Genomic DNA, 288,358 nt, shown 5'->3' on the forward strand with positions numbered 1-288,358 from the left:
AGCAGGAAATGGAATTTCAAAAATTCCTGGGGCTTCTAAGGGGGAGGGGTGAATGATTGTTTTCCTGGCTGCAGGGCAGTGGAGTTCAAACTGCTGAGCAGAGTGATCACGATGGGCATTGTGGGACACCTCCTGGAGGCCAATTAAAGCAATGAAATCAAGTGTGGTGTCTACACTGGCACTTTGTTGAGAAAAATTTAGAGGAAAAAGACGTGTCTCTCATCGGAATGGTTGTATTTTGTTACCAAAACCAGGCATTTTTCCCTACAAGAGTCGCATCGCACTTCGTACACATTCACTGTTTTGTGTACAAAAGGCAGTTTTTTTCAACAAAACTTGGTAGTGTAGACAAGACCTTAGGAACTGATAATAATTAGTTGCTTAATGGATAAGGCCTTCTAACAAAGGTGAAGCAGAAATATACTCAGATCCTCAGCTGGTATTGATACAGCTGAGCTGCTGCAGTGCATCTGGTGAAGACGCACTATGCTGACAGGAGAGAACTCTCCAGTTGGCATTAAAAAACACCTCCATGAGTGGTATAAGCTATGTCAGTGGGAGAAGCTGTGCACACGAGCACTTATGTTGGTGTAACTTATGTCACTCGAGATGGAGTATTCACACCCCTGAATGACATACATTTTGCAGACATAGGTCGTAATGTAGACAACCTTACTTCCGTGTAATTCTAAACATTTTAGTCCTACTATACTAGAGAGACAAGGGGTTGGGGGCGTGAGGTAATATTTTTTTATTGGAGGAACTGCTGTTGATGAAAAAGACAAGCTTTCAAACTCGACAGAGCTCTTCTTCATGTCTGAGAGCAAGTCTATACTACAAAATTAGATTGACATGAGGTCTTGTCTACACTACAGAATTTTGTTGACACTGGAGCTGTTGGATCTTATAGGGAGAAGAGGCTTTCCAGTCACAGCTTCACACCAGCTGTAGAATTGCAGTACCTACATGCTGATTGCTAGTTGCATGCAGGAGAAAGGGCACAAAAGGGACATGCTGCAGTGTCATGCTAAAATCAAGGAGCAGACGCAGGCATACCAGAAGGCAAGGGAGGCCAATTGTTGCTCTGGTGCAGTGCCAAAGATATGCTACTTCTATAAGGAACTGCATATCATTCTCAGCGGCAACCCTACCTCCATCACCAAGAGCCTTGTGGATATTTTGGGGGGACTGGAGGCAACAGCCAGTGGACTCAATCACAGTGAGGTGATGGCAGAGAAGGTGGAGCTGGAGTACAATATGGAGCACACGGCAAGGTCATCCAGTGGTGCGGTGAGTCAGAACATTTTTTCCACTCTGCTAGGGTCTAGCCAGTCCCAGCACTCCAGTTTTGGTGCACAGGACGCAGGAAGGGGGGGCTCCAGTAAGTGCTCGTTTTGCTTTGATACTGCACGTTGAGAGGAAATTGAACTGTCGTGTACTTGGTTATATGGTAGAGGAGGGATAAGGGACAGAAATTAACAACAGAGCCTGTCCATCTATTCAGTGGGACCATGGTGGAAAAGTTTGTTAATGTACATGGTTATGTCTCTAGAATCCTCCACAGTGATCTCCAGGAAACTTTCCTGTAGGTATTCTGCAATCCTCTGCCAAAGGTTCCTTGGGAGATCTGCCTTGATTGTCCCCCCCACTGTAGGCAATTATTTCTGCAGGGAACCATAGTAACACACAGGCGAGCGGCAATACGGAACGGATCTCAAACTACACACATTCAGGAGATGCTCCCTTGCATCCTGGGTTACCCTGAGAGTGAGATATCGAGTTTGATTACCCTAGCCTGCAGAAAAGGGTACCAATATTCAGAATAGGCTCCCTAGCCACTTATAGTAACTTCATTTGCAAACCACCCTTTGTCTCTTTCTCCCTTTGCCTGCCCCCTCCTTCCCCACAAACTCATTATAATTGGGACTTGCGGCAACCTGTGTGCTAGCCAAGAGACAGTGAGAAAAAGGTGTGTTTAACTTTTGTGATTCACAGCTGTGAGCACAATCACAACACTGTCTGTTCATTGTTTGTTTGCCTTCTGCAGATGTGCCCTTGAGAACACATTCCTCCACACTGGCAGAGCGCCTCCATCCGATAAGGCAGTGACCCAGGAGGAGTAAGGAGGATATGTTTCACAAGGTGCTGCAGTCAACAGATGCAGCACAGAGTGAAACAAGAGCACGGAGGGAGACAATTAATGAAAGACTGAGGTTGGATAGCCAGGAAAGGACACAGGAGCAGGAACTGTTGATAAAGCTCCTTGAGGACCAGACAGAGATGTTGAAGTCCATCATTAACCTGCAATTGCAGCAAATCTGTGCCCGACTCCCCCTCCAGCCACTACAGAACTCTAGTCCCTGCCCTCCCCAAACTCCCCCACATCATTCCTTGCACGTTCCCAGTCCCTTACAGTACCCGTGCACTCCACACCTAGGGAAAGGTTTCCTAATGAAAGCTGGAGTTACACCCAGTTGTGAGATCCCTAACCGCAAGACTCTTCTTCCTCATGTCACGTGTTTGACCAAAAGTTTGTGTTTGATCCTGTTATTAAACTTGAGTCTTTGAAATTAAATGAGTCTTTATCTGTGAAATACATACATCGCTCAGTGCTAACATTGAAACACATCGGCTAGACGTAGGACTATTTTGCTTCTTGCAATTAATGCCCAAGAAGCAAGTACCACAGGAGTAATTCATGGTGGCAAGTAAACATTGTCTGGCAGAATGCATCACATACAGACATGTTACTGGGAATCATTGTCAAAATGCTCCTTCAAAGCCTCTCTGTTTCGAATAGCTTTCTGCTGTGCTTCTCTAATTGCCCTTGTATCTGGCAGCTCAAAATCAGCAGCCAGCTGATCAGCGTCAGTGGCCCACCCCTGAGAAAAGCTTTTCCCTTTCAATTCACAAATATGTAGACTACAGCAGGCCACAATGACCATCAGAATATTTTCCTCATTGAGGTCTAACTGGCCAAAAAGACAGTGCCAGCGACCTTTCAGTGAGCCAAAGACACATTCAGTGGTCATTTGGCACCTGCTGAGCATATTGTTGAAGCACCCCTTACTGCTGTCTGGGTTCCCAGTGTAAGCATTTATGAGCCCTGGGAGTAAGGGGTATAAGGGGTCTCCCAGGATTACTATGGGCATTTGCACATTCCCCAATGGAATCTTCTGATCTGGAAAGAAAGTCCCAGCATTCAGCTTTCTGTGCAATTCAGTGCTCTGAAAGATGCATGCATCAGGCACCTTCCCTGACCACCCTGCCCAAGTGATCCACCAGAGCCTGCAAGACCATAGAGAAGTTGCCCTTTTGGTTGATGTACTCCACGGCAAAATGGTCTGGGCCAAAATTGTGATATGCATCCCATCTATCGCCCCATCGCAGTTAGGGAATCCCATTTCCTAAAAGCAATCAATTATTTCCTAGACATTACCGAGTCACAATGCTTTGTAGCAGGAGACGATTAATCATAGAATCATAGACTCATAGAAGATTAGGGTTGGAAGAGACCTCAAGAGGTCATCTAGTACAACCCCCGCTCAAAGCAGGACCAACACTATCTAAATCATCCCAGCCAGGGCTTTGTCAAGCCAGGCCTTAAAAAACCTCTAAGGATAGAGATTCCACCACCTCCCTAGGTAACCCATTCCAGTGCCTCACCAATCTCCTAGTGAAATAGTGTTTCCTAATATCTAACCTAGACCTCCCCCACTGCAACTTCAAACCATTTCTCCTGGTTCTGTCATCTGACACCACTGCGAACAGCCGAGCTCCATCCTCTTTGGAAGCCCCTTTCAGGTAGTTGAAGGCTGCTATCAAATCCCCCCTCACTCTTCTCTTCTGCAAACTAAATAACCCCAGTTCCCCCATCCTCTCTTTGTAAATCATGTGCCCCAGCCCCCTGATCATTTTCGTTGCCCTCCGCTGAACTCTCTCCAATTTGTCCTCACAGGGCCGGCTTTAGGAAGTGTGGGACCCGATTCGAATACCTGGCGGCAGTCTGGGTCTTCAGCGGCACTTTGGCGGCGTATCCTTCACTTACTCCGGGTCTTCTACGCCGAAGACCCGGAGCAAGTGAAGGACCCGCTGCCGAAAATCTGGACCGCCGCCAGGTGAGTAAAAATTAAAAAGTTAGGTGCCCTTCTTTACGGCGCAGGGCCATCTTAGGTGCGGGCGCAGGGCCCTCTTAGGCGCAGGGCCCAATCTGGGGGAATCAGGGGAATCGGCCTAAAGCCGGCCCTGTGTCCCTTCTGTAGTGGGGGGACCAAAACTGGACACAATACTCCAGGTGTGGCTTCACCAGTGCTGAATGGAGAGGAATAATTACTTCCCTCGATCTGCTGGCAATGCTCCTACTAAAACAGCCCAATATGCCATTGGCTTTCTTGGCAACAAGGGCACACTGCTGACTCATAACCAGCTTCTCATCCACTGTAATCCCCAGGTCCTTTTCTGCAGAACTGCTGCTTAGCCAGTCATTCCCCAGCCTATAGCAGTACATGGGATTCTTCCATCCTAAGTGCAGGACTCTGAACTTGCCCTTGTTGCAGACTTGCACCACCACAATCCCCACGGTGTACTTTCCAACTCCAAACTGATTCATGTTTGACTGGTAGCAGTCTGGAGTTGCCAGCTTCCACAGAGCGATCGCTACCCAGGTTACCACAGTGAGGGCAGCTCTCATTCTGGTGTCCTTGAGCCGCAGTTCTGGGGAGAGCTCCACACATAGTTTCAGAAAGGAATTATTTGTTTCCATGGCAGGCTGCAGGACAGGCATCACTGATTCACTCTGTTTTGCTGCTCATAAAATACTGCAGGACCAGCCGCATTGTGTTCATAATTCTCATCACCACAGTGGTCAGCAGCTCAGAATGCATGCAGTCAGGCAGAGATGGTGGATGCACACTTTACAAGGGCTGTTGAAAAACAGCATGAAACAAAGTAGGAACTACGAAGCCCATGGAATGAGATAGAAATAACTGCATCATAGGATGGTGAGTACATCTCCATGATGCACTGCGATCTGTTCCCAGAGTTCCCAGCAGCAGAAAGTGACAGAGGATGGGGAGTTGCACTATGGGATAGCTACCCATGATGCAACACTGTCTCTGTTGATGCAAGAGCAAAACTGTGGATACACACATCTGATACAAGGCGCGTTGTGTGGACATGCTCCATGATGTTATTAAAGCAACTTATGATTGTCAACAAAACTTAAGTCAACCTAACTCTGTAGTGTAAACCAAAGCTGAGAAAGGTACTCAGTGTCATAGCTAACTACAAGGTGGAACAGATTGTTAGGCATAATAAGTTAACACATATTGCAAGAGACCATTCAAAGTGAAGTGGGCAGTTAACTCCTCGGTAGTCATAGGATAAAGGAGGGTTAGTGGGTTAAAGATTGTTGTAATGAACCATAAATCTAGTGTATTTATTGAGTCCATGGTTTCTAGTGTCTAGCAAAGTTATATGTCAGCTATGGAGTGATCATTTTGTCATACTGTTCACCCATGGATGATATGGTGTTTTTGGTTTTTATCATTTTTCTGCATTCGAGAGCATAGTGACTGGTTTCACCCAGATAGTTGTTATTGGAGCACTTAGTGCCCTGGATAAAGAACAACACATTGTGAAAGGCATGTGTAGGACCCTTGGATTTTGAAAGGTGTTGTGGGTACTGAGCAGTAGAGATAAGTTGCAGGTTTTGCATCTGTTGTTATGGGAGGGTCTGGTGCTACTTTGAGTTGGTTTGTCCTGGTCCGTGGCAGCCTGCTTCTGATGTTGATCTTGGGGGATTGTCTGAAGGCCAGAAGAGGGGGGTTAGGAAATATTTCTTTCAGGATGTGGTCCCCATTGTGGATTGTTACTGTTGAATTATACCCTATGTCAAGGTTCCCTCCCCACTCTGAACTTTAGGGTACAGATGTGGGGACCCGCATGAAGGCCCCCTAAGCTTATTTCTACCATCTTAGGTTAAAAACTCCCCAAGGCACAATTTATCTCTTATATCTTGGATTAAGTAACACTGCCACCACCAAGTTATTTAAACAAACATTTAGGGAGGGCCACTTGGAGCCCTACCTTCCCCAAATATCCCCCCAAACCCCTACACCCCCTTTTCTTGGGGAGGCTTGAGAATATATCCTCACCAATTGGTGCAGGTGAACACAGATTCAAACCCTTGGATCTTAAAACAATGAAAAATCAATCAAGATCTTAAAAGAATTTTAATTAAAGAAAAGGTAAAGGAATCACCTCTATAAAATTGAGATGGTAAGTACTTTACAGAATAACAAAAGACTCAAGAACATAGAGGATTTCCCCCCTAGACAAGGAAAATCACAAGCCAAAATAAAAGTAAGCTAACTCATTCCTTTATTATTACTTACTAATTCTAATTGAGTTGGATTGCCCGCCTTCTCAATCTGTCGCCCACACAGAACAGACAGACAAAGAACAGACAAAACAAAGCCTTTTCCCCCTCCCCAGATTTGAAAGTATCTTGTCCCTTTATTGGTCCTTTGGGTCAGGTGCCAGCTAGGTTACCTGAGCTTCTTAACCCTTTACAGGAAAAATAATGTTGTGCCTCTGGCCAGAAGGGATTTTATAGTACTGTATACAGAAAGGTGGTTACCCTTCCCTTGATATTTATGACACCCTATATAGGTTCCAGCGTGGAGTGATAGGTGACAACTAGGGCCATGAGGTCATTGGATTTTCCGCCCCCCCATATTAAAGCAGGTACTCTTGGGGTATTTGGGTGGCCCATTCCGTGGTGTGATCTACTCTGGTGGCATGTCCTTGTTTTGTAAAGGTGGTTTTAAGTGTGTTAAGATATGTATCCCAAACTTTCTCTTCAAAGCATATTATGTGGTATTTGAGTTGTAGAAAACAGATTTTTTTTTGTGTGTGTTTCAAATGCTTTCTTGGATCTGTGAAGGTACGTGTGGTGATGCATGGGTTTCTTATATATAGTTGTCTGTAGGGTTCCATTGCTGAATCTAACTGTGGTGTCCAGGAAGTTGATGCTGCTGTAGAAGTGTTCTAGAGAGAATTTGAGAACTGGGTCATGGTTGTAGAAGTTGTGGTGGAAATCTGTGAGGGAATTAAGGTCTTCTATCCAGAGGATAAAAATATAATTGATGTAACTCAGGTATATCAGATATATCATTGTGATTTTTTGGTACATTTGTCCAGAAATTCTTCCTCAGTTGTGGCCCATGAAGATGTTGGCTTAGTGGGGAGCCATCCTAGGACCCATGGCTTTTCCCATGATTTGGACAAAGCATTTGTTACTGAATGTAAAATTGTTATGTGTGAAGATGAAATGGATGAGTTTGGCAATGTGTTTGGGGTGGATTACCAGAATATTGGCAATTGTCTTGTAGATATTTGAGGCAGGCAGTGATGCCCTCATGGTGAGGGATGTTGGTGTATAGGGAGGTGACATCCATGGTGGCAAAGATAGTGTTCCGAGGGAGGTTATTAGTGTTGTGAAGTTTCTGGAGGATGTTTGTTGTGTCATGGAGGAAACTGGCCTTTTGCGTGGTGAGTGGTTTGAGGATGGTTTTTGAGTCCTGATAGTCCTTCAGAAAGAGTGTTGTGGCCAGATATGATGGAACTGCCTGAGTTCCCTTGTTTGTGTATCTTGGGAAGCATGTGAGGTGGGTTTGTGGGGGATGAGCTTGTGGAATTTCTCTTGGAGTTGTTGGGGAAGGACTTCATGATATCCTTAAATTCCTAGGTGAATTGTGGTGTGGAGTCTTCTTGGAGTTTTTTATAGTATGTGGTGTTGGCGAGTTAATGGTTGGCCTCGTTGATATAGTCGTCACGGTTGAGGACTATGATGGCACCCCCTATGTCTTTTGGTTTGATCACTATCTGGTGGTTGGATTTCAGGGACTGAATAACTGTCCTCTCATTGGTGGAGAGATAGTGGTCGATGTGACATTTCTTAAGGATTTCACAGTCGATTTTTTCCCCTGAAGCAATCAATGTAATGATTAAGGATACAATTCTGTCATGCAGATCATGGATTCTGTGACTTTTTGAGACCTCCATGATTTCTTTTGGAGCACACCATGCCAAAACAGCTGGACAGTGACCAGCCTTGGGGCTGCCACATTAGCTAGCCACCAAAACAGCTGGCTGCATTCAGCCCTAGGGCTGGTCACTGTCCAATGGGGGCTGCGGGAAGCAGCATGGGCCATGGGATGTGCTGGCCGTGGCTTCCCGCCACCCCCATTGGCTTGGAGCTGTGAATCACGGCCAGTGGGAGCCGCTATCGGCCAACCTGTGGAAGGTTAAAAGATAGGGAACAAAGGGTAGGAATTAATGGTAAATTCTCAGAATGGAGAGGGGTAATTAGTGGTGTTCCCCAAGGGTCAGTCCTAGGACCAATTCTATTCAATTTATTCATAAATGATCTGGAGAAAGGGGTAAACAGTGAGGTGGCAAAGTTTGCAGATGATACTAAACTACTCAAGATAGATAAGACCAAAGCAGATTGTGAAGAACTTCAAAAAGATCTCACAAAACTAACAGAGGGGTAGCCGTTTTAGTCTGGATCTGTAAAAGCAGCAAAGAATCCTGTGGCACCTTATAGACTAACAGACGTTTTGGAGCATGAGCTTTCGTGGGTGAATCTGAGGAAGTGGGTATTCACCCACGAAAGCTCATGCTCCAAAACGTCTGGTAGTCTATAAGGTGCCACAGGATTCTTTGCTGCTTTCACAAAACTAAGTGATTGGCAACAAAATGGCAAATGAAATTTAATGTGGATAAATGTAAAGTAATGCACATTGGAAAAAATAACCCCAACTATACATACAATATGATGGGGACTAATTTAGCTACAAGAAGTCAGGAAAAAGATCTTGGTGTCATCGTGGATAGTTCTCTGAAGATGTCCATGCAGTGCGCAGAGGCAGTCAAAAAAGCAAACAGGATGTTAGGAATCATTAAAAAGGGGATAGAGAATAAGACTGAGAATATATTATTGCCCTTATCTAAATCCATGGTAAGCCCACATCTCAAATACTGTGTACAGATGTGGTCTCCTCACCTCAAAAAAGATATTCTAGCACTAGAAAAGGTTCAGAAAAGGGCAACTAAAATGATTAGGGGTTTGGAGAGGGTCCCATAGGAGGAAAGATTAAAGAGACTAGGCCTCTTCAGCTTGGAAAAGAGGAGACTAAGGGGGGATATGATACAGGTATATAAAATCATGAGTGATGTGGAGAAAGTGGATAAGGAAAAGTTATTTACTTATTCCCATAATACAAGAACTAGGGGTCATCAAATGAAATTAATAGGCAGCAGATTTGAAACAAATAAAAGGAAGTTCTTCTTCACACAGTGCACAGTCAACTTGTGGAACTCCTTACCTGAGGAGGTTGTGAAGGCTGGGACTATAACAATGTTTAAAAGGTAACTGGATAAATTCATGGTGGCTAAGTCCATAAATGGCTGTTAGCCAGGAAGGGTAAAGAATGGTGTCCCTAACCTCTGTTCAGCAGAGGATGGAGATGGATGGCAGGAGAGAGATCACTTGATCACTGCCTGTTAGCTTCACTCCCTCTGGGGCACCTGGCATTGGCCACTGTCGGTAGACAGATCCTGGGCTAGATGGACCTTTGGTCTGACCCGGTACGTCCATTCTTATGTTCTTAAGGGGCCGGTAAACAAATTGGCCCGGCCAGCCAGGGTACTTACCCTGGCGAGCTGCATGCCAGAGGTTTCCAACCCCTGCTTTAAATGGTCTCTCGCAATATGTTAACTCCTTATGCTTAACAATCTGTTCTATCTTGTATTTAGCTGTGACACTCTGAGTACCTTTTTCAGACCTGAAAAAGCAGGGCTGCCCAGAGGATTCAGGGGGCCTGGGCAAAGCAATTTCGGGGGGACCTTCCATCAGGGCCAGCTTTAGACCTATTCCACCAATTCCCCTGAATCAAGCCCCACGTCTAAGAGGGCCCTGTGCCCAGTGAGAATCCCTTCCCTGGCCAGGGGAAGAGGCACCTTTTTAATTTTTATTCACCTGGCGGCACTCCAGGTCTTCGGCAGCAGGTCCTTCAGTGCCACTGAAGACTTGAAGCGAGTGAAGGACCTGCCACCGAAGTTCCACCAAAGACTCAGAGCACCACCCGGTGAGTACAAGCCCCACGTGTTTTTTTACATGTGGCTTTTTTTTTTTAAGTCATTCCTGCCGGGCCCTGTCGAAACTGTTCAAATTGGGCCCCACACTTCCTAAAGCCGGCCCTGCCTTCCATTAAAAAAAGTTGCAATACTATAGAATATTATATTCTCATTGCTCCACTTGCCCCCCACCAGGGCCGGCTTTAGGATTTATGGTGTCCTAGGCAAGATTATTAAACTGGTGCCCCTGTGCCTGATCCACTCTTAGCAACACAAACATAAGCTTACAGTACTGGAAAACTTGCCACATTCACGTTATTAAAACCAGTTTAACTTAATTAAGCACACAGTAATGCTGATGGACTAGCACTAAAGAAGCAGCACTATAGAAAAAATTCTGATATGACAGAATGATGCAAATAATATATATTTTTTAATTTATCAAAATTTTATTGGAAATTTATATGAAGAGGTATTGAAACAAAGATTTGTTTTTAATTAAAAGCAATCGTTCTGGCTTTTTTGGCTGCAAAATCAGTAATAACGTCATCGTATGACAAAGACAAAGTCGTGTCTTGTTCGATTGCAAGAATAGCAAGACCAGTTAAGCGTTCCTGACTCATGGTAGAACGGAGATAGTTTTTAATGAGCTTTAGTTTTGAGAAACTCCGTTCTCCTGATGCTACTGTTACAGGAATTGTCAGTAGAATACGAGTGGCAATGTACACATTAGGATATATGTCAACAAGTTTGCGGGTATGAATAAACTGTACAATGTCCATCAACGATTTTGCATGTGGCAACATTGATGACAGTGTACTCAATTCTTCGTACAGTTCAAGTCCATTTAAATCAAAACTATCACCGTGCTTCAGGAGGCTCTCTAGGTTCTTGCACTTTGTCATTAGTTGCTCTTGTTTTCCTATTTCGTTGAATTTAGTTATGTCATACAAAAATCCAAACTGTTCATGGTGTACTTGCAAGGTATTAAACCTTTCATCAACAGCAGATACTGCTTTATCCATCACAACATTAAAAAATTCAACCTCAAATTTATTTTCTGGATCGTCTATGGGCATGATCTGCTGTACAGATTCTTCACAAAGAAGTGTCCCTGGCCTTTTAAACTCATATTAACTACGTATTTACTTTATGAAAGTTGGAGAAAACATTGTGAAAACGTAAAACATTGGCTGCCCAACTTCTGGGCTGGAAAAAGTTATACTGACTCACAGGGGAAAAAAAAAAGCAGGAGAATCTTAGTACAACATATGGTCACTCTATACCAGGGGTCGGCAACCTTTCAGAAGTGGTGTGCCACGTTCACTGTAATTTAAGGTTTCTCGTGCCAGTAATACATTTTAATGTTTGTAGAAGGTTTCTCTCTATGTCTATATTATATAAATAAACTATTGTTATGATCTGAGGTCTTGGCCACCGGTTCTGCTCAGGCCACTGCCAGCTGAGTAAATGAAACCCCAAACCGGCAGCGGGCTGGTGGCTGGAACCCTAGACAAGGATCCCAGGCCCTGCTCAGCCCGCTGCTGGTCTGGGGTTCTGACCACCAACTCCTGCCAGCCAGGATCCCGGCCGCCAACCCCCCCCCAGCCCGCTACCAGCCTGGGATTCTGCTCACCCAGGCTGGCAGGAGGCAGAGTGAGGCTGGCGGCTGAGCTCCTGACTGGCAAGGGGCCGGCAGCCAGAACCCCGGAGTAGCAGTAGGCTGAGTGCTGCTGGCACCCCAGACTGGCAGCAGACTGAGCCACTCAACCCTCCACCGGCCCTGCTCAGCTCGCCAACAGCCCACTCAGCCCGCCAACAGCCCACTCAGCCCGCTGCCGGCTGAGTGAATGGAACCCCAGGCTGACAGTAGGTTGAGTGGTTCAGCTGGCCTGCTCAGCCCACTGCCAGCCTGGGGTTCCTTGGGGGTCCCCAGGCCAGCAGCAGGTGCTGAGTGGGGCCGATGGCTGGTATCCCAGCTGGCAATAGGGCAGCAGCCGGAACCCCAGAGCAGTGATGGGCTGAGCCGCTCAGCCTGCTGCTGCATACCATCAAAAATCAGCTCACCTGCCACCTTTGACACATGTGCCGTAGGTTGCCGACCCCTGCTTTATACACTAGTAAGGAGATGAGCATATTACAGTTGTTGGAGGGCTCTTATCAGGAGTAACAGGCTATAGGAAAGTCAGTCAACATTTTTTGTTTCTCTGATGAAAACTTGCCCACTCCCTGCCTCAAACCAAACCTGTCACTAATAATTGTCAACAACTTAATTTTCTGTTTTTGGCTAAGATATTGATTTAAAAAAATATATATTGAAATTGGATTCAGGATTGTTAGCAAGAATTTTTGGCAAACAAAGTTGTTAAATGACAGTCTAAATGGTAACACAGTACTGCTTTCATGCTTGGCTCACCCCCGAGCCTGCTGGTCCAACAGCTGCAATAGACCCCAAAATCCACCTCTTGGGGTGCAGAGTGGCAACAGCAGTAGCAAACCCTCAGGTGCAATCACACGCCAATGGGCACCACTACCAGTCTTACGGACCATGGTGAAGTTAGCACAGCATCTGATCTCAGACAGGTCACCCATGGAGCCACAGCAGCTCATCTTGCCTTGTGCAGCTCCCCCCGGATGAGATGGATCGCGGACAGCTGCCAGCCCGGGGAGAGGCGCTCCCCAGCTAGGGTGGCCAGATCCAGATGTCCTGACTTTATAGGGCCAGTCCTGATATTTGGGGCTTTGTCTTATATAGGCACCAATTACCCCCACTCAGAGTGACCAGACAGCAAGTGTGAAAAATCAGGACAGGCAGTGGGGGCTGGGGGGGGTGGCAGTAAAAGGAGCCTATATAAAAAAAAGGCCCCAATATTGGGACTGTCCCTATAAAATAGGGATATCTGCTCACCCTACCCCAACCCCTTGTCCTGATTTTTCACACATCTGGCTAACCCCAGCCAAGCCCTGTGTGACATTCCAATTCTGGCTCGCTGCCCAGGAAGTGAGTTACTTTCACTTTCATTCCTCGGCAGGCAGCCAGCCTCCCCTCCCCCCCAGCACCTCACTCAACCCAGCCCTGATCCTGACGGAGGGGGAGGAGAGAGAGAGGGCTGCTCCTGGGGAGGAGGGAGAAAGGAGGGGGTGCTCCATGGGGCGGGGGGGAGAAGAATGGATGTTATGGGGGACAACAACGGATACTGGTTCCAGAGCCACAGAGCCTGCCTCACCTCACCTCAGCCGGGGGGAAAGAGTCACACTCACAGGTGAGCTCCTTCCCCAACCCCTACCCCCTCCCCTTTCCAGAGACCCCAGCAGCCAATCCCATTCCTCAGACTGTGCTGCATTCGGCTCTCTCTAGAACCCAGCAGCCCTGCTTCTACACTGTCTGGGCTGCCTGCAGAGTGGTGCCCCCAGGCAGTGTGAGGCCCTACGCGGCTGCCTATTCTGCCTATGCCTAAGGACGGCCCTGCCCCCCACCTCTGGGCAGCCCTGTGAAAAAGAGCTCTGTGGAGCTTGAAAGCTTGTCTCTTTCACTAACAGAAGTTGGTCCAATAAAAGAGATTACCTCATCCACCTGGTCACTCTTATTTCAGTTTGAGTGATGTATTCTGTATTTGGTTTAAATCTATTCCTAATTGACTCAAGCTAACTCAGTATAAGCCACCATTCACTGTTTTGCAGCTTAACTACATTGATTTTAAATTACACTTTTAGTTAAAGTGGTGTGACCGCATATAGACAAGCCCACAGTCTTTTATTCCTTCTACTTCCCATTTCCTCTCTTTCTGTGTCCTCCCAGGTTAGTAGGAGACAAGCCTCAGGCAAAATTCTCGTTGATCAAGTATAACAGGCTGCTATAAAACATAATTATCAGTGGTAACTTAACTGAAACTGCTGTTGTCACTTCCCCAGGTCTCACACTTCTAACAATAGTGAATCACAAAATGTCAAGCACTTCTGATTAAGTGTTTTTTATAAATAAATGCTGGACTTTACAATCGCAGTCACCACAGTTGATTTACTGCTATGGGAAGATGTTAATTTGTCTTTTTAAAAAATGTTTAGCTCTTACCATAAGCACAAGGGAAGAGCTATACAGCTATGAACTGGGCTAGCAATTTTAGTTGGAGTCTTTATCATCTTCTGTGTTACAAGCCTTTTAATCATCTTTGTAGTCATTTGGGCCTGATCCAAAGCCTATTTGTTCAGCAGCCTTTCAGTGACTTCCTGGTCTCCAGCTAATTTTTCTGGTCACTGTTATTGTACTGGAGGCTTCCTTAGTGGGGTCCCCTGGAGAGGGCACCATCAGCCATCCCTGGGCACTCTTCTTGGGGAGAAGAACCCTGGACGCACCCATCTCTGCTTTACCCAACAAATTCCTTTCCCTACATTTTGGAGAGGTGAGAAACCACCCAAGAATGACCAGCTGTCAGAAGCAGATGCAGCGAACAGATTGTATGGGACCCCGGTGGAAAACAATAGATTTTCATATGCTTTAAAAAATATATTTTTAGATAGTGACCATTAGGAGACGTATGAAGAAGCCAAGGACACAACATTATTATGAAATCACAAGCACTAGGTGGAGTTGCATCAAGAAGCCATAAAGTAAAAGAGCTCTTATGATAGCAAGGACAAGCTCAGAGACAAGCAGGCACTTATACCATAAGCTCCCCACTTGAGTTCCTGCTCCCTTTGACTCTAGTACTGGGAACTTTAATGCTTATCTTCTGACACTGCAAGCTGAAGCTGTTGTAATGGAAAATTCTGGCTAGCTGGTGCCTGGTCTAATCTCCATTTACTAACTAGTTCAACAAGTTAGTCTCCAACAATTCTGGCCTTGCTCGCAGCCCAAGGTCTCATTTGACACTAATTGGATGTGCTGCTTAGGCATCAATCATTTCACTAGGTGTAGTTAATTTTCACTATATGTGCACTCCAAGGGCCACTTACACAGGACCAGTTCTAGGCCTAGGGAAGCAGGACAGTCACCCTGGGCTGTGGGCACCAACTTCCAGGAGGCACTCAAACAGTTGTGTCACATTTTTTTAAAAAAAGTTTTAGTTGTTCTGCTGATTTGGCTGCCTTTTTTTTTTTTTTTTTTTTTGGCCATTCCTGCCCTCACAGTAGGCAGCTACCTGCTTTGACTCCACCTTTCCAGCCCCAGGCACCACCATCACCATCCATCTGGGTCTTGTCTAATTACTCCTTTTCTATGTTGGCCTGTTTTTTCTCTCTCATGGTGGTAGGTATTCCCCTTTCCTTTACTTCCTGAATTCAGCTTACTTAAACAAGCTAACAATGGTAATTTGTCCTTCCTCTGTCTCCACTATCATAAGCTAACCATGCAGATCTACGTTTTTGCCTGCCTAAATCCCTCACAGAAAAAAGATACAGTTCACTTTCCCTGTCTCACAACTTGCTGCTTATTATCCCCAGAGAGTCAGCTGTTCCATAAGGAGAAGGGTATTAGCCTCCATCTTGGAAAGTGGGGTTCAGAACCACAGGGGATAAAATGGATTGTAGCAGGCTCCATCTTATGACAGACTCTCATGGCTGTTTTTTTTGTAATATTCAAATAAAAATAATACAATTGTTTAATACTAACTCTACCTAACTAAATAAGAACAATACACTGACTGAGAGAAAGGTGTGTCAACTTCCCCAATTAATTGCTGAGAAGCCTCCAGTAACCAAAATTAAGCTACAGGTACCCTATCCCCTTCAGTACTCTTGTGTGCTTAGTTCCCAATGTAGGGGAGCTCTTCTCCCTGTGAATAGATATTGATGGTTTGGCTGGAGCACATTCTTCTTTAAGAAGGAGGGGTTTTTTTAAGGGTCAAAAGCTCTTCTTTTCACATAGGGAGTCAGGCTCAAATTAAGGAAGACTATAACATGCTATGTTACCTAAGGCAGATTATTTTAAATTTAGAGTCTCAGCACTGCATGGCAGGAGTTTTTATCGATGATTTTCACAGACACATTTGGTTTAGTCTTTCATCTCTGAGCATCTTCCCCTATGTCTAGTTTAAACAGCTGAGGAATGCGTGTTTTGAAGCCTGTTATGAGGTAGGGGTTAGATTTGTGCAAAACTTTGAAAATTTCCTGGGTTTTGACATGTAATGATTTGAACTGCCTGAATTTTGCTTTGAAGAAACCCAATATCAGACAGTATTATCATTTTCAGATTGTAACTATCATTCTAATTCTCTCACATTTTGACATTACAGTTGTTTTATTGACCGTTATGAGGTGTCCAAGTAAGATGTGGGCTACACTTAAAATGCTGTAGCAGCACAGCTGCACCACTATAGCGCTTCAGCAGGGACTCTACCTACAATGGGAGAGATTTTCCCATCAACATAGGTAATCTACCTCCCCAAAGGGTGGTAGCTAGATTGACAGAAGAATTATTCTGTGGACCTAGCGCGGTCTGCACGGAGACTTAAAATGGGTTTAACAATGCTGCTCAGGGGTATGGATTTTTCAAATCTCAACCAACATAGTTAAATTGACCTAATTTTCTAGTGTAGACCAGGCCTCAGTTATAAGTATGTTCCATTCTGCTTTCTGCCTCTCCCTGTCCCTTAGCCACGTCAGCTCATTCTCTAAGTTTTTATGCCGCACTTTATTTTCTTTTATTTTTATACTGCGCTTTATTTTTTGCTGCACTATTTTCACTCCATGCATCTGATGAAGTGCGTTTTTTACCCACGAAAGCTTATATCCAAATAAATCTGTTAGTCTTTAAGGTGCCACCAGACTCCTTGTTTTTGTGGATCCACGCTACAAACTAACACAGCTACCCATCTTATACTGCACTTGTTACATTGTATCTTTGTTCCAAGGTTTCTGCTTTAAACCCGATATCATTTGTGTGAGTGTTCACTTGCTCCAGCCTGTTATCAACTACTCTGACTAGTGTCTTAATCTGGGTAAGGTTTTTGGTTGATGTGGGCTATGTAACTGTTATGACTTTGTTTTCTGTGTTCCCCACCTTTTCATTTCTGGGAAATCTACAAGACAGTGGTTATTTTGTTAGGCAGAGATGGTACATACTGTATTATCGACGAGAGAGAGAGAGAGAGAGAGTTCTGGAGATTTTACTTTGATTCTTTCTTAGGGCTTGGCTACACTTGTGAGGTACAGAGCATTAAAGGAACGCCAGGCACACTAGCTCACTACCCGTCCATGCTGGCAAGGCACATAGAGCACTCTGACTCCATGGCTAGAGCACTCCTGGTACTCCACCTCAGCAAGTAGAATAATATTTGATGCGCGCCTGCTGGAGCGCCCCAGTGTCAGTGTGAACAAGGTGTTACATTACTGTGCTCAGATCAGCCTCCGGAAACGTCCCATAGTCCTCTTAAGTCAAGTGGCCACCCTTGTCATTGTTTTGGGTATGCCCTTTGAAAGCTCCGTTTCTGACAGCTGGCTGCTTATCTGCTCTGAGACAAAGCAACCATTACTGTGGAATGCTGTGTGAGAGAGAGAAAGACAGGAGGGGAGGGGGAGGTGTGCTGCTGTCTGAACTTACAAGACAGCATGCTGACATGCTGTCAGCCCCCCAAAAACCCACTCTCACTCCCCCCGCATACACACAACACACTCCCTGTCACACTCCACCCATGCCCTTTGAAAAGCATGTTGCAGCCACTTGCTGGGATAGCTACCACAATGCACTGCTCTCTGCGGCCATTGCAAGAGCTGCTGATGTGGTCACACCAGTGTGCTGTCAGCTGTCAGTGTGGACAGATTGCAGCGCTTTCCCTACTGCGCTCTACAAAGGCTGGTTTAACTCAAAGTGCTGTACATCTGCAAGTGTAGCCATGCCCTTAGTTTGTTTTCTTATTCTAAAATTAAAGTCACACAGATTGAAAGTGTATAGTTGATTTTCTTATATAGAAAAGTATAACTCTTTATTCTTCCCAGGCATCTGAGAGTGTTGTCCTGTAAGACTCCTGGCACGTCAAACCTTTTACTAGGTCTACGGTAGTGACTTAGAGCAATGTGTAAAGCTAAAAACTCTGAGCATTGTTTACTTCCTTTCAGCATTATTACTGAGCAGAAGGATCTATAAGCAGAAATAATGTGCAGCTAAATGCCTATTTATCAAATTGTTCATGTTTATATAAAAGAGGGGCCAGCCACTACATCAGATTACAATGACAAGTGAATACTTAATTTTTTCCCTACATGTGCTAAATATAATTTTTAAAAAAGTTAACAGCCATTCAGGAAACTGCCATCTTGACAGTCACATGATGCAGAGCAAGGCTGAGAAATAGCAGAACTCTTCTATATTTCATATGCATGATAAAGCAGGGGCTTTCAAACTTGTTAAAAGGAAAGTTCAAATTAACAATGACCAAACAACAAAAACCCAAGCCTTAGCTTTACTACAACTTTGAAAGTTCCCTGTTAATAGGAATTACTATTATATTTAATTGTAATACCAATAGTCTATTAGTACTTTAGATAATTAAGAGACAAGGTCCCTGCCTCGGAGTTCATCATTTAAGGACTCAGTCCTCTTACCACTGTGACTTCAAAGGGACTATCAACAGTAGTAAGTCTTTGCATGTCCAAGCAGTAGTGGGTTATATAGACCCTATGCAAAATGAGAGCAGAGAAAGGGTTAATACTGGTCCAAGGAGAGGGAGGAGGTAGGACAGCTGGGCTCAGTTACAGCTTCACTTTAAACAGGCTTTAATTTCAGAGTATATAAAGATTAGAACCTGGGCCCACAAGGTGCTGAATACATGGACTTGAGGAAAGGGATGTTATGCAAGGTAAATCAGGTCTGGTCCACACTACAGCGTTAAATCGATTTAAACAGCGTTAAAACAATTTAACGCTGTACCCGTCCACACTACAAGGTACTTAAAATCGATTTTAAGGGGTCTTAAAATTGATTTCTGTACTCCTGCTCAACGAGAGGAGTAACCCTAAATCAATATTACTATATCGATTTAGGGTTAGTGTGGATGGAAATCGAAGTTATTGGTCCCATTCTTTTACTGAGCTACCCAGAGTGCACCGCTCCGGAAATCGATGGTAGCCTGGCACCATGGACGCACACCACCGAAGTAATGTGCCCTGGTGTGGACGCATAAAATCGATTTTATAAAATCTGTTTTATAAAATCGATTTTATTAATTTCAATTTTACTCTGTAGTGTGGACGTGGCCTCACTTCTGAATAAAGGCGCAAAGCCTAGAATAAAGACTTGGGGCTAGATTTTGGTCCTTTTATGCAGCTCTGGTAATGTGAAGGGCTCACAATTACTTATCTATATGTGTAGGGGTGAGAGTTGGGTGAGGGGGTGAGGATGGAAATAGCTCCAGAGCAGGAATAGTGTAGTGCCAATATGAGACCCTATGCTGAATGCTTCATCTCCTAATGTAGGAGTAGACTGGGAACAGGAGCAGGCAGGCACCTCCTGAGAAGCTCAGCACAGAAGTAGGTCTTTGGTGATTCTTGAAGACAGAGAATCAGCTAAGAGACGTGCCTGGCAGAGGGGGTCTTCCACACAAATGCTAAAGAGCTGATGTACAGACAAAGGCTGGGGAATGTGCTGCAATGAAAAGTCACACAATTGACCTGACAGGGAGGTTTAGCTAGTCTTGTTACTGCCATGGATTTTCTGTGTTTTTGTTTTTTTTATTTAAACAACAGTTTTATATTTCTCGCTGAAGTACATAAGCCTATAGGGAGAAGTGCATTTTAAGGAGGGACCTGCAGGTGGCAAGGGCTGAAGCAGGGTGAGAGGTGTTATTTTGTCTCAGTCCCTCCTGTATCCTCTAGGCCCTCGGCGGGTTAGAATCGATTGCTCGGGGATCGATATATCACGTCTAGTCTGGACGCGGTGTATCGATCCCCGAGCGCGCTTACATCGATTCCGGAACTCCATCAATCCGAACGGAGTTCCGGAATCGACACGGAGAGCCGCGGACATCGATGCGGCGCCGTCCAGACTGGTGAGTACCTCGATTTTAGAAATTCGACTTCAGCTACGTTATTCTCGTAGCTGAAGTTGCGTATCTAAAATCGATTTTTATTCCTAGTCTGGACGTGGCCTCAGGCACTCACATTGGTAAGTAGCATTAGAAGCACATTTTTGCAGCTGCTTCATATGAGACTTCTCCCTAGGTTTATACACCACATAGCATAATGGTGTGTGAGCCACAATATTTTACTTCTCTTCCCTGACAACAAGTAGGTAGGATTGACCTTTATATTACAGTAATGCCTAGAGGAATCAACTGAGATTGCAGCCCCATTTTACTAGGCACAGTACATAGTTATGTAGTCCGACACAGTTCCTGCCCTGAAATACTTGCATCTTAAATAAATAATACAGACAAGACTAGGAGAAAGGAAATATTATTCCTGTTTCATGGCTGAGAAAGTGCAAACCAGAGAGATTGAGTGACTGCCTAAGTCACACAGGAAGTCTGGCAGAGCCAAGAATTGAATCCCAATCTCTCGAGTCCTATCTAGTGCCTTAACCACAGCATCATTCTTCTACGGCAGTGTTTTCCAAACTTGGGACACTTCTTGGGTAGGGAAAGCCCTGGTGGGCCAGGCTGGTTTGTTTACCTGCTGCGTCCGCAGGTCCGGCCGATTGTGGCTCCCACTGGCCGCAGTTCGCTGCTCCAGGCCAATGGGAGCTGCTGGAAGTGGCACGGGCCGAGGGACGTACTGGCAGTCACTTCCAGCAGCAGCCATTGGCCTGGAGCAGCGAGTGGGAGCCACGATCAGCAGGACCTGCGGACGCAGCAGGTAAACAAACTGGTCAGGCCCGCCGGGTCTTTCCCTGCACAAGCAGCGTCCCAAGTTTGGGAAACACTGTTCTATGGGTTAAGACTTAATTTCTCTCTTCTTGTTCTTCTCTCTCTCTCCCATCCTGAGAAGAGGTAGAGTACCATGTTTTGTCTTGTGTTCAATGTATTTATAGTGTATAAAGAACAGGAGTATTTTTGGCATCTTAGAGACTAACAAATTTATTTGAGCATAAGCTTTCGTGGGCTACAGTCCGCTTCATTGGATGCATAGAATGGAACATATAAGAAGAGTGTGTATGTATATACAGAGAAGATGCCATACAAGCTCTAAGAGGCTAATTAATTAAGATGACCTGTTATCAGCAGGAAAAAATCTTTTGTAGTGATAATCAAGATGGTCAGTTACAGACAGTTGACAAGAGGTGTAAGGATAGTTATCATATGGAAAAAGATTCAAGTAGTGTAATGACTCAGCCATTCCCAGTCTCTATTCAAGCCAGAGTTAATGGTATCTAATTTGCAAATCAATTCACGCTCAGCAGTTTCTCCTTAGAATCTGTTTTTTAAGCCTTTCTGTTGCAAAATTGGCACCTTCAGGTCTGTTACTGAGTGGCCAGAGAGGTTGAAGTGTTCTCCTACTGTTTTTTGAGTGTTATGATTACTGATGTCAGATTTGTGTCCTTTTATTCTTTTGCGAAGAGACTGTCTGGTTTGGCCAATGTACATGGCAGATGCTTTGCATCTGGTCCCTATCTTCTGACCTGTCTGCCTTTGGTGGCTTTACCAGGGTTTAGAATTCCTGCTGGCCGTCGGGGTCACTAGAACATTGGAGCCTTCCCAGTCTGTCCCTCAGAAAAGGTTCTATGCACATAAGTTATTAAAACATTATAGAAAATGCTACAAATAAAACAATATATTAAGCAGAGAAGGAAAAAGGTAACACTTCAGTGTGTAATTATTTTTTCTATCAGGATCAACTGTGGAGAGATCTCAGTTTCACCATAGAAAAATGACTTAAAAGTGTCATTCAGAGGGGAACAAATCTGCAGCTTTAAAGACGAAATAAGAATTTAGCTATCAGTATAAAAGTAAAATTTTCTAATGAGAACACTAGTCGCAAGAGAAAAGGATGATTAAATAATCTCTATAAGCACCTTCCTCAAGACAGTGCATCAGAGCAGAAAAAGTGATTTGTCATATGATCTGTTGCTCTCTACATCTTTAAAGAAAACACGCCACATACCAAGCTGGTTGTTTCAAGGGTGACTGATATGTTTTTAGCCTGGAAGTGGAGAACATAGAGGAGCAGAAACAACTTAATTCTTTAACCTTTCAGCTATGTTTGGATATTTTCTTATTCATCATCAATATGGGAAACAGCTCTACAACCAAAAGCAGAGTGAAATCCAAGGGAAGGGACCCAGATCCAGAGAGAGAGAGAGAAGGCACAAACTCAGCAAAGGAATCTTTTGAGTGAGTAGTTACTGATCAATAATAGTATGATGAAATTCAATCACTGGGTTATGACATTTAAACACCTTATACATTGCTACATTAGCAGTTCATCTTACACATGACTCAGGATCCCCAGACTCCCACTAGCCGTGACAGGCTTGCCAGCAATCCCCATTCTATGAAACTTTGGTTGGAAAAATTCTTTTTGTGTTCCCTTTCCATTGAGGAGCCTCTCTAGTGGTCAGGTTCCCCTTTGAGATCTGTCTGTGCAGGGAAAGGGAGAGAAGTTTCCTTCTCTTTTCATTTGTACTGACACTATATAAGTCTCTCAATTCTGTGACATTATAAACTGGACTGCATGCTCAGCAGCTGGGGAAGTTACAATTTACTTCATGTTTCTTTCCTCAGAGCTTGCTTTATGTAAGAGGACTGTTGCCCCCTTACTAACATTCAGTGGGGGTGTTTTGGTTGCTAGCTCCTAGCACTAAAAGGGGAGAGGTCGATGGGAAATCAGGACCCTGAGATTGACAGTCCCCAGGAACAATGGCGAGAGGCCAATGCCCCAGGTCAGCCTAATTGACAGGGTGGGCAGGCTAATCAGGGAGACAGAAGGCCAGGGTGGGTCTCCTCCTCCATGTGAGCTGGAATTGCCTAGGTCAGACAGAATGGGGCCAAGCTAAGGAGAAAGCAGGGGCCCAAGCTAAGCTGGAGAGCAGAGCTGTGCCAGATCCAGAAGGGCCAGAGCTGCAGCCACAGAGCCAGAGAGACAGCCCAGGGAGAGCAGATCCTGTGCTGGGAGCAGAGCTGCAGCCACAGAGCCAGAGACACAGCCCAGGGAGAACAGATCTTGTGCTGGGAGCAGAGCTGCAGCCAGAGACACAGCCCAGTGAGAGCAGATCTTGTGCTGGGAGCAGAGCTGCAGCCAGAGACACAGCCCAGGGAGAGCAGATCCTGTGCTGGGAGCCAAGCTGTAGCCACAGAGCCAGAGACATGGCCCGGGGGGGAGCAGATCCTGTGCTGGGAACAGAGCTGCAGCCATAGAGCCAGATGTGGTGACCAACTGGGGCCAGCCAAGGGGGGGACCTTAGGCAAAGGGCCCAGTGCAGAAAGACACCCCCAGCCAAGGGTCCTTGCAGGCCAGGCTGGGTGGTGGTTCTTAAGTTGATGGGGGGCTGACGCTGGGAAGAAGGGTCCCACCACCCAAAGCCCAGAGATGTGTGGCCACCACCATTGCAAGTATCCAACCCACAGCATCCCTGCAGCACAGCCTGGGACCTACGAGGAACAGACTGTGAACTGCCTTGATGTCCAGAGACACTGTTTGTGGTGTTCCCTGCCACGGAGCAGGGTTATGTGTTTTCCTTTAACCTTTCCCATTTTTCCTTATTCTTTTTTAAAATTAATTGTTAATTAAACAACTTGTATTTGCTTTAAATTGTATGGAATAATCAATGGGCCAGGGAGGTGCCCAGTGCAGAGTGAGGACACCCTAGCCCCTGTCCTAGGTGACCACAGCAGGGTTGGGGGTCGAGTCCCCCAGTAATCCTGGGCCTAGCCTTGTTGGGGTTACGAGAACTCTGCCAGACAGGAAAGTGAAAGGGGAGTCCTCAAGGGCAGGGAGGCCTCTGGGTAAAGGAAGTGGGAGCGAGGACTCAGATCCTTTCGCTAGCCCACTTCACCGGGGTAGCGCAGAAGCCAGGAAAGTTCCTCACGATAGCGAGACCATTCCCCCGCTTATATTTACTTCCAAAACCAAAATTCCCGCTCTCCATAAAATAACTCCACATGAGGTCTTTCCAGCATCAACAACTCGGAGGAGTGAGGATGCAGCCTTCCCCATTCCTTTTTATAACTCTGTCCAGATCAGCCATACCATAGGCAGGAACCTGGTAACCTTTTGCATGCCAGAACATCTTTTCAGCTTGTCTCACATTCTGAATTAAGCTCATCAGTCCAGAGCAGACATTCCATAGCAGTCTTACCAATTCAAAAGTAAACTAACTTTTGACATTATAATTTAATCACCAAATTTTGATGTTGGACACAGGATCTCAGCAAGGGAAAGACCAGATTTTATCTTAATTCTCTCTTATTTTCTGGGTATTTTTGTTTGTTTTTTGTTTACTTCAAAGTGGCAAAAAAAAAATAGAAGAATTTTTGAATTCTGCAATCCTCTCTTTCCAAGCTGTCAAAGTTCTGGAACCCCTATACAAATCACTTCAAATTTGACAGAAAAATTCTACCTTCATACCACAAAATTCTACTTTCTACCATCACCCTCAAAATTCTGTGTAAAATCAGACTTGTATTAGAAAATCTAAACTATGGAGTGGCTCCAATGCAAATCTGCCTTTCTTAGGGCTCTTTATATAGCACCTGGTAGTATCTGAAGCCCAGATTTCAAAGGCATTTAGATGCCTAACTCAATCAGCATCTTACAAAATCCACACTTATCTCTGTAGAGCTTTCGGATGCAATATACTCGAAAGGTGCTGTACAATCCATCTGAAGTTTTTATTGGGGGGATGGAGAAAAAAGTAAAGCTTGTGTTCCGGTTCCAAGCAAGTCATGGTGATTGGAGTCAGTATGGGATCTGAATATGGATTTCCCCAAAGTTCAAGGGGTGTCCTTAAGATGGGTTCCAATTCAACTCATTATAGTCATAGGACTGAATAGAGAAGTTCAGATCCAGGTCTAGGTCTGGATCCAAAATTCCTTGAAGTTTGGGGAGATTTAAAGTCATGGTTGCAAGTTGCTAATCTTTATTTTGGTTGACTTTAGTTACTGTGGAAACAATGATGTCAAGGGTATGCGGCACTTAATTGATGAGACTGTGAGTGCTCCTGAGAATCATCCCCTAATAATGCAGCTCTGTTAGGAAGAGCTGGGGACCGAGACCTGGATCTCAGGAAGGTGTATGGAAGGAGGTGGGCCTGGGGGTGGGGAGGCACATAAGGCTATTAGGGGGTATGAGGACATTGGGGAAGCAGGTGTCTTACTATGGGCAGGCCCGGCTCTAGGCACCAGCTAAGGAAGCAGGAGCCTGGGGCGGCAAATCTGAAGGAGTGGCACTCCGTCCGTTCTTAGGGCGGCATTCTGACTTTTTTTCTTCTTTGGTGGCAGTTCGGCAGCAGCTTTTTCATTTTTTCTTCTTTGGCAGCACTGCTGCAGCCACTTTTTTTTTTCTTTGCTTTGCTGCTTGGGGTGGCAAAAAAAGTAGAGATGGCCCTGACTGTGGGGATAGAAGGGAAGTTGATTTTTGAAGTTGATAAGCCTCCTGGTCAATCAGATTATTGAGTGATTTATCTTTGCACAGAAAAGGGTGGGAGCCTTATACTTTTTTAATTAAATGAAATATTCCTCAACATCCTGTACTAAATGTTGGAGCTGACATTCCCTATCAATGTTCCAAAATCAAAAGTTGTTAACTTTTGGAAATTAGACTTCTGTCAACTAAAAGTTTGACCTGGGCACTAGATCTCTATGAGAGGAGTCTAGTAAGTGAAATTGTTTTTCTCTACTTTCTTTTTTTATATTGGGACAAAGTGGCATAAAAATGTTAAACTCTCTGAATTACTTGCATAATTCAGGAACCAATTGTCCAATTTACCAAAAATATCATATTTAACCTACCAATTTTGGCTATTATGGTCTGGGAAGGGGCACAACCTTGGGCTCATAATGGACATTCAGTTGCAACCATGATTATGGAGCAACTGCAACTGCTATGGCTGCTTTTATTAAACGGCTGCTGTGTGTTTGAGAGAGTGTGTTGGATTGCAGGGGTGTGTGGCCATTGCCTGAGGCGGGTCCTGTGTCTGTCTTACACATTGGCAACATTTGTGAATTTTGCCATGCCAATACATTACTGTCCCATCTGAGCTTCGCTTTCTTTGCTATTTCTAAAGCACTTGGTATCAAAGTGTGTGTGTGTGTGTGTGTGTGTGTGTGAGTGAGTGAGAGAGAGAGAGAGGAGGAGGAGGAGGAAAATGTGTGCTTGCCCAGCAGAGAGGGCACTCTCGCACCTCATCACAAGCTGACAGTGAAGAAGGAACAGTCGGTATTGCCAATGGTCGCAGAGGACAGTGCCCCAGCCAGCGCTGGGAGGGGAGGCCTGTGTTACGTACACTCTGGCAACCAAGCGAGGGTCAGCCTGGCATGCTAGGGGTGCAGCTGGAGGAAGTGGGTGCGGGGAGCAGCCAGCCCGTTGCTGTGCGGAGGTGTGTGTGTGTGTGTGTGTGCACTGCGATGTAGCTCTGCAGCACGCAGGGGGAGGGGAGAGATTGCTCCTATTGTAGGAGTATCCCCGTCGAGATCACACCCTCCTCCCCGGCTCACAGCGCAGTAGGCGTGTGGGGGAACCGGGCTGCCGGTGCTACTACGTCACCCCAGCGGGAAATTCCCTCTCGCGGGGAGGAGCGTCCGAGGTAGAGCCGGGAACGGCTGAGCAGGAGCAGCAGGAGGGCGCGGGGCTGCTGCCGCCGCCGCCGAGCGTCCCGGGCTGAGAGCGCGTGTGTGTAGCGGGCACCATGGCTGGTAAGTGTCCCCGGGGCGTTGCCGCGCCGCCGGGCCGTCTCCATCGCGCGGGACCCTGCCCTGGGCGCCGTGGGGCCCGCTGCCCTGCAGCCCGAGGTGGGCTGCCCTGCCCCTTGCGGTGTGGAGCGCTGTCGTGATACACAGGTCGGGTTTGCCGTGCTGGCTGCAATCCCTCTCTGCTTTACGCGTTAAAAACCTCTGAAACCCGGGGGGGAGGAGACACTAGGTTGTCTGGGGCTGCCTGCAAATAACGAACACTTTAAGCATGTGACTACATGTCTATACAACGGAGTGAGCTGGGCTGGCGTGTCCTCCTCAGCCAGCCTGGGCAGGGCTCTGGGCTTGGCAGAAGGCATCAGCCTGCCAGTCATGCCGTGGAGAGGGCACCAGCTGCCGCCAGGCTTGACTGACATTATTTGACCTCGCCCCATGGCAGATCTCTGAGTCTGACATGGCTGTTCACTCAGGGACTGCTGTGTGTGCAAGCCCCCTAAAGAGAGCTCCCCCAGAGCCCTTGTGAGAGTAGGCTTCAGTGTGACACACAGGAAGAGGTGAGGTGGGGAAGGAAAGAATTAATTTTTGTTGTTGTTGAAGGGAAGTAGCAGTGTGAGAGCTGGTCGATGAGGCAGTCTATTCACGTGACATGCGGATTTCAAGCGTGTGGCTTTTTGTGAGAGGTGTTGATAGAATTTAGCAGACCAAATTCATCCTGGGTGTAAATGGCAGCAATTCTGTTGACTTTCATTATAGTTGTGTCCCCAACATTTTAAATCCCCCCTTCTAGGATAAATCGTCAGGAAATCAAAGAGAATAATATTGAACAAGTGTAAAATATACACAGAAATGTCCCTGTCTGTCAGTGTGTTTTTGCAGCAGGAAGTGACTACCCTTCCTGAGGCAGTGGTTATTAACAAATGGTCATAATACATTAAGGCAGAGAGACTGTAGGCTGCCTAAAGTAATGGGGAGGAGCTTCTTCATAACTAACTTAAATGAAGCTTTTAGTTGAGAGCTTCTGTGGTAGAGGAACAAAATTAAATAATCCGTTTATTTAAACAATACATTGTATATAAATTGTGTATATATTTTCAGACTTAGGTACCTAAAGTTAGGCACCTAAATCTGGATTCAAGCAATTAAATATCTGAGTTGGCCCCCAAATCCCTGTTAAAATGTCTAAAATAGGTGTTCAGGTGTCTAATTGTGAACACTCACATTTGAAAATGTGGTCCCAATGTTCCATTTTGTTTGCAGGTGACATATATAGGGAATTATAATAACCATATTGTTTATAGGACAGTTGCATTCACTTTCCCCTGGACCCTCACTTGGTAGAAGGTGGGAGAAGCAAGGCTGGTTATTTGACCAGCATGGGCATCCTTTAACAAAAAAACAATTGTGGTGGTATGGGGGTTGGGCCTGGTTTACGGAATATTGGGAGAACCTGCCCCTTACGCAGAAATGAGCTCCATCCGCTGCTCTGACATCTGGGGTAGGGATACTGGGCACTAACCCACTTTTCACAAGCATTTGTCTGTTTTGTTTGTATGAAGCCCCTCTTGGGAGCCACTGTTTCTTCCCTCCTTTGATGCTTAACATCTGGGAGGAAGGCACTGGTTCCTATCCTGCCTTACCTTCCCATTAATAAAGCAGATTTTTTTTGAGGGGGGCAGGGGGGATGGAGGAGAGTAAATGCCTGCCAGCTGCAGGGAGCTTTGGAGGAGAGTCTCCCCTTTCTCATCAGGGCAGCCAAGAGACTGCCTGCTTTGCAAGCTGCTAGGAGCCCAGGCTTCTTCTCAGCAGTCATAGCTGAGAATGGGATTTATTCCTGCTGTGAGGATGGGTACTCCCAAGGGATCCTAATGTGTCATTTTACACCTTGAAAGGAATGTAACAAAGCGTTTACATTTAAAAAATGGCAGCCATATGGGACAGTTGCTGCCTCTGAGCCTCATGGCTTGTGGCAATCTGAGGGTCAAGGGTAGAAAGCTGCACTTTAAAGCAATCACCCAGAACTTGCCTCTCACAATAGAAAATCTCCCAATTGCAAAGGTTAATGTGACATGAAAAGCCCCAGTTGTTTAAGTGGTGTATCCTGGCTAATGCATTTGTGCAGTAATTTATGAGGATCAATATATATTGCACATGAATAGGTTGTCAAATTTTACTAGTGATTTTTGGCTGCTTAAATGTTTAGGTGCCCACCTTAAAGGGACCTGAGTTTCAGTGGAGGTTAGGTGTACAGTTCCTATAAATTGTCTCAAGTTGAGCACCTAAAAACTGACTGCCTCCCTCCCCAAATCACTAGTCACATCTGAAAATCTTGGCCTATTTTTCTTATTCTGCCACTTAAGACTGTATTGCTAAAAAGGTGACAGTTGTGATTTTTAGAAGCAATATTAAATCCTTGTCCAAGTTGCCCTTAGGTGACCATAAGGAACAAGTTAGTGAACAAACATAACATTTGAATTAGTTTAAGAAAATGTTTAAAAGATTCTGATAACTTTCAAAATGGCTCATTGAAATCTAAAAGAAAAATGAATCATTGTTCAAATATAGAGGCTAAATTTACAGTATAAGTCTCAGATCTGGGGAAGACATCAGTTGGCTAACATCAGCTTAGTGCTCAACTGAATCCAATTCACATCAGAACAGGTCATGGCCAAAATAAATCAGTATGAAAATGAGAGACAAAACCACAGTAAGTGATCACAGATTTGGTAGCCAAAGGAATCCAAAGTTGTAATTTAGTTTCTCTTGGTCTCAATGAAGCACTTGCATTCCACATCCTTTCAAAAGTTTGTCCTCCGGAATCTTTCATGGATATTTAAAATTTTTAATTTTAGAACTGGTTGCATTAATTAGAGTGGTTGCTGGGAGGAAAAGTGTTCCCAAACCTATATATGATATGTGAATGTCTGCTCAGTCAACCATTGCCAGTGTACCTCTTTGATCTGCTCATCTAAATACTGGCTCTTAATCAGATAAATCAAATTATTGAATTCACACATAATTAAAAAAATTATATTGTAGTTTAGAGCAGTTAAGCTGAAACAGTAGATATCTATCTCTGTTATCTGCGACTAATATGTTTTCAACTTATTAGTAATTGATGAAGGAATATTTCAGCAGGGGAAGTTCTTAACTTCCTAGTATTTACAAGCTTCTCTTCTAGTTACTATTCTGTAATGTCACGTGACAAGAAAGAAGTAGTACATGAAGCAGTTGTTCCTCTAAACTACCTCATGAATGCTTGGGTGGAGGGTTGATTGTTCTGAATAAAGAGCGTATTTGCACTTGTTTTAGGTTGAATCAGAATATTTTGTAGTAGGTCTGTGACCAGTACTCCTCTCTGGCCTGCTATGGGGGCCGCAAATACTTAATATGTAAGGCCTAATTTTTTAGAAGTGCCTGCTGATTTTTGGGTATGCAGGTTGGGACACCTGATTCACAGATTCCGAACAGGGTATCTGCACATGAGTTGGAGGGGCAGAATTTTCCCACTAATGCCACCATAATGTCCATACCTAATGTACCCCTCTGCATTGGGATTTTGTGTAGTGACTTTGCATTGTTGATGGTCAAATTCCCACCACTCTGTGCCCCGCCTCCCCCTCATTCACACACTCCAGATACTGCATCAGATTGTGTCTCCATAGAACACTCTCCAGTTGAATGCCAGAATTGCAGTCTCGTGGCATTGACTCTTCACGTAGCCTGTGCCCTCTGTGCCGAGGAATCTGTGCCTCCAACTAACAGAGACAACATTTGATTCCATGATCTAGTTGTTTTTCCTGCAGTGCATTGAAAGATGCATGGTATATCACAGCCAGCTTCCCTTTTGTTCTTCACCTTTCCCTGAACTCATCACTGAGGTCCAACCAGATTTCTCCAGATAATTCAGGAATTCCACTTGCAAATACAAATCCTCACTTCAAGACAAATGCTTTGCACATATTTCTCCTTCCCTGTTTCCATTGCACGTTCTTGGGCATTAGGTATTCTAGTCAATGGCAGAGCATCCTTGAAAGCCCTTTGCAGTCACAGCTGCAGTTTTGCATCAGATCTTTGGCAGTCATGGTAAAGAACCTGCTTCCTAATGGGAGACAGGGAAATCAGTATTTGCTTCCATCTTTTAGTTTTAATTCTGATGGCTGGTGATGTATTGAACTGTCTGTGCTTTCTCGGTTTAGATATGCTTTTTTTGTCACTGATACAGAATCAAGTGCAGATCTTGAATCAGTGTAACTTTCATTCCTTGCTGTACTCACATTGTCATTGATAGTTTCACTAGTTTCTACCACTCATGTCATTGAGAATTTACATCTCATTTTCTTTTAAATTATGTATTGCAGTTTTCAGTGCATTCATGCAAATACAAATGCAGTATCATAACAAAAAGAGAAATAGGCATGCTGATATACAGAGCACAATAATCCTACAGCCAACAAACATAAGTACAAATAAAACTATTAGTACTTCCTTTAATATGGATTCTTCCATTTCAGTTTCATGTCTCAGTAGTTAATATGTTGCTTAATTAGCTTTAGTCACTCTTCCAGAATTAGTATTGGTTGCCATTGCAAGAATGTCCGCTTTTGATGTGGTTTATATTTCTTCTACTCTAAAAAGTACATGTTCCTGTGTGGAGGCCCTTTGTCTGTGAGAGTGGGGATTGTGAAATAGTCTCAGCTGTGTTGCTTTGGCAAGAACACATTAATTTACAGAAAATGGGAACAAGAAATGGATGTCTAGTATTGCTACAAAGAGTGATGATTCTAAATCTCCATGAGGCTTGGTTCACACACACCCTTTCGTGTTTCTTGTCTACCTGGTGCTTGGTTTAGTAAAGCTGTAGATGATAATTTGGTTCTTCAAGAAAGAAAATCAAATTAAAATTAAGTTTAATTTCTAATCTCTGGAGGTTACTGCGTCATTGGGCTTTGCTTTCCCACAAGCACACACCTACTGTTAAGCAGTGGGGGAGACTTAAGTAACGTTTATTTCAACCACAAATTAAATCTACATAAAGACAATTGAGGCCTGACTTTTAAAATGCAGTTGATATCATCAGTGGGTGAGACACTAACCCTTTAGACGTGTATATTGAAGGTAAAATTATAGGTTAAAGTAGAGATATTAAAGTCCTTGAAGCAATTGCTATAAAACAGTCATAACTGACAAGACTCTACATGGCTTTGACAGGTGACATGGGTGGGTGGGGTTGTGGGCACATCTACGTATATTTGCACGCACATACGTGTATATCTCTATCTCCTAAGTTACATGATGATTAGGCACTTTATAATTCCCTAGATAGATACTCATTTCTTTATTTTAATAACAATGCTTAGTATGTGTATAGCAACTTCTAGCTATAGATCCTAAAGTGCTCCACAAAAGTGTGTGTCTTAATCCCTGTTTATAGATGAGGAAACCAAAGCACAGGAGAGATTAAGTGATAATGCCCAAGTTGATAGAGCTGATCATTGGTAGAGCCTCCTGACTCCCTTTATGGTGCCCCAACCACTGGACTATGCTTGTGAGACAAGTATAAGTAGTTTTGAGTGTGTGAGAGACATCTGCACACAATTTGTGGGCCCAATTCTGTGAGATGCTAAGAAATCTGATCTCTCATTGAAGTCGCTCCTGTGTTGCTTTTATGGGTTTTTGTTTTGTTTTACCATCTCTGTTTCTATGATTTATTATTCTCTGGCTAGTCATGCTTATTCTGATCAGAAGACAGCATGTGCAAAAGGATATCTCAAGAAGGGGCAGAGCTTAGGAAAGGGACAATCCTTTTAAAAGAACAGGAGCCAGGGTGATGGCCAGCATGTATTGAATATGTCAGGTCATTTTCTGATGTCATTTCTAAAGTTGTTAGATGTTGACCTGGACATTCATTGGCTGGAAAGTGGCATATTTGGTTACTTCCATTTTATGAGAAGTTTGCTAAAAACAACGTTAAGGCTCATTCTGTCATTCCAAAAGGATTCGGCAACAAAATACGAAATAGTGGACTCTTGGAAACTAGAGACATGAGACAAAATTCTCTTTGGTTCAGCTGATGGGATTACACAGGTATAACAATGTTCAGATTACTGTGAAACTCTTTGGTAACTTTCTCCAATTTAGAAACATCCAAATTGTCTCCAGCCTTGTTCATAGATTAATAGATTTTAAGGCCAGAAGGGACCATTATAATCGTCTAGTCTGACATTTTTGCATAATACAGGCCAAAGCACCTCACCAATGGTTCCTGCATCAAGCCCATAGCTGCTGGTTGAGCTATAGCATATCCTTTAGAAAGATATCCACCTTGATTTAAAGACAGTTCCCCCTCAGCCAGCAACAGAACTTCTGTGCACATCACCATTCCATAGCTATCTGTCAATATAAAAGTAAAGGTCAATATGCTGTCACACAGGTAGAGTTCTTCTTTTCTCTTACCACTAGGCTGTTATGTCACTGCTTGACTGGCTAGCATTTTCAGTGTTGTCAGTGAGGGTGGAATTTACTGTATTTAGACTTAAGTGGGGCCCAGGCCTTGTCCTGGCCAGCTGCAGAGGGTGAATGTCACCCTGAAAAATTATGTAGATTCCTGCTAAGTCAGGATCTGTCCAAAGCCTTAACTGATGTCAGCTCCACCGTCTCCTGACTCCCATTCCCTGAAAGTTGCCTTCTCACTCACTGGGCCCTTTGACAGGTTCCCAATAGCCTTTACTAAAATCTTGTGAGAACCCTTGCTATTCATGCTGGCTCAAAGTATAGCAATGCAATTTCTGGGACCACAGTAAAGAAACTGAAAGCATTAGGGGATTTTGTCTAATTTGCATAGAATTTATTGCTTCACTGCAGTAGAAGCTAAATCAATCGATTCAGAGGAAACACCTTCATTCTGAGGCGGCTTGCATTCAGAAAAATGTACTATAATTAAAAATGTCATCCAGTCCCTTGGACTAATGATCTGTTCATTTTGACATTATGAAATAATCTTTCAGCAGACAGGCCCTCACCACTATCTAAGAGAAACTGAGCTCCATGGTGAGGGAACCCTACTGATGATTATATTACAGCAGTGCCTAGAAGCTGCCTCCTCTGGGGCTCCCATTGTGTTCATACACACAGGCGTGGTCTACACTAGAGTGGGGGAGATGGATCTATGTTATGCAACTTCAGCTATGTGAATAACATACCTGAAGTCAACGTACTTAGATCTACTTACCGTAGTGTCTTCGCTGTGGTAAGTTGACAGCTGACGCTCCCCCATCAACTCCACCTGCACCCTCTCCCTGGTGGAGTACTGGAGTCGACGGGAGAGCGCTCAGCAGTCAATTTATTGCGTCTTGACTAGATGTGATAAATCAACCCCTGCTGGATCGATCACTGCCCATCGATACAGCCAGTAACGTAGACAAGCCCACAGTAAGAGACAGACCCTGCCATGAGGAGCTGCCAGACTAAATATATAAGAGAAGATGAGTGAGAGAGAGAGCATTTATCATCACCCCCATTTCACAGAGTGGGAACTGAGGCACAGATAAACTAAACGATTTACCCAAGAAATCTGTAGAAGATCCAGGAGTAGAACCTACATCCCAGTCCAGTGCTTTAACCATAAAGCCATCCTTCCTTTTGTTTTTTAAGCTGTATTGTGTTGTAACCTTAAACATTTTCATTTTCCTAAAGGTGGGTCTGAACCCTGCATTGAAATATTTGAGCAACCCAGGCAGAGAGGCATGCGTTTCAGGTACAAATGTGAAGGACGATCAGCAGGCAGCATTCCAGGAGAACGTAGTACCGACAGCAATAAGACATATCCCTCTATAGAGGTAATACCGTTGTTGTTATCTATAATTATTTTTTACATTGCACCATGCTGCAGGTGTGCATGGGACTTTAGACAGTAAATAAAGGGCCTGATTCTCCATTCTGTAATCCTGCTCTTTTGTTTGTTTTTTCTTTCTCTATCATAACTTCACTGAAGCTGATGAAGTTAAAACAACTAACATAACAGAGTGGAGAATAAGGCTCTTGATTCCTACTCTGCAAAGCTTACAGTCTAAATTGACGGCAGTCAGACAAGCTGCAGAGGAAGTAACAAGCCAGGGTGATGGAAGGAAGGAACACAGAGTATGCTTACTTGGTGGCTTGGGTTGTTCAGGATGGATCGGGTTTATTCTTAGCTTTTTGTTTGTTCTGGGTACTTGCATAACTGTGTTTTTTTTTAACAATTGTGGGGGACTAGACTAGAGGACTGATTGCACATTCTGAGGAGGGTTTTGAAGGAGGTTGGGGTACAGGGTTTGGGAAAGGTATTCCAGCTGCAGGGAGTAGCATGGGAGAAAGCATAGAGGTGCTTGTTGCAGATGGGAACAAAAGGAGCCTGGGGTGAGGTGGATTTGAGAGAATATAGGGATCAAATAGATAGATTCATATAACCAGTGATTCAGAGGTAGAGCTGTACAGAGCCTGGAAAACCCCAATGAGGATTCTGAAGTTGAGGTGGAAAGGGATGCAGAGTCAATAAAGCAGTTGAGAAAGGGGAGAGTGATGTGGTCAGAGCAGCAGAAGATAGGGTGACCAGATGTCCTGATTTTATAGGGACAGTCCAGATTTTTGAGTCTTTTTCTTATATAGGCTCCTACTACCCCCCCCCCCCCCCCCGCCCCGATTTTTCAGACTTGCTGTCTGGTCACCCTGGCAGAAGAAGATGATGATGATAGATTGAATGGGAATAAGGTAGATGTCAGTAAGTTCAGAGAGAAGAGATACACAGTAGACTAGGCAGGACATGATCAAGGCCTGGACAAGGATTTGGGCAGTAGAGATGAAAAGGAATGGGTGATTTTTGGATCTGTTGTAAAGGAAACAGTGGCAAGATTTAACAACAGACTGAATGTGTGGGATGAAGGAACGCGAGTTTGTGAGCCTGGGATATGGGAAGGATGGAGGGGAGGACGGAGAGGTAGATGAATTCCAGTTTTATTGTGTTGTATTTAAGTTGATGATGGGACATCCAGGAAGAACTGTATCAGGGCATGGGGAGGGGAGAGGTAGATGTGGGAGTCATCAATAGTTGAAACCATGAGAGGGGTTAAGATCTCGTAGGGGTTATAGACAGACAGACACAGTCTTGTGGCATACTAGTGAAGAGGAGAAAAGGGGAGACGATGGAGCCTTTAAGGCAGACATTGAAGGAACTGTCTGAGAGAGAGGTGATGTGCCAGCTGCATAATAGCCCCTGGAGATGAGCGAGAGTTGAGAAGAATGGTGTGTGGACAATGGGGCTGAAAGCATCGGTATGCAGCTCCACATCACAGATCAGAAGCAATGCAGTGAAATGGAACCCTGTCCCTGGAGCTCTGATTGGCAGGGATATGAACAAACAGGAGTTGCCAGCCTCCCCCACTCTTTGATTAAAGAGCTGGCTGGAAATCCCACCCTGTCTGTGTGTTGCTGGCTCTCTTGCAATTGGAGAAGGGAAAGGGACTGTATGGGCTGCTTGAGAGAGCATGTGCTGCTGCAGGGAGACAGCAGGCTGAGTCCAGGGAGAGGCCTGAGCATATGGCCCCTTTGATCCTACACAGTGTTGCACTTGAGGATCAGCGAGAGCCTGAAAGGAAAGAGGCCCCTGATTGTGCCTGAGAGAGCATGGGGGGGATGGTAGGCTGCTCAAGGTGACTGCTGCTGACAAAGCTCTGTGTGTGTTACCAATAGCAGTGTCAGAGTGATTTCTGGGTGATTTCCTGCATCCCCAAAGGCCGTAGGTGGGATTTCCACTCCAATGCCCCGGGTTGGAGTTTGGAACTGACTACCAGCAAAGAGAATCAGCCACCACCACAGGTGGAAAGGTCAAGGAGAGTGAGGGTAGAGAGGAACCCGTGGGTTTAGTGAGAGCAGTGGGATGGAAGAGGTGAAAATCTGATTGCAAGAGTAAAGGAGAGAGTTAGCAGGGAAGGAAGTCAAAGCAGCGAGAGTTGGCTGGATGCTGAAGGGCTTAGGTGTGAAGAGGAGGTGGGGGAAAGAGGTAAATATTTAGAGAGTCAGGGATTATTCTTAGGGTAAGAGGAGATAGTGACATATCTGAAGGCTGAGAGAAAAGAGCCAGATGAGAGAGAGAGAGCGAGCATGAATGAGGAGGAAATGAGGGAGGTTTGAGAGTATTATGGAGACCAGGATCAGACAAAAGGTTGGAGAAAAAGAATACAATGAATGCTTCATCCTCAGAGACTGGGTATGGGAGGTGTAGGAAGAAAAGGTTGAGAGGGGAATGGAACTGTTCTGAGGAAGGGGAAGTGGAAGAGTAGAGCTAGTATCACAGTTAATGTACTACTCTTAACATATCTGTGAGATAGTTTTCACGCTGTTACACTTCAATCAGTTTAGGCCAAACTCTGCCCTTGGATTCACCCACATAACCCTCACTGACTTCACTGGGAGCTATCTGCCTGAGGGCAGAATTTGGCACACACATCTGAAGCACACTGGGAGTTAGGCTTACAACTGTGCTAAAAAACCTAGTGGGAAAGGGAGGTTTTCTGTAGCTCCATGCACAGGTTGCTGAACATTTCGCCAAAGGCTCAAGAAGATCTTTTCTCTTAAAATGAACGTATGGCTCAAAGCTATAATGTTAACATCGTTACAGGTCCTGTACAGCATACTCTACTTGGGAAAAATCTCCTGTTGCTTCTATAGATTGGAATCTTGTCTGTGTAATGGATCCTACCTTTTTTGGATCAACTAATGGGCCTAATCCAACTCCCACTGAAGTAATGGAAAAACTCCCATGGATTTCAGTGAGAGCTGAATCTTGCCCTTCAGTGGGAGTCCCTGTGTGGCCCTGAATGCAGAATTGGATGCATTTATAATGAAAATTAGGCATGGTAATAAAATATATCTTGTAACGTCAGGGCAAAATATACCCCATGCAGAGTGTCTGCATGAAGCTTGCTTGGCACTTTAGGCCCTCTGCACAGGGGCAAATTTAGCTTCTAGAGCCTGTTTCAAAGTCCATTGATCCAACATAAATATGCCCATTGACTTAGTGGGGCATTAAGTCAGGCCTGTGGAGAGTTCGCTGTGTCAAGATTAGAGAGACATTGTTTTCACAACAGCATGGAGTAGAAAGAATTAAAATGTAAAAGAAATCAATAGTTTGACAATGACCAGTGAATTTATTGACTACAAACCTCTTGTAACTTAGCCAGGCTGTCTAATGATGCGATTTATTTTTCAAAATAAAAGCCTAATTCTTTCTGGATGTTTCAAATATCTATATTTTGTCTGACAAATGGTTGAAATACACTATATTTTTATTTGTAATTGTTCCATCTCTGGCTTTCATTGTGAAATGAATGGTAATTTGATGAAACACAGCCTCTCAATTTTCTGGACACAAGGGTTGGGTTTTCATTTCTAGTGCAATAATTAAGACAAACTGTATTCCCACTTATCCATAGGACCTTGTCAGTGTCACCTGTTCACTATCCAAGTTTTGCAATCTTTTAGACAGACGTGATTTAGAATGTAAGTGCATTTCTCTCTACATTTGTGCAGGTTCTGAACTTTGATGATAAAGTGAAAGTAAGGATTACATTAGTGACAAAGAATGAGCCCTACAAGCCACACCCTCATGACCTGGTTGGAAAAGACTGTAGGGATGGCTACTATGAAGCAGAATTTGGACGAGATCGCAGAGTCCTATCGTAAGTAGCAGTGTTGTGTTGAGTTTTAGACTAAAAATGCCTGTGATGTGCTGGAGAGGCTCTCGGGGACAACCAGAAAACCTTTGTTAAAATCCCACCGCCAGACTGAAAGGACAGTTGGAATGATTTCCTTGCCAGAGCTGGAGTTCTCTCCCCTATTTGTGTATTCTTCTAACCTATCCCTGACAGACACACATCATCCCTGGCACCCTACAAAATATTTCTGAACAGAACTAGGCTTTTTGCCTTTGGAATATGCTATTTGCTTAGTACCTTATTTAGTCTCTTCCTTTCCCATCCTCCTGCCTCTATTTCTCTCTCTTTCTTGACTTTATTTCCTATTAGGCAGCTCCTAATGCCCACCTCTTGTGGGCTTGACTTCCAGCCCTTTCCCACTCTATACACTAAAATGATCAGCCGTGAAATAGGTAAGGATGACATTTAATTTGTCATCATTAGAATCAACACTCCAAGGAAATTAATGGATTTTAGGAGAGTAATAATAATTTCATAATAATTGTTTCAGGCTTTCTGTAGGCTCAGGAAGACAACTCTGCATTGATTAACACTGCATTCACATTTGGAACGTCATCTTTGAAGCCACCTTATTTTTTTAAATGAACACTTATAACACTAAATGTCATGCGGGCCCACAGATAAATCAAGCAGGCCAGGTGTTTGGGGGCACTGGATTAGAGGATCCCAGCAAGGTTATCTCAGCCCTTCATCATTCTAAAATATATTATTATGTGTGTATGCTTTTGGAGGGAAGATGAAATGCTGAGGCCCTGTCTGTTCAGCATGGACATTAAGGCCCTGAGACTTCTGAAAATCAAGCCTCTTTTGGAAAGTACTGAGCCACATACCCTCTGAAAATCAGACCTCTTCAAAGTATCTCCCATTAGGCACCCCCAAATCACCAGTCGCTTGTGAAAATCTTGGCCTAAATTTGTTGAAAGATATGTACCATCATAAATGGGCTAGTTATGGTCAAAGATAGAAATAAGATGATTGAAAGGGAGACAGTAGTTGGAAAAGAGCGGTAGGCTAAGAACTGTATCTTGTGAGTCTCAGCAGCAAAGGAGTCACCACCTGAGCCATATTCCGCCATGGTGTAAGTAGGCACAGCTCCAATTTAATCATAGAATCATAGATTATTAGGGTTGGAAGGGACCTCAAGAGATCATCTAAGTCCAACCCCCTGATCAAAGCAGGACCAATCCCAAAATGGCCCCCTCAAGGATTGAACTCGCAACCCTGGGTTTAGCAGGCCAATGTTCAAACCACTGAGCTATCCCTCCCCCACCTGCTGGTAGAGCTACTCGTTTAGGGAGTTATGAACATCTCAGTTAACTGCTGCATGCAACAGAGCTGCTAACAAACATACCTATGCCATGAAAAATAAAGGTAAGAGCATAACATACTGTAGGAGGTATGGACTTTGGTCATTTCTCTATAGAGGAATTCACAACTGTGACTGTTCACTCCTTATGGTCTGTAAACTTTGGAAATTGATTATTGTTCTTGAGAAAACAAAATGTTTACAAACTAGACTGTGCAGAGTGGGGAGACAGGTGAGAAAGTAAAACTAATACACCAGGATCCAGACTGATCAGTTACACTGTATATCCACTATGGTTAGGGCCTTCTGCAGCTATCCAGGCAGGGACAGGATTTGTCCAAGAGTGACTATACTGGTGCACATGTAACTGTCACTGTTTAAGATTTTTACTACCCTGCTTTGATAATATACTGGCTTTAATATGTTTCTCCCTTTATTTTCCTCTTGCTCCTTCCCCCCTCCCTCCCCTGCCCCTTCTGTTTCCCCTGCTCCTTGCCACTCAGGTGGCACTAAAGTGGTGCTGCCTAATTTTGTTGTGCATTCTAGTCAGTTTCTGTTTCCTGCTCCAGCCCTCTGCTCAGCAGCAGTGATATGACCACTAGCCAGTCACTTTCACAGTGATACCCAAGCATATTTCAGAAAAGGGTCAGAGTTTGTAAGTTTTGAGAACCCATTGGCTAAGGATCTTTTAGTTTAAAAGTCCAGTTTGGCTCACAAAATGATTGGTATTATAGTTATGAATAATCTACAGCAGTAGAATAATTGCAGTCAGTTTTTAAGTAGCAGATAATGTTTTTGTTAGAGGCTGATTTTTTTCATGTGTGTTTAATTGACAACTATAATTTACAGTGTTCTGACAGTACAACAGGCAGAGCCTAGAGTGCTGTGTGCTTAGATTGCTTTCTGAGTTGGCGTCCTACTTTCTCCAACTCCCTGTTTGCATTACAAACACAACCGGTTACAACACGGTTGTCCCCCAGTATAGTTATCCTCCTATTTTGTAGTATGGGGAGGGCTTAACCCTCTCTCCAAACTGTTCAAAAGCGCTGGGCTGTCAAATCGTAATTTGGGGACATCATACAGATCCCATCTACACCACTGAAACGTGCTTTAACTGTGTTTGGGGGAACGACTGTATTCTATCCGTGTTTCCCTCAAAACAATTGCATTTGTAGTGTGGACAAGGCCTAAAAAAAGTCGTCCCTACACAACAAAATGATACAGCAATAGCAGCACATTCTAATATTCTCTGCAAACAAAATACTGGAAATCAGAAATGGAACCAGTCATCTAATTAAATCATGAGACAGCACTGCAGCATTTTAAAAATCAGAATTAAGTTCATTTAGACAAACACCGGTCCATGATGGTCTAGATAATACTTAGTCCTGCCATGAGTGCAGAGGACTGGACTAGATGACCTATCAAGGTCCCTTCCAGTCCTGTGAGTCTATGAAATGATGCCTATATTAGTCCTTTAGTGAGTTAGCTCTCTAACTGCAGTATGGCCTTAGAGTGTGGTGGGGGTAGGGGAAGAGAAGGGGAAGGAAGATGACTGGATTTCTGTAGAAAGGGATGGATCCACTGATAGCAGGATAGGACTGAGGAACTTGCAGGGCAATATTGGCCCATCATTGAGGGAGACAGATAGCAGTGCTACGTGATCAGGGAGTGTCTCAGGAAGTCTCCAGGCATGTCTCAAGTAAAGAGTCTTTGTGGGGTTTCAAGGAAAGGGAATTGCCAGTTCTTCTGGAGGCGCAGTGGAACCTGGTGGCATAACTGACCTCCTGTGTTCTAGTGATATTATGGTGTGTTCAGATTCTTACTTCCTATTTCCCCACCCTGCTTTGATGATGTCATGGTTTTTCCATGTGGGAAAGAATCAAGTTGTGGGGACTCCCCCCACCTCCTTTGCTGACTTGAGGTAGTCATATGCAAATGAGGAGGAACTGTAGCTCTTTAGAACTTTTCCATAACTAGATGAGATTTCAAACTTTATAAAAATTAACTTCAAAATACTGTTGCAGATTTGCCTTTCCTGGTGTGAGACACTGGGCCAGCTCCTCAGCTGATGTAAATTGAAGTAGCTCCATTGACATCAAAGGAGCTATGCCAGTTTACACCAGTTGAGGCACTGGTCCTCTATATATTTTTAGCATTGCTAGTTTACTATATTAAAACTCCAGTGATAACTCTTTTTTTAATGTGAAAAAATATTCCTCTGTTTTTATTTTATTTTATGTAAGAATTCTTTTCTTTTTATCATTACTCTTATTTTGGAAATATAAAACCATCTTTTCCAAAGCTATTTTGCCATCTTTATTTCCTACACAACTTGTTATTAAGATTTTTTTTGACAAAAGATGTACAATTTGATTCTTTACAGGGAGGATTAGAATTCAGCTTTTGAATATCTGTGCCAGTGATTAAGTGAAATAGGTTGTTATTGTTGTTGTTGTTTTAATTACTTTGTTACATGTGCTCTAGTTTTCAGAATTTGGGCATTCAATGTGTTAAAAAGAGAGACCTGAAAGAATCAATCTGTTCACGAATCGCAAGAAAGATCAATCCATTCAGTGGTGAGTAGCTGTTAATAAACAGTTTGAAATGCATTTTAAAGAACTTGGACACCAAAGCAATTTAATTTGCAAGTACTTTCTATTATAATGCCCTTGCTCTTTTGATGGAGATGTATTTTAAAATAGAGGCTTTTTAGATGCTGCCAAATCTCTTCCCTTTAGCTTCTTTATTTTCCCCCTCCTTCTCACTCTCATCCTGTGATTATTCTATTCAGTAGGTTATGACTTCTAGCAGAAACATCATGGTTTCCTTTGCCAGATAGCAAGGGCGAATGTCCTGGTTTGAGGACATTGGGCTGCAGGAGGAAATTTCCCCAGGAGATCCTCCATGTGTCCCATGAGTGAGGCTCACAAACTGCCAGCCTTGGGAGGCATGGATTGAGTTAGACTATTAGCTGTTTCTTGCTGACACACCGCTTTAATGACAGATTTTATAGTTAAAGTGTGAAAGGTTAATATGGCAAGGAAAATGTTTAAGTCAGTTATTCCAGAACTCATTGAAAAACAACTTTCAGTGTGGCAAACTTGAAAAAAAGAGCGTTAATATAACAGTTAAGTTTCCTAATCATATTTTTGTTTCTCTACTGCTATTTTTGGAAAATATTTGGGTTTAACAAGTTACTTGCTTGCAACTACAGCTGCTGCTTGATCCCATAGTAAAAGCATAATGTTGTGTTTGACATCAGAATCCATTGCCATGGCATTTTGTGATGTCACAAATCTGACTGGCTCAAATGGGTGGTGAAGAAGGATTTCTAAAGGGACTGATCCTGCAAAACCTTATTCACATGAACAATACTCACTTTTGAGTGTGCATTCATCAGACCCAGACATTTTGAAACAGGGTGAATAAAAATCCATTATTAAAAAAAATTACAGAAATGGAATGTTCATATTTACATGTTATTTCTTTATTTTCTTCCCATTTTATAGTTTTAAATTGCTGGCGTGGATATCTTGCACTTGTTGTTTTGATTAGTTTCCTCGAGCTGTTAGAAGAATTCAAATTTGTACATAGAGATTTTTCTGTTAAGAAGTTTCACATTTAAAATGCCAGTCTTATGCTATAAAAGACACAACTGTGGCCTCTTTAATATTCTCGCTGTGAAAACAGCACAAACAGAAACACAAAATTGATAAACAAGTAGCCTGTTCTATATTCACAGCTAACACAACCTTCTGATCCACTGAACTTTCCACAAGTTAAAAAAGGTGAAATGCTCTTGAAAATCCCAACCTTGGTGCCTAAATAAGGATTTAAATGCCTAACTTTTAAGCTTTAAAAAAAATTCCATCTATGCATAAAAAAGTTTGTTTTTAATAAAAATTTAGACTTTCAATACATTAGCATTAAAGCAATTTTGTTTTGAAGTGACAAAGACTTTGTGCCGCTAAGAGAGATGTTTTTAATACAAATAAAATGATGGATGGAATAGCGTAACTCTCTCATTATTATTTATTATTTATTTTATTCATTATTATTTTTTCATTCATTTATTTTTATTTTATCAGCTCGGTCTGATTTCTGACTCATCAATTTTGGTCCATTGATTTCTGGTTTACGCTGCTTTTGTTTAGCAGGCATGATCTTAACACTGTCTTTGAGTTCTATTAGCAGGTCTTTTTGTTTTAGATTAATTCAGTTTTTCTGTGTCCCTTTTGCACCTTTGCCTACCCTTATTGATTGTTATAAGTTATTGTGACATTTTGTGAACTTTCACTTCTTACTGTTAAGCTCACGATCAGGCTAGGCCTAATTATCATAACAGGGCAACACCGAAGTTATAACTCAGGTTAACTTTGCAATGAAGACTATGTATGTATTGTGAAGAATGTTGAAAAAAATCTCTCTCAGCACAATTTCCCAGAGGATTAGCACTGTTAGCCAGAGGGCTCCAGTGTGAGAAACCAAGAGTGCTCCTCTCTCCTGGCTGCTGGGCGATGGCAGGCTTCCCCCCTAGAATTTGGCAAATGGATGCTGCTGAGGGCCCCCATTCACTTGTAATGGTTTTGCCTAGTAAGTGGTTGATTAGGCTTGAGAACCCACTTCCTTCCCCAGTTATTAAATTAAACTTCCGTGTCCTCCCCAGTTTCTCCTTTGTTCTGCCTCTCCTTGCTGCCCCCTTTTACCAGTCCTTCATTTCTTCTCTCACAGACGATCCCTCACTCACTTCACAGTAGTCACGCTCTCCACAACTCCCACTCACACCCACACGTCACATTCTCAAAGACTCACCCACACACAACTGTCATGCTCCCCTCCCACGCACCCCCGTCACTCTCCCCACAACTTCCCTCATCAGCCCCTCTGCCAGCCACACTCTGCAAGACCCCCTTCCCCTCCACCACGCTCTCCAACTCCCCTTATTTTCCTACCCCAGCCAAACTCTCGGAGACCACCTCCCCTGCACTGCCCACTCACTGCTGCACTCCACTGCTGCTAGGACTGTTTTACACTAAGGCTTACTACAGTCACTGAATAAGCACAAGACCTCTTTTTAGCTCACGAGAGAATCTTTAAGCGGGAACTTTCAGAACATTATGTGAAGTGCATAACAGCAGAAGTCTCTGCAATAGATATCTAAGATATTTAAAGGAATGATGTCCTTAAAAAACAAGAAGGAATCAGCCTAAATTCTAAAACTGAAGAATTCACTCAATGAAAACTTACCAGTTTGTTTAACACTGGTAAACCCACTAAGAAAAGAGACACACTGGTCACCCAATTACATTTGCTTGAGGAATCCCTTCATTCCTTCACCATCACCACTCCCATGCATACATTCCTCCCTGTTTAATCTTACTTTTGCTTAAAGTGAAAGCGTTGTAAATTATTTTGAAGTTGGGGGCGGGGGGAAGTTAGTATAAAAAATTGGAAGCATAAAAGTTTTGTTGCTAAAGGAGACACTACGTGGCTAAATTGAAGCTTCGAAAGAGATCTAGCTTAGCTTCATTTGACAGCTGCTGGATAAATTCCTTTGGAGATGGTTCTTCAGTTCCAGTTTTTAGGTTAGATTGAAAACAGGAAGAGAAGCTTGTCTAAAGACAAAATTGTCTACATAGAGTAGGACATTGTGACTCAGGCATTCTCATTTCCATTCCGATTCTGGCACTGACTTGTGTGTGACCTCATAGCTTTTCTGGGCCTCAGTTTCCTCATCTGTAAAATGCTTCCCTACCCTTTGAAGTGCTTTAATATGTGTGGAGGAGAGACGGACTTAGTAATTGCTATTAATTTTAGTTTTTACTGATTAGTTGGCTTCCTAGATGCTTTTATGATGATTGGCACTACATAAAATCATGAGAGTGTAGTTACTGTAGTGAAATCCCATCGATAGTGTATAGGGCCAAATTCTGCCTTCAGAAAGGCGAAGTATCTCTCTTCAAAGGGGTCACTTGTGACTTAACTTCATGTAGCCCTGTAGGGATGTAAAATCCTCACTTCACCCCCTGCACACAATGCAGGACCTACATAGGCATATGGGGAGAACAGGGACTGCATGCCAGATAATTTGCTCTTGCAAGTGAGGCTCAGGGAGTAGCTGGAGCCATCTGTTCCCCCACTTTGCACAAGTCTGGAGGTGAGGGGTGGAGTAAGTGGAATCTGGTAGTGAGCAGATGCAATGTAACGCTCAGCCCCTGCTCTAAAGGGATTTTGGAGAAGTTTCTTTGAGATGCAGTCTTTTGGGAGCTGCTCCCAAGGCAGTGCATCTACATGCAATCCCTTACACAGGGCTGAGTAAACACTGAGTGTAGCCCTAAATCTGTATGGCCACATACCTGAGCAGTCAGAATGAACCCATAGTTATTAGTGGGAATGTTTGTGACCTAGTGAGTGAAGCACATTTTTTTTTTTGATCATTAGGGCAGTAGTTATAGTTGTATTTGTTAAAGTGGTAGAGGCTTAATTCGGCTCTGCAATATGTGCACACAACATGTCCTTTGGTAAATTAAGCTGGTATTCTTAACATAGCCCTTCTGCACACTTTGCATTTCATAAAATCAGCACAAGGCCTTTTGGCAGCTTGGCACTTCTGCCTCAGAAGTTTCCATGCATATTAAGGTTAGATGCTGAGTTGCCTGCCCATCTGTTCTAGAGTGGGTGGCCTCCACAAATCAACTTGATGATGTTGCTTGGGGTAGGAGGGAGGAGTTTGATATTAATCAGGTATGGTGACATCTAACAAGCTGCACCTGCCTCATCTATACTTCTTTTCAATATTCCAATAACCGTTCACTTTCCCTATGCAATCTCTTCATGAGAGAACTTCAGGCTTTAATCCCAAAATAATTTCACCTGGTAGCGTATTGGTCCTTCTGGCAGCTTTAGGCCATGTCTACGCTACTACTTATGTTCACAAAACATATGTCGCTCATTGATGTGAAAAAAGCACACACCTGAGCAACATAAGTTTAGCTGGGAAAAGTGCTGGTGTGGACAGTGCTATGTCAGTGGGAGAGCTTCTCCTGACAACATAGCTACTGCCCCTCCTTGAGGTGATTTTATTACGTCAGTGGGAGAGCTGTCACCCATTAGCAGAGAGGGGCTACATGAGCGATCTTACAGCGCTGCAGCTGCATCAGTAAAGCTGTACCACTGTAAACTCACTAGTGTAGACATGGCCAAAGTGTGTCAGTAAAAAAGAGAGGTCTTGATTTTACCAGTGGGTTGGTTCAATTTTATGCCAGGAACCTGGAATTGCAGTGATGAATCAGGCCCAGAATTTTTGCAGATTAATGTTACAGAAGCAAGAAAAATGAGCTCTCCAGAGATGCATAACCCTTGGGAGTACATTTCTAGTGAGAGAATGGCAGAGAACATTCCTTTCTGTCTGCTTATCTTGACCCCATCACCGTAGTATCTGGGCATCTCACCCAAGTTAGTGGATTTATCCTAGCAAGACCCTTGCAAGGTAGCAAAGCATTATTCTCCATTTAAGGATGGGGACTGAGACAGAGAAGGACGCGGGGTGGAATTTTCAAAAGAACATCCCAGTGTAATAAAACAGATTTACCAAAGGTCATCCATGGAGCCTTGCAGCAGACCCAGGTCCCCTAAGTCCTCCCAGGCCAGGCCTGGTCTTCACTACAAAGTTTTGCCAGCATAGCATGGTCAGTCAGGGGTATAAAAAACATATCCCCAGTCTGCATAGTTCTGTCAGCAAAAGCCTCAGGGTAGATGCACTGTGCTGACAAGATCTTCTGTCAGTGTAGCTAATGTTTGTGGAGGGATGTTGTTACCATGCTGACAGAAAAACTCCTTCTGTCAATTTACGCTCTCCATTGGGTCCTCTGCCAGTTTAGCTGTACCAACAGAGCATTTGTAGTGTAGACAAGGCCTTAGGGTATGTCCACACTTTAAGCTGGAAGTGTAACTTTGGCTTCAGGAGATGTATTCCCACTAGCTCTGAATTAGCTCACTAAAAATAGAGCAGCTCTTGCTGCAGGATGGGCTATTTGCCCTGATTATGTACCTATCCGAGACCATAGACACGTACTCAAGGTGGCTTGTCCTTCCTGCCACTGCGACTATACTCTGAGCTAGCATACTGAAAATAATCAGACCATTTTCCTCGCCGTTGTTGGCAGAGAAGCTCCTTGGGGATAACTGTGCTGTTCTCATCTGTTTAGAGCTTTCCCTTGATCACCCAACTATTTACCTGTAGGAAATTATTCCCTATTCCATAGATCCTTTTGGATGGTCAAGCAGAAGGCAGTAGCCAGGAGTGCTATTTTTCATCTATGCTTGGCAAAGAAATTACAGCTGTTCCCTTCAGAAGCAGACATTGCCACAGGGATCCATGCCTGTGGATCACATCCAGACTGGGGTACTGCAATGTGCTCTACCCTGGGGCTACATCTGAAGACCACCCAGAAACTTGAGTTCATACAGAGTGCAGCTGCCCACTTAGGGCCTCTCAAACACTAGACTTCTTTTATGTCAAGTTTATTGATGGGCAGTTAATTTGAGGTAATTGATTGCCAAATAATTTGAGGTAGTTAACGTATTTGTAAAAGCCCCCAGATATTTCTTTCAATCGCAAACATTTTAAGTTTATCTTAAGGGCTAGTCTACACTTAAAACACTACAGCGGCACAGCAACACAGTGTGTAGTAACAGGAGGGGTTCTCACATCAGCATAGCTAATCCACCTCCCCAAGAGACGGTCACTAGGTCAATGGAAGAATTCTAGTGCTGTCTACACCAGCGGATAGTTCAACTTAACTAAATTGCTCAGGAGTGTGGATTTTTCACACCCCTGAGCAACATAGCTGGGTCAACTTAACTTTTGAATATAGATCTGGATTTAATCTGATCACATTGTTGTATTTGGTTTTCCCCAGCCCCACAAATTACCAGTGTTTCGGATTGGATTTTAAAGAGCGCTCAGCATTGGTTTAACTGCACTGGTCTAATGTTTGACTTCAGCGGGAGCAGAGTTAATCCACTGCCAAATGTTTTTTGGAAATGGTGCCCTCAGAGATGGGGAGCTATTGCAGCATATAGATTTGAAATAGTGATTTGTAAATGTTCTCTTAAGATCTGTTACTTTTTAATAGTCCACCTACTACCTCTTCAAGCTGAGCGATCCATAATCCTATTTACTCTTTCCAGGTAGCATAATTTTCCACCTTTCTTTTAAAAAGGGACAGACATTTGGAGGAACTAGTTGTCACTGAAGCTTCATTACAGAGGTGGAATTTAGGGCTCCTTGCTGAAGTCAATGGCTTTGGAACTTTTCGGAGTTATAATTCCTTGTTAGTCTCCACCCTAGCTGCATGGATGCAGAAGTGGAGAGCTATTACAGGTTTTATTATTTTTGACACATATAAATAAGAATCTCTTTCCAGAAGTTGTATCAGAGTATCTCTTGAAACAGTGGTAAGTAGCACTGAAGTGACAAATGAACAGAAAAATCATTTATTAATGAGTGTAGCCTCTTTCATGTAACAGAATGATTTTAAACAGCTAACCATTTTCAGTGTTGCTGACTGCCACAATTTTATTGCAAGTCTCAGGATAGTTGATGTCCTTTTTTAAAATCCCCAGTGCCAGGAGTAAAGTGATAGATGAGAATCTCTCTTTTATTTAAAAACGTAAGGTACATTTCTAGCTCTCATGATTGTAGACAAAAGTTTGACCCTAAACCCAGAAAGCAGATGATAAAAACCTTCACATTTACTATTTTTGAAATCTGATGATATTTAAGACAATCCCAAGATTTATTGAAAACTTGGGGTTAGTAATGCAGCATTTTTTTCAAATTTATTCATTTAAAATTAAAAGTTGAATAGCCTTTTTTTTTTTTTTTTTTTTTTGGTAGATTGTGAGCTGTTCTTGGTGAGAATTTGAATAGCATTGACTGACTGGTTTTGATTGTGTGTGTGTGTGTGTATATAGGTCACATGACTTTTTTTTGTTCTATGATTACATGAGTAATTCTGACAATCAAGTTTCTGATGCACATAACTGCATTTTATGAATTCAAAATATGTTTTCCATCAATATTCTTAAAGTTACTTAAAATTCACTGTTTTCACAATCATTCCTTCGTGTGCATCTGTGTGTTGGAATAGTCACAGAAAGTAAACTCCGAAGAGGTGTGAACTCAGCTGCAGTGAGACCAGGTTTTAATTAGAATGGACAGTCACAGGAAATTTGTTATGATGTTGGGCCAGGCCTAGCTGTAAAGCTGCTTTGGTTGGTTCCTATGATGAGAATAAGGTGTGGTGCCATTTACAAACAGTGAGTTTAAAAGTAAGAAGTTGTTGAACTGAAGCCAAGAAATTGGGCACGTTCTTTTATAAATATAAAGTTGTGCAGAAGCTTTTCTTACCATATCTGTGCTCATCAAACCCCAGCATGCAATCCGTCCTCTGCTTTTTGAGTACTTCATCTGCGTACTCCTATTGACTACTTCAATGGGACTATTTGTGTGAGGCTCACACAATGGGATTAGATTTTTTTATCCTCTCGGCTACATATTAGAATGTTCAGATATTTGGGATGGATCCTCAGCTGGATTCTTTCAACACTGAATTCACTGTAGCTACAGCAAACGACACCAGCTGAGGATCTGGCTTTTCATGTAGAATGAGTTACTGTCATTTTGTTTTATTTTTAAGTAGTCTTTATTTAGAGCTTGACCCTGCCTCTATTGAAGTCAACAACAAAATTCAGATTGACTTCAGTGGGAGCAGGATGAGATTCTTAATTCCCACTCAGGTCAAAAATAAGGATTTGTTTTCTTTGGGGTTGTAATCTGTCCTCAATGGGTGAATGCTATTCCTGTTGACATTAAAAGAGCTGTGTGTTTTTATGAAAAGGTGGCATTTGGCCCATATATTTGGGGTTTTTTTTAATATCACAAGATGGAGTTAAAGCAAAAAAAGAGAACATGATTGTTGCATTATATTCTGTTCATCTAGTAAGAAGTGAAATTTAAAAATAGACAAGAGGAATCAGTCTTAACTGAACACTTCCTCATTCAAATGGCCAATTTTTTTTAAATGTTAAACTACTTTTAAGAATATGGGAAACACAACACTGATGTCTCCAGTAAAAACTGTTCTTTAAATGGATTTCATATTTTGGCAATATTAGTCCATTGTACCCTTTCTGTATTTCAAGGTAATGAACAGCTTGGTCAAGTGGACTGATTAGGAAGCAGTGAAAATTTGAAAGCTCATTTATATGTTGGGAAGATACATTATTTGAACCTTACTATTAGCATATAAAGTCCCACATAATCTAATACATTTTTGTAACTCTGGAGTTGCTTTAGGCGCTAATCTTGCAACTTCTTGTGCATGGGCAGACTGCTGCACCTGTGCAAACCACAATGCATGATCGGGGCCTTAGTTTGTAGTAAAGGCCGCTGATCCACAGCTGTGGATTCCAGCTTTGAGGTGGTACGGTATCAGAAACCAGATCCAGATTGTCATGCCTGGCTCCACATATCTGTAATGAGCTAAACCACAGCAGATCCCAACGCTGTCAAGTCCACGGAGAGAGGTTTGTAGTCTGGATAAAGTTTGCTGCCACCTTTTAGTTTAATAATTTATGATCCAGGAGCTCTCGAATGAGCCTGGGAAGCCCTCATCATCAGGGTTTGGGTTATCACCAAAGGCTAGTGCTGAAACGCCAACTTCAGTCCCTGAACCTGAATGGTACTGAGATGTTATTGCTTGAATTTTTGGAGAGTGGATGAGATACCAGAGACATTGGGACAGCTAATATGCCATTCCCTAAGACTCAGTGAAGAGGGGAAAAACTGCTTTGGAGGACAGAGTCAAAATTCAAAATGATCTGGACAAATTGGAGAAATGGTCTGAGGTAAACCAGATGAAGTTCAATAAAGACAAATGCAAAGTGCTCCACTTAGGAAGGAACAATCAGTTTCACACATACAGAATTGGAAGAGACTGTCTAGGAAGGAATATGGCAGAAAGAGACCTAGGGGTCATAGTGGACCACAAGCTAAATATGAGTCAACAGTGTGATACTGTTGCAGAAAAAGCAAACGTGATTCTGGGATGCATTAACAGGTGTGTTGTAAACAAGACACGAGAAGTCATTCTTCCACTCTACTCTGCACTGGTTAGGCCTCAACTGGAGTATTGTGTCCAGTTCTGGGCACTGCATTTCAAGAAAGATGTGGAGAAATTGGAGAGGGTCCAGAGAAGAGCAACAAGAATGATTAAAGGTCTTGAGAACATGACCTATGAAGGAAGGCTGAAAGAATTGGGTTTATTTAGTTTGGAAAAGAGAAGACTGAGAGGGGACATGATAGCAGTTTTCAGGTATCTAAAAGGGTGTCATCAGGAAGAGGGAGAAAACTTGTTCACCTTAGCCTCTAATAATAGAACAAGAAGCAATGGGCTTAAACTGCAGCAAGGAAGATTTAGGTTGGACATTAGGAAAAAGTTCCTAACTGTCCGGTTAGTTAAATACTGGAATAAATTGCCTAGGGAGGTTGTGGAATCTCCATCTCTGGAGATATTTAAGAGTAGGTTAGATAAATGTCTATCAGGGATGGTCTAGACAGTATTTGGTGCTGCCATGAGGGCAGGGGACTGGACTCGATGACCTCTCGAGGTCCCTTCCAGTCCTAGAGTCTATGAATCTATGAAATTAAACATTTATATCAGCCAAGCAACGTCAAAAGGATGAGTGGACTTCATCTGTTAGGCCTGAGCTAGGTTGAGCAGCCATGTGTCCAATTAGAGAAAGGAGTTTGGGCTCAGAGATCTCATCTTTGCAACATATTGAACCATCCTAGTAGGAAACTGTCTTCAGGCCCAATTCTAGCAGCAGAAACAAACCAATAGTCATTCCCTCACATCTTTGTTGCTGTTGTATTTCTACCAGAGCTTGCTGCAGAGAGCAAACCAGTGTAAAAAGGTCTGGATAAGCCTACAGGCACCACACACTGCTCTCCAAGAGCCATACCAGTGTAGAGGAGAGACCATGAGCATTGTTGCAAGGAGGCTCTGCCCCACTGCAGATTCTATGGAGTGCACAAGTTTGGCATTGCCTTTCCCTGTAGATCTGAGCTCTGCAGGGCAGGGGGGCTATGCTTTCTGCCCCATCCAGAGCCCACAAATATCTTCCATGAAGATAGCATTTGTCAGAAATTCTACAAGGTGCACCTCCGAGTCATAGAATCATACAATATCAGGGTTGGAAGGGACCTTAGAAGGTCATCTAGTCTAACCCCCTGCTCAAAGCAGGACCAATCCCCAACTAAATCATCCCAGCCAGGGCTTTGTCAAGCCTGACCTTAAAAACCGCTAAGGAAGGAGATTCCACCACCTCCCTAGGTAACCCATTCCAGTACTTCACCACCCTCCTTGTGAAAAAGTATTTCCTAATATCCAACCTAAACCACCTCCACTGCAACTTGAGACCATTACTCCTTGTTCTGTCATCTGCCACCACTGAGAACAGTCTAGATCCATCCTCTTTGGAACCCCTTTTCAGGTAATTGAAAGCAGCTATCAAATCCCCCCTCACTCTTCTCTTCTGCAGACTAAATAATTCCAGAAGAGGATCTGCCCAGGTAAGGATGCCAGGTTTAGATCCACAATTTTTAAAGCTGTAAAGGGGCTGATTTTTAACTTTCAACTCCTGGTGCATTTATAGATAAATATCCCATGTTTAAAATGAAAGAGATCAAATTTATTTTTAAAACTGAGATCTGGAGGGACTGAGATATTCAAATAACAATTGCAAATGAAAAATGCAGAGGAACCCCTTTTGAATTTGCTGCATGTACTATTTCAGTAATACCAAAATGAAGAAAAAAAATGTCACCAGAGTGGGTGGTGTCACCTCCTACTCTTTGTGGGGGCGGACACCAAAACGCAAGTGTTTGACGTTTATCAGTACAGTGTGGTCACTGGGGTTTTTTTTGTTTTTTGTTTTGGTCCAGGCATGTTTCAAGCTTCACTCTTGACATCCTCAGTACTAAGGTGGTAATGAAATTTGTAGGTGGCTTTTGGAGGATGGGTGAGCTGGAAGAATTATTATGGTCTGCTGATACTGCAGGCGTTTGGTTTGTGATTCTTTTGAATGGCTAAATGAGACCATAAAACTGTTCTCAGGCTAACAATAGGTTTGGAAGAGAGAAAAGCTTCTTTAAATAGCTCTTTAACTGGACCTTCCATTCTAATAAGTGAAATCAGATTATCTTTTCTGTGGTGCCTTTAAAAAAACTCAGCAGATAATTTAATTCGAGACTTGAAAAGAGAATATCGTCAAATTCAGATAACTCTTTTTTCTGGCATCAGATTTTTACAGTAAACTAACAATAGATGAGGTATTTAATCATAAATATCTGAAGTAGGATATGTCCCAGTATGAGATTTTGAAAATTAAAATGATGTAGAAGGCTGGACAAAACTAAAATGCTAGGCATGGGTTATATAATGTCTCAGTTTACACTGGGGAAAAGTATATGAGTAAAAATCCCTACAGGGATTTACTTGTTGTGTCACCTAAATGTACCATTATGTGATACCAGTAGTTGCTATTCCCAAAGATACAGAACTGACACAAATCAGCAGAAATACATCTTCTTTTTTCAGTTCAAATATGGTTTCCAATAATTGTACCTATCAGTGGAGGCAGGGAGGTTTGGTTTTATTTTTTTAATAACAAGAGGTATTAACAGGCATCTTTAGAGCCAAATCTTGTTTTTTGTAGTTAGAGGCACACCGGGAATGGGTCAAGAGCAGAGATGGTGCCCTGAAGCATTGTGGGCACAGACTGCTGTTTTGGTGATCTTTTTTTCCTCTGGATTTTTCGTTTCTTTTCTTTTCACATCCTAAGAAGAAAATAACCTAACATTGTGCAGAATCCCCCAGCATTGTCTATTGGCAAGCCGTTGGGACCCAAGGCCTCCTACACATTAGAAGAATTGTGCTAAGGCAAAATTGTCTATGTTCTCATCTTAACTACGCATGGAGTTGGTGGGGGAGAAGAGAGAAAATGGAGGCATTGAGAGAGAGAGAGAGAGAGAGAGAGAGAGAGAGAATAGGGAGGGATCTGGAAAAGAGAGAGGGAGAAACAAGATAGGGAAACTCTAAGGCGGAGAAGGACTTGAGGGAAAACTTGGAGAGAATGAATAAAGACTTTGAAGGGGAGAACTAGGAGAGGTTGTGGGGAGGGAATGAACAACCGCAGGTGAGACAATGGCAATTGTCCCCACTGCAGACCGAGGTGCAGATACCTCACAAACAGGGGAGCCCCCAAAAGGTTGGGAACCATTATTTTGGGATGCGTTGCATTGCCTTGAGCATTTGCTGGCTACACAATTGGGTCTATACATTGGCTGCCTCCTGTTCAGAGTGCATTGTGGTGGGGGAAGACAGGCGCCATCCCTAGTGCTTGCTTGCTGTCCTTACGGGCAGCTGCTGAGGGGCAGCCACAGTTTGGCCCATCACATTTAATCCAAGAGGCAGCTTGGATGAATAACACACTTTCATTGCAGCAGCCTTGGGATTTGTAACTGAAGGAGTAAGGGTTAGAGGCTACTGTTCCACATGCAAGGGATTGATACATACAGCTCCTGCGGGAGTTAGTGAGTGTCACAGGTGAATCCTCCATGCATTGCTGGCATTGTTGCTTCTGCCAGCAGAGATTCACCCCAATTTCTTTGTGTGATTGCTCCCTCTGTGTGATAACTCTTACTCTGCCATCTCTCTCCATCTTGCAGTGCCCGAAGAACAGCTGCTCAATGTTGATGAGTATGACCTCAATGTCGTGAGACTCTGCTTTCAGGTGTTCCTCCCTGATGAACATGGCAATTGTACGATACCAATTCCTCCTGTCATCTCCAACCCTATTTATGATAACCGTGAGTATCCCACCTGGACTTTTAAGTGATAACTTTTCCCTTGTATTTGGAGTGACAGGGGTCAGGCCACCTTCCCAGCCATTTGCCTCTTAGCTCTCCAGCTCTGTTATGCTATCCAATGCAAACACAGGGCCAAGGATCCTAGCACTAGCTTTGAGTCCTACTGCTTAGAGCCAAGGCCAGAATATGGACTGTAGATTGTGTATATACCTGTTGGATATCAAATGGGTGGGAGTGGTGTGTTGACATTGGGTAGTAGGAGGTGCAGTATCTGTCTCAGTCATACTACTCGTTAGATCCTTTCACAGCCCTTGGTTATGTATTGCAGCAGTAACCACAGGAAACCCAGTTTCCAATAGGCAAGGCGTTTAAAATATTTTGTAGTGATAAAGATTGCTGAGGAAGGCCCCAGCTTGGACTTAGCTGTCATAAAACTCGATCTGTGCTCCAAGAACCTGATCCAAAGCCTATTGAAATAATTGGGGAATCTTTCTGTTGACTTCTTTGGGGCTTTGGATCAGGCCCAGTGTGTGAAATTCACCCATGCAGAGAGTTAGCATAAAGCTCTAAACCACTTATGTCCCATCAACCCTTATTTTGAGGGCCTGGGCCAGAACCTGAGCTGGTATAAGTTGGTGTAGTTTCACTGCCTTCAGTGGAGTGATGCCAGTTTAGAGCAGGGTCTGGCCCCGTAAGTGGTGCATAGGTCTTGTGCTGACTCACTGTCCAGGATGGAATTTTACCACAAACAAATATCTGTTTTGCAAAGGATTAACTTTTTCAGAGGATTTGTAGTGACTTCACTACACTTTAATGGGATCATCTGAAAAAAGAGGGTGAAATATGGGATGTATATATTTATATCCTGTCTTTGCAGAATAGCCTTTAAGAATTGTTGAAGAATTTGGAAATTATTTTTGTCATCTTTCTGATAAGACATTTCTGTGCCAAGCTTTGTAGGTCATGAGACCGATTATTTTAGCAGAAGTCACTGATTTTAAAAAAAGTGCATTTATGCAGTTGATGAGGAGAGTTGTGCTATGAATTGACATAACCATTATGGAAGTATTCTGTTCTAAGCAGCGTTTTTGTTATTTTTATCTACTTTTAAAACATGCTATAAATCTCTTACTTCTGCCAAATGAAATGCTACACAATGTTTTATTCAGGGACTTTATAGCAGAGCTGGTGCTTTGCCATAATAGGTGAGGCTGAGATAAAATTAACAGCTAAAAGCAATGTGTCTCAGCTACCATTTAGAAATATGCTAGGTCATAACTACAAGTGCCTTTCAGTTGACGTCAGTCCCTGCTAAGCTTTGGTTTTAGCACGGTGTGTGTGGGTGATTTTGTTTTGCACTATGGGTGTTTGGAGTCCTCCATTGTAGCGTAGAGGTACTGTAAATAAAACATGATGCATAACGTCAGCCACAAGTCAGTAGAATTGCTGTGACATCTCGTTTTAGGAATGGTGGCTTCAGATCTGCGTTCCTCAAAAAAACTGAATTTGTTGACCTTTTCAAACTAGTTCTGCTATATAGAATTAAGAAAGGTCAGGTTTTGACCTTTGTGAAAAATATGTGTGGTGCGTATGCACGCTCTCTCATAGAATATTATGAAGTGACGAAAATTATGCGATTGAATACATGCAATAAACAGCCACTTTGTTCAGGTAACACAAATTTTCCTCCTACTGAACGGTGACTCTCAGTATATTCTCATGTTCTATAGACAGAGAAGATCTGAGTAGAGTTTGTATTGCTAGTGACTTTAGGATACCTACATTACTCACCCAGAGCTTTTGCAATTCTGCTCAAACAAGTAGCAATAAAAATATTTATAGTTCTTTCTGCATATATTTTGTTCTACCCACATGCATTCAGTGTAATAATTTGTCTTCACTTTTTGTCATTTCTAGTCTCCACCAACTTACTCATTTTTGAAATATATGAATTTAATGTGGAAGCAAATGGGTATGGACGGAGCTGGAGACAGTGTCAGTTTATAAAATAGATAGTGCAGGTGGCACTGTCTATAGCTAAGATGGCTCCTGTTTTCAGTTGCTTGTAACTTTGCCAAACTTTAATTGCTTAGGCTGAAATTTCCCATGTTGGGTGTCTACTTCAGGCTGACATTTTTGGGAAGTTTCTGCGAAAATGGTTCAGCCATTTCTGAGAATGAGATCAGGGAGAAATATGCTTTTTTGGTGTATGTTTAAAAAATCCATTCTGACAGCCATTTTATTGAGAGCTTAGGAGGGGCCAGGGGCAGGGGCGGGAGAGCAAAAACTGGGATAGAATGTCTATAACCACTGGAGAATACTCCTCTGCTGAGCCTGGAACTGAACCCAGGATTCCTGAGTCTTAACAGTCCTTTGCTGTCATCAAATAGTTGTGAAACAGACTGGCAGAGTGAGTCTCATCTGCCTCTAGTGACTGGAACAAATAGAAAATAACAAGTTATTCTTAGCTCAAGTGGCAGTGGTCTGTACTGTAGATCTGAACGCTGATGTCCAGTGCTAGTTGTCAGTATGGTTCTACGTGATGGAATTTCTGTTCTTTCTATTTGCATTTTAAAAAACTTAGGAAATTACATCCCAGAAAACTATGTTAAAAGGACATCAAAGTTGCAAAGTCATGCACTCAAAAGTTAGGCAATGCCAGAATTAAGGTTGCCCATGCAACCTTAATTCATCCTCTTGTGTGTATGCATTATGATACAGTCCTTACTTACTTGATCACATACTAGTTTTTCCACAGGATCCCTGGTTCATTGAGTGATAGAGCTAAAAGCAGTGTGTCTTGGCTCAGTGAATGAATCAGGCTTGTGTAGTGAAGGAGGCCCTTTGTAGGATACCTGCCTTGTTGGGGAAAGTGTGAAGTGAATGAGACCGGAAAGGGACAGTTACCTGTTCCGTAACTGGTGTTCTTCGAGATGTGTTGCTCAGGTGTATTCCGCAGTAGGAGTGCGTGCTTGCCACGTGCATCGGTGCCAGAAGTTTTTCCCTTAGCAGTACCCGTAGTCGGGGAGCACCGCTGCGACCTCGAGAGTGGTGCCTCTGTATTGCGCTATAAGGAGAGCTGTGCACTCCCCACACCCTCAGTTCCTTCTTGCCAGGCAACTCTGACAGAGGGGAAGGAAGGCGGGGTGTGGAATACACCTGAGCAACATGTCTCGAAGAACGCCAGTTACGGAATAGGTAACTGTCCTTTTTTCTTCAAGTGATTGCTCATGTGTATTCCACAGTAGGTGACTCCAAGCTATATTTCAGGGGTAGGCAACCTATGGCACGTGTGCCGAAGGCGGCACCCAAGATGATTTTTAGTGGCACTCAGACTGCCCAGGTCCTGGCCACCGGTCCGGGGGCTCTGCATTTTAATTTAATTTTAAATGAAGCTGCTTAAACATTTTGAAACCTTATTTACTTTCCCTACAACAATAGTTTAGTTATATATTATAGACTTATAGAAAGAGACCTTCTAAAAAGGTTAAAATGTATTACCGGCACGCGAAACCTTGCATTAGAGTGACTAAATGAAGACTCGGCACACCACTTTTGAAAGGTTGCCGACCCCTGCTATATCTGATGGAGGTGGGTAGGAGTTTAAGGGTTTCCAGGACGGAGTACTGCCCTACCAAACCTGGCATCATCTTGTGGGTGTTAGACGATTGCATAGTGCGATGAAAAGGTGTGGACAGAGGCCCATGAGGCAGCTCTACAAATGTCCTGAATAGGGATGTGAGCAACATAGGCGGCTGACGAGGCCTGAGCTCTCGTAGAGTGCGCCTTCACGATAGGTGGCAGGGGAATCCCTGCCAGGTCGTAACATGTGCATATGCACAAGGTGATCCAGCGGGAAAGTCACTGGGTAGAAACCAGTTGCCCGCTCACGTGTTTGGCCGATGCAACGAAAAGTTGTGGGGATTTCTGGAATGGCCTGGTTCAGTCTAGGTAAAAGGCCAGCGCCCCATGCACATCTAGCATGCGTAGGCGTCATTCCTCATTGGAGGAATGGGGCTTGGGACAGAGTATTGGAAGGAAAATGTCCTGATCCATATGAAAACTTGAGACCATCTTCAGCAGAAAAGCAGAGTGTGGGCGAAGCTGGACCTTATCCCTGTGGAAGACTGTAGACGGGGGTTCCGAGGTTAGGGCCCTAAGCTCCGAGACACGGCGGGCTGAGTTGATTGCCACCAGGAATGCTACCTTCCATGATAAGTGGGACCAGGAACACGTGGCCAAGGGTTCAAAAGGGGGACCCATGAGGTGGGAGAGCACTAGGTTCAGGTCCCATAGCGGGACCAGGGGCCTGGCGTAAGGGAATGCCTGATCCAGTCCTTTCAAAAACGGGGATGTCATGTGATGGGAAAATACCAAGTGACCATGCACCGCAAGGTGGAAAGTTGAAATGGCCGCTAAGTGTACCCTGACCGACGCAGGAGCTAGCCCCTGGGCCCTAAGGGACAGGAGGTAATCAAGAATGAGTTGGAGCTATGTGGATGATGGGGAAGTACCCTTTTCTCTTGCCCACCTAGAGAACCTAGACCATTTGGCCAGGTAGGTCCGTCGTGTGGATGGCTTTCTGCTTTCCAGCAGAACTTGCCTGACATCCTCCGAACACCTCCCTTCCTCCTCGTCTAACCATGGAGTAGCCACACTGTCAGATGAAGCACGGCCAGGTTGGGATCGAGGAGGCATCCCCCGTCCTGGGAGAGGAGATCCGGCTGAAGCGGCAGCCTGCGCTGGGGGGGGCCCGCTAGGAGCTGCAGGAGGGTTCCGTACCAATGTTGTTGGGCCCAATCCAGGGCTATGAGGATAACCCTCAATTTTTTTCTGCCCTCACTTTCTGTAAGACCTTGCCTATCAGGGGAAATGGCGGAAAGGCATAGAAAAGGTGGCCTGCCCACCCCGGCCCAGGAGCAGAACTGGGGGCAGAGACAATTCTGGGCAGTAGCAAAGAGATCTACCTGGGGAGCTCCCCACTCTTGGTAGAGTTGCCAGGTGACCTCTCAGTGGAGTGACCACTCGTATTAGTGGGAGAAAACCCTGTTGATGTGATCGGCTCGCGTATTACGACTGCCGGGTAGGTGAAAAGCCCTCAGAGAGAGATCGTGGGCTGTGCAGAATTCCCATAGGTCCAGGGCTTCCTGGCACAAGGCCAAGAAGTATGTGCTCCCTTGCCTGTTGATGTAATATGTCGCAACTGTATTATCCATGGGTACTTTGACCATCTTTCCCTGTAGGTGCAGGCTGAAAGCTATGCACACCAAACGTACCGAGCTGAGTTCCCTGACGTTTATATGCAGGGACGCTTCCAAGGTTGACCATCTGCCCTGGGTTTGGAAGCTCCCTGCGTGGGCTCCCCACCCCAGGTCCAAGGTGTCCAACACCAGATCTAGTGAGTGGGGGGTCTCTCGGAAGGGAATCCTTTGTAACATATTGCTCGGGAGGGACCACCATTGCAGGTCGACCATTACATTGGGAGGTAATGTGACCATCTTGTCCAGGTCGTCCCTGGCCTGGGAATATTGGAAGGCCAGCCGGAGTTGGAGGGGCCTCATTCTGAGCCTGGCATGTCACACCACGGATGTGCATGCTGCCATGTGGCCTAAGATTTGAAGGCACACCCTTGCTGTCGTCACGGGTCTAGGGATGGAATAATAGAGGCCAGGGAAACCATATGGAACTTGTAATGGACCATAAATTGGTTGAGGTTCTGCAGGTCGAGGATGGGCCTGAGCCCGCCTTTTTGCTTTCAGAATCAGGAAATACCAGGAGTAAAACCCTCTGCCCTGGAATTCCTGAGGTACCTTCTCCACCGCGCCCAGGGTGAGGAGGCGCGTCACCTCCTGGTCTAAAAGAAGGGTGTGCTCCGGGTCCCGGGGGGCAGGAGGTGGGGGGGGGCGAAGTGAACTACAACATGTAGCCCTTGGAAATGGTGCTGAGGACCCACTGGTCCAACGTTATACAGGGCCATTGCACTCGGAAGGCAGATAAACAGTTGCAGAACACAAACTTTATTAACTGGGGGGCTTCCCTGGCAACAGGCCTGGTGGCCCCCCGCAAAGAGTCAAAAGTGCCTCTTCCCCGGCCTTTTGCCCTTTGAGGGGCCAGGTTGCAGGGCTGAGCGAGACTGGCACTGGGACCTGTGTCTCTGCTCCCTCGGCCTCTTAGGGTAGGGGATTATATCTGCCTCAGCTGGAAGGACTGAGGTCTGTAGCCTGGGTTTGTCCTTTGCTGGCAGGACATATAGGCCCAGAGTTTGCAGGATGACGTGGGAGTCTTTCATCCCATGCAGATGGCTGTCTGAAGGGCAGGTCCTGCATGAGGGACTGGGACTCCACGGACAGCCCCGACAGCGAGAGCCAGGAAGCCTTGCTCATGGAAATGGCCAAGGCTATCGAATGGGCCGCTGTATCTGCCACGTCCGAAGCCACTTGAAGAGCCACTTTTTCCGCCAGTGCTCCTTCATTGACCAAAGCTCTGAACTCCCTCTTGTCCCTTTCCTGGAGAAGAGGTTCAAACTTTCGCAGGGACCCCCATAAATTGAAATCATACTGACTCAGTAGGGCTTGGTGATTCGTCGCCCTGAGCTGGAAGCTGGCCGATGAATAAACCTTCCTGCCGAAGGTATCCAGTCTCCTGGTGTCTTTATCCTTGGGGGTGGGCGCGGGTTGACCATGCCTCTCTTGGTGTTTTACAGACTCCACCAGCAGAGACTTGGGTGCTGGGTGAGAGTACAAGTATTTGTGCCCCTTTGCTGGCACAAAATACTTTCTCTCCACCTTTTTAGAAATAGGTGTCAAGGAGGCTGGGATTCGCCAAAGTGAAGTCGATATGTTGGCCACCCCCTGGTGGAGAGAGAGGGCCACATGGCCCGGTGCTGAGGAGGACAACGCTTTGAACAGGGTGTCTGACAGCTCCCCATCTCCTCAGCCTGAAGCTGGAGGTTCGAGGCCACTCGTTCACCAAGAGCTCCTTAAGCCTTAAAATCTTCCTGTAGGGCGGGTGGTGATGCCGTTATGGATCCCTCTGGTGCCGGTGAGGGGTTTTGCCCCCAGGGTGTCGGGCGGTACCCAACCCCCAATTCCGAGCCCGTATGTGGTGCCACTGGTTCGGTACCGGTTGACTTTTCCTGGTGCTGAGGCCTGGACGTAGAGTGTATCTGTGATGCCACGGCCACTGAACGGGGTCTCGCTGGTGCAGGTAATTGGGGCCACGATGCCCACTGACACCACTGCCCTTGCCAAGGCACCCCTTGCCATTGACCCGCTTGGGGACCGAGCGGAGCCGTTTGATCGTGGGGGGTGGCGTGGCCCAGGGATGGGCAGCTGGGTGCCAAAGCCGAAGTTGCTGAGGAACACACGATGCCATACGAGCGTCGGGAGCGTCCACAGCCGTGTCAATGCCGACTTCAATTTAGACCTCGATGACGAATATGTGTACCCGTCGGAGGTGCTGCTTCTAGATTCCCCTCGGTGACCATGGCTACGACGCCTGGTTGCCGATGACGGTCGAGGGGCGTTCCGAGCATGACGCCTATTGGAGCGAACACTCGAATCTGAGCGTTGGTACCGATGGCATTGAGACCTGCTCCTATAGCTTTAGTGCAAAGAGGAGCGTCGACGCCTCTTGTCTCGGTGCCTGCAACCTCTGTGGGTAGTGGAAGGCCCTTGAGACTCCCTCTCAGGCGAATCAGCCAACAGAGTGGAAGTCTGGTGCGTGCTCCAGGATGGCCCCTCGGAACAGGTAGGTGTCATCCTCGGAGCGGAGACTATGCCGGACCAGGGAGGGTTAATGAGCTCCCACTGGTGGCTTCCCTCGGGATTGGGGATCCGTCTCAGGCAGCGCACCCCGCACCGGAAGGGCAAAGATGTCATGCACTGTCTGTGCTGCCTCCGGCATCAACGGCATTTTCACCGCAGGAGAGGCTCATGCGGATGGGATTGGACTACTCCGCTCAGCGTGAGTCGACGGTCTGGTTCCTGAGGGGGATCGTGGGCTGCCCAACTCAGGACCGGCTTCATCCCTGTCCTTCTCTTGGCACCGCTGAGTCTTCCCTTGCTTCTTGGCAGGGGAGCGATGTCAACTTGTGGATGGAGCCTTGCTCCGCACCGATGATGCGGTGCCCGGCGCCGAGTCAGGTCGGCATGCCGGTGCTGGGGCCAATGCCAACTCCATTAGCAGGGCCCGGAGTCGGATATTTCTCTCTCACTTTGTTCGAGGCTTGAATGATCTGCAGATTTTACTACGCTCACTTACGTGAGTCTCGCCCAGACAGCGAAGACACAGAGTGGGGTCGCTTCTGGGCATAGAACTGTGACAGGAGTTGCACGACTTGAAGCCTGGGGCATGCCCCGAGCCAGGCAACTAACTAGAGAAGCAATCTACGAAGAAGAGTTGTACTACTAAGGCTAGAAGCGCTACAACAGAGCTGGAGCACAAAGTTCCGACGACCTTCACTGGTGGCAAGAAGGAACTGAGGGTGGGGGCAGTGCGCAGCTCCCCTTATAGCATGATATAGAGGTGCCATTCTAGGGGTCGCAGCAGTGCTCCCCCAGTACGGCACCGGTGCATGTGGCGAGCACGCACACCTACTGTGGAATACACATGAGCAATCACTCAAAGAAGAACTGCAGGGACAGCATTAGAGTTCCTGTGTGATGCAGTGCAAGTTATGTAAACCAGAATTTTCACGTGGTGGTCACTGCGTGTTCCTCATTTTCTGAATACCCAACTTGAGACACCTGGGGTCTGATTTGCAGAAGTGCTGATCACTCTGAGCTGCAACTGAGGTCAATGGGAGCTGTGCTACATACATATAAAATGCTACATAATATCAAATTCTCTGAAAAATCAGGTACTAGGCCTCTCAAATTGGACACCCAGAATTACTGGGCATCTATAATATGGGGCTAGTAATTATGCATCACCTCACAGGGCTGTCGTGAAGACAATTCCATTAATGTTAGTAAAGCACTAAGATATTACGCTGAGAACGTCATGAGGAAATTAATTCTGTACTATTATGTAGAGAAGGTTTTGAATAGTGTGCAGCAAGGCACGTGGTCACACACTGAATGATGAGAACGAAACAAAATATTGAAGAGTTGCTCATTCAGTGAGCACAGTCTGTCCTGTGCCCTGAATGAGTCAGAGAAAACCAGCACGTGATCACATAGGTAAAGATTGTATCATAATGAATATGCACAAAGTGGCTGAATTATAGCTGCACATGCAGCCTTAACTAGGAGATTTCCTAACTTTCAGCTCCTTGACTTTGCAACCTTAATGTTCTTTTAATTTAAGTTTTTGGGATGTAATCTATAAATGTATTGGACCTCCTTTTGCCCAGCATACTTATTGGATATATATGAATTATGATATTATTTATGAAGTATATCAATTTGAAACAGTATCATAATCTTCCACATTTGTTCATGAAAAGCTACTGTTAATATATTAAACTCTGACTTGTGGTAGATTGAATAATTACTTTGGGCACTGAAGACTCCAAAGCTTTGCAGGTCTCCAGCATGATTGTGCTGCTCAGGGCTAAACAGTTATGCTATCCTAATTGTATTGATCATTTTGTAATGATAAACAGTGAGGCTACCAGAGGTAATCTTGCATAGGACAGTTCTTGATCCCGTACCTGTGTGAGCACTGAAAGAATACGGAGGCCTTCTGTGTCTGCACATCTTTAGCCAGATGCTGAAGTCAGTAGAAATTGTATGGTGGTTGTCTTTGAGCCCAGTCTGGCCCCTTGTATAGAATTACAGACAATAATATGCAATATTACCAAGATTTTCAGAATCTTCTATACTTAAGTGCCTAAATGAAGCCTTGATCCAGCAAAGCACCTAACCCATGCATAAATGTAACCATATGTACATATGTTGATTTATTGAGATTGCTCGCATGCTAAGTTAAGCACATGCTTTAAAGTATTTTGTTGGACTGGGGCCTTGGTGGCCAGATTTCAGAAGTGCTGAACACCCAGAAATTCCTGTGGTCCCTATTGGGGGCTGCTGGGTACTTTTTGAAATCTGGCCACCTGTTTAGATACCTAAATCCAAAATTTGGAATTTTAACTTTAGGATTCTATTTTTGAAAATTGTGGCCATTGCCTCCAAATGTTAAAACCCTGTTAACTATTTATTAATAATTATTTTTATTAAATATTTCTATAGTGGTAGTGCCCAGCAATCCCAGTCCTATCTGGGACCACAATGAGTAGATGCTATGTGAGTGTATAGGAAGACTCATTGACTCTTGCCCCACCCTCATTTGCCATCTCTTTTAGACCAAACTTAGCCTTTTTTTCAACCAAATATGTCAATAAGTAAAAATTATAATCTGCTGTGCTGAGGTGGGGGGAAGGGGAGGGTATCACTTTAATGAATTGCTGACCCAACCCTTTCCAGCAACTCCAGAGTGATGTGTAAGGGTCATTGACTACACCCTTGCATGTGAGTTCTATGGGTCAGAGTTGCTGTAATGTTGAGTAACAACTGGCTAAGTAGTGAAATATTTGCAACAGTAATGTGAGCTGGCTTTGGAATAAATATGGAAGATAAGTCATTAAGAGTAGCAGTAGCAGCATTGGTGTTTGGTGCCCAAGACAGGAAAAGGCTACATGACCAGAGCCTTCATCTTTCTTGCCTTCATCACCAGCTTACTGATTTCATCTTGGTCTAGGAACATGCTTCCAAATTACCTTCATGTGGAGGGTATTTTGAATGCCAGGTGCGCACTGTCCCTGCCCCAGTTATTGCCTTATTAGGTCAAGCAGGATGGAGACCTTCATTTCAGTTTATATGTACCAGAATTTCTCCTCTGCACTTTCATTCTATGGCAGCCGCTAATGCTTTACAAAATTACGTAGTGGAGAGGGCTAGATGGAGCACCCCCTCCAATACAGACTTTAATATCAGGCCCAGTACAGACGTGCATTCGAACTCACCCCTGCCATTCACATCCCTTCATGTTGATAACACTGCTGTTATACCTGCCCATCAGTCATCCCAGGGCACTTTCATAAAGCCTTCTCTTTTTTATTAGACAACATGGGCAGGGATGCAACCCCAAGCTCTGGGTGTACCTAAACCTCAACTGCCAGAAGCTAGAACTGGATGACGTGGGTTGGATCACTCAATAAATTGCCTGCCTTGTTCATTCTCTCTGACATAATTGGCATTGGTCACTGTTGGAAGACCAGATACTGGGCTAGATGGATCATTGGTCTGACCCAGTGTGGCCATTCTTGTGTCCTTATGTCCTATTGCTATTTCCTGTTTATCTCTAGGAGCTCCTAACACAGCAGAGTTGAGAATCTGTCGTGTGAACAAGAATTGTGGAAGTGTAAAAGGAGGAGATGAAATATTTCTACTGTGTGACAAGGTTCAAAAAGGTAACTGTGATTAGTTTCTCTCCCTCTTTCCAGAATACATTTAAAATGTATTCAGCTGCAGAGGCCAACATTTTTGAGCTTGGAGGCCTAAAGTTAGGCCCCTAAACCTTCAGTTAAGCTCCTAAATAAGTGGCCTGATTTCAGAGTTGCTGAGCACCCTCAACTCCCATTGAACTCAATAGGTCATCAGCACCTCTGAAAATCAGACTAGTTAGGAGCCTACATAAGGACTTAAATGCCTAACTTTAGGCCTGCAAGTTTGAAAATGTTGGCCATAGGTTTTATTTTTTTCTTTCTGTACTAACTGGTATCTTCTTTTTCTGATGGACTAGATGATATAGAAGTCAGATTTGTCTTGAATGAGTGGGAAGCCAAAGGTAGTTTCTCACAAGCTGATGTACATCGCCAAGTCGCTATTGTATTCAAAACCCCACCATTTTACAAAGACATCACTGAACCAGTTACGGTAAAGATGCAGCTGCGAAGACCCTCTGACCAGGAAGTCAGTGAGTCGATGGATTTCAGATATCTTCCAGATGAAAAAGGTACAGTTCCTACTAGGAGAATTCTTAAGAGTATGTCAGCGCTGTATTTTTACGAGAGAACAACTTTGAATCAGTAAAAGTTTGTTTTTAGTAACAGCACCCCAGCATTGTGCTTCTTTAGAATAATATTAGGGGTGGTGGGTTGTGATTTTTTTGTATCAGCACTTTAGATCACATATCTCTAAGAACTACATTTGGGAAGACCCCTGCCATTATAAACAGAAGGCATACATAAGTTCTGGAAACTTTCTTTACAAAACACAGTGGAGAGCATCCTTATCACCAATACTCTTTTCTCCTTCCCCATGTAGATCCTTATGGTAATAAAGCAAAAAGACAAAGGCAAATATCAACATTGGCTTTGCAAAAGCTCATGCAGGAATATGGTAAGGAAAACATTTGGTACTTTGCCTCCACGATCTTTTTTTTTAATTTGAGCAAAGATTTTTTTTTCTTTTCTTTTTTAAAAGAGCAATCCTATTCTTAAATAACAAGGTTAATGTCCTTTTCCATCGCAGGTCCCAATGTGTCTGAGAGGCCCAAAGCAGCTCCATTCCGGTCTATCCCTGGCGACGGGAGGATAATTAAGAAAGGTAGATCTCTCTGCATATGTCAATCCAAAATCAGTTTGAAACAAACAGTGACTCTCTGATTTGCAGTGTCCATTTTCCATAGCAGAGAGTATGATGAGAGCCCTTAGCTTTTCCAAAAACTGGGGGCTAGTTTTCAGTGGCCAGAGGCACTGGTGGGATGACGTTGGCGTGTACAATTGCCAAATGCATATTCAGAGAAATCAAAAAGCCGTTTCACTTTCTGATTCATGCATGCTGAGTTGCAATAACTTGACATGTAAATGCAGGTGCACAGCACCCCTCTATCCACCAGGACTCTAGCACTTAAACTTCAAGGCAGTAGTATTACCTGAAGACACTTATTATTTGCACCTGCCCCTGTCTCCCCGTTTATTCATGGTCTCCCGTAGGGGCACAGTGAAATTGTAACTGTCACCCTCATAAGGCGTATGCTGTAGTTTCTCCATCCTGAAAGTGCTGCTGTAGCCCTGCCCCTCAGGTGGAAGAAAATACCCCATGTGAAGCTGTCTAAAACAAATGGTTGGGGAAGATTTGTGGGGTCTTTTCCCCTCTCAGCAAGAGCACTGTCCCTTGGCAATGAGTTGTCTCTGGAGTCTGCCCCCTGCTGATACTATGAGGCGCCAGCCCCTAATGCTCCCTCATGACAGCAGCAGCAATGAGGGGGCAGTTCACTGCAGGAGAGAGCTCTTCAGTAGCAGGGGTAAGAGGGGAACAAACACCAGAGGTCTGCAATAGGCCCCACCCCCAAAGTCCATCGCTGAGCCCCTGACAGCCAGCAGGGAGAGAGCAAGCAAGCATGTACTGCCCCTTTTCAGTGAGAGGGAGGGGTAGGGGGCTGGTGCCAGGGAGAGCAGCAGGAGATTGGGTTGGAGGTAAAGTTGTTTGGACAAATACTAAACATTTGAGTAAAGCTTTCCAAGCACCTAACTGTCTTAGGAGTCCCATTGTCAAAGCGTTAGGCACCTAAATACCTTTGAGGCTTTCAGCCTTGGGAGCTTAAGTCTCAAAATTATTGGGACTTAGGTTCCCAACTTATTTAGGCCTTTTTGAAAATCGTATCTGTTATCTCTGCTTATCTCTGAGCTTTCAGACGTTTGGTTCTTTTCAGTGAAGTTTAACTTTAAATTTCCGGGCTTTCCGCACTATTTGCTTAAATATTCGCTAGTACAAGTCTGTGGATTGGGGCTGGAGGCATGCTCCCAGATGCAGAAAAGACATGCCCTAAAATATTGAGAGTACTTACTATATCGCCTCAAAGCCAGCCATATTTTTATTGTAAGGTTCTCTTGCTTCCATGTTTCAAGTAAAGAGAAGGGTGATGTGTACAGCCAGTCTAACTGCAGGTTGGACATTTAGGGTTTGTCCTGCAAGGTGCTAAGCACTGTGGCCTGATCCAGCAAAGCACTTAAGTAGGTGCTTATCTGTAAGCCCATGAATCATCCCACTGATGTCAATAGGATTGCACGTGTGCTTGAAGTTAAGCCTGTGCTTAGTGCTTTTGATGTACGACTTTGGCAGGCTTGACTATTTGAATTGCCTGCCATGTTTTTCATTCTTATAATTTCCATGCGTTAAGAACTGTGTTTCCTTTTCACAGAACCAAATATGTTTTCTCAAACTGCAATTATGCCGCTGCAGAGAACTCCTGTAAGCACCAGTCAAATTCCGTCTTACTATTCCCCACCCACATGCAATTCAAATCCAATCCCACATCAGCCTACGAATGTGCAGGCCGTGGGACCGGTTAAGCATGATGAAGCTCTTTCTTCATGTTGGCAATCCCTGTGCTCCGCTTCATCAGGCAACACAGTTAATACACACCCACAGAACAGTTTTGTGATGGATGCACTTCACCCTAACCCACAGAGCAGCAGTTCGCTCTCAGCTCTTCATGAAAATGTTCTGCACTGGACTGATCAGAAGGAAATAAACTACTATCAAGATTTCACCAGCACGAATGGTATAGGAGCGTCAGCAATGTCACAGCAAGACATGCAGAATGTCTCTGATAGCAGCATCATGCACCAGGCTCACACCATAAACGTCACAGCACCCAGCATTGTTAACATGGAGACTGATGACATGGGATGCATGAGCATGAACGTAGAAAAGGCATCATTTAATCAAGTTTTAAACCCAAACGATCACAGGAGGCAAATCCATCAGGTGCCTTCTATCAGTACATCTCTAGCAGCTTCTTGTAGCTCATCTTTTAGTTCACAGTCCAACGCATTTCATTCAGCCGCTTATGGTTTCCTAGACCCTCAAGTTATGAACGAATCGAGGTCACCCAGCAACCTTATTCAGAATAATCAAAATAGTGCTTCCAATAGCCAGTACTATACAGATGGGACTCAAGGTGAAGAAGAGCTTTTGAGCTCCTTTGAAGTCCATTTCGAGGCTCTATTTCAGGGCTTCAACCCCTGAGTCTCTGTTTTGCTGTCAGTCTGATAATCAGTATCCAAAATTTCTCTAATGGCCAGAGACAGAGAATTTATATGTAGTCGAATATTAATACTCATCGTTATGCTGTGGGAGCCTAACTTTTCCTCTTGGAATGTTTGTCAGTGCAACTTATTATGCACGTTTCAGACTATAATTAGGGCGGCTGATCAAAAGTTGATGCCACATTAAATGTGACATTAGGGAACAGGGTTTGGGAATTTGTACATCAAAATAACCTCATATAATTTTTTTACACTGCTGGAAAGGGGTAGTGAAGGGGGCTGCTAAGTGCTAAAGACCTCCTGCGCTCAGCAGAAGCTCACTCATGGAAACAAGTAACTTCAGAGGGGCTACGTTTATGTAATTTAAGGGAAAGAAGTAGTTGGAAACGAAAACAGTTGTTGCTCCTTAAAAAATTTAATATAAATTTGCTAAATAACAAACCAGACAAATCCAGGAATTGTCCTGCTGGTGCACAGCAGTGGCCCGTTTAGTCCTCTTAATATTTTCTTCTTACCTGATAGCGCTATCTCAACATTTTTTATATACATGTTTTTACTGGAAAACTTAGCTTATGCACTGATTTTTTTTCACATTTATATGTTCACTCTATTTGCTTACAAAGCAAATTTATTCTTAAAAATGGTAATGACTATGTCATTGTTAGATCTATTTAAAAATATTAGAATGTTCCCCGGAGTTCTTAACTAGTGCAGCTATGGTGTGACATGAGTTACTGAACAAAGCAGCAAAACCATTTTGCACTGTTCTCTCAGTATTTTTTTTTTTTTTTTTTACTGTAATGTACTGGATGGTTTATGAATGGTAGCACAGGATTGGTACTGTAATGAATACACTCTTTTGGACTGCATGTGTTTATTTTGAACTACATAAAATATATTGGGTCAGATCCTCTAACATACACTTCCTTTCTGGTGACTTTGGGCCAACCTAAAACAGCTGAAAGTCCCCTTGCATAAAAGAATGCTGGGCGACATAAATTTCTGTAGCACCTACTTCTGGCTCCTGGCATCATAGGGGGAAGGAGAAGGTGTGGCCAAAACATGCTGTGCGCTGGGCATCCAGTGTCATTCCACTCAGTGCTAATTAGGATCTCCATCTGCACCCTGAATCAGGGGCTATGCCCTACCCCCTTAGCTCCATAGGTTCTCAAGCATAACTCAAGCATATGTGAGGATCTAGCCCATCATGTCCATACATGATATTTCTGTATTGTGTGGGGTTTGGGGGTTTTCTTGTTTTTGTTTTTATACCAACAAGTTCTCTAATCAGATTCATTCACTTTTTAAAGCTATTTAAATAGGCTTATCCACTGACAAAGGTATCACTAAACTTTTAAAAGCTTGTATAAGTCTAATTACTGTCTGGCAGTCGGACTCCCAGATGCAGAAATAAATAAATCTGATTCAGAACAATAATTTGAAGGACGTAGGTCAATGGTTTTCAACCTGTGGTCTGTGGACCTGCAAACTAAGTCTAAGGGCTGGTCTTCACTATGGAGAGATCAGCATTGCTGCAGTCGATACAGCAGGGCTTGATTTAGCAGGTCTAGTAACCCAGGCACGCCACCTCTCCGAGAAGAGTAAGGGAAGTCAACCACAGAGCGTCTCCCATCAATGCAGCTCAGTGAAGATCAAAGCTACGTCGACTTCAGCTTTGTTATTCACATAGCTGGAGTAGTTGAAAACCACTGGTGTAGGTGATTATGCACCTCCAGTCATAATGCTCAGTACAGGGCAGGTCTGTGTATGTAGTTCTGCAGATATTTTTAAACTGTATTTATGCAGCTGGAGCTTGGACAGGTGCTTTCTATAAATCTAATATGAAAGGAAATGCAACGGGCTAGTCTTCAGCATTTTTGTAATAGCTTTAAAATAAATGAAAGGGAGCAAGGAATATTTTTTCCATGTGATTTGTAGGTGTAATAACCAAACAGAGCATGACTGAGGAAATATAGAAATCAGAATAAAGCTTGAAATGTCTGTTCAATCAGTTTCTTTAAAGTTCTCAATTAACATTTTAGTAATTTTTTTATTTCAAAAATTCTTGGGTACAATTTGTTTTATTGTGTATAATTAAATATTTTAATTCATCTCTGTGTTTTCCTTTTTGGCTCCAAGATAAGCTGGCTTTGTGTTTATACTTCATCCCTGTAGACAATTCAAGAACATTGGGGGGGGGGGAAAAATCTGATCCTAACAGTTATTCAGCCCCTCCAACACTCCTTGACTTAAATGAGGCTATTCATGTGAGGCCCCAAAAGCTTAAATCAGCTCGAGAGACGCTGCTTTTGTTTTGTTCATATTAGGAAATTTGCTTTTAAGGCATTTTCCACAGCTGTTGAGTATTGTTGGCTAGTGGGAAGCCTAAAGTGACTTGTACACGAAGAGCATCTCTACATAGTTTTTGCATTGATTGCCTAAATTGGTAGAAAAACAAATTTAGTTAAATCAGCACACCTCTCTAGTGGATAGGTAGTTACACTGGTGTAAAGGTGGTTATTGGGATCGCTACAAATATGAATACCTTTACTAAACCTACCAGGTTAGATCCGTGCAAAAACTCTGTGTAGGCCCAAGGCCTACTTTCTGAAAAATGACTAGGGATATTTTGGCAGGGGCTCAGGCTTCTTGATGGTGTCAAAAACATCCAAAAACTAAGTTTCAGAGGGCAGCTGCACAGCTATTGTTTGAAATGTAACGTCCAGGGGACCTTTTCCTTAGAGTAGTGAATACTAGGGGATGATGTTCTCTAGATTTACCACATATCACCCACTCTAGTTATTTTAACATACCTTTTTCTTCTGCATTATGGGAGTTGATCCTGCAAATCCTATTCCCACACTAAGTCCTGTTGAGTTAAATGAAACATCACTCAAGTTTAAGAATGCTCAATACTGGGTTTAATGTCAGTTTTCTTATTGGCTGCCCTACTTCCTATGACCTTTGAGGGACAACAGTGCCATTAGATTCTGAATAGAATAGGAAACTTTTGTTTTTAATGGTTTGCATAGTTCTGATCTGATAAGTTTCTATAACAGACTAAATCCTGCTCCCTTTGTTCACACAAGCCATCACCTTAATTCAGTGACGCTACCTGAAAGAGTAAAGGTGAGTAAGTTTTGCCCTGATGTTGTTTTTCAATTAAAAGTATAATTTATTTTAGTTCCAGTTCTGCAATGTAAATTAGAAACACACACACAGGCTGAAGGAGAGAAGGGTTTATTTTCTTCTAAAACCTGCAGATTTTAACAAAGTTGCAAAACAAATTACATTAGCTTTTCAGAATTTTCTTTATATTTTGTGATCACTTTCACGACACAGCCAATGAACATAATCGGATGGTTACATGTATAGGCACCTTAGCTACCAGCTTAGTTTCATGTGCATTATACCCAGAGGTGAAAGTAAGCTGTACCAGTAAGAAGGTGGCCGCTGGTACGCAGCTGACTGTGTGGGAAGGGGCAGCTGCCCCAGGGCCTGGCAATTTTAAAAGGGCCTAGGGTTCCAGTCGCTGGTGTGGGAGCTCCAGGGTCCAGCAGCAATTTAAAGGGTGTGGGGCTGCTGGCTGCCACTGGCGTGGTAGCAGCAACTGGGAGCCTTGGGCCCTTTAAATTGCTGCCGGAGCCATGGCTGGCGTGGGCTGGGCAGCGCTGAAAGGCTGACTAGGGAAGTCTGGCCCTGGCCTTAGCGCTTCCAGGAGCCCAGAGTCCCCTTCCGCTACCTTGCCCAGGACCCTGGCCACCCTGTGTACTGGTAAGTCTGTTAAGTTACTTTCACCCCTGATTATACCCCAATGCAGATGTATTAGGGAAAGCCTGTCTTGATTTAAGATCTTTGGGAGCTCTGCAGATGCACTGAGGGAGATTAGACCCTGTATTTTAAAATAGCCCTTACAATCTCATCATCCATCTATATTCTAGCTCTCAACTTCCATAGCACAAGATATATTAGAGGAATATTGGAGATAATGGAGACCAGAGTGTTTTTCTGTACTAAGACAGCATTAGCAGATCTCTCTCTCTCTCTCTCTTCCTTGTTAGCTTTGTAACAGACAGGAGGGGCTGTTGTGTGATATCTGCTGTCTATTCCTGCTGATTTTTCCCTATAGATTTTGGAATTTAGAAATCATTTTATCTAGTTCACTTCAATAGGTTCTTTCAAGAAATCAAGACAATTGCACTGGGTTTCTCTTTTGTGAATTCAATTTCTTATGTTTTCCATCATGTTGCTTCCTTTCTTAGCCCTGGTCTACACTACGCATTTATACCAAATTTAGCGTTAAACCGATTTAATGCACCCGTCCACAAAACGAAGCCCTTTATATCGATATAAAGGGCTCTTAAAACCAATTTCTGTACTCCTCCCCAGCAAGGGGCGTAGCGCTGAAATCGGTATTGCCATGTCAGATTATGGTTAGTGTGGCCGCAATTTGACAGTATTGGCCTATGGGAGCTATCCCACAGTGCACCATTGTGACCGCTCTGGACAGCAATCTGGAATCGAATGCACTGGCCAGGTAGACAGGAAAAGCCCTGCAAACTTTTGAATTTAATTTCCTGTTTGCCCAGTGTGGTGAGCTGATGAGCACAGGTGACCACGCAGAGCTCATCAGCACAGGTAACTATGCAGTCTGAGAATCGAAAAAGAGCTCCAGCATGGACTGCACGGGAGGTACTGGATCTGAGCGCTATATGGGGAGAGGATTCCGTGCTAACAGAACTCCGTTCCAAAAGACGAAATGAAAAAACATTAAAAAAATTTCCAAGGCTCTGATAGAGGCCACAGCAGGGACTCAGTACAGTGCCGTGTGAAAGTTAAGGAGCTCAGACAAGCCTACCGGAAAACCAAAGAAGCAAACGGAAGGTCCGGGGCAGGGCCGCAAACCTGCTGCTTCTACACTGAGCTGCATGCAATTTTAGGGGGGGTCCACCACAACTACCCCACCCTTGTCCATGGATTCGAGGTGGGGGTAATCTTAGCCTTGCCTGAGGATTCTGCGGATGGGGAAGATGAAGAGGAGGAGGAGCTTGCAGAGAGCACACAGCACTCCGTTCTCCCCAACAGCCAGGAGCTTTTTCTCAGCCTGACAGAAGTACCCTCCCAGCCTTCCCAAGCTACTATCTCAGACAATGAAGCCATGGAAGGGACCTGTGGTGAGTGTACCTTTTGTAAATATAAAACATGGTTTAAAAGCAAGCGTTTTTTAATGGATTAATTTGCCCTGAGGACTTGGGATGCATTCACGGCCAGTAAAATTACTGGAAAAGTCTGTTAACACGTCTGGGGATGGTGCAGAAATTCTCCAAGGACATCTCCATGAAGCTCTCCTGGAGGTACTCCAAAAGCCTTTGCAGAAGGTTTCTGGGCAGGGCAGCCTTATTCCGTCTTCCATGGTAGGACACTTGACCACACCATGCATGTAGCAAGTAATCTGGTATCACTGCATGACAAAGTCTAGCTGCGTACGGTCCCGGTGTTTGCTGGCATTCAAGCAACATCCGTTCTTTATCTTGCTGTGTTATCCTCAGGAGCGTGATATCTTTCATGGTAACTTGGTTGAAATACGGGAATTTAATTAAGGGGACAGAGATGGTTGGGCTGTTTGCCTGTGGCTGAAAAGAAATCCTTCCCTGCATTTAGCCAAGCGGAAAGGGGCGGGGAGGATTGGCGCTGAGCTTTTTCGTGTTTGGCTACCTGGGATCTTCCCTGCTACCAGCCACGCGGTGGGGGGGAGGTTGACTAGCAGCGATCTTCTATGATACAAACCACGTGGTGGGGGGAGCGGTAAAGCGATCATCCCAGAGAATTGGATGGGGGCGGTTCTGGTGCTGCACGTTAACAGGAAAGAAGCAGCACTCAACGGGCTTTGCTTGCTATTTGGAAAAGGAGGGCACTGGATATATGAAGGCTGCAGAAGCCGAAAGACAATGGCTTACCATGGCCACATGCAAGCCGAATTCTGATGCCCGGACCTGCGTCTGTGAGATCTCTAACACCAAAGCCGCAGGCACTCAATATTAAGATGCAAAATGTGACCTTGTAGTGAGATCACATGTGCTACGAAAGGTGAATAGTGGTGTTCACCGTGAAAGAGTATAACCATTGTTCTGTAAAATGTATCTCTTTAAATACTTCTCTCCCTTTTTTCTCTCCCTCCTGCAGCTGCAAATTTTTCAAGTCTCCCTCCTCCATCCTGAAGGCTATCTCAGATAAGGCGGCAGGAAAAAGAAGACGCGAGACTAAATATTCTCGGAAATCATGGAAGTGACCCGCAATGAAAGAGCTCATCTGAATGAGTGGAAGGACGTGGTATCAAATTACAGGAAAGATGCCAGTGACAGTGAGGACAGGAGGGACCAACGTGAGGAGAGGAGAGACGCTCGAGATGAGAGGTGGTGGCAGGAAGATCTGAGGTGTCGGGATGCAACTCTGGGGCTGCTGTACGATCAAACGGCCATGCTCCAGCATCTGGCGGAGCTTCAGGAACGGCAGCAGGATCACAGAGTGCTGCTGCAGCCCCTGTATAAATCACCCTCCCCTCTCATCATGTTCCTTAGCCTCCTCACCCACCAGAGGACTAAGAACGTGTGGGGGGAGGCTCCATGCACCCACCCATTCCACCCCAGTGGACAGCCCAACCAAAAGGCTGTCATTGTGAAATTTTTTTAGTGGCCTTTTCCTTCCCTCCTATCCTCCTCCCAAACCCTACCTGGGCTACCTTGTCAGTTCTCGCCCTCTTTTTATAATTAATAAAAAAAGAATACGAGATTTTTAAATGAGAGTGATTTTATTTCCTTAGGAAGCAAGAGCTAATCGAAGGGGGATGGTGGGTGGCTTACAGGGAATGAGTCAATCGGGCTCGGGGGTGGGGTCATCAAGGAGAAACAAACACAACAGTCACACTGTACCCTCGCCTGTGATGAAACTGGTTTTCAAAGCTTCTTTGACGCGCACCGCTTCCTGGTGTGCTCTTCTAATCGCCCTGGTGTCTGGCTGCGTGTAATCAGCGGCCAGCTGATTTGCCTCAGCCTCCCACCCCGCCATAAAGGTATCCCTCTTACTCTCACAGAGATTGTGGAGCACACAGCAAGTAGCAATAACAATGGGGACATTGGTTTGGCTGAGGTCTGAGTGAGTCAGTAATGTACGCCAGCGCGCCTTTAAACGGCCAAATGCACATTCTACCACCATTCTGCACTTGCTCAGCTTGTAGTTGAACAGCTCCTGACTACTGTCCAGGCTGCCTGTGTATGGCTTCATGAGCCATGGCATCAAGGGGTAGGCTGGGTCCCCCAGGATAACTACAGGCATTTCAACATGCCCAACTGTTAATTTCTGGTCTGGGGAGTAATTCCTTTGCTGCAGCCGTTTAAACAGATTAGTGTTCCTGAAGATGCGAGCGTCATGAATCCTTCCCGGCCATCCCATGTGGATGTTGGTGAAACGTCCCTTGTGATCCACCACTGCTTGCAGCACCATGGAAAAGTACCCCTTTCAGTTTATGTACTGGGTGCTCTGGTGCGAAGAAAGGGATATGGGTTCCATCTATCGCCCCACCACAATTAGTGGATGGCTTTGCTGCAATGGGATTCCCTATGGCCTGCACATTTCCCAGAGTCACAACCTTTCGTAGCAGCAGCTTAATGACTGGGGGCTGCTGTGATGCAAGTAGCCAAAGCACAGTAGATTTGCCTACTCCAAATTGATTCCCAACTGACCGGTAGCTGTCTGGCGTTGCAAGCTTCCAGAGGGCTATCGCCACTCACTTCTCAAATGTGAGGGCTGCTCTCATCTTGGTATTCTGGCGTTTCAGGGCAGGGGAAAGCAAGTCACAAAGTTCCATGAAAGTGCCCTTACGCATGCAAAAGTTTCGCAGCCACTGGGAATCGTCCCACTCCTGCAACACTATGCAGTCCCACCAGTCTGTGCTTGTCTCCTAGGCCCAAAATCGGCATTCCATCGCCCCATTACCAGCATGATCTCCAAAGTGCAGGGGCCCATGGTTTGAGAGAATTCTGTGTCCATGTCCTCATCACTCTTGTCGTCGCTCTGCCATAGCTGCTGCCTCCTCGACAAGTTTTGCAGGTCCTGGTTCAGCACTGACTGCACGAGAATGCGTGAGGTGTTTACAACGTCCATGATTGCTGTCTTGAGCTGAGCAGGGTCCATGCTTGCCATGCTATGGCATCTGCACAGTTCACCCAGGGAAAAAGGCACGAAACAGTTGTCTGCTACTTGCATGGAGGCAGGGGTAAGGCTGTACCCAGAACCACCCACGACAATGTTTTTTGCCCCATCAAGCACTGGGATCAACCCAGAATTCCAATGGGCAGGGGAGACTGCGGGAACTATGGGATAGCTACCCACAGTGCAATGCTACAGAAATCGACACTAGCCTCGGTACATGAATGCACACCACCAAATTAATGTGCTTACTGTGGCCACGTGCAATCGACTTTATACAATCTGTTTTAAAAAAACAGTTTCTGTAAAATCGGAATAATCCCCTAGTTTAGACATACCCTTAGTGTTAGATAATCATCTGTGTGGACAGTTAGTTACAAAGTCAACTATTGCTGGAAGTGTTTGCTCATAGTTACTTTTATATTAGAAACAAAACTTGTAGTCTAAATTATGCTGCTCTGATTCTAGAAAGAAACAGGAATGTATTTTTGAACTCCTGCATCCATGTTTACATGTTGGAGATAGTGGAGCAGAGGAACTAATTTAAGGTGTCTTAAATGAGCACTGACAACCAATCATGGGCAAAGAGGAAGAATTACTATGAATATTCCAGAAAAGCTCCTCAGACCTCTCTTGACAATAGAACTATGCCAACTTGCAGACTCTTGAGGCCTGGCCCTACACTGGAAGCTGACATGCTGTGCCACGCTGAAATCTTTAAGGGTAACTTTCCTGACCCTAACAGTGGATATAGTCCACCCAACTGTTCATCCCACCACCACCACCACATAAATAGCAGTATGTCTTGCAGAATACCTGACATATTTCTGAAACACTAAGAAAAAACATCTAATAATCCCCTCAATTTCTTCCTGACTATGTATTATTCATCTCTTTTTTGTGCTTCATAGGCACAGAAACAGCTCTATGATGCAGTCACTCAGTCTTGATTTTATCAAACAGCAAGACGTGTTTTAAGGAATTCCTCTTAATTTCTGATTTGGGTTACAACTGTGAGGCCATTTCACACTCGCATATTAAAGTGGGGGCTCAATTTATACACAAGTTTTCATATGCTTCTATATACTTCAGCTACAGTGACAAAACTGGGCCTTGTGATTCACCACTGGCAGTGCAGACATAAAATGTTTTTGCTAACATAAAAATGCCAGAAAACCAGATATACGACAGCCTCACCATTCCTACTACTGGTAGAGGTATACGGGTAGTGAATTAGCTGTCTTGCTGTAGATTGGGCCCTTTGTCTACTTCATGCTAAAATTCTATCATGACTTAGAACTTTTTATCTGTCTTGCACTTTTTGTACAAGAAGTGGGATGTGGTGTAAACCTGCAACTCTTTATCCTGCCACGCAAAATGTAGCACAAACATATGGCCACTTTTACAGCTCTTTCACAGAGGAACTTGGACCTGCCAGTATTATGCCTAAGAAGTAGCTCACTAAAATAAAATTAATCAATGACCAGAGTAAGCATAGCCTAGGGATGATAAAAAATCCATTGAAACACTTTTTCTGATGGAAACTTGTTTTCAACTAGATCAATTTAAAAAAAATAAATTAGCTACTTTCTGTTGGAATTTTAAACTTTTGTCAAGAAAACCCCCAACATGTTTGTTTGTCAGCCAAAACCTCAAATATTTCTTTTCAGTAATGCCACTATGGTACATCAAAGAGTTCTGGTTCAGGCACCTCTCGTCCCCACTCTCCTTCATGTGCTGGATTCCCCAGCTAGACTACATCTCTCATGCTGCACAGGGGGGCTCAGGAAGAGGGGAGATATGGAACATGTAGGCTGGTCAGGGACCCGGGCCTACAGAAGATAATAGGAGTATTAGGTACCTCCTGAATTTCTGGGTGTAAAGTTTTCAGCCGCCCCCTACAATAATCAAAATCTAACCAGCACTTGTACATATATGGGGAAAATATTGTAGGACAGATTCTGCTGCCCCTACTCATGCTGAGCAGTACCTCACTCCGGGAGTAGTCCCATTGATTTCAGAATTCCAGATTAACAATATATAATTGATTTATGGTCTGATCCTGACAATCCTCATTTACATGAATAGTCGTTGGCGTACTTAGAATCAGGCTTTTAGACTGCTGCTCTGGGAAGTGGTACAAATATCTAGATAAGAAGATTATGCTTATGGTATCTGATACAAACATGCATCTACATTTTTTTTCTGGTTGGGAACAAAATTAGATGATGTATGGTATGTGTGGTTTGAGGGAGGGGAACTTCTCTTTTCAATCAGAGGGTTTCAAACAGTATTCAGGAATGCATATTTGGTATATCTTGCAAAGATCAGGGTTTGACCATCTCTCTAAATAATTTTTTTTTTAAAGAAACCATTTACTGCTGTTAATACAGCTGCCTGTCAGAGACCCCTTTACATGGGACAGTAATTTATTTACAATAAGGCTGCAAATTAATTGAACAAACATCAACTGATCCTGAGTTTTTAAGCCAATTAAAAAACCTGACAGATCAACATGATCCAAATGTTCAACAGAAATATTTTGCAGGGGATAAACAAGTTATCATACGGTGCACAGTTCAATTTGTTGTCAGCTCCTGATAAGAGAGTCAAGTCACTCTTCCTCTTCCCAGCTTGAAAGACTCTAATCGTTCAGGGTTGGAGGCCAATCAACATCAACAGACTAAAAGAGAAGGGGGGTGGGGGTGGAAAGCAAAATCACTAGATCAGGAGAGCTGGTGTTTTAGAAGAGACTTGCCACTAGTGCTTTCTGCATATTAACAAAAGAATAACTTTCATACAAAGGGGAACAAATTATTAAACAGACATTGCAAAACAGCATAGCACAAGAGAAAGTTGGAGTGAGCTAGGACACAGTGGCATGGGGTATCTGCATTTCTCTGGTGGCCCATACATTTCTGCGCAGTGTAAGATTGCATTTTGAAAAAGCCAAAAAGCTTTTAACCTTTTCAGTTTACACTAGGCTTTTCCAAGTGTGACCTAATGCAGTGATGTTGGTCTGAGGCTGCAGCCAGCCAGCTCTAAATAGTATTTCAGGCTGATTAGGGTGAGTTAAATGTGATTAATAACTATTGTTATTGCTGATCAATACAGCAGAAACATTCAGGTATTATGGGACTGAGGATGGCGTTTGGAACTGCGGGCAGAGTTTGAGTAAGGTCTGATCACTCCCCAAATTTGACTCCTCACCATGTATAGTTCATTCAAAAATAATTAAGATGGCTGATTTTATGTAGGTCAGATGATTAAGTCATCATTACTTCTGGTCAAAATGCACAAATCATATTTGACACATACTTTATTAGCAGCAAGTCTTACAATTAATGAAATCTGGATTATCTTTCTCCCCTGGCCTCACAGAGGCCCCAGGGCCAATTCCCTTTGGGTGTAAATTTGTTGCCAGCTTATTCCTGAGGCAGCACTGAAGCATCAGGCATTTGTCAAGTAGGGGTCACAATGATGGCACATTAAACACACTGGCTTCAAGACTGCCTAAATTAATCATACCTACTCCATAAAAAGATTAGGTTCTTGGGCTAGGCTAAAATCCATTATTAGTAAAATGACTAATTATTTTCAAGTCCCCAGACATCATTCATAGTTGTGTGCAATAATTGCACTGACAGCGTGAGAGCAATGCTTATCAACTGCAGTCTAGCAGTAGTTGCTCATGTTCAGCAGCTGTCTTTGTAGGCTCCTTCTCCTCACCCCTTCCCCTTTACAGGGATACAGTTAGCAAAGATAAAATCCTGATGCTGGCTGTTTCACGTTAAAAAAAAAAAAGATTAAACTGCAGCCATTTGTTTAAATATTAAACCCAAGCCTACGCTGTTCTCTGCAGTTAAAAATATGATGAAAGCAGAATCACCACAGCATCAATAATTTTTTACAATTATATTTCACCAATTCCATTAGAAATTCCAGAAACTAAATAATTTATTTTAGTCCATCATTTTCTTAAGTAAATCACTATATTTTAAAATATATGTAGTCAGATGACAATACTGATTATGACAGTAGAATTAAACATTTCTAGCACGTGTGCAGTTCCTCAAATGTAGATGGGTGAAATCCTGGCCATGCTGCAGGCCAAACTCCTACCGATTTCAATGACGCCAGGAATTCATTTATTATTTAAAGGATTTCTAATTGGGATTCCAAACAGACGACTCTGTGTGTTTATTCTGTGATAGAGGCTTAAGTTATCTGATCCTAAATTCTTAAGTCATTCTCTATTTCTTTTCTTTTTTACTATGAAATTAGTGATTATGCCTGTTTTTTAATACTTGCAAAATCTTCCCTTCATCCTAAGATCTGGTAGAGCTAGGGCGACCAGATAGCAAGTGTGAAAAATCGGGATGAGGGTGGGGGGTAATAGGAGCGTATAGAAGAAAAAGCCCCAAATATTCGGACTTGTCGCTATAAAATCGAAACATCTGGTCACCCTAGGTACAGCCCAGGCTTCCTCCCATACTCTGCCCTACCAATGTGTCTAACTCCTGATTTGCAGGGACCATCTTTTGGTACAAGAAAAATTTAATCTTCATGCCCATTTGCTGTCTGGGTAATGAGACTGTAATATGGATAGGTATCAATTAGAAACCAAGCTGAGGCTACCAGCAAGTAGTCAGCTGTTATCCAGCATTGCATTTGAATCAGTGGCACTGATACGAAAGGTTACATTGCTCTTACTTCTGATCCAGTCCCACTTCTCAGAAGTTCTGTTAAAGGGAGAGGGTATGGTATGCATAATATGCAGAGCAAAACTCCCTATTGCTAAACTACACTCCACCATGCACTGCTGGACATTATAAAGCCAGAGTTTAAATAAGCACGATATATCCAGGAGACCCTTCCTCGGGTAAGCAGATTCCTGCTCCCATAATGAGCCCCGAAGACGTCAGTGAAGGACGTCTATGACATCATCGGATTATATGGCTCAATTATGAGTTTAAAATTTTAACGATTATTTTGTATTAACATCATATTTGGCATTAATGGTAGTAAGGATTGTTAATTAGGCCAAAGCAAGAAAGTTTATGCATACAGTTTACAGGCTTGTCTACACAAGGCATAATTCTAGAATAACTATCCTGATCAACTCCATACGTGGATGCTCTTATTTTGGAATAAAACTGTCTTATTCCAAAGGAACGTAATGCATTTTGCAATAGTTAATCTGCTTAAAATTCATACTGTACCTTATTCTGGATTATTTTTCACGTGTAGACAAACCCTTATAAATGCAACTGCTTTGCTGACATCAAGATAGGATATATTACAGCGGTGGCCAAACTTACTGACCCTCCAAGCTGCATATGACAATCTTCAGAAGTTTGAGAGCCAGGGTGCGCCTGCTGGGGCTCTGGGCTTCCCCCATTCCCTGCAGGACTGTCTCGGGGCTTCAGCACCCAGAGAGGTGCCTTCCAGGGCTCGGGCTGAAGCCCCATTCCTGCTGAAATCCTGAGCCCCAGCAGGCTGAATCTCCAAGACCTTCTTCTTTGCTGGGCAGAAGCCAGAAGCAATGTGGGGGGACAGGATGTGGGATCCTGTTCCCCCGCCCCCGATTTTTGCCAAGTGTTGCTGGCCCCACTTGGTCACATGGTGCTGCTATGCCCCTCCTTGCATAGCAGCTGCTGGAGCCAGCAAGCTGGGAGCTGTGGCTGGCTGTGAGGAGAGGCAGAGGCCTCTCCCTGCAGCTCCGAGCTGTTTGCTACTGTCTCTCCACACAGAGCCAACACTTGGAAGCTGCAGAGAGGGGCCACTGAGGGTAAGGGGGGGCATGATTCAAGCTGTTGGGGGGGCCAACCTTTACATTGTGCCCTCAGACTCTCAGCAGGCATCACTCACTATGATACAGGGCAGAGCCCTAAGCTCTCCCTTCCACTAGTCTGGTAGGTGGAGAATGGGGATGCATGGGGGGGGGAGGGGGAACACAACTCTGTGAGCCACACTTGAACTATAAAAGAGCCACATGTGGCTCGCGAGCCACAGTTTGGCCACCCAGATATATTATGAACAGTTTACCTCTACATCCAGCTCCAGAATGTCAGCAGTTCTCTTCAGTAGGAAGCCAATATTGGGTTTTGTTCTTCCAAAATCTCCATGTACAAACTCTTTAATGTAACTAGATCTCGCTTAAGGAAAAGTGAGTGTGGGCCCTGAGTGATTGGAGCTGATTAATGAAGAAAGGTGAAAAGGATATGGCGAAAAACACAAAGCAGAAATACCAAAATCTATTTGTTTCTGATTACAATCCATGCTTTTGTTTGTTTTAAAGTGGGTAGTGACATTTTACTAAATTCTAAACCTGTTACAGTAAGTAGCAACCACTGATACTATATACCAATATTCAGTCATTAGAATGGTTTAATTTAAAAAATGTTATATAACTATTTCTCAGATAATAAATGAGTGAATCATACTGCTAACTGTTCTTAATCAGACTCTTAGAATCTAAGTATTAGGCAAATATTAAAACAAAACTAAATACATTTAACCCAGGATCTAACAAACTTAGAAATATAAATTAATTACATATCTTGAACCTCCCTCACGCCCTCCACTGCATCTAGAGAATGAAACACATTTCTCCTGATTCAATGGAAGCTGGAATAGGACTCTTGGTAGGTTTATTCACGCAGTTTTGGAGGCCCATATAAGAACCAGAACCAAGAGGATGGATTAAAAAGTGTTTTTCAGGCAAAACTGAGAATTTCTTAACACATCCACTCAGAACACACAGCAAGTGTATACTGCTACTAGCCAAATCAATCTGAAAAGTACTATTGACCATGTCTGATACTTAACTTCAATACTGAGATGTTTTACTTAAAAAAACAAAACAAAAAACAAAACAAAACAAAAAAACTGAGTGCTTATACTACAGATGCAGAGCCAAATGCTGCCCTCCAAACACCACTGAAGACTTCAGTGGAAATACAGGCAAAAAAACACAGCAATTGGCACAGATCTTTATCCCAATCTAGAATATGCCAAAGGCTTGCAACACTCCATTTTTAAATTACAGATAAATAAAGGGCCTGAAATCTGTGTATATCTATATATTTGTTGCTCTCCTGTACCTTGAAAATAATTAGGGGCTTCTTTTGTTACTAAGCAAAACAATATATACCAATTGCATTTCTGAGCTTGTAACTTGTATATGTTTCAGCTCAAAGCAAACTTGAGAAAAAAAGCTTAAAACCCAATGTATGAACTGTTGAAAAATCAGGGGCTTATAATGCAAACAGACTACACTAGCACTTGCAAAAGAAAACACTGCCTGTATGACCATGGTAACAATGCACTGGTTCTAAAATTTATCAGGCAGTAGGTCCAAAGGATACGTCCCTGCCTGAGTTTTCAGATGCAGGCGAAAGTGATGGTCATCTATGTACTCAGATTTCATGGTGTGAATGACACGAGATCTTACAGCTAAAGGCCTTCTATGAAGAACCCGCAGAGGTGTTTTTTGATCAATCTTTAATTCCTTTTGGAGAATTTAAAACAAAGAACTGTCCAACACAGAGCACACACAAAATTAACACATATATAGCTTTTTCTTTTCATATAAGACTACTTTTTAATAATATACTCTGGTAGTTGAAGGATCTTCTGAGAAGTGTTTCTTCTTTAAGTCTTCCTCTGAGTATATCAAAGAAAAAAGGGTGCAACTATGTTTTAAAGTCTTATTGGGAAGGCCTCATGCGGATACAAGCTAGTGGAACCACAAATGCAGAGGCATAACCACCTTGAAATCTCCAGTCTCTTGCTGGAATAACTCCAGGATTTACAAACTCAATGAGTGCCTCAGGGCACTCTAAACAAAATTAAAGGCTTTTGTCTAAACTGCATCCAACTCTCTACAAATAAGAATTAGAAAGCAGAGCTGAGACGACCAAAGATTTCATCACATTTCTTTAAAGAGCTTTTCTCTACAAAAAGAGGCATGATTTGGGAAGCATCTTTTTCTAGTGTGATAAAAAAATTGTTGAGCACCAATTGTCCTTATGCATTTTACTACTTCAAGCCAAAACACACACAACTTTTGGAGTAAAGACTAAGTAACAGTAGTCTCTACTTGAGAATGCTCTTGCTATCAGACTCTTAGGCCAATGTTCCAACACTACAAAACCTGAACATAGAAATGGGCAGTCTACCAGCCAGCATATCTCAACACAACGTGTCTCACTGACTGACACTTGGGACAATCTATATTCCACCACTGCGGTCTCTTCACTTCAAATACTTGTGTCAGACCTTTGGTTTCCATGATTTTGCACAGCCATCTGAATGTGGATTTATTTGCTGTGACTGTCCCCAAAGTGACTTTGACTGGGGCTGGACAGAACAAGAAGCTAAAGCTGCTAGTTCTGGTTTAACCTGCTTCTCTGTTTTGCTCATCTACCCTTAGCAATGTTGAGATGGCATGAAGGGTCCCTGGGGAGAGAGACCTCCAGAAGCACTTTGTGCTGTCTGATAATTGGCACAACATCTGCCTCCGATAGGCTAATAACTGGTCATCCTGGGTGAAGGAGAAGTACAGCAAAAGTGACTGTGTAGTAGGAAAGATTAGACTTAAACAGCATAAGAGGAATGGCAAATGGGAGCGTGGATACAAGCAGCCCTAGAATAAAAGGGTGCAAGGAACCCGTGATCAATGAAACACAGTGAGAGAGAAAAAGAGAGAAACATGTACTACCTACCAAGAGGAAGGTGCTCTATAAAAGCAAGAAAAATACAGATACCTTCATATCATCTAGAAGAGCAATATCTTCCTTCTGTATTGCTTTGTCTGTCCATATTAAGGCACTGTAGGTCTTTGTCTTTTCCTCCTCACCTTCTTTCATATGTCCAATTGCCTCTCTAAACAAAAGAAATGAATTACGCATAAGCATAACTACACAGCTGTATAAATGAAGATGTTTGCAGAATTCCCAAAGCATCGTTCTGAAATCCCTTGCCAGAGACAGTAAATACTGACCTGGTGACAAGCTGTAAATCTTGAACTTTTATTTTGTTTGAAGAGTTATTAATTTTCTGTGATGTCAGAAAAGGAATTAGTTAGCAAAGCTGCCCTGTTACAAAAGTACATGTGCTTTATGATTTTCATGAAGTGCAAATGATTTACCTGCTGAAGTTCCTTCATTTCCATGGCAGTAAAATGTATTCTATGAGGATTCACAAGCTCAATTGCAAAGGGCCTTCCTGGCAACATGCATAGAGTCATAAAACATAAAAACATGTTGTTCTAAATTAATGTTTGGATTTATGCATTAAGGTCGGAAGGTGTGAAAAATGTGTCTACTCTTATGCACACACATATGGGGTTTGAGGTTTTCAGAGACATGGCCATCAAATGGAAGGAAAGAAAAAAAAGACGTTTTTTGGCTACTAAACCTAAGTATTATCAGTAAGTGCCAATTACTGCTTCCCAGAAGACATCTTGTACAAGTCTGTGCTAATTAAAAAATAAAATAAGAAAAAAGTTAATTAGCTTATTTTCTGTCACCTACAGCAATGCCCAGGTGCAAGATGACATTAAATCCAGCTCCCTCAACTAAACATCTGTTGAAATGGCTGCACTTTCTGTGCTCTGGGCCAGCGCTGATCCCAGGATATGCAATGCCTGGAATTACATCACAAATTAGCCAGTGTCTGGTACACCTCATTATTGATTTTTATTCTTTTTGCTACAGTTGTTTCAGTGTAGCTGAGAGCTATTGGAAGTATCAGCATAGCTGATTAAAGGAGCTACATCCAGAAAGTGAAATGATCATCTTGAAAGAGCAACAGGCATTTTTCTAACTAAAAGATGCAAAACAGAATTACATAACAGAAAACAATATATTTATTAATGTGACATAAATGGATTAAAATTAGGAAATGCAAGATAGAATATTTATAACAAGCTATGGATTTCTAAATGTTTGTATTTGTTCAGTCAAGATGATTATGGTGAGGTCTATTTTCTCACAGAGTTCTTTTTATGAAATAATGTCTGTCTGTGTCTCTAAATAAATATGTCAGTACAATTACTGAGAGAATGCTTCAAAGTAGGATTTTGTCACAAGCTAGCTTTCCATTTACAAAGAACAAAACATGTCTGAGTAGCTCCGAGACACCATTTTGTTCAGTTTATGCCTTTAATGAAGGGACATTCCAACCTTACCGCTGCCGAGCGTTCTCACATCCACATCTTCTCTTCCCGAGGATGAAAAATTAAAACCTTTAAAAACAAATATGAACAGAAAATGAGAGATTTTACCTTTACGTTTTTTAATCAATCTGAAGCTTTCTCAGCTTGTTTGTCGAAAAAGAAGAAAAACTGTTTAAACTGATTTTAAAATGTAGTCTGCACTCTATTTTAACAGAACTGGAGACAGTCACTGTCTCATTCCTCAGACACTTCCTAGTTCCTCTGCCTGAGTGAGGGACATTACAACCTTGAGAAAGTTTGGAAGAGCAATTTAATCCTAAAAGGAATCCCACTTGCTGCTAATTCCTACTCCTTTTCTTACCCAGATGGAGTTAAATACCTCAAGGTTGTGATTAAACTCAATCTGAGACTCCAGCCTTTTGTTTTCCCCTCACGCTGTGACTGTTATCCTGAACACACTCATGAGTTCCCAAGATTTCAGCGAGATTCCTTATCTCTGAAGCTATTTGTCTGTTAGCCATACACTTGGCCAGAAGTGGAAGAGAACTTCAGGTGTCACCTGCAAAAATAGACTTATTTTTTCTCTTTCAAGATATGGTAACGATTAGATTGGTACTTAATGTCCTACCTCTGACCCCTTCCCCAGTTAACCTGCCCCAGGAGCAGTCATACCTCCATCCCTCCAAGGAAGAACATGGAAAAAATTCACACTCTGGATGTGACAGTAGCTTTGTGGAGCTGTCTCAGGAGAACTCTAGAGGCCACACAAACTGGACATCTCTCTTCATTGTGCATGGGGTTTCCTCAGCTTCCACTGCCAGGTGAGTGAGGGACAGAAGCAGTGAAGTCTACTCAGTCATCTCCATCAACCACTGGGGTACTAACTAGTTCTATCAGGTCACTAACCACATCAGCAGCAGAAATGGGAAGGTGATCCCTTGCTTGAGTTCTGCAAGCTACCAGTTAGAACAGACCTTCATACCTTTTCTCATCATTAACGTACAAACTGGTGTGGATAGCAGCTGTGGGAGTTCTGCATGCCAAAATCAGGTGCCTCTCAGTACCTTCTCTAATAGTATGCTGTGATTACTACTTTGGGATTTTCCCAGTGTCCAGTCTTATATACACAACTGCAGGGGGAAAGGAATTTTGCTAATTTTGAATTAAATTTGTCCTTGTAGCTAATGGTCACTATTGCTGAGTCTGGGGGCCACGAAATGGACAATAAGCACCCCAGCCCTACAGATAAATTCCTATTTAATTGATTAGTGTTTAGACAGTTGATCTCTATGCATAGCAGAAAGGCAGTGTAATAAGACCAAGAGAAAAGGGTCAAGGTGGGTATTCTGGAACACTTGAGATAGAAGCAATTAATAAACAAGGCTTTCCAGCTGGGAGTATGAGGATCCACAGCTCTAGAACCTGCTGCGTGCACACTATCTCCCAACAGCTCTGGCAGAGCATCAGTCAACAGGTTGTGAGCCTTGCAGGCCCAAGCACCACAGGATGTGCTGCAAACAGAGGGCCTAACTGGCAGTGCTTCCAGGGTCCCTGATGGTCCAGGTGCAATAGTTAAGCCTGGAGGAGACACCAAGAATCTGTCTGTGCAACTAGGTGGATCCCCAGCAAGCTGCTACGACAGACCCCGCTCCTTCCTCTTCCTCTGATTCCTGGCTTCTGACTCCTGGCTGCACCCTTGGCTCCAGCTCAACCCGCAAGATCTGACTCCACACACTAGGCTTGACCGCTCACGCCCCAACCATGCCTGGGATTTAATCCCCACTCACCACTGAATGAGTACATTCACACTTCACTTTCACACTGCAATAGTCAAAGGATAAGATTATAAACCAATATGTTATTAATCTTTTTAGCATTTCTTAATTGTTAAATAGTGTCTTCTGTAATGAGCATTCATTTATAAATTGTTAAGAAAGAGGTGTAGGAGTTACAACAGGCTACCATACATGCTGGACCTACTGGCACTATAGGCTCAGCTGCAGAACTATTTGAAAAGGGTAATACTATACAAAATAAAGGAAGCATTCAATTATTTAATGATCAGGCATAACATAGGCTATGGAAGGACCAGCCCTGGCTTGCAGGGACAGCTGAGAAGGATGTGAGAGTAGTTCTCTCTCCATGTGCATTCAATTTGCCTGTCTATTGAGGCTGATAACCAATGGGCCAGTTGTGGGAGTTGTTTTCAGGATATGTAAGAAAAATTAACCCAAGTACTATGAATTAGATATACAATACTGAACACTCACTATCTGCTTTAAACGCTGTCATTAGGTGCTCTGAAATCAGCTCTTCCACTGAAGACTCCAGCTTTCGCTCTCCATCTATAATCCAGGGAGTTTGTGGTAAATTCCTTGAATATTTATTGTACCTTCCTGTCAATAGAACAAGTATGTTACAATTAATTCATCCAACACAGTGGTTCTCAACCCCTGTGGCCGGTGGGCCACTTGCGGCCCAATCAGCACACAGCTGCGGCCCATGTGACATCCTCAGTGTCATACAGGCAGTATATATAGTGTGTGGATGTGGCCCACATAACACACAGAGTGCGGTATATGCAGCCCATAATGGTAAATAGGATGAGAACCACTGAGCTCACATAATGGACCGATGCTTTAAGTTCTAGTGTTTCACAGCACATTTTACCTAGTCTTACAGGGATGTTGGAAAGATAAATTCTCATGTTTGTTAATTATAATTTACATACTATCGGGAGAACACAACAGGAAGGCTCAGGAGGAAATTAAGAATGTTGTATTCAGTGCAGGGTTTGGATGATATATGTTAAATAAAGTGGTGTCTCTGAAAGAGAGGGGGTAAAAGGAAATATCAAATAACTTCTCATTCACTGAATGAGGCAGGGGCACTGTGTCAACAATAATATATAATTATGAAATTAAAGGTTGTATGATAATACACCTGCTCCAGGGGGCCAAATTAAGGCTCCACAGCAATCTTAATTCTGGAATTTTTGAGTACTTGACTTTGTCACCTTATTGTTCTTTTTAACATAGTTTGTTGGATGCAAGTAGTGTATGTATTCCTGCATCATATCACATTTCTCTTTCTTTTTCTTTAAATGAAATTAAATGCAAAAACCAAAGCTAATACATTGTTACGGCTAATATTTTACATCTTACGGATAGGAAATTCAAATGTAGGGATTCTCCAGCAACTGTAACTCAGCAATATTGCACACCCATATTAAATCATTAAAATTAACACCATGTACTAAATACTACATAGGCACAAAGGATCTCCAATTGCAGTTGCGATGGAGATCCCAATTTTGAATTTCTGATTTCTGTGTATAAATAAAAGAGATAGGAAAACACTAAATCAGAACGGTTCTCTCCATTCTGATAGCTGATATGTGCCAGAGAGATCACAGTTAGAGCTGGTTAGAACATCATTTAATTAAAGCCAAAATGTTTCAGGGACGGGTTCGGTCACAGAGACTGTCACTTGACGTGCTGGAATTACCTCTGCACCCGTTTTCCACTGCCAGCTTGGGACTTCAGAACCCTGCCTTGTCGAGCCAGACATGCTAGTCTGCTGCAACACAGACCCAGGTCTGGTCCACGCCCCCAAAGCTGCCAACTTTAACCAAAAACAGCTCAGCAAGTCACCTATCTTCAGCATCCAGACACCCAGCTCCCAAAGGGATCCAAATCCCAAATAAATCCATTTTACTCTGTATAAAACTTATACAGGGTAAACTCATAAATTGTCCGCCCTCTAGAACACTGATAGAGAGATATGCACCGCTGTTTGCTCCCCCAGGTATTAATCACTTACTCTGGATTTACTAATAAACAAAAATGATTTTATTAAGTATAAAAAGTAGGATTCATGTGGTTTCAAGTAAAACAGACAGAACAAAGTAAGTTACCGAGCAAAATAAAACAAAACATGCTAGTTTAAGCCTAATACCTTTAAGAAACTGAATACATATAAATCTCACCCTCAGAGATGTTCCAATAAGCTTCTCTTACAGACTAGACTCCTTCCAATCTGGGCCCAATTCTCTCCCCTGGTACAGTTCTTGTTAGTTAAAGCTCAGATGGCAAGTAGGGGATTTCCCATGACTGGCAACCTCTTTGTCCTGCTCCACCCCTTTTTATAGCTTTGGCACAAGGTGAGAATCCTGTGTCTCTCTGGGTCCCCACCCCTTCTTCTAAATGGAAAAGCACCAGGTTTAAGATGGATTCCAGTACCAGCTGACATGGTCACATTTCCTGTGACACCCCAAGCCTCCATTCTTCCTGGCCTGACTCACGAACACAGGAAGGCTTCCAAATAAACAGAGCCATTTACAACCAATTGTCCTGGTCAGTGGGAGCCATCAAGATTCTAAGCCATCATTAATGGCTCACACTTTGCATAATTACAATAGGACTGGTAGCTTCAGATACAAGAATGATACATTCAAATAGGGTGAACACGCTCAGTAGATTATAAGCTTTGTAATGATTCCTTACAAGAGACCTCTTGCATAAAGCATATTCCAGTTACATTATCTTCATACTCTTAAGCGTATTTCCATAAACACATGGAGTGCAATGTCACAGAGACATATCCAGGAGGGTCGGGGGAAGGACAGAGGGAGCGGTGTAGCACCTGATGATTAGGTCAACAGGAAACTCAAGCCTTGTCTACACTAGAAAATTAGGTCATTTTTACCACAATGGGCAGGAATGTGAAAAATCCACCCTCCTGAGCAGCAGTTATGCTGACCTAAGTCCCCAAGTAGATAGTGCTAGGTCAACAGAAGAATTCTTCCATTGACCAATATACCATCTCTTGGGGAGATGGATTAACTACATCAATGGGAGAATCCCTCCTGGCACGACAGGTAAGTGTCCACACTGAAGTGCTACAGTGGGGCAGTTTGTACCTTTTTAAGTGAGACAAGCTCCCAAGTTCAATCCCTGTGCCTCATTCAGAGTGATTTGGGATGAAAAACTTTGCCCTGAATCAGGAAGAGCAGGGACTTGAACCTGGGTCTCTCACATCTCAGTACTCTAAGCACTTACCCACATGTCATTTTTCCAAATCACAAAGCTCAGGTTTCAATCAGAGAACATACATTTCAACACAATTCCATTTTCATGAAAACATTTGGAAGGTTTTAGTTTTGTTTCAATGTGGAACAAGGCTGAATTTAGAAACCTCAAAAGCTGCCATAAAACAGAACTGTCTTCCTCTGATCCGCTCTAGTCACAGCCTCATGTTATCGCATGTTAATACAAAATCTCCCACAGAACATAAGGAATGTTTCAATCAAGGAACAATCCTGAACTGGCTGGGAGATGGAACTGGGTTATCTAAAAGGTCTTTTCTATCTCTCACTTCTAGGAGAAATAAGTGTGCGTGTCATAGCAAGAACTGATTTATGAAGAACTGCAGGGTGCAAAACCCCTATTTTAATATAAAGTTAGAGAGACTTCTTCAAAGTGAAATCTAGTTTATGAAAAACTTAAGAGTTCAAAGCAGTTACAGATACACCACCTTCCTCTCACCCCCCGGTCAGCTTTTATGATTTTACTATCACATTTTCCTGTTTTTAAAAAAAGTGTTCCTCCCTCCCCTCCTTGCTCCCTGAAAAACCCCACACAAACAAATGAGGAAACTGACTAATACTTCTTCCTTGGGTGCAAACAGTGAAATGAATATCTACAAAGCATTGTCAAATGCACAAAGTAATCAAAATGTTAACATAGAAAAATATTACATCTCTCTCAATTTTAATAAACTTAGGTGTTACTTGTAACAATAGTAGACTAAAGCCAAGCCAGACAGCCATGATTTTCAATTGGACAGTTTCCTCTTAATATTGCCAATTTTTACTAAGAGTCAGGAAATGTAAAAATGAAGGTCCTGAAAACATCATTAACTCTCAGACACTCCACTCACTGGGTCAGATTCATTTACAGTGCTGTAAAATAAGAGTAACACCACTATAGTCTTTGCTATACTCTGGATTTACAACAGCCTAAACTGAGAACAGAATCCTGCACATTGTGTGTTACTGGATTTACATAACAAATAAGCAGCGATGCCTATCCAAGGCTGTAGGTGCCCCTGCCGTAAGTTATAAAAACAATATGAGATCACCGGCAGAACACCAAGCCCCTCTCTTTCCTCCATGTCATAGGTGCAGTTGCCCTGAACTATATTTCCTCTCATTGATCCCGCACAGCCACCCACTCTCAGGCTTCCAGCTGTCCAGCCGTAACCTTTCTCGGGTGGAGACCCGCATCTCAGTTCCTTCTGACTGGGGTATTTCCAGGCTGCACAGTTCCCTGCCTTCACTGTGTTATCCCCAACAGAGACAGGCTGCCCAAGCAGAACCTGACTGGTTTCTCTTCAGAGATGGTTAACAAGTGTAACTGCTGCAGTTATAAGGTACCACACAGGTTTCTATGCAAGACTGTATTATTCTTAAGGGAAAAGCATGACAGAGAAAACATATTAAAAACAATAAAAGAACCTACATACATACTAACAAGTTTACAAGGAACACCGCAATCCTAACATGGATTCTGCCAGGAGCAGTCCTTCAAATCCCCATCGAAGGGGATTCCTTGTGGTTATAAGTTCATCATAGCTTCAGCTCAGACTGAGCACCCAGTGCTATGGGGCCTCAGTAGATCCAATCTTTCCAAGCCTAACCTAAGAATTGGGGCCCTTCATGTATCAGGGTCTCCTGTCCATTTGCTGAATCAGGAAGAAGGCCTTGAGCCAGATTAAAACCAGGCTATTTATCCAAAAATCATTGGTTTGTCTCTTAGTCCCTGGGAGAATCCAGTTTGAACTAGCATATGCATACCTCTCAAGGCGGGTGGCTTCAAAGGGCTGATAATGGAGGAACTACATTAGCATCCCCCTTCTAGTAAAGAAGGTATATGTAATTCCACAACAGATACACATTTGCATTTTTAATACAATGACCCCGCTAAAAGTATTAAACCTAATTCAATAAGGTTTAACTTCATTCAATAAAGTTTATTCAGGATATTGCAGGAAACTGACAGTCCTGTCACACTCCACACACATGAATTTTCTCAAAGGCCTACCTTTGCAGCAGCCAGTGAAAATAGATGTGTGTGTTTTACAGCATACTTTGAAGGCCAACAGACTTGGACTATTTTGGTCCCATTAAAACAAATATTTCACAGCTCAATTAGTAAATTAAAATATTACATATATGCAGTATGGAAGAGCTAGCAGGCCATGAGAATGTTAACTTTTCCATTTTAATATGTTATTTTATATCCTTTTTTTCCTCTTTAAATGTTCAACCTATCATACTTTTAGTTCTGTATTCTGATAATGATTATAATGCAATCTCATGCTTCAAGGCTTCAACCAGTTGCCTATGAGGCTCAGGAAGGAAGGGAGTATATATGGATCACCTGCTAGGATCATCTGGATATATCTCACCTAATTGATTCCCTGACATTGCAGGGGCCTCAGGTATTGACAGCACCTCAATCCTCTGTCTTTAGGGTACATCTACACTACAGGGTAATTTCGAATTAACATAAACCGGTTTTATAAAACAGATATTATAAAATCGAATGCATGCGGCCACACTAGGCACATTAATTCGGCGGTGTGCGTCCATGGTCCGAGGCTAGCATCGATTTCCGGAGCATTGCACTGTGGGTAGCTTAGCAATAATAACAATAACTTCAATTTGCGGCCACGCTAACCCTAAATCGATATGTTAATATCGATTTTAGCGTTACTCCTCTCGGGGAGGAGTACAGAAATTGATTTAAAGAGCCCTTTAAATCGATATAAAGTGCATTGTAGTGTGGATGGGTACAGCGTTAAATCGATTTAACGCTGTTAAAATCAGTTTAACTGCGTAGTGTGGACCAGACCTGGGTCTCCTGAGGACTAAAATGCTTTTATTTAACTAAAGTCACTAAGCTCAACATAGGAGTATATGGGTGACATTTACTGGCCTATGACATGAAGAAGGTCAGACTAGATCAGTCGTTTTCAAACTGTGAGTCGCGACCCAGTACTAGGTCGCAGAATGTAAGGCACTGGGTCGCGGCGGTTTTGGTTTGGCTCTATGCACTGCCCCTGCCCCGAGCACCGGCTCTGCACTGCCAGTTGGAGCTGGGAGGGGCGTGCCTGCAGACGAGAGCTTAAGAGTTGGACCTGCTGCTGGCCGTTTCCGGGGTGCAGCACAGTCCACGGTGCCAGGACAAGCAGGAAGCCTGCCTTAGCACCCCCGCTGCACCGCAGACCGGGAGCTGCCCGAGATAACCCCGCGCCCCAACCCTGTGCCCCAATACCCTGATCCAGCCCTGCACCCCAACCCCCTACCCAGAGCCTGCATCCCCAGCCCAGAGCCCTGACCCCCTCCCACACCCCGACCCCCGACCCAGCCCTGAGTCCCCCCCAAAGCCAGAGCCCAGTCATGTACCCCAACCCCCTTATCCCTGGCCCTACCCCAGAACCTGCAACCCCAGCCCAGAGCCCTGACCCCCTCTCATACCCTGACCCCCGGTCCAACCCAGACCCCCCTCCCACACCCTGAACCCCTCATTCCCAGCCCCACCCTGCAGCCCTCACCCCATACCCCTCATCCCCAGCTCCATTGGGTCACAGGCATCAACAATTTTCTTCAACTGGATCACCAGAAAAAAAGTTTGAAAATCACTGGACTAGATGATCTAATGGTCTATTCTGGCCTTAAATGCTATGAAAGTGTGAAGGGCAAGTTAAAAGTAATCTCTTTTCCTCTCTAGGGAAGTTCATTAGAACTTCACTCTTGTAAATCTGTTTTCTTTTTCCCTATGCTTAATAACAAGAATAATAATAAATAGCAGGAGTACATTTGGTTACATAGTAGGGACTGTACAGCATATTTTAAAGAAAATAACAGCAAGAGAAATATTTTACCAGCCACAAAAATTGCGCCATTAGTGCACTGAATTTCCAGAGCAGCACAGATATTCTTTGGTGAACTTGGGGGACATGGAAAATGCCTGAATAAAAAAAAAAAAAGAGAGAGCGAGAGAGAGATTAAAAGACAAGCGATTTCAAAACATGATGCTGAATCATTGGAGCAAAAATTAATCCCTGGAGTTGTTTCCATGTAAACAAAGTATGACTACATTATAGCCTCCCTATTCATATTAAAAACTGCAACACCCCTTGCGAATCATTAAGGGAAGAAACATGAAACACATTGAGCATAATACACTGCAAAATGTACTTTGTTAATTTATTTTGTCAACTGATATTATAACTGTATGTATATTTCAAAGTATACTAGCAAAATGTATTGTACTACGTTTTACAGAAATAATGGAATTCTTAATACTGTACAGAACATAGCTACATAATCTGCTATTAAATCTTCGCTGGGAAATGAGGAAAAGACCAATGATTTATGTGCAGTTCAGCAAAGTTGCATATTAGAAAGTTTCTGCTACCATGTTGCCACCTCATAATTTTATTGAGTCTCAAAATATTTAGTATTTTTCTTAAATTCCCAGCTCCCAGAGTCATGGAATTATGAGAGAATCTTAACATCATTTTTAAAATAAGTAATCCTCACTGTTTCAGAGACAAGCTTGAAAGCACGAACTCTCAGGCTCAAAAGCCAGAAGGCAAATAAAAAAACTAAAATATATTTTTTAAAATCTCTTGATTTTTTGGGACCCGACACATGATTGTCAAATAGCCGGGGTTGGCAATATTGCTACTATACTATATTTTCAGTTTAAAGCATTCCAAGCACAGAGCACATAGTAATTTACTGCTGGTACAACAGGGGAGAAGCAATGGAATTGTGGCAGTTTGACTATGCAGTAATAATCTAAGATTGTGCTCTTGTGATACAATCTAGCCCTAAATTTGCCAATCATAAAATAATCTGGGGGAGGGAAGAACTGTTTTCAGCATGTTCACTTTTTCATTTCTTTGTGATCTAAATGAAGCATTGTGAGGTTATTTCTTAAAAGATAATGATGACACATTCTAATGTCATCAAAAGACATGCAAATGCAACATTTCCTGACCAATACATACATATGATTATATATATCAGTAGATTTTTAACAATTAACGATGCTTGTTTATTTCCCTTTAACATTTTCCTCCCCATCTTAATTCTGTACAGAAGCAGCCCAATACTAAGAAACACACAATTTCAATGTATACTTACTTACGGAAATCCTCTTCTTTTATCTTGTCCAAAGCCTTTATAATTGCCATTCTTGTGAAAACAGACTGCACAGTGAAATGAAAAATAAAATATCTGAGTCAAGGAAATATGAGAGGCTGAAGAAAGGATGTGGGTAGGGTAATTACATCATTTTGCCATATGAGAAAAAAAAGAACTCAAATACTCTTACCAATATAGATTGGTTTTTTTATACCTAAAGTTTAAGTATCCTATTTTCCTATGCCTGAAAATGTTTGCAATATCAGCATGTGCTGACACCTTACTAATCATGATTGTTGTTCTTTTAACAATACACGCTGGTCAGTGTGTCTCTGATCTTGCCAATACTTAGGCACATGAGTAACTTGACTTGTGTATATAAAGCTACTGAACATTGGCATCTGCAGGATTGAGGCCTACACATTTTTAAAGTGTATGTGTAAGTAAGCATTGAAAACTCATAATAAAATCAAAGGGATTTAGGCTCTTTTCTACCCCCATCTCTTTGATTCTAGAAGATATTCAAAAAATATAATTATTTGTTCTATCTCATTCCATGGTTTATATCCAACTTCCTATAAATTGAAATACTGGGAGAGGTAGCGTGGAAAATATCACTACAAAGTATGTTCCCTTCCACAAACTGTTTCACAACAAAACATAACTTTTCCCAAAAAATATTTAATGTTTGTTTGTATAAATCTGGGAAGGGATTTTCACAAGTGCCCAAGTGACTAGGAGCACAAGACTCATGACTTTCGATAAGACTTGTGATCTTAAGTCATTTAGATGCTGTTGAAAAATCCCATCCCAGAACCTTCAAAGGTTCAGGGACACATAATCGCTAGTTCAGTCCCTCCATAAGCTGAAGGAGCTGCCAGACACATCTCTAACAACTTTCTTCATTTTAGATTATATGAAAAAATATGTAAAAGCAAGAAAAAAGGTCAGTGGGACTGGAGGGTTCAGGCCAAAATTTTCAAAAGTAGAAGCCTAAAATTAGACTTGTACGGCCATATTTAGGCACCTAAATTAATGAAGTTGTTTTCAAAAGGGCTGAGCATCTACTCGCCCCCATTTATCTCACTGGGAGCTGCTGAGTGCTCAACACTTCTGTAAATAAGGCTACAAATTTAGGCACCTATATACGGGCTTTGGAGTCTATTTTTAGGCTCCAACTTTTGAAAATCTTGGCCCCAGTGTACAGTTAATAATAGTAACAAATGTTATAGATTGATATGTACTGTTTACAATGGATAGTAGAAAGTGATGTTATGTATGGAAGACTAAATATGATTGGGCTAACGTATGTCTCAGATTTTCCATGGTGGAAAGGACTTCTGAGAGAGAAAACAAACCCTTAGGAAACAATTACAGTCTACTGCTAAGGAAAAAATATATACAACTTGCCATTTAAGGACATGACTAGGACACATTCCTCAGTTTAATTTCTTTGAAAACAGAATTCCACTTGGATTTACCACCACCAAAGTGATATTCTTGAGTGCCTGCTCTGAACACCATCAGATGTGCACAGCACAAGACAAGGTAGGTGACTTGTGAGCCATGTACATGTGCCTACTGGGGATTTGTGCACACACATCTGGTAGTGAGGCAAGATATCCAGCAGGTATGGTGCTAGCCTGGGTTCAATTCCCTGCTCTGCCAAAGGCTTCCTGTGTGATCTTGGATAAGTCACTTAGTCTCTCTATGGCGTTGTCTACGCTGGCGGTGGCATTTAAGATATGGGTAGCTACGCTGCAGTGAAAAGCTGGCTGTGTTCACACTGCAGTATGTGGCTACATGTGTCAGTGAAAGGCTCTGGCGGGGGGAGGCAGTGGAGGAAAGCAGGAAGCTACTGAAACCTTTCCACGCTGTCTTCTCTCTGACAGAGCCTTTCCCCACTGCTGGAATCTTTTACAGTGGTGGGAAACGCTCCGGGAACAGGGAGGCAGTAGGACACCACAGTGCTACAAATAGCAGCAGAGATGTGGGAGGCACTGTGTGGGCCTGTGGAGAACCATGTAGGGTACACAGCCTAAGGTTCTGGAGTGTCTTTACTCACCTAAGCCATGCCTCTCTGTCTGCACTGCTATTTATACCTGTGCAGGGGGATATGTAGTGTATGTACTCTACGCACCATGGTAAGTATAGACATAGAGAAGTGAGATATAGGCTGAGTGTAAAGTGAGGATAACAGAATTCCTCTACCTCACAGAGGTGCTGTGAGGTTAAATGTATTAAAGCTTGTGAGGCACTCACATAGTAGGGGGATAGAAGGCGTATAAGTATCTTAAATAGATTTGTACTTAACAGACATCTTAATATATTCTGTAAAAATGTACATTTATAGGTGATGAACAAATAAGATTGGCAAATTTAATTTACTTCAGAAATGTATACTGAATCCCCTTCTCTCCAGGTGCATAGTAATTATCTGCCTATGTACTTTCAATGTGCTCATCTCCATGGTATCTAGCCTCAGTCAGCACATAAACACCTATCTAAAAATGAAACTTTCCCACTGTTTCTAGGCTCCTCCAAAGTCATGCTGTCAGCTACACTGTGACAGTCAGAATGTATCATTCTGGGATATCATAGCTACCCAGGAAGAGCAGTAGGGTAGAATACACAGCTGGCCTATATGGGTTCAGGTAAGTTATCATCATGATTGGATAAAGAGTTTCTTTGTTAGTTCCTATCCCAAATATATAATGTCTCTTAGCAAAAGCCTTCTAGGCAGTATTTTAAAAAATATTATTAGTCTCACTGCATTATATTTTTTCCATTGTGTTACACAAGTAGCACTATAATTACCAGAGCTAGTCAGGAAAATATTTTTTTCTTCTGAAATTTTTTGACTCAAACCAATTATTCTTCTGTTTTTGTCAAAAATTTCCTTCAACATTTTTCAAGTCTAATAAAAAAATGAATTTATTTTAGGTTTTGGTTGCTGAAAAAATTAAAGTTTTGGCAAAAATGGAAATTGCCCACAAACATTTCCACTTAACTGATAAGCCTTTTTACATCAGAAAAAGTCTAGACAGAAATTTTTTTCCAGCTCTAAAAATTACTCTCAGCCACTGGCACTAATGCAGCTCCACACATGAAAGTGACTTGTACAGAGTAATGTTTACAGTTTCATACGGAACACTGTGTTACACAGACTGATGCCCATTCCTGCATCTCCTAAATCATGTGTGGCTATGTTACATCTTTGGCACTAAAAGGCAAGTCCTGCTCCCTGCAGGCACAGAGCTCTGAGAACAAAGTGGAATCTGTGCACTTCATTGCATGCAAGGGGAGGAGAGGACGAGGGATATGGAAAACCCACCCAGGGTCTGCCTTCCCTGTGCTTCACAGGTGCTCTTTTCATGCCACTACAGGGATTAGTTTAAGATTGGGCTGAGGAAAGGTGGATTCAGTGGTGACACTACCTGTTGGGCGGTGTATAACAGTTGTGGGTACTACTGCAGACATGTGGTCCCATAGTAAACAGGAAGCAGCATACCATTCTGCATATGTTTTGTTTAATTTGGAATGGTGGCCTGGGGAAAATGCTCTAGGACAATTTGATTTTTTTTCTCTTTTGCTAAGACTAGATTCTCTTTTTTTTTTTTCTAAGCCTTATTTCAGCCATATCCTCCATGGACAGTAGGTAGTGGTCCTGCTATACTGATATTTTTTAGTGTATCCAAACCAAATTCCTATATGTATTGGGAATGTTTTTGAAATGATAGCTTTCCTGCTGAAGGTCTGGGAATGGAGTACTGAGCCATCATAAACAGACGAAAAGTTGAGAGTTGAGTGAATAAAAGGAGGCATATGAAACAACTGGAGAACCTTTTAGAGAGGGGGCAAAGAAAAATAGGCATTAAAGTAATTACTGAATTTCAAGAAACCTTCCTTTATTTTAACCATTGACACAAGAATTCTGATCCCAGAAGATGATGCTGATGAGAGATATGGGATTCTTACCTGTTTATTCTTTGCTGGCTTGAAACAGTCTGGACATACTGTGGCTCTAAATAGAAATAGAAAATTATTTGATATGATCACTTAAAAAAAAGACTCTTATCAAAATGAAAATACCCAGGTACCAGATCTAATTTTTGAGCAGCAATGCCCTACACTTTCTCTCTTTATCACTCTCCAGTCTGGGATGGAGTTGATTTTTCAGTCTTAAACTGACACCAGAAGGTGCCAGTCTTTTGACCTACATAAACTAAAATCCTCTGATTATCCACAGAATATGTACAGCCTAGGTAGTGGCTGTGCAAACCTTTCCCATTTTGACTCCTACCCATGTCCCTCAGTTTTGAGCTGGAATGAGAAGGTATGTGGGGAGATCAGTCTCCTATGACCTTTCTTCTGAGACTGCCAACAAAGATGACTGACAATATTGTGCACCTCGGCAACGTGCACTGACTTCCCTAGCTCTCTATTGGTTCTTTTCCTGTTCCTGTTCCTAACCCATGCATCATGGCTTAAAATACAACACCCTGACTAGTGGTGTCCCAATACACCTCTGAATGTTATTACTGAACAGGAAAAATCAGTCTAATGTAAAAAAGGTAACATCAGGTCATCCAGATCTTTGAGATTCTTTCTAACACTCCTAAAAGGAAACTATTTATTTTCTGTTTCACAATAGTAAAAATTCTAATTAGTGAAACATTTAGCACTAGAGGCTTTTCTGAGTACTGGATGTTTGTCAAGGAAGTTTACAAATTAGTGGATTGCTATGTATGCAGTTAGATAACAATTTCTTTTGTCCATGCCACATCTTTTATATTCTCTCCTGCTGCTGCTCTTCAGGTTGACAGCAGCACCTCGAAGGCTACTTCAGGGTAAAACGAAACTGGTTGTAACAGCAGACCTCTTGTGACTTTTTACACGTGTCATTTGTGGGAGATAATATAGAGTACATTGACTTCCTTTTTCCAGGATTTAAATAATCATTCTTATTTTAATCTAGTTTCCAAGTGTAAGTTAACAAAAACAAGTTAAATATTCCACTTCAAACTACAGAGCACTACACACAAAACAGATCACTTTCTCACACACCTTCTGCAGATGTTAGCACAGGAGCAGTTTGAGAAGGGACAGAAGAGACAGTGGTGACTGCTCCTGAAACACTTCTCAAAAGGGTGTTCCCAATCAGACTGCTCAAAAACACCCTATTTTTTACCATGTTCTCTATTATTGAAACTGACACAGCGCCTGTTCAGGGGAATCAGCTGTCATGCAGAGAAAGACCACTGGCCATGGAAGGGCCTTTCCAGGCTCAAACAAGAACCTACTTTCTTACCACACAAAAAAATTCACTATCAGTTTTCAAGCCTTGATAATTAAGGTATCAAATTTTATCATAGTCATATTAGAAGTAATCTAAAATGCACTAAAATGTGTACACAGTCCTCCCTAGACACAGACCTCTGTCTGAGAAGACATGCACATCTGGAGAACTATCACTTGAGAAAGCTCTCCGAGTTACTGGCCACAGTGCATAATATATTATATTACCTAAAAGTCTCACCATAGCTCTCCAATCTGGCTGCACTGAGAAAGCAAGTGGAGGGAACTCCTTCCTGAATTCAAGCCCCTCATGATGCTGGATGAAATGTGGGCATCATCCAGATCCCAGGGTTGCTTTACTGCAGGAGTCTCAAACACGCGGCATGCGGCGTTATTTTCTGCAGCCCGCAATAGACGCCAACTCAACCAGCAGCCAAGCTCCCCTCACTCCCAGCCCCCTCATCCTTACCCTCCCAAGAGCGCCACGTCCCCCTCCTCCGCCTACCTCCCAGTGCTTCCCGCTGCCAAACAGCTGTTTGGCAGCACTTAGGGCTTTCCAGGAGGGAGGGGGGAAGAGTGGGGACGTGGTGGTGATTTGGGGAAGGGGTTGGAATGGAGGCAGGGCCTCATGGACTAGACGAGCAGTCTGAGGTATGAAGTTCAGCATGTATGATTCTTTGCTGTGAGTAGTTGGGAAGAATGTTTGTTAAAAGTGGCAACGTATTTTGAATGAATAGTTACTTCAAAAAAGTTCCTACCATTACAGATGTGTTGATAGACTGTTAGTGTAGAACATCATCGGTGTTACTGACTGCATAAGGAATAGGTACAGGTGTTTATATTTTACTAAAACCCCTCTTCGCATTACGGTTTTTAAAAAGTTAACACATTGACTTTTAATAGCATGCTATATTATGCTTCTTTTTTTTCTTTTTTGACTATACTTTTGTATCATTGTATGAAAAGGTTTCAGTAATGCGGTCCTCAGGCCAATATACTAATCCTCACGTGGCCCTCGTGGTGATTTGAGTTTGAGATCCCTGCTTTACTGCTTTCTCCTCCCCCTGCCACCACTCCCTCCTCAGCTACATTATACTGCTAGCTGCTAACTTGTCCTGAATAAACATTTTCAAAAGGTGTCCAACAGAAAGGGAGGAAGTAAGAGGGGAGGGTAGAGAGCAAAGGGAACAAGAAAGATTAGGGAGGGAGAGGTAGGACAGCGAGGAGGGTAGAATAAGGACAGAGATGCAAGGCCTGGACAGTACCACAGCAGTGTTTTGCCAGCAGGACTCCAGTTGCCAGTAGTCAGAATTGTGGGCTTCCCCTCCAAACTACTGAAAGCTGACTGGGGAGGGAAATAAGGGAACTTTGATTTTTCCCTGTTCCCCCCGGGTCACCTCCTAATGTGAAGTCCTCTCAGTCAGAGAAGAAGCTCTTGTAAAATGAAACACGTGGGAGGGACGTGGCCTGTGGGCAGCAATGAACTGAGGCTTGGTCTACAGTACGCATTTAAACTGATTTTAGCAGCATTAAACCGATTTAACGCTGTACCCGTCCACACTACGAGGCCCTTTATATCGATATAAAGGGCTCTTTAAATCAGTTTCTGTACTCCTCCCCGACGAGAGGAATAGCGCTAAAATCGGTATTACCATATCGGATTAGGGTTAAGTGTGGCTGCAAATTGACGGTATTGGCCTCCGGGCGGTATCCCACAGTACACCACTGTGACCGCTCTGGACAGCAATCTCAACTCGGATGCAGTGGCCAGGTAAATAGGAAAAGCCCCGCGAAATTTTGATTTTCATTTCCTGTTTGCCCAGCATGGAGCTCTGATCAGCACGGATGGCAATGCAGTCCCAAATCCAAAAAGAGCTCCAGCATGGACCGTACGGGAGATACTAGATCTGATCACTGAATGGGGAAACAAATCTGTTCTATCAGAGCTCTGTTACAGAAGACAAAATGCCAAAGCATTTGAAAAAAAAATCTACAGGCTACACAGTGCTGCGCGACGAGCGTAACGGGAAGCCAGAGACTCAAATGGACGCTCATGGAGGGAGGGAGGGGGTACTGAGGACTCCAGCTATCCCACAGTCCCCAGCAGTCTCTGAAAAGTATTCGCATTCTTGGCTGAGCTCCCAATGCCTGTAGGGTCAAACACATTGTCCGGGGTGGTTCAGAGAATAGCTCGTCAATTTACTCCCCCTCCTACACGTGAAAGAAAAGGTAAAGAAATTGTTTCTTGACTTCTTTCAATGTCACCCTATGTCTACTGAATGCTGCTGGTAGACGCGATGCTGCAGCAGTGAAGAGCAGTATCCGCTCCTCTCCCCTCCCTGGTGGCAGACGGTGCAGTAGGACTGGTAACCGTCCTTCTTATCAACCCGTGAGTGCTCCTGGCTGGCTTCAAGTGAGGCTGGCCGGGGACACCTGGGTGAAAATAGGAATGATTCCCAGTAGATGGTACAGAACGGCTGGTAACCATCTTCATCATAGCAACCGGGGGCTGATGATCCCTTTTCCTGTGTAAAGAAAAGATTCTGTCCTGCCTGGACTGTCATAGCACCGGGAGGCTGCCTCCCACTCATTTTATCTCACTAACAAGTCAGTGTTTCTTATTCCTACATTCTTTATAACTTCATGACACAAATGTGGGGGACACTGTCACGGTAGCCCAGGAAGGTTGGGGGAGGAAGGAAGCAACGGGTGGGGTTGTTTCAGGGGCACCCCCCATGAATGGCATGTAGCTCATCATTTCTGCGGGATCTGACACGGAGCAGCTGTGCTCTCTGATACATTGCTTCTCTAGTACACTTGCCCCATATTCTAGGCAGGACTGACTCTATTTTTAGAAACCATAAAGGAGGAATTGACTCGGGGAGTCATTCCCAGTTTTGCCTTTGCGCCCCCGGCCGATCTCAGCCAGGGGCACCCATGATAGCAGCAGACAGTACAGAAGGACAGATAACCATCATCTCATTGCCAAATTACACTGGCAGCAGACGGTACAGAACGACTGGTAACCGTCTCTGTTATCATGCAAAAGCAAATGAATGCTGCTGTGTGGCACTGGAGTATCGCCTCTGTCCGCGGCATCCAGTACACATACCGTGACTGTAAAAAAAAAAAAAAGCTTAACGGGCTCCATGGTTGCCGTGCTATTGTATCAGCCAGGGTAATCCAGGGAAAAAGGGTGCGAAATGATTGTCTGCCGCTGCTGTCCCAGAGGAAGGAATGACTGATGACATTTACCCAGAACCACCCGTGACAATTATTTTTGCCCCATCAGCCACTGGGCTCTCAAACCAGAATTCTGAGGGGCGGGGGAAACTGCAGGAACTATGGAATAGCTACCCACAATGCAACACTCCGGAAATCGACGCTAGCCTTGGACCATGGACGCACACCGCCGAATTAATGTGCTTAGTGTGGCCGCGTACACTCGACTTTATACAATCTGTTTTATAAAACCGGTTTATGTAAAATCGGAATAATCCCATAGTGTAGACATATCCTGACAAATCAGGCATTCAGAAGAGGAGTAAGTAAGACAGCAAGGGCAGCAATAGATGAAAGGAAGTCAGAAAGGCCAGAGATATGCTCTAGTTTCTGATCTTGTGGGTGAACAGCAGCTGCCAACTGACAGGATCCTGGTCAGAGAAGTTGTATGGGAAGGCATCTTCCATGCTCTGATTTAACATCTACCAGGAACATGTACAGTCAAACTGCCTGAAGCTCTAGCTTTTGGGGAAAAAAACGGCAAGCAAGAAGACCATTTTCTCACAACATACTCCCTCTAGCTGTTAAGGGATGTGACTAAATGGTACCCAGATTTCCAGAAATGCTGGATTTCTTTGCCAGTGGGAAAAGGATTTCTATGGCAGCCACTCTGCAGAGCAAGACCAAGCGATTATGTAGCACTTTGTCTGAGTTTTTTTTTTAAAGTCTTGTCTTTAAGTAGAACTAACTCACTTCTGATCCCTCCCTCCATACCCAAATCCCCAAAATAAGCAGAAAACCTCAGTATTATATAAACGGATTTTTTTTAACATATGCTCAAAGGTTATCAAAAGTACTTCACACACCAAGTAAAGTCCATCATTTATTATAATATGAACAGTACAAACAGGCCTAAATCAAATGCCTGACCCAACTTCATTTCTCTGTAATGGACCAAATCAAAATTCTAGATCCACACACTCTGACATAAGGTTGACAATCCAGATCCAAACATTTCCAAACTTTAGGCTGTTTGGCTTTAGTGTGCAGATTTGGCCCCTCAGAGATAGCATAGATTTAAGCTGCAAAGAGGAACCTGGATTTGGGGTTTGGATTCAGGTCAAACTCCGGATCACAAATACTGGAGACACTGCATTTGCTACAGACAAACTAACAATATTGCACAATATTAAGATACACATCTTACTGTTGGTATTGCAACTTACAGGAAATGGCAATCCTCATCAGTTTCCGGGTGAGCAAAGACCACACTCACTTCGAACAAGCTCTAAGACAAAAAAGAATGGTAACAATTTCCTTTTACTAAGAGCTAGCAATTTATTAACCAAATGTATAACAAATGGTTCAAGGATCATTACTGATATATTACAGAAAAACAGTAAAGGAGGAGGAGAAGAGGAAGATAGAATTGCAGCATAAATGGGAAACTTTTTAATGGGTCACTGAGAAGCCATTTCAGAAATATATCATGAGATTTCTATAGCACTCAACCATCTCAATGCACTTTACAAGCATTTTGTACATGGGGGAACTAGCACAGAGAGAGAATAACAGCCCAAAGCCAATTAGGCTTGGAAGGATTAGATCTTTATTGGTAAATGTTAGAAAACACTGATTTCACCGTACACACACAAACCAATCGAAAATTGAATAATAGAAATTTACAGATAGGCAAAGTAAGAAAAATGCTGCTTGAGAACATATCAGAGTTTGATTTAAGGATATTAACTTTGCATATTTTAACATGTGATATTGACAATTGGTATTTTAACAGTTACAAAGCTTAAACTTGTTTGAGTCTGTCATTAAATGATTATCTGATCCCCTTGCTGTCTGACCTCCCGCATAATTTCCTATAACTGTGAAAATTTAAATTGAAAAAAAAATGCTTAAAATAAACATTGATATTATCTGTCAAAACTACATTTAAAAAATCAAATTCTGCCAAGCCTACCTATTATGGTCACTAAGCCTAGCAAATCATGAGACAAAACCAAACCAGTCAATCTTGCAAGCAATTCACCCCAGGATTTAGTCTGCAATGACTGGAAGCCTTTAAACCATAAAAGAAAAGCAATGTGGTTTATTGGATTGACAACAGAACCAAGAACTTTAGAGTCATCTCAATGCTGCGTGTAAGGGTTCCCCTGTCGGGCGAGGGGTCGCCCTTCGCCCTCCGGGGCACCTGGGAACCAGGCCACCTCACTACACAGCAAGCAGTTCAGTCTATAAAGCGACAAAGCCCGTCCTGGCTTGGGGCAGGGCAACAAGCACAGATACAGGGCTTGGATCCTCAGGCAGGGCTGAGCAGCAGTTCAAGTCTATAAGCCTACAAAGCCCAAGCCCTGGCTCAGAGCGGGGCAACAAACACAGGTACAGGGCTCAGACCCTCAGGCAGGGCTGAGAAGTAGTTCATGTAGGTTTAAAGGCCTCCTCAGGCCAGGGAGAGGGGGAGTCTGCCACCCCTGGAAGGGTGGCAGGGGGGGACGCAGGCCCTCCCACTCCATTGCGTCCCAGCCTGGTAGTCTGCTGCTGGGTCAGTGGGGATCCTGGCCGCAACACACTGACATCGGTTCTGGCAGTACTGCAGCCAGACTGGGGTCATCTGCCCCCGGGCTACTTCCACTCTCCCCCTCCTCGAGTACTTGAGTCGTCGTGGTGTCGGCAGAGGGGTCAATCACCATCGGCTCCTCAGGGTGAGTGTCCACAGGTGGGCTCAGCGAGTCCTCCAGGTCAACGGCCCCCGTCTGGCTCGGCCAGTCCTCCTCCGGGTAGCAAGCGAGGAGGAGGCTGGGTCGGCCGCTGCATTCTGCGGCCTCCCCAGCGGGAGCTCGGTCATGGACGTCCGGCCTGGCTGACAGCTGGGGCCTTACTGAGCTTAGAGGGCCTGCCTTTGTACTTCCGGGTCGGTGCTTGACACTTTGCGGGAAGGCCCAGAGCTCCGTAGCTCCGCCCAGTCCGGCCTCCGGCTGGGCTCTTGGTCCTCCAGGGCGCCTGGGAATCAGGCCGCCTCACTACACTGCCCACAGTTCCTTTGCCTTTGGCAAATCATTCTCTCATTACCTCACTTATTCAGATAACAACCTACCTCACAGGGTTGTTGAGAGGATTAGATAATGTTTAAATGATTTTAAGTTATAAAGCTATGTCTACACTACAGAGTTAAGTCAACGCAATTTACACCGACGATCATAAATCACAATAGTAATATTGCTTGTGCATGTTCACACAATGCTCCCTGTGTCAGCGGCATGCGTCCACAGTTCTCTAACATTGACAGAGAGAGCAGTGCACCATGGGTAGCTATCCCACCATGCAACTCGCCACCTTCTGCCTCTATTAGTTGTAGGAATAAGGAATGGATCACAATGCATCATGGATTTACCATCCCATGATGCAGTTTTTTCTGTCCCATTATTCCATGGGGTTCTGATCACATTTCGTGCCATTTTTCAACAGCCACTGTAAACAGTATGCACACCATCTTTGCCTGAAATCAGGAATCCAGCACTGCTCTCTAGTCTTGTAATAAGGGTTGTGAACACAACGCGACTGATCATGCAGTATTTATGAGCTGTGAATCTGAACAGGAATCCGTGATGCCTGCTGAGCTGCATGCCATGGAAAGAAACAATTCCGTATTACTTTTGGTATTCATGATGCAGTTGCACAGGGTGGACCCATCGCTACTGGGCTTGGGAAACAAGCATCAAGTGGTGCGATCGCATCGTCACGCAGGTATGGAATGACAGCAAAACTTCTGGGTGCACAAAGCTAGCTTCCTGGAATTGTGTGCAAAGCTCGCCCCTGTCCCGCGGTGCAAGGACACTAAAATGAGAGTTGCTGTCACGGAGGAAAAGCACGTGGTGATCGCTGTATGGAATCCGGGAACTCCAGACTGCTACCAGTCGGTTGCGAATCAGTTTGGAGTTGGAAAGTCCAACACTGAGTTTATGTTCACACAAGTTTTCAGGGCCATTAATCACATCCTACTAAGAAGAACTCTGACTCTTGGAAATGTGTGTGAAATAGTGGATGGTGTTGCAGCAATGGGATTCCCTAACAGCAGCGGGGTGATAGATGGGACGCATATCCTCATTTTGGCCCCAAACCAACTTGCAACTTAGTACATCAATAGAAAGGGGTATTTCTCTATGGTATTGCAGGTGCTTGTGGATCACCGGGGTCATTTCACTGATATCAGCAAGGGATGGGCAAGGGAGGTGCATGCTGCACAAATCTTCAGGAACACTGGCTTGTACAGAAAGCTGCAAGCAGGGACTTTCTTTCCAGACAAGAAGATTCCAATGGGGGATGTTGAAATAACCATAGTGATCAGGGAGACCCAGTATACCCCTTACTCCCACCACTCATGAAGCTTTACACAGGAAACTTGGACAACAGCAAGGAGTGCTTCAAGAATAGGGTGAGCAGATGCAGAGTGATAGCTGAATGTGCCTTTAGCAGATTAAAGACTCGCTGGTGCTTCCTTTATGGCAGATTAGACCTCAATGAGGAAAATATTCCCGTGGTCATAGCAGCCCACTGTACACTGCATAATATTTGTGAAGCTAAGGAGAAGTTTCCCCAGGGATGTAGCATGTAGGCAGATCACCTGGTGGCTGATTTTGAGCAGCCAGATACTAGGGCTATTAGAGGGGCACAACAGGGGGCTATTTGAATCAGGAAGGCTCTGAAGCAGCATTTTGACAATGAGCCCCAGTAACATGTCTCTATGTAATGCATTCAGCCAGGCATTGTTTACTTGTACTGGGACTGCACAGCCTCCTCTCCCCATAGAGCCAGCAAATCCATCAACTTCAGTGCATTCCATGCGGGAGATCATTTAGTGTGTGGAGCTGCCAGGGTCAGTTGGAAAGATGTAATGTGAGCTCTCCACACTGAGCAAACAAGAAGTGCAATTTCAAAAATTCCCAGCCCTTTAAAGGGGGAGGGACAGACACCTGTATACCTTGCTGCAGGGCAGTGGAGTTCAAACTACTGACCAGAGCAATCAGGATAGGCATTGTGTGGCACCTCCTGGAGGCCTTTACGGCAAAATAAGCAAGCAGTGTCTACACTGACACTGCGTTGAACTAACTTTGCCGCTAAAAGTTCTACGCCTCTCATCAAGGTGATGTTATTTTGTTGGCGTAGCAGGGGAGTACATGGGCGTGAAGAGCATTGACGTGCGTACACTTCCACTACTCTGTTGACAGAACTGAGTATTGTAGACAAGGCCTTACATAACTTATTTTATGGTACACTTATGACTACAGGGACTCAGTGCTTGTGGGCTCTAGAAGGTCTCTTGCTATCTTTAATGTTTAAAGACATTTGTTTCTATATGTCATGACTAAGAAAAGACTCCTTAGTCTTTAACTCTACCAGCTAATATGTATAAAAACTACTGCTTGCCTTGTCTTCACTAGGATTTACTTGTGATAGCTAACTTGAGGTAAAAGAGCACTTTTTTTGTTTACCAGACAAGACCAGTGACAGACTTGTCTGTCTAATTAGAACCCATTCATGTTATGAGTATTTTATATGAATTCAGGAAAACAACAACTTTATTATTTATACAACACCTTTCCATCAGCAGGAACACCCAGCTCCTCCGAGAATAGGGGATGAATAATCCATTTGTATGTTTCTTTCAGCTGAACAATGTCCTCTTTTGCCAGTGACAGGCCCTGTTTTCTGAATCATAAAAAATAAACAATGGAAACTTATATATGAGTCAAACAATCATACCTCTGACATTTCATTCTAAAAATAAGTGACCTATCACTAACATAAAATTTGTGTATAAACAGGCCAAAACTATAAAGTGTACAGAACATGGTGTGAAGGACATGGTGCTGCTCTGTAATAATTTAGGAATACTATAAACTTGTCTGAATGTCACAAGGGATGCTTACTATGTCTATATTGGGTTAAATCAACAAGGCTCTGAGGAAATAAAAAGGAACACAAAAGAATGACTGGAGAAAACCCGCCAGGGAAACACTTCAGTGTGTTTGAGATATTGCCTGAGCTATTAACTGTGAACATCCTACCATATCAGCTCCAGCCAAATTACATAGCTTGTTTAGCCTGGGTTCCAATTGCCAATGCTTGTGTTACCAATATATCAAAAGGACTACAAAACAGGTATGAAGACTCTCTTTGTCCAAAGGCCAGAGTGTGTTGAGGAGCTGTTTGTGGTAACAGACTCTCTCACCTGGACGCTGGCTGATGGATATGAAGAAATTAGGCCTTCCAAGACTCCCCTCACAGAGGGTAGGGGGTGAGGACTGAGGTAAAATACATGAGTGTAGATGTGACCTTTCATTGTTTTAAAATTCTTTTTCTCTTACATTATGCTTTATTCCTGATGTTAAAATTAAATAATAATTTGGTATAAGAAGGCTGTCTGGTCCACTGGCCACAAACTCTGAAGGGGAGAACTGAAGGTGCCAAACTCAGTCAAACCTGCTGGCATGAGCACTGAATCTGTGAGGTAACAGCCTCAGGACTAGTCTAAGAGCAGGAGAATCACCCACCCCAGGGGACGTGAAAGCATGAGGTCTGTGATGTGTGGAAGTGAACTCGGACGGGCAGCTAGCCCTCTCACTGTGAGACAGGGCATATACTTGTTCAAGTTACAAGAGTATGTAGGCAGTACACCAAATAATTAAAGGCAGTGGAAAGTGTACCTAACCAAAGATGCCAAGAATATTAAGAGAAAGCAGTACACACTTTTTTCAGCCTAGCAATCTGGAAGTTCACATAGTGAGAACCATTTGCCACACAAGTAGCACATTTCATTAAAAAAATTATAGTATTACCACTCTTGACCCAAGCGCCAATGACAGGCCAATTTACTAAGAACTCACACCTTCCTTATAGGAGCTCACTGTGAAAGCTTCTTTAATGCTGATTAAACAATAAAAAGATGTTTTTAGAGATTAATAATTTACTGTTTAAGCTAGCATTAAAGTAGGATAGAAATTGCTTTTCCCACTTCTAAGTCTGCGTTCCCATACTGCCAATATCTCAAACAGCACTTCCCAGCATGATGGCCTCTATCAGAAGATAGCTCAATAACAATGAACTTCGAGCCAAATAGTCCCCCTATGCTGATAAACCCACATCGGGAACAAGAATCTCCAAAGTGTTCCTCTGATGATGCTTCTAACAGATCGTTTTACTGGGGAAAGGTCTGGGCATAGAGTTTGTCCCTTAGAACTCCCAGATCACAGGAAACTTGCTGGAGACCAGAGTCGTCTATGCCGAAGTCTTATGCCTCCGTTCCAACACTGCCTCCCAATCCTCCACAAATTTCTTCTTCTCCCAGCCTGAGACTGTATGCCTTTCTTGTGGATTACTCATTGGTTTGTGAGGGGAGGACATTATGTCCCTGTCTCCCTCATATTGTGGGGTACCCTCTGAGTGGTCTGGGAGAAGAAGATACATCACAGAGGTTGCACACACTCTCTTCTTACGTACTGGATAGATACTCCAAATCATTGATGTATAAACAAAAGATCTCAATACTAATCTAATCACTGCATTAATATTTCTGGTTATATATTTTAATACCTATTACAGCCAGCACTCTCAGTCTTTGTACCCTGTTCACTTAATAATACTTTTGCTGGAGACAGCTCAGTATCTTATAGGTTTATTCACAATTAATGTGATCCTTATAAGATTCAAAAACTTCACCCAAAATTATAAGATATTAATTACTTACTGAAGGTAGTTTAGCCATTAGTACAAATTGTTCATGTCCCCATGTGTTACATTATTGGGAGAATTTTAGAATATTTAAAACTGATGTCTCACAAAAGGTTTAGATTTATATATCAGTCATATCTGAATGCAAATAATCAGTGTCATCAAACTATACATGTTAATCATACTTTTTTCACCATAAGTGGAAAACAGCCTGTGAATCAGCTAGTCATCAAAGGTAAATTCATCAACTTAAACCCTATGTTCTTGAGAACAATACAATTAAAATATTGTACATTAACACAAAGTATATGAAAAGCCATTTGTTAATAACCTTATTAGTAGCTACCCCAATAATAAAAGTGAAATGGAAGAATCATTAAAACACAGATGAAATTGTGTACCTTCAAACTAAGTGTGCACTAAATTCAAATCTATCTTCAAAAATTGAGATTGCTGAGAAATACAGGACTCCTGGATTCCTTAAGACATACAGAACTTTTAACCTAGATGACTGTTTTATACTTTGTCCCTACCCAGGTCAGTAGTAACAAAGACACTACCTTCTGATAGTAATTAACTGGCTGATATTAAATGAATCGATGGACTTAGTCCAGTCTGTATTTACCTAGTGTTATTAAAACAGAATAAATACCATTATATTTATTAGTACTTTGGTTGGCAGTCTAAGGGTCTGTCTATATGGGGAGTTGCCCAGAATAGTTATTCTTGATTAACTCCACGTGTGGTTGCTCTTATTCTGGAATAAGAGTGCATATTCCAAATTAGTTCAGTCCATTTTGGACATAGAAGGCACTCTTATTCCAGAATAAGACCATCCACATATGGAGTTAATCAAGAACAGCTATTCTGGAATAACTAACTCCCCATGTAGACAAGCCCTAAGCCATAATAGTAAGGCTATGAAGGAAAGCTTAAACTGCTTTTGCTGTGCTCCTTCTTTTAAAGTGAATATAATGCTCATGAAAAGTACTGGCATGACAGCTTGGAGATGAAATTACTTCTATTTAGTCACAGAACAGGTATAGTACAGACAACTATGCATGCTTCCCTTCACAGCCCCACCAATATGTACTGCTCTTCTCTAGAAAGAACAGTTCTAAGAGTGATAGGATAGTTCAGTCTCTGATTATTCAATCCTCAGCTTTTTAGTCAACTGTGATGGTGGCTTCTGTCTACTGGGAACCAAACAAATGAATGACTCTACCATTAGCTAACGTAACAGTTTTGGACATTACTGATCTGGGCTGGCTCTGAAGTGGTGACAAAGTGAAAGGCTCTGTTATCCTTGTCATAAACAGAGTGTTAAGGGTTAATGTCTCTTATACCTGTAAAGGGTTACAAGCAGGAAACTGGACACCTGACCAGAAGACCAATCAGACGACAAGATACTTTTAAATTCGGGTGGAGGGAAGTTTGGGTGTGAGTTCTTTGTTCTTCTCTCGGAGGGTCTGAGAGAGACCAGACATTACTACAGGTTCTCTAAGTTTCTTTTCATATAATAAGTAAAACAGGTGGTTTAGGCTTTTTAATTGTTTTACTCTATTTGAATTTGTGGATCTGGCTGGTTAACTTTTATATGTGTAGTTGCTGGGAATATTTTGATTTGTATTGGTACTGGGGGGAAAGTCTCTTTCTGGTGTCTGTAAGCTATAAGACCCTGTAATAGTTACATCTTGAAGTTACAGAGATAATTCTTTACTTTTTCCTTTCTTTTATTAAAAGATTTCTTTTTAGAGAACCTGATTGATTTTTTTCTGTTTCCCTTGTGTTATTCCAGGGGATTGGGATAACTCACCAGGACGGGTGGGGGAGACAGAAGGAGGGAGAGATAAAATCTCTCTCTGTTTTCCTTGAATCTGTTTGCCTCTTTGTGGAAGGGAAGGGAGATGCTTCTCTGTATGGCGATTTAAGAGGTTAGATCAGTATCTCAGGATAGCCCAGGGAGGGAAGTTCTGGGAGGGGGAAAGGTGGGGGAATGGTTTATTTCTCCTTGTTTTAAGAACCCAAGGGATCTGGGTTCTTGGGGTCCCCAGGGAAGGTTGGGGAGGTCAGAGTGCCCCAAAACACTATATTTTGGGTGATGGCAGCCTATCAGATCGAAGCTGGTAATTAAGCTTAGGGAAATTCATGCTAGTATCTCATTTTCTGGACTCTAAGGTTCAGATTTGAGAAGGAATGCTAGGACAATCCTATTATAAATGTACCATCGCTGTATCTATTTGACAGACTGAGAACGACTGATTCCAGTGATGTTATTTTGGCAACTTTCATGAGCACTAAATTAATATCAGAACACTACATTGAATGGATAGCCCACACCCCAAACTCAGAAGCATTGTCCTAGAGATGCTGCAGTCACAATGAACAAACTGAACAAGAAACATCCAATTCAGATGCAAATGTAGGATGTGCACACGCCAAAGCTGTAACTATAATCTTTTGCAACTGCTCGGCATTCAGCTAATTAGTAGTCTTCATATAACTTATAAAAGCAACTACTTGCTTGCTCTATTGCTCAAGTACCTGGATGCTTAAAGGTGCTTGCCAGCAAAAGGATGAAAGAAAATGAAGCAGCTGAAAATCCTTGTTTACAAGGGTAGATCATTTACTCCCTGGCTCCGTGTTTATTTTGAGTTCACTGTAAGGAAGGGAAGGAAGAAGAGAAGAAGAATCTTGGAGTATAGCTCCAGAGAGATTGCTGCTGATTGCTAGCAGGGATATTTTCTCACTTTTAAAGCACCTATCAAGTGAATCACTTTATTTTCCTACACATGGAAAATACAGTATTAATCATTTAGTCATAAATGTCTCTATCAGTGGCCCAATATTCCAGAGAAAGAAGTTCCTCATTGCTCCTACTCTGAAAAAAAGTTATAGAGGTATCTCTTAATTCACTAAATCCAGTACTCTCTAGTATAAATGCCATAAAAGTACTCACCTCATTTCCTCTTTTACCAGCAGCCAGGCAGCATGCTATGAGCCAACAACCACACAGAGGAAGAAGAGAAAAAAAATGCAAGTGAAATCAAGCCTCAACAACATTCAATCATCAAACTATCTGACAGTGCTGTTAATAAAAATCACTTTGTTCTATAAGGGAAACTAATGTTTGCAAAGCCAAGAATTTCCAGATATTTATTAGGAGTTTAACCTACACTTCTATTTTGCTTTGGAACTGAAAGAAAAAGACAGGAGCAAACCCTCAATCCCACAGGTTTACCATCTGATTTTTTTAAGAGAAGATTATCAATTTATTTTTTAAGTATTCCCTCTTTGCAGGAATAGTCCCCTGTTATCTAAGTATGAGCTCTCCCCTGCTTACTGTCCCAAAAACATATCCAATAAAGAGCTCTTACCTCCCCTGGGGCAGGTACTCAGAAGCTAAGGTAATTTTTTTTTAGTTGGATCAATTTTCACTATGGCTATTGGAAATCTATGGGGGGGGATTTTAACAAATGCTGCTCTGAGCTTTTATCCCAATTTTTTAAATAAAGTATGTGTGAAAACTGTACACACTTCTCAAATCTTTCACTCAAAATATATTTCTTAAAAAAAAGAGAGCACATTTTTTTTTCTCATAACAATGAAAAAAATGGTTACTTACCTTTCTGTAACTGTTGTTCTTCGAGATGTGTTACTCATATCTATTCCAGTTATGTGTGTGCGCGTGCGTCGCATGCACAAAAGTCGGAAACGTTTCCCTAGCAGCTACCTGTTGGGCCAGCAGGGGAGACCCCTCAAGTGGCACCAATATGGCGATCTGTATAAGATCCTGCCGGCTCAATCCCACTTCAGTTCCTTCTTGCCGACTACTCCGACAGAGGGGAAAGGTAGGGGGGAATGGAATAGATATGAGCAACACATCTCGATGAACAGCAGTTACAGAAAGGTAAGTAACCGTTTTTTCTTCTTCGAGTGATTGCTCATATCAATTCCAGTTAGGTGACTCCCAAGCCTTATCTCGGAGGTGGGGTCAGAGTCAAGGAACCGCAGATTGGAGGATCGCTCTGTCAAAGACTGCATCGTCCCGAGAGTGCTGAATGATGGAATAGTGGGACGTGAAGGTGTGAACGGAGGCCCACGTGGCAGCTCTGCAGATTTCCTGGAGTGGAATGTGTGCCAGAAAAGCAGCTGATGACACCTGAGCTCTCGTGGAGTGAGCCGTGACAGCAGGCAGAGAGACATTTACCAAGTTGTAGCAAGCACGAATAAACCAGGTGATCCACGAAGATATTCGCTGACAGGAAACCGGAGTGCTTTTCATCTGCTCTGCGATGGCGACAAATAACTGGGTTGTTTTACGGAAGGGCTTTGTTTGGTCTATATAGAAGGCGAGTGCCCTTCTAACATCCAGGGAATGGAGATGCTGTTCCCGAAGGTCAGCATGTGGGGTTTGGGGTAGAAAACCGGCAGGAAGATATCCTGGCTTACATGGAAGTGGGACACCACTTTCGGCAGAACGGCCAGGTGAGGCCTTAGCTGAATTTTATCCTTATGAAAAACAGTATAGGGCGGATCACAGGTGAGAGCCCGTAGTTCGGACACCTGGCGTGCGGAAGTGATGGCCATTAGGAAGGTGACCTTCCAGGAGAGACACAGAAGTGAACAGGTGAACGGCAATGGATAGAATATCCCATCTGCACCATGCGGAGGACCCAACGGTCCGAGGTAATACGGGACCAGGCATGATAGAAACGGGATAGATGGTTCAGAAACGGGTAACTGTCCGGGGTGAGAGCTAGTAGTCCATCCCTGGGCGCACCTTCAAAACGGGCACTTAGGGCCTGGGGGAAGCTTAGACTGTCCTTGACCCTGTCCAGAAGAGGGGCAAGACGGTCTATGTCGGGAGTATCTGTTTCTCTGACGAGAAAAGTCCTGCCTCAGTCTAGGCGGGAAAGCATACTGCTGAGTGGTCTGGGGTTTAAATGGCTTTCGTTGGTTAGCCGGGGTATGCATACCTAAGGATTTGATAGTGTTTCTCGTGTCCTTTAAGGTATGCAAGTGGGAATCGGTTTGTTCCGCAAACAGGCCATGACCATCAAAGAGAAGATCTTGGATGGTGCTTTGGACCTCAGGCAGGAGACCCGAGGATTGTAGCCAAGCATTCCGCCGCATGGTAATGCCAGAAGTCAGAGTGTGCGCAGCCACGTCCATAGCATCGAGGGAACCCTGGAGGTAGATCCAGGCCACCAATTTACTTTCCTAAGCAATGGCCCCAAAGTTCCATACAAGCCTCCACTGGGAGAAGATCTTGGAATTTAAGGACCGAAGACCAAGAGTTAAAGTTGTATCTACTGAGGATCACCAACTGGTTAGTAATCCTAAACGAGAGACGCCCAGCAGAAAACCTCTCTCCCAAAAATGTGCTTTGATTTGGGCACAGGCCCTTGCTGGTCCTGTCTTTCTCTGGTGTTTACCACGTCAGCGAGCATGGAGTGGGGTCAGTGAAAAGATACTCGTAACCCCTGGTGGGAACAAAGTATTTCCTTTCTACTCCCTTGGCTGTGGGAGGGATAGAGGCTGGGGTTTGCCAGAGAGACTTGGCATTACTTTGATTAGTCTTATTCATGGGGAGGGCCACCCTGGAAGGTCCTTTGGGTCCTGAATGTCCACCATAGGGTCCTCCTCCTCCACAATCTCCTTAACTTGGAGGTTCATATTAAGGGCCACATGCCGAAGCAGTTCTTGGAGGACCCTAAAGTCCATTGGAGGTGGACCAGATGTGGACGTACTAGCCAAGGCCTCATCAGGGGAGGACAAAGACGACTCCACCGGGAGAGCCGGGGCGGAGATAGCCTCTTGGTCAGCCGCAGGTATCTCCTCTTGGGCCCCCGGGATAACCCCTACCACATGTGCTGACTCCGCGAGTTGGTCCAGGTCCAGAGGAGGACGGATGTCCAAGCACAACAACGGCTGGGCCCCCTGGGGCCTGATGATATGCCCAGTGGGTCCAGAATTGCCATTGAGGCTGCCAACTGGGCACTGTGGGGTCTCGTCCAAGGCTTCCTGGGCCCAACCGGGGAATGTCCGAAGCCCCTGAAGCTCTCTCTGACCTGCCAGAGGGGGATTGGAACCACAATGGCCAAGGAGAGGCAGCGCGTGAGTGGAGTAAAGCGGGCAGCGAGCCCCTTGGCAGCCAAGGGTCATGCGGTGATTGGCATCGTGAAGTTGATCGCGATTGAGAGCAGTGCCGCGATGAAGAGTGATGCCATGTTGGGGAATGGTGCCGCGATGGAGAACGGTGCCACGATGGTGAGCGGTGCCGCAATGGGGAGCGGTAGCAGGCCGTGGACTTGTGCTGTGGTGACAGTCGACTTGGGGATTGGTGTTCCGTGAAACAGCGGTCCGAATGGTGCGGCGAGGTCTTGCAACCCAGACCTCAAGCGAGACCCAGACCTCAAGAGGGACCACATTCTAGCAGTCAACCGCGTGGGAATGGCTCTGAGGGTCGGAGTTGCGAGACCAGCGTCGTGAGTCTAACCACTGCCGTGAGTCAGACCAGTACGTGGGGCGGTGAAGGGACTCGGAACAATGCCAGGACTCCGAGCAGCATGAAGATGCTGGTCTAGGGGCTGACAGTCCAAATATCGCCGGCCTGCCCTTGGATGGTACCGGAACTCGGACCCGGGGTACCGGGAATGTCATTTCGATGAGGCCTCTAGCGGCCTCAAAGGAATCCGGAGTGGAAGGCAATGTAATCTCCTCCACTTGAACGGTACCCTGTGCTGGGCTGGCGTGTTGCTCGGTTGGGGCCGGAACAACTGCTTCGACCCTAACAAGGGGTTCTCCCAAGGCTTGCTTCTTTCCAGCAACTGGGGAATGGGAATGGTGCCAAGGTGGGCGTTTTTAGGGCCCAGGAGATTGTCAGTCCCGCAGTGGATGCGGGATCTTCTGCGGTGCCAGAATTAGCATCGCTGGGGGAGCACTGCGCACCAAGACACTCAGGCCCGCGTCTTTAGCGGGCTGCAATGCAGACTCCATGAGGAGTTGCTTGAGTTGAATTTCCCTCTCTTTTTCTATCCATGGCTTGAAAGCCTGGCAGATTTTACACTTGTCAGCCTGATGGCCCTCCCCTAGACACCTAAGGCAGGAATTGTGGGGATTGCCCCTAGGCATCAGCTTGTTGCAAGACTTGAAGCCCTGGGACGGCATGCCCCAGAGCCCCGCAGGGAAGTTGTTGAGTGCTAAACTGCCCTCAACTACTAGACTACGCTTAACACTACAGAGAAAAACACTTAACACTAACTATTAACCATTAACTAACAACGATTAAGATAAGCTAGGGATTAATAGAGCACTTGAGAAACCAAGAGACCACTATTCCAACAACCATCACCAGCGGTAAGAAGGAACTGAAGGGGGTTTGGGCTGGCAGGATCTTATATAGATCGCCATATCGGCTCAACTCCAGGGGGCTCCCCAGCCAGCCTGACAGGTAGCTGCTAGAGAATAGTTTCCAACTTCCGTGCACGTGGCACGCACCCACACCTAACTGGAATTGATATGAGTGATCACGTGAATAAGAACAAGTGATTTTATGGCAGTCACGCAGGCATTTTTAAACAACTGAGTAGTATGCAGAGCACATAATGTTCCAGGACAATCTGGCAGTGGGAAAACTAATGGATGAAAACCAAAATCCAGGTGGATCACAACGGCCTGGTATTAAAAGAAGAAACACTAGAACATTTGCTTTCCTATGTTACCACTGAAACCTGTAACCGTCTATTGTTTCTCGAATGCCTTGATGTTCCCCTCCCTTTGCTCTTTGGCCCTGCTATTTTAAATAACCAACATGACTCTTCCTGAGCTAGTTTGCAAGGCCACTCCTTCCACCCTCACTTAAATCTTGCCTGAAAACTGACTTCTTACCCAATATCTACAATAATTAAATCAATAAATTTTTTATCCTTATCTCTAACATTTTAGATTATCAAAATAATCTGTCACCAATCTTAACCCTATTTTATTTTCACCCTGTTCCCGATATCCCAAATCCCTCTATTTTGTCCCGCTCACTTATTGTGTTGCATCTGAAATTTCACTATGTCTTTTCTAAAGGACCTAGCACATTTTGGTGTGCTGTATAATTCAGGGCAAGAGGCTGGCCCTCTCTGATTTCAGATACTTCTGTCGAAATTAAAAATCTGCTTTTGCCATAAAGAGCAGTAAAATCTGAAGGATTATGCAGACTTTCTGTGGTGAGAGTTTCTGGCACCCTCAATTTTCACCCCCTAATACTGTGCCATCATCTTCTAGCCCAAGCTTAGCTGGGCAACAAAAAGGGCATAAAGCCCTCAACTGTTAAACCCTAATTTATAAAATTAGTAAAGTGATGAGGATTTTGTAACTCTGCCTAAGAAGGAAATGCTTTAACTTGATTGAATAAAGTAGGTTTGGGTGTGCAGGATTTGCTTATGGCTAAATGCCATGGTACACTGGCCCATAAAGGGAAACTTGGATTTATCTGATCAGAACAGAAAGGCCAGTAAAAATGACTTTGTTGTAAATGCTGTCTGCAAAGACATTTCAGAAGTAATAACTGGGAAAGAGGGGCCAAAAACAGAACAGGAGTTCTGACTATAATGAATTTTTGCTCATCTCATTTGAAAATTCTGAAGTCCTGAACACACACAAGCTTCTGAATGACTCTCTCATTCCTCTCAGTTTGAGAAAAGCGAATCAGATTTCTCATCTGACAACACTGGCTCTAGGACAGAGTTAAAATGAAGTTCCCCATTTCAAACATTTCCAGAGAGATAGAACAATAATTCTGTAGATGTCAGTGAATAGGTGGTAGGGGACTAAAAATAAGCTAGTGTTATTTAGCATTCCAAATCTATCTAGTAGTAAACTGGGGGGGACTCAAAAGCAACCAATATGGAATAGCATTTAGTTCTCTGAAACGCATATCACTTTAAGTACAAAGTTGGATACCTAGCTGAGGTCTTGTTACTTTTGAAATTTAGGCTACATCTATTGACTGCACACACTTTAAATCTTGTTACTGCTATTGCAATTAGAAGTGTACTAGACTATCTAAGTCAAATGCAAATCACAAGAAACTTAACACCCAAAAATCATCAAATATGTCTAAAATTTTATTGATAGAATATTAAACCTAATTCTATATACACATTACATTGTTTAAAAAAAAAAATCAAATCATCCCCCTGTCTAGGTGTACAAACGTGATTTAAACCACATACCTAGCCAGACACCTAACCCTATTCCTCCCACCAAGCTATGCCTTCTTTTGTCAAACCACACATACTTTCTGCTGAGTCCGCTGGTTTGTGGGACAGGGATGGGGTGAAGATAGAAGAAGGCTGGGGAGTGGAGCAAGTGATGCTGGTTAGAAGCCACAGGTGCCTTTGCTCTACAGAATATTTCAGGGTTCACATAAATGTTTCACTTATTCCTCTCAGATCTGCACCTTGAGTGTTCTGCTATGCAGATGTTGGGGAGATCTGAGTAGGACCTCTCCTTTATCTGTTCACCATAATCTTTTCAGTTTCTCCATACAGATCTATGGATCCTAAGTTCTGCTGCTCTACACATACCCACTTACTGAGAAGCTGCACTAAGTAACATCTCCCCAAAATGAGAGAGAGCTGCATGGCATCTGTATGCTGCTGATATCAACAGCCCCAGGCCCCCTCCCCATCAGTCTCACACACACCAACTAGGATAATTTAGCCATTCCCTGGATCAGAGAGTCACTTTTCAGGGCAGATGATCCAAAACCACCACCTTGTGTTTTCCAGCTAAGAAGTCACAGTCCAAGGTAGAGTCAGCATGACTTCATGGTCAATGGTAACAAAAGTCAACAAAAGAGATAAAAGAATCAGCCTGGGCTCTTGACCACTCTCCATCATTAAAAGAAGATCAACCACTAATGAAATCAGTGGTGCATCTATAAAATACATGTGCCTACAATTTGATTGAAAGCAATACATCAGCTGAAGGACTTCAAAGCAGAACAAAGTTGCTTATGCCACGATCTTCTCAAACTTCCAGAAGCATGCCTTTCCTAAACATCAGTAAAATAAGCTGACCACTTTTAGGACTCCATTTCCTTTATTGGTGTGACATGTCTTTCTACTGGATAAACTAAACTATTATTAGATTACAGTAATTGTTTAATACATTACACCTTCAATCTTGCCTATGCTCCCATTCACAGTGAATCCCATTTTCTCCACCACAGGTAAACAACTACATCATTAATGACTTGATCCAAAAACCCAGTGAAATCAACTGGACTCTTTCCACTGGGCTTTTGGATTAGGCCTACAGTCACAAGAAGATACAAGATTCTCCAAAACCAGTCTTGTAAAGACTGAGTTCTACTGACTAGGCTTCTAGCAGGAAGTCAGTCCATCTTTGGAAAAGAAAAGCTATCCGTGATTTACTATAATAGCTGGTGGTCAATTTTAATAAGCCATATTTTTTTTTTTTGTTAATGAGGAAGAGAAGAAAGCGGATTTAAGCAAAAAGCCGTTCAACCTAAAAGCACCCACTGTATCAATCCAAATTCTGGAGACCCAATATTGTAGCTCCAACCAAAACTCAATAAGAGTTTTGTTGACAAATTCTGCTGGGAAGGGGAAAATCTAAAGTCAGTTCTGTAGTTGTCTCATTCTCGTCATTCTCCTCGGCTCTCCTGACAATATCTGGATACAGTGTTTTAAAAAAATCTTTGTAAAATAAACTAACCATTCCTATTGGGAAAAAAATCCCTACGAAAAAAATCTAACAACAGGATTTGAGAAGGTATATCAAACTTAAAGGGACACAGTCAGGACTGGTTGGCCTTTTGGCTAAGACCAACCGTCAGGTCAATATAATATTTGCCAGAGGATGTATCACTCCCTCACTGATGGAAAGAATGATTTCATAGGTCACTTTCACCCACACAGTGGTAGATGGACTGAATAATCTAATAGGCCCTTTACATCCTATTAGAACAAGCATACATTCTGGCCTGTCATGAAATAGAGATCTTTAAACCAATGCAAGAAATACTGGAGTAGGGAATAAGAATGCTTAAGACTTTGTTAGACACACAATATACGATGCACCTACTATATCATTACTGAAGACAAATGTGGTTTTACTGATGGAATATTGTTTACCTGAACACACACTGTCTGATTCATTATACTGTGTGTGTATATAGTATATGATTAAGAGTGCCTCACAAGATACATGAAGTACATCTTAATATTGTTTGCATAATGACTCATGTTAAATCATAAATTAAAACAGTCTACAATAGTAATGAAGAATATACATTTGAATGAGAGAATATGTTGACTGCAGAATACTATACTGCAGCATTTGTTAGATACAGATGTACACATCCTCATTTGCACATCTTCATTTTAGATAGTATTTCTGGGTTTTTATTCATTCACATAATTGTAGTTGCACCTCCAAAATAGGGGAGAATTCTTAAAAAATTACAAGCTAGTGGTTTCTAAGAAAGTTTCCCCAGGGAGTTAATTATGTTAAGTGCACTCGTGAGTCAAAGTTCGTATCTTCTCTCCTGACTTCAAAAGTGAAAGCCATAAATAAATTGCACCAGAATTAGGAGTTACCAACTTCTCTGCTGCTGATCTGTTCCAGCTAAGAGGTACCACTAGTCAAGAGATTCAGGTAGATAGAGAGACAAGGATGTGTAGTCTGAGCACATGCCTTGGAGCCAAAAGTTTATTGTATTGATTACAACATGAATATTTTTATTCTAATACTGTCTGAGGGACTATGGGAGCCAGATATGAAATACTGTGCCCAGTCCCAGCCACCTTATTAGAAAAAAGATGAAGTGGAGGAAATTCCAAGAGGTACACACAGTTCTGTAGGGAGTAATGACTACAGATATGACAAGGCTATTTGCATGAATGTCATGTGCCAGGATGATGGATCACAACTTAAGCTAGAGGAGGACCAGATAATAATTTATCTAGAATTTTTTACACAAGGAGCAATTAACATTTTAACTTTCTCCCTTATTAAAAGGCATGATTTATTTCCTATTCAAACATATTTGTTCCACACAAAGGTGGCATTCTTACTCACGATTTATTTGCACCAGGAATGCTGATTCATGAAACTGAGGGTAGAGAAGACTTTTTAATATTAAAGATACTAATCCTATGTAATTTCAATTTTGTGGCACTGCTTTGTGTCCTTCATTTTGGGCCTTTGTCTTATGTTTTAGCCTTGGCAGGATGAGAACTATGGTGGTTAATTACAGTTAGTATATTATCAAAAGGCAGCACCTGAAAATCCTTTAGCAGTTGTCTGAAAAGAACTTTACATGCTGGAAACATTCTGTACCACACAAATGGTTAACAAAAGGAAGGATGTCTGTAGGTGGCTTTCTATCCTAAAACAATTTATGTTCTTGTGTAGTAAAGTATGAAAGAAGAATTGAGAGAGGAATTGCATCATTACAGCACAAATTATTCTGGCATGGACAATGTTATGGTATTTTGCTGCTAATGCAATATAAATAAAATAATCCTAAAATACATCATCTTTCATGGCAATATGACTTACAAAATACTATAACATCATAAAAGGAAAGATACACATTTGTTGGTCTGAATTCTTGATTTGTCAACTCAATCTCCCCAGCTCACATCCGATTGTAAGCCTGGTGTACTGGGGACTAGACAGGATGCAGCAGTTCAAGTCAGCAAAGGGAACCCATGTGAGTACAAACTATTTTTCTTCCCATTTGCAGCCAAGCTCGTTTCCATCTGCTTTGCAACAATTACTCTATTTGCTTAAACTAATGTCAAAGCATCACCGAGACAGAATTGCAATGCAATTACGCCCTCTACTGAAGCATTATTGCAAGGACCCATCAATAAAAAACAGCAGCATCATTTCCTTGCTCTTCTATATAGTTGAGCCATTAAATAAGATTTTGAGTGACAAGACAAACTCAACTCAACTAGAGCTGCCAAGCTGTGTATAGCTCTTTGAATAATATACTTTAGTGGATGATGCAGGGACCTGATGACATAACAGCAAGAGCTGCGATTTTAACCCACAGTTCAGCCCATCACTTTATTTTTGTCCCAGTGAGGATAAGACAGTTATAGGAGTGAGGAGCAATGGGGCGTGGAAGGCAGATGAAGGAGAGGGAAAGGGCTGAGTTAATGTGAATTGCTGGGTACATCACACCTCTGAAAATCAGGCCTCTTATTTAAGTGCCTAAAAATGGACTTAGGAGCCAACCTGCAGACATCCATTTTCCAGAAATTTTAGCCAGGGTGCCTGACATTTTACAGATATCCAAAGAACCTGCTTGGATACATCTGTGCTCCCATTTTCAGCCATCTTGTAGAATGCTTGTTGAGTAATCTCCTTTCTGGATAGTAACAGGACCATGCAGAGGTCAGAAGAAGAAATCAGGCCAAAAAGATTACAAGACAACTTGTTTTTATGTTAGTCTACCAGGTATGGCAGCTGTTGGACAGTACACACTGACCCTAACTCGGCCGTTTAGAATGGGAAGTGAAAAAGAATCCTATAGCCAACTGCAATTTCAGAGGGATTTTAGGTAGGCAGAATGGGTGGGATCCACAAAAGGACTTAGGCGTTGCAACGCTAAGTGTCACAGCACCTAATTTTTTGGTGCCAAAAAAATCACAGGAACAACGCTCCAATCCACAAAGCCTGAGTTAGGCACCTAGGCAACGCATGGGGAGAGATAGGCGCCTCAGAATGGGATCCACAAAAGCCAGCACGCTAGGTGCAGAGCCACCTAAGCTAGCCAATGGGAGATGCCAGCCAGATGGGGGTTTGCTAAGCCTCACTTTTCTCTCAGTGATAGGTACCAATGTCTTAGCTGCAGGGAGGAGCATATATTAATTTAGCAATCCACGAACGAGAACCTACCATCTCAATTCAGATGGCTTAAGTGCCTACGGTGTTTCCCATGGGAATGAGGCGCCTACCTTGCTCCGCACAAAACAGCTGGAGGAGGAGATGAAGATGGTGCTACTCAGTGTTCCCTCTAACTTTTTACATCCATGTGCAGAATGGATTTTGTTATGTGACATATCACCCTCCTACTGGTGCACATAACAAAATTCATGTGGAGGGGGTGGGGCCAAGGGGTTCGGAGTGTGGGAGAGGCAGAGGGTTGGAGTGCAGGCTCTGGGGTGGGGCTAGGGATGAGGGGTTTGGGGTGCACGAGGTGGCTAAGGGCTGGGGCAGAGGGTTGGGTGCATGGAGTGAGGGCTCCAGTTAGGGGTGCAGGCTTTGGCATAGGGCCGGAGATGAGGGGTTTGGGGTGCAGGAGGGGGCTCAGGGCTGGGGCAGAGGGTTGGGATGTGGGCTCTGGGGTGGCGCCAAGGTATGGGGTTTGGGGGTGCAGGCTGCCCTGGGATTGCAGTGGGGAGAGAGGACTCCCCTCTGCAGCAGCTCAGGGCAGGAGGAGAGGTGCCTTTCCCCAGCTATGGCAGCTCCGGTGGGCCTGGGCCGGGCCACAGGAGGGGCTCCTCTCCCCTGACCGCAGCAAGACCGGAGCAGGTCCATGTTGGGGCTGGGGGAGGGGCACCTTTTCCCCTGCCATAGCAAATCTGCACTGGGGTTGGCAGGGAGGGCACCTCTCCCATGGCCACGGCAAGTCCAGGACAGGTCTATGTTGGGGCTGGGGGAGGGACACCTCTCCACTGGCTGTGGTAAATCCACACTGGGGCCAGCAGGAAGGGGCGCCTCTCCCCCGGCTGCAGCAGGTCCACACTGGGGCCGGCGGGGTGGGGCACCTCTCCCCCAGCCACAGCAGGTCCACGCTGAGGCCAGCAAAGAAGGGTGCCTCTCCTCTGGCCACAGCAGGTCTGCGCTGGAGCCAGCGGGGAGGGGCGCCTGTCCCTGCCGCAGCTCTGAGCCCCTGCATAGGTCTTAATAGGCAGCTGCGCGGCTGCAAAGCTTAGAGGGAACTTAGGTGCTTCCCACCTTAACATTCAGCCCAGTAGTTAGAGCATTGACCTAGGATGTGACCCAGATTCAATTCTCTCCTCACTGCCCGAAGAGTGCTCTAACAATGAGATAAAAGTTATGAAGTGGGCACTAGCACCACCTCTATCTTGTCTGGCCAGATTTTGAATGAGACCCAGTCCAGTAAGCGGCCTCTAACCACACCTACCGGATCAGTCCTGCATGCAGTTAAATAACTATCTTCCCTAGCTCATGAATTACTTGTGGGCTTAAGTGTGTCCGGATGCTTAGGGGGAGGCAGCTCAGAGAGAGTACACACTCAGAAGCGGAAACACAGGAAAAAAAGATTACTTACCTGTACTGTAACTGTTGTTCTTAGAGATGTGATGCAGACTTGTATTCTGCTTACGTGTGTGCGTGCCCAGCACACCAGAACCAGAGAATTTTGCCTACCAGTACCCATGGGAGGTGGTGCTCACGCATTGTGCTCATAGCTCCTCCCCAGGCTGTATGAAGCAGCACAGCCTAAACTACCATTCACTGAATGCCCAGAGACTGGACTCCGATGCAGAGGGGATGGAGGGTGGGCCGTGGAATACGCCTCTGCATCACATCTTGAAGAAGAACAGTAACAATACAGATAAGTATTTCCCTACTTTGAGTAAATGCAGACATGTGTTCCACTTAGGTGACTCAGAAGCACTACCATCCTAGAAGGTGGGGCTCGGAGTCTACCCAAGCTAGGATTTGCCTGGATGACGCAGTAATGGCATAATGGTCCATAAACATATGTATGGATGAGCACATGGCAGCCCTGAAAATGTCCAATATGGAGATGTCACGGAGGAATGCTATTGACGTACGTTCCACTCTCGTAGAATGAGCTTACACTTGCTGAGGAGGTGTAGCCAAAGCTATTTCATATGCAGTCTTGATAAAGGATGTTATCCATGTAGGGATCACTTGTGAAGAGACCTCTTGCCCCTTCATATGATTTGCATATGACACAAACAGGCGAAGCGAAGCGAAGCATGAAACACATTCGTCATAACCAAGTAGAAAGCCAGACATCATCTGACATCTAACACATGGAGATGCCACTCCTCCAGAGACGAATGTGGCTAATGAAAGAACACAGGTAAATATATTGCCTGGTTCAAATGAAACTGAGAAACCACCTTAGAGAAAAGTTTGGGTGTGGCCATAAATGTACATAGTCCTTGGAGAATTGTATATTAGGAGGCTCTGCCATCAGAGCCTGCAACTCAGATTCTCCTTACCGATGTTATCGCTACCAGGAACGCCTGAGCACAGAAAGCACCAAGTGCAGGGATCACCTCTCCACAGGATGGATAATGTCTAAACCCTGGTGACTGCATCACCAGGCAAAAACTTAACTAACTCTAACACTAAATCTAACACTAATGATGCTAGCTAACTATACACAACTAGGAAAAAACACTGAGATGTGAGAGATTGTGATGTTAAGATCCACATAGAGCTCAGACTCCAGTCACGGATGGTAAAAAGGAACTGCAGGGGGCAAAGGTGGCACCATCTCATATAGCCAGGGGAGGGGTTATGAGCATGAGGCACGAACACCGCCTCCTATGTCTACTGCTAGGCAAAATTTTCTGGCTCTCGTGAGCTGGGCGCACACACAGCTAAGTGGAACACACTGCTGCATCTACTCGAAGAAACTAGGAAACTTTTACCCTGAAAATTTAGGTGCTGAAAGAGTTTAGATGCCTACTGGGTTTGGCAGTAGTTTTCTGGAAGGCCAAAACTGGGATTTAGCTGCCTAAACACAATACTTAAGCGCCTAAATCTGGGGTTTAGGCACCTAAGTACCTTTGTGGCTCTGGACCTATGTAATTACCTTCACTGGAATTTGCCCAAGATACAAGAAATAACACCCTTAATCTTAGTAAAAATGCCACAGGCTCTCTAATGATCACTAATGTCCAGGAGCTTCATCCCACTATGTTTACTGAAAATTTGTACGCCATCTTAGATAAGAGATTTATCTTAAGTATTTATAGGTTGCCATTCACAACAGTTAATCTCAATGCCAGTTTAGAATAGAAGGCAGATTAACACTATAAAACATGTTGTAACTAATAAACTTAATACAGCAATAGTTTTAATTAACACTATATATTGTAATCTGTTGATTTGCCCAAAATTATTAGAGTGCCACATCTGTCCATTTTCTGCTATTTTCTAAACAGGAGGATAGGAATGTAAACACTTCAAAATTTGACTAGACTGTCGACAAATTTTAGTACTTCACAACTGCATTCATGTAGATTTCCAACAAAGCATGAGTCAAGCAGCCAGGAAGTCTACTAAAATAAAATATGTACTTTTACCTCTTTTACAATGCTACACAGCTAGAGTTCATCTTCAAATTCTTTCATTTGTATTCTGCACTACCAATTACCATCTATTTCAGGAAAGGTACCAGCTGTGCTGTTCCTTCCCCGAGACAATCCACACTGCAGTGCTCAAGTCTTCACCAAAGGGAACTATACACCAAGGTTTTGAAGAAACTCTTTTTAGTTTTCAGATTTAAAGAAACTCATCCACTGACTAGTGGAGTCATTCAGATATCTTTTTAATTAAAATAATACTTGGCAGGAGGAATGGGAGGATAAACTTTAAAAAAGACTACAGTCTTTCTCTAATCATGTCTGAAGAAGACTTCATGGTTAAAAATAGCACTGCTTAATTTATTCTGTATTTTTAGTGCATATTTAAAGGTACTATTTTATTTTGAAACAAAATCAATTAAATGTAAGCCTTCTCCACTTCTTATATTCCCAGGGCACATTCTTTGTTCGTACACGTTTAAGTTACAACAGTCAATAGAAGTATCTGTAAACACTTACCTCTCTAACAGACAACTGTGGTGGGAGCGACACAGAAAATACAAAGCTAGTAAACTGGTACTCAGCAGAATTAACCTTTTGGCACACCTAAAAGAGAAGGATATGAATCCTCAATAAGGGAGTTAAACTAATAATCTTTTATGATATTCTTTATTCTAGTGCAAACCTTCTATAACATTACTTTTTGGTATACATTCACATATAAAATGACCATAAACTCACTAAATCCTACCCAGTTAGAGACAGGGTTTTTTAAGGTTTCTTTAAGGACTGTAACTTGCAGGCAGATTTTATATTATTGTCACTGTGTACCGTCACTGTTATGTTACTATAAAAGAAACCTAACTCAATATTTTATGTTGAAGCGAATCATAAAAATAAGATTAGCCTTGGCAGAATTAGATTTTTTTAAATAATTTCAATGGATAATATAGATGTTTGTTAAACTTTTTTTTTCTGTTTTTAGCTATCTAAATTTTTCAAAACTATGTAAAACTGGAGGGAAAGTGGGAGTCAGATAATCATAGAATCACAGGGTTAGAAGACACTGCAAGGGTCATCTAGTGTAACCCCTGCCAAGGTGCAGGATTTGTTCTGTCTAAACCATCCAAAACAGATGGCTATCCAGCCGCTTCCTTTTGTAAACCTCCAGTGAAGGAGCTTCCATTATTTGAATCTATTTTGCCCCACATAAGGCACCCTAGTAAAACAGACTTTTAAATTATTTGAACTCCATTCACTTTTCACTAATGGCCACCTTGTTTAAACACTCAGTTTTGGAAAGGAACAGCAAAAACATGGCAATCTTCTAAAACTTTAACTAGGTCTACTTTAATGTACAGGCTATGATTAATTTAAAAAAAATTCTGATGCATTAAATTAAGTTTGCCTAAAGTCTGGCCTAATTTGCTACTGTGACTGCTTACAGTAAATTATTTTTATATTACTATTCATTAAGAAAGAATATTCATTAAGAGGAATATTTCAGAGCAACACTTGGTAATTATTTAATGGCAGTAGACGCTGCAATTCAAAAAGTTAAAACTTTGTAACTATTAAAACACAAATTGTCAACATCACATCACAAATATACAGAGTTAATATCCTTAAATTAAACTCTAGTAAGTTCTCAAGGAGCATTTTTCTTACTTTGCCTATCTGTAAATTTAGATTATTGTTAATGAAGATATTTTTTCATTGGTTTGTGTGTATACAGTGAAACTGACATTTACAAAAAAAAAAAATCTAATCCTTGCAAGCCTAAATAACACTTATTGAAAGGAACAATCCCACTGTGGTAGAAGAATGAAACAAATATAGTCTAATTCCATCCAGGGGCAGCTCTAGGCATTTTGCTGCCCCAAGCACAGCAGGCAGGCTACCTTCGGCGGCTTGCCTGCAGGAGGTCCCCGGTCCTGCGAGTTCGGCGGCAGCCTGCAGGAGGTCTGCCAAAGCCGCGGGACCAGCGGACCCTCCACAGGCATGCAGCCGAAGGCAGCCTGCCTGCCGCCCTCGTGGCAACTGGCCTATCACCCCCCGCGGCTTGCCGCTCCAAGCACGCGCTTGGCGTTCTGGTGCCTGGAGCCGCCCCTGATTCCATCTCTCGCTGTTGCAATTCTACAATAACACAAATGCAGAAGTTCTTAGGATAGTACACTCACAAACATATTACTTTATTACTTTGAAGATTACGAATTACCTGAGATAAAATACTCTCTCTTTTATTTTAAAAGCAAATGCCTACATTATCTCAAATTAGTGTGTAATTTTTACAAATATAAGAGGCAGCATCAGAGCCCAAAAAGCTAGCAGGCAGACTTTGTCTTTCCTATCTTTCCCTTTTTTACCCAGATACAGTATGTCCACAGGTACAGAATATATGGCCATTGCCTCCTTTGGTAGGCCCCACACATTGAGCGAAGCCTGTTGCACAGGTGAGCTCCTTCCTTAGGAGGCATCTATTCGCCTCCGATGGGCTCCCTCTCGCCTCAACTATCACTGTTGCTTCTCCTTGCTGGGAAGAGTGAAAATCCCAGTGGCAGCCCACTCACACATGGGGAAAATAACATCCCAGTGTTGCTCCCAATGCCCAGGCCAGAGGAAGGGGAGTGAAAATCCCAATAGCAATCAAAAGCAAATGCTGCTGCTGCTGCCTCTTCTCTCTCACCCTGCATGTCTCCTACCCATCCCCTACACCTAACGGTCACAATCCCTACCACCCTTCCTCTCTCCTCTCAAATGCTGCCAGCCCTAAGTATTAGAAAACCGTGAATCTGCTCTCAAAAAATCATGAGAGAGTCTTAAAAATAATACATTTTCAGTTCTTTCTCTTATCCTTCTGCTGCTGGAGCCCTCAGGGTTGCTGCTGCCTCCCTGACACCCTATCCACCCATCTGTGCAAAGGTCTCCTGGTGTCTAGGAAAGCAGCAGGAACGGGAGAGCACTAGCAACGGAGCACCATGCAGAGGTGTGTGACAAGCACTAGTTGATGTAGGGAAGGAAGAAGGATCACAGCAACTGATTTTTGGGAGCATGGCTATAACTGACTTTGGTTGCAGGGAGGGGAGTATCTGATTATTGGGAGCGAAGCAGTAACAGTTTTGGGATGGGGAACAGGTGCTGGAGAACAGAGATGGGATGAGGGGAAGGGAGACTGAGGAGCAAGAGTCCCTCTAAGCTGCACGGTAATATGGCCACGCAACCTGCTGGCAGGCATTGTACACAACTGTGTGCCTGTTGCGTAAGGGAGCTGCTCTTCTCTGAGCTGTCCCTATCTGTCCCTCCCTCTGGAGAAATGAGGTATGAAAGGGAGCAGACAGGTGGTGAAAAGGAGGCAATAATGAACATGGAGCACAGAATGAATGAGGAGGGAAGGTAAGTCCAAGGAATGAGAGGAAGAAGGAATGAATGAGTAAAGGGGTAGACAGAGAGACACACTGAGCAATCAAAATGAGTTATTTTGATACTTAAAGTCTTTCCAGAATCTAAGCTAACCTCTAATTCAGAATCTTGAGAACTTCAGTCTGTATCTGCTAGTTAAATATCTGATGCTGTATATTTAAGTAACTCCTATTAATCACTGGCTGGTGTAATACCAGAGCTGTTAGCTACACACCTCTGCTGGAGTTCACAAACATATTTTGGGGCACTGTCCCAAAATCCACATATTTTGGTAACTTTTAAAAACACGTTTGCTTGCAGTGTTGTTGTAGCCATGTTGGTTCCAGGATATTAGAGAAACAAAGCGGGGGAGGTACTATATTTTACTGGACCAACTTCTGCTGAAGGGTTCTGAAGAGCTTCTCTGTGTAGATCAAAAGCTTGCTTCTTTCACCAGCAGAAGCTGGTCCAATAAAAGATATTAACTCCCCCACCATGTCTCTCTAAAAGCAAGTGGTAGCATTCCAATTCAAATCAATACTGTATGTCAATTGCACTGTTAGGATAAGGAGTTTCTCTTAGGAAAGAATCAGTCTTGGCTGTTTTTTAACCAACTGCTGTCAGGTTTTCTATTGCCACTCAATGGCATAACTTTAAAAAGTCAACACTAAAAATCTGATCCATAACAAAGAATATATTTTGCCTATGAAAAAGGAACAAACTCATGCACTGTAACAATAGAAACTGCACAATTCTATCTGGTCCCAGTTTATTGGCTATGCTGAATCCAACGTACATTCTACTAAATCAGGGTTTCTCAAACAGGAGTTGCCGCTTGTGTAGGGAAAGCCCCCGGCAGGCTGGGCCAGTCTGTTTACCTGCCCCGTCCACTCCAGCCGATCGCGGCTCCCACTGGCTGCGGATCACTGCTCCGGGCCAATGGGAGCTGCTGGAAATGGCATGGGCAGAGGGACTTCATGGCCACCGCTTCCAGCAGCCCCCATTGGCCCAGAGCAGTGATCCGCAGCCAGTGGGAGCCGCGATCGGCCGGAGCGGAAGGGGCAGGTAAACACACTGGCCCAGCCTGCCGGGGGCTTTCCCTACACAAGCGGCGACCCCTCTTTGAGAAACCTTGTACTAAATCAACCAGTCTTGTTCATCAACATTAACATCAAAGCTTCCACTCAGTTTTGAAAGCCCCCCTGCACATTTCACTCTGTTACCCTAGCAATTTTATCCTTCATATATGGTTTTATAATGCTCTACACACTATCTTTTTCCCTAATTCACAGTCATATTTTCTCTGATAACTTGTATGCTTATAATCTTTTGTACCACCAAACTACTTAACATTTTTTCTTAGTCTATGGCTTCCTAAAGACAAGAATACATTATAAGGGCAATTCATGCTGCTTTACAACTCCTCTATCCAGTAGAAATAAGCACCTAAGAGAAATCCTGAACAGCACAGCACCATCAACTGCATTTCATTTCCTATTTATTCTCCAGTCACAAAGCGTAAGTAAAGATGGGCTCACCGTTTACAACCACAATGTAGTAGTACTGTATGCAAGTACCATGGAACTGCTGTCAGTCCTTTGCTTTTGAAACATGATCATGGAGGTCTGTCTGAGGTCTAGTTAGATCAGCTTCAGGAGACAGCTGAAGGCTCATCTGTTTTCTCAGGCTTTTTTAGTTACATTATAGCAAGGCCAGGGTAAAATATGATCTTGAGCAACCCATGGGTAATTCCCCTTTGTTGACTGTATATGAGGTACCCAGATACCACGCCAACAGGTGTCATTTAAATCTTTAAATCAGTAATTGCAGATGAGGAAACAAACCTAAGCATTTCCCCATCTGTTCTTGATTTAAGTTACACAGAGTATTTTAAATCTAGATGGAGCCACTCAACTACATATGGGACTGAAACTGATTAATGATTTAAAAAAACAACAACTAGATCACAGGGTTTGCACTCTAGGATTCTACCAAACATACATTTAACAGCTCAAAGAAAAATGAGTCTATGGAGCAGGAAAAGATCACTTACCTTCTTAACAAAATCTATCTCGCAGAACTCCTGAAGAATTCCCAAGCATATGTTGCAAACCTTCGGAGTAGAGATCTCCATAGCAACATCTGCATCATCTGTCACAGGGGTCTGCTGGAGGGCCCCATTTTGATTCAAATCCTCAGCCCCTTCTCCCATGTTTTCAAGTCGGATTCTCTTACCCGGGGGGTCAGCTATTTCACAACAAAATGTGTCCTCTTTTTCTTTATTGTACTCCAGGAATTCATGCAGCTCTCTAAGCAAATCCTAAACAACAAAGAAATGAACAGTAAAATGTGTGCATTTGCTTCACAGCTAACACACAGCTTCTCCTCCTATGTGTAAGATTCATATATGCAGGCGGTCCTACGATAAGCACCAATAACTCCAGTTCCAAAAGGTGATATTAACTTCTAGTTTAGCTTTAAATAGTGCTTATAATTACTAGCTTTTCATACTCTGTGTGGGAAGACTTATTTGCAGACTTCAAAAATTCCAAGTTGAAATATTACAACTGTAAATGGTACACAGAGAAATTAAATTTTGCTGAACAGACAACAGATTTCTTTATAGTATGTAAATAACAGTAGAAGCACTTGACTGTGGCCCTGATTTTCAGAAGTCCTGTGTATTTGTTACTCCAGCTGAACTCAGTGGAAGCTGCAGGTGCTCACCACTTCTGAAAACTAAGCCCTGTGTAACTTAGATTATGTTGTCATTTAATATCTCCATTTCATTGTCCAATAAATATAGTAGAACCTCATTAATTCTCAGGTTGTTAATCTACAGACCTAATAATTCCCTCTGAAAAAATTAGCAAACTCATGCAAGTCTCAATAAAGGTGGAATAATATGTGCTGCAATGAGGTCTCATATAACTCAGACTTCAAAAAATTTAAAATTGTATTTATGTGCAATAACTAATATACTACTACATACACAGTTACAACTAAACAACACTTGGAATAAAATTGTATTTTGACATGCAGTATCATTAATTTATTTTTTTTAAATCACATTAGTTTGGCTTACTCATGAATTCCCAACATTTAATAATTTACATAGGCAGTGAATTAGCAAGGTTTTGCCATATTTTTCATTAGGAAGAAATGCAATTGTGTCCAGTAGCTAGATCATGGGATTGGGAGTCAGAAGTTCTGCATTCTATTCCTGGTTCAACCACTGACTTGCTGTGTGACCTTGGGCAAGTCACTTAACTTCCCCTGTGTCACAATGTCTCCATATGCAATGCGTTATAAATACTAGCAAATAGAGAGTCCTAACTCAGTGGAGTTGTGAGACTTATTTATTTTAAGCACTTGGAAATCTTGATTGATATACATTTTCTGACATAGCTACCATATTTCCTGTGCATGTTTTTTGTTACCTGATTTTAGGAAGTTAATATTATTAATTTGGATAATATGGGTTATAGGCTTGCCAATTAATCTGATCAAAATATAATAAGGTTCTTGTCTCAGAATCAGGCTACACAGAGTGTGCAAAGATTGTTGGGATGTATGAAAGGTCACACACACTGAGACAAATATAGCCTTAAAGACTTTTATTGAGATAAATGGAATAATAATCAAATAGTAAAATAATCAGAGTTATAAAGGCAATAATATTCTAGAGATATATGTGCTATTATATACTACGAGCTTTTGATTAATATACTCACACCTTTCCTTGAGAACCTGGTCATAGAATATCAGGGTTGGAAGATAGCTCAGGAGATCTAGTCTAACCCCCTGCTCAAAGCAGGGCCAATCCTCAGACAGATTTTTGCCCCAGATCCCTAAGTGGCCCCCTTAAGGACTGAACTCACAACCCTGTGTTTGGCATGCCAATGGTCAAGCCACTGAGCTATCCTCCCCCTCCCCTTTAAGTAAGTACCACATGCTAACCAAATGTGCCACTGGAGACAAAGACATACAAGAAAAAGGACCAGCCTCGCTTCTGGCACGCCAAGAGAGTTCTGGTCCAGCTTCCTCAATTCTTGTGTCAGAGGTGCAGAGCTTAGGAGAAGCTAAAGAGCTAAAAGCTATCGAAGCTAACAGAGATTTACTTAACTAACTGACTTAAAACTTACAGTTAAGAACTAACAGACTAATGGACTAATAAACAAAGAAGGTTTGAAACTTGAAGCTTATAAACCCCAAAGCTTAGAACCTTAGAAGCTTCCTTGGCATGGTGCCTCACTGCTCATACAGAGCTTGAGTATTCAGGCCCTCCTTCTATCTCCAAACTTAGTTTCCTCACCCACAAAATGTTAGGGTACCATAGGCTGGTATGTTTGTATGTACTGATGACATACATACATATTAATGACATTAGATCATTCTCACATTTGTTATTTCTGTCTTACCCAGTTATTTTGGTTGTTTCCTTGTGGTGTTCCTGTTAAATTTACAGAGGGTACGCTCTTAGGAAGCCCTCCATGTCACCCTACCTCTACGTATCCTCTATCTTTCTATGTTAAAAGTCGCAGACATATATGGACCTTATGCTTTCTCTCATCACCGCAGCTCCCACTGGCTCCACACCAGACCAGCCCGCCAGGGCCTTTCCCTACCCAAGCGGCGACCCCTGTTTGAGAAACCCTGTACTAGTTCTAAAATCTTGAAGGATATGGTGACCAGAAACAATCGGTTCAATTCACTAACCACAGATAATATTTTCTTTGTTAAATAAGTTAGTTTTAAACGCAAAACATATTATGATAATTTTTGATAAAACTTTTCTGATATATACACAGCACATTTAAGGTAGTTTTATTTAATTAAAAATTAAAATGTTGGTTTGGGGCATTTTAATTTAATCTTAATTTCTATCCAAATACAGCTTGATATTATTTTTTTATTTGTGATTTATCATCTGGTAAATAAGAAATGCATCATTCACCATTTTCTAACATAATAAAAAATGTAAAAATTAAGAATCTGAATGGTAATATAATTGCTTAAGTAAATATATACAGCTATAGTGTTTCTTCCAAGTAAGCAAAGAGAAGCACCAAATCTGGTGTAAAGGCTATATTTAGTTGCAAATCGACATTTTAATGGATACCAATGAGACTCAAACCTTTCTTTTGGAAAATAACTAAAAGTACAAACACAAAATTATTAAAATTTATGATTTCAGTGAAGTTTTCCTGCTTGCTGATTTAAATCATGAGTCAAATCAATGATTTAAATTGCTTTGATTTAAATCAAACCATCTTGAGTTTGGATTTGATATGATAAGAGAAAGGCAGCCAAAGAAGACATTCAAGTGTGTGATGATGACAGGGTCAGAGCAATAGAAGTGGAAGATGACTTTAGATTTTGGATTGGGATGTGGGGAGAGTGGTGAGGGTGGGGAGTACAGAGAGAGATTAATTATCAAGTTGACTACTACATGGACAAATATTGCCACAGCAGAGAGAGGGAAGAAGTATTGCAACTCAGTGAGAGACTGGATGTGGGGAGAAGAGAACAGAGAAAACTCAAAGATGACACCAACATTGTGAGTCTCTGAAGTAAGGGATACTGGAGTTGTCTGTGGAAACAGAAGGGTGATGAGAAGAAAGAACGAGGAGTACCTGTGGCACCTCAGAGACTAACAATTTTATTAGAGCATAAGCTTTCATGGGCTACAGCCCACTTCAATGGATGCATGCAGTGGAAAATACAGTAGGAAGAGATACACACACACACAGGACATGGAAAAATGGGTGTTGCCATACTAACTATAACGAGAGTAATCAATTAAGCTGGGCTATTATCAGCAGGAGAAAAAAAGATGGTGGAGACGGATCTGAAGTAAAGATAAGCAAGTTCAATTTTGGAGAGTCTGAGTGGTGAGACATCCTAGAGCAGTGGCCCTCAACCTTTCCAGACTACTGTACCCCTTTTTAGGAGTCTGATTTTTCTTGTGTACCCCCAAGTTACACCTCACTTAAAAACTACTTGCTTACAAAATGAGACATAAAATATAAAAGTGTTATAGAACATTATTTCTGCAAAATTGTTTACTTTCTCATTTTTACCATATAATTATAAAATAAATATTGTACTTACATTTCAGTGTATAGCATATAGAGCAATGTATACTGTAGCAATGTAGTCTGTATGAAATTTTAGTTTGTACTGCTTTCGCTAGTGCTTTTTACATAGCCTGTTGCAAATCTACGCAAACGGTTAGATGAGTTGATGTACCCCCCAGAAGACCTCTATATATGCCCAGGGGTACATGTACCTGGTTGAGAATCACTGTCCTAGAGGAATAGTTAGAGAAATCTGGAAAAAGGAGGCGTGTGTGAGGGTGGAGAGGTAGATTTGGAAATCATCTGCATATGGAAGCTACAAGGGAAAGGGATGACCTCTCTGAGACAAACTGTATAGAGAAAAAGAAAACAGGGCCAAACACAGAACCAGAGGGATGCCAACAAACAGGAACAGAGATGCGGATGAAGAGAAATAAGAGAAAAAGCTGATGGAATAGCCAGTAAGAACTGAAGAAAATCAGAAGAAAACAGATACCATCAAAGAGGGAAGTTTAGAGCAATGGTGTCCAGCTTGTGGCCATAGAGACTCTAAATTGTGGGCCTGGAAATACCTCGCCTGATGCATCCCAAGACTGCATTAGCTTTTTTAACGGCCATATCACATTGGCAGCTCATAGTCATCCTGTGATCAACCAATACTGCGAGGTCCTTCTCCTTCTCTGTTACTTCCAACTGACGTGCCCTCAATTTATAACCAAAATTCTTGTTGTTAATCCCTAAATGCATGACCTTGCATTTTTCACTATTAAATTTCATCCTATTACTATTGTTTCACTTTACAAGGTCATCTAGATCTTCCTGTATGATATCCCAGTCCTTCTCTGTATTAGCAGTATCTCCTAGCTTTGTGTCATCAGCAAACTTTATTAGCACATTCCCACTTTGTGTGTCAAGGTCAGTAATAAAAAGATTAAATAAGATTGGTCCCAAAACCGATCCCTGAGGAACTCCACTAGTAACCTCCTTCCAGCCTGATAGTTCACTTTCAGTATGACCCGTTGTAGTCTCCCCTTTAACCAGTTCCTTATCCACCTTTCAGTTTTCATATTGATCCCCATCTTTTCCAATTTAGCTAATAATTCCCCATGAGGAACTGTATCAAATGCCTTACAGAAATCGAGGTAAATTAGATCCATTGCATTTCCTTTGTCAAAAAAATCGGTTACCTTCTCAAAGAAAGAGATCGGGTTGGTTTGGCACAATCTACCTTTTGTAAAACCATATTGTATTTTGTTCCTATTACCACTGACCTCAATGTCCTTAACTACTTTCGCCTTCAAAAATTTTTCCAAGACCTTGCATACTACAGTCAAACTACCAGGCCTACAGTTACTCAGATCACGTTTTTTTTCCTTTTTTTAATAAAGGAACTATGTTAGAAATTCTCCAGTCGTACGGTACAACCCCTGAGTTTACTGATTCATTAAAAATTCTTGCTAATGGGCTTGCAATTTCATGTACCAGTTCCTTTAATATTCTTGGATGAAGATTATCTGGGGCCCCCCAATTTAGTCCCGTTAAGCTGTTTGAGTTTGGCTTCTACCTCAGATGTGGTAATATCTACCGCCATAGCCTCATTCCCATTTGTCATCCTACCATTATCCCTAACCTCCTCATTAGCCTCATTAAAGACTGAGGCAAAGTATTTGTTTAGCTATTGGGCCATGCCTAGATTATCCTTAACCTCCACTCCATCCTCAGTGTTTAGTGGTCCCACTTCTTTCTTTGTTTTCTTCTTATTAATATGGCTATAGAACCTTTTACTATTGGTTTTAATTCCCTTTGCAAGGTCCAACTCTATATGACTTTTGGCCTCTCTCACTTTATCCCTACATGTTCTGACCTCAATAAGGTAGCTTTCCTTGCTAATCCCTCCCATCTTCCACTCCTCGTAAACGTTCTGCTTTTTCTTAATCATCTCTCTGAGATGCTTGCTCATCCAGCTTGGTCTACAACTCCTGCCTATGAATTTTTTTCCCCTTTCTTGGGACAGAGGCTTCTGATAGTTTCTGCAACTTTGACCTGAAGTAATTCCAGGCCTCCTCCGCCTTTAGATCCACAAGTTCTTCAGTCCAATCCACTTCCCTAACCAAATTTCCTTAATTCTTTAAAGTTAGCCCTTTTGAAATAAAAAACTCTAGTCCCAGATCTATTTTTGTGCATCCTTCCATCTAGTTTGAACTGGATTAGCTCATGATCACTCGAACCAAGGTTGTCTCCTACAACCATTTCTTCTATGAGGTCCTCAGTACTCACCAAAACCGAATCTAAAATGGCATCCCTCTTGTTGGTTCTTCAACTACTTGGTGAAGGAATCCATCAACTATCGCATTCAGAAAAATCTGAGCCCTATTACTACTACTAGCACTTGTTCTCCAGTCTATATCTGGGAAGTTAAAGTCTCCCATGATCACACAATTCCCATTAGTGTTTACTTCATTAAAAACATTAAAGAGGTCTCTATCCATATCCAGATCAGATCCTGGCGGTCGGTAGCACACTCCCAGCACTATCTCAGGGGAGGCTCTAGTAGCTTTCTTTCCCAATGTGATTTTTGCCCAGACAGACTCTGTCTTATCCATTCCATCACTTCTTATTTCTTTACAGTCTACCTCATCATTGATATACAATGCTACTCCACCACCTTTGCCTTTATTTCTGTCTTTCCTAAACAACACATAGCTTTCAATACCTGTGCTCCAGTCATGACTACTATTCCACCATGTTTCTGTTATCTGTATAATATCTGGTTTCACTTCCTGCACCAGTAGCTCTAGTTCCTCCATTTTGTTACTTAGGCTCCTCGCATTAGAGCACAAACATCTTATTTTTTGTCATTTGGCTTCACTGACATTCTTTACCCGATTAGCACAGACATTCTACCACCAGTATCACCTATTGGACTGGTATCTATACTACCCTTCCTCCTTATGTCCATTCTCATACCCACAGCTGTATCCTCTCTTACTTTGTTTTCTTCCCTCTCAATGTTAAATTCTGGTGTGGAGATTATCTGGACATCTCCCAATCATCTCCCTCGAATTCCTAGTTTAAAGCTCTCTTAATCAGTTGTGCCAGCCTCCATCCTAGAAGTCTATTTCCCTCCTTACTCAGGTGAAGCCCATCCCAAGAGAACAGTCCTCTGTCCATGAATGCTTCCCAGTGGCCAAACATCCCAAAGCCCTCCTTATAGCACCACTGCCTGAGCCATCTGTTCATCGCCATAATCTTGTCACACCTTTGTTGCCCCTCTCTAGGAACAGGCAGAATCCCACAGAAGATCACCCGAGCCTCGATTTCCTTAAGCGTCTTCCCCAGCCTGGCATAGTCTCCCTTGATACATTCCAGTGAGAATCTAGCCATATCATTTGTTCCCACATGAAGGACAATCAGCAGATTCTTTCCCGCTCCCATTAGGATCCTTTTCAGCCTCAGATCCACATCCCGTATCTTAGCACCTGGCAGACAGCACACCCTTCTGTTCTCTGGATCAGCTCTAGTTACAGGCCTGTCTATTCTTCTCAGTAAGGCGTCCCCAATCACGTACACCTGCCTTCTTCTGGTGATGGTGCGATTCTCTGGTCTATCCCCTGTTCCCTCTGGCTGCAAGTCCTCTCGATTTCTATTGTCTCTTGCAATCCTCCACAACCCATCCCATATCCTCCTGGGACTCATATTTGGTGTTATCTCCACTGACTCTTCCTCTCTTCCTATAGGACTAGCTGCTCTTCTCTTCTTCCTTGCCCTCTCACCTTCAGCGACCACATGCTGTGCCCATTCTTCATTTTCCAACTCAGCAAACCTGTTCCTGAGTTCTATTTCTCTTTCACCAGCCTATCTTTTCCTCTGCTGGGTTCTCTTAGTCACGTGCTTCCACTGTCCACTTTCCTCACCCAGCAGTCTCCCCTCAGTATTCTTTGGTCCTGCTTCCACTTGCAAGTCTGTGCTTTTCCTTTCAGCCTCCTCATGTCTTTGTTCCATCATCCGCTTGAACCCCCTTCTACACTCAGAGTTTCCACCTGCATCTCCAATCCTCGGATCTTTTCTTCCATCAGCTCTATCAGGCGGCACTTCTTGCAAACAAAACTCTTATCAGGTACCCCCTCCACGATCATGTACATGCCGCAGCTTCCACATCCAGTCACCTTCGTTGTGTCTTCCACTGCTGCCTCTGTATTGGTCATAGCCTTCCCACCTAAACCCTGTTAATCCAGGGAACACAAACCAAACGACCACCACCTACAGCAAAACAAACCCTCAACAGGCACCAGAACACCAGCAGAACATCACCCACTCCCTTCACTGGCCTGTCTATTCTTCTGCCTAGCTCTCTTAAGACTCCCCTGCAAACTCCCCTTGCAAACTCCCACTGAAACTCCACTGTTTACAGCTCTGTTTGCTGGCTCCTGTGCCGCTGCAGCTCCTATTGCTTCCCCTGCAGCAGCTCTGAGTCACTGGTACTCTGAGCAGTTGCTGAACCTTCCCTGCTGCAGCTACTCAGCAGCACCCAAACTGGCCACCTACGGCATTGCCAGGAAAATAGGAGAGAGCACTTCCAGCTACTCCATTGCCTGCTTTCCTACAGGAGCCCCAGCGAGACCAACATAGGAGTTTGACTGGTTCTGCATGAGCCGAGGAGAGTGCATCGCAAAGGGTAAGTACCCTGCCCACATGCAGCAACTCCGTGCAGCCCACAAGGGGGGTGGAAATGAGAAACTGAGAACTAACAATTAGTTACAGCTCCCTGATTCTCTGCCCCTGCACCAGTTAGAGCACTACTTAGTGGCATCTCCATCAGAGGGCTGAGCTCCTTCTGTGCTACCTAAGTGGGGCAGACCCTCTGGCCTGTTCTACTCTATTTGTGCCAAAGTACTGATTACGGCCCACTGACCTTTTTGAAATAAAAGATTTGGCCCTCAAGCTAAAAAGATCGAAATCATTGGTCTAGAGTTTGAAGCATCATACTGAAATCCCAATAATCCCATAGACTACAAATTCAAATCCTCTAAGGTCAGCTATGCCCATCATCCCTCTGAATTTGATAACTTAGTTCCATACATGTTATTATATAGGGGATCATTTGTAAGATTTAAAAACCAGAAATCCTTTCTAATCTATGTGGACAAAAGAGATGTGTGCCAGTTAATGGTCCCCTTACACCCAAGAGGTGGCCGCATTTTAGTGGTGCGGGTATGGGAACAGCTATATCATTTAATATATCATAAGAATGGCCCTACTGGGTCAGACCAAAGGTCCATCTAGCCCAGTATCCTGTCTTCTGAGAGCAGCCAGTATCAGATGCCCCAGAGGGAATGAACAGAACAGGTAATCATCAAATGATCCATCCCCTGTTGCTCATTCCCAGCTTCTGGCAAACAGAGGCTAGGGACACCATTTCTGCCCATCCTGGCCAATAGCCATTGATGGACCTATCCTTCATGAATTTATCTAGTTCTTTTTTGAACCCTGTTATGGTCTTGGCCTTCATAACATCCTCTGGCAAGGAGTTTCACAGCTTGACCGTGCATTGTGTGAAGAAATACTTCCTTTTATTTATTTTAAACCTGTTGCCTATTAATTTCATTTGGTGACCCCTAGTTCTTGTGTTATGAGAAGCAGTAAACAACACTTCCTTATGTACTTTCTTTATACCAGTCATGATTTTATAGACCTCAATCGTATCTCCCCTTAGCCATCTCTTTTCCAAGCTGAAAAGTCCCAGTCTTATTAATCTCTCCTCATACGGAAGCCATTCCCTACCCCTTATAATTTTTGTTGCCCTTTTCTGAACCTTTTCCAATTCCAATATATCTTTTTTGAGATGGGGTGACCACATCTGCACACAGTATTCAAGATGTGGGCATACAGAGATTTATATAGAGGCAACATGATATTTTCTGTCCTATTTTCTATCCCCTTCTTACTTATTCCCAGCATTCTGTTCACTTTTTTGACTGCCGCTGCACATTGAGTGGATGTTTTCAGAGAACTATCCACAATGACCCCAACATCTCTTTCTTGAGTGGTAACAGCTAATTTAGACTCCATCATTTTATAGGTATAGTTGGGATTATGCTTTCCAATGTGCATTACTTTGCATTTATCAACATTAAATTTCATCTGCCATTTGGTTTCCCAGTCACCCCCAGTTTTGAGAGATTCTTGTGTAACTCTTCGCAGGTTGCCTAGGTCTTAACTATCTTTAGTAATTTTGTATCATCTGCAAATTTTGCCACCTCACTGTTTACCCCTTTTTCAGATCATTTATGAATATGTTGAATAGGACTGGTCCCAGAACAGACCCCTGGGAGACACCACTATATCATTAAGGCTATTTCCATTTATGAACTTTTCTATCTACTGACTTTGACAATAAGCTTGAATTTAAATATATGCACAGAGAGAATGATTTACAGCTAAATGTTTTGGACCCAATTTAAATGTAAAAATAATTATGAATTAATTATTAATTATTAATTATGAATTAAATTATGAAAATACTATTTAATAGCTTTTCATGATTAGTAATAGAGAAATACTTATGTAAGGTGAATTTAACAAGGCTGCATGAGTTGATTTCCTGGAAACTGGTATCGTATTGAACCTATTTTCCGGTACTACACTATTATTGACTTTTAGCAATAAACTTGACTCATATTGGTTATTTGGTTTCTTTTGTATATTTCATAACATACCGAAATGTGGTCAAGCAATTGACTATACAATATATCAACAGCATTCTGATGAATAGTCTAGCAATAAAGCTACATAGTATCAGAAGATGAATATTAATTTTTCATAATTTATTCTACTAAACCTCTTCCTCATATCATGTTAAGTATCTTGTGTAAGGATCTGTATATTGAATCAATAAGCCAGAACTATCCCAAAGAAAACTTTTTGTTGTTTTTTTAAATACACCTTCATGTTCATATGTTTTAATTAAAAATAAAACAGGAGACCTTGTATGGATGCCTGTAAGATGCCTGTGACCCCACACAGCAGAATCTGAAAACGCATCGTGGGCAAGTGCCAGTATTCAGTAATAGCTGAGCAATGGATCTGTTCTTTTCTGTCAATGCAAACATTCTGGATAATCCTAATTAAAAATAAAATAAAACAGGGTTAATAAGTGATGTTCATGTTTCACTTCTAAACATAATCTGCATAGAAGAAAACAAAGTTAGAGGTATCTGCATCATCACCCAAACAACCCTCCCTAGAATAAACATCATTTGGTATAAACAGTACAAGGATTCACACACCAGAACAGTATCAGGGATCACTGCACCAGTTTATAACTCTCATAAGGCTTGAATGAAGTTTTGTCTTACGTCAGAAGCATCATTTCTTTGGTGAGGTTAAGCTATTCCTAGGGACCATTTCTGCACATTACACTTGTTCATTATTTGTAGTCACAGGATTATTGACTCAAGAGAAAATAGCTCCTCTGCTGAAGGCCAGTAGTCATAGATGTTTGGGGGAAAATACAGAGACTCATAGACATTAAGGGCAGAAGGGTCCATCGTGATTCATCTAGTTCAACGTTTTTCAAACTGGGGTCCGCGGACCCCTGGGGGTCCTTGAAGGAACTCCAGGGGGTCTGCGGACTGCGCTGATCAACTTCTCCCTCACCCTCCCTTCCTCAACTCCTCTCCCTCCCTCTATCCCTCAGAGGCTACTGAAGCCAAACCAGGAGATTTTAATTGACGGTGCAGTGGGGCTAAGGCAGGCTCCCTGCCTGCTCTGGCTCCACACCGCTCCTGGAAGCCGCCAGCACATCCCTGCAGCCCTGCAGGAGAGGGTCTCTGCATTCTGCCCCCGCCCCAGTGCAGACTCCGCAGCTGTCATTGGCTGGGAACTGCAGCCAATGGGAGCTGCAGGGGCAGTGCCTGCGGGCAGGGGCAGCGTGCGTGGAGAGCCCCTAGCCCCTTGCCTAGGAGCCGCTGCCAGAGAGATGTGCCAGTCACTTTCAGGAGCTGCACCCCCTCCCACACCCAAACTCCCTCCCAGAGCCCTAGGGTGACCAGACAGAAAGTGTGAAAAACTGGGACGGGGGTGGGGGATAATAGGAACCTATATAAGAAAGACCCAAAAATCGGGACTGTCCCTATAAAATCAGGACATCTGGTCACCCTACAGAGACCGCACCCACTCCCGCACCCAAACTCCCTCCCAGGGACCGCACTCCTCACCCCCTCCTGCACTCAAACTTTCTCCCAGAGCCTGTAGCCCCTCCTACACCCCAATCCCCTTCCAGAGCCTGATGAAACTGAGTGAGGGTAGGGGACAGCAAGCAATTGGAGGGGGGATGGAGTGAGCGGGAGGAAAGAAGAGGTTGGGCAGGGTAGGGCCTTGGGGGAAGGGGTGGAGTTGGGGTGGAGCCTAGGGCTGAGCGGGGTGGCTTGTGGGTCCCTGAAAATTTTTAAATCAAAATGGGGGTCCTCGGGTTGCTAAAGTTTGAAACTAACCTAGTGCACACTGCTGGCCATAGAACCTCACCCGCCCACTCCTGTAACAGATCTCTAATCTCTGACTGAACATGCTAAATTTCTGCCCAGTCCTATCGCATCTTATATATATGGTGAATTACACTAGCTGACATACTTGTAGGTGGTGCCAGGGAACAAGTGGACTTCTTTGAACAATGTGTCCCAAAGAACAAATTCATATTAAAAAACCCCAACATATATTCAAATCCCCAAAATGGCAGAAGTCATACAGTGAGAGCCAAGTACACGTTTCTCTGTCCTTTAAAGCCTTGTGAAAGTAGAATGAATTATATTGTGAAAATAGAAAGGATTAAAGAAATGCTGTCTGTACCTTTAAGCAAAATTGTTGGAATGCTGCAATCCAGATATCAGGAATACAGACATTAACATAGAACAATTGCACGATTTAAGGGCCATTGGTGAAGTATTAGCCTTAAATCGATAAGAATTAGTAAGGAAGTAGGATATACATGCTGTGCCCCAGGTGAATTTTACTGTTTTGCTTTCTTTGTCCCTTTGTCTAATTCCCGCTCTTTTATCTGTATAAATAAGACTGTTTGGGTCTTGCATGGCCACTCACATTATCTGGGTGCTATTGGCGGAACACTGCGCTAATAAAACAGAGTGGTCTGACAAATTGTGAGTCCCGATTCTAACTTTGACAGCCTACAAAGTCAACTGTCCTTCTTCCCCAACCACTACCCTCTTCCCAGTTTTTGGGGCTCCTTGAGTATCACTGTTCATCTCATTTTTTAAAAAAAAAATTTTTTTAAGTACTGTGAGACATTTTCTAGCACTTCCAGTCACAGAGCAGGCCTTCAAAACAACTGGCTAGGACTGGAAGTCTCTATTATTTTTTTTCCCTAAAATAATTGATGTGCCCCCTCCAACCCTGTTTGTGAGGGGATTGGGAGGACTTGACAGATTCCTGATAGAAGAAGAGCATCCAGGAGTCCACTGATGCTGCTAAGGAAGCATGAGATCCCAGCCACAAGCTGTTTGCCTCCAGTTCAGCCACTTCTCTTAGAGCTACCAGCATGGCCTCCACCCACAATGGTGGGTAGACAGCCAGACTGAGTCTGCCCACTCATCATGAACAGTAGGCCTCCACCCCACACAGCTGCCCTGAGGAAGAAAGGAAGCACTAAGGAAGAAAAAAAAATTCTCATCACTGTTCTTTAAAAATGCTCTAAGTTTTAGAGCGCCTCCAAAAGTCATCGTACTAAAGCCTTCCAATCAACTTTCAGTAACTATTTATACTACAATGGCACCCGGATATCCCAGTAATGGCCAGGGTCCCAGTGTGTTAGGTGCTGTACAAACAGCATTTAGACTGCACCCATTTGAAAGGTGTCACAGACCCAACAAAGACATTTTCTACAATTCTTGCTCAGTCGCTGAGGGGTTCCCTACCTGCTTTACCCACTTCCCCACATCTGGGGGCAGGGCAGCCAATAGGAGCTGCTGCAGAAAACAAAAAAGAACATGGCACCTTCCAGTAAGAAAGAGCCCAGCAGCTCAAGGTGACTCTGTTTGCTCTTCTGCTCCTGCGAGCAATGGGATAGGGCTCCTCTGCTCCTTCCCCCCGCAACACCCGGCAAGGGAAGCAGAATCCTCCTGCTGCAGCTCTCCCCAGGGCAGGAGAGCAGGGTGAAGAATACCAGGAGCTGCAGGAAGAGCAGAGGTGAGGCTGGTGGTGCAGAACTGATGTGGGGGCTTGCAGAGCCGGGGCGCAGAACAGGTCCAGGAATAGAATTGATGAGGGGCAGAAGGGGCTTAACGGATGATGGTCGGGGATAGACAGGTGTGATGTTGCTTTCATTTCTGCGACACTTCTACCACTGTGTACAGACACATAGGGAAAGACAGTACCTGCTGCAAAGAGTGTACAGTTTGAAAGGAAAATAGAATTACAAATTTTAAGTCTGATCCTAGTCTTTTCTGTATATAAAAAAGTTTTTAGTTTCTAATTAACTTAATTCTGTTTCTTGAAACTTCAGTCAACTTATCAGGGTAACATCTGTCTCAGGCTGTAATATTTCAAATGAGGGATTTAAAAAACAAGAAATGATGAGGAAGATGACAAAATGAATCACTGAAAGACACACAAAATTCCATTCCCAGAGAGCAGTTTTACATTTAATTCACAAAACAAGAGGATATCTTTCAAACACGCACACACATGTGAGACTTGGGGCAGGGCTGTGACAGCAGCACATGAATAAATTTTAATGACTAAATAGGCCTCTTTCCAAATCACTAATTTATAGTGCTCACAGAAATCCACCCACACTTGAGAGGTTCTTCCTCAATCCACCCATCCCTGGGGTTACTGTGCTTACTGTAACAGCTGAAACACAGGCTGGAGGACAAGTGCTAGTATTAATGGTAGGACCCAGATACTCCTGGATGTGATAGCTGGCAGATTTCTTCACCAAATAGTTATCGAAACAACGAGATGTGATGCTGTTTTAGTCCAAACAATTATGAGCTAATTCAGTTTAAGCTAAATTGAGGGACACACAAAAACCAGATCTGCAACTAGGGTCCTTGACTGCACAAGGGCAAACTTTAAAAAATTAAGGGAATTAGGTAGGGAAGTGGACTGGACTGAAGAACTCAGGACTCTGAAGGTGGAGGAGGTTTGGAGTTAAGTCAAAGTTGCAGAATCTATGTGACGTCTCCATCCCAACCAAGGAGAAAAAAATTGTAGGGAAGGGTTGCAGACCAAACTGGAAGAGCTAACTCTCAAACAGATTATTAAGAGACAGCAGAAAGCCTACACGGGATGGATCAGCAAAAAAAAGCAACCTCTTGTAGGTCAGATAGTATAGGGAAAAAGTGAGAACTGCCAAAACACAAGCAGAGTTGGACTTTGCAAAGGAAATTAAAATCCATATTAAAAGGTTCTCTGGCCATATAAATAAGAAGAAAACAAGAACAGAAGTGAGACTGCTAAATACTGAGGATGGGGTGGAGATTAAAGATAATCTAGCCATGGCCCAACACTTAAACTAGTGATACTCAGACTGTGGCTCACAAATGGGAAGTGACTCTTTAATGTGTCTCCTGTGGCTCTTCGCAGGAGGATATGAAAACACTGTGTGATTTAATTAACCAATCTAAGCTATTAACCAATCAAGATGCTTTTACTATGTTATTAACCAAATAAGTTATCAACTTGCACTACATTATTAACTTATTTGCTGTGAGAATATTGTTTAAATATGAATAGTACTACAGCAAATGAAACAATGAATTCCCATTACTGTAGCTCTTTTGAGTAACGTTGATCGCTAATTTGGCTCCTGAATCATTGAGATCTGAGTATCGCTGACTTAAACGGATACTTTGCCTCAGTTTTTAATAAAGAAAACAAGGAGCTTAGGGGCAGTGGCAGGATGGTTAATGAAAATGAGGATATAGAAGTCAAAACTATCACATCCAAGGTGGAAGTCAAACAAAAACAGCTTAATTGGACCAAATCAGGGACCCAGATAATCTCTATTCAAGAATATTAAAGGAACTGGCATATGAAATTACAAGCCCAATGGCAAGGATTTTTAATGAGTCTGTAAACTTGAATGTCATACCCTATGACTGGAGAATTGCTAATATAGTAACTATTTTTAAGAAAGGAAAAAAAGTGATCCAGGAAACTATAGGCCCATTAGTTTTACCTCAGTTATACGTAAGGTCTGGAATGAATTTTAAAAGAGGTAGTAGTAAAGGTAAAGAGTAATTGGGGTAAGATACAACATGGCTTTGCAAAAGGTAGATCATGCCAGTCCAATCTGATATCTATCTTCGAGGAGATAACTGACTTTTTTAAATAAAAGCAGTGCAGTAGCTCTAATCTACCTGGACTTCAGTAAGGCATTTGAAACTGTTCCACATGGGAAATTATTAGTTAAATTAGAGAAGATGGGGATTAATATGAGAATTGAAAGTTAATAAGGAACTCGTTAAATAGGCAACAATGAGTGATATTGAAAGGTGAACTATCAAGCTGACGGGAGGTTACTAGTGGAGTCCCTCAGAGACTGGTCTTAGGACCAATCTTATTTAATATTTTCATTAATGACTTGAGACAAAAAGTGGGAACGTACTAATAAAATCTGTAGATGACACATAGTTGTGAGGTATTGCCAATATGGAAGAGGACTGGAATATCATACAAGAAGATTTAGACAACTTTGAAAATTGGAGCAATAAAAATGGGATGAAATTAAAAAAATGCAAAGTGTAACATCATGCATTTAGGGACAATCAACAAGAATTTTTGCTATAAGCTTGGGGACATATCAGTTGGAAGTGACAGATGGGGAGAGACCTGGGGGTATTGGTTAATCACGGAATGACTGAGAGCCGCCAGTATTACATGGCCATGAAAAAGGCTAAAGAAGTCTTAGATGCATCAGGCGAGGTATTTCCACTAAAGATAAGGAAGTGCTATTACAATTTTACAAGGCACTGGTGAGCCCTCATCTGGAATACTGTGTGCAATTCTGGTCTCCCATGTCTAAGAAACATGAATTCAAACGGGAACAAGTGCAGAGAAGGGCTAATAGGACAATCAAAAGAATGTAAAACCTACCTTATGAGAGAAGACTCAAGGAGCTTAGCTTGTTTAGCCTAATGAGACAAAGGATGAGGGGAGATATGATTGCTCTCTATAAATACATCAGAGAAATAATTCCTCTCCCTCCCTGGTATTTATTTAAGTTAAGGGCCAATCCTGGGCACTAAAACAAATGGATCCTAACTGGCCATCAACATGTGTAGGTTTCAGATTAAATGGAGGTTTCTAACCAGCAGAGGAGTGAAGTTCTGGAACAGCCTTCTAGGGGAAACAGTGGGGGCAAAAAACTTAACTGGCTTCAAGGCTGAGATTGGTACATTTATGGAGAGGACGGCATGATGAGACTGCCTAGATTGGCAGGTGGTCCATCTGTGACTGCTATTAGCAAATATCCCCAATGGCTGGAGATGGGACACTAGATAGAGAGGGCTCTAAGGGCTTGTCTATACTTAAGTCGATGTAAGCGAAGTCCCTAAGGGGTGTGAAAAAATCACACCCTGAGCCACATAACTTACATCAATTTAAAGCAGTGTCTACACCAGGGGTCAGCAAACTTTCAGAAGTGATGTGCCAAGTCTTCATTTATTCACTCTAATTTAAGGTTTTGCGTGCCAGTAATACATTTTAATGTTTTTAGAAGGTCTCTTTCTATAAGTCTATAATATATAACTAAACTATTGTTGTATGTAAAGTAAATAAGATTTTTTAAATGTTTAAGAAGCTTCATTTAAAATTAAATTAAAATGCAGAGCCCCCCAGACCAGTGGCCAGGACCCGGGCAGCATGAGTGCCACTGAAAATCAGCTCGCGGGCCACCTTCAGCACGCAGGCCATAAGCTGCCTACCACTGGTCTACACCACGCTACACCAACAGGGGAGCTGGATGGGGTAGGAATCCCAGGGGTGCCATCAGGGGGCACGAAGCAGATTGGGTCCGATCGGGGGGGTGGGCCACATCACACCTGGCTGTTCGGGAAGGCACAGCCTCCCCTAACCGGCCCTTTATACAATTTCGGAAACCTAATGTGACTCTCAGGCCAAAAAGTTTGCCCACCCTAGTCTAACTAATCGCCATATTTTGAGTCAGGAAGGCATTTTCCCTCAGCTCAGATTAGCAGAGACCCTGGGGGGGTTTCACCTTTCTCTGCAGCATGGGGCCTGGGTCACTTACAGGTTTAAACTACACTAAATAGTGGATTCTCTATAACTTGAAGTCTTTAAATCATGATTTGAGGTATTACAGGAGTGGGTGGGTGAGGCTCTGTAGCCTGCAATGTGCAAGAAGTCAAACTAGAGAATCCTGCCCAAACCGACATGCCTGCTCAGGCCCATTGCCAGGGAGTGGCGCCCTCTGGCGGCTTCCCTTTCCTCCCCTACCAGAAAGTATTATTCTGTATGGAAACAAAACAATCTGCGATGGGCAGGGGAAGGGGACACGCATTCTGCACGTGCACAGTGGTGCAGGATTCCCCCAGGAGTATCCCTTCGGACAGCATCCACCCCATTCAGCTGCATATGAGGACATCGGAATGCACGTTTGAGGGAACACTACAAGTTATTTCATGCGAAGATCATACATGAAGGGGAAACCCTAACACAACTAAACATACCTTGTGTATGTAAGTAAATGGGGAGCAGGGTGACCACACGTACAAGTGTATCTATATAGGGAATTAACCCGACCCCGACCTGTACAAGATGTGTACGAACAACGAGAAGGCAGTGGAAACCGTGCACATCCCGGGGGCCGGCGGGCGGGCCAGGGCAGGCCTACGGGAGGGCTGCAGAAGGGCTGTCTGCGGCACACAAGGGGCAGCGCCCCTCGCTAGCGGGAGCAGACCCCGGGGCTCCGCGTGTTCCCGTTCAGCAGCATGCGGGGGAGCCCCTGCCACGGGGACTACACACCCGCAGTGCAGACCCACCCCCCCATGGCGGGGGACCCTACGCCGGGCCCAGCGGCGCCTCCTACCTCCTCCCTTCTGCGGCCGGCGCGAGGAGCGGGAGCCTTTCTTGACGCCGGGGGAAGCATTAACTCTCGGCCCCCTAGAGCGCAGCGGGGCGCGCGTTCCCGTCCCCCCGGAAACAGGCGTCCCTGCAGGAAGGTTCCGGGCTCTGAGGAGGCAGCGGTCGCTTCTTCCTCCTGCCGGCGATCCTCAGCCCTCGTCCCGGGGAGGGAAGGTCTCCGGACCGCCGAGACAGCAAACCCGCTGAGCCGGGGGAGACCTGAGCAGCGGCAGCCAGAGACGTCGATCCGCACCTGCGGCCTGCCCAGGAGTCGCCGCACGCTCCGGCGGATGAACGGCTCGGCGCTCCGCCTGTCAGGCCTGGCAAGGCTGCGATCAGTGGGGAGCCGAGGCGAGGCTGGCCAGGGCAGGGGCGGCTCGGTCGGGCGGGTGGGCGCAGCGGAGCCGGAAGGGAGGAGATGGCGTCTCAGCCGCCGCCTCCCAAGCCCTGGGAGAACCAGCGCCTCGCGGGAAGCGCGGCCCCGGCCTTCCAGTGAGTGCACCCCTCCCCCCTTTCCCGGGATACACCCTGAGAGCCTCCGCCACGGACCCTGCCCCGCCCTCTGTGCAGGGGGAGAGGGTCCCTCCCAGGGACCCGGGCTCACCCCTCCTTCCACGGGGGGACTGACTTCCCCGCCACGGACCCTGCCCCGTCCTCCCCTGGGGGTTGAGAGACACCCCCTCCGGGACTCGGCCCCACTCCTCCTTCCACGGGGGAACAGACCTCCCCGCCACGGACCCTGCCCCGTCCCTCCCTGGGGGTTGAGAAATACCCCCCCGGGACTCGGCCCCACTTCTCCTTCCACGGGGGAACAGACCTCCCCGCCACGGACCCTGCCCCGTCCCCCCCTGGGGGTTGAGAGACACCCCCCCGGGACTCGGCCCCACTCCTCCTTCCACGGGGGGACTGACTTCCCCTCCACGGACCCTGCCCCGTCCCCCCCTGGGGGTTGAGAGACACCCCTCCCCCGGGACTCGGCCCCACTCCTCCTTCCACGGGGGGACTGACTTCCCCGCCACGGACCCTGCCCCGCCCCCCCCTGGAGGTTGAGAGACACCCCCCCGGGACCAGGCCCCCCCTCCTTCCACGGGGGAACAGACCTCCCCGCCACGGACCCTGCCCCGTCCCCCCCCGGGGGTTGAGAGATACCGCCCCGGCCCCGTTCCTCCTTCCACGGGGGAACAGACCTCCCCGCCACGGACCCTGCCCCGTCCCCCCCCTGGGGGTTGAGAGACACCCCCTGGTACCCTTCCCCGTTCCTCCTTCCACGGGGGAACAGACCTCCCCCCCACGGACCCTGCCCCGTCCCCCCATGGCGGTTCAGAGACACCCCCCCGGGACCCTGCCCCGTTTCTCCTTCCACGGGGGAACAGACCTCCCCGCCACAGACCCTGCCCCGTCCCCCCCTGGGGGTTGAGAGATACCCCCCGGGACCCGGCCCCACTTCTCCTTCCACGGGGGCACAGACCTCCCTGCCACGAACCCTGCCCCGTCCCCCCTTGGGGGTTGAGAGACACCCCCCCGGGACCCGGCCCCACTTCTCCTTCCACGGGGGAACAGACCTCCCCGCCACGGACCCTGCCCCGTCCCCCCCCCCCGGGGGTTGAGACACACCCCCCCGGGACCCGGCCCCACCCCTCCTTCCACGAGGGGTGGGGACAGACCTCTCCCCACAGACCCTGCCCCGTTCCCTCATGGGAGTTGAGAGATACCCCCACGGGACCGTGCCCCGTTCCTCCTTCCACGGGGGAACAGACCTCCCCCGCATGGACCCTGCCCCGTCCCCCCATGGGGGTTGAGAGACACCCCCCCGGGACCCGGCCCCACCCCTCCTTCCACGGAGGGGAACAGATCTCCCCACCCCAGAGACCCTGCTCCATTCCTCCATGGGGTTTGAGAGACACCCCCCCCGGGACCCTGCCCTGTCCTTCCTTCCATGGGGGGGGACAGACCTCCCCCCCACGGACCCTGCCCCATCCCCCCATGGGGGTTGAGAGACACCCCCCAGTGACCCTGCCCCATCCTCCTTCCACGGGGGGGACAGACCTCCCCACCCCAGAGACCTTGCTCCGTCCCTCCATGGGGGTTGAGAGACACCCCTCGGGACCCTGCCCTTTCTCCTTCCACGGGGGGTGGGGCCAGACCCGCCCCCCCGGACCCTGCCCCATTCCCCCATGAGGGTTGACAGACACCCCCCAGGGACCCTGCCCCATCCCTCCTTCCATGGGGTGGGGGGACAGACCTCCCCACCCCAGAGACCCTGCTCCGTCCCTCTATGGGGGTTGAGAGACATCCCTTCCCGACCCCCGGACCCTGACCTGTCCTTCCTCCTATGGGGGGGAGAGACTTCTTGCCACAGCCCCCTCTCCCCCCGTGGGAGGAGAGAGATTCCGTCACATGCACTTTGCTCCCCTGCCTGCCCACCCCCCCAGTTTGTGAAGATTTTGGGATAATGTTAATATAAAATGATTATGGGTACTGATCTTGAAACTCTGAATTTATTTAGGTCTGCTGATTTGGGTGCCAGCCTGCTGACCAGGCCTGGACAACCCACACTCACAAGAGTACCTCCGCCTATTTTGCCACGACCATCACAGCAGGCAGGGAACAGTAGCCTGAGCAATTTCAGGCCTGCATACAGCAGTTCCTTTTCTCCAGGCTATGGCACATATGGAAACTCCTTTTATGGAAACTACAGCCCTTACAGTTATGGATATGGTGGTTTGGGCTATAACCGGTTTCGTACAGATGATCTGCCTCCCAGCAGATTTGTTCAGCAGGCTGAAGAGAGCAGCAGAGGTGCATTTCAGTCCATTGAAAGTATTGTGCATGCATTTGCCTCAGTCAGTATGATGATGGATGCTACCTTTTCAGCTGTTTATAACAGTTTCAGGGCTGTATTGGATGTAGCCAATCACTTCTCACGACTCAAAATACATTTCACAAAGGTGTTTTCAGCTTTTGCATTAGTCAGAACTATAAGATACTTCTACAAACGGATGCAGCGGCTGCTGGGTCTGCGGAAGAGCTCTGAGAATGAGGATTTGTGGGCTGAAAGTGAAGGAACTGTGGCTCGCATTGGCCCAGAGGACCAGGCAGCTAACTCAGCAAAATCCTGGCCCATTTTCTTGTTCTTTGCTGTTATTCTTGGGGGTCCCTACCTCATCTGGAAGCTGCTCTCCACGTACAGTGATGAAGAAACAGGTAAAGGATATCAGCAAATTGAGAAGAGTGTACATTAGAAAATAAACTATTCATGTTCTTACCACAAAGAAATTAGTAAATCATACCCTAAAAATGCTGAGTTCAACAGGAAGATGGAGATTAAGGTATTAGAATGGCCTATTCTTTGATGCCATGTTAATTGACCTCTATCAAAGAGGTTCTGCTTCTAGGGACGGTAAGATTTTAGGGCTGAGTTCTGCAGCTGCTTCATATGTTTACAACTGCAGAATCAGGTTTCTTATGTGAAAGAAACTCTTCTTTGGCAGCAAGATTCAACTAGGTATTACAATATAGCACTTTACTAATAACATGTTCTTTAGTGAACTTGGGGGGAAAACTTGGGCGCTTGCTTGCTTTATTCAGTCAATCCATCTATCTGGTGACTTGGAATAGAAAATTCTGCAAACCAGGACACTTACATGCAGAGGCCTAAATGTGGTTAGAAGCCTAACTTGAAAAGCACCTGAAAATGTTGGTAATTGTATAGTGCCATATGTGTATGGCCCTGTAACAAATGTTTGTACAACACTTTTAAGATTTAAAGTGTTACCTAAATGTTTCTGTGACCCATTATATTTAGTATATGCATACTTGTGGAAAAATTCAATTTCTGTTACAAAGTACTTTAAAGATCCAGATGATTATGCTGCTTTTTAACTCTTCTGTGAAATAGTGTCTAGTAATTGGGCAAACGGAGATGATGATCATGTAATTGGAAGAGCAGAATATGACTTCACTGCTGTTTCAGAAGAAGAAATTTCTTTTCATGCTGGTGACATGCTAAAATTAGCACCTAAAGGTAAGATTATGATTTATTGTGGATTTATTTTTTTAATTTCTAATGACTTTTTCATGCTTGTGAATGGAGTCATATTGACAGCCCTTTGAGATCAAGAGAGACATATTTTAGTTGGCCCAACTCAACAGGCCAGTGATTGGGCATGTTGCTTCTCTAGAGCATCCACACAATCTTTTTGAGTGGGTTTTGCTTAATTTCCCTAAAATGTTGGCCAGTACAGTGACTCATTTTGAGATATGCCCAAAGATCACTTACACAGTGCATCTTCACCAACGACTGTACTCCTCATATTTCCTCATGGGCCGTGCAACAGTGCTGTGACAAAAGTTAGATCTGTGCAGTGCTTTCATTTTCAGAACACTTCAAACATTAATCCTCGTGGCATCCTTTGGAGACAGGTAAATTGTTTGCATTTCTTTCTTACAAAGTCAGTTTCTCTGAGCTGGTATGCATTCTACCTGACTCACACCAGGACTTCAGTGAAATCTACACACATGCATATGAGGGCAACATGTGGCCATTGTAATACTCACTGAGGAAACTGTGATATTCAAAAGAGGATAGTTGTCACATACCTACAGCAGACTGAATCCTGTAGATTAATGCACATATTCCAATCTTTTGAGTATGTGTAGGCCAAAAAAAGATATACATGGAAATATACTAACAGTAATTTCTGAGAACGTTTTGTATTTATACTTTGTGTAATCAATTGCATGTAGTTAATTACAGTGAAGGGTGTGATCTTTAAAAAGACTTTCAAAGTCCTTTTTTCCTCTGCAGAAAATATCTTTTATCCTTTGGAAAAGGGGTGTACCTTTTTTAGCCTCTAACTGGACTGCTATAGAGGAATTGACAAATCCTGTTGTATCTTTTTTTTTATGGCTGTCAAATGATTTTTTAAAATTGTGATTAATTGTGAGATTTTTTAATTGCGATTTATGATGCTATTTTAAAAAAATGATCATGATTAATCATGAGATTTAATTGCACTGTTATAATAAATACCATTTATTAAAATATTTTTGGATGTTTTCTACATTTTCAAATATATTGATTTCAGTTACAACAGAATCCAAATGAACAGTGCTCACTTTATATTACTGTATATACTCATTCATAAGCTGAATTTTTTTAGTAAAAAAGAGAAGCACCAGAGAAGGGGGTCAGTTTATGAACGGGTATAGAGCCCCTTTGCCCTAACAAAGGGGGCAAGGAGAGGCACCACAGCCAGCAGAGCCAGAAGGGAAGAGGCAGGGCCAGAGTCTCTTCGCTTCTGACCATGCTGCTCTCCCCCCAGCCTCCGAAGCAGCTGCAGTTCCAGGTCTGGCAGGCTGCGGCTGCGCCGCCCAGCCTGCCAGAGCAGCTCCTGCCAGGCCAGAGACATCCTCACCTGGCCCACCCCAGCTAAGGTGGGAAGCGATGGGATGGGGAGAGTGTGGGGCTCCAGGCTAGGGGTGGGGTCATGGGGGGGGGTGGTCACAGGCATTACTTCCCTGAATCCCAGCTTCTTCCCCTTTCTCCCCAAAAAGTTGCTGTCCCAGCCCAGCAGGGTAAGCCACTGGTGGGCTGGGACACTTTGTTTACTTAGGTTTACCTCCGTGCCTGCAGACACTCGAGGTAAACAAACTGTCTCAGCCCACCAGCGACTTATCCTCATGGCCCGGGAGCCAAAGTTTGCCGACCCTTGACTTATAGGGTCAGCTTATAAATGGATTATAAAAAATTTCCATTTTTAATTATCTGTCTTGGGAGGTCGACTTATAAACGAACTGGCTTATGATCGAGTATATATTTTTTATCATAAATATTTGCACTGTAAAAAGATAAATATAAGAAATAGCATTTTTCAGGTCACCTCGTATAAGAACGGAAATGTAATCTCTTCATTGTGAAAGTGCAACTTACAAATGTAAATTTTTTTCATAACTACACTCAAAAATAAAACAATATAAAACTTCAGCGCCTACAAGTCCACTCAGTCCTACTTATACAGCCAGTCACTAAGACAAACAAATATGTTTACATTTACAGGAGATAATACCTGCTTCTTATTTACAGTGTCACCTGAAAGTGGGAACAGACGTTTGCACGGCAGTATTGGTAGCCAGCATTGCAAGGTATTTACATGCCAGATATGCTAAACATTTGTATGCGCCTTCATGCTTCGATCACCATTCCAGAGGACGTGCTTCCATGCTGATGACTGGTTTTGCTCGATAATGATCCAAGCAGCGCGGACTGACACACAGGGCCGGCGCTACCATTTAGGCAGCCTAGGCAATCGCCTAGGGCGCCAGAATAAATGGTGGGTGCCGTTTTGCCGGAGGGGGTGGCAGGCGGCTCCGGTGGAGCTGCCGCAGTGGTTCCTGCGGGAGGTCCACCGGAGCTGCGCGAGCAGCCGACCGTCCGCAGGCACGACTGTGGCAGCTCCACCGGAGCCGCGGACCCTCTGCAGGCACCACTGCGGCAGCTCTACCGGAGCCGGGAGACCAGCACGCGGGGCGGCGAAATCCCCGTCCGCCTAGGGCGCTCAAACCCCTAGCGCCTGTCCTGCTGACACACATTCATTTTCATCATCTGAGTCAGATGCTACCAACAGAAGGTTCATTTTCTTTTGTGGGGGTTCAGGTTCGGTAGTTTCTGCATTGGAGTTTTTGCTCATTTAAGACTTTTGACAGCATGTTACACACCTCCTCCCTCTCAGATTTTGGAAGGCACTTCAGGTTCTTAAACCTTGGTTCGTGTGCTGTAGCTACCTTTAGAATCTCACATTGGTATCTTCTTTGCATTTAGTGAAACCTGCAGTGAAAGTGTTCTTAAATTGAACAAAATGTGCTGGGTCATCATCCGAGACTGCTATCGCATTAAATATATGGCAGAATGCAGATAAAACCACAGAGCAAGAGACATACAGTTCTTCCCCAGGGAGTTCAGTCATAACTTTAATTAATATATTATTATTTTAACGAGCATTGTCAGCATGGAAGCATGTCCTCTGCAATGGTGGCTGAAATACGAAGGGGCATACGAATGTTTAGTATATCTGGACATAAATACCTAGCAGTGCCAGCTACTATAGTGCCGTGCGAATGCCTGTTCTCATTTCAAGATGACATTGTAAATAAGTGGGCAACGTTATCTCCCATAAATGTAAACAATCTTGTTTGTCTTATCAATTGGCTAAACAAGAAGTAGGACTGAGTGGACTTGTAGGCTCTAAAGTTTTACAGTTTTGTTTTTGAGTTCAGTTATGTAACAACAACAAAAAACTACATTTGTAAATTGCACTTTCATAATAAAGAGAGTGCACTACAGTACTTGTATGAGGTGAATTGAAAAGTACTATTTTTTTCTTTTTTACGGTGCAAATATTTGTACTAAAAAATAATACAAAGTGAGCACTAATGTAATTTGTATTATGTTGTAATTGAAATCAACATATTTGAAAATGTAGAAAAACATCCAAAAATATTTATTATAAATTTTCAGTTGGCATTCTATTATTGTTTAACAGTGAAATTAAAATTGCAATTAATCATGATTTAGTTTTTAATCAAGTTAATTTGTTTTTAGTTAATCACTTGAGTTATCTGCGATTGACAGCCTTACTTTTTTTTTAATATATTTTAATTAGGGCCCTACCAAATTCATGGCCATGAAAAATGCGTCACGGGCCGTGAAATCTGGTCTTTTGTGTGCTTTTACCCTATACTATACAGATTTCATGGGGGAGATCAGTGTTTGCAAATTGAGGGTCCTGACCCAAAAGGGAGTTGCAGGGTGTTGCTGCAAGGTTATTTTAGGGACGGTTGCAGTATTGCCACCCTTACTTCTGTGCTGACTTCACAGCTGGGCAGCCAGAGAGAAGTGGCTGTTGGCTGAGTGCCCAGTTCTGAAGGCAGCACCCCGCCAGCAGCATTGCAGAAGTAAGGATAGTTCCTCAACCCCTGCTTCCAATAACCTTGCGACCCCCCCCACACAACTCCTTTTTGGGTCAGGACCCCTACAATTATAACACTGAAATTTCAGATTCAAATAGCTGAAATCATGAAATTTACAATTTTTAAAATCATATGACTGTGAAATTGACCACAATGGACTGTGAATTTAGTAGGGCCCTAATTTTAACACACAAACTTATATATTTGATTTTCTATAAATATTAGCACTTTAAACACCACATGAACAGTAATCTGGCTTGTTATGTGACTGACTAGTTGTTGACTTAATAGCAAATATTCTCCATGTTTCTGCTGAGTTTTGAATTAGATGACTGTATAATGTCTGGTGAGATCTCAAACTCTGTGAAAGTGTTTTAAGTTATAACTGTTAGGCATTTTGAATTGCTTTGTAACTACAGCTTAGTTTTCTTATCAGAAAAACAACCCAAAGTACGTGGTTGGCTTTTGGCTAGTCGTGATGGTCAAACAACAGGACTTGTGCCAGCTAATTACATCAAAATATTGGGTAAAAGAAGAGGTCGGAAAACAGCGGAGCTGGAAATTATTACAGAGCAGCAGTCGGCTTTTACCAAAACACCACCTGTTAGAGGAGCCACCGATGCGGATACTTTAGAAGAGCAAGAAGCTGCATTTGAGTCTGTTTTTGTTGAAATGAATAAGGTTCCCGTTACCTCTGACTCCACTGTGATAGGTGGAGATAAAGAGGATCTCTGATGCACCCGGATAAAATTTAGTGATTGAACTATACTTATCAATAATTCTTTTGATATTCTTAAAATTGTAGAAATACACTGTTAGGACTGTGTCAGGTATCTCGCTGCTGGTGACGGGTGAACAGATAACGCAATAATTTACCCAAACTTTAATAGCATGCTTGAGTTACTTAAAGTTGTACATTTGTGGCCCTGCCCAGCAAACTATTGGCAATTGTGAGATCTCAGGCTGGGGGGAGTTCTGTAGAGGCAACTGGGTAAGCCACTGTGTTGCATCTCTAGCTGCACATTTTGGTCATTTGAAGGAATAGTGCTGATGGATTCTAGAGGTAGCAGTGTCCAGTTCGCCTTACTGGAGAAAGAATTGGCTTGATATGAGGCCTTTGAGATGGGGTGTTGAAAAGGAAAATAAGCATTTCTAGCAGAGGCCTCCAAAAATTGTATATTGAAGAGCCCTTAAAATACTTTATTTTTTTGGCTGCTTTTTGGTAAAATTAGTGCTTCCACTACCACAAAGAAAAATTAAAGACTTCAGTCCTTTGTTATAAAAAGGTGACTATCTTAAGAAACAGGATTAGCACTGTGAGGGAAGGTACATTCAACTGGAATTGTAAGCAGATAAATGCTATTACCAGCATTTATTTGTCCTTTATTCTAATGTTGTTTTCAAGAAAGTATAAGTGTTTCTCTCCCCCCCCCCCCCACCATTCTGGGACCTTTTCCTCATCAGAGTCCTGAGGACCACGTGTTTTGTTCTGGTTTAAAATGCACATGCTTTAGGCCCTACATATCTTCCAGCCAAGCACTGTTAAGGATGCTCATTTTTATCCACATCTCTCTAGGGCCTAGTGAGCTAAGTTAGCACAGCCACACTCCCAGCCAGTTTTATAATAGCTTATCACTTTCTAGTAATTATGTATTTTAACAGCTACATCTAAACTTCCCTTGTTTCAATGCAATTTCTTTTTGAACTTTTGTGAGAAAATGCAGCCTGATTTTAACACAACAGGAATGCATCACAGAGTGGATAGGAAACACCTGTGTTGCCATTAAATAGATGCAGTTTTCTGTTGAAAATCTCACAAAATAGGAAACAAGAAAAAAAGCTGCCCATTTCATTCTCTTATCATGGAGATGGATGAGTTAACTGCTAACTTGATTATTCCTGCTGCACTAAAGGCATTAAATCGGGTATTTCCCCATAAAATCTGAGGTACATTGAGAACCATAATTGCATAAAGACTATTAACGCTATCCATTTTACCTTCAAGTCTATTTACTTTTGTGAGCTCTGTACTGAAGTCATACTTCTCTGGGAAGCAAAGTTAAGTGAAGGTTCCTCTATCGGGACTCACTCGCATTAATATTAGATTTGATTAATACAGAATCATTTTCAGTTCAGGTTGTAGTTCTTATGGAATGTTCTTATATACTGTGTTGAACCCTTCAATGTTAGAACAGATCATACAGTTCTAATGTACTACAGCAAAGGAAAAATACTGATGGCTGTGTATTAATAAATCATTTCAATTAAGTAGCCTGCTTCTTAAAAACAAAAACCCACAGCAGCACCCAACCGAGTTAAACTTGCATACTTATACTAGCTGTTCCTGGGGGAATTCTGGGCCAAAAAGTTAAAAATTCTGTGCAGAATATTGCAATAGCCCAATATAATCACACCAGTTTCAATTATTTTGGTAATTTATTTCAAAAGACCTCTCAGCAAGTATGTTAGTAACAATACAGACAACAGAAAAGATTAAGGAAATATTTTTTGACAAATAGATTCCTTACTAGGCATATTAATACATAACTTTCAGTAATAATTCATTTAACCTACAGAAATGTATTTCCCGCCCTCCCTCGGAAGCAGTGCAAAGGTTTGGGAGGAGTCAGGAGTAATGGAGGAGCTAAGGGAGGGGAAAGTAACTGCTGGGAAGAAGCCTGGATGTGAACTTGGAAGGTTGTTGGGTGTGGGTGGGAAAAGTATGGAATGGGGGTTTTCTGGTCAGCGAGGGATTGTTAGGAAGCCTGCCCCATGCAGATGCTGGCTAACCCCTAGCTTCACTCATTCAGTCATGCACATCTGCCCCAGTCCCCATGTGCCCCTGCATCCCCACTCCCATTCAGTCCCTGCCCCAGTCTGTGACTCCCCCAGCAGCCTCATATGCTCCACACTGCCTGGCCCCCATATCCTGTGCCTCCTGAGCTGGTCCCACAAAGAGGACACTGTGAGGAATGCAGCTTCTTCTCTTCTCTATCTGCAGCTGGGGCTGCTCGCTCCGAGAAGCGGATGCTCTCTGTCCTAGTGCACAGTGGCTCCAGGAAGGCGAAAGGTGTAACTGCAGAACTTTTCAGCAGAATGTATTTTCAGCTGCGAGGGGGGAAAAAAAAAGTCTGCATGGCACATGAATTCTCTGTGTTGGAATAAGTAGCATAATAGATTTGGGTAGTTTTAATTCACGTTTCTATAGAGATCTTCAACATCAATTTCCATTGCAAGCTTCATTAATATGTTTATATTTTAAGTGCACTTGCTAGCTGTTAGTACTTAGGCAACTTGTGGTGAACAGAATTGCTAAGATCTAGACAAAACAGTTACAACAAGCTATTGCTAACCTCAGGTTGGGTAGTAGTCTAAGAGTAGCGATCAATCCAGTGGTAAATCTAGACGTGATAAATCAGTCCCCAAGCTCTCTCCCATCAACTCCTGTACTCCAGCTCAGCAAGAGGCGCAAGCAGAATCAACTCACTGTAGTGAAGACACTGTGGTAAGTAGATCTAAGTACGTCAACTTCAGCTATGTTATTCACCTAGCTGAAGTTGCGTAACTTACATCAATTCCCCTCCCACCCCCCTCCAACCCCACCCCAGTGTAGACCAGGCCTAAGTGGCTGGTATGCTGGAGCCCTGGATTTTAGAATAACCTCTGCACTCTTGCCGTGTACAATGGCAAGGTTAGAAGTATAGGAGATAGGGCCCTGGCTCCTGGGTGACAGTGTAGTGAAGCATTTTTTGCTACTGCTTGCTCAATAAGATTATATGTAGCTGCTATGGGAGAGGGAAAGGAAAAAACAGCCCACAGTGAAGGGGTGAATTAAAAACCCAGAGCCAGTACACATTTCTGAGAAATTTTTCTCAACATGCCAATGCACCAGATGAGGGATTAACTAAAATTTGGATGGGACTCCCTCTGCTGCAGAAACAGAATGGAAACTGAGGACGAGAATGTACATTAAGATTGTTAGAAAACTTTACATCAAATGTTCAGTTTCTGCCTACATTCTTTGTTCCTGATGGGTTTAATTATTTTACTATTGGAGCATCAATCTTTCTTGTATCAATAAAGAATTTTAACTGGAGCAGTAGTCTTTTAAAAGGATAACGCTTTTTTTAAAATGTCCATTAAATCAGGGTTCTACTTTCCTAATCAAGACTAGATTGGAAAACACTTTCAACTGAATGTTAATTAAGAATCTTTAAATCTCATTAATTCTTAATAAAGACATAGTAAAATTTCATGTCGGAGTTTTTCTGATAATGTTCTTTAAAAGTATTCTCTTGGTAGAAAAGGGGTAGCTTTATAAATAAGTGGACATTGACTAACCTGTCTTACTGTGTAGTAGCTTGACAGTCTATCAAATCACTGTAAATGTTATAACTGTACATAGAATTCTGACCTTTTCAATCATGTTTACTCACTTTAATGGAAAAAGAGGGCTGAGAAAATGGTGTAGTACATTGTATTTTATTTTAAAAATTCTGAAATTGTATTGACTATATAAATGTATTAAAATTGAGATTTTGGCTTTGTTGGATATAAATTAACATCAGAACAAGAACGAGTTTAAAATAGAATCCTGTGAGCTAATTATTTCCCATGCCTCTATGCATATGTCAAGTTCTTGTAAAAAACAGTTTGGTGTTTGATTTAGTTCTGAATGAAAACAATTTAATTGTAAACTAACTGTGCAAATATGTAAGAACAAAGTGTTTAATGCAGTTTTAAAAAATATATTTGAGATTTGAGGTTTCCTTGGGAAATAATATTTTAGTCTTTAATAAGAGCCAAGGTAAAATTCTCAATAGTGCTTAAGGCCCATTTTCAAAAGTGACAGACACAAAGGAGCTTAAGTTTTATGGACTTTCACTGTTGTGAAATTGTAGGGGAAAACTCAGTTAAAATTACTCTCAAACAAGAAGCAATTAGTTAAAACTGTAAAAGTGACATGTAAAAATTCTCCTTCCACATTTTACAAGCATCCTTGACTCTGATATACAAAACTTGCTTAGGATCTTTCAGCATATCTATTATCAATATGTATATAATTTTGACTACATGAATAGTGATGGATATGCTGAATTTGTACCTACTGTTTGTCAGGCAAGGTGGCCTGTGAAATGCATACAGTACATTTTTAAATGACAATAGTGTCATTAACTGCATGTACAAACTGTCAGGGTACTGGAATACTTAAATTACTTTAACTGATCATTTCCACAACTCTGTGGTTATGGTTTTATGAAGTTTGCATAAGGATTAAATATCTTGTCAGGGGAAGGATACAGTACAGATGTATTCAGCACTGTACAATGGCTAAAGTGTTCTGAAGAAATAAGTTTTTTTCCTGAGAAGTTTAATATAGAAGTCTGTGTAATATAAAAAGGTGGGATATGGTCTCAATAACTAGAAAGCTTCACAAATATTGTGTGTGTGGAATTTTAGGTTTTTGAAGGAAGGAGTGCTTTCCCAGCATTGACTAGGAGGCTGTTCATGGCTTAAATGGTAGTAGAAAGAAATGGTGATTAAAGGAGTAGTCATGGATTCAGTGTATGGAGGAAGGTGTAAGAGATGAGAAAAAAGATGTAGGTGAGGACTGCTTGATTTATGCAGTAGACCTAAGCAACAGAACTTGAAATCCTTCTTAGGGCATTTAGTTGTATGTACTTGGATTACCTCTGAATTTTAATCTTAAAATAATAGGCTCTTTGGTACATGAACTGTATCTTCATATATGTATTTGTACAGTACCTAGCATGAGATCCCAGTCTTGATGAGAGCTTCAGGGTGCTAATAGAATATTAAATAGTACATACAAATTCAGAAGCTGAATTTAAGTTTTTGAATAGTATTGCAAACTGAAAGACATTACTTTTTGTCCAGCACAATAAAGAATAAAATAAAAAATTGAAAAATATTAATCTATTTTCCTTGCATAGCATCAAAAGAACTACTCTTCTTATGGAACTAAAAAGCATATGAGCCAGCAAGATTATTGTAATATGTTTGGCCTCACAAGAAGCACTTTACCAGTATGGGAATAGTGGTATACTATATTAGTGAAGTGTTCCTCATGTGGACACAGCTACACTGTCAAAGCTGTCCTTTGTACCAGTATCGCAAAACCACCCCCCACACATGAAACAAGCTCTGTTGTTTTAGCAGAACCATTCAGCCACAGTCTTCCTGGCTGTTAACCATCAACTTTTCCTTATTTTGCTGTACAAAGTCAGCATTAATTTAATCTGGGAATTGCTGTCAGGAAAATGGGAAATTATGCTATTTATCTCATGATGTATTTTATTCTATGTCCACAGAAATCAAAGGGAGTTTTGTCACTGACTTCAAAGGATGTAAGATCAGGCCCTTAATATACTGATTCTGTTTTTTGTATGCTTGTGTACACTTTTCACAGCCTATTTCCTAATATATCTCAGCTTTTCTTCAACGAAGTTGGTGACAGTGATGATCATGGGAGTGAGAAAAGGACAGGAATGTAGTATAGTGTATAGGTTTACAGCAATAAGATGAAATTAAGAAAAGGAAAAGAAGGTAAATGAAAAAAAATGCAGACAGATTTTTAATAATGTAGGCTAGTCTCCCAAGTGAAGTGGTAGGATACCCTCATCTGGACATGCTAAAAGTTGATTGAAAAGAGAAATGCACCGTAAGGAACAAACCTGTAGTGACTAATATATTAAATGAATGAATAGATTTCCTATTTCTAGGAATCCATGCACTGTCAGTGCTCTCATTTGTTTGGAAACCTTTTCTTTTTCTAATTTTATTTTAAGAATGCATGCCTTCTCTGATATTCTCCTGAACTCATTTCTTAGTTCATCCACTTGCTGCTGACATTCTCTGCAAGAAAGGAAAACATAAAAGAGTCAGCTGTCCTTAGGGACAGACTGTAATTTCAAATGTGTGTTGTGCATCATTGCAGTTCTAAAACATTCATTACTCCATCAGCACCTTAAATATGTAGACTTCTCAAGATACTTGTGTGAAATTAGAATCTCTGACAGAAAATACTCGAAAAGTAAAGTAAATATCTCCTTTGGGGGGTTTGGAAGCATTTTTCATAAAGAGGTGCATAGAGCATGAGATAAAATTATTTAAAAAATAAATACCTATGTAATGCTAAATAAATAAAATAAAGTTTGAAAAATTTTCCTACTCCTAAAGTCCTGCTTCAAAATTAACTACGGAACAGTTCCGTAAGTATCCCTAGTAGTATTCTGGTAGCCTAAAGGTTCAAAACAGAATCAAGAGTCTTATGCTGAATGTTGTAAAAATACTGAATGAGATAGTCCCTCTTCCAAGAGTCTATAAAATATAACCAATCTCTTTCCAAAGAAAAAGTGATGAACAGAACTAAAATACTCTTAAAAAATTCTACTCTAAAATGTGATTCTGTAAAAATGACAAAATACTTTGAGGAAAAAAAATTGAGAGGGGGAAGGGTGGAGGGGCAAAGGGGAGATTTGTGAACAGCTCGATCAGAATTTGCCTGTCAGTGATACAGGATCAAATGTACTCACGTTATAACTTAAATTGTGGTGGTTATTTCCTAATTAACAACTCAGCAAATTCAGCCTGGAATCTGTGTCATTTTTCCTCACACATCAATAATAAATATTTTAAAAAGTTCTGTAGGCTAAATTAGGTCTTCAGTGTCAACTATGTAACCTTGATCAGTAAGTTTGCATGTGTAACTGATTTGAGCTTAGTAAATAACATTGATGTTGCACATGCAAGGAAAGAATCCTTCCCATCCTCTAATAGTCTATGTGTCACTTTGTAATTTTTTTTTCTAGTTCAGTGGATGTGCCATACTCAACAATTTGCACACAAAAAATCACCTGAAATTTTCAGAGAAAAATCTCAAGGGGGTAATGTTAACAAGTTGAGAAACATTTGAAAATTAATGATGAGGTTATGGAGTATTTAGGCAGGCAAAAATCCCATTGATTTAATCTCTCAAAGACTGCAACATCAGGCCCCATCATTGGATCATATTGTATCTTCCTGCGGTGGGAGAAGGGGCCCAGGAAACATCCTGAAATTCACCTCACAGAATTCTCCATCCATCTTAACCTTGAGAGGGAGGGATTTATTGGTGCTCAGAGGAGGCAGATGACGTCTTCAAAACGATGGAATTTCTGGGGACATGCAAGGAAAAGAAGCTCCTGTTCCAACCACATTTCTCGAATCATAGAATATCAGGGCTGCTCGAGGGGAAAGGGGGGCAAGTGGGGCAATTTGTCCTGGGCCCCGCAGGGGCCCCCACTAGAGTTTTTCGGGGCCCCTGTAGCAGGGACCTTCACTTGCTCCGGGGGACCTGGAAAACTCTCACGGGGCCCGGTCCCCTGGAGCTTCTTCTGCTCCAGGTCTTCGGTAGCAGAGGGTCCTTCCACTCTGTGGCAAAAGAGCCCCCGCTGCCAAATTACCGCCGAAGCAGGACCCACCGCTGAAGTGCAGCCAGGTCTTCGGGACACTTCGGCGGCAGATCCCAGAGCGGAAGGACCCCCTGCCGCCAAAGTGCCCTGCAGACCCACAGCGGGGACCCCCCGCCACCGAAGACCCGGCTGCACTTCAGTGGCGAGTCCCGCTTCGGTGGTAATTTGGCGGCGGGGGGTCCCCGCCGTGTAGAGAAATCTCTGTATTAACTATCTCTATAAATCTTTATAACATTGCATTGTGTTATTTTGTATTAAGTATCTTTCTGTATTAAGTATCTTTATGACATTGCATCTGGCATGATGTTATTTTGTATTTCATATGACTTGGCATTGTGCCGCTTTATTTTCATACAACTTTGTATTAGATCCCTATATAGAAAATTGGTAGAAAACTTTGTATCAAAGGTTATAGCCCCTAAGGATAGTATAGTTAAAGTAAAAGAAAATGTGCCTTTTTGCTAGAAGTAGAATAAGATCTTCCCCCCACTCTGTAATCAATTGCCCTATTGACTGAATGAGGTATGAATGAGTGAGGCTTGGAAGACACCCACCTCCAGACAGCTACAACAGTTGAAGAGGGAATGGGAGCCAGAGCAAAGGACAATACAACTTGTCAAGTGGGCCCAATAAAGAAGAGCAGACATATTGACGGCCTCAGGGATTAGAAGCAAGCACCTTCTTTAGAAAACACCCTCTTTTAGCAGCATTGGGACAACACCCAGAGAAAAGCAGCACAAAGACCAACGGACACAGACCCAGATTTTGAATCTGGTCTAGATTTGCATAAGAGGGAAGCTGCTATAAATGCAAGGTGTCTTGCAGAAGGACCCCGGGTCTCGTCACCATTGGAGCATCGATCCGGATCGGCAGAAGCCCGGCTCCACCCCTCCCCCATCTAACTCACCTGGCCAGTGCAGTTAAGGGGAGCAACTAGTTGGTAACAACAGCAAGACGGAGTGTGTTTGTGTCTGTGCGTGTGCATGAATGCATGACTGTGATATATATCTCATATGCATATCATAGAGTATTAATTGATACCTGTATTACTAATAATTTTTGCCTTAATCCCCCTGAAAAGATCCTGTATAGTACATTGAGTACAACAGCCGCGGGTCTTCAGGGCAGTTGGGTGGCGGGTCCCGGAGCAGAAGGACCCCGCCGCCGAAGACCTAAGGCCCCCTGAATCCTCTGGGCGGCCCTGTAGAATATCAGGGTTGGAAGGGATCTCAGGAGGTCATCTAGTTCAACCCTCTGCTCAAAGTAGGACCAATCCCCAACTAAATCATCCCAGCCAGGGCTTTGTCAAGCCTGACCTTAAAAACCTCTAAGAAAGGAGATGCCACCACCTCCCTAGGTAACCCATTCCAGTGCTTCACCACCCTCCTGGTGAAAAAGTTTTTCCTATTATCCAACAAACCTCCCCCACTGCAACTTGAGACTATTACTCCTTGTTCTGTCATCTGGTACCACTGAGAACAGTCTAGAGCCGTCCTCTTTGGAACACCCTTTCAGTTAGTTGAAAGCAGCTATCAAATCCCCCCTCATTCTTCTCTTCTGCAGATTAAATAATCCCAGTTCTCTCAGCCTCTCATAGGTCATGTGCTCCAGCCCCCTAATCATTTTAGTTGCCCTCTGCTGGACTCTTTCCAATTTTTCCACATCCTTCTTGTAGAGTGGGGCCCAAAGCTGGACACAGTACTCCAGATGAGGCCTCACCAATACTGAATAGAGGGGAATTATCATGTTCCTCAATCTGCTGGCAACGCTCCTACTTTTAAAGCCCAAAATGCTGTTAGCCTTCTTCGCAACAAGGGCACACTGTTGACTCATATCCAGCTTTTTGTCCAGTGTAACACCTAGGTCCTTTTCTGCAGAACTGCTGCCTAGCCATTCAGTCCATAGTCTGTAGCAGTGCATGGGATTCTTCTGTCCTAAGTGCAGGATTCTGCACTTGTCCTTGTTGAACCTCATCAGATTTCTTTTGGCCCAATCCTCTAATTTGTCTAGGTCGCTCTGTATCCTACCCCTATCCTTTAGTGTATCTACCACTCCTCCACGTTTAGTGTCATCGGCAAACTTGCTGAGGGTGCAATCCATGCCATCCTCCAGATCATTAATGAAGATATTGAATAAAACCGGCCCCAGGACTGACCCTTGGGGCACTCCGCTTGATACCGGCTGCCAACTAGACATGGAGCCATTGATCACTACCTGTTGAGCCCGATGATTTAGCCAGCTTTCTATCCACCTTATAGCTTTCTATCCCCCTTAAATGTGGCCACCACAGGTTTTTCTTGCCTCCTGGGCGATGAGGGGGGAGAGGGCAAAGCAGTGGCCTCTCCCCTGGGGCCACCAGCAGGTGTTGGGCCTTGCGCCCCTCTGGAGGACCAGGCAGCCACTGAGTTCCCCATCTTCCTGGGGGTCGTGGGGTCTGGCTTCAGCCCTGGGATGGCAGGTGGCAGGCTCCTGCCCTAGGGTTTGGCCCCAGGCTTACCCCATAATTGTCCCTAGTCCCTGCTGCATCCCCACCCATCTCCCCATCCAGGGCTTAATTTGTCCCTGGGCTTTCTGGGACTAAGTCTGCTGTGAAAAGTGATATTTGTGCAGTTGTTAATGCCATTTTTCACAGCAGACTTAGTATCTAGCTGGGAGGCCCTGAAAAGTGATATTAAACATACAAGTATCTCTTCACAGCAGCAGACTTACTAGTTAGCAAGTGTAAAAGAAAGCACTCAAAAAGCAACAACAACAAAGATAAGAACATGCAAAGCACCTTATGTGTGTTTCTATTCTTCTTAGGTCCAGTAAAGAATAGAGACAACTGTACACTATTTTAATTAGAGTATGCAAAAAAAAACCCCTACATAAATAAATTACAGTGATTAGGACATGTATGTGTGTGAATTTATTTGTTTTTCCTAAAGTTAATTAAGTATTTTAGGAAAAATTGTCTCAGAGGCACATCAGCAAGAGGTGGTGGTTGCAGTGTGATGCCACCAAAAATGTGTTGTGAGAACCCCTGCTGTAGTGGCTTCTGCCTCCAGCCCTTCCATCCTTCCCCAGTACCATTACTTGCTCAGGAGCCACAGTTCCCACTGGCTTTCTTTCTTTCCTTCAAAGAGGTTGTGAGCACAGAGCATAAGGCAATGTTACAAAATGTATTATTTACTTATTGCCTCTGAAGGATAGCATGCCACAGAGCAGGGGTGGGCAACAATTTTCACAGGGGGGCCACTCCACAAATTTTGGTATGACGTCATAGGCCACACATTTCTACTATATTAATGGAGCAGGTGCGGGGTCTGAGAGAGAGTTTGGGTGCCGAAGGGAGCTGGTGCAGAGTTGGGGTGCAGGATAGGGTGAGGAGTGTGGGCTCTGGGAGGGAGTTTGGTGCAGGAGGGGGCTCTAGGCTGGGGCAGGAGATTGGGGTGCAAGAGGGGGTGCAGGGTCTGGAAGGGAGTTTGGGTGTAGGAGAGGATTCTGACATGGGGCAGGGGTGCAGGAGGAGGTGTGAAGTGCAGGCTCTGGCTGGGAGGCATTTACCACAGGCAGCTCCCAGTCGGCAGCGCAGCAGGGCACTCAGGCAGGCTGCCTACCTACCATGGCCCCATGCTGCTCCAGGAAGCAACTGCAGCTGGCACGTCTCTGTGCGCCCCTTGGGGGGAGGGTGCAGGGGCGGCTCCAGGCATCAGCACACCGAGCGCGTGCTTGGGGCAGCAAGCCACAGGGGGCACTCTGCCAGTCGCCACGAGGGCAGCAGGCAGGCTGCCTTTGGTGGCTTGCCTGCGGAGGGTCTGCTGGTCCCGCAGCTTCAGCGGACCTCCCGCAGGTGTGCCGAAGGCAGCTTGCCTGCCGCGCTTGGGGTGGCAAAATGCCTAGAGCCGCCCCTGCCCCTCCCCCCCGAAACCCGTTTTCTAATCAATGGTTAGGTTTTTTGCTTCCACTATTCACCCCTCCCCCATTATGCTATAGGAGGCCTGACCACCTTCTTAACCTGGAAGTCTTCGGGGTCTTGTTTCGGAAGGAGGGACTACTCATGGGAAGAGAGGAGAGGAAGGAAGGCTGCCTGTAGGGAAATAGATTCACCAGTTTCCCAGCGCTGTGAGCTTTCCAGCCCACACTTGAACTTTTGTGAGTCTGAATTTAGATTTGCAAGCATATTGAATCTCACACCCAAGTCTTGGACTAAGTGGACTTGAGGGTCACTGTGAACACTGCACACAACTCTAGTCCATTCTTTGTTTAATATACAGCATAAGTTAAATTACTGTTCACCGTATGCAGCAAACTGAGCTTTTTAAAATTACTGAAAAGCAGAAATGCTTATTCAGGTCTCATTCAGACACAGGCAGCTGGACCTGGAATTTATAACTCTCAGTCTACTGGATCGACATCACAAAGCTTTCCCAAAGGACTATGCACAACCTTGAAAGGTTTACAGCTATATATTTCAGTCCAACGTTTCACCTAATCTCATGGCTTCTTTAAAAATTCTGCCCACTTTGTGTGTCTTTTTCTGTTGCTATGCATGTTTGCAAATTCCACCATCTTTTCTGCAGCATTTTGTGCAACTTTTCATTAGTCTGTGTGACAATTATTTGAAAAACTATAGAGGTGAGAAGCATGTTTACATTTTTCTGAACCCAACGTAGATCCAAAATTAACTTGTTTCACTTTAAGTAAAAATTATTTCCACTGCATAGCCTAAATACTCATTGGTGTTTGGTTGCTAATCAGATAGAATAACCACTTGGAGCCAAAAGATTTAAATTTGTTAACATTAAAGAAAGCCTCCACAATCCATTCATATATTTTCTGTAGTATATTATGTTGCTGCCAAAGCCTGGTCAGTTGTATTCATATATGACTAGGTGTAACAGAGATACATCTCCATGTTTACTTACAAAAAATGCATATACACTAAATGGAAAATTTCTAAAATGATTGTGATAAAAATAGTAAAAATATTGGGGAAAAGTTCATGAAAAATGTGTCAATTTTGAACCAGGTAAAATGGACATACCTTAGAAATTCCAGTAAACTGTTTTCCCATTTTTCCACATGTCTATGTGGATGTGTTCCAGGCTGAGACAATGGGATAGCTTCCCAGAGCTTCTTAGAATACTCTTAGAATACGGTAGGTGTGGATATTCAAACACATTTGACATGGAGTCCTGGCATGAATTAGGTTGCATACTCAACCATGTTGCTTCACTGAGTGTGTCATGAATAGTTTTGAAAAAACAAACCAGGCTGTACTTGTAGCATAGGTGTGACCCTAATTAACACCAACACTGAACAATATTCCTTACAACTGGACACTACTTTTACTTGAAATGAGCACACTTCAGGTCCAGAGACCAACATTTAGGTGCCTCTGGTAACCACAGAACCCCCACTCAGCTGCTGCCTAAGCCTGTAGGCACCTAAACCTTGTAGATATTAAAATCACCTAAATTTCAGCAGCTGGGCATGTGCACAGCTACCTAAGTCCTAAGACCACTGAGCAGCTCAGCTCCTATCTCATGCCTAAGCCCAGAAAACTAGGTTTTCCCCCCTCACCTGCCTTGCCTGCAGGGCACAAGCCTGTAGGCCCTCTCTAAGCACATGTAACCACCCACAAGAGACATGAAGAAGACACAAGAGTGAAATCACTGTTCCACATGAGGCAGGGGAGGGACTTGAACCTAGGTCTCTTACAGTGTGAGTGAGTATTCTAACTACAGAGCTAATGGGTAAAAGACTGACCTGATTTAGGTACTCAGCTCCAGGAGAGGGGTCATGGTTGTGAATCCTGAATGGAGACAGTTGCCTAAGTTCCTTGGAGTGGCAGGGCTTTGGCCACACTCATCTCCTCAGCATTTCCTACTGGGTAGCATAAGCAGCTGTCTGCTCAGCTTGCAGTCTTCTGTGAATCCCTTTTTAGGTGCCTAACTATTCCCCCTGGACACCTAACTCAGCATTGTGAATTCCATTAGGTGACCTGACACCTCAAAGTTAGGCAATGCAACACCTAAATTCTTGAGAATCAAGCCCTTATTGCATCAGCCTTGTAAGTGCTGCCTCTTTCCCATTTTCTAGTAGTTCAAATATTGATGCTCAACACACCAAATGTTTGAAAACACCTAAATTCATAGTAGATCTGAGTACACCTCGGAGTAAATCTCTTATTCATAATTCTACTCTATCATATACCTTGAAATATGCGTTAACTACTTATGCTAAACAATCTGTTCCACCTTGTATTTACTTGTGACTCTCTGACTAAGTTTCCCAGACCCAAAGAAGAGCTCTGTGTATGCACAAAAGGTTCTCTCTCTCTCTCACCAACAGAGGCTGGTCCAATAAAAGATATCACCTCACCCACCTTGTCTCGCTAATATCCTGGCACAGACACAGCTACAAACATTACACACACATAGCTCACAGTCACTATGTTCATCACTACAACTGGTGAACACCTGTTGCTTATTAGCCACATACTTTGTTGTAGATACTGATGCTGCCAGGTTCAAAATAGCTTTGTAAAACCCATGTGGATTCATTTTAGAGAATGATTGATCCTCAAAGCAATCATCCTGTTTTTATAATGGCTAAAGTAGTTAGAGGCTCATATGATTCCTTCCTGCTCCTTAAAACCTGAGATTTTTCTAGTAGACATAGAAAACATCAGATTTTATAGGAACATTTAGGCTTATTTACAGTAATTATCCCCTGGTATTGGAGAAACAAGAGATAAGGTCAATTTGCTGTGGAACTTCCACCAGCTAACATATATAGGCTTTCCCATCCATTAGCGTAGGTCCTGCTGGTTCCAGTTGCCCTTTCTCCTCCTCCCTCTCACCCCTGACTATAAAACCAACTGCCTCCCTTTTTCCTCCTTACTGAAATGCCTAGCTGTCTCCTCTGGAGTAACTTTTAATTAGTAGCCTGCTTGTAGCTATTACATTCAATGTTTGGTTCCTCATTTCTGCCCCTATGTGCTTTGAACTACAGTACAAGAGGATGGAGAAGAGGGATATGCAAATAGTATCAAGCCAGGGCCGCCCAGGGGCAAGTGGGGCAATTTGCCCCAGGCCCTGGGCCCCACAGGGGCCCCCACAAGAATATAGTATTCTATAGTATTGCAACTTTTTTTAATGGAATAGGTCTTCAAAATTGCTTTGCCCCAGGCCCCCTGAATCCTCTGGGCGGCCCTGCATCAAGCAAACTGAGTACTCTCCCAAACCTGGACTGAAGTTTGCAGAGGGAATAAAACCAGAATCCACCTGATTTCAGGTGAGATTCATATGAACCTTTCACACAGCCCTATTCTCTAATCAGAGAGAGACATGCCAGTCTTGTTCTCTCTCACATTCGTTAGATTCAGTTCTTGTGCCCAGGGCACTTAGGCCATGACTCTCCCTCAAGAGCATGCATAGACAATAAAATCAGGGGAAAAAACCATTAAAACATTTATTTTAAATGTAAAATTAGCAGTTTTATAACCACACTGTACAGAGGTTTGTCACAATGTACACACCATGGGGCAATAATGCCTTTATACAATAGGTGCTTTGTGGCGATTAAGCCCTCAAGCTTGTATCTAAATGCATTTCAACATTTACCATTAAACCTACCATCGTCCGTGATGGTAGTTTTTAGATTGAAAACTAATGATATTCTAAATTCCACAGGCCCAGCCCAGCAAATTGTATTGTATTGTACCTACCTGTACATATACACAGAAATGTATGCATGTGCAGGGGCATCCATACTACATGTATATTGTATCACACGGGGCAGATTGTCTACCCTGATCTGCTCCTTTGGGGCCACTCAGAAGATGTAGATGGAAATGGAAATCACCCACATGTTCCTTGCTGGGAATTCCCCCTGGGTGAGGGAGTCTCTCTTCCTGCTGCTCCTAACACTGGGGTAGTGTTGGAAAAAGGAGAGCTCTTTGGGGAGGGAAGGTGGTAGGGATGGGCAGCTGCTGTAAACTGCACTGAAGCTGGAGCAGAGAAGTCGGGAACCTCCTCTGCTCTGCTATGCCTAGCTGGACTAGGCAAAGAAACTGTCCCTTCTGTGTTTGGCTTGCAGGGAAAGTTGGATGTAGCTTTTACTGAGCCTGGCCCTGTTTGTTAAAATAATCCATTTCCGCTAGGTAAGAGAATCTTTTGCAGACATGCTATGTGTATCTTGGAAAAAGGATGGAATATAATGATGAGTATTGAAAATACTAAACAAACTTCTGGTTTTAGTGGAATGACAGTAAATTTCTTCTTATTATTAAAAATATATATAACAAATACTGTAAGGATTGTAAAAACAAAATGTAGCATAACATGTAAATTGCCCGCCTAAAATGTTTGCAGGGGGATGGGAAATGGTACGCCACATAGTCCTTACGTGTTTTTGAGAAGTCCATGAAAGGCTGGCAAATGTAAGAGACTTGGAGTGTTTGCCATTATCTTGTTAGGACACATTTGCTTCCCTTATTGCTGGTTACCAGTACTAGATGCAGTGCTCCACAGTTTGCTTCCAGAAGTATTAAAGAGAAAGCATTGGATAACCATTAGGAAGTTGCAGCTATAGTAGTGAAACTTCTTTTACTTATAGATTTGCATAATCCAGCCCTACTCCTATGGAGAGCTCACAAACTAAAAAGTTTGTGGCATTGGGGTGCTGCCGCATGCCAGGGCTTGAAGTGGTTTCCATCATGTGCAAGGTTTACAGTTTAGTTCAATGGATCTCGGCACCCCCACGGTACAAATTGTTCCAGCACCTCTGGTGTGTGGTGTCAGAAATCACTATTATTAGTCACATTTATCGTGGTAGTGCCTAAGGACCAACCAAAAATGGGGTCCCATTGTACTAGGAACTATAAACCACAAATGATCTTTTCCCTGAAGAGCTCACACTCTAAATAGACAAGACAGGCACAGGGTAAGGGTAGGTGCAGAACACAGAGTGAGCAGCGTGATGGCAGCAGACACTATATTAGTTCCATTTTTTTCAGTGGGTTTCATTAGGAAGGGGATCAGCTAAATGGAAAGAATAGGAAAAGGAAGGGGAAGGGGACAAGGGGGAAAAGGGTAAGAGGTGCAGGTGTGGTGTGAAGTTGAGGTAAAGAGACTGAGGGAGAAGGAAGAAGCAGGTTAGAGCAAGCAGCCAAACATCACAGAGCAGAGAACATCCAGAGAAGTTTTGACTGAATGTTTGAAGCCCACAGCTTCGGCTGCTTCTGCAGCTGAGCATACTGGCTGGAGTCTCTGGCTGGTTCCTCCATGCAATTTTTCTTCATGGCTACACAGGTGCTGGGGATGAGGGAGGAACCACCTGCATCCTAGTGACCACAGAGCGGGGCAGGACTTCCAAAGAGCAAGTGGTGTCAGTGATTCAGTAAGCGACACTCTTCCTCTTCGAATCAATGCCCTACTGCAGTGTTTTTCGAAAGGCGGTGTGGGCCCCTTTGGAAATCTTAGGCATAGTCTGCAGACCCGAGTGATCTGTGGACCACAGGTTGAAAAATGCTACTCTAATGTAATTCCAGAGGCACTGTGCTGTTGGATGTGTAAAACAGAGGATCTAGCCACTTGTATCATTAAAGATTTCAAGCTTCTTTTATAAGAGTATGAGTGTTAACTCCAGAGGCTTGGATAAATGTCAGCTTGAAATATTAGCGTACACAGTGCTACCTAAATCCCACCTGGAATTTCAATTAGATAAGGTTTTGTCCTTCACTTCACTTCAATGTGTAATATTGCTGTGCTCAGCTACAAGCTGTTGCATTGCACAACAGATATGTCTTCAGTTTCATGGCACGTGAAGCCGGATGAGCAAGCATCTCAGAGAGGTGATTAAAGAAAAGCAGAAAGCCTACAAGGAGTGGAAGATGGGAGGAATTAGCAAGGAAAGCTACCTTATTGAGGTCAGAACATGTAGGGATAAAGTGAGAAAGGCCAAAAGCCATGGAAAGTTGGACCTTGCAAACAGAATTAAAACTAATAATAAAAGGTTTTATAGCCATATAAATAAGAAGAAAACAAAGAAAGAAGAAGTGGGACCGCTAAACACTGAGGATGGAGTGGAGGTTAAGGATAATCTAGGCATGGCCCAATATCCAAACAAATACATTGCCTCAGTCTTTAATGAGGCTAATGAGGAGGTTAGGGATAATGGTAAAATGACAAATGGGAATGAGGATATGGAGGTAGATATTACCACATCCGAGGTAGAACCCAAACTCGAACCGTTTAATGGGATGAAATTGGGGGGCCCAGATAATCTTTATCCAAGAATATTAAAGGAACTGGCACATGAAATTGCAAGCTCATTAGCAAGAATTTTTAATGAATCAGTAAACTCAGGGGTTGTACCATATGACTGGAGAATTGCTAACATAGTTCCTATTTATAAGAAAGGGGGGAAAAAGTGATCCAAGTAACTATAGGCCTGTTAGTTTGACATCTGTAGTGTGTAAGATCTTGGAAAAAAATATGAAGGAGAAAATAGGTAAGGATATTGAGGTCAATGGTAATTGGGACAAAATACAACATGGGTTTACAAAAGGTAGATCATGCCAAACCAACCTGATCGCCTTCTTTGAGAAGGTAACAGATTTTTCAGACAAAGGAAACGCAGTGGATCTAATTTACTTCGATTTCAGTAAGGCATTTGTTACGGTTCCACATGGGGAATTATTAGTTAAATTGGAAAAGATAGGGATGAATATGAAAATTTAAAGGTGGATAAGGAACTGGTTAAAGGGGAGACTACAAGTGATCATGTTGAAAGGTGAACTGTCAGGCTGGAAGGAGGTTACTAGTGGAGTTCTGCAGGAATCGGTTTTGGGACCAATCTTATTTAATCTTTTTATTACTGACCTTAGCACAAAAAGTGGTAATGTGCTAATAAAGTTTGCGGATGACACAAAGCTAGGAGATACTGCTAATACAGAGAAGGACTAGGATATCATACAGGAAGATCTGGCTGACCTTGTAAACTGGAGTAATAGTAATAGGAAGAAATTTAATAGTGAAAAATGCAAGGTCATGCATTTAGGAATTAATAACAAGAATTTTGGTTTTAAATTGAGGACACATCAGTTGGAAGTAACAGAAAAAGAGAAGGACCTCGGAGTATTGGTTGATCACAGGATGACTATGAGCTGCCAAGGTGATATGGCCCTTTAAAAAGCTAATGTGGTCTTGGGATGCATCAGGCGAGGTATTTCCAGCAAAGATAAGGAGGTGTTAGTACCATTATACAAGGCACTGGTGAGACCTCATCTGGAATACTGTGTACAGTTCTGGTCTCCCATCTTTAAGAAGTACAAATTCAGACTGGAACAGGTACAGAGAAAGACTGCTAGGATGATCCAAGGAATGGAAAACCTGTCATATGAAAGAAGACTCAAAGAGCTTGGTTTGTTTAGCCTAACCAAAAGGCTGAGGGGAGATATGATTGCTCTCTATAAATATATCAGAGGGATAAATATCAGAGAGTAAGAGGAATTATTTAAGCTTAGTACCAATGTGGACACAAGAACAAATGGATATAAACTGGACATTAGGAAGTTTAGACTTGAAATTAGACAAAGGTTTCTGACCATTAGAGGAGTGAAGTTCTGGAACAGTCTTCCAAGGGGAGTAGTGGGGGCAAAAGACATATCTGGCTTCAAGACTAAGATTGATAAGTTTATGGAGGGGATGGTATGATGGGATAGCCTAATTCTGACAATTAATTGATCTTTGATTATTAGCAGGTAAATATGCCCAATGATCTGTGATGGAATGTTAGATGGGGTGGGATCTGAATTACTACAGAGAATTCTTTCCTGGGTGCTGGCTGGTGAGTCTTGCCCACATGCTCAGGTTTTAACTGATCACCATATTTGGGGTCGGGAAGGAATTTTCCTCCAGGGAAGATTGGCAGAGGCCCTGGAGGTTTTTTGCCTCCCTCTGCAGCATAGGGTACGGGTCACTTGCTGGAGGATTCTCTGCACCTTGAGGTCTTTAAACCACAATTTCAGGACTTCAATAACTCAGACAGAGGTTAGGGGTTTGCTACAGGAGCGGGTGGGTGAGATTCTGTGGCCTGCATTGTGCAGGAGGTCAGACTAGATGATCATAATGGTCCCTTCTGACCTTAAAAGTCTATAAGTCTATGTGAAGTGCTCTCGGTCCATAGGGCCTGATCCAAAGCTCACTGAAATCAGTGGAACGATTCCCATTGGCTTCAGTGGACTTTAGATAAAATTCATAGTTTCTCTCTCAATTTATTCAATTTATAATGTGTTTGGAGCCATTTGGAATGAAAGACGCTATACAAATGCATATTGCTTTCTTTTCTGAGTGCTGCAAATGTCTATCATCCTACTTTGCTGAAGAGATCAGGCATATTTGTGAAGGCTTGTCAAACAGTACGGATCAGTGCTCCCTATATTGGCAAACAAACAGCCCAGCTGCATTTCTAGAGTTCAGGAGATTCACTCCTCAAGAAGTTCTGGACAGCCTAGAGTCAAACCCAAGAGTTTATAATCTGACCCATGCCCTTTCTGGCTAGTGAAAGAAAGTCATGTTCAGAATCTTATACTTCTCTTAAAGCTGTTCAGTGGTCTGGGCCCAGCTGTGATGGTTTGAGGAGTCCATATGAATTTGTGAATTCTGCTTAATATTGGGGATGGGAATTACGTGTATCTGTGTCAGGCTGCAGACTCCATTTTGGCTGTTGAGTTCTTTACCTTCTCTGTTTTAGTGGAATTTGAAAGGCTGGTGGCAATGGGTTGACAATAAAGGGTCATGGATTTCAGTGCTCACCCACTGAAATGGAATTGCTCCAAACAGAAGGCTGGCTCCTACCCAGGAGAAGTGGCCTAGCAGTGGAGTCACTTAGGCCTGGTCTACGTATGTGTTTAAACCGAATTTTGCAGCGTTAAACCGATTTAACCCTGCACCCATCCACACAACGAGGCCCTTTATATCGATATAAAGGACTCTTTAAACCGATTTCTGTACTCCTCCCCGACAAGAGGAGTAGCACTGAAATCGGTATTGCCATGTCAGATTAGAGTTAGTGTGGCCGCAAATTGATGGTATTGGCCTCCGGGCGGTATCCCACAGTGCACCATTGTGACAACTCTGGAAAGCAATCTGAACTCGGATGCACTGGCCAGGTAGACAGAAAAAGCCCTGTGAACTTCTGAATTTCATTTCCTGTTTGTCCAGCGTGGAGCTCTGATCAGCACGGGTGGCAATGCCATCCCAAATCCAAAAACAGCTCCAGCATGGACCGTATGGGAGATACTGGATCTGATCGCTGTATGGGGAGACAAATCTGTTCTATCAGAACTCCGTTACAGAAGACAAAATGACAAAGCATGGAAGGATTGAGTGATGTCATTTACCTAGAATCACCCGTGACACTGTTTTTGCATTGGGATCTCAACCCAGAATTCCAATGGGCGGAGGAGACTGCGGGAACTATGGGATAGCTATGGGATAGCTACCCACAGTGCAACACTCCGGAAATCGATGCTAGCCTCGGTACGTAGACGCACACCGCCGAATTAATGTGCTTAGTGTGGCAGCGTGCACTCGAATTTATACAATCTGTTTTACAAAACCAGTTTATATAAAATCGGAATAATCACTCAACCTGCTACTATTTGTGAATTCATTTTGAGTTTACCGATACTTTTCACATAACTGAAAATCAAAATGGTTACATAATGTGGTAGTGCCTCTTTATAACAGTGGTGAGGGCACTCACCTGTAATGTAGAAGGCCTTGGTTCAATTCCCCTCGGCCTACTCTGAACTTGGATCTCCCTTATAGGAGATGCCCATAGCCACTGAGCTAAGCTATATTCTGGTGCAGGACTCTCTCAGCCTTTGATGTTGAAGCTGTCCCACTCCATATCGCTAATTAATAGTCATTGAACCAGGGATGAGTCTCCAACCTATCAGGAGAGTGCCCTAACACCTGGGCTATCGAGTCATTCTTGCTTTCCTTCCCTAGCCCAATCGCTATTCACAGCAACAATTCATAGTCACTCTTCTTCCCTTCCCCCCATTCTGTGAAACTCATCCTCCTTTGCTTTTGTTGAAATGAGAAAAATTAAAAAACAAACAACAAAAACGAGTCAAGTCAAACAAAACATTTCATTTGACCAGCCTCAAAATGTTTTCCAATTTTTCAATTTACCAAAAATTTTGAAAAAAAAATTGTTTTGGCTTGACCTTTCCCCTCCCCTCCCAATTTTTGAAAACTGCCAGCCAACCAAAAAGCCATTCTTTGCCTAGCTCTATATCTAATATATCTCCAAGGTGGAAGGACATTCACCCCATACAAGGTGTGTGCCATAACAACTAATTGGCTGCCATAAATCATAATCATTGATATCTTGGTATCATGAATAAAATAAGTTTTTGTTTTTTAATTTCATAAAGTTTAACCTGTGTTTGAAATTTTGCTAAGGCAGAAGAGATTTAATGCTAGACTTTAAGTTGTAAGGATTCAGTTGGATATTTCACATTACATGATACATGACAAGCCCTGAAACAACCCAGACTGATCTAACCTGATTACTCCAAGGTTAAAATTATTGCTGCAGAGAATTAATATCTGCTTCTAATCATAAGGAGATATTCTGATCAGAATGTGCTGATTATCACTTTCAAGGAGAAAAAAGAGCTGGGTTTGTTTTAGGCAAATCTGCTAATTATAGTGCTGTCATGAATAGCAAGGTTGTTGGATAGGGTTTCAATTGCCTGCCTCCAGGCCAAGTTTATTTATTTATTTTTGTCATTCATTGAGTAGATAAATATTCCTGGATGCATATAGGGCAAAAATTACAAAAAAGAGTCATCTCTCTTTTGCAACCCACAAAAGTAACCTTTGCAAAACGAATTTCAGGAATGGCTGGATACTCACATCTTTACCTAATTGCAGGCACAAATCAGCTTCTTAGAAACACAGTTACTCAGATTTATGTCTCCAGTACATTTGGTGTGTGCAAACAAAGTGGGTTCAAATTTTCTAAAGGGCAGAGTCCCTTCTGTGGCCTTTGCACCTGCAGTAAAAAAGGGGTTAAAAAATATGGGTGCAAATTTTGTGGGTGCTAATTCTTCTCACAGAAACTGATGCCAGGTCTCAGCCCTTTTAATAATGTACCATAAGAGACAGTCTAGACTGTGTCTTAGACAACACACCCACAGAGGGATGTGACAAAGCCGTTGCACTTCTGCATGGGCTTTATGGAGCTTGGGTCTAGCCATACAGAAGTAGGCCTGCTTGTTCACCGGATAGAGAGGGGCAGAGAATGGCAAAACTTTGGCTCCACCACTGCTACTCCTTTTCCAAGTAGCTGAACCAGGGCAGCGTGTGTGAGATGGAAATGGGGGTAATAATGTACTAAAGCTACTGTTTTACAAGAGCAAAGAAGAAGAAGCATGGGAGGAATTGTGCCTCAGAGGTGTCATCTGAGTCCCCATGTCGTCTTAGGCTACTCCTCCTGGGGTAGCAGAGCTCACAAACCATACCTTGTTCAAGGCTGTGCCTGGAAACACAACATAGCCTTTGTTAATATGGGATCTTTGGGCTTGATCCTGTGAAGTATGTGCGTAACTTTACTCAGAAGAGTAGTCTCATCGCTAACACTTGGTTTATTTATGTGCATGAAATTACTCACATGTTGTTTGTAGTGTTGGTCCCAGGATATGAAAGACACAAGGAGAGTGAGCTAATCTTTTATTAAGCCAACTTCTGTTGGTAGGAAAAACCTTTCCCAAACTCAAAGAAGATCTCTGTGGAAGTTTGTCTCTCTCGTCAACAGAAGTTGCTCCAATAAAAAAATATTACCACCTTCCCACCTTGTCTTACTCACATGTGAATGTTTGCAGGGACTGGGCTCTTGAAATGGTCTATAATTGTTGATGTATATATTTATTCATTGCTTTCTATTTACATGTAAAGTTTAAAAAATGTTTTAATGGGCTTATTGAGGCTTTCTATTGCAAAGAACACCACCACCCCCATTCCGGGTTTCTATTACTCCATAAAATGATTCACATTAATATAAAAATTGGATTTCCATATTTTAAGGAATTATAGGATCATTTTGTAAATTGGGTTAGAATGAAGAGGCTTAACATTCTTTAGTAGTTTTACACAATAAAGACATCATTGTAGGAATCTATGGGTAGATTGAATGTTTACATTGAACTTCCCTGACCACCCAGAAAGGACCTTGAACAAAGTGTTAAGCAGTAGCTTGTACATATAGAATAATTATGGTCTTTTTTCTAATTGCTTCAATGAGATGTAATAATATATTACTTGAGTTACAAAATTGTAACCTGTATAATTGTAACACTTCAGTCCTCACCACAAAAACATAAAACTTCAGTGAATTTTGCTGATGTATACACTGTATAGTCTTATTCTCAATTTCAATAAGGGCCCCCCCCCCCAGTCCCATCCCTACGATATTACATAGTGTATTTAGCCTACAGTTATATGGAAGCCTTGGGCTGAGTTAATCCTCTGAGCTGACTCATTTAATTGTAAAAAGAGTTTGAAGATCAATGCACAATAAGCTCCATACACAAAAATCTTTTCTATCAAGGCACAAATACAGAGCAATAAACAAACTGATTAACTTGACCAAAAATAATATGCAGATGTTACATCTGCAGTTTCAACTGCATTGTAGCATAAATTAGATTTATGAGTGTTTAAACTCTGAGACTTAGCAGGATATTCCTTTACACAATTACTCTGATAATTACTTATAGAAGTTTAACTAGCAAATGAGCAAAAGATGATTCCCAACTGTTTTACCATTGAAAACTGTAGGACTCTTCTTGTTGGCTGGCACCCAGAGGCGGCTCCAGGCACCAGCACGCCAAGCATGTGCCTGGGGCGGCAAGCCACGGGGGGCGCTCTGCCGGTTGCCGCGAGGGCGGCAGGCAGGTTGCCTTTGGCGGCATGCCTGCGAAGGGTCCGCTGGTCCTGCGGCTTCAGCGGACCTTCCACAGGCTGCCGCCGAATTCACGGGACCGGGGACCTCCCACAAGGAAGCCGCCAGAGGCAGCCTGCCTGCCATGCTTGGGGCTGCAAAATGCCTAGAGCCGCCCCTGGGAGGGTGTCAGCGGGTCTCCGTGCACTGCCCGTGCCCACAAGCACTGTCCCCAGAGCTTCCATTGTCCGGTTTCCAGCCAATAGGAGATTTGAGGAAGGTGCTGGGGATGGGGGCAGCTTGCAGAGCCGCCTCCCCCCTGCCAGGCATGCAGAGATGTGCCAGCAGCAGCTGCTTCCGGGAGCAGCATGGGGCCATAGCAGGCAGGTAGCCTGCCTGAGTGCCCCACTGTGCCATGGGACTTTTAGTTGTAAGCAGAGTCAGGATGAGCGCTACCCTGACATCTGGTGGCGAATTGCAGAGAGTGTGGAAAGAATTTTAAGAATTTGCACTGGCATCCACCCCCCATCCCCCACTTAGCATAACCCCACAGCAGCTTGGAATGGTGATTTTACCAGCTCTGGGATCCCCAATTTCTTTGTTATTGGGGCAGGAAAAAAAAAGTTTGTCACCCTGATTGTGCGAATGGGGAGCTGTGGGACTGCTTTGTGACAGAAATGACTCAACCTCAGTTGGGTGGTACTTGCTAAACATGGGACATGGGTTCCAAAACCCCATGAATTGAGAGAGGTTGGGTACTGGTGTGTGTACCTGGTGGTATGGGCAGGCAGGCAGGCAGGCAGGCAGGCAGGCAGGCAGGCAGGCAGGCAGGCAGGCAGGCAGGCAGGCGTGCGTGCGTGCGTGCGTGCGTGCGTGCGTGCGTGCGTCCTTTTGAGGGCCTGGAACACCAGTTGCACATCCTCCTCTCTCCAATGTTAAAGAGTAGAGCTAATTTTTGATTCTATTAGGAGTCCATCTAGAGACTGTTGAGCTGAATTCATGTTGGGCAAATGGTGCACCAGCACGAGGGCTCCCCTACTAAGAGCTGAAATCACTGAAAGAGCTGAGTTGAGATCACGGAGTGCTGTGTTAACTAGTGGGGGAGCCTGAAGACCTATTGTTAAGCAGCGAGCAGAGCAGAGCAGTTTGCAGTGTGTTGGAGCAGTCCATGGAACAGTAAGCGGAGTGAAGCAGTTTGCAGGGACGGCTGGAGGAGCGGCACAGCTGGTGTGGTGGAGCTGGTCGTGGTGAAGGCTGCAGCAGAACAGAGGCGGAGCAGTTGGCCCTGGCCCATGTAAGGTGCCCCTTAACACCCTGTGTGGACTTTCCCCCCCTTTCTACCCAGGCTGGAGGGGGGTAAAACTCTGCAGATAAACTCTCAAATTCTGGGGTGGCACTGACCAGAGACTTTTGGGTTGTTGGACTTTGGGGTGATTGGACTTAAGACCCTAAGGGGAAAAGGACATTGCCAAACGTACCTGGGGGTGGGTTTTTTTGTTTGTTTATGGTTTGTGTTAGAATCCTATTTGTGGTGTTTCTCCAGTGGGATACTGCATTGTTTCCTACCTTTATTAAAAAGATTTTGCTACACTCAGACTCTGTGCTTGCGAGAGGGGAAGTATTGCCTCCTAGAGGAGCCCAGGGGGGTGTGGTATGTAAGTGTCCCAGGTCACTGGGTGGGGGCTCGAGCCGGTTATGCATGGTGTCATTGAAACAGAACCCCTGGATACTGAATCCGGCCCTTGTTGCTGCCAATTCAGAGGGGCAGAAGGGTTACATAGTGACCCAGACTCAGAGATCACAAGGAGGCAGAGGAGGCCGGACAGAAATGTTAGATGGGCCAGATCTGGCCCACGGGTAGTATTTTGCCCATCCTGCCATAGAGAATCACTGTTCCCTAATTCTGTTTCACCTCCAGCGCTGCCCTTGAAATCCCATGAAACCACAAGCCCAAAAGGTTTAGGCAGAAGAGGCTTGCTGGGCTTGGAGGCAGGAAGAAATAAGCAATGTTGCTTGGTTCTGCTCATTCCATCTGCTGCTTTTGTAATTTTTCCACCTCTTTATTTTAATTTGCTTCCTTCTGTGCCTTACAGTGGAGGGAAGCTGTGATCCTAAGATCGCATCAGTGCCAACTAGCAAAGGATTCATTGTTCTGTAACTGTAACTCCTGTCAGGCCTGACTAACTACATCTAGCATACCACTTTAATAGTATTTATCCATAAATGATGTAATGTAAGCTTTTAAATGAAAGCCAGCATCACACTGATCTTTAATAGCATTGTGAAATGTAGGTACAGATACTATGTAAAAAGTTATATATGTATAAAGAAAATATGTCCTGAAAGAAGTCTGAATCAAGGCAGGGTTGAAAAATGGGTTTCTGCCAGACAAAGTATGCATATTTACTAGAGCTATCAAAAGATTTTTAAAAAATCGCAGTTAATCATGAGATTACAAACATTTATTGTGATTAATTGCAGTTTTAATCGCATAGTTAAACAATAATAGAATACAAATTTAAATTTATTATAAATATTTTGGACGTTTTTCTACATTTTAAAATATATTGATTTCAGTTACAACACAGAATGCAAAGTGTACAGTGCTCACTTTATATAATTACTTTTATTACAAATATTGCACTGTAAAAAAGATATAATATTTTTCGGTTCACCTCATACAAGTACTATAGTGCAATCCCTTTATTGTGAAAGTGCAACTTACAAATGTAGAATTTTTTTTTTTACATTAACTGGACTCAAGAACAAAACAATTTAAAACTGTAGAGCCTACTAGTCAAAGCATGAAGGAGCATACAAATGTTTAGCCTATCTGGCATGTAAATACCTTGCAACGCTGCCTATAACAGTGCCATGTAAATGTCTATTCTCACTTTCAGATGACATTGTAAATAAGAAGTGGGCACCATTATCTCCCGTAAATGTAAACAACCTTGTTTGTCTTAGTGATTGACTGTACAAGAAGTAGTACTGAGTGGACTTGTAGGCGCTAAAGTTTTACATTGTTTTGTTTTTGAGTACAGTTATGTAAAAAAAATTATACATTTGTAAGTTGCACTTTCGCAATAAAGAGATTGCATTACAATGCTTGTATACGGTGAACTGAAAAATACCGTTTTTTAATCTTTTTTACAGTGCAAATATTTCAGATAAAAAATAATAATATGAAGTGAGTATTCTACAATTTGTATTCTGTTTTGTAATTGAAATCAATATATTTGAAAATGTAGAAAAACATCCATTAATATTTATAATAAATTTAAATTGGTATTCTATTATTGTTTAACAGTGGCATTAAAACTGCAATTAATCAGGACTATTATTTTTAAATCTAGTTAATTTGTTTTGCATTAATCACATGCATTAACTGCAATTAAATGACAGCCCTAATATTAACCTGTCTGCCTCGGTTCACATGTAAATGAAGCATTGTAAAACAATGCAATGGAGCACACCAGGAATAAATCCTGGGCCGTCAGCCTGCCTTGGGGATCAGAGGAGAATATAAGGAGAAGGCAAAAGGCTACCTCTTTATCCTGCATCTGAGGAAGTAATCAGTCAGTGTGATTACATTCATGAAAATGGCATCCCAACTTGCCCTGGTTGGAAATGCTGCAAGACGACTTTAGGTGAGATTAGATTTCTTTTAGACAACGTTTAGCCTGTTAAAGTCAAGTGTGATCTCAAGGAAGCATGTATTGATTTTGTTTTATATGTAACCTTTCTGTTTCCATTATTCGCTTTACTCACTATCTCTTATATCTTAGCCTTTGATAATAAATATATCTCAGTGATGCGAGGTTATATAGGAGCTGATCCTCTGTTGACTCAAATAAGCTGATGTGTACACTGTCTCTTTGGGGACAGAAAATCTGGTATTTCTGTGAGTAACCAATGACAGGGTCTGGATATTATAGGAAAACACTTCAAAGGGGTTCAGGGAGTGGTGTGTATCTATTATTAACCTGCAAAGCAAAGTGAAGGCTAGTATGCCCAATGGAGATTGTTTGGGGGCTAACAGAGTGAAGGTATCGAGAAGCTCAAACCCAGTTAAGCAGCAGTATGTCTCTCTCTTGCTGAAGACAGAGGGGTAACAAGATGAGTCACAGCCTGACAAAGCATCACAGAAGCACAGGGCCAATTGTAATACGCTCTACAGTTTATCAAAAGTAGAGTTAAGTTTTATTGTGCTATTAATAATTAGCTAAAAATCAGCATATTTCATTACTGATGGGAATGCAAGATTTTCTTTCTTTCCCAAAACGAAGGCCCAACTAGTGTTAAAATACATTGAACAAATGTTAGACTAACTGCATTACGAAGACAAATGGGTTTGAATTTTCAGTACCTTATCCTCAATTACTTTCATGACGCTAGACATTGTTGATCTTTTTCTTTTAGGCCAACTTTGAGCTGAAGATTTTCTTTCTGCAAGATTCTAATTTTTTCCAGATAGCTATTTTCTTCAGTAAGTATGCCTATTCAGTTACAGTGAACATCAAACTCTGATACAAAGAAATATAGAAGATGCAATAATACAACAAATATTCTATGAAGTGTAAATCCATTCATTTGATCTTCAAAACAAATTTATGCTGTACGAAAAATATCCTTCAACAATGTTGTAACATGACTATTTTAAAGAAAGCTGTATTTCTGCTTTAAAATGTTCAATAAGGTTTTTAATTAAATAATAGCAAACAGTATACATCATATATTTTGTCCATTCCATACTGCAATTTCTAAGCAACAAAGGTCACATTTGCAGCTGTAAATTTCTACCGTGGTACAGGATCTGGTTACAACATAGTAGACCTCTGCTGCAATTAAACCAAGGTTCAATGTTGCAATGTAGATGGGAATAAACTACATCTTTAATAATGCTTCTGAGTCATGCTACAGTCCTGCAGAGGTCCAGATCTATTGCAACGTACAAATCCATGGTTCTATCCCATCTACACTAAATACTAAACCAAGTTTTAACCATGCCTACTATTGGGTTACTATTTTGTAACAAGATCCCTCAAATTGCATGGTAGAGATGCATTAATGGGATCCTTGTTACACATACTACAATCCAATTTACAATCCAATTTACATATTGCTATACATTTCTCCAAGTCCATTTTTGCTATTTGAAAACATAGGATTTATTTTTAATCATCAATATTTTCCAGTACAGCCCTTCAACCTACTTATAATATCTCATTACAGGGAGCCTTAAAGAAATCTAGAATTTTGCCTCATCTTTAAATCGAATAAAAGTCCCAATGATGTTCCCATAGTTGCTACTTCAAACTCAGTTTCCTTTCTCACTGATAAATATAGTGCAGAGTTCAAAGAATTGAGAGAAATGGAAAGACTTGCTGCACACATAAATCTAACAGCTGAACTAATGAGAAAAAGATGGACCAAGTGGGATGAGCCAATTAGAAAAATATCATTGATATAACCTATAATGCTTCTCATGTGCTGCATTCTTTTATACACACAAAGTATTTTACATATTCATCATTTTATTACGTATATAAACTAACATACTACCAACAATTCTGTTTAGCATTAATAAAATGCAATTAGTTAGGCCCTGTCTACACTAAAAATGCAATGATGATTTTATAACTGTTCGTGACATTCTTATTTAACCCATTTATAACAAAAACAGGTGATCTCTGTGCATACTACAGCTGGTGAGTCTTGCCCACATGCCCAGGGTTTAACTGATCACCATATTTGGGGTCGGGAAGGAATTTTCCTCCAGGGAAGATTGGCAGAGGCCCTGGAGGTTTTTTGCCTTCCTCTGCAGTGTGGGGCACAGGTCACTTGCTGGAGGATTCTCTGCACCTTGAGGTCTTTAAACCACGATCTGAGGACGTCAATAACTCAGACATAGGTTAGGGGTTTGTTACAGGAGTAGGTGGGTGAGATTCTGTGGCCTGCATTATGCAGGGGGTCAGATTAGATGATCATAATGGTCCCTTCTGACCTTGAAGTCTATGAGTCAACCATCTTTACATGTTCATGTCACCCACACTTCCTAACTCTGTTTGTCCCAGTTCCTTCTGGGAAAATCTCATAATGCCTCATGAGGGGATAGAGAGCGTGGAGTACATGCCCACGGAATAACACCAACAGCATGCGGGGCAGTGCACTCTAGAATGTGGTGCCACAAAAAGAGCTGGAGGAAGGAAGACCTGCCAAACTTGTAACAGAGGCATGGTTAGAGGGTCCAATCTACAGTGCAAATAAACAATGTGTTGAACTGTTCCACTTTGGGCATCTGGTGAGGGCAAAACATTGTTATCGGTTGCCATTACTAACCAAGTATTAACCATGTTGTTTGAATACGAACTGTGTTTGGAACCAGCTTGTCACTAACTAGTTGCAAACCTTATTAAAATTATAATTCACATTTGAACTACAGGATAACCACTAGCAGTTCCCTGAAAAATTAAAAACACAAAGGGTGAAATCCTGGCCCCACTGAAGTCAATGGTAGTTTTGCCATTGCCTTCAATGGAGCCAGGATTTCATCCAAAGTATGAACAGAAGTAAAAATGTAATACAATTAAAAATGAAAACCAAAAAAAAAAACAACCACAGGGGGTTAGTACTATACAAAATGAGATATAGTGATTCAAGACACTAATATGTTTTAATTCTGATATTCAAAAGCACTTTCAGATGCCCTGTCCACAATATGACTACTAATTACCTGAGACACAAGGTGAGTGAGGTAATATCTTTTATTGGACCAACTTCTGTTAGTGAGAGGGTGAAGCTTTCGAGCCCACAGAGCTCTTCTTCAGGTCAGCTCTGTGTGGCTCTAAAGCTTGTTTCTCTCATCAACAGAAGCTTGTTCAATAAAAGATATTACCTCATCCCCACCTCCCTTGTCTCTCTAATATCCTGGGACGGGACCAACATGGCTACAACTACACTGCATAGTAACAATCTAACATATGCTCCCATAGCTTGCATACCAAAAAGTGCAGCAAAACCTGCCTCAAAATTTAATACAAACAAAAACCTCCTCCTTGACATGGCTACTACAACAACTTACAAGACAAATGTTGTCACAAAAATAAGACCTTTAGAAGACCTACACATTCCATGCACTGAGGATACTTAGGAGACATAGCAAAGGTGTAATACTACATATATGAACCTATAAAAAACATTACTACAGACAAATGCTAGCAAGTTAAAACTGATTTAAACTGTATCACCTTGCTATTAGTAGAAATCAACATTACGGGAAGGCAAAATGTAGCTGTTTCAGTGGCTGTCTAGTTATACATGAACATGAGCCACCTGCTATGAGGTACAGTATATGGGCTAGATCAGATTCCCAATGATCTTGGAAAAGTTGTTTGTTCATTTCCATAAACCATAGCCTTTTGCCAGTGATGTGTAGTAGTGCAGCACTCTATATTTTCCCTAATATAGTCTCTGATTTTTTTCAATTTCTTCAGTAGAATTTATACCCACATCCAATCTTGCTTACTGCAAACCATTTTTACTCCTAACTTGATAACATGATACTCATCAACCTCTGTAGCTCAATTTTATAGTAAATATTGTCCTTTCTGCTCCTTTTACAGCTAAGAGAAGCACATGACCTACATTTACAATCTTGTTCAGGGAAATCTTTATCTTACTTTGAGTAGCATGTCCACTCTGGACAGGGAAACAACATTAAATTAGTATAGCAACCACCATGTCAGAAAATGGTTTTCCTAACAGTTGTTAATATAATAGCATGATTCGAGCCATAGTGTAATCATGCCCAAAAGCTGCAGCAATTGTTCTTTTCCTTACAGTGGAAACAATTATATTTTACTGATTTTTTTCTACATAAATTCAAACCAGGAAAGGCAAATCTCTCACCTGAATAGATTTGCTGACAAGTGTCTTTTCTCCTTTAATCCCAACAGTCACACCAGCAATAAAAGGAAGGCCTCTTATTGCACGCAGTTCTGGTCACCCCATCTCAAAAAAGATATATTGCAATTGGGAAAGGTCCAGGAAAAGGGCAACAAAAATGATTAGGGGTATGGAACAGCTTCCATATGAGGAGAGAATAAGATTTGGACTTTTCATTCTGGAAAAGAGATGATTAAAGAGGGATATGACAGAACATAACAATGGCCATACTGGGTCAGACTAATGGGGTACAGAAATGAGATTTGGACCACTGACATGAATATTCAGGATAGTGCCAAGACCCCGTAAGAGGGCAAACAACCATGTGGAGTTACTTGTTTTAGCTTCACGTTTTTTAGCATTCAGTTTGTTAGTTCCTTTTGTTTAGCTGTTAGCTTAACTTTTAAGTATACCTTAGCTATTCTAATCTAGCCTTTATCTCCATTATCTTGGCATTGAGGAACCTGGAACATCATACTCATTGTGGCATGCCAAAGACTATGCTGTCTCTTAGCTCTAGGTCCTGAAGGAAGGCTATGGATATGCTAGTCTAAGTAGCTTCTGCAAGGAATGTTACCACGGGTACCCGTAGAACTGTATTACTTCTTTCTGATTCTGTGGTTTGGAGCTTTGATAATTTTTCCTTTATTTTAATAAAAATCTCTATAGCCTGGCTCTGTCCTCAGCGTGAATGTTCTTGCCACACACTCCAATGGTCTGTACAAGGTATTGAACTCTCTACTCAGGGGTTCTCAAACTGGGGGTTGGGGCCCCTGAGGGGGTCGCAAGGTTATTACATGGGGGGGTCGCAAGCTGTCAGTCTCCACCCCAAACCCCACTGCTTCTCCAGCATTTATAATGGCGTTAAATATATAAGTGTTTTTAATTTATAAGGGGGGGGTCGCACTCAGAGGCTTGCTATGTGAAAGGGGTCACCGGTACAAAAGTTTGAGAACCACTGCAACATTCTCTAATCCTGCAGCCTGATTTTGGTAGAAGAACCTAAGTATCTTCTGGTTAGATTACTCGTGAACCCTATAATAAACCAGCCCTCTAAAAATCAGGTTAACAAAAACTGCACAAAACTGGAAAGATCTGCTAAAAGCACAGGCCAGCCTGCCTGCACGTGCCTAGCTTCTGTGCAGATGCAGGGATCCTTTCCCTCCAGCTTTGTTCCCAGGCAATATGGCTTTCCCATGCTCCTGAAATCACCCAGGGAGTTTTGATAGTGCAGAGGGGGACCCAGGCAAAAGTTAAGGAAGTGTCAGGGAATTCTCCACTGGCAGATTCACCACTTGCTGGGATCAGAAGGGGGCAATGTACATACATCTACAGCCTGTCTGTCCCCTCCCCACTTCCAGGACATAAGGGGACTACCTGTAGGTAGGGGACAATAACTCCTCCTCCAAAGTAACTGAAAATGTGTCTTTTACCCAGAGCCATGCTGGTGCTGATGAAATTGAGGCCAACCACTGCAGTGATTTTTCACTGGCTTTTGGGACAGCGAATGTGCAGGTTGGGGTTTTGTCACGGTGTGAGGGTGGGGGCTGGGGGACATCATTCCAAGCTACAGGGCTGGTCGGTGGGGTGACATCGCCCTGAGGTGGCGGTGAGGCGGGTGACGTCGAGTGGTGGGGTGACGTCATGCTGATAGAGAGGTGGACGTCATGCTGATAGAGAGGTGAGGGATGGTGTGACATCATGCCCAGACTGGGGCCCCGGGGCGAGCGGCGGGGGGCGTTTTCATCAGGCTGCCCCTGCCCTGGGTGGGGAAAGGAGCAGCCCCGCCCTCCCCGTCCACCAGCCGGAGACGGCGGCTCCCAGCCCGGGGGAGCTTTGCGCGGCTCGTTGCTAGGAGACCAGATGCTGCGGGTAGGGAGGAGCAGCTGCACTGCGACAAGGCGGTGGAAGGAGGCGGGGACTGGACCCCGTGACACAGCAGGCCAGGGCCCGCCTCTCTCGGGAAGGCCGCGCCTCACCACCCCATTGGCTGTCTTCTGTCAGAGGCGGGGGTGCGAGTGTCCCGGGCGTGGCTGGTGGGGTCGGGCGGGGCGGTGAGCGGCCTGAGTGCGGTCAGTGGCTCCCAGCGCGGATGGTGGCGGGCGGTGTCTGGCCGAGGTTGCGGGAGACGCTGAGTCTGTGGCCGAGCTGCGGTAACGCTCTGTCTGGATTCTTCCCTCCCCCGGGAAGCGCCTTCTTGGTTCTCTCCATCCTACCCCAGCGCGGCGCTGGGGCTCGCCGAGCTCCTCGGTGGCTTCAAACCCAGAGCTCCGCATCCTCCTTCTGCCGCCCGGATCGGGCCACAGGTAAGCGACTCCCAGCCTCTCCCTCCTTTCAGCTTCTCTTTCCTTCTGGGCAGGAGGCGCTGAGCACCGCCTCGTTCTCCAGGGGATGCTGCCTCTGGGCCCGCCCCTCCCACCTTCTGGGCACTGCTGAGCGAACCCCACAACGCGGGGTGTGGTTCGTCAGGCTTGGGCTCCCTGCTTCCCTGGACAGGGGCTCCTGGGAGGTGGGGTGATTGTGGTAAAACTAACACACTAATTTTGTTCCCAGAAAAATAGATGGAGGGCAAATAAATATTTAGATATTTTATTATTTTTTATTCAGTACTCAGAAAGTACCTTCACCTGCCAAAAAAAAAAACAACAAAACCAGCACACCTGCCCAATTTTTTTGAATACTAACATTTCATAGATATGCCTGGTCTGTTAAATATGTGTAATCAGAAATATCACTCAACTTAATAAAATATTAGAAATGACATGTCATAGATGTTATAAGGATACTCACACTGTAATATAACATACTGTTAAATAGAGAAATCTGATGACTAATGTCTCTTTAAACAACAGATTGATTTTTAATTACTGTTTCTGATGTTTACATGGCAAAGATTTTTAAATGTATTAATACTTCCTAATTAAACATAGTATACAAAAAATTCCCCCCTTCCCCCAGACAAAAAAGGAAAGAAAAAGAAAATCCTCTGCAACTCTAATAAATTCTTTGCATGGAAATTATTAAATCCCAGTCCTCCAATAGTGCTTTGTCATCTTTATAATACCAAGGATTTGTCTGCATATTTTTTTTAAATTTTAGTCTTACATGATTCTCCACATTTCCCTAACTGTAAGTAAACCTGCTATGCTTTGTACTGACACTTTTTTCATTTATATTGTTAAACAAATATAACACTAAGCAAAAAAAGATACCTTTATGAAGTTGCCTTCTTTTGGTGTTTGTTTAATGTACTAGTCTAAGTGGTTTAAAAACTTTTTTAAATTGTGCCACACCCATAGCTGCTATGTTTCACTTACCTTATTTATGACATTAGTTGTTTGTTTTTTTTTTAAGCTGAGCTTCACTTGCAGTAGTGTAGACTGTGCAGAACACAAGGGTGCAGTTCCATCTCTTTAGAGTGGTGATACTTGTTCATGTTGCATCTCTTAAAGTGTGTACCGTTGCTGCAAAAGGAAGTAGTCTTGAACATGGCTGTAGCTATGGCTTTTACAAGATTTATTATATAACAATAGAACAGTTCTAGAGAACCACTAAGGCATGCACAATATGTGCTAATTCCAAAATAAGAATTAAATACTGAAACTTAATATACTACATGCATACAATATGCAAGCTCATTCATTTGCCATGATGATCCATATATGGCATGGCTCTATGTATATGGTCAGAATGAGTGTTTAATTCAAACAACAGTAGTTTGTATTTTGATTATTGCAAAGGCACATTTAAGTAGCTTTATTTATTTGACCGTATGGAATACTTTTGGGAGTAGATACTTCCTATAGGGCAGCACATGTTTAACCTGTGTTTAGTTTGTGGCTAAGACTGTAGTCCCATTCCGAGTCATTTTATGACCAAAACAGATCCTCATCTAGGGTATTTGTATGGATTGCCAAATCTAGGCTCCAGTTAATACTAAAATAGAAAAATGCATATTTGATAAAAACAAAACCTTCATGCCTCTCAAACAGTGTCACTGCCTCTTAGAGTACCTGTCATAATTGCAGTGTTGAGTTGCTTCACAGTTATTACTAGTAAATAAAGACTACTATAACCCATTGTGGTTTTGTTTCCTTTAAATTTTAGAACCCTTACAAATGAGAATAACTATGATTATTAAAAGTAACTTAATGAGAATAACTACTGTTCCTCTATCTCTGCACCTGAATATACAGTGTGTTCAGTATACAATAGGAATAACCTTTATAAGCTGTCAGTATCAATAGTGATTGTATTTTTATTAAGCCTGACCATAAGTGATACTTACATCTTGACTTTATAGAGAATAAAACTTTTTACTGCACCTTTACCCTGCTGTCATTCAGACTTTTTTTGTAACTACCAGTTAAGGGTAGATTGGATAGCACAGGAGACAGGCTCAGTATCTTATAACCATTCACCTTTGTCATTGGTTCAGATTTGGCCTTGGTCATCCCATTTGGTAACTTCTTATGCAGTATTCAATGGCCCTTGTGAAACTATTGGTTTCTGTCCATTCACTAATGGAGAGAGGTCTGAATTTAAAAAAAAAAAAAAAAAAAAAAAAAAAAAAATCTTCACAGTTGACACTTTTGATAGTATTCAGAAAATGAAGGCCAATTATTGAATGGACATGGAGACTGAACTACTTTTACTCCTAAAGGTCACAATTCTGGAACAGTGCTGAAACACACTGGCAGTCCTGCGTAGGAAAGTTTTGACAGCCATCCCTTACAGGGAACATCTGCTCTTTAGCAAAATATTTTCCATAACTGTTAATTTGGGACTTCTTGCCAGTGCTACATTTCAGAGAAAAAACTATTTTTTTTATGAATATTCTGAAACTAAGAAAATTATTCATTTTGTTTCTTTTTCCAAATATTTTCTACAAATTTGGATGCTTTTCCCCACAGCATAAACACTTCCTCAGTTACATGTTGGGTTTTTATGTGTTGTTTTACCAGTTCAAATTTCTGGCAAAATGTTACGCCTTATTGCTTATATACTCTGAAATGAAATCAATGGGCTCCCTACTACTACAGCACGAATTTGTAAGAAATCCTCTTCTAGCTACTAGAAAAATTAGTGTGGGGCAAAGGAAGCAACTCTTAGAGGAATTTCCTTGTAGCAAGCAAGTCCATTGAGACTACATCCAACTGCAGCCTTCTGAGGATTCTCCATAGTCATAGCTCTTGGCTATCTTCTCTCCTCCCATTGCCATATTATTTATACTCCAAGATTAAGATTTTCAGATCTGACTAGTGATTTTGAGTGCCTCCATTTTTAGGTGCCCAATTTGAGGCACCTTGAAAGGACCTGATTTTCAGAGAGTGGGTGACCAACACTTCCTGTAAATTGGACCCTCTTGAGGTATCTCAGTTGGGCACCCGAAATTATTAGTTGCATTTGAAAATCTTAGTTCTAAACTCTTTCCACCACCATGCCCCTTTTGAATATACTTACAACTTGGGGTGCCACTTGCAGGAGGCGATGGTATAGAAAAATCAAAAGTTACCAAAATTGGCAACCATAATAACTAAGGCCAACATATTTCAAAATTGTTCACTAATTGAATTGTATGTCTCAGTTCCTCGATGCTCAACTTGAAACCCAGAGGACCTGATTTTCAGAGTTGCCGAGAGCTGCATCTCCCATTGACTTAAGAGCTGTGGGTGCTTCAGAACATCTGAAAAGTCAGGCTGTAGATATCTTAAATTGGACAGGCAGAATTAATGGAGATTCTGAAAAAACTGGGCCTGTCGTATAAGCATATAAGCATGTGATTGGACCATAAAGCACTTATTTACCAAATTTTTAACTGGATGAGTTTAGTATTGTTTGAAACTACTGCACATCATGCAAGTTTTGTCCCATTTTCTTTCTTTCTTATCTCCACTTTGTGGATCCCATCAATTGCTAGTATTTCCACTTTAAGTGCTGGAATGTCTGTTTTAATAGCTACTCCCTCTACATAAGCGTACCTTTATTTACTTTCCATGGCAAAAGCATGTGCTGAAGTAAGTAATTGTATATCACTATAACGGGCTACTCATACGTATTTACACCTTAAATTAAAAAAGACTATTTTCTCTACTTTTTATACAGTAGCTGTTATACTGACACACTGTGGCTGGTGGATCATACTGTAGTGTTTGGAGTCCAGATTCCTGTGTTTCCTGTTTACTACCTAATTAGAAAAATCAGTGTCTCAATTTCTTCCTAATAACTTTATATTCCTGTTGTCAGGTTTTTATTTTAAAAAAAAACCAGCTGAACTCCCTGTAACCTGTAATAAGAATTAATGGTACCCACTATCTTGCTGATTTTTTTGAATTGTCTCCTATTTGACCAACTCACTCATTCATACTTCAAGGAAGAGAAGATGATTAATAACACTGCCTGTTCCCTATTGAGGAATAGTTCTCTCCTTTTAGATTTAGATGTCAAACTATAGTATGATTCATCTTGGTATCTGCAGAATAACTTCTGTTGTCGTCTTTTATCAAATGCCTTAACGTTTCTAAAAATTGCCACTTCTAAAACAAAGCCTGCTGTAATTTCATTAATGTTCTTCTTTTTAACCCTAAATGAAGCTGAATCTTTTTGGGGTTTTTTTATGATAGAACTACTTAAGGTATTGATCAGGATAAAAACCTGTTGGTCCTGAAACAAACTACTTTGCAAGTGTGTCTTTTTTAGTGGAATCTGGGCTGCATAGATGTCTGTATGATTTATTTAAGTAGTAATATTAGTACTTTGTACAGTAATAGTAGTGCTGCCATTAATATGTATTGTACTTTAACTGATCATGCAGTTATTGCTGCTATGAAACATGAGCAGTATTAAACTTTATGTATACATATTTACAACATTTGCCTCTCTAGCTTTTAGTGCCAAAAGATGAGTCGAGGATACTCAGAAAACAATAACTTTCCATATGATAATAATCAAATGGTTTTGGACATGATCCTGTACACTCTAATCGGTGTCCCTCAGCCTATCAATTGGGAAAGCGTGGCAAGGCTGGTTCCAGGATTTACATCCAAAGAGGTAACTTTATTAACCATCAGTATGTCTGTTTAAACAGGGCTTTATCCAGAGAACTACACTTCTATCAGAAGGGGAGCTGAAAGGGTGGGGGAATGGTTTTGTAGAGTTACTTAAACTTGAAGGACCTGAAAGAGTTAAGCAATATGTTAAAAATGCAAATAGGAAGGTGTTACAAAACCTCCACATTCAAGACATGAAGTTAACAAAATTCGTAACTTGAATGCGGAATGTGCATCTAAGCCCTCGTCCAGACTAACCCGCGGCATCGGCGGGTTAAAATCGATTGCTCGGGGATCGATATATCGCGTCTAGTCTGGACGCGGTGTATCGATCCCCGAGCGCGCTTACATCGATTCCGGAACTCCATCAATCCGAACGGAGTTCCGGAATCGACACTGAGAGCCGCGGACATCGATGCAGCGCCGTCCAGACTGGTGAGTACCTCGATTTTAGAAATTCGACTTCAGCTACGTTATTCTCGTAGCTGAAGTTGCGTATCTAAAATCGATTTTAATTCCTAGTCTGGACGTGGCCTGAGGCAGTATTACTGGGAATTAGTCAAAAGAACAAGTGAAGTGAAATGAAAGAGTCTGTAATGGTTCAAGAAGCTTTCAGATTACACCATTAAATACAGTCTTATGGCAAGGAAGGCACATACATACTTCATATTCTCCTCCTTCCCCCCCCACCCCGTGCAAACACTGTATGATATACTTCTCAGCAAACATAACTTTCCTGGGGTACATGGTGTTAGCATATGGTCAGATATACTTTCCAACAGGAAATAACAAAGCTCCAATTTTCAACAGATATTTAAAGAGGGGGAAGGACAGCTAGATTGATCCTTCCAGTCAGAGTGCTTCTTACTTCAGTGGCAGTTAGGAGCGCTCAGCATCTCTAGGATCAGGCCCTAACTGTTAAAAATTTTTCTGTAAACTCTTGGAGTTCAGATTTGCTTAGAGCACGTAGTTTAAAGGAAACACCTGGATGATTTATTTTATCTTGACTGCTTCATCATACAACTCTCATTTTTGTGTTTTTCATTTTAAAAAGACAAACAAAATACTTTTGAGTCAAGGACCAAAACTTGTTGTGAAATTCAAGGCAGTTGTGTTTCTTTGTGACTCACAATAACAAGTAAAAAGACATCTTGTTGCAAACTCCGTAATTGAATGTGGCAGCTCAAACTTAATTTATAACATTGTTCGTGGGCAGCACTATAATGTTGTATTTAGAACATAAAAAATGATTGACTAGAGTTGAAGTTTATGTGGAATTTTATTGTCCTACAAGCTGATAGTGTTTAGTAGAGATTCATAGTTGTGGATGCTGTCACTTAATTTTTCAGCTGATGATACAATGCTTTCTTCTGTAAGTAAATTAATCCCCTGTATGTTTTTTTTATTGACCTCTTTTCTCAACTGAGTCAGTAGAAAAGTGGTTACTCTGCTTTAGGATATGCAGAGCCTCTATAGAGGGCTGTTAGAGTTGCCGTGGTGAATTTAGCCCTGTGATCTTAAGTGATCATTTAATCCAATAGACTTTGGCAGAGTTAAAATATATTCTCTCAAACTCCCATGGGAATTGTCCCATTCAGTTTAATGGAACTATTCTTATATGTAAAGTTACTCTCATGTGTAGTTTGAAGCATTAAGGTCTTTAATTTACATTGAAATCTGCATCTAATAAGTGAGGCCCAAATTTAAGTCTGTTTGTACACAAAAATTAAATTTTTAAAAGCCTAATATCATTTTGTTTGCATTTTAATTTTCCCCTGCAGTTCTGGTAACCCAAATATTTCAACATTAGCCTGTTCACTACTGCATGAAAATGTACTCCTGGGAGAATTCTGAGATGCTGTACATGCGAAGAATTCATGTGCTATGCAGAACTTTTTTCTGCAGAAAATACATTCTGCCAGAAAGGTGCTGCAGTTATGCCTTTTGCCCACCAGGGGCCACTGTAGTGCCAGAACAGACAGCAGCTGTTCCCAGGCCAGCCCCAGCTGCACATAGGGAAGAGAAGGGGCAGCCTTCCTCACAGCACCCTGCTCATGAGGCCAAGTCAGGAGGCACAGGATATGAGTGGACAGACAGTGTTGGGCACATGGGGCCACTGTGGGGTCAGAGACTGGGTTTCAGAAGGGCTAGTGTGGGAGACAGAATGACGCAGGGACTGAATGTGAGTGGGAATGTAGGGATACATGGGGATGGAGGGAGGGGGTTCAGGGCCACATGGGGGAAGGGGTGGCTGAGTAGGGTTGCAGGGACACATGATGATGGGAGGAAGAGGAGTGACTGAGTATGGGTGCAAGGACACACGGAGACGAGGCAGATATGCTAGACTGAGAGGCTAAGGGTCAGACAGGGTCTACATGGTGGAGACTCCCTATCCCCTAAAAAACCTGTTCCATACTTCTCCCCTCCTTCATCCAACAACCTCCATGTGCACACCCATACTCCTTCCTAGCAATTACTTCCCTCTTGCTCAGCTCCTCCATTACACCTCACTCCCCCAAGCCTTTGTACTGCATATGAGGAGTGCGAAAAATACATTTCAGTGTTGTAGTTTAAATGAATTATTACTCAGAGTTCTGTATTAATATGTCTAATAAAGAATCTATTTGTCAAAAACATTTCCTGAATCTTTTTTGTTGTCTGTATTGTTACAGACATAGTTGCTGACAGGTATTTTGAAATAAATTATGAAAATAATTGAAACTGATATGTTGGGTTATTTTGACAAAATATGCAGAATTTTGTAGAATTTTTAATTTTTTGTCACAGAATTCCCCCAGGAGTAACGAAAACAAGAAAGGGAAACTAAATAGAAATAACGTGAAATTTTCCAATCTGAGCAAAGTCCATAAAGTAAAGGAACAATAATTGTGCAAATGGGAATTTAAAATTATCAGACACATAGAGAAACACAGTATGTTGGGGAAGAGTCAGTGTGGCTTTTGTAAATGGTAAGACATGATTTCCCTTCTGTTAGAATTCTTTGAGGGGATCAACAAGCATCTGGAGTAGTGTGATCTGGTCAATACAATGTAGTTGGACTTTCAGAAAGTCTTTGACAAGATCTCACGCCAGAAGCTTTTAAGCAAACTAAGCAGTCATGGGATGACAGAGAGAAGGTTCTCTCCTGGATCAGTAATTAGTTAAAAAAAAAATATGAAACAAAGGGGTAGGAATAAATAGTTAGTTTTTTTACAACGGAGAGAGATAAATACAGTGTTTACCCAAGGGTTTATCCTGGGACCTGTGCTGTTGAACATATTAATAAATGATTTGGAAAACAGAGTGAACAGTCAGGTGGCAAAATTTGCAGAGGTGGTGATATTACTCGAGATCGTTAATTCCAAAGGTGACTGAAGAGTTACAAAGTGATCTCTCTAAACCAGATGACTGATTAACAAAAGGGCAGATGAAATTCAATGTTACGTGCAGAGTAATGCACATAGGAAAAAAATAATCCCAATTATATAGCAAAATGATGAGGTCCAAATTTGCTATTACCACTCAATAAAGGGATCTTGGAGTTGTCATGGATGTTTTTTTCTGACAACATCCACTCAGCAACATCAGTCAAAAAAAGCTAACAATGTTAGGAGCCATTAGGAAAGTGATAAATAATGAGAGAGAATATCATACTGGCACTTACATGGTACACCTATATCTTGAATACTGCAAGCAGCTCTGATAGCCCCATCTCTAAAAAAGATATATTTGAATTAGAAGAGATAACGAGAAGGGCAACAAAAATGATTAGGGGTATGGAATGAGCTTTCATATGAGGAGAGATTAAAAAGACTAGGGCAGTTCATTTTAGAAAGGGAGGACTAAGGGGAGATATGATAGAAGTCTATAAAATCATGAGTGATGTGACGAAAATGAATAGGGAAGTGTTATTTACCTCTTTATATCAGAAGAGCTAAGAGTCACCTGCTGAAATTAATAAGCAGCAGGTTTAAAATAAACAAAAGGAAGCGCTTCACACAATGCACAGTCAGTCTGTGGAATTTGTTACCATGGGATGTTGTGAAGGCCAAAAGTATAACTAGGTTCAAAAAAGAATTAAATAAATTAATGGAAGATGAGTCCTTCAGTGGTTATTAGCCAAGATGGTCAGGAATACAACCCCATGCTTCAGATATCCTAAACCTCCAACTGCCAGTAACTGGGACTGGACAACAGAGGATGGATCACTCGAAATTGCCCTCTTGTGTTCATTTCCTTTGAAGCATCTGGCACTAGTCCCTGTCAGAAGACAGGATTCTGGGCTAGCTGGACCATTGGTCTGACCCAGTATGGCCATTCTTAATTTCTTATGTTCTTATTTTACAGACATTTCTACTTTGAGTAATGTAAGGTAGTATACATCATAGGTAAAGGAGCTAGGTTTAAAAAAATCTAACTGCCCTTTTAAGATTAAGTTTAAGATGTAAAGAGAGACGGAAATGCCAGATTAAATCAGAAACTTCATCCTTTAATTTGTGTGAATGTTAGTGGGGTCTTGAAACTGTGGTAAATCTTACATATTGCATGGATATTCTACACTTCTTAGGTATTTTAGAGTGAGTTACCATGTAATTTAATCAATATTAAGCGTGAAGGTTCTTAGCTGGTTTGGTTTCAATTCAGAACTCCAATGCTGAGCATTTAGGAGGAGTTGGTATATGTATTTTATGACTTTTAAACCAAACCTTGTACTGTTGGATAATCTAAGCACTACGCCCAGATGTACAGACACTCTTTCCTTAACCTGTATATGATAGAATTTTAACATTTGCTTTAATATTTTTAACTATGATGTAACAATCAATTTGCAGAAACTATTCTCAGGAAACAATCTCAGCCTTTAAAGTGATATAGTTTCAGTTATCTGCTTCATATTCCTATCTTTTTATCTCTTGACAGTGTGCAAAAAGGTTTGATGAACTGAAAAGCAGTGGAAGTTCACCTGTTGACAACCAGTACAATCCATTAATGGCTACTGGTGGGAGTCCTGTTGAAACCCTAGCTACGTACATCAAATCCTCTCTGCTGGATACACAGGAGGAGTTTCAAGAGCCTTCCATTGGGCAGAATTCAATTTCCATAACTGGTAAATTCTGTGACTTTTATTATAGTGTCATGTCCACTGTTTTTCTTTTTCTGGTAAACCTATTTCCAGAATTAGTAGTTAGTAATCTTCAAATAAATTTGCCACAAATACTGCTACATAAACTAAAATAAAGGTATTTCCAACTGAGTCAACCTATTTACTGTTTCAAGTACGCGTTTTATAGTTTATGGCTTTTTAAAAGATAGTTACAATAAAAGGCAGTTTTGAACTGCTTAAAATGATGTACTTGATTTTATACTAAGTCTTTCAGGTATGTTCTTGGCATTTTGTAGCCACAGGTATGTTAATGTCAAAACTTACTGCTGGAGGTGGTAATAGTTGTGACTTTTAAGATAAGTAGAAAATTTCTAAAGAAAACGTAGGAGCAGTAGAACATTGTGTTGGTGATTTTAGATTTCACTCTTCTTTCCCAGCCAGTACCTTTCACCAAGTGCCTGCTTTGCTCAGGGGCATCAGAGGATCTACAGTATCCATGCTGAATTAGAAGTATAGTTTGGTGTAAGCTGCTTGTTCTTGGTACTTCAGTTCAAGTACAGTCAGTCTCCCCTAGTAGCCTCTCATGTTGAACAATGGGGGTGACAGAATTGCAACCTATAGGAGACTCTGCATAGGGGAGAGCTCTTGGAGGGAGATGGGGGGAGCTGCTATCCATCACAGTCCACAGGAATCTCTTCAAGAACTAAGGGGGGGAAAAAAAGCTTAAAGCATTCTGTTCACCCAGCCAGATGATGGAGGTGAGATAATAGTTTCTCATGCTAATCTGTGTCAAAAAATGCCAATATATGTAGCAGTATTGGTGTAGCCAGGAGGAGACAGTATGAGAGGACCAAAGCTTTCTTTGGCTGGCTTTTCCATTAACTATTTAAGATGGCGACGTCCCTACTTTCAGAGCCCCAGTTCTACAAGAAATTTAAGATGCTTTTTCACATTTGATGGGTCATTATATCACCGCAAGAAAATTCATCTGGAAGGCTGCGTACTGGGGCTCTCAAGACGTGATCCAAAGCCACTGAAGTCAGTGGAAATACTCTTATTGATTTCAGTGGGCTTTGGATCCACACCCTACTGCGTGCTATACATTAGGAAAGCTTATCCAAGGTAAAGGTCAATTACCCTTGACTTCATTGTTTGCTGTACACCTAATCCTGTGTCTAAAAAGATTTGACTGCCTTTTCATTGTAACTTAACCCAGATTGCCACTTTAAACCAGGTGTTCTAGAAGCCTGTGACAGTTATAAGCATGACAACTTCTCTTCAGAATGGGAGCAACACATTTGCAACACTAATGGTATATGAGATCCTGACTTTAGCCTCAAATTCTAATGCTGCTTTTTATTATGTTGAAGGAAGGTCCAGTGTTGCTTCCACAAGAAATTGTTCTTCAGAAGCTGAGAAACATTCCGCACATGAAGGCAGAGAAAATGCTGATGAAAGTCAAGGGTAGGATGATGATTGTTTGCTATCTGGTAAAGCTAATATCAGTAAAACTGAAATCTGCTCTTTACAGATGTGCATCTTTCTGGCTGTCTACACACAGAATTTTCAGCAACTTTCCCACCATTTGTCAGTTAATATTTGTGCAGCTCCATCCATGCTAACAATAGTTGGAATGCTAGTGAAAATCAGTCATGGGTGTTTTCACCATCATGTAATCTAATAAATTGTTCTTGTTTTACCATCGTGTCATCTAACAGCGTGGTGAGCATGCCTGCTCCTATGCTCCACTAGTACTTCCACCAACGTCAGAACTTTTGGAGCTACAGTGGTGCTACACCAATGGTGGGAAAATTGCTGAAAATCCTCAGGTAGAGGATTTATATGTATTTATTTGTGATTTATAATGTTATCCAAATTGCCGAAACAGTTGAGTAACATAAACTAGCCTCTGTTTGACCTAACATTTTATGCAAACCAATTCATGAAGTTTGCCATTGAATGCAGTGGAAGACGGATTAGACCCTATACTTCAGGTTTTCACTGTTTTGTTAATGGCAAGATGGATGATACACTACAGATATCTCTTTACAAACTTGGAAAAATGGCTTGCAGAATATTACCTTTCATCTCACTACCTCATTTCAAACTGTCAGTGGAACTCAAATGTACAACACAGTAACCACAGTATTTGTGACTATAAACTAAGGCCCATCCAACTTATCACTTGACTTCAGTGGAACTATTCTTGTGCTCAAAATTCAGTACAAGCGTGGCTCTGATCCAGATTTCAATTCTTACAGTGCAAATGTTGATAAATGTTTAACTCCTAGATTGCAACTGTTTTGATTTTCAGTACGTTGACTTACAGCAGACAGAAAATAACTTAGAATACCCCAAAAGTATACCAAAACCTTTTGGTTTCATCTAATTTCGTATATGTATATACAAGTATTCCTGTGTGTCTTGAGCTTAGTTTCTCTGAAAGAGTGTGTTTGACCTAGTTTTCATGAATGGTAATCATTGAATTTTGTATATCACTGCCATCCTAGTTCAGAATTATGCAATCCATCACTTTCTCTTCATATACTACACTGACAGTTGTGTATTAAAATTTATACCTTCCTAAGCCAGACAGTACAGAGTGAAGAAAACTCAGATTTCATAGACTTTCAGTAATTCTATTATTATCCCAAATTGACGTTTGAAGGCATTTTTCCCTATGTAAATTAATGCACTGCTACAGAGAAAGCAGCTGTGAACTTCCTAATTTATCTTCCCTCTTTAAGAGGGATGGCCAAACCGTGGCTCGCAAGTTACATTGCAGTTAAATTCCAGCTCATGGTGTTCCCAGCCCCACCCCTCCCTCCCGCGCAATTCTTTCCCTACCAGAGTGGGGTGCGGATCTCGGGACCTCTGCCTTACAGCGGGATGGTGGGGTAGGGCTTCTGCTCAGGAGGGAGGGCAGTCTTGTGGCTTCAGTCCCATGGGGCATGCCTGCCAGGACTTGGGGCTTCATCAGGAGCACAGCCGAAGCCCCAAACCCCAGCAGGCACCTCCTGGGAGGCTGAAGCCCCGAGCCCCAACTGGTGTACCCTGGCTCTCAAACTTCTAAAGATTGTTGTATGTGGCTCAGAGGATCAGTAAATTTGGCCACCCCTGCTCTATAATGACTTCAAAAATGTAATTGTTACCACATAAATATTAAGAACCAGATTGTGAACTCGTTATTCACAGCGGTGAGTGTGACAATTCTCAGGGTACCAGGGATTGAGTCACCTTGTTACACCCTGCCTTCAGAGTGAGGGAGTCTTTCCTGTGCCTGGCTGTGTCAGACAGCTCCCAACATCACCAACCTTTCAGCCACTCAGGCATTCTCCTCTGGGCTATGTCAGCCCTGTCTTCGTCTTGTAGTTTCACCATAGGTGCACTCCAGTCCCAAGTCCCCTTGAATCATTCCAATGATATCCAGCCCTGAAACTATCTACTTCCGCCCAACACTTTGTTACTCACAGAAATTTTTCTGTTCCCAAAGGAGCAGTGTGTCCCAGTTTATCAGATTTACTGTAAACCATAAGCACTTGCGAATACTTATAATAAAACAAAAGTAGCTTTTTAAGAATGAGTAAAGATTTAACTGGAAACAAGAGAGAACAGTGGAAACAAATAGTTACAATTAGGGCTGTTGATTAAAAATTCAAAAATATAATTGTGGATAAAAAAATTAATCGCAGTTTTAATCTCACTGTTAAACAATAGAATACCAATTTAAATTTATAAAATATTTTGCATGTTTTTCTACATTTTCATATATATCTGTGTTGTAACTGAAATCAAAGTGTATGTTTTTGATTATAAATACTTGCACTGTAAATATGATAAACAAAAGAAATAGTATTTTTCAAACTTCAGAGCCTGCAAGTCCACTCAGTCCTTCTTCTTTTTCAGCCAATCACTAAGAGACAAACAAGTTTGTTTACATTTACAGGAGATAATACTGCCCTCTTCTTATTTACAATGTTACCAGAAAATGAGAACAGACCTTTGCTTGGCATTTTTGTAGCCAGCATTGCAAGCTGTGCTAAACAGAAGTCTTAAAAGAGCAACGCTCTGATGCGGAACTACAGAACCTGAACCACCAAAAAAGAGAAACAATCTTCTGCTGGTGGCATCTCACTCAGATAATGAAAATGAACATGCATCGGTCCATACTGCTTTGGGTTGTTCTCAAGCAGAACCCATCATCAGCATGGACCCATGTCCCCTGGAATGGTAGGTAAAACATGAAGGGATATATGAATTTTTTAGTGCATCTGGCCCATAAAATATCTTGCAATGCTGGCTACAGCAGTGCCATGTGAACACCTGTTCTCACTTTCAGGTGACATTGTAAACAAGAAGCGGACAGCATTGTCTCCTGCAAATATAAACCACTTGTTGGTCTGAGCGATTGGCTGAACAAAAAGTAGAACTGCGTGGACTTGCAGTGTCTAAAATTTTACATTGTACAAAACAAACTGCATTAAAAAAACACAATTCTACATTTGTAAGTTCAACTTTAATGATAAAGTGGTTGCACTACAGTACTTGTATTAGGTGAATTGAAAAATACTTTCTACAGTGCAAATACTTGTAATAAAAAATGTGAAGTGAGCACTGTACACTTTGTATTCTGTGTTGTAACTGAAATCAATATATTTGAAAATGTAGAAAATATCCAAAAATATTTAAATGGGATTCTATTAATGTTTAACAGTGCAATTAAGGGGGAAAGGATAGCTCAGTGGTTTGAGCATTGGCCTGATAAACCCAGGATTGAGAGTTCAGTCCTTGAGGGGGCCATTTAGGAATCTGGGGCAAAATCAGTACTTGATCCTGCTAGTAAAGGCAGAGGGCTGGACTCAATGACCTTTCAGGGTCCCTTCTAATTCTATGACATAGGTATATCTCTTTTTTTTTATCACAATTTAATTTTTTTAATCACTTGACAGCCCTAGTTATAATACAAAACAAAGTCATAAAATGTGAATCTACACTTAATAATTACCTTTCCTAGCTAATGAAGTAGGTTTTCCCCCACAACGTTGAGTCTGTTGCAGAGCTGGCTGGCTTCACAGGATTCAGTTTTTCGTGAGAAGCCTTGTTTCTCAAGATGTAACCAGAGAACACTTTCCTCATCTGGATCATACTGAAACAATTTTTTTGTTTCTGTTCATAGACAGAGTGAATCCATCTTGTTGTAATGTTCCTATTTTACAATGTTTCAATTGTTTGCAGTTGTCTCTGATGACTTTCCATTGAAAGTCTTGAAACTGAGCAAGGCCAAACAAGTGACCCTGGCTAAACAGGGTGAGCTAACAATGTTCCCTCTAATTTTTTCCATCCATGTGCAGAATGAATTTTATGTGCACCAATATTGATCCAGCCAGGGCAGGTTAGGCATTTTTAGAACTCACTACTCAAATAATTAAATTTAAGTATAAGAGAGAAATAAAATTATGAAATGCATAGACCAGTCAAAAAAATAAAATAACAGCACTTTGAAAGAATTCAGTTACAGAGAATATGTGTGCATTGCAGGAAGTACCAAGAAGTAACAACAAGAACATAAGTATTTATTGGAAGGTGAATTTGAAAGAGTGTGTGTGTGTGTGTGTGTGTGTGTGTGTGAGAGAGAGAGAGAAAGAAACGTGCACGCCCAACTCCTGTCTGCCTGAATGGGTCATCGCCAAGATACATTATTCTCAGGTGACTTTATTTTTACTCCAAATCCATAAAGCACACTTTAGGTATAAATAAGTTATTTCTTACATATTACCTATCTTGCAGTGATTATGAATCTTGACAAGTTACATGTTCCTCTTCATGGATAAATATCCTGTAAGACGTTTGGTGTACTGAGTTTTGTCAGGTCTGAGGTGAGAGTTGTTTGCAAAAAACAGGTAACCTTTTGCCTAGGAGCCTCTGTGTCACAGTGAGCACTTACTCCCATGTGAATACTGCTCATTATTGTGAGAGAGGGTCACTAGCCTAAAATAATTAAATTATCTAAATGTATTGTGTTTTACCTGTAGGTCTTTTTTAAAAAAATCCCTGCAGTGATGAGTTAGAATACCTTATATATTTTTGCTAGATATTTAAATTATGTATTGTACCAATGCATATTAATTTCCAAAAGTTTGTAGACCTACTTGTCAAGGGCACTTATTTTAGACCTATGACTTGTACTGCTGTCTCCATGGAAGCTGATATTTTATTGATGTATTCTGAACTTGAACCTCCTGTTAAGAAGTAGATAATATTGGTACACTCTAAAGTATTTTAAGTTCTTCAGGTGGAAGTTTGTATAAAATTACACATACTAATTAACCATGTCAGCACCCTGGTGAGCTAGGCAAATAAATCTGTACTTTTATAAAATGAAGGAGAACAGAGAACATAAGTAATTTGCCAAGATCACACAGTGAGCCAGAGGCAAACCTGGGAATAGCACCCAGAAATCCTCACTCCCACTCTCTTAGGTCTTGTCTACACTGCAAGCCAGGATGTGAATCTACAGTGCATCAACTCCCTGCACAGTAACTCAACTGCGAACAATGATATAGTTCAGTGAATGTTCCAATGTGTGGTTTAGCATCTGCACTTTTTCCTGTGAATAAGATTTTGATCATGCATCCCAGGACACATAGCTTGCTATTGAATAACATGCAGGGATAAGAGGGAAGATAGAAGCTTTCTCACTGCAGTTAAATGTGAAGTTTTGTTTATCTTGCAAGATAAAATTTTACAAAAACCTAGGTTCTGACAAATCATGTAGTGTGGGGGTAAAATCTCCGTGAATCAACACTGACTTTTTTATTGGTTTCTGGTCCTAAGTTATAATAACTTTTCCTTTTTCTGTTTTGTGTTTTTAAATCAAGGCCAAATATGGTGATCCACGTGTGTGACGAAGCAAAAAATTTGAAGGAAGATTTTGTTTGTCCTCGAGATCTTTTGATTTCAGAAATGAAGTACTTTGCTGAATATCTGTCTGTGGATGCCCAGCGCTGGGAAGAAGTGGACATTTCAGTTCACTGTGACGTTCACATCTTTGACTGGTTGATAAGATACGTTAAAAGGAACGCTAAGGAATATAAAGTGTATGAAATACCCACTTTAGGTAAAAAATATTCTGTTGTTCATTTGCTGCAGATTCATTATCTGCTTTATCTGATCTGTGTTTCAGACTAAAAGCATATGTGCAAAATTGTCTGGAAGATAATATCCCTCTTTAATTCAACTCCAGCCTCCTAGGTCTCGTCTGCTGGGGACAGAAACACTGGTTTGTTGGAAATGTGCTAAAACAGTTTCCCTGACCATTAAGAAAGTCCCTGGTCTTGTGCTACTGATAATTTTAGGGAAATATATTCCTCTGGTGGTTACAGTGGTGTAAGCACTAGTCTATGTTGACAGCTGGTATCTTTACCAAGGTAATCTAGACCCACTCTGAACAGGATTATATCACTGTTATAGCACAAGTGGCCAATCTACAGTAGCATTCCCACTGTTGCTACAGCAACATTTGGAGACTTTCCTAAAAACTTCATTGTAAATGCAGTATAAAGGAGCAATTCTATCATCGTCTTGGTAGTCCTGGGGCAAAACTTTGAAAAGCATTTAAGTGACTTAAGAGCCTGGCATTGACAGGAGCCAGAATCCCATTGACTCTCATTGTGAGGCCCCAAGTTGCTTAAATCCTTTCAGAATTAAGTGCAAGGGTAAAATTTTGAATCAGATTCTACTTCTATTAAAGTTTAATGAGACAGTTTAAAAAATTTTTAAAAAGTGCATTTTTACATTTTAAATAAATTTCTGATTTTTTTTTTAAATGTATTTTATTCCATCCTTGGATGGGCTTATCTAACCCATTTAAGCTACTGAAAAACTATTTTAAAATTAAATTTGAAATTGACTGGCTATATTAAGGCCTAAGCTTATTACAATATCTATTACAATCATTTAAATTAAATACAAAAAATATTAAACAGAATATGTTTGTTGCTGAAGCAGGAAAGCTTGTTTTCCTCTTTTGAATCTATGAATAAAAACTAGGTGTGAGGATAAGCTCTTCTACTTCTAAAACCTTGAACGACAATGATCAGACAGTCACTTCCATTCATTAACTACAGATATTACGTCCTTTGTTTAATGAAGTTTTGAATCCAAAACATGTTTTGATGTTTTTTCTTGTGTATCCAGCACATTGAAGGTAGTTGTATTTAATAAAAACATTTAAATGATTGTTTTATGCATTTCTAATTGATAGTTATTTCCATCCAAATAACCTTTTACTGGATGACTTATTTTTAACTTGTCAAACTTTAAACTATATTATTGCTTTTTAAATAAATGTGCATAGATACATGATATCTATAATATCCTGGTTAGCAAAAATAAATAGCAGATTTAGTGTATTGGATATACTTAGTTGCAAATTATCATGTTTTAATGTGTGCCAACCGATGAGGATCAATCTTTAGGAAAATAACTTAAAAGTGTAAATATAAAACACGATTAAAATAGATTTAAACTAAGGTTTCCTGCTTGCAGATTTAAATCAGTCCGGTCCAGATCTAAATCCTCTTGATATCAATTGGAAAAACTCCTATTTGGGAGCACTGAATGGGCACTGGATCAGTCCCTGCTCCGGCAAAATAACATTAACTAGCTTTAGCATTTGTGCTGACCAGCCAAACTGTTAAAAAAAATGGCTTAGCTGGAACAGTGTTTGATCAGTTAAAATGCTCTGGTTAACTGTTTGAGTTGACGTATGGACAGGAACTAAGGACCTGTCTATACTAAGAAAATGATTATTGCTGGGATCATGTCGTAACTTTGTTTGGGGTTGCCTGTATAGATGGGAGAAATTCTGTTTCCAGCGATCAGAGGTATGACACATGTTGGAAAATAGAATGATAAGAACTTGTTTAGTAAAACAATACCCTCCTTTAAAGAGGCATTGAGTCTCTTACAGTATTCTCAATTTATTAAAGGAATAAATTAAACTTAACCTTTTCACCTTGTTCTGCTGTTTCTCTTTTAGAACCAGGAAATGTCATTTCGATTCTTATTTCTTCTGAGTTTCTGAAGATGGATTCCTTAGTGAGTATAACAAGAGATGAGAAATTTCATGCCATAGTAACACAGTTTACCACCAAATGGTTGGCATAAACCTTAAGAGCTTATTTGCTAAGCTTTGACAGTGTACTTATAGCTGTATAAAACAGAGAGGGAAAATAGTTCATGTCCCAAAGAGTTTACAATCTTAGGATCAGATTATGCCACCTTGCTCATGAAAAGTAGTAATTTAATAATTGCACAGTCTCACTGATTTCAGTGGGGCTGCTTGCAGAGTAAAGTACTACTGAATGTGATTAGGGGAGCCAGCATTTACCTCCAAATGAATAGTTATTAATCTAAATAATAGCTATCTTCATTGTGTGAGCTAATGGCAGCATCAGACTTGACCGCTATCTTAAAGAAAACATAAAGTCTCCACATTTTCAGTGTTTTACACCAGTGGCTCTCAACCTTTCCAGGCTTCTGTGCCCTTTTCACGAGTCTAATTTGTCCTGTGTACCCCCAAGTTTCACCTCACTTAAAAACTACTTGCTTACAGAATCAGACATAAAAACACAAGTGTCACAGCACTCTATTATTGAAAAATGGCTTGCTTGCTTATTTTTACCATATAATAAAATAAATCCAATGGACTATAAATATTGTTCTTACATTTCAGTAATGAGGCATACAGAGCAGTATAAACAAGTCATCATATGAAATTTTAGTTTATTATGACTTTGCTAGTCCTTTTTTTGTAGTCAGTTGCCTAGTTTTACAACAATCTAGATGAGTTGATGTACCCCCTGGAAAACCTCTGCATACCCCTGGGGTACACATCTCTGGTTGAGAACCACTGTTTTATACTAAGTGCCACTTCTCTCTGTAGTGCAGTTCTCCATCAGTCAGCATATTTAAGGCCCATTCACTGTAATTGGAGGTATGTGCATATAATGAGAAGAAAGGATTGCTTAATGATATTTTTTGTGTAGATATGCCGTTTTTCCTTGAGTTTTCACTTCCATAAGCTGTACTTAATTTATATAAGAGCTATAAAGTACTAGCTTAATTCATATAAAGAGCTTGTCTTATTTATAGTTCGTCTTGTAAATGGACAGACCAGTGAGGTATCTATTTGATTTTTCTTTTTCTAATTGTTTAATAGTAAAGACAGACACTGTGCAGCCAAGTTAAGGAAGGAACTTAGAATTTAATGTACTGCATCGTCTTGCTGTCACAACTGTCATTATTTATTAGCAGTTCATGCTAAATATTAAAGTTCACTGGTAAAGCTAAATTTGGTGGGTGCAATGCTGTATATAATGTTAAATCTACAAAAATGGCCTCTAGTTCTGGATCATGAACACAGTGGAGGTGGCACTTTCTGAAGATTATTCGGGGTAATAGTCAGAATCGAAGACCCTTCAGGATGGCAGTAGTTCAGAATTACATTTAAGCCATGTACACAACAAACGTGTCTTGCTTTCTGAGCTATTACATTGTATTTTTAGAGTTGAACTGAACCAGTTTTTGCTAAACACCATTAATTCTAACAAAGTCCTGAATCCTGCTCCTAAGTAATAGGTCTTCTGAGATACAGGTTTGTATATCATTAATTTTGGTGTTCATAGTACCTCCTTTCCTTCCTAGGTAGAAAAATGTATTCATTATTGCCACAAAAACATGAGTGCTATCATAGCCACCCCATGCAATATGAACTGTGTCAGCGGTGACCTCCTTAAGCGTATAGCTGATCTTTTCACACACAATGAAGTGGAAAATGTGAAGGACAAAAAAGATAAATTTAAGAGGTAACTTTTTTCTTCTAGTTCAATATTAATAATAACTATTGACCTTCTACTACGGACAACTGTTCCTTTTTAGATATTTTGTCAGAAAAGTTAAGACTTGTTAAAGAATTAGTGTGATGTTAGCCATTTATATATTTTGAAAATGTCTTAATACACAATATCATTAAATGGCTCAAGAATAAGGCAAAAATTAAAGAGAAAGTAAGAAATTCTAGATAGGAGGCAACAAGTGAAAGGGCAACTCTCCAAATGTGAAACTCATGAAGAGTCCAAGATTAGGAGACAATTGAGTGGATGGGATAGTAGGTGGCTATGAAGAAAGAGGGTTAGAGTGAGCTTTGAAAATGGACATTTTGGACTGAGATGGGTAAGGAGCCACTGACGACAACTGAGGTTGGGAGTAGTGTGTTCCTAGTTCCTGGAGAATGAATAGTTTGGTTTCAGTATTCTAGAATCCCTGAAGTTTTAGAGTTGGAATTTCATATGAATATGAAAGATGGTGCTAAAATAGAGTGGAATACAATTAAACACAAGGATTTCAGCTGAGCTATGATCAAGATAAAGACTAATTATTGTAATAGTCAGACTTGCAGACAAGGAAGATGAGGTAGGAAAGCATTTTAATTGTCAAGAATTACTGGCATTAGGATTAAAGTTAAGGAGAGTAATAGTGGAAAGTCCAGAGGTACAGAGCAAGTGTGATCTTTGAAACGTTCAGTAGTAGAAAGCTTATAGTCAGGGTAAAAGCTGATTGTCTAACAGGCAAACACAGAGGTAGTGCTCATAAAGACCTTGCTTTTTGAGATATGTCAGGTTCTGTTGTGAATGGCACCAATATAAGTTGCTAGTTAGTTGATTGAGATGTAGAGTTGTGTGTCATCTGCATATAAATGATACCTAAATTGGTATATGTTTCTTCCACTGTCAGAAAAGATAAAGGACAAAAGTGCCAAGGAAAGAGTCTTGAGACACAACAAAAGGAAGAGGTAAAGATTCCAGCACATATCAGAAAGGAATTGTTAGGGAGGTAGGATTAAAACTAGGGGAGAACAGATTCTTGCTCCAAACACTGAAGAAGTAAAGAAGTATATGAAACTTTACTTTACTTGAAATAGAGTCGAGAGGTAACATTTTGGAAAAGCACCAAAATGCTTCACATTGTGAAAACAGTGCTTATGAAACTTAGACTGCATCTACACTTCAAGCTAGATGTGTTATTTCCCTGATTGTGTACCCTCCAGCTTCAGGTGTGTATGTGTTTGGCACAGGAAAGCTGTGCCTCTTCTGCCACTATCCATGTTACCACAGCTACACTGCTATTATACTCATGTTACTTTGATGAGAACTAGTACAACTATGTATACATGAACAGGGGAATCACAGCTCGTAGTGTAGATCATAGAGTGTCAGAGTTTATTTGGAAAATGGGTTGAGGGCAACAATTCCAAATTCATCAGAGAGAGATTAACTGGAGATGGCATGGTGACTGATGATGAGCTAATATGTGGGTTCAGTAGAGTTTTTTTTGAGAGGGCTGAGTGTGCTTTTCCAGAATGACAGGGTGGAAAAGAGCTCTTTTTGTAGATAGCAGGCTAGCAGAGTTCCTTTCTGAATAACTTCTTTAATGTTGCTGCAGGTTTTGGGTTAGGCCACCTAGAGCTTTATACAGGTTTTTTTTATTTTATAAAAATAAATAAAAACAAAATGTTATCAGTAGCAAGCAAAGTTGGAAGAGGTTAATTATTTTTTCGATAGTTGAAATTACCTTGGCATAGCTTCAATAGATTTAGAAATTGGGGAGGAAAAACTTGTTGTCCCCTCCACCTATCAATGGGGCAAGATAGTAACAAGTGAACGTGTCTGTTTTATTCTTGAAAAGGAGAAGCTAGTAATCTCTTTACAGGACTCAACAAAGAAATGGGAGGGCTAAGCGTTGGCGGGGAAGGTGAAAATTTAATAGTCCAGAATAGGTACCAAGAATCGTAATGCTTGGTTTACTAAAATAAAAGGCTTAAATATGTTTATAAAGGCAAGACTGTTGCAATTAACTCAGTGGGTGTAGGATTGAGTCCTTTTTGGCCATTTTAAAAATGCTTACCCAAGGCTTCTATAGCCAAATATATATAAAGGTGGCAGATGTCCACACTGGAAACAAGTTTTCCACATTGTATTTCTTACAGGAAAATTGTATAACTTCGCAAAAAAATCTTGAAACTAATGTCTTAAAACGTCTCATTTAAAGTAGCAGAATGTAGTTATTGGTTAACTGCAAACAAAGCAAAGTTTAGTTGTGAGCAAATTCTTATAGTGTCTGTTTATCAACAGTAAACTCTTCTGCAAGAAGATTGAGAGACTGTTTGATCCAGAGTACCAGAATCCAGATTCTCGGGGAAATGCAGCAACATTATACAGGTGTAGTAATGCTCTTTTCTTTCTTTGTTTCTACTCCATTTATGTAGGTTACATGTGCATTCCAAAGTGCCACTCATACTGTTGTATTTCATTTTATGTTTCACTTTTTTGTAGATGCTGTTTATGTAAGAAGCTTTTAACTAAAGAAACAGAAAGAAGAGTCTCTTGTATTCCAGGAAAAATCAACATAGATCAACATGGAAATATTATTTATGTTCATAAAAGGTGCTTCATGCATAAAAAACATAGCTTTTTCTCTATACGTGTATCCTATTGAGTATGTTTACAAATACTATGTATTTAGAAGGTTAACAAGTACAGAATCTCAAAGTTATGAACACCTCAGGAATGGAGGTTGTTTGTAACTCTAAAATGATTGTAACTTTGAACAAAAGGTTGAGGTGGTTCTTTTAAAAAGTTTACAGCTGAACATTGACTCAATACAGATTTGAATCTTTACTATGCAAAAGAAAAACGCCGCTTTCCTTTTTTGTTAGTGTAGTACTTTACATTTAACACAGTACTGTACTGTATTTGCTTTTTTAAATTTTTTTGCTGGGGGTGTGTGTGTCTCTGCTGCTACCTGATTGTGTTCTTTCAGTTCCAAATGAGGTGTGTGGTTGACCAGTCAGTTTGTAAGTCTGGTGTTCGTGACACTGAGGTTCTACTGTACTCCATCCAATACAAAATTTATAAACTGTAGTATATACCCACTGATCACCTGAACAACTTTTTTTATTCTTGTTGCCTTTCTTAGGCTCACACAAATGGAAGGTTATGATGTTAGTTTGACCTCAATTGTATGCAGTGTGTTGGAACAAATTTTAAAAGAGAAGGTAGTTAAGGACATAGAGGTGAATGGTAATTGGGATCAAAATACAACAGGGTTTTTCCAAAAGATAAATCGTGCCAGATCAACCTGGTCGTCTTCTTTTAGATAACTGATTTTTTTAGACAAAGGCAATGCAGTAGATCTAATCTTCCTGGTTTTCAGTAAGGCATTTGAGATAGTTCCACATGGGAAATAATTAATTAAATTGGAAAAGATGAAGATTAATATGAGAATTGAAAGGTGGAAAAGGAACTGGTTAAAGGGGAGACAACAACAGGCCATACTGAAATGTGAACTGTCAGGCTGGAGGGAGGTTACTAGTGGAGATCTTCAGGGATCAGTCTTCGGACCAATCTTATTCAATATTTTTATTACTGATCTTGGCACAAGAAGCGAGTGTGTGCTAATAAAATTTGCAGATGACACAAAGTTGGGAAGTATAGCCAATGTGGAGGAGGGCCAGAATATACAAGAAGATCTGGATGACCTTGTAAACTGGAGTAATAGAAATGGGATGAAAATTAAGAGTGCAAAGTGCAAAGTCATACCTTTAGGGATTAATAACAAGAACTTTTGCTGTAAGTGGAGGACTTAACAGTTGGAAGTGACAGAGGAAGAGAGAAATTTGAGGGTATTGGTTGATCACAGGATGACTATGAACTGTTAATGTAATGCTGCAGTGAAAAAGGCTCATGCAGTCTTAGGAGGCATCAGGTGAGGTATTTCCAGTAGAGAGAGGAAAGTGTTAGTACCATTCTACAGGGCACTGGTGAGATCTCATCTGGAATACTGTGTGCAATTTTGGTCTGCCATGTTCCAGTTTGGATTCATCCTTCTTAAACAAGTTCAGAGAAGGGCTACTAGAATTATCTGAGGAATGGAAAGCCTACCATATGAGAGGAAACTCAGAGCGTGACTTGTTTAGTCTTACTAAAAGAAGGCAGTGGGGAGATGATTGCTCTCTCTAAATAAATCAGAGTGAGAACTCTTCTCCCTCCCTGGTATTATTTAAGTTAAGTGCCAGTATGGACACATGAACAAATGGAAATAAACTGGCCATCAACAAGTTTCGAGTCAAATTAGGTGAAAGTTTCTAAGCATCAGAGGAGTGAAGTTCTGGGACAGCCTTCTGAGGGCAGCAGGGGCAACGGAGGGTGGGCAGGACACAGCGAACTGTCTTCAAGACTGAGCTTGATAAATTTATGGAGGGGATGGTATGATGGGACTGTCTAATGGCATGTGGCCCATCGGCACCTGCCAGTAGCAAAAATCCCCAACAGCCAGAGACAGGATACTAGATGGGGAAGGCTCTGCGTTACTATAGAGAATTCTTTCCCAGGTATCTGCCCAGTGGGTCTTAGACTCTGAGCATGTGTAGAAGTGGTCCCCATATTTTGGGTCAGGAAGCAATTTTCTGCAGGTTAGATTGGCAAAGACCCTGGGGGTTTTTCACCTTCCTCTGCAGCCTGGGGCACAGGTCACTTGCAGATTTAAACTAGTGTAAATTGTGAATTCTCTGTAACTTTAAGTCTTTAAAGTTTAAACCATGATTTGAGGAATTCAATAACTGAGCCAGAGATTAAGGCTCTATTTCAAGAGTGGGTCGGTGGGTGAGGTTCTGTGGCCTGCAGTGTTGACGAGGTCAGACTAGATTATGATGGTCTCTTTAGACCTTAAAGTTTGAGTTTGTTGTACTTGGAAATTTATTCCACAATATCATTGTTAATCCAACAAGACCTCAATTGAATTCACTGGGAGTTTTTGCTGGGTTAAACATTTTAAATGAAAAATATTCAGAGCTAAGCACGTAATCATCCTAAAGACTTGAAAATATGTTTAGCCAGAGACAAATGGAATGAAGGGCTACGTTTCAAAATGAGTTGTTAGAGTGATGGTTCCACACTCTGAACTATAGAGTCTGGATTGACTGTATCTTGGATCTGAAGAAGTCAGATCTAACACCCAACCAGTTTCAAAACAAATAAAAATAAACTTCACTGGTTAAGGTGGTGGGTTTTTTTTGTTTTTGTCAGAGAGGCTTTTCAAACTTTGTTATATGGCTAGTTCCTCACCACAAGTATTTACTTGGTTTTTGTTTTAGTCCAGGCACAGTCCTGTATGGCTGGATTTCCCTGCCTCTGCTTAATGAGGGCTGGCATAATCTAGTTCCCTTTATATTAACAGTTTTACTGTTGCTAATTTAATTTCCATCATTTTTCATCAGACCTGGTGGACTAAAATCAGCCTAATAGCAGTTCAGTGTCAGCCCTCAAAATAATATGCATTAACTGAATATTATCTCCTGTCAGTTATTCCGATAACAGGGAGAGGTTTCTATCCAAAGGACCATTTTACTGATGACTAGAGCAGTGAAGCAGGTTCCATCTTGCACTCTCTAAAGTGGCAGCTGGGGCCATAGCCTTATCCTGACATTCTAAGAATATTGTGTATTAGCCAATTTTAAATACCTTCCTTATGTTACCTTAGTTACATTCTTATGTATGTACGTTGATGCCACATAAGTGTGTGTGTGTGTGTGTGTGTATATATATATATATATATAAAAATGTACAGCCTCTTAAAGTTAATCCTGTCCTCTTTTATTGCTTCTGAGCATTTACTTTGTATTGTTTTATGGCTGCCTTCCTAGGCACGGTTAATTTAAGTGTAAGAAAAGATAAATTAAGCTTAATGGTGACTAATAGTAGCTCTAATGTTAGCATGTCTGTAGCAGCACAATTACACAAAAATAGGTGTGGAGGTGACACTAAGTGTCGATATCCATTATGTTTGCCTTTGTACAAATACAGAGTAAAAGTTCGACTCTGCCCTCAAGATTTTACAATGTAACCAAGGTAGGATGAAGTTAGTGGGTGAAGGAGGAAAAAAAAGTATTGTATCTTTCACAGACCAGATTGCCTCACTGCTAAATACTCTTTTGGGTTTTAAAAGAGAGTCAGTCTCTCTCTAGAACAGTGTATAGTCTAGTTAAGTCTAGTTTAAAAACTATTTATTAAAAAAAAAAGTCTCAAAAGTAAACATTTATCAAGAAGTCATCTAACTTTACAATCTTTACGAAACCATTTCATTGCTGCCTATTGTCCGTGCCCTGGTATGTAGCAACAAATGCACTTCCAGTACTGTCCTGGGAACAAGTTCCATTGCCACTTGAAGTGCAGAGTGTGGAATGAAATGACAGTATTTAAAATAACATGGATGTGTTCCACAGCAGCAGAGGCTAATGACAAAGGAGTTAAAATATCCCTCAACCTTTGTGTTTGATTTCTTCTACTCCCTGTGTCCTCCAAACATTTGAATGATACAATTCCTCCCTGCCACTAGATACCAAGGAAGATCTTCACTAGCCCAGAGAACAAGCAATCTGCAGAGACACTGTCACTCTTTCTTTGTTACTAACCATCAGACAGCTCTTGCACTAACTTGATAGTTTTCCGTCATTTCTAGTTCTTATTACTTTCATAGCTTGAGTTGTCTGTCTCTGAATTGCAGTGTCCTGAAATTGTTCTTGTGTTAACATAAGTGTAGTGAAAGCCCTTGGCATTAGGTAATAGTTTGGGATGCTGCATGATGTCTGAATTTAATGCTGATTGTCCTACAACATGTTCTTGCTTTGGTAGCTCTTCTATGAAGGTGTGTTGTTTTTCTCCTACTTCCACCTTGCTTTTTCTCTGCAAACTTCATTGACACAAATATAGGACTAAAATTTCTTCACAATATAATGTGCAGCCTGACTGTGCACCTTTTATTACAGAGATAAAACTTGGGAAGTCCATGAGTACTTGATCAGTCTTTATGAGGAATTAAAATCTTGGCGAGATGTGTACTGGCGCCTCTGGGGGATTATCAATTGGCTGAGTTGTTCAAGATGTAATCAAGTGGGTATTCTTGTTTTCACTCACTTGTTTTGTGGGTGGATGGAGAGGGGTTGTGCTTTAACTCGTAATTAAGAACTCTTTTTCCAGATGGCCTCATTTTGGTAGAAAAATACCTTCCTCTTCCCCAAATTTAATCTACCAATTTTGAGACCAATAAGACTTTTTTCTCCATCACTTCTAGAGTGGGAAACATAATGGGATTTGTTACAAAAACTACGAAGCAGCTGTTGCTTTAACTTTTTAAACTCCTTCTTTGTGCCCTGGCCAGATACAATTCAGGTAGCCAGAAAAAAAATGGGAAATGAGCTTGTATTGGAATATCTGAATTTTAAATGAAAACAGTATGACTAAATGAGGACTAATGTCTGACCAGATTTGAATATGAGACTCATAGCTTTCTGTGAAAAGTAAATAATTGATGTATATCTAATGTACTCCAAAATTCTGACTTTGACAGGCAACATGTGACTAAACAGAATGTTATTTCCTGTCATCTTTTTTTTTTATATAGTCTTTCCTGTGTACTGAATTTTCTCACTGCCAGTACCACACACAGCCAGTTCTTTATCCTGGTGTGGCAAGCGCATTGGGTACATCTGGCACTGGAATATATCCCTGCTGTAACCAAAAAATTCTTCGATTTGATCCTACACCACTTCCAAAGGTACTACTTCAATGTTACACTTTTAGCAATGACTCAGCATAGGGCTCGATCGTGATGTAAAGCTTCTCCCTGAAGTCAGGGGCAGCAGCCCAGGAGGATGATTGACTCCTTGCAGGCCTTCTGGCTTCTCTGCTGCTCTAGGAGAGTACAGTATGCTGAGTCTATTCATAGTGTATCGTATGTTCCCTGGCAGGCATGTTGGGGAGCTAAGTCTCTCCCCACACCTGCATGTGGGGTGGGCGATGTGGAGGCTCTCCAGAGCTGCTTTCCCTTCCTGCGCTGCTACTTGTAATTCAGGTGGTTGGAGTAAGGGGGCATCTAGGTCCTTTATGCCATTTGCTACCAAATAAACCAGGCCATGGTTTGACCCATAGATACTTAATGCTGAAATTGGATGTGAAAGGGCATTCTGTAAAGAATGGGCCAGTAAGCACAAAAGAAACTATCCTCTTGGACCAAGTTCTGCTCCTCAGGGAGTTTAAAAATCAAGTTCCCATCTAACTTTAGTTGGAGTAGGGTCAGGCCCATCAGTTGAAAAACACAGTGAGTTGTGTGTAGCTCTGTGTCCTGTGGAAGATGCCTAGTACTGAGGACTGTGAAAGTTCAAAGTTAGAATATGGAATCACTTGATGCAATACTTAGTGAAAGGAGTTTTTGTTGTAAGCCAATATATCTAACTTGGTGTGTGTGTGTCTCTCTCTCATGACAGGGCTGTAAAGTGCGGGATCATGTGATCGGTTTACCGGCTGGAGGTGAAGGTGGGGATACTCTGCCATATCAAACTACTAAAATATTGAATGATCTGCTTCAGCATAGAGATGTTGTTGTTGTACCTTTTTCTAAAGATCAGAATAGGTGAGAAAATTGAATTAAAGCTACTGAAATTACTTAACATTTGAAATTAGCACTAGAGTAAATCTACGTTTGATTTGTTTCCCCTCTTCTAAACAGACCATGTAGTGGAATTTTTAAAACTTGACTAATTTATTTGCATTATTTTAATAAGAAATTGGGACAAGAAACAGAAATATTGCTATCTGTCGCATTTCAAGCAGACACTTGAAACAATGCTATCTTCATAACAGTTCGATCTTGCCTCTATTCATATTTTCATATAGGTACTTCTCAAAACACTAGCCATGTAGCTGTTCTGCAGATTATCCATAGCACAATGGGGAGGAAAAAAGGTCAGATTCTAAGCTTTGTGAAATAGAAAAACTATCATTGTCTTATACTTCATGAACATTTCTTCCTTATAGTGATTCTGGGATTGGGCTGTGTGATGAGAGAGGGATTGAATGTGATGTGCTGTTAGAACCAAATACACTGTGGGGCCCAAAAACTGGAGAAATCAATGCTGTGAGTAATTGCTGCTTTTGTTTTGTTGTTTTCTCTCTCTTTTAATGACTGTAGTGGATGCTTAGGAAACGCATCCAATTGAGACCTACTGCTATCTTAAAAATAACTAACTAGGTTAGGGTTTGGTTTTTTTGTTAATCTAAAACCTAGGTTTCGGGGACATTACCCGCTAATTTAGGGCCAAAATGTGGGTTTAGTGGGGAGCAGGGAGGGTTTTGTTTTTTTTAAACAAAAGCTGTTAAAAATCAATTAATGCCCAGATATCTACACCACAGAGACCATTCAGAAACTGAAGCTAGTTAGGAACCCCACAATCCTCATAATAAGAAGTGAATCATGTAGAGAACCTGTTACACAAGTGTTGTCTTCTCCTCAGTGTGCTCAAAGTGGTATGTATAACGCTAAGGCCATGTCTACATCTTAAAATTTTGCAGCGCTGGTTGTTACAGCTGTATTAGTACAGCTGTATAGGGCCAGCGCTGCAGAGTGGCCACACTTACAGCAACCAGCGCTGCAAGTGGTGTTAGATGTGGCCACACTGCAGCGCTGTTGGGCGGCTTCAAGGGGGGTTCGGGGAACACGAGAGCAAACCGGGGAAGGAGACCAGCTTTGCCGCAGTTTGCTCTCGCGTTCCCTGAACCCCCCTGCAAACCGCAGGGAAGGAGACCTGCTTGCTCGGGGATTCGGGGAACGCGAGAGCAAACCGCAGGGAAGGAGACCTGCTTGCTCGGGGGTTCGGGGAACGAGAGAGCAAACCGCAGGGAAGGAGACCAGCTTCGCCACGGTTTGCTCTCGCGTTCCCCGAACCCCCCTGCAAACCGCAGGGAAGGAGACCTGCTTGCTCGGGGGTTCGGGGTACGCGAGAGCAAACCGGGAAAGGAGACCAGCTTCGCCGCGGTTTGCTCTCGCGTTCCCCGAACCACCCTGCAAACCGCAGGGAAGGAGACCTGCTTGCTCAGGGGTTCGGGGAACGAGAGAGCAAACCGGGGAAGGAGACCAGCTTCGCCGCGGTTTGCTCTCGCGTTCCCGGAACCACCCAGCAAACCTCAGGGAAGGAGACCTGCTTGCTCAGGGTTCGGGGAACGCGAGAGCAAGCCGGGGAAGGAGACCAGCTTGATTACCAGAGGCTTCCTCAGGTATGCTGGGATACCTGCTTATTCCACGGAGGTCAAGAAAAGCGCTGGTAAGTGTCTATACTTGATTACCAGCGCTGGATCACCAGCGCTGGATCCTCTACACCCGAGACAAAACGGGAGTACAGCCAGCGCTGCAAACAGGGAGTTGCAGCGCTGGTGGTGCCCTGCAGATGTGTACACCTCCTACGTTGCAGCGCTGTAACTCCCTCACCAGCGCTGCAACTTTCTGATGTAGACAAGCCCTAAGTGAATTGAAATCTGGGTACTTGAGAGGCTGCCATGTCTCGTTATGCCACATTTGAGATCAGAAGAGTTCCTCAGGTTGAAGCCCCTCACTTTAAACTTTATAAAGTGCTTGGAGATCTACTGATGAAAAGTGTTATATAGGTATGTATTATTAAGTGAGGTGGGGCTGCTGGCAGGGCATTCACCATTAAGGCCTCTTAGCTTTAGACTTCCTTTCTCTGTTTGGTCTACCTGTATTTTTTGTTTGGTTTTATTTACATTTATTGGAAATTGTATTGAACATCAAAGATTTTTAAAAGACCCATATTAAGCATAACATTTAAAATAGATAAAATACTTTTATAAAACATAATTACCATCCTAACGTCGTCCTCGTAATCGTGCTTGTCACAAAGCACACGATCTGATATTTTGTAAGCTACTGAGTACTTCAGTCCCAATGGCACATGTTAAAACCCCCATATAGGACTTGTGTATTTTCATAAGTCCCCAGAAAAGCCTCTTATTGTGTAAACAGCCTTTTCCAAGGGAAAACAGATATCAAGGTCATTGGTCCATTCTTCTGTTGGTAGACTAGATTATTTCTCCCAGTAATACACAACATAGCTCTTTCCTACCAATGAATCAATTCCAACATTACACCGGTGCATTTTAAGCCAAGTTGGGATAGATCATTAATAATGCTAACCATGGTATAAAGAGAATCTCTGCAGTCTGTTGTATTTTTGCAGTCTTCATGCACTGCAGTCCATGACTTCTGAATAACACAGAAGTTCCAGACAGTTGGCCTCAAACTGCCAGTAGCAGTAAGACTCAGCCTAGAGAAAACCGCAGATGTGTACTGGAACAAATGTTTGCAAATGCTGGCCTAGACAGAATCCTGTGGTTAACTCAGGTTGTTGCTAACATAATATAAGTGTTTATTACTGGCTACATGGCTTTAGGTATTCAAGCAAATTCTAAGGGGATTTACCTAAGACTTTTTTTTAATTTATGTCTACATTTAATTGAATACTAATTCTGATTTTATGCACATGCTTAACTTTACACTCCTGAGTAAAATTTAAATGGGGCTACTCACACATATATAAAGTTAAATATGAACAACTCCTTGTAGAATCCAGGATGTAGTTTACTAGAACATATACTCATAGTTTTTTATAAATCCATTTGAATCTCTTACTTTGTTTCATAGTGTATATTAACTTGACTGCTTCTCTGCCTTTTTTGTTTCTAGTTTCTTTCTCTGAAAAACTGGACTCTACAACTGGTTAGTAAAATACCTAGTTAATCCTACTTTAAATTTTAATATTTAAAATGTTTGTTGCTCTTTCATGTTAACAAATGACCTTGATGTCACTCCCATTTTTCCTATTTCTGCTTTAATTTTTAAATTATAGAATAACTCATATTTCAGTGTGAGCTGTAAACACTGTATATGTGGAGATGCTACAGTAATTGCTTTATAAGTGTAGCAGATCTGGAGGTTAAACATTAATGTAATCAATATCTTATTTAAAAATCTTAATTTTTTTTTCAAATATTACAATGAAATCTTTAGGCTGCTGTAGTCCTGTAAATTTTCTTCCTTCCTGTTATTGCTGAGTTTCCTTTGTTAGTCATTGTCATAGATGGGGGATTCACAGTTTGAAAGTGCTGGGGCTGGCATACTTAATTTAATAGGACTCTGAGATTTATGTTCCAAAATAAGATCCTACAGCAAACTTGCTAACTACAATAAGAGTACTCTTTTAAAAAAGGAAAACAATATATATCTTCCTTTATTCCACAGAGGAGCAGGGTTTGTTATGGACTAATTTTAAACTACTTGACAAATAACGAGCAAACATCAGTCTTCCACACTGCATTGTGCTGAGGACAATGGCATAAACTTTCAAAAATGACTAATGACTTGGGTGCCCCACTTGAGACCCCTTAATAGGGGCCTGATTTTTCAGAAAGTACTGAGCCACTTACCCTCCAAAAAGCAGGGCTTTTTAAAGTGCATCAGATGGGGTACCCAGGATCACTAGTTATTCTTGGAAATACAGGCTGATGAGCTCAATCTTGCACTGCTGCCAAGCCAGAAAGCAGCAATGATCCAGTCACACCTCAGTATGTTACCTGTGCTGGGACTTGTAAAGGGGGTGGCATAGAGTTGGATATGCGCTAGGAGAATTGACTGGAATCTGATTAAGCTAATTTTGGGACCCCTTTGTATTGCTGCATTAATGCTAGAGTCTGTCTTAGAGCTGAGGATCTGGCCCAACATATAAAAACAAATGTATATAGCTCTATACAGGAGCATAGTGTGTGGTGTTTGATGAATACCTCTTCATGTGTGGTGCATGTGTGTACACACATTAGTGAAAGCAACATTGCATCTCACTTACTAATTTGTCTTACAGTAACAATTGGGGCTAAGCTGTGCTGGGCGCTGTACAAACATAGTAAAGAAGGTCACTACCTAAACAGCTTTGATTGCAAAATACAGAGAGGATAATATAACCTAATGAAATGAAGAGTGTGGGTACCTTCTGCCATTTGTCTCTGTGATGACCTTCAAACATGCTGATTTTGAATGACTTCTGTGGGCACAGGCCAGTGCAACTTATCCGGCACAACCCCCCATCTACTGAGCAGCCTCACACCAAGAATGCTCACCCCAGGGCAGAGCAGCTTGGATTGTTGCTGTTCTCCCTGACTTCTAGACTAAGGTTAGAACCCAGTACATGTAAAACACGTAGGCAAGGAAGCCTGCAAATGTAACAATATGCTGTTGGCATCTCTTGGAAATATGTGAAACTTGTCTATTAGCTTAAAGTCTGGAAACTAGTTTAACAAAAATAGCTGGCACTCAGCCTTGTTTAATTGCAACAAAAAACTTAATGTTATGGAAAACCTGTAGAGTTTGAGAAGATAAAGTGACCTTTTGTGGTACTTTATTCCTGTTGCTTAGAAACAACAGTCATTGCTATCAGAAGAGGATGAGTATACCACTGGCTCAGAAGTCACTGAGGATGAAGTGGGGGATGAAGAGGAAGTATACAAGAAACCAGGTACAATTATCTATCTGTTATTACAAGAATCCTTTCTTGGTAATTAGGGATTAGAATACAAAACAGAAGCTTTCTTTTTTGTAAAATAACTTCAAATAGAAATAAAATAAACCCTATCACAAAATGTCTCACTTGAATTTATATTTTTATTTTTTCCTCTGAGATGTATATGAAATACACGGATTTACCTGTGTTCTTCCATTCATCAGCTCCAGCAGTAAACACTCACAAACAGGAAAGTACACATATCCAATGTTCTCATACCTATGAGACAAATTAAAGCCATATTTTGTATGGTCTATTCCCTTCCTTGGAAGGGCTGCTACTAGAGCAGTTTTATCCCTCCTTTCACCTCCTAGATTAATGTTGCAGAAGTGGGGCCGCAGCTTACTAGCCATGTGGCTGTGTCCTCTACAGCAGCATTTGCAGGGTCCCACTCCTTCATTTGCAAACTCTGGTTATTGATCCTCTCTGGGAAAGGACCTGAAGTGAAAGGCAGGCTGCCTTAATTCTCCTAAGATTGCACTGATTCTTCCCCGTAACTTGCACAGTCTCTCTCATGCATACGATGGCCTAACGTGGCCTGCAGGAAGTTAAGTGCTGCAGGGCTGGCTACTCTCCTGGCCACCCAAGCAGGAGACGTGGTAGGAAATCCAGAAGAAGGCATGGAGAGGCATGTAGCTCTTAGTTTCCATCATGACAGGATGTGAAGAAGGGCCTTGATTTCAAGTTGGGTGGGTGGAAGAGCGAGGGATTTTGGGAAAGAGGAGGGAGGGCTCTTAGGGCCAAGGACTTTCTGCTTTTCTTGGAATGGTGAGGGTGAGGGTAAAGAGGAGCATGGAGACTGGTGTGTTGACATGGATAGAGAGAGAGGCAAAATCAGAAAAGCACTTCTTTAGAAGTGATGTCCTTGGAGAAAAGGAAACTAAACATGGTAGAGTATTATATAGTATGGGGAAAAGCAACTGAAAAAGACAAATGGAAAAAATAGCCAAGATATACAACAGAAGAAAAGTAGAGAGAGAGAAATTTTAAATGGGGGATAGAGAGGGAAGAAACCCCCAAAAGAAGAGAGATACAGTGAGTGAAGTTTTAATATAAAAATGATGCAGAACGCTTGTAAAATTCAGTTGTTTGATATTTTATATATAGTGCATGTATAATATACATTCTCTCAAACAGAACCTTGCTAATTCTCAATCAGGAAACAGTAATTTGTTAAGCAAAAATTCTGGAGTGCAGTAGTAAGATTTTTACAAAACACATAGAACGTTTGCTAGTAAACAATGAAGTGTTAGTTACAACTAAGTTACATATCAGGAAAAAATGCCAAATTACATTACCCTTGAGAATTTTTTGATCGTTCAAGCAGCAAAGAATCCTGTGGCACCTTATAGACTAACAGATGTTTTGGAGCATGCGCTTTCGTGGGTGAGTACCCACTTCTTCAGATGCATCATGCATCTGAAGAAGTGGGTATTCATCCACGAAAGCTCATGCTCCAAAACGTCTGTTAGTCTATAAGGTGCCACAGGATTCTTTGCTGCTTTTACAGATCCAGACTAACACGGCTACCCCTCTGATACTTGATCATTCAACTAATTCACAAAATTTTTCAACTTGCAATGGATCTTCCAGACATTAGTGCAAATTAGTGAGATGTTTGTTTGTGCTTATTATAGTGTTGCCTAAGGGTCAACTGAGATTAGTGCCCTGTTGTACTAAACTCTGTACAAACAAAAAATAAAAGACTGCCCCTTCCCCAAAGAGCTAACAATCTAAATAGACAAGACAGAGGGTGGGAAAAGGGATATAACGTACAAGCAGAGTGAAGAGTTTGATGCCTGGTACATAGCATGTTTAGGACCACAATTTTCTTACGTTGTTTAAATCCTTTTGGTGGGATATGATAAGAGGAAATTAACTAGATGAATACACAAAGGAAGAAAAGGGGACAGAAGGAATTGGAGCAATCAGTCTGCAGAGGGCAAAGAATGTCCAGAATGAAAACTTCAGAAAGCGTTCTGATATCAAGATTTTTAGTCCCTACCTTCATTTTTTAGGGATGTATTCAGTGTATGCATGTTTACATTATATTTACAATAGGAAGTGTATATATTACATATAACTTCTTTGCACTGTAAACTTTGGCTCATGCATGCTTCTTAGGGGAAGCATGTGAGTGGGTTTTGCCTTTGTGCTTTGCGGCTGTTGGTCCCATTTTATCATTATCCACCCCATAGTTTTACCAAGGAGGGAAAATATCCAGGTCACTGTCTCTCATGGGTGCAGGAATGTGGAAGTCCCTGTGTTCAACCAGTGTGATTTAAATGTTTTAAATATTGAGGATTATATTTGCTACTGAACTATTTTTAATTAACAGGGAGAAAAGAAAAGCCAAAGAAGTTAATCAAACATCCAAAGAAACAAGTTTCTTTATCTAGTGTTCAAAAAAAGGAGAAACCAATGGAGAAGGTAAATCTGAGTTGTGAAATAGACTATTCAACTCAGTCGGTCTAATGAGGAATTTTTCTTTAATTTTTGCAGCTGGTCTTAAATGTATTCATGAATGCATTTTTCTGTTTTTTGACAGTCAAATTCTCGAGATGCATCTCCATTCATGTAAGTATTTCTTCCAAGTCCTGGGTGAAGCATCCTGCTTATTAAAATACTACTGACAAAACTTTAGTTTCTCTTTTTACCAGTGTGAGTATGCAGCAGAATAAGTGGGATGCTTCTAGATCACTGAGATTCAACCAAGATGCTCAAAGAGAAGACGGTAAGATTTCATTGGTTTAGCTTTCATAATGTTAATGTTAGAGGAAAAAACTGTATTATGAAACTTGGTTAGGTTAAATTTTTTAAATGCTTATTGACAGTTACAAAAATACCTGGAAATGATGGTAAACCACATCACCATTTCAAGTGTGGAACTTTATCTTTTGCCATTCCTAACACAAGCCTACTGATATTTTATTCAGTCATATTAGCAACTATGCATGAATTTTGAGTCTCATCTGTCCATGTAGCTTTCCAAGAGCAAAGAGATTATCCTTTGCAACAAAAGGCTTATGACAGAAGGAAGGCATGATTCTGATCTCAGTCATGACAGTGTAAAACGCGAGTAATTCCACTGAAGCCAATAGTTGCATTGATGTCATATTCTCCTCTCACCTCTGGGGACTGATCCCCACCTGGTGTAAATTTGTGCAGCTCTACTTAATAAAATGGCCCTATGCTAACTTACACAAGCTGAGGTTCTGTACTGTAGTGACTCATATCTATTGAATTTTCTGTTGGCCCAGATATTCTGTACTTGATTCCATGAAATATGAAAAAACATTGCAGATGATATCTCTAAATTGGATCTCAGCATGTACTCTGATTAATATTTATTTATAGTATATATTGTTCCATTCAAAAATTGTAGTAAGTGCTAGAATTCAGTTGCAGCCAAGCTTTGTTATGCTACAAAATAACTTGAAAATATTCTTGAACTCACAAAATGTTCATGCAAAAAGGATGGCACTCCAGGCAATGATACCTCAGGATCAGATTAGCACTAGTCTCTTCTTTCCCACAGGGAAAAAAATACCTTTTGTTACAGAGAGAAAATAGAGAATATTCATCATCTCACATGCTGAGAGATTGACTAATGCAAATAGATAGTCTGGGTCCCCTGGCAGGAGTAAACTTGGGAGGAAGTTCCACAGTTACAGAACGGAGAAGGAAACGTTCCTTGACTGTGGTTTCGTATTTTTAGTTTAAATGGTAGCTGTTTGGAATGTCAGAAGAAGTCCTGAGGGGAGAGTGGGGAAGGGGAGAGGGAGAGAGAGAGAGACTGGGGGCAGATGATGTGGTCATAAGTGTGTGGTAATTGCCTGAGCATATAAATTGCACAGGTATGTGATAAGTTGTTCATCACATGAATATTGCCTCCACATGTGTGCTTTGAGGATGCCTCTCTCCCTATCTCTCAATCTATAAAGAAGTAAAATCATACTGTTCTGTGTCGCTTTTCTTCACTACTGTATGGAGTTGAAAGCTGTGGTCTGAGTAAACTACCTAGTTTCCTTTGCTTTTCCATTTATTTTAGAAATCTAAGCTGCCTCAAAACCGTTCTCTTAGATCTGGCAGTTCAATGGATGCAGATGGATCCCTGCACCTGCATGGAGCCCAATTTAAGCTGCATTACACTGCAGGATCAGGACCGTACTTGGGCTTATAGCTACTCATGCTTTTGACATGAGCTGAGAATTAAGCCACTCATTTCTCTGTATAATGGATCATTGTAGTAATCATAGTAATATATGCATAATCTTTCCTCATGTTTAATTTAGAATATTGATATTTCTTTTATTACTTGCAGATCAGCGAAGGATGTGTGAGATAACAGGGCACCTAATAAAAATGAGATTGGGAGACATGGACCGGGTCAAGTCAAAGGAAGGCAAAGAAGTAAAACTTTATATTATAGTAACATTAGTGTGATATTTTAGGCAGATCTCTTAAATTCATGCATTTTCAGTACCAGAAAATGAGTTTTAGCTTTTAGGTGTCTGGAATACTTAAGCTTTAAGATGACTCTGATCAAGTTTTAATAGTTTAAAGTGATTTTTTTTTTTCAAAAACACTTAGTCAGAAAAAGTTTCAAAAGGTCCCTACTTCAAAAACTGTTGACCCAGGAAGTAGGATGGGTTTGGAGCAGCCCAGTATCAGGCACTGAGAGCACAGAAAAATGCAAAATCTTTGTGGTTCTTTCTTAGTCAGAGCTATATCATGGCTACTGTGCATGATTGCAGGCTCATGCGCCTTCACAATGGGCTCTGAAAGGATGAAATATAATCTTAGCCTTTTGGAAAAGGCTTCTGCAAATATAAATCAGTTATCTGAAAACTAATAGCTTTTAGAAAGTCACTGATTAAAGTGGAATAGCTAAATGATTTGATCTCCCTGTACTGCAGCATGCAGGTGGCATTTACTCTAGACTTGAAGCTCAGATTAAGGCCTCAGCGCAAGTCAGTGCTCGACAAAATAGCACAGAGAAAAACATAAGGTACGTTGTTGTTGAAGTAGCAGAAAGATGTGTATTTTGGGGTTTTTTTCAAAAAGCCTTCTGTGACTGGGGTCCTAATGGGGAGCCATTTAGGCTCACTCAAAGAAAGGGGCAGACAATCCCTAAAAAAATGGTGGATATTCCAATACTTAGATTTATCAAGCCAGCATAAAACAGCTTCTTTATTACCTCACTGGTTACTCAAGTCCAAACAACACAGTTCCCTTAAAGTGATCCAGCCTCAGGCCTCCATCCAAGTACCTAAATCAAATACGATGATTTCTGAAAATCTTATTTCATCATATAAAAGAAAAGGTTCTACTGATCCCAAATGATCAGACACATTACCTCCCAGGTTATTGATTATTCCAGATCTTATCCAAATACACGCTACAGCCAATTCTTAGTAACTAAACTAAAATTTATTAAAACACAAGATAGAATAAGTATGGTTAAAAGGTCAATATACATACAGACATGAGTTCAGTTTTTAAGATTCAGATTCATAGCGGAGATGGTGAGCTTTGTAGTTGCAAAGAGTCCTTTCAGAAATAGTTCATAGGTTATAATCCACTGTCCAAATATCATATTCAGGGCATGCCACCACAACTGGGACATCAGTCTTGTGACTCAGACTTCCCCTCATGAAGCCTAAGCAGATTTGAGATGACAGCATCAGGACCCAAGGTTCTTTTATACAATTTCATGTCGTCTTTGACAAGTTGAGATTTTCTTGGGGAACAAACGGTAATTAGGATGACTTTGAAGGAGGTCCATCACCAGTACTTACCACTGCAAATTAACATAAGGCCATTTGCTTGTTCCTCCACCATTCACAGTACATTTCAAAGAGAAATGAATACAGAGAGATCCTGTATTTACAATGCATTTAAATGCTCAGATGTTCTTTTGATCTCTAAACTGTCAGAATACAGCACAGACACGGACTGTTGATTTACATCGTTGACCCTACTCATACATATGTAAATACACAAAACGACAAACATTATCTCCCCACATGTCTTTTGAGGGTTATTTATTTTTCAGGATGTTTAACCCTTTCTAGTCATGCGGCACACCTTCTCATTTCAAACTCTCCCTCCACATCAGCTCTCTGTCCAGTGTGTGAAATGCCTCTGAAGGTAAAAATCACCCTCACCCCACTAAACCTTGTAGTCAAGCCAGGAAAATGGAACCCAACCTTGCAGAGCTGCAGTACAGCCTGTCTGCAGTGTGTGGGTTAGAAGTGACTTCCCCACTGTAAACTCATCTGGAATTTTGGTTTTCTGGATCAGTGTCCCCACAGATCTGTTAGTCCTCTCTCTGTCCACTTCCAAAAATTCCAACATCAGTGACCTATTTGGCATTGTTCCAAAGCCCCATCCTTATTCCATGAGGATAAGAAAAAAAATCACTGAGAGGTTGACACCTTTTATGACAGGGTTTAGTCTGGAGCCAATGTTCTATCATAACTTGGTGGTCAAGTGGTGAATCTTAGAACTCAAGTTTTATAATGGATCTGCAGATAGCTCTTTCTTAGCCAAAGCATGCCTAGTGTGCAGTGAAAATTTATATGATTTCATTTCATATTGAAACGTGTAAGGAGTTCCTGTTATTCTGTATGCATCTGCATGCACACACGTATATGTAGGTATTTCTGCAGGGCTTTTCCTGAAAAGCAGGTATTTGATGGCCAAGCACTGATAAATAGCTTTTATATGAGGATACAAATGGGTGACTAGAGATGTCATGGTATAAAGGGACAATGAGTATAACAGTATAATGTACTGTTTCTCCCTTCTATGATCTACTTGAATGTTTAGGATTTTGACAAGTCATAAAATGGCTTTATATAAACAGCAAACTATCAAACTGACTGTTACAACTAGCAACAATTAATCCTATATCATGATAAAAGTGCCTCCACATGTATATGTATTATTTATTTTAAATCCAGGTCTAAATCTCGCTTTGGTCAAGGCCGTCCGACCTAAGGAACCTCAGGAAGAAACCATAGCCAGAATTCATTGCTGCTTCCTGGAACTGTACTGTACTCCAATACGGAGAATGTATTCTCCAAAAGCTTTTAAGTGACTTATTTATTTATTACTGTAAGCCATGTAAATTATTCTGCTATGATGAATGAATGCAAAATCCAGAAAGGTCTAATACTTATTTTAATTGTAAATACAGTTTCTTAGATTGCTTTTTTAGGCTATTGTGTTAAGCTACATAGAAAACATTTTCTAAACCTGCAAAGTTAAAATATTTGAAAATCCTTGCTTACTGAAGAGTGGTACTTATAAACTACTCTAGACCATCACTTTTAACTGCTATACATTTTAAAATGAAGAAACTACTGAATTATGAGTGCAATCAGCAATGTTTAAATGCATCATCTAGTATTGTGATTTGAATTATACATCTTGAGTCTGAAGGTGATCTTTATCTTGCTTACACTGGTTTGACTGGTGTAACTTTATTGAAGTCCGTGGAATTACTTTTGATTGACAAAGATATAAGTGAAATCAGAATCAGACCCCTAGGCTTTCCTCCACGTGTCCACACAACTTCCATTCATGCTAAGGTAAGCATCAAGGGGAATTAAACCCCTCAAGATCACATGAAATGAACCTACTGAGGGTATGATAACTTTGCATCTTGCATGAGGCATTCATTTTCTCAACTTTACTGCATGGAAAATGCATGTTCATTCTCATTTTGCTCCTGACTCTCTTCTCCTGCATCATACAATTCTTTGTTCCCTTTTCTTGTCTGACCTTTAGAGGCATAGTAAAGCAGTTTCTTCCTTTAGTGATACCAGTGCCACTGTATCTTTGCTAGCAGAGGTGGTGTAAGTTCTGTACCTTTTGAAATGAAAGGAAGTCACTTTGAGGCATCTTGTCTTTGTAGATCTGGCCAGGAAGTATGTTTCTAGATCTGCCTGAATAATCCTATTTGGCAATAGAATATTCTGATATGGTTCTACTGGAGCAGTAGGGTCCATGTTTGTTTTAGTGCACAGTCCAGTAGTACCAGAATGGAACAACTTGCCTGGGAAAAAAAATCATGTTTATTCAAAGGAAATTGCAATAAAGCAGTATTTTGAAAAACACATAATTTTTCTAAGTAGCCAAAAAGAGCACTCAGGGAAAACTTATTCCAGACCATAATCATTCAATAAAATGTGTGTTTGGAAATAGGCTCAAGATCTCTGGGGGGAAAAAAATCCTTCCTTAAAATGTATTCTCTATTTGCAGGCCTCTATTTGCCTTGTTTCTAGAATTTTTCTAATAATTTAAATTGGAAATTAGGCATGGTGGTGATTTGAGAGAGGTTACAGGTTCATTAAAAATAAGTGGTAGCTCTGTTTACATGTGTTCCTTCAAGTTAACATCAATCCAAAATTCATTGAAACCAATGGAAGGACTTCTATTGACTTCAGTGACCTTTGGCCTGGGGTATGATTGGTAGGTGCAGCAGTGCTTTAGTGACATGGCTTTATCAAAACCTATTGTTTGTTTGCAAAAAAAAAATCAGTTTTGTATTTTAAAAGTTGCGGTTGTTTATACTAAATATTATTTGAAAAACTTTCATAGAAATGGTTTACAATTCACTGTGCAGAAATGTTGTTTTCTAGCTTGTATAGAAGACTGTCTAAAGCTGTACGTGTTCAATTTGCAACTTGTTTAGCAAAGTTTACAAGGAGTGTGTGTGTGTGTGTGTGTGTGTGTGTGTGTGTGTGTGTGTGTGTGTGTGTGTGTGTAAAACTTTTTAAAACTGCTGACTTGAAAAAGGGAAAATTCTCTCCAGGAGGGGAAATCTAATGGTTTGGTTTATGTCAAAATGTCATTTTTACATCCCAGTATCCTTCATCATAATCTATTCAAAACTAACTTTTTTTTCTTTTTAAAAAACATATGCCTGTAATATATGTAGTGGAAGTGCAATTCATATTTTATTAAGTATTAGTAGTAGTTTCTTTGACAAATTCCATTAACTTTTATCCTGTATTAACTTTGAAGTCATGTCTCAGTTTAACTGAAATAAATGTTACTGATTTAAAAACACTTTATTTTTAGTAGATTTACAAAGTCAAATACATTATATAGTGGGAAATGTTGTTTTTGTTTCAGATAATGATTCTTGCATGTCATTGTCCCTTCCTCAAAAATGTATAGGATCGATTGGTCTCCCCTTGTTCTTTAAAGTGGCTGTCTAACTCTTCTTGAAACATTATGTTACAGACTTCCTACCCAAGTCCTGAGAGCAGGAAAAAAAATGATTGAACTTTAGTACACATACAATACAAAGTATATCCTGTTGTATAAGAATTGTGCAGCTCTATAGGCCAGAACAAAAGCCCATTGAAATAAATGGAAAGACACCCAGTGACTTCAACAGGCTTTCAGTTAAACATCACATGAGCCTCTTATGGGAATGACTAAAAAGTGCAAATGTAAAACCAAGCCACACCCAAAAACATTCTCAACTTCACCTTCTAGTTACAGGGTGCTGATCATGTTTGCAAATGATCTTTTAATGACACATTTGACCAGGGGCTGTTGCTGAGAGATTTGGCAGGAGAGACTGAAGTGTAATGTGCTGGTTCTAGTCCTTTCTCTTCAGAAGGTTGTGATGGATCATTGCTCCTTCACCTCGGGCACTGGTTTGTAGAGTTCCACAAGGCTCAGTTCTGCGGGCTCTGGGTTCTGGAAGAGTGCAGCCCAGGTTGAGTCTGAAGTCAAGGCCCTTCCTCTTCATGCGGGGAAGGGTGGGAGGCTGGGGGCCACATGGTGCAGCTGCGAGTGGCCTGGTCGGCGCAGTTTCCTGCTGTGGCCCTTCCCATTCCCCCCCTGCTGGAGGTTAAGGGCTGGGAGGGCGGGGTAACATAATATCATTAGGGTGACCAGGAAGGACCTGACTCTGCCCAGACAGTGTTGCTGGAGCCAGCTCTAGGAGACCTGTTTCTACTTCTCCTCCTATTGGGGGGGAAGCCCAAGGTCCTAATGCTGCCAACTCTCCAGGATTGGCCTGGAGTCTCCAGGAATTAGATGGTCATGTGATGAAATCTCCAGAAATACATCAATCAAAATTGGGAATCCTAAGGGTCATGTAATGCATCTGTGACTGAGGATGACTGATGGCTGAATCTTTAGCCAGTCCTGTCTATGCGGGACTGTTCCCTCAGCCCCTTCCTCTCTGACTACTCACTGGGGAGGAGGCCAAGAGTGACATAAGAATGGCCCTTGTCAGGATTCCTTCCCCACTCTGAACTCTGGGGTACAGATGTGGGGACCCACATGAAAGACCCCCTTAAGCTTATTTTTACCAGCTTAGGTTAAAACTTTCCCAAGGCACAAGTTCCACCTTGTTCTTGAACAGTGTGCTGCAACCACCAAGTGTTTTAGACAAAGAATCGGGGAAAAGACCACTTGGAATCCTATTTCCCCCCCCAAAAAAAATATCCCCCCAAGCCCCTATACCCCCTTTCCTGAGGAGGCTTGAGAATAATATCCTAACCAATTGGTTACAAACTGAGCACAGATCAAAACCCCTGGGTCTTTAGGACACTGAAAAACAATCAGATTCTTAAGTTTTATTTAAAACAAAATAATAAAAGCATCACCTCTGTAAAATCAGGATGGGAGATAACTTTACAGGGTAACAAAGATTCCAAATACAGAGGATTTCCCCTCTAGGCAAAACTTTAAAGTTACAGAAACAGGGATAAACCTCCCTCTTATCACAGGGAAAATTCACAACCTAAAACAAAAGATAATCTAATGCATTTCTTTGCTATTACTTACTATTTCTGCAATAGTAGATGCTTAGTCTAGAGATGGTTTAGGGAGATGTATTTACCCTGCCCTGGTTCCTTTGCTGACTCCGAGAGAATAAAACAAAAGACGCAAACAAAAAATCTTCCCTCACAGATTTGAAAATATCTTTTCCCCTTATTGGTCGTTTTGGTCAAGTGCCAACCAGGTTATCTGAGCTTCTTAACCCTTTACAGGTAAAAGAGGAATTAACCCTTTACAGGGTAAAGAGGGACTTTGTGCTACCCTTAGCTGTATGTTTGACAGTCCTGGGTCAGACCAAAGGTCCATCTAGCGCAGTATCCTGTCTTCCGACAGTATCCTATGCCAGGTGCCCCAGAGGGAATGAACAGAACAGGTAATCATCAAGTGATCCATCCCCTGTCGCTCATTCCCAGCTTCTGGCAAACAGAGGCTAGGGACACCATTCCTGGCTAATAGCCATTAATTTAGTTATTTTTTGAGCGTGGTTACAGTCTTGGCCTTCACAATATCCTCTGGCAAGGAGTTCCACAGCTTGACTGTGCATTGTGTGAAGAAATACTTCCTTTTGTTTGTTTTAAACCTGCTGCCTATTAATTTCATTTGGTGACCCCTAGTTCTTGTGTTATAAGAAGTGGTAAACACTTCCTTATCTACTTTCTCTACCCCAGTCGTGACTTTATAGACCTCAATCATATCTCCCCTCAGCTGTCTCTTTTTTTCAAGCGAAGAAGTTCCAGTCTTATTAATCTCTCCTCATATGGAAGCCATTCCATATCCCTAATAATTTTTGTTGAGCTTTTCTGAACCTTTTCCAATTCCAATATATCTTTTTTGAGATGCGGCAACCATATCTGCACACAGTATTCAAAATGTGGGCATACCAGGGATTTATATAGAGGCAACATGATATTTTCTGTCCTATTTTCTATCCCCTTCTTAATTATTCCCAGCATTTTGTTTGCTTTTTAGACTGCTGCTGCACATTGAGTGGATGTTTTCAGAGAACTGTCCACAGTGACTCCAAGATCTTTCTTGAGTGGTAACAGCTAATTTAGACCCCATTATTTTATAGGTATAGTTGGGATTATGCTATCCAATATGCATTACTTTGCATTTATCAACATTAAATTTCATTTGCCATTTGGTTGCCTAGTCACCCAGTTTTGAGGGATCTTTTTGTAGCTCTTCGCAGTCTGCCTGGGTCTTAACTATCTTTAGTAATTTTGTATCTGCAAATTTTGCCACATTACTGTTTACCTGTTTTTCCAGATCATTTATGAATATGTTTAATAGGACTGGTCCCAGAACAGACCCCTGGGGGGATAACACTATTTACCTCTCTCCATTCTGAAAACTGACCATTTATACCTACCCTTTATTTCCTATCTTTTAACCAGTTACCAATCCATGAGAGCATCTTCCCTGTTATCCTGAGGCAGCTTACTTTGCGTAAGAGCCTTTGGTGAGGAACCTTGTCAAAGGCTTTCTGAAAATCTAAGTACACTATATCCACTGGATTGCCTCAAAGAATTCTAGTGGGTTGGTGAGGCATGATTTCCCTTTATTAAAACTGTTTTGACCCTTCCTGTGAAGGGGTGGATGGGGAATGGGACTTGGGCAGAGCAGGGGTGGGAAGAGGCGGGGTGGAGCAGGAGCGGGGGCTATGGGGAAGGGGTGGAGTGGGCGTGGGGTGGGAGTAGGGGCAGCTTTCAGCTGGGGGATTGGGCTGGCTGCTGGAGTAGCACGCAGCTGCGTAGGGCACCACTTGCCCCAAATTTCCTGTGCCTTCTGCAGCTGCGTAGTTTGTGTATGGGTAAGGATGGTCCTGCTCATTTTGGAATCCATCAAGTCCTAGCTGCAAAGACATTGCCAATGTGCCTTAATGCGGTGTTGGATGATGTTATACAAACAATGAACTACATTAAAGCATATGGTCTGAATAGTCCTCTCAAGAGCTCAGCAACGAAATTGGTGACATATACGAAGTTCTGCTTTCCCACACATAAGAATGTCCGCACTGGGTCAGACCAAAGGTCCATCCAGCCCAGTATCCTGTCTATCGACAGTGGCCAATGCCAGGTGTCCCATAGGGAGTGAACCTAACAGGTAATAATCAAGTGATCTCTCTCCTGCCGTCCATCTCCACCCTCTGACAAACAGAGGCTAGGGACACCATTTCTTACCCATCCTGGCTAATAGACATTAATGGACTTAACCTCCATGAATTTATCCAGTTCTCTTTTAAACACTGTTATAGTCCTAGTTTCACAACCTCCTCAGGCAAGGAGTTCCACAAGTTGACTGTGTGCTGTGTGAAGAAGAAATTGCTTTTATTTGTTTTAAACCTGCTGCCCATTAATTTCATTTGGTGGCCCCTAGTTCTTATATTATGGGAACAAGTAAATAACTTTTTCTTATTCACTTTCTCCACATCACTCATGATTTTATATACTTCTATCATATCGCCCATTAGTCTCCTCTTTTCCAAGCTTAAGTACAATGGCTTTCTAGGGATGCACATTAAAGCGCATTTTTATACTGTGTGGAGAGATGGCAGAGTTTTTTCTGCAAAAAGAGAAATGAGCTGAACAAAAAGTTCAGTGACAAGAAATGGCTTTTCTGCTTGGCATACCTAATTGATATCTTTGATTAGCCTTAATGACCTCAATCTGTCCCTTCAGGGAAAATGTTCAACATTAATAGACTTGACTAATAAAATCAGAGCCTTCCAGATGAAGTTGGATCTGTGGTGCAAGAAGTTGGACACGGAAAAGGCATATTTCCTACTAGGGGCGGCTCTAGGCATTTTGCCACCCCAAGCACGGCAGGCAGGCTGTCTTCGGCGGCTTGCCTGCGGGAAGTCCCTGGTCCTGCGAATTCAGCAGCAGCCTGCAGGAGGTCCGCTGAAGCTGCAGGACCAGCGGACCCTCCACAGCCATGCTGCCGAAGGCAACCTGCCTGCCGCCCTCGTGGAGACTGGCAGAGCGCCTCCTGTGGCTTGCCACCCCAAGCACGCACTTGGCATGCTGGTGCCTGGAGCCGCCCCTGTTTCCTACACTTTCCTCATTCACCGAGGAGAAGGAAATCAGTCGTGCTCTCAAGTCAGCTATTAGTGAACATCTGAAAGCACTTCATGAAGAGTTCTTGTGCTACTTTCCAGTGCTACCAAAAGCACTTCATTCCCTGGTGAAGAACTCTTTCAGTGTGACAGCTGAGCAGTTATCTACTGAAGATATTCACGCTCAGGTAGTTTTGTCGACATGATCGATGATGACGTGAAAGCAAAATTCACACAGCTGCCTCCAAACCAGTTCTGGAGCTCAGTTGCAAGTGAATTCCCACTGGTGAGCGAAATGGCCCTGAGATCTTCTGCAGTTTCCTGCTACCTACAAATGTGAGAGTGGATTCTCCAGACTTCTCACAATAAAAACAAAATCACAAAACCAGCTTGATTTGAAGGATGACATCAGATGCGCCCTTTCTAAAACAACACCAAGAATAAAACTTCGTGTCAAAATAAACAGCATCATCCATCTCGCTGATTTTTGGCTACTTCTGTTGATTAATTGCTGTCAAGTATTAAAATAAAATTCTACATAGAAATTACTTCTCTGCTTATAACCATAATTTGATAAAATGTGTTTTAGTCTTAATTTAAAAGCAGTAAGAAAAGATAAATTCATTTTAAGCAATAGGGTTTAAATTTAGCATTTAATATAGTTTTAAATATAAAAATGTGTTTTTAATTTCTAAGGGGGGTGTCACACTTGGAGGCTTGCTGTGTGAAAGGGGTCACCAATGCAAAAAGTTTGAGACCCACTGCTCTAGCAGTTCTTCCAGCAGCAATTCTTGCTGGCTTCTGACTGACTGCTGCCTGTGGGCAGCTGTCCTTTTATATACTGTTCTATCTGGACTTTCTTAGGCCTTGTCTACGCTACACAGTTTTGTCAACAAAACAGTGGAGGTGTTCACACTGAAATGTTTCTCTCACTGATATAACTGCCCTGCTATGCTGACATAATAAAACCATCTCAGCGAGAGGTGTAGGGCTTATTTTGGTGTAGTTAAGGTGACGCAGTGTCCATGTAGACACTGCAGTCCTTAGATTGGCTGTTCACTGTCATAATCTTGTAAGACAGCTCCTTGGCTGCTACCCAGTCTCCACTCCAAGTTGGGCTGCTGCCTAGGCTCCCCACTCGGAGCCATGTTGCCCCTTGGGTTCTGGGTTTCTGCTCCCTGCTGGAAGCATAGCAGCCAACCGGACTTTTGGCATGGATCTGCCTGCCAGAGGCAAGAAGTCCCAGGTGGCTCACTCCCTGCTCCTGTCTGGAAGCGCAGAGGCGAGAAGCCCTGAGTGGCTTTCCTCCTCACTCCCAGATGGGAGCTGCAGGAAGCTGAGAGCCCTGACTCTGTCCCCCACACTGCCCCTCTTCGGTCAGTGGAAGTGCTCCTGAGGAGGATGTGCACCACTGGCAGAAGGGTAGTGTGGATATCAGCCACCACAGTAATTAATGTGGTGGCTGTTAGTCAACCTAATATAGGTTGACTTATCTTGGTAGTGTAGACATAGGCTTATATATCTTTTAAACAATTATCTCATTTTCACATGCTCAGTACCGACCATTACCTCAGAATTATGATGGACAGCTCTGACCTTTAGAACAAGTTATAACCAATGTGGATGAGCTGTGGCCAGCTGGCTAGGCAGCTAGCTGACCTTCCTCTCATCCCATACTGCACACACTCAGTAGCTACTACTGGTATCCTTGCTCATGCTCACTGCCATGGGTGGCACGTAAAGGAGGCCAGGGGTGGCTAAGCCTCCCCAAACCTCATGCCGTGGAGTAGCAGGGGCAGGGAACAGTGATGGATTTGGGGTCCCTGGAAAAATCTCCCCCTGCCATGGCTCCAGGGCTGGAGGAGCTCTCACTCCCCACCATAGCCCCAGCAGGGGCACAGAGCTTTTCCAGTCTCGAGGCTGCAGCTGGGGGAGGGGAGGAGCAAGTGGGGCAGGGCCTTGAGTGAGAAGAGGCGGAGTGGGTGTGGAAAAGGGGCAGAGGCCACAAGTAAGAGGTGGAATTGGGCTATAGGCAGAATGGAGGTGGGGCCATGGGAAGAAGCGGCATGGGGGAGGGGCTCCGGGAGCCCTATGCTCTCAGCCCCTCTCCCAGCCCTGCCCCGCTTGCTCCTCCCCTCCCCTGGCTGAGGCCAGAAGGGGGTGGGAGAGAGCTGAGAGCAGTGAGCAGGGGCCTCCGCTGGAAGAGGCAGGCAGGGGGCTGGCCTCCCCAAGGGGAAGCTTCACCCGCCTCCCGTGCTCTCTGCTGCTGTTTACCTCAGAGCCATGATTCCTTTATCTAACCCTACTGCTCATGTGCCAGATTTGGGCCCTTTTGTGGCCATACATCATTTTATGTGATTTTTCACTCTTGGGCATCCTCAGCCCAGAGATTGCTCAGTTCTAGTCATGTGACCTATAACATCCAATGGCAAGTAACCTGCAGTTCTAGTTGAAGTGACTCCTGCTTATTCAATAGGGAAGACAGAGACACAAAAATGGAGGTTAGGATTAGAAAATGGAGTCTAGGGAATTTTTCCCATATCAAGAGGAGTGTCACAGGTCAAGGGGAGCAGCGAGATAAGAGCTGGGATTGTTCATTGTGCAGATGGTGGCGAGTCAGAAGAGTGTGTCCTTCCTAGTTGGGACAGAGAAGTTGGAATCGGTCAGGGTACTGACGCAGGCTCTCAACGGGGCAGAGAAAACTTTGCATGCTGGGTGGTGGGCAGAAAATGCCTGACTGGGAACCATCTGGCATCGGCCTTCTCTGGAGTGTGAATGACAAAGGTGATGAAAGAAGATTGAGAAGTGTGGGGGAAAATACCCAAAAGAGTTTGATGGGATTTCAATATGGCATTTGGATTGGTGACTCAAAACTGAAGTACAGGTACAGTCTGATGACTCAGGAGGCAGAGGTTTGGAGCTTTACTTTCAAGGAGAGTGGTGTGCACAGAGGTGGCTAGAAAGGTGAGTGGCTTGGGACATTCACTATTTGGGAAACAAACATTCAGAACAAAAAAGTCTGTTTCTGGTGTGACAACCAATCTATGGCCCACATTGTAAACAGGCAGTCAACTGAGACTGCTTAGGGTAATGAGGCTGGTGAGGGCCTTGGTTTTACACTCTTGTGGTTTAACATCCTTTTTCATGCAGTGTATGTCCTGGTTAATGGTGTTGCCAATGCTCCATCTTGATTTCAGGCTGACAGATTCTGGGAATTTGCCCTGTTGACCAGCAAGGATCTGTGGGTGATGCCCCAACAACTCTGGAACCTTGCATAAGACAGCTGTGGGACTAGTAGATGACTCTGTTGCTCTATAGGCCTGTAAGGCCAGCCTTTTACAGTTGAGGGAATTTCAGGCACAGGAAGGACTTCACCATGGGGGCCCATATCTACACATCAGGTTGTGCGATATGTGGTGTCTTTGACCCACCGTGATTTCTCTCTCCATTATCTCTCTCCAGCCAGCATGCCTGTCTTATGGAATAGGTTGTTGGGTTTCCCAGACCCATGTGGGCATTTTTATAGCAGAAACTCTTTGAAGGGTAGAGAGTGGTACCAGAGGAGTGGTACCAGAGGAACAACAGGTTACTCATAACACTGGAAACCCTGACAGGATTATTACAGGCTCTGCCCTGGGTCTGCAACTGTGGGAAAGGGGCCATTTTATTTAAGACAGTATTTGTTGTTGCCCTCTCTGGCTCTTTTAGAGTGAGTGAGCTGATGCATATGGCAGATGCGGACAGGTCCCACCATGTGTTAAATGTAAAAGATGTGCAACGATCTGCAGGAGCAGTGCCCCTGCATTCGGCACTCAAAAACAGACCAGAGGGGGAAGGGGGCTTTTGTGGTGTTGAAGGAATGTGCAGATGGGGCAATGTAAAGGCAATAAGAGTCTTGCTAAAAATCTGGAGCCTGCAGCTGGGACTGCTCTTCAGTGTAATGGCAGCTGCCTGACAAAGTACCAATTTAGCACAGTATTGGGGAAAAACCTTGAGCTACTGCTGTCTTGACACTAAACAATGTGGTACTCATTCTTTCAGGATTGGGGCAGCCACATCAGTGGCTGCAGGTGGTTTTGGCCCTTGGCAGGTGCAGCAAATTGAGGTGTTACAGGAGTTATGTCCATTACAGGATGTGAGGGAATGGATTGGACAGGAACTGTGATATAGGCAGTGTGCTTGGGTGTTGGGGCAACGACCAAGCTAGTCACTGGCACCTCCTGTGGCCGATTTCCAGACTAGTTAAGAGAATAAAATGAATAGTTCCTGGAGATAAAAGATCTGTGATTTTGGTGATGGGCAGGGTGAGGACCCCAATCCACAAGGGCCACAAGGTCAGACCTTGGCCCACAAAAGCCACAAGGTATCACCTTATCATGAGCCCATGGCTCATCACCAAAATCCCAGGTCTTTTATCTCTGGCAGCAGCAGCGCAGAAGTAAGGATGGCATGGTATGTGGTAATGCCACCCTTACTTCTGTTCTGCTGCCTTCAGAGCTGGACCCTCGGTCAGCAGCCGCCACTCTCTGGCCACCCAGTTCTGAAAGCAGCAGCACAGAACTAAAGGTGGCGTGGTATAGTATTGCCATCCTTCTGTGCTGCTGCTGGTGGGGCGCTGCCTTCAGAGCTGGTGCCCAATCAACAGCCACTGCCCTCTAGCCTCCCAACTCTGAAGGCAATACCATGACACCCCATCCCCACCCCAAGTAACCTGGTGACCCCCTGCAACTCCCTTTTGGGTCAGGACCCCCAGTTTGAGAAATGGTTCCCCTCCCCCTCATGAAATCTCTATAGTATAGATAACACACAAAATACCAGATTTCACGTGGGGGGGGACCAGATTTTACAGTCAGAGACACATTTTTCATGGCCGTGAATTTGGTATGGCCCTAGTTATATGGTAAGGTGCCCTGTAACCCTGGCACCAATTACGGGTTACATGGTAAGGCGCCCTGTAACCCTGGCACTAATTACGGGTTACATGGTAAGGAGCCCTGTAACCCTGGTGCCAGTTATGGGGTATATGGTATGGAGCCCTGTAACTCCTGCACTGGAACCAAATCAATACTTGGTTATAGGACTGTAGGGGGGATGGGTGGGTAGTGCCCCTCCCTTGTGTTAAAAAGTTTAATAAAAGTTGGAGCCTGCCACTTAATTCCATGCATGTGTCTGTCCTCATTTTCCTGCTGTATCAACATCAGTGTCAATAAAAACAGGAGTACTTGTGGCACCTTAGAGACTAACAAATTTATTTGAGCATAAGCTTTCTTGGGTTACAGCTCACTTCATCAGATGCATAGAATGGAACATATAGTAAGGAGATATGTATACACATACAGAGAACATGAAAAGGTGGGAGTTGTCCTACCAACTGCTTATGCTCACATAAATTTGTTAGTCTCTAAGGTGCCACAAGTACTCCTGTTCTGTTCTTTTTGCGGATATAGACTAACAGGTCTGCTATTCTGAAACTTATCAGTGTCATTGTGTATCTTCAGTTCTTTCCACAAGATGGCACCATGTAAAGAAATTGCTCTTTCCAAGACATGACATAAAAAGTATATTTTTATTTTGGCAATGCCTAGCCTAGCGGGCCTGATCAGACACATAACAAAAAGACAATCCCCACCTCAAACAGTTATAGCTATGGGTTTAGCCTGGTTAATAGAATTGGTTAGTGTTTGAACTTCTAGCTTTCAAAGTTGGGCAGATGTCTTTTGGATACTGGTTGAGATCCCGATCTCCAGAAATATACAACAGAAATTTCAGAGTAGATAAGTCAAATTATTGGAGCAAATAACAATAATTTAGAAAATCTAATCTCTCAATCAGATGGAGCAATTTCAAGTTTCTGGTTCAACCTTAACATTTTCCTCAGTCTTTCTTTTAGTTAAAATGAGGAAGTTAAATTTCAAATGAAAACTGAGATCATGCCTTCCTAAGAAGACATTCTTCAAGTGCTGGTCCCTAGGTGTATTTCACTGTGAGTATGCATGTGTTCCATGTGCCTGAAACTGGAGAATTCCTGCAAGTAGTGTCTGCTGGTCCATAGCTGTGGCCCTGGACTCCTCATGCTCTGCATTGAGGGCATAAGGGACAGAGCAGACCAACAGTCTCTCCAATCCCTTCTTACTGCTGCATGGCCTGAGTTGGAAGCCTCGAGTGACCACAGCTTCTCTTTTAACTTCTTTCTGTAACTATTCAAAGGTATTTTTTTATATTGTTCTTAGTTTTGTTAGTGTTTTTATAGTTCTAGTTTAGCTAGTGTTAGTGTCTTCGGGTGCGGGACTTGGATTATGACCAAGATTCTAGGCTTCAAAAACTGTATTTCCTACCTCCACTCCTTTTTGTTCAGAGATGACCACCAGTGTTGCCTCTACTATCTCTGCCAAGTGCCGTATCTGCTGCTCCTTCCCCAAACAAGCACAGCAGATGCAAGAGATTCAACTTTGGAAACACCTTATGGAGCAGACAATGATGACCCAGCCAGACCCATGCGGGGGAATGGAGGAACCCTCCCACCCCATACATTTGTCAGATTTGACAAAGACCATATCCCCTAGTCCTATGTCTGATTCCAGAAGGAGAGGGGTAGACAGAAGCACCCTTTGACTGGGACCCCACATAAGAGTACCCCTTACTCTTCTCACACAAAAATAGATTCCCCTCCTAGACCTTCAAAGAGGAGAGATTCCCTCCCTGACTCTGTCCAGGTCAGGTGAGCCCTCACACCCAAGTCATAAGATCTTAGATCCTTCTAAGTTGCATAGGTATGTTCAGCAGACTCATAGGAGCAAAACTGCAGTACCAGCCTCTGCACTGGCTTTGATACCAACTGCCATGCTACCTAAAATGAAATACTGAGACACGAAAGATCAGGAACTGCTGGTACCCGTGAAGATCATGAGGTAGTCTCATTCACCAGCAGTACCATCATGGACCCATAAGGAGGCACTGTCTACACCTTCTCCAGTAGTACGGAGTGATACATCACAGTCTCCAAAGGTACTAGTGACTTATACCACTCCTGACAAAATCTTCCTTTTCCCCCACCCACAATCTCCCTTGTTATTGGGACCAGTTCTCCCAGGGAGATACAAATGTCTGTGGGAATCCAGGACTTTTGGAGAAGTTTAGCCCTGGGCCCATGCACTAGCAACTATTTCCTCTTCACAGATCCATCGGCACTGTCTGTGGACCCAAATCCAACCTTTTAATTTTCCGGAGAGTCGCTTGTGCTTGTGAAGCCAGCTTCCTCTCCAGACAGGGTATTCAGCCCAGACAGGGTTGAGAATTTTGTGGAACAGGCCTTAGCCACACAGGCAGGAACTTCCTCTTCAGAACAGTTGGTACCCAGTGTCTTAGGAACAACCACACCCCTTTTCAACCCCTCATATTATCCTTATATTAGCCTTGGCACTCATGTGCATTACCCAGAATCCATCTATTCCAAAAGGGAATCTTATCCAACGGGCTAGTCTGAAACCCCTAAGTCACTAGAAGAAGAGGAAGATGAGCCAGATCCTCAGGTACCACCAGTTCCAACAAGGGTATCATCCTTTTTATCCAATGGGGTGGTTGCTTCAGCCTCTGTCTCCCCTGGACAATCATAGTTCCAGGAACTTTCACAATGAGTAGTGGAAGAGTGTCAAGTCTCCTTAGAAGAGGTCCAGAACCATGAGATAAGCTCCTGAATATCCTGTAGCCTATGGGCTCCACTCAGGTTGCTTTCCTGGTAAGCGAAGCCATGATAGAACTGGTAAGAGCTGTGTGGCACAAACCTGCTCCCTGTGTCCCTATCTTTGATAGCCCAGAGAAGGGATACTTTGTCCTAACTAAGATAGCAGAGTTCTTGTTCACCCACCCTGGCCTGAACTGCTTGGTCTTCCAGGTGGCAATTAAAAGATCCAGGTATCAACACTCAAGGGCCACTCGCACAGAAAAAAGGCCAAGTGTCTTGATCTTATGCAGAGAAAGGTCTTTACATCTATCCACCTGCAGTTTAGGATCTCAAATTTTCAAACTTTTTTTTCAACAAATACCATTTCCTGAATTATTCTAAATTCCTGGACTGTTAGGACAAGTTGCATCAGGAAGACAGGACTTAATTTCAAGTCCTTATAGATGAGGCCAAACTAGTGGCCAGAACCTCTTTATACTCTTCAGGTTGGAGGTTAATGTGGTTAAGCATTTACCGTTCAATGAGGCAATTGTTTTCAACCAAAAGACAGATGAGTCACTTGCTGAAAGATTCCAGGGTGATGTCTCTTTGCTCCCTGGGTACTCGGTACTCACTAACCTCCCTTCGAACCGCTAGCTACATATTCTGTGTTTTACCTGTCAGTGAAGGTCACCTTCCTAGTTGCCATCACCTCAGCCAAAAGGGTATATGAACTGGAGGCCTTAATGGCTGATCCACCATACAAAATATTCCATAAGGATAAGGCCTTGCTATAATTACACCTGAAATTTATTACTAGCTTTGGAATTTCATATAAACCAGTCAATTCACTTTCTGGTGATTTTTCCTGAAAACTCATGCCTTTAGTGTAGACTTCATTCCCTCAATGTGCAATGAGCATTGGTGTTCTATCTACAAGGAACAAAATAGATCAGAAAGTCACCTAAATTATTTGCTGCCATAGGAGAACAAATAAAAGGACAGGCTATATCTTCTCAGAATATCTCTAAGTGGATCTCTAGCTGTATTCTATTCTATCAGTTAACACAGCTTCCTCTGCTGCACAGGGTAAGGGCTTACTCTGAGAGTTCAGGCAGCCTCAGTACCAAGGGGTGGCAGGTTTGTATAATTTTGGTGGTGCTCAGAATGGGTCCAAGTCCCTCTCCTCCCCTCACCTGCCTTGAAAGCTGATATATATTTTTAAAAATAATGTAAAAATGGACTGGAAACAGTAAGCATTTAACAGTTTTTCTGTATTGCACAATATGAGGGAGAGTGGGGGATGTGAGCTCTGGCTGGGGGTGCGGGCTCTGAGGTGGGGCTGGGGATGAGGGGATTGGGGTGTGGGAGGGGGCTTAGGGCTAGAGCAGAGTGTTGGGGTGGGGGGTTGAGGTCTGCAGGGTGGGGCTGGGGATGAGGGGTTCATGGTGCAGGAGGGGTCTGAGGGTGGGGCAGAGGGTTGGGATGCGGGGGGAGTGAGGGCTCGGGTGGGGAGGGGCTGGGGATGAGGAGTTTGGGGTGAAGACAGGTTGCCCCCAGGGTTGGGGCCAGAGAGGGGGACTCCACAGTCCCCCCAGCCCTATTCCTATCAGCAGCAGTGAGCTCCAGGGGAGGGACCCCCCTCTCTGCCCCGGCAGCGCATTCACCCAACACCGTCATTGCACGTGCACTTCGGGGCTGGGACTCTCTCAGGTCCAGGAAGCCCCCTCTCCCACCCTGTGTTGGGTGCTGGGAGTGGAGGGGGCTGCCATCACATGTGGCCTCCTCACCTGCTGCAAACTGCTGCCCCTCACCATAGCCTCATGGGGGATGGGGCTTCCCCTTGCCCAGCGTGGGGCAGGAGTGGTGGCGGGGGGGATGAACACTCACCCAAGCCCTAGCAGCTATTTAGGTGAGGTCCAGACTCTGTCTCCCAGAAGCCCCCTAGGCATTGCCTCCCGGTGGGTGCTGGGGGGAGGAGACGGGAGGGCTGCCAATCATGTGTGCACCTCCTCCCCTCCTCAGGTGCGGCAGCTGCCTCAGCCTGCTGCCGGTGCCACTCTTGTGTTGTAGGCAGCAGCGGCCACCGGCAGCAGCAAGGGAGTGCACCATGTAGCTCCATGGCAGCCACCCACTTGAGGCAGGGATGCTGCAGGGCCCAGAGGAAGTACACCAGGTCAGCATGTAGGGGCCAGGGGCTGCTCCCAGGGAGGTGAGCAGGGGCAGCAAGCAGGCTCCAAACATTGGTGGAGCTGGGCCTCTTGGCCCTGAATATTCCTGGAGCCTGGGCACCATGGGCCCATATAACTTGTTGCCCCTGGCTTTACCATCACTTCAAGAGGTATCCATTTAATATTGCAGGGCAGCAATGGAAGCTCCCTCCACACATTTATGAGACAATATTCCTTGATCCAGGATCCCACTGAAGATGCATCCTTTGGGACAGTGGTCCTGCAGGCAACTACACTACCTGCATCCCTGCACACACACACCCAAATGCTGCTTATCAGTCACCCACTGGGGAATAAACATAGAGACCAATACTCAAAGAAGAAAGGGAAGTTACTTACTTACCTTATTGTTACCAGATTTCTTCAAGATATGTGGTCCATATCCACCCTCCTTCTCTTTTGCTTTGGATCATGACTGGATTTGGGGTAGAGAAGAAATTGGAGAGGCAGTCAGTCCACTCCATGCCTGATATCCTCAGTGTGGAGTGCAAGGAGAGCAGGGGCACAGGTGCAGGCCAGTGGACACTACTGGCAAGAATTCTCTAGTTTCAGGCACTTGGAGCATACCCATAGTGAAATATGGAAGTGTAGGACTAGAAGGGACTTCAATAGGCCATAGGGTTGCCAGGTGTCCTGTTCTCGACCAGAACACCCAGTCGAAAAGGGACTGTGGCTGCTTTGGTCAGCTCTGCTGACCAGGCCATTAAAAGTCCGGTTGGCAGTGTTGCTGCCACAGCGGGGCTGGCAGACTCCGTTCTTCGGTCCCTGCGGCTCACAGGAACCATGGCCAATGGGACCTGCGGGGTGCCACCTGCAGGTGCAGGCAGCATGCAGAGCCCCCTGGCCATCTCTCTGCCTAGGAGCTGTAGACACATATCACTGCTTCCCAGGAGTCTCCTGAGTTAAGCGCTGTCCAGATCCCACACCCTGAACCACTTCCCATGCCCCAATCCCCTACCCCAGCTTGGAATCCCCTCCTGCACCTAAATTCCCTCCTGAAGCCCGCACTCTCTCCCGCACCCCAACCTGCTGCCCCAGCCCCAGCCCCAAGCCCCTCATACATGGTCCCACCCCAGAGCCCACGCCCTCAGCCAGAGCCCTCACCCCCTGCCATATCCCAACCCCCTGCCACAGCCTGGTGAAAATGAGCAAGTGACTGAGGGAGGAGGGATGGAGTGAATGGGTGTGTGGGCCTAGGAGAAGGGGCAGTGAAGGGACAGGGCCTCAGGAAGGGGTAGGGCAAGGGTGTTCAGTTTTCTGCAATTAGAAAGTTGGCAACCCTAATAGGCCATCTAGTCCTGATCCTTGCATTCAAGGCAGGACTATGTAATAACTAGATCATTCCTGACAGATGTTTGTCTAACCTGTTTGTAAAAATCTCCACTGACAGAGATTCTAATACCTCCCTAGGTAATTTGTTCCAGTGCTTAACCACACTGACAGTTAGGAAGTCTTTCCTAATGTCCAACCTAAACCTTTCTTGCTGCAATTTAAACACACTGCTTTTGATCCTACCTTCAGAGGTGAGGGAGAATGATTTTTTTACCTTCCTCCTTGTAACAACTTTTTATGTACTTGAAAACTGTTATCATGTTCCCCCTCAGTCATCTCTTTCCCAGACCAAACAAACCCATTTTTTTCAATCTTTCCTTACAGGTCATGTTTTCTAGACCTTTAATCATTTTTGTGACTCTTCTCTGGACTTTCTCCAATATGTCAACTTCTTTCCTGAAATATGGTGCCCAGAACTGGACACACTATTCCATCTGAGGCCTAATCTTCTTGGAGTAGAGTGGAAAAATCATTTCACATGTTTTGCTTACAACACTCCTGCTAATACGTCCCAGAATGATGTTTGCTTTTTTGCAACAGTGTACATTGTTGATTCATATGTAGCTTGTGATCCACTATAACTCCCAGATCCCTTTCTGCAGTACTTCTTTCTAGGCAGTCATTTTCCATTTTGTATGTGTACAACTGATTGTTCCTTCCTAAGTGAAGTACTTTGCATTTCTCCTTAATGAATTTAATCCTATTTACTTCAGACCATTTCTCTAGTTTGTCCAGATCATTTTGAATTTTAATTCTATCCTCCAAAGCACTTGCAACCCCTTCCAGCTTGGTATAGTCCACTAACTTTGTAAGTGTACTTTCTATACCATTATCTAAATAATTGTTGAAGATATTGAACAGAACCAGAGCCAGAACTGATCCCTGTGGGACCCCACTTGTTATACCCTTTCAGTTTGACCATGAACCACTGATAACTACTTTCTGGGAATGATTTTCCAACCAGTTATGCACCCACCTTATAGTAACTCTATCTAGGTTATATTTCCCTAGTTTGTTTATGAGAAGGTCATGCGAGACAGTATCAAAAGCCTTACTAAAGTCAAGATATACCATATCTATCACTTCCTCTATAACCAAGGCTTGTTCCCCTGTCAAAGAATGCTGTTAGGTTGGTTTGACACAATTTGTTCTTGACAAATCCATGTTGACTGTTACTTATCATCTTATTATCTTCTAGGTGTTTGCAAATTGATTGCTTGATTATTTACTCCATTATCTTTCTGGGTACTGAAGTTAAACTGACTGGTCTGTAATTCCACATGTTGTATTTATTCCCTTTTTTATAGATTGGCTCTATATTGGCCCTCTTCCAGTCCTCTGGAATCTCTCCCATCTTCCATGAGTTTTCGAAGATAATTGCTGATGGCTCAGATATCTCCTACATCAGCTCCTTGAGTATTCTAGGATGCTTTTCATCAGGCCCTGCTGACTTGATGACATGTAACTTGACTAAATAATTTGTAACTTGTTCTTTCCCTATGATTCTACCTCATTTTCACTGGTGTTCACTATGTTAGACATCCAATTGCTAAGCTTTTTGGTGAAAACTGGAAAAAAAAGTCATTTAGCACTTCTGCTATTTCCACATTTTTTGTTATTGTCTTTCTCCCCTCATTGAGTAATGGGAATACTCTGTACTTTTGCGTCTTACTTGTAGAATGACTTCTTGTTAACCCTGTATATGTCTAGCTAGTTTAATTTCATTTTATGCCTTCACCTTCCCAATTTTGTCCCTACATGTTCCTGTTGTGTGTTTGTAGTCATCCTTCATAATTTGACCTAGTTTTCACTTTTTGTAGGACTCTTTTTTGAGTTTCAGATAATTGAATTGAAATAAATTTGTTAGTCTGTAAGATGCCATAAGTACTCTTGTTCTTTTTGCGGATACAGACTAACATGGCTGCTACTCTGAAACCTGTCATTTTGTTAGTTGTGTAATAAAAAGCCTCATCCACCTCTTCTTCCTGGTTAGGTGGTCTATAGTAGAACCTTTCCATGACATCACCCTTGTTTTTTACCACTTATATCCTTAGCCAGAGACTTTCAACAAGTCTGTCTCCTATTTCCATCTCATATAGATAGAGATCACACATCTTTTTCCTTTTCATGAATGTGTAAATTCCCACAGATTATTTCTTTTATTACAGAATTAGGATTGCTTTCTGCAAAAATGATTTCCTGGGGTATAAACTGACATTGATGCTTTAGGGTCTGCTCTAAAGCACAGTGAAATCAGTGTGTGTCTTTCCATTGACTATTGCATTAATATATTTCCATAAAAAATAGGCTCTGACATGGAAACATTTCTGAAATGTAACATGGCCTTTGCTCAGAAGGTATTACAATGATCTTTGAACTGTTTTTATAAGGTTGATGGTTTATAAATAGTTCATGTCATTTCAATTATGCATGGGTAGGAAGAATTCCTCTTTATATCCATCAAGCACAATATTGTGCATGTTAAAAATTAATATAAATTACACTAATGATGCTTGTACTCATGGTAACAAAACAATACCGAAACCAAACAAGGAAGAACCTAGCTATTTTGGTTGTGATATCATTGATTTTCCATTAGAAGTCTTTCTCTTGTATTAAGGATATAGTGAGCATATTATCAAACCTCCCAAAACTATTGGAATAAACAAGCTACACAAACAAATGAGCCACTTTTAAATATAGTCTTTGGAAACTCTACTTGGACCCTGCAATGTGTCTCATTTGCCTTTGGAGGAGAGAATCTCATCAAAGGAATATAATTTTGTTGAACTATATGTGCTTCCATTGCCAGATACAGAGAAAGAAGAAACTGTTCTCAGGGCGTGTGCAAGGATGTTTCGCGCCCTAGGCGAAACTTCCACCTTGTGCCCCACCCCCCGAGCCCTGTGTCAGTTCTCCGCCTTAAGGTGCCCCCCCCGGGCAGCTCCCCACCTCTGCCCTGAGGTGCCCCCCCTCCCCTGCGGCAGCTCCTCCCGGCCCGGGGAGCCATGCGGCAGCTCCTTGTCCCACCTAACCTCTGCTCCGCCTCCTCCCCAAGCACCCCATTACTGCTCCACTTCTCCCATCTCCCAGGCTTGTGGCGCCAATCAGCTGTTTGGCGCCACCAGCCTGGGAGGGAGAGAAACAGAGCGAAGCAGCATGCTCAGGGGAAGAGGCGGAGCAGAGGTGAGCTGGGGTGGGGAGCAGTTCCCCTGCATGCCGTGCCCCCCGTTACTTGCTGCAGGCGGCTCTCTCCGCACCTCCCTGCCCCAGGTCCCTCCACCTAAATGTCGACGATGATGGGGCGGCCGAAGATCCAGCCGTCATGGTCACCACTAAAGGACCTGAAATGCCACCCCCCAAATGCTAGCACCCTAGGCGATCGTCTAGGTTGCCTAATGGGTTGCACCAGCCCTGACTGTTCTCAGAATCTGGCAGCTGGAACACACTGAGATTTCATCTATGTTTCAAACTCATTGTCTGTCCATGCCTTATAATAACTAGTGATTCCCTAGTGAGAATTCCCTGCCTTTTTCTGTGCAGCTGTAAAGAGATGTCCTAGCATTGTTATCAGATTACAAAGGTATACCTAATACCTCACTTAATCAATTTCCTGCCTTTGCAGGGGCCTTGGGCATTGGTGCACCTGAGTCCCTCCTGTTCTCTGCTTGTGGCACACACCAGTTTCATCTCTTGAGAGCTCTAGTATTTTGATCTAAATCTGGTTGTTGGGCTTGGTGTGCAGGGCTGGGTGATGCTGGTGGCCTGTGATATACAAGTGGTCAGATTTAGATGATCTGGTGGTTCCTGCTGGCCTTACACTGTATGAGTCTGAGGACAATATTGCTCATCCTCCATAGAGCAACACTGAACCTGATGCTTTTCCTCTTACAAGAGGATGACTAGCTCACCTCCGTACCAGTGAGGCATCTTGAAGGTACTGAATCAGCCTAAATATTTGTGGCTTGATATCTACATTAAATAAAGTGACATGAAAAAATAATGAAACGGTGACTGTATTACATAGACTGCTATATAGCAGCAAGGCATTTCCTGGTTGATTTGAATTGTACTGCCCAGAGGGACTTTGATCTCAGTTCTAGAGACTGATAAACAGGTTGTAAATTTCACCTATTGCCTCTGAATCATCTTTTCATAAGTCTTTCTGTCTATTCTCACCAGAGAATCCAAGCTGATATTATTAATGGAGTTCTGACACACCAAAACGAATGCTTCTGTACCAAGGACACACAGGAGAAATAGTCATTCATTCTTCCCTGTGCTAGGACCTTCTCATCCAAGAAGCTCATGGAAGTTTCCAGATCACTCTGTTTTGTCCTTCTTGGTTGGGTTTCGTTCTTCTGCCTTGATGCACAACGTAAGTACCATAGCTTCTACAAAGGGTTATGAGCCTGGTGCTGCTGCTCTCATTGAAACTGAGCACAGTGCATACATTTTCCTGAAAGTTTCCTTTACTAAATTCATGTCAGTTATATGATCTTGCAGAGTTTAAAAAATACATTCAGTGAGATATGAAAAACAGTCAGTGACTTCTGAGGGCTATCCAAACAAACTACTGATTTTTCTACTGCCCTTGCCTAGAACCACTGCTTAATTCTTTGGAATTGACTGACTTTTTACAAATTCTTTTCAATATTTTTAGATACTTGTCTTGTGTTTACAGCAGGCGCTGGACCACTATCTCATATGACCTCATAAATAAACTAGGGAAATACAATCTAGAGCAGGGGTCGGCAACCTCTGGCATGCGGCTTGGCGGATAAGCACCCTGGCGGGCTGGGCCAGTTTGTTTACCTGCGGCGGTGGGAAGTGGCTCAGGCGAGGGATGTGCTGGCTGCGGCTTCTCGCCACTCCCATTGGCCTGGGACAGTGAACCGTGGCGAGTGGGAGCCACAGTCCGCCGAACCTGCTGATGCGGCAGGTAAACAGACTCCGCCAAGGTGCTTACCCTGGTGAGCCGCATGCCAGAAATTGCCGACCCCTGCTCTAGAGATTACCCTACTTTAATGTGAGTACACAACTGGCTGGAAAACTGTACTGAGAGTAGTTATCAATGGTTCAGTCAAGCTCGAAAGGCATATTGAGTGGGGACCCTCAAGGATCTGTCCTAAATACAGTTCTAGTCAATGTCTTCATAAATGATTTTGATAATGGCACAGAGAGTACATTTCAAGTTTGTGGGTGATACCAAGCTGAGAGGGTTGCAAATGTTTTGGAGGACAGAATTAGAAATCAAAATGATCTTGACAAACTGGAGAAATGGTCTGAAATAAATAGGATAAAATACAAAATGGGAAATGACTGTCTAGGAAGGAGTACAGCAGGAAAGATTCTGGGGGTGATAGTGGATCGCAAACTAAATAGGAATCATTAATGTAGTACTGTTTCAGAAAAAGTAAACATCATTTTGAGATGTATTAGCGGGAGTGTTGTAAGCAAGGCACAAGAAGTAATTCTTCCACTCAGCACTGAAAAGACCTCAGCTGGAGTATTGTGTCCCGTTCTGGGCACCATACTTTAGGAAAGATGTGGATAAATTGGAGAAAGTTCAGAAATGATGAGAGGTCTAGGAAACATGACCTATGAGGAAAGATAGAAAACAACGTGTGTGTTTAATCTGGAGAAGAAAAGACTTGGGGATGGGGGGACATGGTAATGGTCTTCAAGTACGTAAAAGGCTGTTATGAAGAGGCTAATAAATTGTTCTCCTCATCCACTGAGGACAAGATGAGAAGTAATGGGGCTTAAATTGCAACAAGGGAGATTTAGGTTAGACATTAGAAAAAACTACCTAACTGGAGCAAATTACCAAAGGAGGTTGTGGAATCTCTGTTATTGGAGGTTTTTTAAGAACATGTTAAACACCTATCAGGGATGGTATAGATAATGCATAGTTCTACCTCAGTGCAGGGGGCTGGACTAGATGACCTACTGAGGTCCCTTCCAGTCCTACATTTCTGTGATTCTATGATTCAATAAGATACCTAGACTGCAGTGGAGCATGAAAACTATTTAAGAAGTTGTAAAGTTAGGATCTGTTTTAACTTTGGATTCCCTGTTAATGTTGTTTAATCGGCTTATATTGGGGTGGTGACGTATCTGATATGTGCTGTATGATGATCAGTTCAATTGAAGCTGCTTTCCAGCATTCTGCAGTATGAAAAGGAGCAACAACAGTGTCACTCATTCAGTTTCCATCAGGATTTTTCCATTTATAACATCCCCATGCTGAGGTGTTACAGATTTTTTTTTTTGTTTTTTTTTGTTTTTTTTTGTTTTAAATGGCATTTTATGCTAATGAATCAACCATAGTCTAGTGTAAACACAACTAAGGGCCAAGTTCCATCCATCCATCCATACATACAAGTCGATGGGTGCTGAGCAGTATGTCTAAAAGCAGAATTTAGACCAGAGGTGAGCAAACTATGGCCCAGGGGACACATCTGGCCTTCCAGAAGTTTTAATCTGGCCCTCCAGCTCCCGCCAGGGAGTGAGGTCTGAAGCTTGGAGTGGGAACTGCGGCCAATGGGAGCTGCAGGAGTGGCACCTGCAGACGGTGCAGCATGCGGAGCTGCCTGGCCATGCTTCTGCGTGGAAGCTGTAGGGGTGACATGCTGCTGCTTCTGAGAGCTGCCTGAGGTAAGCACCACCCTGAGCCTGAACTCCTGCCCCCCTCCTGCGCCCCAACCCCCTGCCCCAGCCCTGATCCCCCTCCTGCCCTCTGAACCCCTTGGTCTCAGCCCAGAGCACCCTCCTACATCCACAACCCCTTTTCCTCAGCCCCACCCCAGATCCTGCACTCCCAGCCAGAGCCCTCACCCCCTCCTGCATCCCAACCCCCAGTTTTGTGAGCATTCATGGCCCGCCATACAATTTCCACACCCAGATGTGGCCCTCAGGCCAAAAAGTTTGCCCATCCCTGATTTAGACCTGAAAAGCCATAATGAAACCTCCTCTTCATTTACCCTTCTAAGCATGCTACAGGAGCCCTATTCTCCCACCGCAGATACAAGTAACTTCTTTGGCTTTCATGAAATGTTACAATAGCATTTTGCACCATTAGCATAGGATCCAGTGGTAATTTTAATAAGGATAAGGTGACAAGTCGCTTGAAGCAGGTAACAGCAGTAGATGAAGGGTAATAGAATGGAGTCTTAAGAAGAAAAGGAACAGTGGAGGGTAGAGGAAGAAATACCAGAACAGAGAGAACTAATTATTAATTGTGTACCCGATCCCCCATAAGACTCCATGAGAGTTCTGCTGAGTGTCCCCATAGGCTCAGGCCCGTACTCAGTGCCTTGTAGAAGGATAGACATATGAGGAGCTGGGTGGCATTAAGAGACTTAAAATCCCAGGCACTGGATCTGCTGCAATCTTAAACAAAGCAAAAATCTAGACTGTCCATTAAACAAAGCCCTGGGGAATAGAAGCAGCGACCATAAGAGTGAATTCTGTACCACAAGCCCCAACATTGTTTTGGTGCCCAGGGCTGCAGAATAGTTATACTACAAGAAATCCTTTCCCCCTGTCTCTGACTGGCCTGGTCAGGAGCCACTAGAGATGGCAAGGTGTTGTTCTTTGTGCTAAAGCAACAGGAGCTTCTATTTAATCCTTACATACCATTTGAATAAAGGAAAAATTTAATATAAATCCCAGAGCCTATGGCAGTCCACAGCTCTCTGAGCTGTTCCTGCATCCACAATCCCTCGTTCTAAAGTGAGCAATGACCTCTGGGCAGCCACATCCCTCATCCCTACCCAACAAGACAGAAGGCAGCCTATGGAGTAGCTACCTATGGCAGGGGAATAGCAGTCTGCTGCCTTTCTGACCAGCTGCCAACAGGATTGTGGGGAGAGACAGGTAAGGGAGAAAGGTGCACCTACTGCATGGGTGCAAACCCATGGAAGGCAATAGAGTTGCATATGTATCCATAAGGATACAATTTCCCCTGAAGCACCTTTCCTGCTGTCAGCAATGCACAGGGAGAAAAGAACTCCTTTGATGCTGAGAGCTTGGTTGAGTTTACAGCAATGAAAAAACATCACTTTCATTGTAAGCTGCACACATTTGATCCTAAGTCACTGAGATGCAAAACCTACGGTGCTGTTTTTACAGAGACTCTTTTCAGAATAGTACCAGACTTTAAAGGTCCTGATTATTATCTACAGAGACCAAAAAGGGTCTAAAGTCCAGCTGCCCTGGAATTCATGTCTCTGTTACATCACAGCTCTCAAGACACAGACCTTAGTCCTGCCAACACCTAAGATGTGAACAATCTCATTGAGTTCAGTGGGATTACTCACACACATACATGTGTGCAGGACCAGAGCCCAAATGTGGATTGTTGTTCCCAGTTCTCAGGGTGGAACTCCAAGGGGCTAATTCAGGACATTCTCAACAACGAGCAAATGGTTGTGGGTTTTGTTCTCAATAGTGGGTCAATGAAACCTGAATCTTGCTATTTTCAGGGCATGGAGCAGAACGTGTTTCTTGGTCAGACTTTCCTCAGCTTGTCATATCCCTATTATTACATGTCTCTCTGTTGAAGTTGGCAATTTTTTATTGTAAATATTTTTGGAGCATACTTGGGTTGGTGCAAAGCAATTATGTTGGTGCAGAGCCTTCCCCTGATTTCAAAGGACTTTTATTGTATTGTTTTAAACCAACTAAATTATGCCAAGATACCCACAGTGACGGACACAATGTGGATTTTTTGGTAAACAGTATATAATGTAATGAGTGGGGTTACTCTGCACCCTAAACCTCTAGGGTGCCAGTTGTGTGCTCACTGTGCCATGTCTCAGAAGCAAGCACTCTAGGTGATTCAGCAGCTAGGCCTTGTAGGTGCAAGCTCTGGTGGGCCCCAATGACCCCTCAGTCACATGGCTAAGAGAGAGGTTTTTGCTAGGACTGGAAGGAGTGGGGAAAGGTTGCAATTACCCTAGGTACAGAGGCTTAAACAGTTTACAGATCACACTGAGCAACAGTGATTAATGTTGAGGTCCCTGGGACAGTCCACTTGAGAGTCAGGGTTCTTCAGGCCTAGCACCTGCCGTACCTTCTCCAGTCCAGTCTCTATTCAAGCAAACAATCATTTGTGGGTTTCCAAGCCAGGCTCAGTTAAGGGATGTCTACGCTGCACTAAAAGACCCATGGCATGGCTGTGTCTGGCACAGGCCAGTTGGCTCGGGCTCACGGGGTTCAGGCTGTGGGTTCTATAAAACTGCAGTGCAATGTTCAAGCTGGAGCCTGGGCTATGAGGCCCTGCGAGGGGAGAGGGTCTCAGAGCCTGGGCTCTTGTCTGAGTCTGAACATCCACACGGCTATTTTTGGATCCATAGCCCGAGTCAGCTGAGCCAGGTGCTTCGGGTGTTTTAATCACAGTGTAGACATATCCACAGTGTCTCATGGGAGCCTGTCTGCCCTGGTTGCTTGCCCAGCTGCTGCAGTTCTCCCATAAGCCCTACTCAGACCTGCACTCCACTATAATGTCTGACATTCACAATCTGTTTCACAAGCAGCTCTGTTCACAGTTCATGGGGCTTCCCTCCAGCCCCCTACTGCCGTACAGTTCCTGCTCCCAAACAGAGCCCAGCCACCTCCTGGTTCAGGTCCTTTCCCCTTACCTGGTCACCACCAGGAGAACAGTATCAGGGATGGGGCTGATGGGAAACATAGCCCCTGCTTAGCTAGGAGGAAAGGGAAGTACCATGGGGAGGAGGCTGATGAAATCCATAGTCCCCTGCTTTGTAAATCCATCAGAATAAATAGTTTACCACCAACTGATATTAAATAATCATTTTTGCCTTGTACAATCACTGGAAATGTTACCTTTGCAGTAGTTTTATATAAGTCTCCCTTTTCTACTTAGAAATCACAAGCATAAGTTGTGACAATACACCCGATGAACTACAGCTGTCACCACTGCCTGAAGAATATACAGGTAAGTTCATCTGATTATCCTAGATTTATCTTATCAGTTCTGCACTATTTTAATATTTCATGGAATTTCCGTAAGGGTGTTTTACAAATAATCTGTATTATCGTTACAGTATTTATATTATAGTTGCATGTCAAGGCCCAACTGAGATTAGAGTCCATTGTGCTTGGTACTGTACAAATGCATATAAGAAGAAATTCCCTGTGCCAAAGAGCCTACAATCTAAATAGACAACATAGATGAAGGGTGGGAGAGGAAATAAAGGCACAAAGAGGTGGAGTGATTTTCCAGAGGTGACTCAGATGGTCAGCGCCAGAGCCAAGAATAGAATCCTGGTCTCCTGAGTCCCAGTCCAGTACCCTATCTACTGCTTCAGTACTGGCAACAAGTGCAGCAAGCTAAGGATTCTATCCATTTAACTATGAGTGCCCTTCTGAGCCTCAGCCAAAAGGCAAGTGTATTGCGGCGCTCTACCAAGCAGTAGCAGTAGTAGCAATACCAAGCAACTCAGACAGTAGAAAAATCAGCCTGCTGAAAAATGTGGCTGTTTGCAGCTTGATAAGTCTCTGGCTTCATTTCAAAAACTCATTTATGCATTGCACATATCTTGTATTTCTGTACTTGTTTTCCTTGCTAGTGTAACCCTCCAAGTATTGTACTAAGGTTATTTAACGTGTGCCATTACAGAATATGTCACACGGCAGTTAACCTTGCAGTAGAAGTCTAACATTGGAATGTTTGATTTCTTAACCTTGATGTCAATGCATTAATATATGGGATTCGTTTCTGAACACATAATGCGCCTTGAAGGCAAAGCCCTACACTGGGGTGGCAAGGTGATGTCAAGCAAGCACAGTGCCTCCCAGTGCAAGAAGGAGTGGGCACAGCAGCCCACCGGAGAGTGAGCAGCATCTTCTCCCCACTATACCTAGGAAGGGAATGTGTATGGAGAGAGATATGACCTGTTTTCTGCCTCTCTCCAGTGATGCCCCCTTTGGAGGTGCTAGTGCAGTAGCTGAGGAAAAAGGGGCACTACTGTATCTGACTTCTGCATGAGGATAGAGAGGAGAGGAGCTTTCTTCTACCCTATCTCATCTTGATAGAATTTCAGAGGGGCTGGGAACAATTTAGCCCTTTAAATGTATGTATGCATGTGTGCATGTATATTATTTAAATTATTATATAATTGGGAACCCTGATGTGTAAAGTTGCAACACTCGCACAATAGGAACTCTTTTACATTTACAAATATAGTTTATTAATACATTAAACACAGTCACAAACACACCCCAACTTGGTAAGATAGATAGAGATACTACAGAACGTACATCTGCACGTTCATGTACCCACATCATCTCCTGTAGAACAACCTGAAATGTGAGCCAATATCTTCCTCATCATCATCACCTTCCCCATCATCACCAATGGCACCTCCCAAGGACTACACCTCTTTCTCCTAGCTCCCCTAGGCTGGGATGCCACTTTTATAATACATTATGCTGAGGCTGCTATGTTTGATGCATATTCAGTAAGGGATTTTCCCCCTTTTCCATATTTGTATTTCCTCACTTTATTAATGTTGGACTGTCTTTTTCATATAGGTTAGTATATCAGTGATCGAACTTATCATCATATACGTCCATTCATTATCAAGGACCCTTTGTGGTTAGGCATCACATTTGTTATTTCTGTTCTCACTGGTTATTTCGGTTCTTTTCAAGTTCCAAGTTGTGGTGTACCTGTTAAGTTTAAAAGGGTATGAACTTAGGAAAGCCCCCGTGCCAACCTACTTTAATGCATCCTCTATGTTAAAGGTCACAGCCGTACATGGACCTTATGCTTTAGCTCATCACCATCTATCTAGGTGAAAGGTCCCAAACATATGTATGCTACCTTTGCCTTAGCTCAACATACAGGATGTGGCCTGCAAGTCCCTTGTGTAACTGCCAAAATATAATATAAACCTATAAACCTATTATAATAAAACAAATAATCAAATCTATAAGAAAATAAGAAACTTATAAGAAAAGATATATAGGCAAGCAAGCAGGCTAGCCTTAAACGTATCTCATGTACCTGCTATGTACTTCAGTTCATTCCCAGGACACTTCTGTGGTTGAATTATGTACCTGTGATCAGAACTTTCCCTTAAATTTTATTTTCAGCTTCCCAAATACTTGGGGTTTTCCGCTGGGCCACTTATCTGTGCAAAGTTCATGGGCCTCAGGCCTTATGCTAACTTGCTGAAGCATAGCAGTCTTACAGGATGCAGGCCTGTGGGTTTCTTGTATTACTGCTGAATATAATGCATAGCAGAATACAATGCAAAGCAGTGAATATAACAAGGGCAAACTAGCCCAATGGGCTACAATGCGCACATGTGCTTATGCAGGCACATATACACTGAATGCCCTATTAGCAGGGACTAGGGTGACCAGACATTGTGATAAAGTCAGGACCGTCCCGATATTTGGGTGGTTGTCCCGATATTTCGCTCCACTGGCAACCATTTATTTTCCCTCCACTGGCAGCACTTGCCTTTTTTTTTTCTCCGCTGGTGGAACCCCCTCTCCCCCATGTATCCCAATATTTTCTTTATCTCATTTGGTCACCCTAGCAGGGACAGTTACCAAAGGCGGGTCTCTTTAAAACACCTGTATTACTAAACGAGCAATATGCATCAGCTCCAATTTATAGCCAAACACTTTTCATGAGGGATATTGTGGCTCTTATTCCTCTGGCATGTGTGCAATAGCTTGGTTAACAGTTTTAATGTAATTAACTGAGTGTGTCAAACTATGAATGATCAGCAGGGATCCTAGAAATCCATTTGCCATGGAAAAACACGGATTTTCCATTTTTACAGAGATTCTTTAGTTTTTACATTTTGTGAAAATGTAAAAACATATATTGACTATTAACTAAATTTTACTTTAAGTACCAGTCATTTTTTCAATGCAGTGCAACCTGCCCCTCTTGTGGTTGATTTTTGAATATGCTTTAAATTTACATAGCTAAACATACTCCAATAAACTGCTTCTGGCATATAGAAGTTACTCAATGGCAGATAGAAGTTGATGTTTTAATGCATCTCAAATATCACTTCGACCTCCAGACAGGAGTAATTAAAGTTATGAAAAGATGCCAAAAACTTTAAAAACCACTCCTAAGGATTGTGTCACTGAGTTTGGCAAGGACAAATTTCACGTTTATGGCAATTCACTGTTCTACACTGTGTGCAGCAAGGCTGTAAATTATGTTTGAAGACAGACAATTATAGGACAAATGGAAAGCGTTAAACATAAACTGAAAAGAAATGAAAACAAGAGGCTGAAACAGCAAGGCCATGGACAACAGTAAAGAAACAATGCACTGTGAATGGATCATTCGATTAATTTTATTTTATTATAATGATTGATGGCACTAGTAGGCTTTGAACTTGCTTAAAAATTTTAAATATATCAATAAAATATTGTGTTCAACTGATACCTATATGTATTGTGCCTAGGGAAATAAAATTCAGCGTTTCTCCCCTGCTAGACCAGACCAGCAAATTTTGAATTTTTTTAGCACACAGCTGGGCTGCAGCTGTGTGCTAATTGGCCAAATATGGGCCGTGGGTTGAGACTGCTCACCTAAATGATAGAAAGTAATTGTAGATTTTTCTACAATTGTTTCAGTTCTTGTATTCAAATAACAAAGTTACTAATATCTTTCTTTGAGACAATAATTGATTTTTTTAGACAAAAAAATGCAGGAGATCTAATCTACCTGGATGTCAGAAAGGCATTTGATATAGTTCCACATGAGAAATTATTAGCTAAATTGGAGAAAATGGAGATATTAATATGAGAACTGAAAGGTGGATATGGAACTGGTTAAAGGTAAGACTACAACAGGTCATACTGAAAGGTGAACCATCTGGCTAGAGGGAGGTTACTAGTGGAGTTCCTCAGGGTTCGGTCTTGAGATCAATCTTATTTAATATTTTTATTATTAACCTTGGCACAAAAAATGGGAGTGTGCTAATAAAATTTGCAGATGACACAAAGTTGGGAGGCATTGCCAATACCAAGGAGGACCTAGACTATCATACAAGAATATCTGGATGATCTTATAAACTGGAAATGGGATGATATTTAATAGTGCAGAGTGCAAGAGCAGGCATTTAGGAACTAACAACAAGAATATTTGCTATAAGCTGAGGACTTATCAGTTGGAAGTGACAGTGGAGGAGAAAGAGCTGGGGGTATTGGTTGATCACAGGATGACTATGAGCCATCAATGTGATGCGTCTGTGAAAAAGGTTAATGTGATCCTAGCATGCATCAGGTGAGGTATTTCCATCAGAGATAGGTAAGTGTTATTGCCATTATACAAGGCACTGGTGAGACCTCCTCTGGAGTATTGTGTGCAATTCTGATCTCCCATGTTTTAGAAAGATTAATTTAAACTGGAACAGGTGCAAAGAAAGGCTACTAGGATGCTCTGAGGAATGGAAAACCTACTTTACGAAAAGAGACTCAAAGAGCTTAGCTTGTTTAGTCTAACCAATATATGTGACTGCTATGTATAAATACATAAGAGGGATAAATACCAGGGAGGGAGAGGAGTTATTTAAGTTAAGTGCCAATGTGGACACATGAACAAATAAAAATAAACTGGCAATCAATAAGTTTAGGCATGAAATTGGTTGAAGGTTTCTAAACATCAGAGGAGTGAAGTTCTGGAGCAACCTCACAAGAGAGCAGTGTGGGGAAAAGACTGAGCTTTATAAGTTTATGGAGGGTATGGTATGACAGAACTGCCTACAATGGCGTGTGGCCCATCGGTGAGTGCTTGTAGCAAAAATCCCCAATGGCTGGAGACGGGACACTAGTTGGGGAGGGATCTGAGTTACTACAGAGATTTCTTTCCCAGGTATCTGCCTGGTGGGTCTTGCCCATATGCTCAGAGTCTAACTGATCATCATATTAGGAGTCGGGAAGGAATTTTCCCCTGGGTCAGATTGGCAGAGACCTTAGGTTTTCTTTTTGTTTTGTTTTGTTTTTTGCCTTCTTTTACAGCATGGGGTATGGGGTCACTTACAGATTTAAACTAGTGTAAATGGTGAATTCTCTGTAACTTCAACACTTTAAACCTTGATTTGAGGACTTCAGTAACTTAGCCAGAAGTTAGGGGTCTATTACAGGAATGGGTGGGTGAGGTTTTGTGGCCTGCAATGTGCAGGAGGTCGGACTAGATGATCACGATGGTCCCTTCTGACTTTAGTAAGAGTATCTGAGAAAGAATATACATTACAATTTTACACCTAACCAGTGTCCCTTAAGTGACTTGCCACAAGATGTCAGAACATGTTAGTATTAGAAGAGCTGAGTGGGTCTAATATTTATTTAATTTTCTTTCTTGATATAGGAATTAGATGCAATGCTCTTGTCAGATATTTCTTAATTATTTTCTGCAAAAACATCAGAGTTTTCAGTTGCCTAAGTCAGTGGTTCTCAAAGCCAGTCTGCCACTTGTTCAGGGAAAGCCCCTGGCGGGCCAAGCTGGTTTGTGTACCTGCTGCATCCACAGGTTCGGCCAATTGCGTCTCCCACTAGGAAGTTATTGATTAATATTTCATTCATTAATGATTTAATTACAAGTTATGGAATTTGTATAAATTCTGCCTTAAAAATATATCATACTTTTTCTGCAAGTAATATTATCAATAATCCATAGTTGGTGTATTATGTCAAAATGTAAGGATTGAAATGAACCAATGCATTTATTTATAATAAAGCAAACTATTATACTATATTTTCTTTATAGGGGACATTGAATGGATTACAAATATTCCACCAAATGTGAAGTTGACATTAGAAGCATTCATATTCCCAGAACACTTACTATATGTGGAGCTATCATTCACTCCTGGATCTAATAATGCGACCGTGAGGACTACTAAGCCACTGGATACTGACGCCCTTGAGGTAGCCTGTTGATTACATTTAAGGCTTAGGTGTAATTTTTTTTGACAGTTCAGAGAGTAAAAGGCTATACACATTTAAAGTGCTCATCTGCCCTTTGAGCGGGGCTGTACTCTAAAAAGTGACTCAGTAAAAAGCACCCTGGGCTTCTGGGGCCGTCTCTCAATCATTTCTCGATTAAATGTCTTTTACAAGTAACAAGCAGTTTTCTGTAACTGCCAGCCCAGCAAACTCAGCTGGACTTTTTCCTTCTTGTGCATCATCAATAGTATTAAAAGTCCTGTAGGCTAAATTAGGACCAGTCGCCCCTTGTCTTCAAATTGTAGCCTCAGTGAAACCTGTACAACCGCACTGCCTGTTGTAATAATTGAGCCTTCAGATTTACCCCAAATTTACAGCTATTAGTGTTGTATAGTAACAAGGTCACGATAACATCTTTTACTCTATGGTCCCATTTATTCTATTAAAATTAATACAACATGCCTTCAAAGAGGGATGGAAAAGATATAACTAATTAGAATGGAGGCTCTGACCCTACAAACATTTACACACATGCTTAACTTCTCACATTTGAATAGTTTAATTGGCTTCTGTTGGTGATGTATAGAAGGGATAGAACCCATATCCTTCTCCCAGGTTAGCTCTGCAGGGTGAATAAGAATACATAAAGCAGAAATAATGTGGTTTTGTCACTGAAGTTAGCAGATATGCCTCTGAATCTACAGAGAGAGCAGAAAAGGCCCATTTGTACTTTTTGGAATAAAATGGTACTTTAAGGAGTATATATTTTAAAAAACAAGGCTTCCAGTTCATGTAATTGATTTTTACCAACAAATTTAATCTTATTTCACATTCAGATTTTTTTTCCAAACAAGTAAAAATATTTTCATGCCAATTTTATGCTGCTCGTGATCTCTGTGTCTCTTATTCACACCACACCATTCCCTGTCAATTTCATGTCAAAGAGATCAATACTAATCGGAGGCACTAATATTGGCAATATGGGTGTGGGTCCATATTAAAAGTTGTTGAATGGCATCCAATTAAAAATGATGATAAATCCATTGTAAGAGATTCTCTGCAGTACAAGAAAAAAGATTTTTAATATAATTTATTCAAATAGAAAAATTAGCTAAGATATTGTACTGTAAAAATCCCACCACCACGTATGCCTGGACTGTGGAGCCAGATGCCAACAATATTGTTGGATCGTATTGCCATTTATTTATTTACAGAAACATATATCGACAATTGTATTATAACTTCATGGATAATTAGAATGATCTATAACAAATTATTTAGTAAATGTTTCTTTTTTTTTTCCAGAGCAGCAATTTTTTTTATGATATTTGTTGCCAAAGGACTGGGATAGTAAGTAAAAGGCATTTTATATCTACAGAATTATTTTCCCTTCTAAGTGTAACATAATTAAGGGATTGTTATTTTCCCAATAGCACTACCCTATGGCAAATATTTTCTTGAGAATTGTTAGAGCGTATTACAGAAAATATATTTGTTTTAAAGCTGCCAAGTTGACTAAAAATATTGTCTTTATAAAACTGAATACAAGTTTTAAAAATAAAGCAACTTTCACAAACCTTTCACCAGCTTAATAAGCAATGATAGTCTTCTTTTTTCACTGCTGAGTTACATTGGGAGTGCCATGTGCTAAATAAATGTTTGAAACTGAAAGAACATCCTTTGTGTCCCTTTGGAGCTACTGTTTGATAGGATGACATGTACGACAGTTGTTGAGCACTCCCAGCTGCTCTTGCTAAATATCTTTTGTTTACATTATGAAGGATGAAAAAGTGAAGAATACACGTAAATTATTCTTAAATGATATAAATGACAATTCTCCAGTATTTCTACAAACCCACTACAGCGTTTCAATATCAGAGGTAGGAAATAATGTTTATGGTCACATATAGCAAGTGTTAAAGAAATCTTGATTTTTTTAATTGCTATTTTGGGGCTAGATCATATCTGGTCCTAATTCAGCTGCTCAGAGGAGTAAGATGGAGAAAGCACCCCATAAATTCTTGTGTTGCTTCTCCGAATCTTGGCTTTGGCCTGGAGAGGAGAGCAGGGGCTGCATGCACAATATTCCCTGCCTGAGCAGGTGGGTGGGATGGGGAATGGGCAGAGCCCTTGACATGCTGATGAGTGGAGCTGAGTTAGCACATGCTGGGAGGAGTGATTAGTACCTGAGAAGGGGGTGCTGCAGATTATTTCCTTCTGGGAGTAAGGAAAGAAGAGGGAAGAATTTGAGCCTTAGACTGCTTATGTTCTTTGTTTCATCTAGACAACTGAAATAAATCAGACAGTAATAAAAGTGGAAGCTCAAGATAAAGATCTGACACCTGATTTCAGCATCATTAGTTACAGTCTTTTGGTAAGTGCCTTTCATTTCTCACAGATTCTGAACATCCAAGCTATCTTTAATAATTCAAATAGAGACCAGGTCCTGAACTGTGCAGTCACCATGCTGCACAGTATTGCCACTGAAAAGGTGCCAAAAGCCAGCATCAGAAGGATTGCCATAGTATAAGGGGATCATTCTTAGTATATGGGGGAAGGGATAGCTCAGTGGTTCAAGCATTGGCCTGCTAAACCCAGGGTCATGAGCTCAGTCCCTGAGGGGGCCACTTAGGGATCCAGGGCAACAATCAGTATTTGGTTCTGCTAGTGAAGGCAGGGAGCTGGACTCAGTGACCTTTCAAGGTCCCTTCCAGCTATACAAGACAGATATATCCAGGGACAAAAAAGCTAGCAAAACAACTCCCACCCTGTGGTCAGTGTAGAAAGATGTGGAGTGTCACTAGGGCTTTCCTATGCCCTGCTGAGCAGGCACAAGTTACAGCAGGCTGAAGGCTGTTCTAACCTATGCCAGCCTGGCACACAGCTGGCCCAGGATCTTAAAGCCATTTTTGCTATCCCTACCCAGAGGTTTTCCCTCTCTGGGTACTGTTCGAGGTACTGTTCGACACAGGGATTCTTTCAGTCACCCGCTTTTACATAGTCCTCCACCTGCCCAATGAAACAAAATAATTCATAGTGAATAATTTGTCAGAGAAATGTAGCCTCTATTTTTCTTAATCAGTTGTCCATGAGCAGCTTATAATTTTCTTTTATCTTTTCATTATCCAAAATTGTTTGCAAAATCATTGTTATGAAAAGTTATTTGAGTCAGGGTCCTTAACTTGTGTAAATCATTATAGCTCAATCCAAGTCAATAGAGCTGAGGATCTGGCCCTTTGTATGGAGATGGTCTCTGAGCTGTGCTTTGCAATTGCTCAATATTAAAAATTCAAGTTATGTTGGTTTGTTTTGATTGGATATAGGACACATTGTATTGTTTTTGTTCCTTGCTTGGATGAGTGTAACTCTTAGACTCAGGTTTCCAGTGTGAATACTGGCAGTTCAAGATCTACTGTCCACGGATATTCTGTAATATTCAGTTTTTCTGAAAGCATTTCTGCCACAAATCCCATTTTCTATAATATTTATGGAAAACTGCTGCAAAGTGGGCACAAGCACAGCTGAAGAAAATTGGGGGATTTTTTTTTATTCAAGCAAATGCTCTGCAAATGTTTTGAGGTATTCGTTGAGTATTCTAATTATCATGACCATTTTACAAACGAGGAAATTGAGACACAGAAAGGTAAAGTCAGCTTGGGAAAGTTCTGCTTTCACACTTTTTTCTCAGTCTTTTTCTGTCAAACAGGGAACCTTATAGAGTCAAACTAATGTATCACAAAATGATTATTCTGATTGTCAAGTTATGCAAACAACTTCATTTATTTAAGCAAGGAAATAAACTTACAAAGGAGAACCCCTGACAAGTTAAAACATGTGTGTCACATAGTGCTTTAAATACTGCACCCGTTAATGCGGAGGAAATTAACGTGATTGCAAAGAGAACATTTCTCTTAGTCACAGTAATGTACACAGCTTTAGAGATTCAGTGACTGTGATTGAAATAATCTGCTCTTTTACCATATAATATTTACAGGTTTTCAGAAAGTTTCTGTTAATTGGCATTGTATTTTAGACCTTTTAAATTAATCAGTCCAGACAGCAAAGGCCAGATCCACAGCTGGTATAAATTGGTGTAGCCCCACTGACTTCAATTTACACCAGCTAAGGATCTGGCATTTGCTATCTGAACTGATTAATTTAATTGATTTCAATACTTACAAGTAGAAAAGGCTAAGAAGAAGCCACTTCACCGCTGACTCCCCATCATCAGAATTCCAAAGAAGCTCTGAGTTTTGTCTTGTCTGTTTTCCTTTGGTGATGCAGGAAACATTATGTGATGCCTGTGCATTGTAATTTTCTGAGAGAGAGAGTTACTAATCAGTTATGTAGCTGTGACATTTTTAATGCTAATGTTGATCTAATAACAGTATTGTAAAGCTTGAAATCTTCTCTCACTTCCATCATGTTACACAGCACTTTTTGTCATAAATTAGGTCGAGATCATGAAACTTTGGCATGTTGGTTACAGACATGAAAGGAGACTAGTGATCTTGCCTTGCAGATGTGATGTAAACTAAGTAGGTGACTGCCTTCTACAGCAGACACTGACAGAGCTCAGTAAAGAAGGGAACAGAATAGCTCCAAGACCCTGACTGTCACTTACCAATAGGTCAGTCCATAATCTCTAATCTCCAGATGTGGAGATTCTCTCCACCTAGCTCTGTCCTGCACTGTTTCTGTTCAGCTGTATGCAGCAGTAACATAGCTGATACACCTAATTCCAAAATGCATCCCATAATACTTTGTACTGGCTGCCTCTGAAGCACTGCTGCAATGGGGCTATAGTTTAGGAGCCTGGTCATACTATAGACAATAGCAGATTTTCCACTTACTGCAGTGGATTCAGATCAGGCCCCAAATGCCCCCATTACACAGACTGAACAGAAAGAAGGACACTGTTCTGCAAGATAGGGGAAGTGTTCTGTTTCTGTGGGTCAAGGAATTTTGAGTGGCTCTGCCAGTTCTATAAACAGTGGGCCAGAAGAGGACACACTGTTTCACCTATTCTGTTTTGCCTCCTGTCAGCTGTGCAATACAAGGGTGTGTCAACAGGGAAGATGGAATCTGTTAGGGGGAAACTGGTATCTTACAGTATGATGGAGTGGGATTTGCTCATTCCCTGATGATGGGAAGACGTCCAATAAGAAAAGTGGTGAAAGAAAAAAGCATGCATTTTTTTCTAACAATTGTACAAATCCATGTGAACCATATAACTAATTCATTTAATAGGGTCCAAACTCTGATTACTTTCACATAAAGGAAGGAGATGGGAACATCACGCTGAAAAAAGTTTTGGATTATAACAAGATCAACAGTTTCAATCTAACGGTACAAGCAAAGGTACGTCACATTAAAACACATCCCGTGTGCAGGATGAGCCACTTTCTCCAGTACGTAACTGTGTCTCGCTTCACAGGTTTGCTAATTCCCACTAGATTTTCTAAATCTCAGTTAGATCTAGATCTGACAAATACTTATCTGATAGGAAGAGATATAATGCTAATACTTTGTATGACTCCAGCACTTCCATTTGAAGAATTCACAGCCCTTTACAGACATAACTGTATTAAGTCTTACAGCCTCCCTGTGAGATAAATATTAATATCAGTATTTTCCAGAGAGGAAAGCTCAGGTACAGAGGGCAGATCATTGAATCCCTTACACTGGGGAGGAGCTATTCACACGAGTAGTTCCATTGTCTTCACTCGTGTGAATGAGGTCTTCGCAATGCAGCTCAGAGAGATTAATATGGGTGAGTTGCCCATTTCACACAACAAGTTTCTGGCAAAGCCAGGAATAACACCACAGCTCTTGACTCCCAGTTGTGTATTTTAACCATTAGACCATGCTTCCTCTAAAGTCCTGTAGGTTCCTATAAATTCTTTGAGGCCACCCTCTTAGATGTTCTGAAAGAGATCTCTTCACTGAACGTCCATTCACACAATACCATACATTTCTTTCTGTGTTGTGTTTGTGGATGTATACCTGACATCCACCTATTATGTCTATGGTATGTTTTTGCTGCCCATAATTCCTTCATATAGTCACTTAACCACTCTGTACAATCTCCTTTATCCTTTCTGACTGTGTCATCATCCACTGACATCTGGCATTCTTGCCAATGTGTCTATTATTATTTATTTTATATTACCATATATTACCCATCATGGATTGTGACTCCATTGTGCGAGGACACAGAGTAGGAGATGGTCCCTGCCCCAAACAGTTTACAATCTAAATAGACAAGACAGACACAGGGTAGGTAAGAGGGCAGAGCACACAGCATGGACAATGAAATGGTAGCAAATGGCATGCAAGTGCCACAGTTGTTTGGAGGTGGAGGGTATTTAGGACAAGCTAAATGGAAGGAGAAGGGACATTCAAGGGAAGGGAGTGAGTGGACAAGGAAGGGGAGAATAGGGTAAAAAGAGTAACATTGAGATGAACAGACTGTGAAGGCAGGGGAGCAGGTGACTTGAAGCGAACAGTTAATCAGCAAAGGACAAAGAAAGTCCAGTCAAAACTGTAGAAAGTTCTCAATGTCCAAAGGACCCTGCTTTGGCTGCTTCTGCCTGTATTGGCTGGAGTCTTTGACTGGCTCCTCTTTGCAGCTTTCTTTCAAGTCCACATGGTGGAGAGGAAAGACATCACCTGAGTCCCAGTGCCCCCATAAAGTGGGCGGTGTCTCTCTGGGTTCAGGGCAAGGGTGACCCTGGCTGGGCCTCATTTTCCCCACTACCCCCCAATGCAGTAGTCCCTGCCTTGGCTGTTTCTGCCCCTGTGGACTGGAGTGTAGGAATATTTGTGTATTTACTTAAATTTTATGTTCTTTGTGGCAAGAACCATCTTTTTGTTATGTCTGTTTGCAGTGCCTAGCACCATGGAGCCTCCAGGTGACACTATTATAAAAATAATACATAATGATATTTATTCAAGAGAATTATCTGGATTCTTAGAAATGACAAACTCAGATAAAATAGAACTACTTGAGCAAAGATACAAATACCGTAAAGCACATCACTATATTCTGTCACATCCTCCACTGGAATTATCCATTTTGAAGGGGAATGATTCTGATCCCATTGATATAATGTTCCTTGTTTTCTTTTTCCTTTTGGCATATAGGAAAAACTTGGAGTCAACAATGGCACAGCATCATTGCTAATTCATGTACGGGATTATGATACAATGAACCCCTTTTTCAGTCAATCAATGTACAAAGCAACAATCCTAGAAAACAAGGTAGCAGTTTTTTACTGCATACTGCAACTGTAAAATAGTTTATCTGCATTACTTTCACATTCATGTACAGTAAGCCATACATATATCCAGTGTCATATCTTATACATATCTAGTACTCTGAGAAAGTTCACCTTTTCATTGTCCAAAATGATGATGATTTTACAACCACTGTACTGTTTTTCTTTTTCTAAATGTATTGCTACTTTTATTAGGGCTATAACTGAGGCTCCCTATAACATTGATTATCTTCCAGGAAATGAGTAATACTGATATTGTCCGTATTCTTAATGTGTGCTTCATCACTCAGTGTTCTGATGTAGCCTGATGTTCCTTAAAAGAGCACAATACTGTTCATAAGGTGCTTACTTCATAATTTTCCACTGTGAAAACTGGAGGAGAATCATAATATTGTCAAGGTTCCAGTGGTGACTATGTATGATTTATGGCCCCGTTCTAATCTTGTTTCCATGATGAAAATTGTAATGTATTAATTAATATTAGAAATCAATCATGTATATTTTAAGAAGTCTTCAGTGATGTACTGTTGCAAATCACCTTTTCCAGACTGGCACTCTGCTTACTCTCCCAGAGAAGATTGTTGCTAAAGATGGAGACATAGGTATAAATGAAAAAGTATCATACAGCATCCAACATGGTAAGAGTCTTTGTTCTCTGCTGGACACATACATTCAGGCAGTTGCCTATTATGCTAAGACCAGTGAAGATGATGATAATGAAGTGCAGTGAACAGGCAGTTATAGCTTTCTCCACATACACATTGATATTTAAAATGCTGATTTGTAAGCAAAAATAACATACTCCTCAGCCACGTGTGGAGTGCAATTTTCAAAAGCATATATGTGACTTAAGAGCCTAGGGTCTGTTGAAAAAGGGAACTTAGGGACAGATTTTAAAAGGTATCTACCTACCTAAAGATGCAGATAGACAACTAGTAGGATTTTCAAAAGCACCGCAAGGCATTACTCTGCTCAGCTTTGTAAGGCCTAAGTGACTTAGACAGATAAGTCTCATTTTCAAAACTAACTTAAGTACTTAGGAGACCAAACCCTATTGAAAGTCAATGGGATTTATGTTCCTAAATAGAACAGGTTGGGAATTTTCTCACTGAACGTTTTTTGCCAAAAATGCTGAGTAGTCAAAACCTAAACTGACCATGGGAAAGGGTAGGTTTTAACAAATTACCCAATTCGAAGGAATGGTGGGAAAAAAGTTTTTAAATTGTTGAAAGGTCCCATTTCAACATTTTTTAAATTACAAGTTTCAGGGATTTGGTTTGAAATGGTCTTTTGTTTCAAAATGTAATGTAGTTTATACTAATTTTTTTCAAAAGGTCAAAATTGAAATGAAACATTTCAAAATTATCAAACTGAAATGTTTCATTGGACGCAAACCAAAATGTTTTTCAGTTTGTTGTTAATAAAATTTTATGAGATTTCAACTTTTTATCCCAGTGCAGGATGGGAAACACTTTTGAAATCTTGAAAATTCTTGCAGGATGGGAAAGCTGTTTCCTGATTAGCCCTTTTCCTAACTCACCTAGGTGCTTTACCGCTGGAGTCTAACTTTTGAAAAATGGGCGTCCCTTTTAGTCCCAGAGGTAGTTCCTCCAGCTGAGGATTGAGGTAGATGGGTGGGGTAGTAGGAAGCTGTGTACACTACTAGTGCAATTCTGTACCTGCTCTATGGACAAATAGAGGTCTCCAGTCTTCAGCTCACTCAATCTGACACCTTTCACATGCATAACATTCAGTTTAGAAATAAAAAAAGGGATAGAGTGCTGAGTGCAAAGCAATTGGGCAAGATGGAAGTGAGCCTGGTAAATGTATGGAGGATCCAAAGCCAATGTTTACTGTGCCAACATTTGGGGCTTGTTCACGGCAATGTGATTGCCTGTCACATGGCTTCCTGCAGCTCTTTTCCTACAAGAGAATTTGTCTGATGTCTGATTTAATCAGGCTGCTCTAGTAGCCTAGTGGGAGTGAAATGCTTTGCCATACAGGAGGCCAATGTTTGGCTTCTCAGCTCCTATGGGCTGGGAGCAAAGTGGAGACAGCTCATTCTGTCCCCAGAAGGAGAAAGCCCAAGCAAGGGGTCTGATTCAAAGCCCATTGCACCCAGTGAAAACCCTCCCATTCTCTTCAGTGGGCTTTGAAAGGGGCCCGGTCACCCAAGAGGGTCATGTCCAGGTTTTCTGCTGCAAAAGGGTCATACAAAGTACAGTCCTTGAGGGAAAGAAAATGGAAATAATGGGAGGCCCTTGAAATCTTAGTATGGTTCATAAGATTTTTTTAAAGGACAATGGCAATTCTCATGGAAGCTTCTTTCCATCTATAATGTCTGGTACATTTTGGCATACCTGAGAGAACACCAAAATTACGCCAGGACTGGATCAGCTCTACAGATAGGATTTGTTTGCACTAGCCAATAGCATCCTATTTGCATTCCAGTGGACCCTCCAGTTTATCACAGCGCTTTCTCAATTGAGGCTGACAGTGGAGTGCTGGAATTAAAGACCCCAATTGACAGAGAGAATTGCTCCTTCCTTACCGTTGGGATTAAGGTAATGATCATATTACAGCAGAGCATGTTAAACATTAAGAGTCTGAATTTCATAAAATAAAATTGGAGGCTATTGTTATTACTGTTGTTGTTAATAATCAGCAGCATTAATTTGTATTATAGCAGTGACAAGGAGGCCACTCAGGACTGGGGTCCCATTGTGCTGGGTATTGTAAAGCACAGAATAAAAGAGAATTCCTTCCCCAAACAGTATATTTTGCCATGTTGTTCTAATCACTTGGAATCAGTGAATATTATCAGTCTATGGAATTCATGGAATTAAACTCTGTTTTCTAGGCTACTCAGCAGGACAATGATCTAAAAACAGCTAATACGATAGTGTTAGTTACTATCCAAGATGTGAATGACAATCCTCCAGAATTTCCACAATCAAATTATATGGTCTCGGTTCCAGAAAACTCCCCAGACGGGACGACGATGCTTCAAGTAACCGCCACTGACAAAGATGAGGTAAAATGTCAATTCTGTGTGACAGCTGCAAACGTTACCTCTCAGATATATGAAATTATACACTCTGCATTAAACAGTTATAGTGTATAGTCATAAAACGCATCCTGAACTTATGTAAACTACCCAAAACAGACACAGAATCTCATGATCCAAGGGCATTAAAACTGTTTTGTACCTCAGTTAAAATGGGAACAATATATTTTAGTTTTTGTGAGAAAATGCCTTGCCTTGGAAAATCTCTGAATTTCAAATAGATATAAGAGGATGATGATGTATTTATTTATTTGTACTGCAGTAGCACCTAGGATCCCTAGTCATGGACCAGGACCCATGGGTGCCGTGTGTCTCTGGCATTTGGGGAGGCTGGCACGAGTGCTGGAAGCTCCACCGGTGCCCAGACTGTGGCTCCTCCCCCTGCTCAGCCCCAAGGTCCGCCCCTGCTCTGTCTCCTTCCCAAGGCCTGCCCCCCCTCCACCCAAGGCCACAGTCCTGCTTGGCCCCCCTGCCCACCGCTTTCTATCACTGCTCGCTCCTCTCCTTTGCAGTGAGCAGGTAGCGGGGGGTCCTTGGTGGGGAGGGTTGGAGGATAGGAGCAACTCGGCAAGCAGCGGGTGATGGATGCCTCAGAGGAAGGGGCGGAGCAAGGGCAGGCCTTGGTGGGGAGTGGTAGAGCAGGGGCAGGAAAAGGAGCAAGGCAGGTGGGACCATGGGGGAAAAGCAGAAGCAGGGCCTCGGGGCAGAGAACAGGCAGGGCCATGGATCAGGCTGTTTGGGGAGGCTTAGCTTTCCCTGACCACCCCTGCCCCCAGGCTTAGCTTCCCCTGGCCACCCATTATACCTGCCACCCGTGCCAGGACCTCATTGCTAGTTGCTGTACAAAAACAGAACAAAAAGATGTTCCCTCCCCCAAGGGATTTAGCTTCTAAGTGTAAAACAAAAGATCAGATAGATACAGACTGACAGAGGAGTACAAGTAAACAATGAGACAATAGTATAACAAGGATGGTATGGATAGCACCAGCAGCAAGTTTGCAGATGACACTAAGCTGGGAGAAGTAGTAGATACGCTGGAGGATAGGGATAGAATACAGAGGGACTTAGACAAATTAGAGGATTGGGCCAAAATAAATCTGATGAGGTTCAACAAGGACAAGTGCAGAGTCCTGCAGTTAGGATGGAAGAATCCCATGCAGTGTTACAAACTAGGGGCCAAATGGCTAGGCAGCAGTTCTGCAGAAAAGGACCTAGGAGTACAGTGGACAAGAAGCTGGATATGA

The 288,358-nt window shown here is 42.6% G+C and overlaps 4 protein-coding genes across 6 annotated transcripts; 3 read left to right on the plus strand and 1 right to left on the minus strand.

The window, feature by feature from the left end:
* The first annotated feature begins 26,658 nt into the window (after positions 1-26,658).
* On the plus strand, positions 26,659-73,020 carry REL (REL proto-oncogene, NF-kB subunit). Its single transcript, XM_030557839.1, has 10 exons — positions 26,659-26,921; positions 34,611-34,753; positions 38,481-38,629; positions 42,459-42,550; positions 55,771-55,911; positions 67,220-67,324; positions 67,657-67,869; positions 68,181-68,255; positions 68,388-68,462; positions 70,060-73,020. Exons 1-10 carry the CDS (start codon positions 26,915-26,917, stop codon positions 70,887-70,889), a joined length of 1,830 nt encoding a protein of 609 aa, XP_030413699.1. The 5' UTR covers positions 26,659-26,914; the 3' UTR covers positions 70,890-73,020.
* An 8,489-nt stretch (positions 73,021-81,509) lies between these two features.
* Positions 81,510-157,801, minus strand: PUS10 (pseudouridine synthase 10). Of its 2 annotated transcripts, XM_030557841.1 has the most exons (19): positions 157,677-157,801; positions 155,723-155,760; positions 149,596-149,732; positions 138,586-138,852; positions 133,653-133,739; positions 118,739-118,773; positions 113,646-113,757; positions 109,263-109,324; positions 103,495-103,540; positions 99,517-99,581; positions 98,247-98,332; positions 91,568-91,693; positions 89,310-89,366; positions 88,269-88,345; positions 88,122-88,177; positions 87,886-88,003; positions 86,485-86,627; positions 85,163-85,262; positions 81,510-81,797 (listed from the first exon to the last, which is right to left on the minus strand). In XM_030557841.1, exons 3-19 carry the CDS (start codon positions 149,719-149,721, stop codon positions 81,759-81,761), a joined length of 1,602 nt encoding a protein of 533 aa, XP_030413701.1. In that variant the 5' UTR covers positions 149,722-149,732; positions 155,723-155,760; positions 157,677-157,801; the 3' UTR covers positions 81,510-81,758. The 2 variants fall into 2 exon arrangements, with proteins under 2 accessions (XP_030413701.1, XP_030413700.1); XM_030557840.1 differs by lacking the exon at positions 155,723-155,760 and having other exon boundaries at positions 157,677-157,796.
* Positions 157,802-158,037: 236 nt separating this feature from the next.
* Positions 158,038-169,934, plus strand: PEX13 (peroxisomal biogenesis factor 13). The gene is made up of 4 exons (XM_030557842.1): positions 158,038-158,203; positions 160,218-160,915; positions 161,610-161,735; positions 166,116-169,934. Exons 1-4 carry the CDS (start codon positions 158,130-158,132, stop codon positions 166,412-166,414), a joined length of 1,197 nt encoding a protein of 398 aa, XP_030413702.1. The 5' UTR covers positions 158,038-158,129; the 3' UTR covers positions 166,415-169,934.
* Positions 169,935-201,123: 31,189 nt separating this feature from the next.
* Positions 201,124-244,446, plus strand: KIAA1841 (KIAA1841 ortholog). 2 transcript variants are annotated; one of them, XM_030557843.1, is made up of 21 exons: positions 201,124-201,353; positions 205,932-206,097; positions 211,017-211,203; positions 212,571-212,664; positions 218,079-218,317; positions 220,241-220,299; positions 221,908-222,068; positions 224,394-224,480; positions 224,595-224,705; positions 229,085-229,208; positions 229,720-229,872; positions 230,582-230,727; positions 231,132-231,231; positions 233,851-233,883; positions 235,573-235,672; positions 238,056-238,147; positions 238,266-238,294; positions 238,378-238,451; positions 240,042-240,130; positions 240,637-240,728; positions 242,686-244,446. In XM_030557843.1, the coding sequence occupies exons 2-21, from the start codon at positions 205,948-205,950 to the stop codon at positions 242,720-242,722; spliced, it is 2,157 nt and encodes a 718-aa protein (XP_030413703.1). In that variant the 5' UTR covers positions 201,124-201,353; positions 205,932-205,947; the 3' UTR covers positions 242,723-244,446. The 2 variants fall into 2 exon arrangements, with proteins under 2 accessions (XP_030413703.1, XP_030413704.1); XM_030557844.1 differs by lacking the exon at positions 240,637-240,728.
* The last annotated feature ends 43,912 nt before the right edge of the window (positions 244,447-288,358 follow it).

Source organism: Gopherus evgoodei, chromosome 3 (genome assembly GCF_007399415.2).
Source record: "Gopherus evgoodei ecotype Sinaloan lineage chromosome 3, rGopEvg1_v1.p, whole genome shotgun sequence".
Lineage (NCBI taxonomy): Eukaryota > Metazoa > Chordata > Testudines > Testudinidae > Gopherus > Gopherus evgoodei.

Bases quoted from the DNA above. Each gene is read 5' to 3' on its own strand.
- REL (XM_030557839.1), top strand. The intron at 38,630-42,458 runs GTAAGTAGCAGT...CATGTGCTCTAG, and splicing joins CGAGATCGCAGAGTCCTATC to TTTTCAGAATTTGGGCATTC. The intron at 67,870-68,180 runs GTACAGTTCCTA...TTCCCCATGTAG, and splicing joins ATATCTTCCAGATGAAAAAG to ATCCTTATGGTAATAAAGCA.
- PEX13 (XM_030557842.1), top strand. From the start codon at position 158,130: ATGGCGTCTCAGCCGCCGCCTCCCAAGCCCTGGGAGAACCAGCGCCTC. The intron at 158,204-160,217 runs GTGAGTGCACCC...GAATTTATTTAG, and splicing joins AGCGCGGCCCCGGCCTTCCA to GTCTGCTGATTTGGGTGCCA. The intron at 161,736-166,115 runs GTAAGATTATGA...TTTTCTTATCAG, and splicing joins GCTAAAATTAGCACCTAAAG to AAAAACAACCCAAAGTACGT.
- KIAA1841 (XM_030557843.1), top strand. From the start codon at position 205,948: ATGAGTCGAGGATACTCAGAAAACAATAACTTTCCATATGATAATAAT. The intron at 218,318-220,240 runs GTAAAAAATATT...TTTCTCTTTTAG, and splicing joins GTATGAAATACCCACTTTAG to AACCAGGAAATGTCATTTCG. The intron at 220,300-221,907 runs GTGAGTATAACA...TTTCCTTCCTAG, and splicing joins TTCTGAAGATGGATTCCTTA to GTAGAAAAATGTATTCATTA.
- PUS10 (XM_030557841.1), bottom strand. From the start codon at position 149,721: ATGTTTGCATTGACAGAAAAGAACAGATCCATTGCTCAGCTATTACTG. The intron at 118,774-133,652 runs GTAAGTGTTTAC...GTTGGCTCATAG, and splicing joins CACAGTTGTCTGTTAGAGAG to CATGCTGCCTGGCTGCTGGT. The intron at 109,325-113,645 runs GTGTTGTATAAA...TTTTTGTCTTAG, and splicing joins GTGTTCCTGCTGATGGAAAG to AGCTTGTTCGAAGTGAGTGT.